This window comes from Pongo abelii, chromosome 18 (genome assembly GCF_028885655.2).
Source record: "Pongo abelii isolate AG06213 chromosome 18, NHGRI_mPonAbe1-v2.0_pri, whole genome shotgun sequence".
NCBI lineage: Eukaryota > Metazoa > Chordata > Mammalia > Primates > Hominidae > Pongo > Pongo abelii.
This window is the reverse complement of record NC_072003.2, coordinates 12,261,750-12,521,950: the sequence shown is the minus strand read 5'-3', so window position 1 is coordinate 12,521,950 and position 260,201 is coordinate 12,261,750. Positions and strand designations below refer to the sequence as shown.

The window sequence follows — 260,201 nt, the reverse complement described above, 5'->3', positions numbered from 1 at the left end:
GCTTGTGTTCCCCATTTACGGAGGAGGAAATGAAACACGGTGAGGCGAGGAAGCAGACACAGACAGAGCCCTTTGGAGCCCTGGGCCCCTCACTCAGCTTTTAAATTGTGTGATTTGGAGGAAGAAGAAAATCAAGTACCTTATGCAACTCTGTGTCCCAAGTTTTCATCCCTAAAATGACCCCACAGGATGGTTTCAGGATATTCTTCTGCGCCTGAGGGATGAGGCTCAGGGGACTCTGGGGGATGAGGCCGGTGCTGTTTGGGGTGCAGGGGTGAGCCCCTGAATCAGCATCCATCCACTGCTTCCTGTGACCAAGCTCCTTGCCCAGGGAACTCCTGGGCTGGCAGGAGGTGACCGGGTGCCCTGTGTCTCCTCTCCCCATTTTCCCAGTCCTGTTGACTTTTCCTCCAGACCCCAGCTGTCCCATCCAAGTCCTTCTTTCTGTCTAGACAGAGGTGGCCCTGGCTGTGCCTCTCCTTTGGAACCCATGGCCCGAGGGGCATGCTTGGCAGTGGTATGGAGTTGACAGACCTGCTTTCTATTCCTTTTTTTTTTTTTTTTTTTGAGATGAGTCTTGCTGTGTTGCCCAGGCTGGAATGCAGCAGTGATCTCGGCTCACTGCAACCTATGCCTTCCGGGCTCAAGCAATCTTCTTGCCTCAGCCTGAGTAGCTGGGACTACAGGCACCTGCCACCACGCCCAGCTAATTATTGTATTTTTAGTAGAGATGGGGGTTTCACCATGTTGGCCAGGCTGGTCTCAAACTCCTGACCTCAGGAGATCTCCCTGCCTTGGCCTCCCAAATTGTTGGGATTGTAGGCATGAGCCACTGAGCTCAGCCCTGTTTTCCATTTCTGAATCACATCTGCAAGTCTGTGTCAGCTTAGCTGGGAGGCATGGGCACAAAGTCGGCCCTGGTGGGGAAACCCAACCCTGAGAACGAATCAGGGCTGTCCAAGTGTGAGGCAAGTGACATGTCCAGGCAGTCATGAAATTCCAACCTCACTTCCTCTTTTTTTTTTTTTTTTTTTTTTTTTTAGAGACAGGATCTCACTCTATTGCCCAGGCTAGAGCACAGCAGCACAGCCTCGGCTCACTGCAGCCTCGAACTCCTGGGCTCATGGGATCACCTGCCTCTGCCTCCTGAGTAGCTGGGACTACAGGTGTATACACCACCACACCCAGCTAATATTTTAGCTTTTGTAGAGACAGGGTCTCATTATGTTGCCCAGACTGGTCTCAAACTCCTGGGCTCAAGCGATCCTTCCACCTCAGCCTCCCGAAGTACCAGGATTACAGGCATGAGCCACCATGCTCGGCTCAACCCCACTTTCTTATGATCATGGTAGGTCACCCAAGCCTTCAATGGCTCCCCGGGGCCAGTCACACTGAATCCCAGGTCTGCCCTTGCTCATTGCTGCTGCCTTGATCTTTCTGGCCTCCAGGACTGTCTGCTGGGACTATTGCAGTAGTCTTTTGCCTGGTCTCCTACTCTCCCAATCTTGCCCCATCTGGTCTAGCTTTTCCTCCTAGCAGCAGACTGAGCTTTCTGGAACCCAAATCTGACCACGTCCCACCCCCACTTAGAGCATGTCACTGGGTCCCACTGCCTGCAGGCTGGCATCCAAGCTTGCTCTCGCCCTGGCATTCAGGATCAGCTGCCTTGGATCTGCCCCCTGCCAACAGCTCCCCATCAAACCCCACACCCTGACCCAGATGAGCCATCATCCCCAACACTCCCTGTCATGCCCCTGAAGCCTGACCTTGACCCTGGTCAGCTGTTTCCCACACCCCGAATGCACTTGCTGTCCTTCCCCATCAACACCGGCTCCTCCTTCAAGGTTGGTTCCGGTGGTTGTCCCCAAGAGGGGCCTCCAGGATTCTTAGTGACAAGCGACAGAATCCAAATGTGGCTCACTCAAGCAGAAGACAAGGTATTAAACAGATATCGGGGTATGCAAAACTCCCAGGAAGGCAGGAGGATCCCATGGAAAAGGGGAGGCAAGATGTCACCCCCATTGCTACCTCAGAGCCAGCCTGGTGAAGTCCTCCTTCTTCACAGCTGCCAGGAACTCCATGTGGCCCAGGCTCCCTCCAGAAAGAGTCCTGGACAGGACAAGCCTCCAATTCAAACTCCAGAGCAGGTGCCTCTGATGGGCAGAGTCCAGTCACATGCCATGCCCTAGCTGCAAGGGAGGCAGGGAAAGTGAGTGTAGACTATTTGGGCTCCTCCCATGGAAGGTGGGCTCTGCTTGCTCATTGTCCTATGTGGGAGGAGTTTCCTAACTGTGGGGTGGGAGTTCAGAGAGTTGAGGCTCATAGATTAAGGCTCTGTGCCTCCCCAAACCTCAGCATTCCCTATCTCAAGAGAGGCATAGTCGAATATCTGGTCACTCAGTCCTTGACACAGCCCTCTGCTGCACCCTAAGTCCACAGGTTCAACTTCCTGTGTGTGTCTTGCACCCACTGGCATTTCCACATCTCTGCCTCCTTCTCTGTGCAAGCTTCCCTGATGAGTCTTCTGTGCAGTGGAGGAGACAGGCACTAAAATGATAAGGACAGCCCAGTGTGATACATGCTGTGATGGGGACATGCAGGGAGCCTAGAGGAGGCACCTGGTCCAGCTGGGGGCATCTGGGAAGGCTTCCTGGAGGTGGCACTGCTGAGTGCTGGAGAAAAAATAGGAGTTATAGAAATAAAGGTGTTAGGCCATGTGCAGTGGCTCACACCTGTAATACTAGCAGTCTGGGAGGCCAAGGCGGGCGGATCACGAGGTCAGGAGTTCAAGACCAACCTGGCCAACATGGCGAGACCCCATCTCTACTAAAAATACAAAAATCAGCTGGGCGTGGTGTACATGCCTGTAATCCCAGCTACTCGGGAGGCTGAGGCACAAGAATTGCTTGAACCTGGGAGGCAGAGGCTGCAGTGAACCGAGATCGTGCCACTGCACTCCAGCCTGGGTGACAGAGTGAGACTCAGTCTCAGGAAAAAAAAAAAAAGAGAGAGAAAGAAAGGTGTTTGAGACATCATCCCAGGCTGAGGCAACAGCTTTGCAAAGCCACAGAGGTGCAAGGGGGAATTCCAAGGAGTTCTGGCATCACCAGGGGTAGCGTGTGAGGCAGAGTTGTCAAGATGAGACCACTCAAGGTAGAAGCTACCCAATCACTGCTGGCTTATGGGGCCTGGCTTTTGAGTGAGGGCTGGGTGCCAGGGCAGGGGAGTGGCATGGACAGATGTGAGCTGAGAATGACCCCTCGGAGAGCCTGACCTGGGGACCAGCCAGGGGTGTGGCAGGACCGTGGGGACCAGGAGAGGGACTCGACTCGGAAGGCTCAGCTAGCTTCTGGTGGCAAGCAGAAGTTTGCCACTGCTGTGGGGCATGTCTGGGCGAGGCAGAGAGACGTGGGCAAGTCCCTGGCCCAGTCTGGTGTCCTCAGTTTCCTTACGTGTTAATAGAAGGGTGTAGTGATCTCCAGGCCAGGGGCTGAGAGCCAGTGAGGCCACCCACTTCCTGCTCCTGTCCGCCCCACTCCCACGATGTACCAGGAGCTGGGGATGCAGTGACAAGAAGTGGAAGCCACAGCCCAGCTCTCATGGGCAGCGGCTCCAGGAGTGGACATGCAGTGATGACCTAGGTCTGGGCTGAAGAGGCTTTTCCCAGCAGTGTGTGGCCCAGCACGCAGGAGATCTGCACCAGGAAAGGGATCTTAGCCGTTGACAACTGCCCTCCCATGGCAGCCCCACTGGGGCCAGGTTTCTTGGGACAATCGATGCCATCATTCCGGGAAGCCTACCCCAGGAGAGGCCCTGATTTCCCCCCATTTGCATAGCCACAGTAACAGGAAACAGGACTCACATTGCCTCATCAGCGCGGGCTGGGCCAGGCCAGGCCAGCTCAGGGCTCAGCTTGGATGTCCCAGCCTGGGCTGCCTCCCGGACAGCTGGCAGAAGCTCCATCTGGGCACTCCATCCGGTGGTGGCCACACAGGTGGCCCGGGAGCTCCAAGGCTGTCCCCAGGCCCACCTGGATGTCCGACATGAAGGCTCCAAGCAGCTCAGCTGCATCCCCTGGAGAGGAAGGGGGGCTGTCAACAGTGACAGCTGGGTGCTCTATTGGGGTCAAAGTGTGCCGAGTTACTGCCAAGCTATCCTGGTTCCCAGAAGTGATGTGTAGAACTTCCTGCTGCAAGGAGTGTGCCTATCTGCTACCTGGCCCCCCTCCATCCTCTCCCAGTTTCCCCCAGCTCCCTTCCAGAAAGCCAGGCTTTAAGCAGGAAGAGTGTTTCTCAGATGCTGTTCACTGGGTGCTGGGTGTGACCCAAGGCTCCACGCGCTGAGCTGGGTCCAGAAACCAGGAGTTTGGGGTGCAGAGAAGGCGCAAGACTGGGTTTAGCCTCATCAGAGCCAGATGCCCCTGGAGACCTGGACCTCCTGGGCCTCAGTCCTCCCACATCTGCCATGAGGATACTTGTGACTACCTCTCAGTGTTGACAGGAGGCACTAAAAGGGAAGGCGTTGTAGCAGTACTGGTGACTGCGATCCTAGCGCTCACGTCTGCCTTAGTCCCAGTGCTCCAGCCGCGCTGGGGCAGCTATTGAAAGAGAAACCAGATTTTAACATTATATGAAGAGACAACGTGGTGGAAGGTTAGCCCTGTCCAAGATACCCTGTGGACACAGCCTGACCTGGGTTCGGATATTGACTGTGCCACTTGCTGGCTGTATGATCCAGGATGAGCTCCTCAGCTTCCCTGAAGCTCAGTTTCTGCATCTGTAGAATGGGAATGAATAGCGATGCCCATCCCTTAGGGCTATGGTGAGGAGTCGATGAGACACACATAAAAGGGAAGGTGTGGATGAGGGGGCCATAAGCCCACTGAGAGGATGTAAAGCTCAACCCTATAGCAGCTCCTGTGGCAGAGGCTGGGGTTATGGAAATGAGCCCCCGTGGCTGTGTTAAATAAACCCCCAGAGAAGTCAGAGGCAGTGAGGAGGCAGGAAGCACTCAGTCCTAGACTAGGGATCCAGAGAAGGACAAAGAAAGGCAAATGCCTGGCCAGGGACATCTGAGGAGGCTTCCTGGAGGAGGGGATGTCTGAGCTAGTGTCAAGGATGGACAGGTTTGGCCACGAACGTGAAAGTCACATCCCAGGAGAGCAGCCAGCTGGGGCAAAGGCAGGGTTACCAATGTTTCTCTGCAGGCGTGGGAAGGACAAGCCACGTGCTTGAGTGATCACCCACTGCCTCCCCCACAGACCCCTGACTCCACCTCTCAGAGCCCTGAGCCTCCAGTCATGGGCACAGCCATTCTCTCTCTCACTCCAGGTCTTCAGACCCCTAGCAATGGGGATGCCCCCTTTCCTGGCATCACAGGCAAAGCAGGACAGTGGTGGCACATACCTGGTGGTATGGACCCTGTCCTTCTCCATGGGCCCCTGCTCTTCCTCCTCAGCATCATGGTTGCCAGCGCTGTAATTTGTAACTGTTTTCTGGTCATTTTTCTATGCAAATAATTTTTGAATGCACAAAATGGGGTTATGGTTTCCAAACTCTGACAACTTGCTTTTTCCTCTAAGGATACACATGCCATGAGCATTTTCCCAGGGAAGCAATACTCCAAATCACCATTTATTTAATTTATTTTATTTTGAGATGGAGTCTCATTCTGTCACCGAGGCTGGAGTGCGGTGGTTGCTCACTGCAACCTCTGCCTCCTGGGTTCAAACGATCCTCCTGCCTCAGCCTCCTCAGTAGCTGGGATTACAGGCATGTGCCACCAAGCCTGTTTTTTTTTTTTTTTTTTTTTTTTTTTTTTTTTTTTGAGATGGGGTCTTGCTCTGTCGCCCAGGCTGGAGTGCAGTGGTGTGATCTCAGCTCGCTGCAAGCTCCGCCTCCCAAGTTCACCCCATACTCCTGCCTCAGCCTCCCCAGTAGCTGGGACCACAGGCGCCTGCCACCACGCCTGGCTAATTTTTTGTATTTTTAATAGAGATGGGGTTTCCCCGTGTTAGCCAGGATGGTCTTGATCTCCTGACCTTGTGGTCCGCCCGCCTCAGCCTCCCAAAGTTCTGGAATTACAGGCGTGAGCCACTGCGCCCGGCCTACGCCCGGCTAATTTTTGTGTGTTTAGCAGAGACAGAGTTTCACCATGTTGGCCATGCTGGTCTTGAACTCCTGACCTCAGATGATCTGCCCGCCTTAGCCTCCCAAAGTGCTGGGATTACAGGTGTGAGCCACCACGCCTGGCCTCCAAATCACCATTTTAATGGCTGGGGGCGGGTGGTGGGGTGGGACGCCCCATGGCATAGATGGACTGCCATGAATTTAACCAAGTCTGTAATCTCAGCAAACATTTCTTCAGGAGGGTAAGATGTGCACAGCCAAGAGTACAAGGGTCCAGAGTCCTTTGGTTTTGTTTCTGACTCCACTTTTTTGTGTTTAAAGAGATGGGGTCTCACTATGTTGCCCAGGCTGACCTCACACTCCTGGGCTCAACTGATCCTCCTGCCTTGGCCTCTGGAGTAGGTGACTCTACTTCTTAGAGCTGTGTGACTCTGGACAAGTTACTCAACCTCTCTGTTTTTTCTTGGTTTCCTGAAAGATGAGAAACAGAGGAGCCCCTGCAGATGCCTAGTCATGAGACTCCCTTGAGATCTTGTGTGTGTGGTGCTTAATTAAGCGCAGCGCCCTGGAGACAGACAGGAGGTGCCACGTGGATGTGGTAAGGGGTATTGTTGCTGTTTGTTGTTGCTGTTTGGGCCAGGTGTTGATTTTACAGTCTGGAGAGTGAAGGGCTCATGCCAAGTGGCATGAATGTTCAGAGTGACCATGAGGGCTCAGTGAGACCTTGGTGCCTCTTCCCCTCCCTGCCCCCTTCCACGGAAAGCATCTGAGTCCCTTGCAGGGGGTAGGTCTCCAAATTCCCAGAACCATATGGGGCTGGTTGGCCTCACAGGCCAATTACACCAGTGTCCCAGGAGTCTAGAAAGACATTCTAGAAAGACACTCTCTGGGGAGAAAACCATACTGAAGTCTGCCCAAAATGCCACCATCACCCACCCCCTTCCTCTGGGTTCAGCACTGCCCTGTCCCTGGGTTCCCCTTTCCATGTTAAATTAATGCCCCAGAGAGAGGCTCTGCAGACGGCCCCAGTGACGGCCACCACTGGAGAGAGAGACTCCCTGGATGGATGGACAGATGGAGGCAGCCCCAACTCCCCCACTCCCACGGGGCCCCAGCCAGAAAGCAAGAAAGCCCCTACCCAGCCTCCAACTGCTCAAAATCCCCAGCACCAAATTCCCCCAGCCTGGGGATCGCCAGGAGGGAGCCCTGAGTCCCCAGGGTTGGCCCCACCTCCCTTCCCCCAGGGGGCAGGTGCAGCCTGGCTCTGCTCTAGTGTCCCCTGGGCACTTCTGTTCCCAGACCAGGAGCCTCCCTCGGCCCCAAGCCTGGGCACCCCAAGGCTCTCCCAGGCTTGGGTGGCAGCATCCCTGGCTCTCCTTTCCAGGCTGCTCAGCCTCTCTGAGCCGTGATTTTTTGCAAAATAGGAATAATGGGACTATTAGATCGAATGACACATGAGATTGCCATTTTTGTGGGTCAAGATCAGACAGGCAATCAGCAATTTCCTATGGTTTCAGCAGACGGCTGCCTTCCGTAGGGAGCTGAGGACTAAATGAAGAAACAAATGAGCAGCCCTGGGCATGGAATTTGGCCCAACAGACTTTTCATTGTCATTCCTATTACTTATTGTGGTGGATGGGGCTACCCTTCTCCCACTTCAAGGATCACCAAGCCCTGCCACTCGGACAAGGCTCCCTCTGAGGCCAGAAAGGGGCCGGGGGCCCTTCCCGAGTCCTGCCCACAGCCCCTGACTCGCCAGGCTGGACACTCCTTGCTGAGACTTTTAACTGTCATTTCCCCTGAAAAGCCCTTAATCACCCTCTGCCTGGCCAGGGGGAGGAACTGGGAGCTGCAGGAGCTGCAGGCTGGCCTGCAGGAAGATGACTCAGGGGAATCCTTCGAGCCTCTTGGCACGATGTGGGGCAGTGATTAAGGGGGGCGTCACAGGTGTGCGCCATGTGTCCGTCACCTGACCGCTGAACTTTTTCTGAGCTGGAGCTGCTGGAAGCTGACTCAGGGGGTGGGCGTCTCCTGCCCTCCTTCCCCTCCCCAGGGCCAGGTTCCCTCTCTGTGGTGCTGGGAGGCAGGCCCTGAGCATTTCATTCATTGATTCATTTCTCTCATTTGTCCATTCATTGTCATCAGATCGATCAGTGGCTCACTTGTGTGACTCATCTGTGGGTCCGGCCCTTCATTCATTAGTAATAAACTCCATGACCATTAGCCCAGCCTGTCCTCTGAGCCAGCTGCCTTGTCAAGTGCGTTTTCTCATTCAGTCCTCTCAGTGCCCAGGAGGAAGAGCTATTATTACCCCCATTACATGGAGAGGAAAACTGAGGCACGGGAAAACTCAGTAACGCCCTGTGGAATCCGGATTCAAATCCAGACCTGCTGCTGTCTCTAGAAAAAAAAGTCACCATCCCCCAACGCTGTGCCTCCCCTTCTGTGTTCCTGTAGCCACGTGGCCAGGTAAAAGTTACCCAGGCCAGCCTCACCGCACCAGAGCAGGGACCTCAGCTCACCACCTGGGTCCAGCACAGGCTTCCTCCCCTTGACCCTGGGAGAGTTGAGTGTCTCTTTAGGCTACGTATGAGCCCCCAAACCTGAGTTCCATCCCCTATGGAAAGCCAAGCCTTCCCCTGCAGATCTCTAATTTCCAAGGACTTACATCCTCACAGCCTCTCCAGCCCCAGTCGCCCAAATGCGCGGAACTGAGCCGGTTTTCCTATAGTCCCACCTCTGCACATGGGCTCCCTCTGTTCTTCAATCCCGTGGATCCCAGCAGAAATGTCAGCTCTTCCATGTATCCCTCAAAACAAAACTCATGCTCCCAAGAGGCATTTGTGAGAAGTGGTGGTGACTGAGGATTTGGGGGTGTAAACGGGGAGGGGGTTTTGCAGCCACAGAGCTGCGATTTCATATTGACATCAGATCTATAAGCCACTCCAGCACAGACCACCCAGATGGACCTGCTGTGCCTGACGCTTTGTCTGTGGATTCTCCCGTGTGGTGGATTTTTCTGGTGGTTTCTAAGCTTTATTGTCAGCTCATCTTCAGCGGGGAGATTTGCTGTGTGTGCCTGTGCACGTTCAGGCTCCCACACCCCTCAAGACGAGACGTTTCCCAAAAGGGATGCGTTGAGTTTGAGTAATACTCCAGGGATTTCACCAGCTGGGGACCTGCATTCACACTGAATTCCCAGCATGAGATTCTAGCAACCCAGAGTAGAATCAACCCAGACCTCAGTCTCCCCTGCCCTGCCCCACCCCCACACTCCCAGGCTTAGTCTTTCAATTTCTTAGACTTCCCGCTATCCAGTCTCGGGCTGTTCCTAGGCTGGGCACAGGGTGATGTACCCTCCCATGGGATGGGGGAAGCCCTTCAGGGTCCTGCCTTCATACTGGGGTTTCTGTTCCTGCTCCCACAAAAGTCATAACCAGGGACCAAGTCCAATCTGAGTCCCTTTCCCCTTCCCCACCCCACCCTTCCACCTTGAGTTCCATTTTTATTATTGACCCCTAAATTTGCTTTTCTTTGAGCTTTTTATTTTTTACTTTTTTTATTTATGAGACAGAGTCTCTCTCTGTCACCCAGGCTGGAGTGCAGTGGCGTGATCTCGGCTCACTGCAATCTCCGCCTCCTAGGCTCAAGGAATTCTTGTACTTCAGCCTCTCGAGTAGCTGGGATTACAGATGCGCACCACTGTGCCTGGCTAATTTTTTGTATTTTTAGTAGAGATGGGGTTTTGCCATGTTGGCCAGGCTGGTTTTGAACTCCTGACCTCAAGTGACTCACCTGCCTCAGCCTCCCAAAGTGCCGGGATTACAGGTGTGAGCCACTGTGCCTGGCCTCTTTTGAGCTTTTTAAAAACATTTGTGGCCGGGAGTGGTGGCTCACACCTGTAATCCCAGCACTTTGGGAGGCCAAGGCAGGTGGATCATGAGGTCAGGAGTTCAAGACCAGCCTGGCCAAGATGGTGAAACCCTGTCTCTATTAAAAATACAGAAATTTGCTGGGTGTGGTGGCACGCACCTGTAATCCCAGCTACTCGGGAGACTCAGGCAGAGAATTGCTTAAACCCGGGACACGGAGGTTGTGGTGAGCCAAGATTGGCAACAAAGTGAGACTCCATCTCAAAAAAAAAAAAATTAATTAATTAATTAATAAATAAAATAAATAAATAAATTGCAATTATTTATTTAATTTTTAGAGACAGGGTCTTGCTCTGTTGTCCAGGCTGGAGCACAGTGGCACAATGACAGCTCACTGCAGCCTCCACCTCCTGGGCTCAAGTGATCCTTCTGCTTCAGCCTCCTGAGTAGCTGGGACCACAGGTGCGTGCCACCATGCCTGGCTAATTTTTTTGTTTTTTTGGATAGCGATGGGGTCTCGTTATGTTGCCCAGGCTCTTCTTAAACTCCTGGAATTGAGCCATCCTCCCAACTTGGTCTCCCAAAGTGCTGGGATTACAGGCATGAGGCACCAGACCCAGTGGGGGCTTATCAATAGATATTTTAAAATCAGTTTCATTGATCCTGTATTAACTAGCTCCCTGGAAACCTCACCAGGGCTTCCCACTGCTCTCAGGATCAAAACCTGGCTCCTTGGAGGCCTAGAGGCCCCACAAATCTCTTCATCATTTAATTTGCTTAATGCCAGGAAGGAAGTATTACTGTGTCCGAGGTGTGGATGAGGAAACTGAGGCATGGAGAAAGTGGTGATATCGAGGAGGGGCAGAGGAGCCCTGTCTGATGCAGGGTGGCGCGGGGGGAAAGGACACCTCAGAATCCAGGCCTCCTGCTCAGTCCATCCCCCTGGGTGCCAGTCCCCAAGCTGTCTGCTGTAGCCGAGGGGGTTGGGCCACACAGGAGCCACTGCCTGAGTCTGCCTAACCACTCCCTCCCTTCCCCAGAAGCAGACACGTGGTGAGACACACCTGGTCACTGGCACCTGTGACTGGCAAGTCAACACTGGGTGTGGCCCTTCCTTCTAGGAATAAGCTCCCTAGAGGTTTCCTTCACAGAAGTGGGCAGGGTCCTGCTCGTCACAGTCTGTCCCCCAGCCAGACAAAGGTCTCCAGGCCTGGCCTCAGCGCTCCCTAAGCCCACAGGGGACCCTGTCGTGGAGCTCCTCTGTATGCCCAGGCTGTGCAGGCATCCACGTTTTGGCAGTGAGGATGCAGGGTCAGCGATTGAGAGCCTGAGCTCTGAGGTCAGGGGGACTGAGTCCTAAGCATCTCTGGGATCTCGGGCAGTTTGCTTTCTCTCTCTGGCCCTTGGTTTCACCATCTGTACAATTGAGCCAATTGATAGCACCCACTTCATGGGGCACAGTGGGAGAGACAGAAACTGTAGGAAAAGCACTTGGTCCCTCTCCTCTCCTTTTTCCCCTCCCCTTCCCTCCCCTCCCCTCCCCTTTCCTTTTTCCTTCCCTCCCTCCTTCGTTCCTTCCCTTTCTTCCCTCCCTTCCCTCCCTTCCCTCCCTTCCCTTCCTCCCTTCCTCCCTTCCTTCCTTCCTTCCTTTCTTCTTTCCTTCCTTCCTTCTTTCCATTTTTTAAAAAAGACAGGGGCTTGCTCTGTTGCCCAGGCTGGAGTGTAGCAGTGCGATCACAGCTCACTGCAGCCTCTAACTCCTGGGCTTAAGCAATCCTCCCACCTCAGCCTGCTCAGTAGCTGAGAATACAGGCACACGCCACCCTGCCTGGCGAGTTTTGGTACTTTTTGTGGAGATGGGGGTTTTACCCAGGCTGGTCTCAAACTTCTGGGCTCAAGCGATCTGCCTGCCTTGGCGTATTTTTATGCTAACCTGCCTGGGTCTTGGGTTCTTTGTGAAGTGGGGGAACAACAGAGCCTGCTCCTAGGGTCGGAGGGCAGAAGGAGCTGATGGGTGGGAAATGCATGGAGCAGGGCCCACTGGTGTGGGACTGTGCAGGGCAGCTTCATTGTTTCTCTTCTCTCCCGACGCCCATTCCTGCTGATGGCCGGGACCCTGCTCTTGTCACTTAAAGGTCTCTTATGCTTTCACATAGTCTCTTTCTGGGTTCACTCTTTCGATTCGGGACTCCTGTTTTTGTTTTCTTCCCACCCCATCCCTTTCCCTAGGGGTGGCGTCCTAATGGGAGAGGGGTCTTCTGAGCCTCTGGTTGGCTCTGGGGCTGTGCCTGGCCTTGGGTGTCCTGGAGTGGAATCTGTCTGGCTGTGGCTGGTCCCACTGTGGCATTCATTCTGGGCAGCATGGTTCTCGGGATTGGGGCCTTCTGGAGTGTGGGAGACATTGCTAGATCCCCCAAGGTGTTCAGTTCTCTCCTCCTGGGCGTGTACCCCCTTGCAGGTCAGTGGGATCCTGGGCCTTGCTTTGCGGAGTGAAATGTGAGCAGAAGCAACCTGTGTCTTCCTGGGCTGTCATTTCAGAGCTGGTGGCTCCCTCCTCCAGGCTCCTTCCCCTTTGGGAAGCCCTGAAGCCTCATGTTGAGGGGGCAGCATTGTAAGAGCGTGAGGCCTCCATCAGCCTGGGAACCTGAGTGACTATAATGGGCTCGGTCCCTGCCACCCCATGCGGGACACGTGGTGGGCCCAGAACCATACCCCGGCTGTGCTGAGCCACTGTGAGTTGAGGCTTGACACTGCAGCACAACCTAGGCCGCCCTAACCAAGACACATAGACACCCAGGCCTCTCGCTGGTTCTGGGATTCCCAGGACCTGGATGCAGGGGGACTTCCGGCCTTTTCTACATGCCTCTCACAGGCCGTGGGTACTGGGTGGGCACAGTCTCAGGCCCACTCTCAGCCTGTGTGTTCACGGGTCGCCCCCAGTCCCACCAAGAAGCAGCTCACAGGCTCCTCTGATTTCCACTGCATCTGCCCACTCCCATCCTCTGTGGGCTTTCACAGCCCACACACCCAGGGTCCAGCCAGGGCTGCTGTCTTCCTTTCTTCACCTCCCCAGAACGGGAACTTCCCACACTCCCTACCTGGTATTAAAATGATCTTTGGCCAAGCGTGGTGGCTAACGCCTGTAATACCAGTAATTTGGGAGGCTGAGAGGGGTGGATCACCCGTGGTCAGGAGTTCGAGACCAGCCTGGCCAACATGGCGAAACCCCGTCTCTACTAAAAATACAAAAATTAGCAGGGTGTGGTGGCGGGCACTGTAGTCCTAGCTACTCGAGAGGCTAAGGTAGGAGAATCTCTTGAACCCAGGAGGCGGAGGCTGTAGTGAGCAAAGATTGTGCCACTGCACTCCAGCCTGGGTGGCAGACAGAGACTCCATCTCAAAAAAAAAAAAGAAAAAAAAAAAATCTGCAAGTCTCATCTCCTCTCTGGACTCAATGCGCCTCCAGGATTGTCCCACTTACCAGCTGTGTGACCTTGGGCAAGTTAACAAACCTCTCTGTGCCTCATTGTCTTCATCTGGAAAGACATAACATTGTTGGGAGAATTGAATATATTAATACACATAAGGCACTTAGTAAAGCAATGCCTTTTACTTGTATTGCTTATCTACTGCCACATAACAAATTACCACCAAAATTTAACAGCTTAAAATAATAAACATTCATGATTTTGCACTGTTTCTGAGGGTCAGAAGTCAGGGAGTGGTTTCTCCAGCCAGTTCTGGCTCAGCCTCTCCCATGAGGCTGCAGTTAGGATATGGGCAGCGGCTGCATCATCTGAAGGTTTGGCTGGGGCTGGAGGCTCTGCTTCTGAGATGGCTCACTCACCTGGCTGCTTGCTGGAGGCCTCAGCTCCTTGTCACATGGGTCTTCCCACAGGGCTGTTTGAGTGTCCTCATGACATGACAGCTGACTTCCCCCAGGGAAAGTGACCTGAGAGAGAGCAAAGAGGAGGCTGCAATGCCTTTTATATCCTAATCTTGGGTGTTACACATCATTGTTTCCACATCTATTCATTAGAATTGGGTGCAGTCTACACATAGAGGAAGGAAAGTTAAGCTCTATCTTTTGAAGGCAGGGGTGTCAAACAACTTGCGGACATATTTTAAAACCACTAAGTTGTCCAGGTGTGGTGGCTCATGCCTATAGGCCCAGCACTTTGGGAGATGGAGGTGGGAGGATTGCTTGAACTCAGGAGTTTGAGACCAGCCTGAGCAACATAGCCAGACCTCTTCTCTACTTAAAATACAAAATATTAGCCAGGTGTGGTGGTGCATGCCTGTAGTCCTAGCTACCTGGGAGGCTAAGGTGGGAGGATCACTTGAGCCCAGGAGCTCAAGGCTGCAGAGAGCCATGATCATGCCCCAGCACTCCAGTCTGGGCAACAGAGTGGTATCCTGTCTCAAAATAAAAATAAAAATAAAAATAAAAATAAAACCACCAAGCTGCTGAATCCACATGGGTTGTTGTTATTACTGCTAATCCTCTTGCTCCTTCCAAGGGGCTTGAGCACAGTAAGTACATAACGAATGCTTATTGAAAGTATGAATGGGCTGGGCATGGTGGCTCACGCCTGTAATCCGAACACTTTGGGAGGCTGAGGCGAGTGGATCACTTGAGGTCAGGAGTTTGAGATCAGCCTGGGAAACATGGTGAAACCCTATCTCTACTAAAAAATACAGAAATTAGCCGGGCATGGTGGTGCACACTTGTAATCCCAGCTATTCAGGAGAATAGCCCCTGCCCATATCCTAACTGCAGCCTCATGGGAGAGGCTGAGCCAGAACTGGCTGGAGAAACCACTCCCTGACTTCTGAGGCAGGAGAATCACTTAAACTCGGGAGGTGGAGGCTACAGTGAGCTGAGATCATGCCACTGCACTCCAGCTTGGGCAACAGAGCGAAACTCTGTCTGGGGGATAAAAAAAAAAAGGAAAGAATAAAAAGACAAAGAAAGTATGATTGCATGAATGGATGTGCGAGTGCAAAACATGAGCTAGAAGAGGGAGGAGAGGAGGCAGAAGGGAGGAAATGGTGTGAGGGTGAGGAGGGGCCGTGGGTTGTGCCTTCTGTGTTTGAGGCTTCAGGTCCTCTCCCTCCCTTGGCCTGGGGTCTGCCTAACCATCACCCTATCCCAGCCTGACCCCCAGGCTCCCGACCCTCTGAACCTCTGCCCTCCACCTGCCCCCTTGAGCTTGCTTTGGCACAAGACAGCCCCTGTTCTTGCTGTGGCTTCTGTGCCTCATAGTTCTAACATGGCTGCCCCAGCCCTATACATCACCTCCTTAGGAGAATAGATCCTGAGGGGGGAAATATCTTTCTCTTCCAGGATCTTTACTTTGTCAGGGAGGAAAATCTTTTCAGGAAGCTCTCCCCTCTCCATCCAAAATTCCCCTACTCCTTATATCTCACTGGGTAAAAGAAGGTCACATGCTCACCCCCTGGACTAATCACTGGAAGGAAAAGAGGATGGTGATGATTTCTCCCTTGGTGCTGGGCTCAGTGCCTGGTGTATAGAATGGGGCTCTGTGGGCAGAGACATGCATGTGGCTGCTGGGCAGGCACTGAGGGTGACTGCCCCCAAAAACCATGAGCAAAGGGCTACATGGGGCAGAGCTGATGGGCTCCCAACAACCCACAGAAGCCTGGACCTGCTTCCCCAGGGAGCTGAGGCTTGAGCAGGGCTTTGAAGGATGCATGAGTTCACCAGGCCCAAGAAATCGCCTGCAAAGGCTCTGAAACACAAAATAGCAAATGTCAAGGTAACGAAGAGCCTCTCAGAGGCTAAGATAGTTGAAAAGTAAACCAACAGTCCAACGATTAGACTGCCAGGCTAAGGGGCTCAGGTCTAACTTGTAGGCCATCCTTCTTCTAATTCAAGTCTTTAAAGTACCACTTCTGTGGTTTAACCATGGCTGAGCACCATTATTTAACTATTTAAAACCCAACACTTTTAAAAGGTAATTTCAACTTAAAAGTACATCCCACAACACTCTACAAGCAGAACACCAGCCCAGCTTGCCATAAATAGCAGGTAACTAAATAGATGCAATGAAAATAAAACAAGGCCAGTGCAGTGACTCACACCTATAATCCCAGCACTTTGGGAGGCCAAGGTAGGAGGATTGCTTGAGGCCAGGAGTTTGAGACCTGCCTGGGCAACATGGTGAGACCCTGTATGTACAAAAAAAATACAAAAGTTAGCCAGATGTGATGGTGTGCACCTCCCAGCTACTTGGGAGGCTGAGGTGGGAGAATCCCTTGAGCCTGGGAGGCAGCGGTTACAGTGAGCTTAGATTGCACCACTGTACTCCAGCCTTGGTGACAGAGTGAGATCCCATCTCCAAAAAGAAGAGGAAGAAGAAGGAAGAAGGAAGGAGGAGGAGGAGAAGAGGGGGAAGAGGAGGAGGAGGAGGAAGAAGAAAAAGAAGAAGAAGAAGGAGAAGGAGAAGGAGAAGGAGAAGGAGAAGAAGAACAAGAACAAGAAGAAGAAGAAGAGGAAGAGGAAGAGGAAGAGGAAGAAGAAGAAGAAAAAGAAGAGGAAGAGGAGGAGGAGGAGGAGGAAGAGGGAGGCAAAGAAGGAGAAGATGAGGAGGAGGAAGAGGTGGAGGATGAGGAAGAGGAAAAGATGATCATGATGATAATGACTGATGATGAAGATGATGAAAAGAAAGAAGAAGAGGAAGAGGATGAAGAGGAAGGGGAAGAGAGGAAGAGGAGAAAGAAGAAAAGTTATGATGCAGATGGGCCAGGCACCATGGCTCACACCTGTAATCCCAGCACTTTGAGAGACTGAGGCAGGTGGATCACCTCAGGTCAAGAGTTCAAGACCAGCCTGGCCAACATGATGAACCCCTATCTCTACTAAAAATACAAAAAACTAGCCAGTAGTGGTAGTACTTGCCTGTAATCCCAGCTACTCAGGAGGCTGAGGCAGGAGAATCACGTGAACCTGGGAGGCAGAGGTTGCAGTGAGCTGAAATCATGCCACTACACTCCAGCCTAGTTGACAGAGCCAGACTCCATCTAAAAAAAAAAAAAAGATGATGAAGATGATGCCAGGGAAGACAAAATGATGATGGTGATTTATGTTTGTGGAATAACAAAGGGTAGGCTTGGCTTTCAGAAAGCGTTTCTCACAATCACCTTCTCACAGCTGAAAAGCACAAGAGGAGGCTCTGTGAGTAGCCACTGAGCCTGGAGAGTCCTAGGTGGGTGGCTGGACCCTGCAATGGGGCTGCTTATGGGGCTGCCTGTCCAGAGACTGCGGCTCCCTACAGGCAGTGGTAGCTTCTGCAGCCCCCTGCCCAGCCTGGGACGATCCTGCCCAGAGGCTCATGGGACTGGAAGGCACCTCCCAGTAGCCACTCCCTGAAGCCAGAGACAAGGGCAACTGGTTTATTTACCAATCTTGTGGCACATCAAGGAGAAAAGGTCACTGTATGAGTGCCTGCTGGGGGCCAGCCACTCACAACCCCTCTTGGTGAACCTACACAGTAGGTGCTCAGTCAACATTTTTGTTTGTTTGTTTGTTTTTTGTTTTTTTAGACAAAGTGCCACTCTATCACCCAAGCTGGAGTGCAGCGACATGATCTCAGCTCCCTGCAACCTCCATTTCCTGCGTTCAGGCGATTCTCATGCCTCAGCCACCTGAGTAGCTGGGACTACAGATGCATGCCACCACACCCAGCTATTTTTTGTATTTTTAGTAGAGATGGGGTTTTGCCATGTTGGTCAGGCTGGTCTCAAACTCCTGGGCTCAAGTGATTCTCCCACCTCAGCCTCCCAAAAGTGCTGGGATTACAGGTGTGAGCCACCGTGCCCAGCTAAGTTTTGCTGGATAAATGTTCAAGTCCTGGGAGAAGCCAAGCCTTCCCTCTCCACCTGCTGAAGCCTCCTGGGGAGGGGCCCGAGGATGGGGCTTTCTAGTTCTCACCTCTTGTGACAGATGCCATCAAAGCCCAGGCAGATGGTGTGCTACGCCAATGGATTTTGGCAGCAGTTACCCTGAAAGGGCTGTTCCTGCTCAGGCAGATTGGCAGGAAAAGCCCCAAGTTAATAAGGTGTGGGAGATAAGCGGGTTCGAGAGAAGCCACTGATATTGGGCGGGCTCCAGGCTGTTCCTGCAAATCTGCAGGGCAACCCAAGGTGGGGGTGGGGTGGGGCAGGTGCCCTGCTGTGGCACCTGGAGCTGGCACAAGGCCTGCTCTGGCCCTGGTCACGGTGTGGGGTGGTGGCTCCTTCTGTCTTTGGCTGCCTGTCTCTGCTCTCTGAGAGGCAAAGGATGCCAGGCCCAGGGCACTGGACCAGGCTCGTGGACTCCTGCTCGAGGCACTGCCAACTTCAGATTTTAGGCCCAAGTCCCAGGGGGGACTTCGCTTCTGAGCCAGGTGGCCCTGGTTCAAGGGTTCACCATCTGTGAAATGGGGATAATAATAGCACCAGCATGGCAAAGTTACTGGGAGGATGAACTAAGATTAGGCATAGAAGCTGCTTAGCTAAGCCTGGCCTGGAGGAAGTGCCCATTAAGTGGGAGTTTTTGTTGCTATTTTAGCTGCAGCAACACTGCCTCATAGCTGTGTGACCCAGGATCAGTCACTCAGCCTCCCTGGACTGGGTCTCAGTTGCTGTTCTGTAAAGGAACATGATATTACTAGAAGGCTTCCCAGCATCTACAAGAGACTCAAAATATGCAGGCTGATTGAGGCTGGGAAGCTGGTGGGGGCCTCACCTGGGTCAGAGGAGACTCCAGCCTTGGAACATCAGACCTCCAGCTGGGATGGACTAGGGACAAGTGGAGGGAGGGGGGCCACTGGCCATGGGAATGTCGAGGATCAAGAGGGGAAATCTGAGGAGGCTTCTCGGAGGAGGTGAACTCTGAGCTGGGCTGTAAATCGGGAAAGATTTAAAATGTACAACATTTGGTGGTGGGGAGGCTGTGGTGAGATGGGCACTTGTGTACATCACTGGTGAGAGTGTCAGTGGTCCAATATTTTTGGAAAGCAATCTGGCAATTTGTAGCCAGAGTCTTAAGATGGTTTACCTTTCTATGATCTGGTAATTCCCATGCTCAGGACCTCTTCTAGGGAGGTAATATAAAATGTGGATAGACCAAGAGGGTGCATAGCTAGCCACAGGGATACATTCCCTGCAGCAGAACTTGTTACACACTTTAGAAATGGAGTTTCCACGGCCAGGCTCAGTGGCTCGCACCTGTAATCTCAGCACTTTGGGAGGCTGAGGTGGGCAAATTGCTTGAGCCCAGGAGTTTGAGACGAGTCAGGGCAACATGGGGAAACACCATCTCTACTAAAAATACAAAAATTAGCCGGGCATATTGGTGCACACCTGTAATCCCAGCTACTCGGGACACTGATGCAGGAGAATTGCTTGAACCCGGGAGGCAGAGGTTGCAGTGAGCTGAGATGGCACCACTGCACTCCTGCCTAGGCAACAGCATGAGACTCCATCTCAAAAAAAAAAAAAAAAAAAAAAAAAGGAGTTTCCAGGATCATGAAGAAATGATGAAGCATATCATGTCGTGTTGGGTCAAAAGCATGACATTAAATGACACACGCTGTGTTATTTCAATTCTAAAATGCATAGAAAAAAGACCAGAAAGAAATCTGCCAGGGTATCCACAAGAGTTGTCCTTTAGTGGTGAGATTATGGGAAATAGTTTTTCTAGACTTTGCCAAATTGCCAGGAGAGCTGTGCAGTCCTTTTGGCAACCAGTGGCAGCAACACAGCAAAACAGAAAAATGAAACCCGGCAAAGGAAGAGGTGATGGCAGCTCAGGTAGTCACCGGGCACACGGATAGTTCGTTTGGACACTTGTTGAGCCGCCGGCCTGGCCAGAGACCAAGAGCTGTCCTTTACCCGTCCTCTCCCTTGTGGCCAGTCCAACCAAACCTGTCAATTTTACCTGCTGAACATGTTGCAGGTCACCCACTTCAGCTGTGACCCGTCCCCACTGCCATGGGCTCCTCTTGATCACTCCTCACCTGCAGCTCCAGCCATCTTCTTGCCAGCCACATCCAGCCATGCAGTTTCTTTGCCTAAAACACTTCAGTGTGTGCCATCGCCATTGGTCCCTCGGCCAAGCTCTCCAGTGCAGCTTTGAAGGCCTCTGGGGGCTGCCCAGGCAGGCCCTCTGGGTATGGCACCGTCACGCTGTGTTCCTGCCTTTCTAGCTGGCTTCTTTACCATCTTCCATCTACGCCACGCCCAGCCTGGCCCAGGAGCTAGTGCTGCGGAGTGGAGCCAAAGAACAAACATGGGGATTGAATGAACAAGCGGAGTGGTTCCTACCATCCACTGGGGCGTGCAAATGGGGAGAGGGAACCCAGGGAACGACCCATTTTCCAGATGAGGAAATGGAGGCCTAAGAAGTTAGTCTCTGTGCCCTGTGTGCAGATGCCACAGCTGGGAAGTCATGGTCTGCCTGTCTGTTGTTAGATCCTGTCCTTTGTGAGGGCAATGGCTGTGTTCAGGTCACATCTGTGTCCCCAGGTTGCAGCCCAAGCAGGCACACGGGTGGAGGTGGAATGAGAGAGTGAGGAGGCCCTGGGTCTCGGCCCAAAGGGCAGCAACTTGAATATTTTTAGCTGCCTTCTTGGGGAGGGGACATGCGGGTAGCAGTGGGGAGTGCTCAGGAGGGTGGCCTCAGTTTACCCAGAGTGGCTGGGCTAATCAAATATTGAGCTCCCTGCACCTGACCCAGGGGTTGGGAAGGGCTATTGGAGGTGAAGGGGTCAGGGTAAGGAGAAAATACTGTACCAGCCACCGATCACCAGTCTGCCCCCAGGCCCAGGTGTTGGGGGAGCTAACAGAATGGGGAGCCCACACATGCCTAAAGACTGGTCAGTACTTCTATCCAGGTGGACAAGGGCCCAAGATCCTCACATGTGATTTTTAAAGAGAAGCCAGGAATCCAGGGGGATTTGTACCAGATCCTCGACGTTTAAAATCTTGGCTCAATGTTTCTTTTAAAAGCCTTTGATGTCCAAACAGAACACACAGGGCGGCTGCACTGGGCCCAGGGGCTGCCCATTTGTAACCTCTGGTTTGTGGGGTGTTGCTACGGTGTTTGGGGTCTGGTAGCGCCTCCCTGCATCCACTCCAGGTCCCCAGGCCCCCACCAGCCTTCCAGCCCATGTGCTGTCCGATTTTCTGTCCAAATGAGGAGCTCACTCAGGAGCCGTCTCAGCCACAGGCGAGGTAGCTGGGAGGAAGCAGGACCTTCATGGCATGGGACAGTCCTCAGCCAACAGGGCATGAGAGCTGGGGGATAAATGCCTGACCTCCTGCCCCTCCCAGGACCAGTCCCAAGACTCATCTATGCAGCTCTGCAGGGCGGCTCCAGAGAGGCTGAGTATCAAGTGCCCCCAGCAGTGTCTGGCGGTGACCAGGCCAGCTGTGCCCTGTCTACTGGCCTCCTGCCCTTCTCTCCCAGCTCCCACTCCAGCTTCCTGGGGCCACTACCCAAATAAACCAGCTGCACTGTGTCCTCCTTTCAGGCCTCTGCTGTCAGGGGTTCCCCAAACGAAAGCCATGAGATTTTGCTCATGGTAAAGAAAGAAAAATCCTTTGAGGTGTGACAAACGCCAGGAAAGAAATGGGTGGCAGCTGCTGATGGAGGAAAGCAGGGGTCTGATGTCAGAATAGTCCCTGGAAGTAACACTGATTCTGTGGACAGAGGATGGGTGCAGGTGCAGGGGTGGGGGAGGGGGCTGGAGGGAGGAAAGGCAGGTGCCAAGGTCCTGGGAGGGGAATAAGTTGAGGGGTCTTCCAGGATAGGGCAGAGGGCTCCTGTGCTGCAAGTGGTGGGGTGTGGCCAGGGTGGGCTGCAGAGGTGGGCTGGGCTGGCTTATTTTGTGTGCTGTATCAGTCAGGATTCTTCGGAGAAACAGAACCAACAGGAGATACAGATAGGTAGATAGGTAGGTAGGTATATAGATTTATAGGCTGGGCACTGTGGTTCATGCCTCTAATCCCAGCACTTTGGGAGCCTGAGGCAGGATGATCACTTGAGGCCAGGAGTTCAAGATCAGCCTGGGCAACATAGTGAGACAAAAAATAAAAATAAAAAAAAAAAATACCCGGTGTGCTGGTGCATGCCTGTAGTCCCAGCTGCTCGGGAGGCTGAGGGGGTAGGATCGCTTGAGCCTGGGAGTTTGAAGCTGCAGTGAGCTTTGATGGCAACACTGCACTCCAGCCTGGGTGACAGAGTGAGACCCTGTTTCTAAAATAAAATGAAATTAAAAATGAGATTTACAGATGCCCCTCGATTTACAATGAGACTACATCCCAATAAACCCATCCTAAGCTGAAAACAACTTTAGTACCTCGATAAACCTGTCACAAGGTTGAAAAATCATCAGTTGAACCCTTATAAGTTGGGGGCCATCTGTATTATGGGAATTGGCTCATGCAATTCTGGAGGCCAAGGGGTCCTAGAATCTGCTGTCTGCAAGCTGGGAGGCCCAGGAAAGCCAGTGGTGTCGTTCTAGTCCAAGCTGGAAGGCCTGAGAGCCAGGGCCTCTGATGTCCAAGGGCAGGCGAAGATGGACATCCGGGATCAAGCAGAAAGCAAATTTGAACTTTTTCCTCCTTGTTTTATTTGGGCCCTCAATGGATCGAATGGTGGCCGCCCACAGTGGTGAGGGCGATCTTCACTCAGTCTACTCGTTCAGATGCTACTCTCTCCCCCAGCCCCCCCTTTTTTTTTGAGATAGGGTCTCACTCTGTCACCCAGGCTGGAGTGCAGTGGCCAATCTCGGCTCACTGCAGACCTCCGCCTCCTGGGTTCAAGCGATTCTCGTGCCTCAGCCTCCTGGGTGGCTGGGACTACAGGTGCCCACCACCACACCCAGCTAATTTTTGTATTTTCGGTAGAGACAGGGTTTCACCGTGTTGGTCAGGTTGGTCTCGAACTCCCGACCTCAAGTGATCCACCCACCTCAGCCTCCCAAAGTGTTGGGATTACCAGCGTGAGCCACCGCGCCCGGCCTCAAATTCTACTCTCTTGCAGAAACACCCTCCCAGTCACACTTGGAAATCATGTCACGCCCGCTATCTGGGCACCCCTTAGCCCAGTCAGGCCGACACACAAACTGAATCATCACAGCTGCCCCTGAGGATCAGCTGGGGACCTTAAAAAATTCCAGGGCTCAGCTGTACCCCCCAGGTGCTGGCTTTGTACCTGAGGGGGTACATGTACCTGAGGGGGCCTGGGCCTGGGCTGAAGCCTGTTTTTCTGGCTGGGCCGTTGGTGAGACCCCCTGGCTGAAATTGCATGCGCCAGGCTGGGTACTGGTGCTTGATTTACCTGCCCCCACTTCATCCACACAAGCAAGGACCCTGCCAGAAAGGTTTCCATTTTACAGGTGAGGAAATTGAGCCTCATGTGGTTTCACCATGTACTCAAGGCCACAGGGATGGGGAGCGTTGGTGCAGGGACTTGAACCTCGTCAGCAACTCCAAAGCCTGCACTGCCGCCTACTCCACCCTGCTTGAGGTCTCGCTGGTCACTGAGATACCAGCAGCAGCTCGGTCTCAGCTCAGATACCTGTGGAGGGTTGGGGGACACAGAATTTCTGATGGTGGCAGAGGAAAGCCCTCAAACACTCCTACCTTTGGCAACCTGGCCTGGGCAAATTCTCCTGAAGATCTTTGGCTGGCCCTGGTAAGGCCTGGAAGACACCAGAGTGAGCACACATAGGGACAGGCTGAAAGTTAGGACCATGGGCATGGAGAACTGAATGGAATTCAGGCTTTAAGAATCTGGAACTGTATCCAAGAATGACTCCATCCATCCATCCATCCATCCATCCATCCATCCATCCATCCATCCATCCATCCAACATACATGCACAGAGAGCCCATGGGCCAGAGCCTGCACCCAGCTCCCAGAGAACAGGTGAAAATAAAACACAGTCGTTGCCTGTGGGTGAGTCTATTGGAGAGGGGGAACTGCAATAAGAATTGCAAGGCTGGGCGCTGTGACTCACGCCTCTCGTCTTAGTGCTTTGGGAGGCTGAGGCAGGAGGATTGCTTGAGCCTAGGAGTTTGAGATCAGCCTGCGCAAGTGAGACCTTGTCTCTATGAAAAAATTAATAAATTAACCGGGAGTGGCGGCATGTGCCTGTGGTCCCAGCTCTCTGGGAGGCTGAGGAAGGAGGATCGTCTGAGTCCAGGAGGTTGAGGCTGCAGTAAACTATGATCGCCCCACTGCTCTCCAGCCTTGGTGACAGAGCTTGATCCTGTCTCCAAAAGAAAAAAAAAAATATTCCACAGTTTACAACACACTGTGATGTGTGTGTGTCATAGTGGCATCTCTGATCTGGGATGACATTTAAGGGTACAAGGACTCAGACTTAAATACCTTAGTCCCAGAGTGAGCTGGTTCTTTTCTTCTGTCAGCATTTTTTTTTTTTTTTTTTTTTTTTTTGAGACAGGGTCTCACTCTGTTGCCCAGGCTGGTGTGCAATGGTGCGATCTCAGCTCACTGCAACCTCCACCTCCTGGGTTCAAGCGATTTTCCTGTTTCAGCCTCCTGAGTAGCTGGGACCACAGGCCTGGTTAATTTTTGTATTTTTAGTAGAGATGGGGTTTCACCGTGTTGGCCAGGCTGGTGTCGAACTCCTGACCTCAAGTGATCTGCCCACTTTAGCCTCCCAAAGTGCTGGGGTTATAGGCATGAGCCACCACGCCCGGCCTTTTAGCTCTTCTGATCCCATCACTGAGAAATCTTGGTTAGGCACCAATAGGCCTCCCCTATTAACGGCGCAGGCAAGGCTGGGCCCAGAGCCTGTGGCAGGCGCTAGGACCTGGCTAAAAATTTAATGATATGGATTTGCTTGTGCTGCATTTGTTTTTATATCTTTAATTTCTGGCAAGGGTAATGGGTTGAATGGTGAGCCCTTCTAAAAAGGTGTCCATGTCCTGAACCCAGTCCCTGTGAATGTGACGTTATTTGGAAATAGGGTTTTTGCAGAGGAAATGAAGGATCTTGAGTTAAGACCACCGTTGATCAGGGCGGGCCCTAAATCCAATGACTGCTGTCAAGAGAAAGGAGAGCGGGATTTGACACAGACACGGGGAAGGTGCTGTGGGGAGAGGCAGGGACTGGAGTGATTCACTCATGGGGTGAGGATCGCCAAGTGCCGGAGCCACCGGAGCTGGGAGAGAGGCAGGAGGCAGCTTCTCCCTCTAAGCCTCCAGGAGGAGCAGCCCTGCTGGCAGCTTGATTTTAGACTGCGGCCTGCAGAACTGTGGGAGAGTAAATATCTATTGTTTTAAGCTGCCCTGTTTGTGATCATTTGTCATGGCGGCCCTAGGAAATGAATGCTGCAGTGGTGCTGGTTTTTTGTTTCCAGTGAAAAGTCTCCTCTTAAAAAAATTGAATTTAAAGGGCAAACCAAGAGTCAAGGAAGCAAGGCCAGGTGTGGTGGCACTTGCCTGTAGGCCCAGCTACTCAGGAGACTGAGTTGGGAGGATTGCTTGAGTCTGGGAGATCTAGGCTGCAGTGAGCTGGGACCACACCAGGGCACTCCGGCCTGAGCAACGTAGCAAGACCCCATCTAAAAAAAAAAAAAAAAAAAAGGGCAAGGAAGCGACAGTGGAGGTGACAGGCAGGCTGCAGGCCTGTGTTCACAGGGCACATGCTGCCCTCTGGGAGGAAGTCAGACTGAGCCGGGCAGTGTCAGGACTGCAGGGACCGGGTAGAGCAGGCTAGGCCCCAGGGCAGGCGCACGGCCTGGGAACCCAGGTGGCTGGTCTCTAAGTGGGGTGGGTAGACCCAGGGCTGGAGCAGGGCCAGCAGCCCTGGGGCCTGTGGAGGGTAGGGAAGCTTCACACTGCCCATTGGGCAGCCTTAAGTGAATCCCCAGGAAGCCCCTTCACCCCATGGGTGATTCAGAACCAACTTTCCTTTGGAGAACAGCTCTTTAGACGTTAAGGGTTTTTTCCCAATGCCATGAAGTGCCACAGAGCAGCAGGACGTGGGGGAAGGGGGTTTCCAGCAGCTGGCTGGCCGGCAATCGGTCTTCCCCTAGAGGTCACCCGCAGGCAGGACACTACTACCTGCCCTTGCTGGCCCCGCCCTCCAGCTAGAGTCAGGACGCTCTGGGCCTGCTGGGCATATCCACTGGACCCTGCGAGGCTTCGCTTCATGGCTACCGAGTGGAACCCTCCCGAGGCCCTGGGGAAAACACTGACAGCAGCCAGTCTACACAGGTCACTTCCAACCGCAGAGCAGGGGATATACAGACATGCTCTGGGGGCACCAGAGACGTGGCCCCAGCCTCTCAACCAGCCCCAGGCGACCCCTGGGTTTGAACCTGGGCTGGGAATGCAAGGAGGGAGGAGCTGTCACCCAGCGGGTCTCAGATATGTAAATGACCACCAGGCCTGAGACCCGGGTGAGGCGGGCGCATGGGAGGGCAGCTCTGCCCTGGGCAGTGGCTTCCTCCTTCTGTTGGCATAACCCCAACCCTTGGCATGTGGTGGGGGAAGGGGGTTCCTCGTTCATTCTTTCTCGACTCAACTTGGTTTTCCTCTGAAGACCCGGAAGTTCCCTGCTGTTTCTGGGTAGGGTTTAAGCTGGATGGTGAGATTTTGAGAACCTGTGATCCCGTTTCCAGGGATTTCAGGGTTTCACGCTGGTGGACGTTGGTGTTTCCGAGTCACGTCCACCCCCGCGCTTCACCTCTGTCCTCGGTGGGGAGCCTTCCTGCTTCGCTCGACCCAGCCCGGCAACAATGAGGCTGCTCGCTACGCTTGTCCTGCGAGGTAGGGCTTGGCTGTCCCACTCCACAGATGCAGAGCCTGAGGCTTGGATGGGCAGCCACCTGCCCAACAGGGAAAAGATGCAGAATGTGGATCACGCTCCCTGTACCCGGCAGGGGTTGGGCGGGGACCCTTCCTAATGCTGCCAACTGCCCCTTAGCAGTTATTCCCGGGTTGTATGAGCCCCGACAACCTCTTAGGAACCTGGGGATGGGAAGGAACCTGGCGTGGCGAGGAGGGAGAGGGAGGGCCTCCAGCCACCACACCCCTGCCAAGCAGCCACGCCGGGATGAGGGGTCATTGGCTGGGAACCTTCCCTTGTGCCAGGCCACGGCCTCCTGCCACAGCCCCCAGGAGCAGCACGCTACATTCTTGGTAACTTTTTTCTCTTTTATTGCCAAGTTTAAATTTACAAGGAAGTTCCAGTTTTCATTTCCACCCTCGTGTTCAGTACCCACGAAGCATGAGTCACGCTGGCGAAAGCAGGTACTTCCCTAGAGCGGTCCCAAGGCTCAGAGGCATCGAGGTTTTCTAACCCTCGGTTCTCACTGGGACAAAAATTATTTACATATTTTTAGCTCAAGGAAACATAAGGAACTCATACAGTGTATGCCCAATGTCAAGATGACTACATTAAATGCTTCAGATTTATTTATTGCATCTAGACAAGAAGATCAAAATCAGTTCACCCCACGCCTTTTTTAAAAACGGTGCATCTCAGAGACCTTGGAGGAAACTAGCGCATGTCTGGCAGGGCTGCGCTTGTTCACCTGCCCCTTAGGTTGCTTGTGAACGCAAGCGTCTGGGTTGTGGGAGGCTGCCAAGGCTCCAGGAGAGGGACTGGGCTGGGACGGCGGCAGACGAGGGGCTGCTCACGGAGGCCCCTCCTCCCAATCCCACGCGATGGTGAAGGCTGGCCCTTCCTGCCTGGGGGAGCGCCTCAGCTGGCCCCATCTGACCTGCTGGGACAGGTACCTCGCACGTCCAGAAAGGGACGAGCACACCTCCACAACAACATTCAAAGCCAAGCTTTGGGAGTTCCTGCGGCCAGCCCTGCTCCCTGACTTGGCAAACCCAGCCGGAGGTGCACAGGGGAAGGGTGGACCAGGGCCTGGGCCATAACTCTAAATGCTCTCTGCAGGGACTCGGGGGGCGGGCCGGATGGGTCTGTGGGGGCTGACCTCACACCTCTGAGGCTATGACCTGAGTGTCAGAAGCCACAGCCCCCACTGTGGGCCTTCCCATACTCCTGGCTCTTCCTCTGGATGCCAGGGACCCAGCGTGTCCCGTCTGGACTGGCCTGTCTGGGAGCACCCCAGCTATGAGGTTTGCGGGAAGCTCCTGAAGACATAGCTCTGTCCACTGCCGCTGAGACCTGGGTGAGGTGGGGTCCTTTGAAGCCAAAATGGCTGGTGGCCTCCAATGGGCTCCCAGACCTCCTTACATACGCAAAGCTTCTGGGAGCCCCGGTTATAGGAAATCCTCACCCCACACACCTGGAGGTGTCCCCCAGAGGCAAGTCGCCAGCCCCAGCTGAAAGAGGCCCCTGAGAGTGACCCTGCAAGCCCGCATGGGGACTGCCCTTTTCCTGGCTAGGATGCAGGGTAGACGCTCTGCCCTGAGCAGTGTCTTTTATCCTCCGCTGGTCCTCCCGGACACCTTTTATCCTCCGCTGGTCCTCCTGGGCACCTTTTATCCTCCGCTGGTCCTCCCGGGCATGCTGTCCAGCCCTGACCAAGACCTCTCTCCTTCAGTGCTCAGTGGTTACAAGGCCAGCTGGAGCCCAGAGACTTCTGACAGCAGGCTGGTGGCCCACCCATGTGGCATGGAGTGAGCTGCAGGCTGTTCCTCCTGGTCACGCCCTGGGGCGGGCAGACACTTGCCTTCTCTAGTTTCTGCTGCCCCACAGACAGAGTCATTTCAAAACCAGAAGTGCATGTCTCAGGGGCTAGCCAGCTCCAGCTAGGGCCAGCTTGATCCTCTCCACCCCTCTTGCTCTTAAAAAATTAAGCAACACACAGGCTGCCTGCTGGGTGTGGCGTGTCCCGTCTCCTGATGCTGTGGTCCTCCCCATGATGGTCTTCCCCCCGCCCTACCCTGCCTTCCTTCTCTTCCAGGGATTCTGCAGATGGCCATGGTGGTCGCGGTTTGTCCTTCCTTGGGGTTTCTGCCCTTGTGGCCCCCTTTCTGAGCTGTGCCTTTTCTCTATTGAAGCAAAGGTCCTTGTACCTGCAGCCATGAAGGCTGGGTGGCACAGCTACCCAGAGGGCTTCTGATGACCCATGAAGGCTGGGTGGGCACAGCTACCCGGAGGGCTTCTGAGGACTGAGGCCTGTCCCCATGGGCGCCACTCCCTCTCCTTGGCAGGACTGTGTTTCCTTCATGAGGTTGAAAACTGCCCTCGGCAGGCCTTGTCGGGACAGCTGGCTTGGCCGAGGAGACAGAGACTATGTTCTTCTAAAATGCAGGTGGCAAAAGATCTCAGCGTGGCTCCCGAGACTACCCTATGGCCAGGCTCCAGCGGATACCTAACGCCCCTGGTGGGCACATCTGCTGGCAGGTCTGGAGGAAAGTTGTGGAAGGTCTCACCAGTGACCAGAGAGGTCAGGGGCCGCTGGCCCTGGTGGACTTGGGGAGGGTGGATCACGGCCTGGGCTGTGAGTGCTGTGTCCAGCTCCCGAGCTGGCTGAGTAGAAAGGAACATCTTGGGGGCTGTGTCTGATGCATCTGGGTCCTTGCTTGTACACACCCAGCCCGAATGGGGAAGGGAACCATGGGGTTTCCATTTTCAGACCAGCAGCAGTAGCAGAGAGGGAGAGTGACAGACTCAGAGCTCTGGGGACACCATGCCCTTGCAGCTGGAGGGGAACTGGCTCTGGGCCATCTCTCGGCACATGTGGGCACACACAGTCGAGTGGCAGGTGACGCTGAGGGTGTCTTCCTTTGAATTCCATCATGGCCACGGGGTCGGGAGTCTTCACGGTCCCAAGTGGTTCCTTCTTAGAGATGGTAACACTGAAGATGGTGCTGGAAGCTGTCTCTGTTTGGTTTTGGTGAAGAGAAATGAGGAAGCGTCCTGAGTGGGGAGCTGGCTACATTCTTCCTTTTCCTGGAGAAATCTTTCCATGATGGGAGGCCTCTTGGCTGCTATGGCAGAAAACCATTCAGCCCTCTCAGCTCTGTGTGTACCTGAGAATACATGTATCTCCCTTGTTTTTGTTTAAAAAATAATCTAAACTTTCCAGGAAGGTACTTCATTATTCCACAGGCTTGCAGAGTTACTGAGTAACAAAGAATCACTGAAATAAATGGAGAAAGCCACGCTAAGAACTCTAAAACAAAACATCAGGAAAGGTCCAGTGAAAACGATAATGAAATCTTAACTGTATTATTACACTTTTCACATGACATCAAACCTTAGTGTTGATGTTTTTGGACTTTTTTTAAATAGAAGTTTTAAAAATAAACGTTCACCTGCTGCCAAAAGCGGAAATAAATATCCAAAGGAGATGTTTATCTAAGTCTGCTTTTCTACAAATTTCTACGTACAGTGACCTGGTCCAATTCTTCTGCGCACACTGGGGCTGGTGACAGAGGAGCCATATGACAGAGGAAGAAAGAGGTGCCGGTGGGTCCTGCCACCCGGGGCTCAGAGACACGGAGCCCAGGCAGCTCCCTGAGTGGCCGGTGCAGTCATCTGCATTTGCCGTGGTGTCTCCGCTGGTCCCAGCCTGCACGTGAAGAGATGCAAAGTGAAAAAGGAATTCAAGGACAACATGGGGCTTCTTCCCATTCAAGGGAGCGCAGGGATAGGTGGTTGAGATGGCTGCTGGGGGCCGCAGAGAATGGTGGGTGCTCCCAGTGTGTCTTGCCAGTCAGCGGCACTGGGGTCCCTACCAGCGGGGCCACACATACAAAGGGAGGCCCCGGCACTGACTCAGTCCTCGGCAGTGCCCGCAGGCTCAGCACATGCAGCCTCTTCGCCCACGGGCTCTGTGCAGGCGGCAGCCGGCATGGACAGCGGGGGCATGCCGGTGAGGCTGCGGAGGCTGTGGGGGTCAACTGGGGGGACAAGGGTCAGCGACTCGACGCTCAGCGTGTCAGCCGTGTCCTCGCAGAGCAGGGAAATGGTAGGCTGCTGGGCAGGGACGAGGCTGGGGGACAGGCTGGCTGTCTCCACGGCTGTGCTCCTGGCCACGTTCTTGCTGGGCTTGGAGTCTGCTTCTGTTTCGTTGATGATTACCAACTGGTCAGGAAGGTGAGGCTTAGGCAGTTCTGGAGTCACGGGGGCATCTGAATTGGGGGAGAAAAAACAGAAACACACTGAGCCCTTGAGACACCACGTCCCACTGCGCCCTCTGCTCCCATCCTGAACCGCGGCCCTGGTGAGCTAGGTGGGAGGTGGCTGGCTGGCGTGAGGGCTCAGCGTGGCTCCACTCACTCCTTTTGGGGACACAGAACCTGCAAAATCCAGTCTGACCTAGGCCTGGGGAAAATGCAGCAGGGCCTAGGGTTACCCTGACTTGTGATATGACGGGAAAATTCAGGGCCTGTGCAAAATCAGCATGTGGGTTATGAAAGCACAGTTCCTGGGTGCAGAGACCCGCCTGACAGGCTTTATGTGTGGGCAAATCTCAGACCTGCCTGATGATAAATACTTGTTTAGGAAGTAAATGGGCTTGGGTGTGCTCGTAATATCAGGCCATTTCCAGAGTATACATTTGATGACATTTACCCAAGAGGGAACCCACTGCAATATTAAAAAAAAAAAAAAAGGAAATTCTGTAGAACTTTTCAGCTTGCAAAACCAAAACAAAACCTTGGCCTGTCTCCTCCTCCTCCTCCTCAAAGTGCTGAGCTAGCACCCACCAAGGGGCTGCTGTGGTTACTCAGGCCATTACTGTCCCGAGCTTCCCGGCAGGGGCCACTGAGAAACCACACCAGGATGAAGGCAGGTGAGGGTCCAATCAACACAGTTATTCTTGGAGCAGCAATTTCTTTCCTGGGTGCTTTTTTGTTTTTTGTTTGTTTGTTTTTTTTGGCGGAGTCTCACTCTGTTGCCCAGGCTGGAGTGCAGTGGCATGATCTTGGCTCACTGCAACTTCCACCTCCCGGGGTCAAGTGATTCTCGTGCCTCAGCCTCCCGAGTAGCTGGGATTACAGGCATCTGCCACCACATCCGGCTAATTTTTGTATTTTTGTAGAGATGAGGTTTCACCATGTTGGCCAGGCTGGTTTCAAACTCCTGACCTCAAGTGATCCGCCCACCTTGGCCTCCCAAAGTGCTGGGATTACAGGCATGAGCCACCGTGCCTGGCCCTTTTCAAAATCCTACAGACACATGCTGGCCCATCTGCCTTCCAATGATGAGTCTGCCTGAACAGAAACACCAGATGCAGCTAGAATTCATCGTGGAAAACATCTTCCGGCACTTCAGATGCCGGGTGTTTAAAAACGTTGAGAAGAAGACAGTGGGCATCCTGCTTGGAGGCAAATTCTCATTTGCACAGAGCTGGGGGTCCCCAAGCCATGGCGGGAGGTGCCGACGATGCCATATCGAGCTAAGAATCTGACAGCATCCTGGGGCCCGAAGCATGGTAGATTTTTTTTTTGTTCAACGTGATTCCAGTTTAGTTTTTTATTTTCTAAGTCAGGCCAAAATAAAACAGAACAGCGAACGCAACATAAAGCAAAATAATGGAAAAACAAAGAATGAAATAAAAGCAGGCAGCATACAGAAAGGGAAGAGGGAGAGGAAGAAAGCTCCCATCACGGAGCGAAAGCACGAGAGACAGACTGCATTTCAAAGCACACACCAGCATTTCTCCCCACAAGACTCTGGGCAAGATGAATTCTAAAAGGACACAATTCATTTCATTTCTTTTGTTTTTTTGAGACAGGGTCTCACTCTGTCACCCAGGCTGGAGTGCAGTGGCATGATCATAGCTCACTGCAGCCTCAACCTTCTGGACTCAAGTGATCCTCCTGCCTCGGCCTCCTGAGTAGCTGGGACTACAGGCCTGTGTCACCACACCTGGCTAATTTTTAAAATTTTTTGTAGAGACGGGGTCTCCTTACGTTGCCCAGGCTGGTCTGGAACTCCTGGGCTCAAGCAATCCTTCTGCTTTGGCTTCTTAAAGTGCTGGGATGTGCACAGGTGTGAGCCACTGTGCCCAGCCCAATTAATTTCTTCCTAAAGCCTTTTTTAAAAGAGAGAGAGAGAGAGATCTAGAGGAAACCATTGCATGAGGCTTTGGTCCTCGCTCTGGGAGGGTGGCAATGGGCATCGGTGAACACTAGTGGAAAAAGTGATTTGAGGTGTGATCTGAGCCCAGAAATGCTGAGTAAACGCTACATGCGAATTCTGGTTTCTTTGAATTTCAACTAATTTGCTCCATCCAGTTAGGATGGCTTGCGGTGCTGGGCTGGTTTCAGCTCAGGCATGTGCCCTGACCTAGCACCATCTGCCTGCTGTTCCTCAGAACTTGTGATACCCTGAGCAGTGCTCACCTGCTCTGGTGGCCTCTGCCCTTGCTTCAAATGGGCATGAGCAGATCTGTGACAAACTCACACACATGTGGATCCACACATAAATTTTGCTGCTGAGGAGGCAGTTTAGAAATGACTAATTCCCCAAATGGCACTGTCCTACCACCTGGAGACAAAGTAGCCAAGCGTTCCCTTCATGTTTTCTTAAAATTTCTATGTAAGTGTTTTCTCTCTTTGCTCAAGTCTGCATTTGCATGCAGATATTCAAAAAAGCTGGCCGACTTTGTTCCCTGCTCCTTAATGGGGTGTTTGGTTATGAGAATAATCAGGGATGTGGAAACCTTGTAGGCAAATATATCAAAAAGAGCAAACCAACTAACAAACAATAGCATGTGCACAGAACTGATTTCTTCTTCAGGAAAAGGACCAACAATTTTTATTAAAAGGGTTGGTTTCCCCCCTAAAAGTAGCCTCTTTTTAAATAGGGAAAAAATAACCTTCTTACCCATCACCTACGACATGGCCTTGTTGTTGTTGTTTAAGAACTGCTTCCTGAACTTGGTCTACAAGTGTATCCAACCAAGGCAGGTGAAAAAGAACTCTGCCAGGTTTTCACTGGGGGGAAAATTACCCAGTGAGGACACTTTTTTCTAGTCAAGTGCTGAGCTGCAAAAGTTACTGGTGAAGCCTTGGCTTCATGCCTGCTGGTGTTTTTGAACTCTAGGGCCACAAGTTGAGGCCAGGCCCAGGAAATGAGGGATTTGGAGAAAAGTCTGACTTCCTGGCCACAGGCTGGCGAGACAGAGCAGGGGGGGTAATGGGACATTCAGGAAGGCCAGATTTCCATAAGCAGTGGACAGACCTCCCGTGGCTGTGGCCAGTGAGGACTCCAAGGCAGCAGGTCCCCCACGTGCCTGGCCAGCACCTCAGAAACTGATCTGCAGGCCTACGGTGAGGCCTTAACACATCCTTGTCAAGCAAATGGTGACTTCCAGCAAAAACTTGGATTTGCTGTGCTGGGCTGGGAAAAGGTGGGGCTGAGTGTTGTGAGGAAGAAAAGGATGGTACCTGTAGAGCAAGTGGAGGGGCAAAGCTCAGAGAAAATACGATTTCAACACAAAAGAAGGCAAAGGCTCCCAGCAGACAAGCGCAACGGCCAACGGAGAAAAGCGCATCAGAAACCAGAGAAGAAGCGTCATAGGGGAGGCAGCAGGGATGGCCCCGACAGCGAGCCAGGCTGCTGGGTGGTGGCCCATGGACCAGCCTCACCGCTGTGTGGGTGCCACTCAGAAAGGGAGATGGTGGGGCCACATACATCCATGTGTCTATGAGGGAAATGGCTCTTGGCCTCAGGTCAAAATGGGACTGAATTTGCCACTTATCTTAGAGCAAGACCAGGGGAAGAAAGGAAAAAAGAAACGAGGAGACTTCTTGGTTGCTTTCTACAAATTCTCACTTTGCCAGCCAACTGCCGCCCAACCCCCATGGCCTAAACTGGGGGGACCCCTGGGGGACTTGGTGGGAGCATCTGCTTCTGGCCCGGGCCGAGCCTGACACTGGTGCGCACATCACAGAGAAGGACAGCGTTTCCAGGCTGTACAGGTCTGGCTCAGAAGGACTGTCGCGAAGGTCAAGGGCCGGGGATCTGGTCTTCACATGAGGTGAGGCCAGAAAGGGAGCAGGGAGATCCAGCTTTGGGGGAAAATGGGGAAGTGCCGCCTTGGCAAATGGCTCTGTGCTCAGGCCCAGCTTGGCCCACCTTGCCAGCGCGGACCCTGCCGACTGTGGAAATGCAGCGTGGCGAGTGGACGTCGCGGCCCGAGCGGCTCACAGGGGAGACCTGCCTGAATTGACTGTGCGTGAGGTGCCGTGGCAGCTGCCGTTCGGAGCACTAAACCCAGTGGCCGCCATGACTGTCGGCCTCCGACAGGCTGAACACTCGCCGGCGTCCTTTCCTGCCACTCCTGACTAGAGGGAAAACACAGCGACAGATCATAGAAAGCCTTTAACAATGGGACGGCAGAGGCGACATGGAGGGGACACAGAGCAGCAGTGGACGCTGAGCACTGACGAGGGGCGAGGGTCGTGGGGCAGTGCCCAGCATGGGCTTGTGGCCACCGGTGCATGGGGCGCTCGCCCCCCATGCAGAGAAGGACCCCCCATGCAACCCCCAGGATGAGGCAGGGTCAGGATCGCTCAGAACCAAATTGTTCACTCGTGCAACTTAATCGGGTTAAGGGCAGAGAAGGTGGGGTCCTGTTGGAAAGGAAAGATGGGTTCATCTGCAACATCTGGTCTCGGTCGGAAGCCTCAGGGGATGGAAGAACAGAATCATCTGTCAGTTTCAGACGTGGCCCAGGAGTTAGGACACGAAAACCCGGCATCCTCAGGACAGTGTGAGGAGGGCAGGGTGTGTGGCTGGAGGACTGGCGTCAAACCAGCTAAGTGAATCAAGCAGATTTCTGACCCCAAGTGAGGAGGTTCTTGCTGTCACACACTGACGCCAACAGCACAGCTCCAAGTCCTGAGAAAGCTCAGATGCTCGAGGCGCTCCATGAGCCTCTCCACGAACCTCTCCCTCACCCACCTATCTGAGCAGCGACTTGGTGACCTGTGCCTTTGAAAATCAAGACTGAACCACAGCAGGAGAGCTGAGACCAGGTGCCAGGTGGCCGAGTGGGGCTTCTAATTGGCTGAAATAAAAACGTCGGGAGCATCCCACTGTGAAGGGAGAAACCACACTCTCGGAGATGAAGGCGGGTGAGCACACAGCTTGAATGTGACGCCATAGAGCACTACAATGTGAAGGTCCTTAGATGCCATTGGACTATACACTGAAAAATGGCGAAAATGGTAAAGTTTATGTTACCTGTATGTTACAATAAAAAAGGATGATGCCACAGAGAAAATTGAGAAAAGGGAACATATCTTACTTGGGGTTTCTGTCCTTAAAACTCCAGTGGGACAGTGGTGACCGAGTTGAGTGGCATGTGGGTGGGTTTCAGGCCATCTGACTCTCAGTTGGCCCAAATGGGAGGTGTGGTGGGGTGAAGGGGGCTCTCTTGGACAGAGGCACAGGGGTGGGTCCGGATGGGAGGGAAGCCGGTGAAGCTCCCTGCACTGGGCCGTCAACAGCAGCCAGACCTGTCTTTCTTTCTATAAAACCTCAGGGGACAATCGAGGTGGCCACGACTTATAACCCAATGTGGTTTTGTTTGTTTGTTTGTTTTGAGACAGAGTCTCGCTCTGTTGCCCAGGCTGGAGTGCAGTGGCATGATCTCGGCTCACTGAAACCTCTGCCTCTGGGGTTCAAGCAATTCTTCTGCCTCAGCCTCCCGAGTAGCTGGGATTACAGACGCCTACCACCACGCCTGGCTAATTTTTGTATTTTTAGTAGAGATGGGGGTTCACCATGTTGGCCAGGCTGGTCTCGAACTCCTGACCTCACATGATCCACCCGCCTTGGCCTCCCAGAATGCTGGAAATACAGGCATGAGCCACCGCACTCGGCCCTTTTTGTTTTTTAAAAATGAATGTTTAATTACACCTACTATGTGCTCCTCCAAATTAAAAATAAATAAGCAGGCTGACATTCACGCTGTTGTCATTTTTGAACAAACAAACAGTTTTCTGTCTTCCCCAAGGTAGTTCACTTGGAATGTGTGTGAACTCCAACTAATCTGGAGCTCAGAGGTGTGAGTGGGCTGTTTAAGGAACTCACTGTAGGTTAGAGTTCTTATCTGAGGAGATGGTTTTCCTATCGGCATCTCACCCAGAGAGTGTGAGTGTGTGTATGTGACTGTGTGCATGTATGTGTGAGTGTGTGTATGTGCATGTGTGTGTGACCATGTACATACATTTGTATGTGTGTGACTGTGTGTGTGCATGTATGTGAATGTGGCTGTGTATTTATGTGAGTGTGACTGTGTAAGTCCATTTGTATATGTGTGACTGTGTGAGCATGTGCAGTGGCATGTGTGACTGTGTGCATGTATGTGTGTGTGATAGTGTGACTATGCATACACATTTGTAAGTGTGAGTGTGTATATGCCCTGGTATGTGTGTGATTGTGTATGTGTGGGAGTGTGACTATGCGTGCACATTTGTATGTGTGAGAGTGTATGTGTACTGGTGTGTGTGTGTGTGTGTGTGACTATGTGTGCACATTTGTATGTGTGTGTATGTGCCCGGGCATGTCTGTTACTGTGTATGTGTGGGAGTGTGACTATGCATGCACATTTGTATGTGTGGCTGTATGAACATGCGCAATGGCATGTGTGACTGTGTGTGTGCAGAAGTGTCACTGTGTGGGTGCACAGTGGTATTCCAGAAGATATTTCTAATGTTTTCCTGTGGCCCCACATGTGGTTCTAAAATTGGGACTTTTTTCACTTTCCCGCTGTATATTCTTTGCAAGTTCAGCTTCTCAAAACCATAAAATGTTTAAGGGGAAAAAATGCTGATTCCAACTGTGCAATTTTCTCACTAGGGGCTGGCTGAGGCCTGCCAGGCTAGCTCTGCTGGATGTGTGGGCAACAAGATGCCTGGCTCCTGGACACTTCGTGGGGAGGGTGTCGGGCTCTCCCCACAGAGCACCGGAGGATCTCACCGCACTTCTCAAAAGGACCGGCCATTAAAGTGTCCTGGGGCACAGTTGCTCGGGTCATCAGGGAGTTCAGTGTTGACTCTCCCTTTGGTCTGGGGCCAGCACTGAAAGAGCCCCTCTGGGGCACCCATAGCTCTGCCTCTGGCGTGCGAAGGGGGCTCAGAGGCAGGTGCTGCACACGGAGGGAGCCTCCGGGTGACCAGGGAGCCAGTGACCACTCGGGGCTGTCCCCTTCCCCCTTCCGGCTGAGAGGCCCTCGCCTGTACTGTGTCTGAAGCTACCGCTGGGCTATATGCCATGGCCCTGATGGGCATGGAGAATGTTCCTCAAAAGTGTCCTCCCCCAGCCCACGGCCCGTCTGCATTTGGGAAGACAGAATGTACAGGCAGACCCCAGGGAGGTGGGCAAAAGGAATCCACTGGTCTCTAGAAGACGTGGTTTCGGACCCTCGTGGACTCATGTGAGACCCAAAGGCCACCTTCCTCACGGACCAGGGCCTCGCCAACCCCTCGTCCCCCGGCTGTCATCTCCAGCGACGCCACCTCTGGGAGCCTCCCGCGCTGTTCTGCGTGGGCTGTCAGTACCTGCTGCACCTTTCCTTTGTCACAGTTTGTAACTGCACATGCGTCTGGGTGGCCACCTGATAGGCCTCAGCCACCCCGCCTACCTGCAAGATCATGCTTTTTGCCACATTGTATCCCGAATGCTGTGCACAGTAGGGACTTATCCTAATCCTGCCTGCTTAGAAAACAATAATTCAGTTAGACAGGAAGTGGGGTGCCCAAACCCAGGGAAGATAAGACGCAGGGAGATGAGCCACTAAGAGGATGGAAGGCCACGTGCGGGCCGGGTGGGTGGAGAGATCTCTTGGATCAGGTCTCAAGTCCACAAAACCAAGAGGACAGCCTGAGCCTAAATCCTGGGAGCCAGGCTGAGGTCCCCACGGGAAGGTAAGAACATGTTTGGGATAAATGTGGGGCATTTTCACACCCAGGCAGGAAATCTAAGGTCCCCTGAGCTGGACACAGGGTGGAGGCGGAAAACCCAATTGAGCATCAGCTGGTTTCACTGCCTCATGTGGGATGAACCCACGTGGGCTCCCTGGGGTCCACTTTGCTGCTGATTTTAGGAAAGCACCAGGCCTTCCTCCCACAGGGGTTCACACCACCCAGCCTTCTGCTGGCTGGGGTTGCACATGTTAGCAGGCCTTCACGAGTGGGGCCGTGACTTTTCACTTGGGCCCTAGAGCAGCCATGCACGTTGGAAGGAGAAACATACTTCACGGGCAGCCTCCAACCAGGATCCAGATCGGGGCCCGGGTCTCTGCGACACCCTAGAGGTGCCTGAGACAGTCTTGGAAACCACATTGGATATTCTGCTGGCATGGGCTTTAGGGCTGCCAAGGCTAGGCTTCAGATCCTGGCTCCTCTGCTGGCTAGCTGCATCCTCTGGGCCAAGCTGCACAGCCTTTCTGGGCCCCTGTGTTTTCTACTGTACAGTGTGAGGCGGAGTGTGGCAGGATTCAACAAGGGGACATCTGTGAAGTGCCTATAAGCATGGTGTCTGGCACAGGTGGGCTCTATTTCAGGAGGAGTGTCTACTGGGACGCCACACAGCAGGTGCACACTGAGAAGGCCCTGCCGCGGCTACAGCAGGAGCCTACGCTGATTGGTGGGTGCCTGGGCCACACCAACTGTCAAAACAGCATGAAGGTCACTCCCAGCTTTTAACAACATCCTTGAACAATTCAAGTGTTCAAAACCGTGGGCCAGAGCTATGGAAAACTGGGCCTGTCTCATCACTTGGGGGATGGCATATCTTGTGTACTTTCCCAGCCAAACACCTGGCCATGCAAAGTGTGCTTTCAGTGGCAAAGGAGGGCCAGGCGTGATGGCTCATGCCTGTAATGCCAGCACTTTGGGAGGCTAAGGTGGGTGGATCACTTGAGGTCAGTAGTTCAAGACCAGCCTGGCCAACACGGTGAGACCCCATCTCTACTAAAAATACAAAAGTTAGTTGGGCATGGTGGTGCGCACCTGTAATACCAGCTACTCAGGAGGCTGAGGTGAGAGAACTGCTTGAATCTGGGAGGTGGAGGTTGCAGTGAGCCGAGATTGCGACACTGCACTTCAGCCTGGGCAACTGAGCAACACTCTGTCTCAAAAAAACAAAACAAAACAAAAAACAAATCAACGGCAAAGAAGCCACTGGGGTTTGCTAGTTCTGACTTCAGAGGGTCTGGCAGCCACTCTCTACAAGGGGGAGCTTCCCGGACTCTGGGAGGCTCCATAATCACAGAGACGGGATCGACTCTGACTTAGCACTGTGCCCTCAAAAACTACTTTGAGGACAAGCTGCCCCTTGTAGGGGGCTGCAGCTGTCTTCTGCTGTCCAGGCTGAAGGCAGTGGGCGGTTAGGATGAATGAGCTTGGAGGAGAGGCCCTGGCCCACCCCACTGCCTGGCTGGCCCTCCAAGTATATCATCTCTGGTGGATCAGGGCCAGGTCCCTGGTGGGTGGAAAGTTGGGTGAGCGAGCCGTGCAGGGTGACCCTCCCTCATCAGAAGCCTGAATGCTGGGCCGCACTCTGAGCCAATGTCAAATCAAGCAACTGGCAGAAGGGCTCCTATCCCAACAAAGCTGTCTCCCTTCTCCTGTCCTTGGCTTTCTCGAGACTCTGTGGCTTGGTGGAACAGCAGGCAGATGTTGGAGCCATCTGGTTAGGCCCATCCCTATAAGGAACATGGGAAGCCCATATGCTTTGTTCTGGGTGGACTGGGAGGGAGATTGCAGGCTGGCCTGGAAGTCTGGCTTCAAGACAGGGAGGAGCTTGTGGGCTCTGATGAGCTCTCCTGCCAGGGATCAATAGCTGCATCCTGAGGCATCTGTAAGAGTAAAGCCCAGGCTGCCCACCGGGCACGGCCCTTCATCAGGTGAGCTGTCTCAGTGTCTGCAGAGCCAGACAGGCAGGCTGGGCCTCAGGCTTTTACTGTCATGCTGCATAAAGAATGGGGACCTACACACTTGTCTCCGCAGGCCTGCTGGGGACGCACCAAAGGGGAGCAGACACCTCGGAGGTCCTGACTCTCACTTATCGACTGGAACTGCCTGGCCACCTGACAGCCAAGTTAATAGCCACTGGATTTCTGAGATGAGAAGACATTACGCTGGTACCATGCAGGGGATGGTGGGGGTAGGGACAGAGGGGCTGAGGGAGGCCAAGAAAAATGAAACTAGCACACACTGCAGACACCAGGCCCTGGGAAAATGCAGAGTTGAAGCCTCAGGGGTCACATTCAGGTGGGCATCCATATACAGAAGCCCATTTTTGGTCATTTTTGATACTGTGGGTCTTTGCTGGTTTTAACTTTCGACAAAGAAGTATATGGCTGTTTGTTCACTTAGCTGTTGGCTGTACGTCCTTAAAAATGACAGAAAGGTGACCGCAGCTACAAGGGCAAGGAAGCTTTCATCCCCAGTGCAATGGTAAATATGTGCGTTAGGGTGCCCACGCAGACACAGAAGTGTGCACACACAGGCAGGAGGTGGACACGAACACAGGCACATGAACACACAACCCCGCATGCCCACCCCTGAGCAAGCATGAAACGGGATCAAGAGGGCTACTGAGGGTGCATCTTAGTTTCTGAAAGAAGCTCTGCTGGAGTTTCCCAGCTACAAGCCTGGCAACAGGGGTGGCATCTGCTTGGATGTGCAGCCAACCTTAAATTGGGCTCAGAAATAGCTCCGAAGGGGTGGTCATGTCCTGGAGCAGGTGCTGAGTGGAAGAGGATCTCTCAGTGAGGTGGCTGTGGGGTGACCTTCCTGCCTGTGACTCGTGAAGTCAATAGGAAATGGAGGTAACATTGTGTGTGGATGGGAGAGACACAGGTGGGTTGGGGTGCTCTGAGCCACAGGCATGAACTGAAAATGCAAAAGCTGGAGGTGCCCGAGAGAGAGGTGTAGGTGCCCAGGGAGATCTTGGCTCCTGGTGCTGAGAGGATGATGACCAAGGGCCCTCAACCTCCCTGGCTCTGCAGTGGCCCGTGTCCTCTTGCCATGATCCATCAATCCAGAACTTAATGAGCTGGGCCAGGTGCCCCTGAAATATGACGAGTGAGGGCTCTGGAGGGGAACTTGCAGGAACAGTGAAGGATACTGAGGATCCCCAGTCAGAGGTGCAGGCAGTTAGCGTGACCCCCTAGACTCTATGGCGGGAGGATGCTGCTGGGGCACAGAACATGCTGCTGGCTCAAGGCCATGGACGCTCATCCCTGCTCCCCTGGCTACAATATGGGGCCATGTTGTTCCAGATGCCTGGTGTCTGTACTCTCCCACATCTCACACAGTGAATAGCTCACGGCAGCCGAGAACGAGGAGCCGGGGCATGTCCCATTCCAGGCTGACTCCAGGGGCTCCCATTCACTCCCGGGTTCCCTCTGTGCCATGTCTGAAGTGGAGTAAGTTGAAGGATGGCAAGATACGACTTCATCACATCCTACCAAAGAGTGGCAAAGTGCGTGCCTACTCGAACAACTGGACCGCACCACATTTAAGGACAAAACTGGTATGTTACAGAAGAAAAAAAAAAAAATTAGCAGGAACACGATTCTTTTCCCAGACTGCAAACAATCCCCTCGGGAGACCCCTCCTTGTGACACCCAACACTGTGGAGGTGATGATGGGGTGGGTTTAGGTGCAGCCCGCCTGCTGCCCATCAGCTCTGCAGTCAGTGACGGCTTCAGTGGGGACCGGCCTGAAAAAGGAGCAATTCTTCCCCATCTGGGAGCTGACCCAGCCTGGGAGGGAACATCAAGTTAGAGGAATCTCTAGAGGCTTCATGTGCAGATCACCTGAGTGGCAGCATCCTTCAAGTGCTGTGACAAGGAGGACCTGGAGGTCAGGGGTTTTGGTAATGGCAAGGGATCGCGGGGTTCTCCAAATGTCCCCATATCACTGAGTCACGTGGCCAATACCTGCTGGACTCTGGGCTGTGGAGGGGGTGGAGGACGAGCTGGCGCCTCCTGAGTTGCAGTGGCTGGTGCTCCCGCTGCCGCTGGGGCTCCCGCTGGCGGAGGGTGGCGACTGTGAGGACAGGGACGGGGAGCTGTGCTGGTTTATGCACTGGGCCACGGCGAAGCCTGCAAGACAAAGTACCAGGTGACCAAGTGGAAGCAAAGAGCAGGCCTGGGGGTCTCAACGTCACGGTTCCGCTGAACAACCCAACCTCAGTTCCTTGAAAGTCCTGCTCTGTTCCCTGGAACAGGCTGACCTCACTGGTCGTGGCCCTGACCCAGCCACATTTTGAAGCTATTTCAAGGAAAAGGTTTATTACAGGTTTATTTCGAGGAACAGAGTACAACCAGCCACAGAGCTGAGTGTGGGGCCATGAGTCGTAAATCCGAGTGCTTGATACTGGCTCAGCAGCGTGCCAGCTGTGCCCTTGAAGAGGGACATGCAGCCTCATGGCAAGTTCACCCAGGGATGCTAGATGCCCTCATGGTAGAGTCTCAGGCCTCTGCTGATGGTGCCCAAGGAAGGGCACCGGACCCATGTTCTGAAGTCATACCCGGGGGACCCACACTCTGAAGTCACACCCGGGCAGGAGGACAGTGCCCTGGACGCTCCTTCCAGAGAATTTGCTCTGCCCTTGAGGTTCTAGGGAAGTCAGGTTCAGGAACAACGAAAGCCCTGGCAAAGAGCTAGTGATGATGGTCTCAAATGGCCCTCAGCATCTCCGGGACCTGGAGGTGGAGTCTGCCCGCACGTTTCTGCGGTAAACTGACCCAGCGGGGATGAATGAGCCCCTCATCTTGGAGACACTCAGACCTGGGTGCACCCCTGTTTCCCGCACAGAAGCACCAGACACATGAACAGCTATCGTGTTTCTCTTGAGTCTTTCCCAGCCACAACCTGGAGTATCACTACGTACTCCCACTGTTGTGGGAATAAAATGAAAGAACTATTATCACACCCCAGCACAGGGTGTGACGCATGGTGAGAGCTCAGTATACATGTTTGTTCTTTATGTTTTTTTGCGATAGGGTTTCACTCTGTTGCCCAGCCTGGAGTGCAGCGGTGTGATCTCAGCTCACTGCAGCCTTGAGCTCCCAGGCTCAAGTAATCTTCCCGCCTCAGCCTCCTGAGCAGCTGGGACTACAGGGATGTGCCACCATGCCCAACTAATTTTTTTTTTTTTTTTTTGTAGAGATGGGGGTCCCACTATATTGCCCAGGCTGGTCTTGAACTCCTGGACTCAAGTGATCCTCCAGCTTCAGCCTCCCAAAGTTCTGGGATTACAGGTGTGAGTCACCACACCTGGCCGATACATGTTCTTTACAATAAATCAAAGCCCCTTTTATCCAGCCCAGGAGCTCCTCTTCTGCTGGACATGTGCTTTTCTGCAGGCCACGACTTCAGCCCCTAGAAGCCAAGCAGGACCCATGGTGACGGTGCTTCGTAGCACAGAAGCAGCCCCAAATTGCGGTGGAGATATGGGGGGGCAACTCCTCCTTCCAGCTGAGAGAGGGGATCTCAACCCTCCTGGTCATTCCCCCAAGCCTTGCCACTCCTCAACCGAATGCATTCACCACAGCCAGCCCCGGGCCCCATTCATGCCACCCGCCCTGCCTGAACCTCACACGGTCCAGCTCTCTGCTGACGCTACTTCCAGAAGGCCCTCCAGGCCCTGACCTCACCTTTCTTGAAACTCAGGAAGGCTGCAGGGTATTAGCAGGGGTTAGCATCCTGCAACCTGCTGCCTGATTGGTAAGTAAAGTTTTACTGGAACAAGCCACGGTCCTTTGTTTACAGAGACTATGGCTGCTTTCTTGATCAGCGGCAGAGTTGAGCAGTTGCCATAGCGAGCACATGGCCTGCAAAGCCTAAAAGGCTTTTTTGGCAGGTTACCTGGCTCTAGACAGAAGCAGTGTGCCTATCTGGTGCAGGGGATGACACCCAGGTTATGGCACCAGGGAAGCCTGGGATTTAACCCTCCTCTGCTCACTTCCCAGCTGAGGGACCTTGGGCAAGTCCCTGACGTCCCTCAGCCTCCTTCCTTTCACCTACAGATGGGACCTGCGGTTCAACTTAGGGCTTAGCAGGACTCTTCTCCTGGCCATCTAGGAGGGGCTATTTCCACTCAAGTTCATGTGAAGCTGTTTTCGTCTAAAGGTCAGCTCCTTAAAAGGCAGGGGCCCTATTTATACCCCCAGTTAGGTTTTGGGGGTGACGTAACAAGCGCTGACTATAATGGCAAGTGCATGGGGCCCGGTGGGAGCAGGGTGAGTCTCCGAGTGAGGCAGTCATCCTGAGCACCAGCTCCTCTTGCGTGGAGGGTACTTCCTGCCCGCACCTACCGCAGAGGTCTGCTTGCGGAGAGAAAGGCAGGATGAATGTAGCTGGAGTTCTCAGGAAGAGGCACAATATGATATATTGTGTGTGTGTGTGTGTGTGTCGGGGGCCTGCTCAGATGAACTACGGCAAACATCCGGCAAATCCAAACACTGGGCAGGAAGATTCCTTGGGGACACTCAGCCGCAGCCTCATGGAACCAGTTTTATAGCTGCTCACTTCTTAATCACTTAGAGCGGTAAACCCTCCAGTTTACAAGCTGTTTACTTGCCTCGAAAATGAATTACCCCTTAACAAATCAAAACGTCAAGATGGCTTTTCCCGAGCTGCCTATTTATCAGCGCCATGAACAGAGGGCCAGCCAGTATAGTAACAGAGTTGGGATTACACCTTGTATGCTCCTGATAATGACCCCGGCTGGAATGGATCAACGACACGGCCGTTGCCAAGGTGGTCACAGGCCCATTTGAAGAAGACACGTCTTTTCTCTTGCCCTCTTTAAAGCCATGGTTTATTACAGCATCATACACCTGGTTTATTATCAAAAGACATCTGCAGTGGGACATGTAGGGTAGCAGATGAGAAGCTGGCACCGCAGTCAGGATGCTTAAATTCTTTTATTTTGGGAATGGGTTGGGATCAAGTCATAGATTGGCAGTAAAATCTGCATGCACTGAGTTAAACAAACAAACAAATCACCAACTACCGATCCCACCCATTTGCAGGGTCTAGCTGAGCAGAGGTTACTGAACACATCTCTCCCTCACCCGCTGCTACTAAAAATCCCACTTCCCTCCTTTCCACTCTCTCTCCCTTTGCCAGTGGCACTGAGACCAGAAAGCCACAGTGAGTTTTGTCTTTTTTTTTCCTTTATTTTGCTGGATGGCCAAGGCCCCCCACCTGCAATTTCAAGGGGTTTTTCCCCAAATCAAAGTGGCAACACATCAGAGAATCAGGAGGGCGCCGGGAAGAATTCAGGATGAACGTCCATGGCCAGAGCGCCCTGTCCTCTGGTTCCTGCTTCATCCCAGCCAGGCAGTCCTTGATGAACTAGCTTTGGCGGAGGTGCCGGAGGCTTTTGGTGTATGAATCAAACACACATGGGCTGCGAAGTACGTGCAAACACACAGACAAGCCAGAGATCGTGCGACAGGGGTGCAGGCAAACAGGCCTCCCTGAGATCCTCTCCAGTGATAACAGTCTTGGCTTTCCCTGGGTATGCTTCAAGGACAGCCTACAAAATGTGTAACAGAGGCTGCGTGGACCTTCACACCATCTGACCAACTCCACACCTGCAGCATCCTATGCTGCAGACGACACTGTGGCTGGATCCACATACCGAACTACAAGGATATTCAGCATATTGGTGTGTAGAACAAAGAACAGAAGATAGTTGATATGTCCAAGAACTGGGGAAAGGCTAAGTGAATTCTAATCCCTCTAGATGATGAAATTCCCTGCTGCCAACCAAGACGCTGGTAAGAGAAGATTAAGTGTCGGGGGAAATGCTCAAGATGGAGTCAACGAAAAAAGGTTAGAAAAAGCATGTCCCATATGTTTCCGCTCTTGTAAAAAGTTCATGCTCTCTTTCCCCCTTGTCCAGAGCAGAGAAAGCAGACTGGAGTATGGAAGCTGACGCAGTGAGAGAAGCAGGTAGTTGTATTGCAGTGAGTTTTGTTATTTTTTGTGCTTGTCTGAATTTTCCAAGACTCTTATTGTAAACCTTATTTTAAACCAAAAAGAGAAAAAAAAGGGAGGATGATGGAGGGAACACAAGCTGCCTGGGAACTGGATAGACTCAAGCTCCTGATCCTAACATCCTCCTGAGATCTGTTCTGCCCTCTGAAGCTCTCTCCCCCGGACTCAGCAAGAGCAGGGCCAGGCAGGCCACTCCAACAGTGGGGAGACCTATGCCCACGGTGAGACACATCCCCCACTTCCCAGGAGCCCCCAGTTTCATGGTGGGGGGCGCAGCCCAGAGTTTTCCTGTTGCCCTCTGGCCGTGTTCTTCTGCCAGTTATTTCGGGAAGATGAACTAATGAATAATGCTCTGGCATTTGTGAAGCACAAAAATACCACAAAAAGGTCAGTCTTCTATTTTTAGGCCCACTGATACAAGGAAAGCTGGGCTTGGAGTCAGAACCCCAGGTTTGAGTCCAAGCTCTGCCCAAACTGACTTCGAGACCTTGGACACGCCTCCCTCCTCCTCGTCTACGGGTCTTTAAGCTTTCCCCACCAATAATCACTTTATTATGTGATTCAAGATTCAGAGCCGGCCAGCAGCGGCCCAGGGGCTTGCACACGAGTTTCACTTTGCTTATTTACGTTATATGTGTGTTTGTTGGAGGTACCACAATGGACACGTCGGGAGCTTTTACGCACAGACCTGGATTTCTGGTTTCTTAAAAAATGAAAAGATCTGGCTTTATGGGGCCCCATTCCTGCAGGACAGCAACGGGAGAGAGATGAGCAGAGCTGGGTCCCTGCTCTTGCAACTTGCCTGGCCGTGTGGGCATTTTAGTTGATAATCTTTGCTCTTTATGCCTAGATTGTTGGTCAAATCCATAGGACTCAGGGAAGTTGGAACCCCCAGAGACCTTTTGAGTCAAGGCCCTCCTACAACTCCAGAATCACTGGGTGTGTGTAGGGGGAGTGGGGATGTGGAAATATGGCGATCTGCCTCTAGCAGCCTAGGTCGGTCCTCAGACCTCCTACCAAGAACCCCTTGCTCTCAACCTTTGCTAGGCTGTTCCCTCAGTCTGGAGTTCTCTTTTGCTTCTTTTCTGTCTTTACAAACCGCTGCCCCATTCTTCATGGCTTACACAGCTCAGCATTAGTCTGGGAGGAGTCTTTGCATAAGGTGGGGTTAACTATTCTCTCCCCTGTGCTTCTGCAGCAGCTCTGTCCAGCCTTGGGGCCTTGATGGCTGTGTAGGAGTCGGCCTACCTAAGTAGGGCATAAGAAATTTGACTGCAAAGATGTTTAGGTATTTAGTGTAATGATTATCATTACATTAACAGCTAGCACCCAGAATCCTCTAGGTTAAGAGGGTTTTGTTCACTTTATTGGGAAGGCTTAAAACAAAAAAGCAAAAGGAAGAGGGTTTTGGACGGTGTTCTTGATATTGTTAGCTGTCTCTCAGTAACAATTCTCCCTTTCGGTTGCAGGTACAGAACCCAGAAGCTAGTCGTGGCCAAGTGACTAAGTTGTGACCAGTGAGATAGAAATGAATGTGGCATGTGGGATTTCCTGGAAAGCTCTTTAAAAGGAAAGGGGGTATATCCTCCTCCATGCTGCTTCCTGGAAAATGGATGCGATGGCTGGAACTCCAGCAGCTGCCCTGAGCTATGAGGATGAATCACACATTAGGGACAGCAGAGCACTGAAAAGGAAGGAGCTTGGGTCCCTGACGTCTTTGTGTATCTCTTGACTACAAGGCTTCTTTTACCCGAGAGGGAAATTAACTTCCCCTTTGAGTTTATCTTTACTATGTAGTTGAACTTAATCTTAACTGATACAGTTAGGGAAAAAACTTTGTTAATGCAGGGATGTGAGTTAAGTCCCCTAGGGACAAGGGACGGGCTGGCTCCCAGGGTTTCTGGTGCAGAGAAAGCTGCCCTGTACCTGCTGGGTGGAATCTAGGTGTGGTGGGCTGAAGGGAAAGAGGGAAAGGGGCAAGTGAGGTGGGGAGGTGACCCGCCACCTAGGGTTTACGAAACACTTGGTCAACTCTTTCCCATGTGGTGCAAGTGGACTTTTTGGGTGGAAACCAGAGATGGGACTGAGTTTTTGTCTGGGTTCATACATGGTCACAGAGATTACACACAATGGTTAAGACCCAGAAAGAGCGAGGCCCGAGAGAGACTAAAGGGTGGGAAGGGCTTGGATGTGTGTAGGCACAAAAACTAGTGGGCTTGCACCAAAGGTTTTCTGAATCTCCAAAGGAGCAGGGAGGCCCCCCGACCTCTGTGGCCTGCCTGGAGTTGGTGCCACTTCACACATGGTAATTACTCTGAGGATACTGGCCATGTGACTAAAGTGCAACTATTTCAGGCTTAAAAAAAAAAATCCACCCTTGGAAGATGTGAAAACTACCTGAGCTTCTAGGGGATTCCACAGGGACCTTTTAGGGAGCTGAAAGGGAAGGAACCCAGTTGGCTTTGAATTCAATTTGGGGATTCTCCACTCTACTCAAAAGCACTAACCTTGCCCTGCAGCCTCATCCCCTACAGATGCGCTTACATACTACCTGTTTCCAGGAAGGGTTTGAGATGGCTTATGTTATATTTTAAAACCCAAGCCTAAATGCCATTGATACTAAATACTGAAAGCTACTAAAACAAAAAGTAAATAAGAGCCCGACAATAAAAGGTGAAAAGTTATAGCAGAAAGACTTCAAGCTACGGGAAGCTAATGTCACCATTTAACTCTGAGCTTCCTAGGAGCTAAGACCACAGGGAAAAAAACAGGCGACCTACACGACACACCAATTCACCCACAAGGTTTCTGTCCCATGAAACCCTCCTGGGGCATGTCTTTGAAAGCAGCTTCATGGGAGATACAGCTGCCTGACTGCAGATGGAACCTCATTCCTCAAAGATAATGCCCTATGACAGCCCTTTTCAAACATTTTTTCTAAATAGTGAAACTCCAATTTATACATGAGATGAAAATGGAACTGCTTAGGCTGGCATGGTGCCTTACCAAGGAGGGCCTTCCCCTCCCCTTTCTAGACGCTTCTGTGGATCCTACTTTTGAAAATCATAGACAGGGCAAGGCTGGCCAGCCGGATAATGTAATGAGGAGGGGCTGGAGGTAAAACACTGGTGGTCCTCTCTATCTGTCATCTGTTTCCCTTTATTTAAGAGACACATGCACACTGAGAAACCATTCTCTTCTATTAAAACAACAGTGCAGGCATGCTAATACATGCAGTCCATGGGACATTCAGCTTTTGTGCCAGGGAGATGGCAGGGCCTGGTAGAGACTGGGGCAAACCAGAAAGCACAGATTCCAGCTTCTTCTAACTGCTGCTGCATGACAACATCGGCCTCAGTATGGCCATAGTCTCCAGTTCTTCAAGAGAAGCTGGATATCTGGATTTTGACATAACACCTCCTGATTTTGAAAATGTTGACAGCTTCATTCATACTCCTTTTGAAAATTAAGAAGTGGGTAACCCCAAGCCAGCCAAGCCAGGCCATCTATCTTGTGAGCTGTTTGTATGCAACCAGAGGGGTATCCAGCCTCTGTTTTTTGTTTTTTTTTTTTTTTTTTCCCTGAGCTGGAGTCTTGCTCTTTCACCCAGGCTAGAGTGCAGTGGCACGATCTTGGCTCCCTGTAACCTCCGCCTCCCCAGGTTCAAGCGATTCTGCTGCCTCAGTCTCCCGAGTAGCTGGGACTACAGGCATGCACCACCATGCCCAGCTAATTTTTGTATTTTTAGTAGAGACGGGTCACCATGTTGGCCAGGCTGGCCTTGAACTCCTGACCTCAAGTGATCCTCTTCCCTCGGCCTCCCAAAGTCCTGGGATTACAGGCGTGAGCCACTGCTCCCGGTCTCCAGCCTCTGTTTTTAATCCCAGGGTGTCTGTCATACCTTGGGGCCTCCTTGACCAAACTCTGGAGATGGGGGGCTTTTGAGTCTGAGGTATGAGACTAAGACATTTAAGTCTCAGTTAGAGGTGTGTCAAAGAAGTCCAGTTTTCAATAGATCTCTTGTAGGAAAAAGCTCTAAGATTTGGACAGGAGAGCTGCCTGCCCTAAGAAAAACCTACACTTATTTATGGTTGTTGCAGATTGCAAAGCATAATATAAAACCCGCTGAGGGCTGATTCAGGAGAAGCAACCCGTGCATTTTCCACAGTCTCTGCTGTGAATGAGGACCATGAGGCGTGGGTGCCCTGAGCTTGCCTTTCATTAGTAAGTTCATTCCGAGGCTGCAGCTCAGGTTTCTGACGATGCAGTGTTCATATTTTCTCACCACCCATCACGATGCTGGGAAACAGTAAAAAAAATCAATCGGCCCTGTGACCTCGCACACAAACTGAAGACAGCAAGTGTGCATGGCCTTATTTCTCCCCTCGCCGGCTCCTTCCTTGGATCTGCCCTTTCACCTCCCAGTGCAGCCTGCCAGGTCCCTGGGGTGAGAGATGGGGGGCTGGGAGGTGACTAAGTCTGGGACTTCAGCTGCTGGTGGCTCTGGACAGACTGCGGCTTACTAGAAAGATCTGCAGGTGACATAGAACCTTCTTGTTCGTGCTTCTGACTCAAGAAGTGGCTCTGGATCCTACACCCTGGCAAGATGACAGCAACGCCCGAGGGCAGGCGGGGGCTACGAGCTACTCAGTGGGGGGCTACCCTAGGAAAGCCACCTTAGGAAGACAGGGCACAGGGCCCAAACTACCCACGGCTGCTCAAAGAGCATGGGTTGGGGGCTGAGGAAGGAGGGTTCAGATTCAAGTCTAGCAACAGCGCACCCACATGGGCCAGGTGAGGCCTGGGTCCTTGCCCGGGACTCCTCTTAGGAATCTACACAAAAACAAAAGAGAAACAAAAGCATCCACTGACATGTGGGCAGGGTTCAGATGGCAGTGACTCCAGGGGCCTGCAGGAGCCTTGGGGGCCCCCAGAAGTTCCCTCCCTCACTGCTAGGACCCTGAAGTTTGGGAAAGCTTCGGGTGTGTGCACAGAGACCCCCTTTTCAGTATCCCTTTAATAAGTCTCAGATGATTTACTGTTTCAGTGCACAAAACTCTGTGCTTTCGGGGCAATGAAGGACCTGCCCCCAAATGGTGATATCTGGTTTTCTTCCCGTGCACTGGTGCTGAAGAAGCCACTTCCAGTCCAGCCCAGGGTGCAGGTCTACACGTCAGGCACCTGGGGAAGGGATGTTCCTATGGCCTCTCTGGGCCAAGCCTGAGCCGCCACAATGGGCGACCCCCACATCACTGATCACTGACAAGGCTGCACCTCACAACGCTTAAAGACTTTTTATTTCTGGTTGCTTTTCAAGGGATAACATGTCCAACATACAAAAATAGCTGGGAACTTGCAGAACCTTTTAGCCTACAGCTCTTTATCCATGGATAAATCCTCTCAGATTTTAAACACTATCCTTGAAAACCTGCAGAAAAGAAAAAATGGTCTTTCAGTATCTTGCTTTCTCTCTGTCATTTCTGTCTTAATTGTGCCCTTAGAAATGTTTTTGCTGTCGGGTGAAGGTCTGCCTGTGAGGGCTGCCACCCATGGGAAGTGCCAAGTCTAATGCCCCTTTTGCTACTGGCAGGGGGTGGGGGGGGGCCCGCATTTGGGCTCTGTGAATGTGAGGAATGCGTGCATCTTACATGAGCACCTATCCAGGCCACAGAGGGTCGGCTGGCACATGGGGGACACAGGTGGACCAGATCTTGGAATCTCTCGCAGTGGTGCAACCTTGCTTTGGATTTCTAGAACTGGAGGTCGCCAGGGCTGGGCTTGATTCCCAAGGACCCAGTCCCTGCCTTGCCCAGCCCCTGCCCTCTTCCACTGGTATTACCGTCTGTAAATTAGCAAGCAAAGAGCTCCACAACAGTCTGTCAGCCAAGGCACTAGCAAGCTTGGGAGCGGCCATCTGGGCTGCCTCTCTACTGAGGCAGTCAGCAGGGCTGAAACGGCAGCAGGAGGAAGGCGGGTTAGACAGCACCCAGGAGACTCCCAGGCACAGGCGCTCACTGACCCCAGCTGGAGCAGAATCAGGAACGCACCAGGAGCAGGGTGGGTCATTATGGCCCTGCTTGCAAAGGATGGCCTCCCAAGGTTCTGGCTGGCCAAGGAGTGCCAGATTAGTTTTGTTTTTTTTTTTTTGAGATAGAGTCTCACTCTGTCGCCCAGGCTGGAGTGCAGTGGCACAATCCCGGCTCAGAGCAACCTCTGCCTCCCACATTCAAGTGATTCTCCTGCCTCAGCCTCCCAAGTAGCTGGGACTGCAGGTGTGCACCACCATGCTTGACTAATTTTTTTTGTTTTTGTATTTTCAGTAGAGATGGGTTTCATCATGTTGGCCAGGCTGGTCTCGAACTCCTGACCTCAGGTGATCCACCCGCCTTGGCCTCCCAAAGTGCTGAGATTACAGGCATGAGCCACCGTGCCCGGCCAGGAGCGCCAGATTCTTCCCCAGCAAGTCTCTTATCCCATCAGCCCCGTTTTGACCTTTTTGGCCAGAAGCAGGGAGGCTGTGCAGTGTGTATCCTGACACGTTTGGCCTGCTCCGGGTGTTCTAGGAGGCGGCACTGTACGAAGGGTCCAGGGAATTAGTCTTGATTCTTTGCAAAAGGCATGTGCAGTTGACACATACTTAGTATGCGCCCAAGGCAGACAGCAGCATGCCTGTGGACCCATTCCATTTGCTTGTGTTCGCCAGGACTCCAATTTTGCAGGGTGGGGTGGTTAACTTCTGCAGCTGGGCCACCTCACCAACGTCTCTCCTACCATGTGTTTTAACAGATTGGGGCTAGGCCAGACCGACGGCTGACGACGTTCTATGACACATCATCCACAACAAGAACTGAAGATACTATCTGGAACTATGTGAGTCAGATAGAATCAGGGAGTATGTGCGGAGCCACAGAAAGGCTGTGATGGATATCAGCACAGAACAAGCTTCAAAAACCCACAGCTGAGGTTGTTAAGGGGACAGGGCTCTGTCGACGTCTGCCCTGGCAGACCTGTGGGACATGGCTAACCAGACGGCTGGACATGAGCCTTCTGCTATCTGCAGGGGAGAAACCTTAAGAGCAGCTCTTTGGCTTTAGGCCTGTCACTTTTACTCTGGCTACAGGATACAGTGGTGAGGAGAGTACCGCAGCTCTGGGCATGTGACAGCAGGGGACCTGTTTACCCCATGAGCCTGTGTCCTCTAAAGCACTGTTGTCACTCTAAAGCAGAGTGACACCACCACACCTTACAGGGTTCGTGAGGATGAAAGCATTAATGCAATCAAAATGTTCAGGTAGCACTTGCTGTTTTGATTCCTCGGCTGCAATTTATGGTGCCTGGAACTTGGGCCCAATGAGGCAATAAACGGGATTTTCTTCTCTTTTTTTGGAGACAGGGTCTCACTCTGTCACCAAGCCTGGAGTGCAGTGGCATGATCCCAGCTCACTGCAGCCTCTTGACCTCGCCAGGCTCAGGTGATCCTCCCACCTCAGCCTCCCGCGTAGCTGGGACTACAGGTGCACACCACCACGCCTGGCTAATTTTTCTATTATTTGTAGAGGTGGGTTTTATTTATTTATTTATTTTTTTGAGATGGAGTCCTGCTCTGTTGCCCAGACTGGAGTGCAATGGCACGATCTCAGCTCACTACAACCTCCGACTCCCAGGTTCAAGTGATTCTCTTACCTCAGCCTCCCAAGTAGCTGGGATTATAGGCAACCGCCACCACACCTGGCTCATTTTTTTGTATTTTTAGTAGAAACGGGGTTTCACCATGTTGGCCAGGCTGGTCTCGAACTCCCGACCTCAGGTGATCCGCCCACCTCGGCCTCCCAAAGTGCTGGGATTACAGATGTGAGCCCCCACGCCTGTCCTGGGATTTTCATTTTCCTAAATGTCTTTAGACAAACGGGTATGTAGTAAAAGAAATGGCCCAGCTCTTTGGAGAAAAGAACGTGACACAAAACAAAAGTCTTCCTCACATTAGCTGTTATGACTGAAGGTTTTAGGAGTTAATAAAGTGAGACACGAGAGAGCCTTTCTAAAGGAACTTTAAATATCTAGGTTTAAGGGATTTATATGAAAATCGTTTATGAGAAAAATAAAGTTATTTTCATCTAGATTCTTAAAAATCTCATGTTACATTGCATTCAAGACACATGACTATTCTATTTGCATTTCTTTGATAGAGAGTTGAATGGATGAGCTTGAACCATATGCAACTGCCAATATTCAACTAACTTGACCTACAGAAACAGCCATTTCATATGGTTCAATCTACTCTAAGTTCATCCCTCTTAAAGATCCCTACCAGAATAACTCATGGAGGATGGGGATGGAGGGAACCAGAATAACTCATGGAGGATGGGGATGGAACAGCCAGCAGTGTATTCAAACAAATCAATGGCTTTCCCCAATTCTCCATTTCTCTTTGCCCTGTCTGCGCATGTGTGTGCAGTAGTGTGCGTGTCTACACACCAGTGTGTGTTCCTCTCTCCAGCTACATTCATCCTTTCATTTCCAAAATCGGTAGCTTCAACAAAATGCTTAGAAATAAGGTTGGCACTTATGGGGAGGTGTGTGTCTTCTTGACAGAAAACCCACAAAAAGGGGACTTATTAGGAACTGGAAGGGCTTCTCAAATGGGCTAGGTTGCTCTCTTTTCCCTTTGTTCCTCCTTACAAATGCTAAGCTAATGTGTCCAACATTAAAAATCACCCTGGCTATTCTGCATTTGTAGTTTTGACTTATTTTTTTAGTATTATTAATATTTCATCATAAAAGTATTGATTTCCTTTAACTAAGAGACTTTAAAGTTTACTGCATTCTTAAGCATGAGTTTATTACGTCTTGGGGCCAGATGTTTTTCCCTCCCCCAGAAGGAATGCTTTTCCTTCTCTATAATGTGTGTCAAGAAGAAAAGAGGAATTGATTCACAGAATTCTGCATTACAGGCAACTTTTAAGGAACGTATCTAGTATGTATACTCAGAGCGACGTTTCTTAAACACAACTGTATGTTTCATTGTTTAGCCTTTTTAATCTGTTAGAGGTAAGAACCAAAGCACAACATTTACGTTAAAATATGAGACAGTTTCAAAGAAGCAAATCTGGGAAAATTAAGACAACTCTGGACATGACCCTAAAGCTGTCAACTCCTCACAAGTGCTCCAGGGGTCATAAAAACCTTAGTTTCTATGTTGTCATCCTCTTCCTTCAAGAAAGGCAACAGAAAACGAGAAGGAGTCCTGCTGGTGCGGAGACTACCTAGAAAAGGCACCATTTCCCTTTCTACGTAAATCGCTGGTGTCAGATGCCAATTGCAGAGTTGGGGAAGGAAGGCTCCGTTTCACAGAACCCATCCAGGAAGCAGGCGGAGGGCAGTAACTGGCAAACAAACACGGCGCTCTGAAATGTTTAAATATTGAACATCCTTTCTCCTTCCTCTACATTTATTATTAACTTGGACCCACATCACTATGTGCATTGACTTCATTTCTTCCCAAGAATCCAAGACACAATGGACAATGCTCAGAGGCTGCGGGGTGGGGGTGGAGTGGAGATTTGGGTTTCTTTCTTCATACTTTCCGGTCAGCCCCACGGTTTTAGAGCCATGAATTCCTGGAAGCGTCTCAGCCTTTCAATGACCCCTGGCGCCCGAATGCAGATGATTAGTGCCCCAAATATTGACAGACTAGACTTTCTTCCCCTTTCACACAGGGGAGCAGTGTCAGAGGGAGGCTGGAGGAAAGATGCCGTCGCCACCTGACCGGTGAGATTGTGGGATCGTCATTAGGACAGGTGCTCTATTGTTTGGGACCACAGTGGTGCCCTTAGCTTTGACCAGGTAGAAACAATGCTCAGGATGCTGTGTGAATGCCACAGGGGACCTAGTTAAAACCAAACAAAACAACCCTATCCACAGACACCAGTAACTGATGTCTTTTGCTCAGCTTCTAGACAACAGAGGGGGTTGGCACTGGCCCTGCTCTGACAGGTGCAACCCACCAGACGTCAGCGTCCTGGACCAGCAGCTGAGCAAACACACAGCTTGGGTCCCCCGTCATTCCTCATGAAGATGAACATTTGGGATCAGAAATAGAAACCCCAAATCTCTCCAGAAAACAAGGCAGCACCTTTTCTTGGGAACAGATAAGGGTAGCAGGGTGGACCATCTGTCAGACCCATGCAGACACCAGCCACCCTCCTGCAGAGGGAAGATCTTGTGGGTGTGCTAGCAGGATGAGCTGGTTATGAGCATTCGTTTTTCCTGGGCTTTTAGTTGTTCAAGTGAAATTGTCCCAAATGACCGGCCTAAGGCTTCCACTTTCTTTTAAAAGACAGCACTACATTTGAGATCGATGTTTTCCCCTGAAATGCAAGCTAAATTTATCCTTCCGCGCATCCTGCTCTCTGGTCTCTGTGCTAAGCTGGCCCTTGCTGTGCTGAGTTAGGCGTCTGCTGTTCAATGCTGGTTCCTAGCCGGCAGTACGCAAGCACCTAGTTCTATCCTTTTGCTCATCACACACACAAAACCCCCTGGTTGTCTGAGAGATTCCTTTGCTGCCTCATTCTCTGTAGTTCCGTTAATTAAGCTCTCACTTCCCGGGTTCCTCACCCGTCTCCAGCTCTCAGAACTATCCTAAAAAGCTATCAAAAGTTGGCTCCATTTGAACAGCTCCAGAGAGCCCCTTCCCCAGCCAGCCCCCGCCCCCCGAAAGTGGCTGAGTACTCATTATTCGATTGCCTTTTGCAATAGTGAGCTGGTGCAGGGTGCCATGAGCTTAACGGACTGAACTAAATCAGAGAACTCGCTACTCTCTCCTGGGCTCGCTTGGCAAGCTGCCCTGTGAGTGAAATTACACTGATTGATTTAATGCCTGAGGCCCAGAGGGCCCAGTATTTCTGAAATCTCTATTCATCTATACAGATGCAAGAGTACATGCCCTAAACAGACATTTTGAGCTATGGTTTCTACTTTGCTATTAACCCGTAGACTCTCTCTCTTTTTGGCAGGAGTGAGAAATAAAAGAGTGACTTGATAGAAAGAACACCTGTGCACATGCTGGCAGAGGCGCACACGTATGTGCAGAGGACCTCAGCCTGGAGCACTGGGCAGGAGTCATCTGAGAGCCCAGGTGAATGAAGACAAGGGCCCAGGTGTGGCCAGGTGGGCATCCCCCTACTCTGCTTTCTGGAAGGCAACTTGGCAAGGTGCCACCTAGCGCCTGACAAATGGACAGCCCCCTTGACTCTAAGGAATGGTTTCTGGAGGAATAAGTGGAAATGTAGACCAAGATTTCTGAAAAAGGATGTTTGTCATAGGGTGATTCATAAGGTAGTAGAAACAACGTAAGTGGCCAGTATAAGTGGATTAAGTAAAATCTGGCAAATTCAGACTGTTTTGGGTTTCACTGTGTCCCCTTCAAATTCTTAGGTTGAAGTCCTAACCTCTAGTACCTCAGACTCAGAATGTGACCTGGTTTGGAAATGGGGTCGTTTTACAGATGCAATTAGTTAAGATGAGGTCATTAGGTTTGGTCCTAATCCAATATGACTGTGTCTCCTAAAAAATGAAAATTTGGACGCAGATTTTCACACGGGTAGAACATCATGTGAAGATGAAGGCAAGACTGGGGTGATATTTCTATGAGCCAAAAAGTAGCAAACATTGCCAGCAAAACACCAGAAGCCAAGGAGGGAGGCCTGGAGCAGAGTCCTCCTCACACCCCTCAGAGGAAACCAGCCCTGCCAATACCTTGATTTTGCACTTCTACCCTCCAGACCTGTGAGACGATCAATTTCTGCTGTTTATGCCACCCAGTTTGTGGGACTTTGTTATGGCCACCTCAGGAAACTAACACTCAGACAATGGACTATTATGCAGTCATCAAGAATGAAGTTTAGAAGAGGCATTTTACAGTACAGGGAAGTGCTTCTGACATGATGGCAATGTTGTGAAAACAAAACCTTGTGACTCAGCAGTTCTGCTTCTTGTACTGCACATGCACACAGAGAGAGGTGTGCCCAAGGATGCCCACTACGACGCTGCCTGGGATAGAAAAGACTAGGATGACTGAATCACTCAGCCAAAGAAACGCAAGTAGCCAAGCTTTGGAATACTACGCAGCCATGAAAAGGAATGTGTGAAATCTGTAAGTGCTAACACAGATTCCTGATTTACAGTAGTGTCTGAAAAGAGCAAGGTGCAGCAGGGTATACAGAATTATGATTTTATTTAAGGGAAGCCCAAACCTTAACACAATTACAGATCCATACATAACTCCTTATCCTAAACCTCTGTGGCCAGATATGTCTTGGAATTTAGAATCTTTAGGAGGTAAAAGGCCATGTAGGGCACACATAGGTATTATGTTACACTGTCAGCTGGGTCGTGAGCAGCTAAAACCAAACCCTGAATTTTTGCAGAAATGAAAACATAAACTCACAATTACTGGCATCAATGACTCTAATAAACCCGCCCATAAATACCTGAAGGCAGGTTTTGGTTTTGCCATCATACGAGTTAGGAAAAATATTTTGATTTTCAGAGCTGTTTGGGTTTCAGAATTGCAGAGAAGGGGTTGTGGCTCTGTTCTGTTCATCAGCTCTGGGCACATGTATGAAATGCAACTGCACAGAGAAGGGTCTGGAAAAATAAAAATAAGGCAAATGATGACTGAGGGATGTCTGAGGAAGGGTGGTAACTGATGGGGTGTTAAGTCGCACCTGCAATGTTGCAATTTTTTTTTTTTTTTTTTCAAGACATAATCTCACTTTGTCGCCCAGGCTGGAGTGAACTGGTGCGATCTTGGCTCACTGCAACTTCTGCCTCCCAGGTTCAAGCCGTTCTCATGTCTCAGCCTCCCAAGTAGCTGGGATTACCGGTGGGCACCATCACACCCAGCTATTTATTTTTAGTGGAGATGGGGTTTTGCCATGTTGCTCAGGCTGGTCTTGAACTCTTGAGCTCAGGCAATCTACCTGCCTCAGCATCCCAAAGTGTGAGATTACAGGCGTGAGCCACTGTGCCCAGCCTGATTTTTTCAAAAATCAACAATTAACTCATGTATTTTTTTTTTAAATGAGAGAAAGGGACAAAACAGGGAAGATAGAAGTGGAAAGTAAACAGAAACATTAACAATGCTTTCTTCTGGGTTGATAGGATTGTGATTTCTTCTTCCTGTAGCTTCTCAGTTTTCATTTATAATATTCTACGTTCATGTATTAATGCACAAAAATTAACACAACGGGTCTGCAGTAATAGCAAAACAGCTGACTGGTTCCATACATTCCTGTTATCAGCTCATCCCCAGGGCCTCAGTGACCCCGTGGGGTCAAGTCCCGCTGCCTGCCTGACTCACCACCACTGGTGACTTGTGCTCCGATGGCCCCACACCTCCCTGGCTTTGAAGCCCGGCCCCTCCCCGGCCTCGCTTACATACTGGCCACTTTGATTCACCATCTCTCTTTCTCCCTGTCCTTTATTTTTCTGCCCTCTTTGGCCTTTGATTGCTTTTTGGGAGTTTATCATATTGAACTTTTATCCCTTTCCAGGAAACTCTATTATTTTTTTCTTCCCTTTCACAATTAATAAATAATCATGAGAGCGCTTCTATGGATAGAAGTACATCCTGCCTCCTACACACAACTGCTGGAGCGTCTCTTTTGTGGCTCTTCTGGGCCTGAGCTGAGGGCACATCACCTGTTACAGGAGGGAGAGCATTCTGGTGCATCGCTGTGCTCGGAGAAAGGGTGCCAGCCATTGGCTCATTATTTGAGCTGCTCCTGGTCCTACAAGATGGCTGTGCTTTCCTGGCCATACAGGGGATGGAGCACTGGCCTGGGAGTCTAAAGGCTGGGGTATGGACAGGGAAACGGACGCGCATAATATAAGCTAAGAGGGTGGGCTTTGGGGGCAGACAGACATGGGTTCAAGCCACAGCCCTGATGCTGACTGGCTGTGTAATGGAAATTGTAGCCTTGAGCCTCCATTTCCCTGGCATAATATGGGGGAAATAATCCCTATGTCATACATCATTGTGAGGATTAAGTGAGAAGAGTACACACGACCTTGCTTGGCACAGTGTCTGATATGCAGTAATTGCTCAATAAACAGTACCTGTATTGTCAAGTTCTAGTGCCTCCAGACCTCCTCCACCAGGAGGAGGAGGTTTCTACCATACAAAAAGGCCACAACTAGCCCTAATTACGTCCAAGACATAACGTGTGGCATTTGGGATGACATTTTTAAAAGTCATTGGCATGAGTTGGACGTAGTTGCTGGCATACCATCTAGCAGCACCAGGAAATAAGTTCCGGAGCAACAAGCAGGTACTGGTCACCTGTTTTTCATCTCAAATCCACAACACGAACTACTCACCGCACTTCTAATGTTCACAGCAGTGATTCTAATACTTTCTTTCTTTCCCAGAAATCATGAATCTGAGGTCAGACCACAATCAACAGAGATTTCTGGAAAGGTATGAAATGCAAACTTATCTCATAATTTACAGGAAAGAAAAGGGAACAGGAGGCTATTTTACCAGTAAGAACAGAGTTTTTTTCTCAAAGTCAGAAAGAAATGGAAAAAAGGCACGTTTTAGGGAAGAGAAAGGGTGCCAGGTGAGTCTGGATTGCATCAAGGTTTCCAAATTATTCCAGAATGTGTTGCAGGTTCCAATTTCTTTTTTTACATTTGGACTGCTTTAAGGAAAATGTTACATAAATTGAACTATTTTATGATCAAAATGGGACACAAGTGAGATAATCTGGTCTTTACGTGCTGTCAGATGACAGCTTTGTGGCAGTCTGACAAGTTGAGAGCTGTATTTTTTAATACAACAGTTTCACTGAGATAGAATTCACATACTGTACAATGAATCCATTTAAAGTGCACAATTCATGGACTTTGGGTGGATTCACAGAGTTGTGCAACAACCTCCACAATCAATTTAGAACATTTTCATCCCCTACCTAAGAAGTTCTGAGTAGAGCTTGTAGCAGGGGATTACAAATACTTTACTCCTAACCCTGCTCTGTAGAACAACCTGGAACCTCGGCTTCAGAGAACCTTGCCCTCCAGGTTCTGTCGGCCATTCTCTTGCACGTGGTTCAAAACGTTTCATCTTCAAATCAGGCCCAAGTCCAAGAACTTTCCCTTTCCAAAGAATTCATCACAGGAAAATATCCCAGGTCAAATTCCTCCTTTTGTGCTAATGATGCGAGTAGTCAGGGCCACTGCAGGGCATGCTGGGCTGAATATCTACCTGGGATACAGCACTGGGGTCTCACCTCCCCTTATCTGCCCAGGGCGGAAATTGATGACAAAGGGGAATTCTGTGCCTAGCCAAACTGTTGACAGGTGTCACACGGGCAGCAACATATTCATTCCTTGGGGATTGGGCAGCCTGTGGGCTGAGACATCAATGCTCTCCTGTCTACGGCAACCCCTGTCTGGGACACAAGATTCTCAGCGCTCTTCCTCTCCCTCCTCCTCCCAGGTCAACATCCTTTCCTCAGAGAAGCCTTCCCAGACACTGGTCCGGGTCAGATCCCCTTACTGGACATTAACTCAGCATCTGCCAGTTCCCTGAGGGCACCAAACACGGTGGGAAGTTCTGGACTATCTAAGGTGTCCACAGTGCCCATGAGCTCCAAAGGGGCTGATCTGTTTTGTTTGACTGACCTCTGAGTCCCCAGTGAACAATGTTTAGCACACAGAAGGGGGGATTAAAGATCTGTTGGCTCCACCATCCATCCATCCCTCTCTCCCTCCCTCCCTCTCATCCATCTGTCCATCCACCCATCCATTCCTGTACATCTATCCATCTATCCACCCAGCAGCCACCTACCCATTTACCCATCTGCCAATCCATCTATCTATCCAGGCTTCTATCTATCCCTCTACACCAATCAATCTGCCTACCCATCCATCCCTCTCTACCCATCCATCAATCCCTCTGCATCCATCCATCCCCTCTCTCTCCCTCTACATCCATCCTTCTATAACCATCCATCCTTCTACATCCATCCCTCCCTCCCTCCCTCTACATCCGTTCATCCATCTATCCCCCTTTACCCATTTATCCCTCCTCTATATTCATCTATTTATTCATTCATCCCTCTATATCCAAATATCCATCCATCTATCCATTTATCCAGTACTTACCAAGCACTACCTATATGTCTAGTATAGCCCAGGACTTGGAAATTCAGCCGTAAACAAAACACACTGCCTGTTTTCCTGGAGCTTACAGTTTGATAATGGGATGGGACACGGCAGGGCCAGTCAAGGAATAGAAAATGTCAGGAGAGGCTGAGTGCTCTGAAGGAATGAGCAGGGCAGAGACCCCTGGAGTGCTGGGAGTGGGGACAGGGTTGCCATTACATAGGATATCTGGGAAGACCTTCTGAGATGGTGAGGTCTGAAGAATGATCTGAAGGAAGCAAGGACACAGCCACATAGGTACCCAGGGTGACTTCTCCAAACAGAGGCCACCCAGGTCAGGGCCCCCCAAATAGGAGCATACCTAGCAAGGTCAAGTCTGAGGAGAGGTCCCTTAAGTTGTCTTGGAGTGGGCCAAGGGGACCATGGCGGGGGTGAGGTTAGTGTCAGGAAGTGCAGAGGGCCCAAACTGTGTAAAACCTGGGGCTACTGTAAGGACTTTGGCTTTCATCTGAGTGATGGGAGCCAGTGAAGAATCTAAGTAAAGGAGACACTTGACCCGACTCACACCCTGAAAGGATCCTTGGTGCTAAGAATAGACCATAGAGGGCAAGGAGAGAAACAGTGGGGCTGACTTTAAAGCCACTGGCCCAGGCTTGGCCAAGGTCAGGAGTCAGCAAACAATGCCCTGCAGGCCAAATCCAACCACCTGCTGTTCTGCCAGCGAAGACTGATGGGGGCACAGCCCCACCCACTCGGTGACGTATCCTCTACGGCTGCTTTGGCTGCAATGGGAGAGGCTTGTTGCGACAGAGACCATATGGCCCTAAAAGCCTGACTCTCTGCTGCTTAAAGAAGTTACCCAGCCCTCTGCCCAGGAGACAGGTGTGGTGGTGAGAGGTCCTTGTCATGACTGCATCTCCCAGGTAGAGCTGACAGGCTTGGGGAGGGACTGGATGCAGGAGTGGGAGAGGCCGCGGATGACACTGGCTTTGGTCCTGGACTAATGGGTGGATTTGGGCTCCGGCTGTGTGACTCAAGGAAGTATTGTTGGCTGCCTCTTCTTTCCAGCTAAGTGTGGGTCATCATGCCCCACGCGTAGCCCGCCCTAAGGCCGGCCCCGTCAGTGACTGTTTTCCCACTCCAAGGGCTGTGTGTGGTCAGAGTAGAGTGGGACCTTCGCCCTCTGCTTGAAGCCCATCAGCTCTTCCCTGGGCCCTCCGACCAAGTCCAGGACAGGTAATCGGGAGCAGGGGCCATTCCCACGTGGCTTTATCTCCTGCTGACCCCCATCCTCAGGCTGCCTGCAGGACCCATGTGCACATGGTGGTTTTCACAGCCGGCTCATTCCCCTGCCGGGATGCACCACGTGAAACCTTTAAGACCTCCTTCCAGAGCTTTCCCTGCTCTAGGTCTGGTACAAAGGTGAGTTAGCCCCAGGACACCATGAACTCCATGAGGGCAGGGCCATCCAGAACCCATTTCCCAGTTCTTAGCACAGCCGTCCCCCAAGTGGATTTGCAGAAGGCATGACAAGCTTTGTGGAATTGGCCTCTCCTGAAACTGGGCTCAGCACACGAAACATCCCACTCCTATATCCAGAATCCCTCCTTCCCCAAGCACGCTAGAGCCACTGCTCCTACAGAAGAGAATGTCACCAATGGCCCTCTCTTCACTCTGACTTAACTGGGTTAGGCCTGGACGTTGGGCTTTTCTAAAAGCTTTCAAGGTGATTTTAAAAATGCACAGCTGGGGCCGAGGACCACAGGGCTGGGCTGGCTCAGGCCTGGGCCTCAAGCTGGGGAAGATCCTACAGGCGTGAGGACTCCGTACTTCCAAAAGAACCACGCCTCTGGGCACCTGGGCACTGTTAGGGCAGCCTGTAGGTCCCTTTCAGCTAAGGGGAGGGTGGCTTTTCTTTGCCGCTGTGGGGTTCCAGTTGAGTGGCTTCCTGATCACCTAGTTGGCTGTCCCACAGAAGTTGTGGAGGTACAGGACGGAGAATGAACACGGCTGTCTGCTTGGAGGAGCAAGGAGCTGACCCGAGGACTACGCTGAGCTGAGCAGGCTTCGTCACCCCTGGCAACAGGAGACTGAGGCCACTGTCCAGCTGCGGGCTGCAGGGACGCCCCAGGAGGATGGATGCTCACTCAGCTCCTTGCTCTCCTGGGATAGCATGATTTGCTCATTTGGGTGCAGTTCCCTACCAAGTTTCAGAGATGTATTCACTCTAAGGTGGATGAGGTAGCTTGAGAGATGACCAGCCTAGTAGTTTTCTGAGAAAGTCCCGAGCGACAGGGCTAGGAGGCACTCTCAAGGTGAGGTTCTGGGTTTGCAGATTTCAGGTCAATGACTTAGAATTATCCTCCAATGGGCTTGATAGTTACGGGGTTCTGATCCTTCTGGCAGGCCTCTGAGCCTTATCAGTAACAACACAGGACAGGGAATAAGAATAAAAAATGAGAACACAGAGCAGGAGGCCAGGGTCAGGCCAAGCCAGGATAGGACACTGGCTTTGTTGTGCACTAGCTGTGCAACTCCAGGTAAGTTATTTAACCACCCTGAGCCTCAGAAAACCTCAACTGCAAAATGAACATATGCCTACCTTTCCCCAGGGAGGTTCTGACGATGAGTTAATGAATGAATGGAAGATGCCTTTAACAGCTTCAAGTGCAGAAGGTGTCACGTCTATGGGGACCCAGGGGAGCCTACCCTGCCCTCACCCTGGGCGCCCCCGCACATGCTGTTCCCTATCCCGTCTGCTCTGAGGAACACTCGCACGATCTGCTGGACGGCAGACGCAGCTGACAGCAGTAGCTTCACTTAAGCCCTTTGTTTTCGGTTAAATGAAGGTTGCCAGGTAGAGGTTGCTAAGGGGAGGGTGCTAAGGGAAACTGCTATATAAGTGGCATGCTTTTTACAAGCAGCTGTGGTTTTCCCGTCCAGCCTGCTGCCACTGGACTGACCCTGTACATTAAGTCCTTGATGAACCCTATGTCCCATTTGCTGGCACCAGGTCTCTTCTTCAGCCTCTGGAAGCTGGTGCCATCCCTACTGAGGTCAATCGAGGACTGGCATGATATCTGCCCACTCATCTGCTCAAAGACGTCTTCCCCATCCCCACTAGACCAGCCAGGCTCTGTATTATACATGCATTAGTCATGGGTGTGATTACTTGAATGCTGTCTGTCACTCTCACAAGACTGCAAGCTCACCAGGTCACCAACCCCAAGCACAGGGCGTGGCACACAGTAGGTGCTCAATAAATGTTTACTGGGTAGGCCGGGCACAGTGGGTCATGCCTGTAATCCCTGCACTTTGGGAGGCCAAAGCCGGGTGGATCACCTGAAGTCAGAAGTTCGAGACCAGCCTGGCCAACATGGTGAAACCCCATTTCTACTAAAAATACAAAAATTAGCTGGGCGTGGTGGCAGGCGCCTGTAATCTCAGCTACTCGGAAGGCTGAGGCAGGAGAATCACTTGAACCAGGGGGGCGGAGGTTGCAGTGAGCTGAGATTGTGCCACTGCACTCCAGCCTGGGTGACAGAGCGAGACTCTGTCTCCAAAAAAAAAAAAGTTTATTGGAAAAAGGAATGAATAAAAAGACAAGCCACTGCTTTCCTCAGAAGCCTACCTCTGTAGATCCACGAAGACAATAAGCTAAAAAAGTCCCAAACTCACATCACTGAAGGGCTTAACTACACTCTTGACCAGACCCAGAACCTTCCAGAAAGATTCTAAATTTGCTCCTGACCAGCACACCTTAAATCTCCACTGCAGAGGCTCCTGTGCCTGGGCTGCACCAGTGTGTACCACTGCAGGTCAGTGCCTTATTATGATTTTTAAAAGAGTTCTAGCTGAGAGCCAGCCAGGGCTGTGAAAAGCAGGAGAAAAAGCTGTTGACACATCACAACTATCGGGCAAATGCCACTTGGCTCATGAAGCCTAGACAGCTGCTTAGTGCCACGGGCCAAGCACAGGCATCTCCAGGCCTGCTTGATCACAGCGCTCTGACAGGCGTACCCAGGAGCCACGCATGTGAGGATGCAAGTATGATCACAGTGCCCCCAGCTTCCAACCACAGCTCCCCCAGGGCAAGGCCAAGAATTTTGTCAGGTTCCTGGGCCCTGAGGAGGATCCCTGGACACTGGACTGAGCAGACTGTGGGGGTCCGATGGCCTAGCAGTGGGTTTCAGCAACACCACCTACCACTGAGTGACTTCGGGCAAGTTACCTCACCTCTCTGGGCCTCAGCCTCCTCCCCCGGTAAGTAGGGAGAGTAACCACACCTTCCTCCCTGCTTGCTGTGAACCTGGGCTGTGGAGATACTTAGCCCAGTGCTGGCAGCTCGATGAGTCTCACAGAATGCTCTGTCAAATGTCCCCAGTGCCGGAGTCATTTAAACCTTTCAACCTCAGGACAGTGTGGGGACCAAGTGCAAAGCACACTACTGCTTCCTGTTGTGTGACCTGCGCTGGTCAGCTCACCTCTCAAGCCTCTCCCACCTCACTATGCTCTGAGGTTACTGAGATCACAAATGGGAAATGCTTTGCCTATCCCAAGCTGCTACACGATGTGCAGAGGCAGCTCCGTTCTCAGGAGCAGATCTGTCATAACCAGGCACCCTGTCCCCACCCCCATCACTGACCATGCTAGCCAAGGGCACCTCCCACATCCCATACCGTCCCTCACCCAGCTGCCCTGGTTTCTGGTGGGACCCCAGTGGCCCCGCACTGCTGTCTCCAATCCACTTCCCACCCGGTACGTGCAAGGAGCTTGGACAGACATGAGTCAGGTCCAGCCACTTCCTTGCTTCAGGGCCCTGAGGCCACCCAGAGCATGCATAATGAAACTCACATCTCTCCTTGCACCCCTCCAGATTCCCCACGGTCCCCAACAACCCAGTGCCCCCCCACACCCCGTGTTCTGGCTGCATGAACCCTGTGGGTGACTTGCCCTGTTGATGCCCCCACCACTTCAGTTATCCCCCTGGCCCCACGGTCATCCTTTTCCATGTCTGCCTCCCGTGAGTGAGCTGTCCTCTGCACGGGGGCCTAGGACGGGTGCAGGAGGCACTTGGTGTGCACTGGCTGGAAGAAGGAACCATGCCAGAGATGGTGCCCTCCATGGTGGCTCTAACAGGGCAGGTGCTCCGAAGTCCACCTGCCTGGTGCTGTCCATATGGCTGGCAGAGCCCAAAAGCACTAGCTAGAATACTTGGGAGGACCCTACGGAAAGGCCTGGAGGAGCCAGGCCAACTGCCCTGCAAGTGACTCCAGCCAGGGCCGTGAAGCTGGGAGTGCTGGCCTGCCACCCCTGCGCTTGCGACCTTGGGCAGGCAGCTCTATCCCTCTGAGCCCTGGCTCCCTCCTCAACAGCAGTGGCCATTATGACACTACGATAATGTGAAGCACTCACATGTAAAATGCTGGCGGAGCTAAGCTCCTGCTGTGTGAGGCAGGTCCTATCATCAGCCCCATTTGAAAGAAGGGGACACAGAGGCTCAGGAGCTTCACAGAACTTCCTGACGTCACAGAGTTGTCTAGGGGTAGGTGTGGATTTGAACCTGGGGGGTCTGGCTCCTGGTTGTGTGGCCCTAGCCTCTTGATTGCAATGGCTTTCTCGGCAGGGCTGTGGCACAGTTTAAACAACACAATGGCTTACACCTGGGCACAGCAGGTGCTCTGATGATGGTGGCTTTCAAGCTGCTCAAGTCCGGCAGCTTGAGCAAGCCTTTCAGGTGCCTCGAGTTGGGTCAGCACAAAGGGCCACTCTGTGGGACACGGTGGGGACAGGAGGACAGGCCAGATTCTGCATTTGTTCTTTGCTGGATGTGGAGAGAGGGCAGGATGGGAAAGCCGTGGCCTCCACCAGGCCGAGCACTGCTTCCAGATGCTAGACCACTGTGCTGAGCCCGTGGACATTTCCCTTGGGCTTCATGCTGGAAATCTGGCCAAAAAAAGAACGTTTTTCTCCCCAAATGCCCAAGACTTTGTAAATGTCAACTATTTCAGAGCATTTTCCGGGTTACTGAGTGGTGGTGGGGGTTTTTGAGGAAGGCTCATTTCATCCACACTGACTCTTCCTGCCACCCGGCCATCCCTGAGGTTCAACAGGATATCCGTGAGCCAGGAGGCTGGAGTGTGCCTGGAACCCAGCACTGGAGACCCAGCTGTGGGCCGGTGAGGTCATCGCCCTCAGAAAGCCACAACAAAGGGGCACATAGGTTACCCCAGAAGCTCTGCAGAGCCTTCAAATCGACTTAGCAGGAAAAGAAAGAACAAAGGACAAGAGGTAACTTTTGTTCTCAGGAAGCCGGTAGAAGAGGTAGAAGCAGCAGGCACCCTCTCCAGGGATGAACTTTGAGACTCTGGGCAGAGGACCTTGCTTTCTGACTCTTGCTTGCCCCAGCTATAAAAGTAGGACTAATAACTTTATACAATATTTACATACTTATCTCCTTATTTTGTGTAAAGCACCTAGCCCAGTGCCTAGCACATAGCTGGCATTCGATAAACAGGATTTTTATCCTGGGGCCTTAAATAAGTCTGTAAGGCTAGAAGTAGACCACATATGCCATAAGCCTGAATTTTACCAGCTAGCAAACATTTTCAGAGGAGTCACTGCACGTCACAGTCCAAACTTTGTAGTTCATACAGTTGAAGCATCTGCTCCCCAAATCACGCTGTGAATTTCTCACCCTCAACATGGAAAATGAGGAGGCGACTTTCGAGGACTGAGCTCACAGCAGGGAGTGACGGAGACAGTAAAACAATCCAGCAGCCAGGCTGATGGGTTTTGGAATGTGTTTTTGTGATTACTCTGAGGCTTCAGGAAGCAGGCTGTTTAAGTGTGAAGAGATGTTGCAAAACAGCCATTCCCATCACACTGGGATAATATTGACTTTTGGCCCTTTAGGAATTTGAGATGTTAAAAAAATAATACTGTGTGTGTTTTTGGAGAGAAGCACATTTATACTAAATGCCATGGCTGGACGGCTGCAAATAAAGAAAACTGTATTTTAGTCATGGGATTCTGGTTATAGAGAGAAAAGAAGTGTAGAAAGCTGTAACCTCAGCAGAGGTGCCAGGAGGTGGGAACCGAACTCACTGGTGTCTCCATCATGCCAAGCTTGGAGGTTCTGTCTGAGATGACAAGCCAAGCTATGAGTGGGCCAGCCCCTGGAGACCCCCACCAGTTCCGGGGGACCTTGCCAGTCACCACAACTCCTGAAGGCCTCCTGGACAGAACAAGACCCACAAGTCACAAGGACTGTTGGGTCAGAAGTTGGGATCATCGAGATGCCCTCCCTAGCTAAAATGCACAGAGAACATTCAGGGAGGGAAACCAAGGCTTCTTAAGATTTTGCCTTAAGCTAGCTCTGTGGCTTCCCACTCCCTCAGTCAAATTGGTCACCAAATCCTGTTAGTTTCCCAGCCTAGCTATTTCTGTTTTCACTTCATGGTTATTTACCCTGAGGAAACCCTTGCGCAAGGGCACTTGGAGATGCCTATTATTTGTTAAAGGACGAAAAACTGGCTACCGTCTAAACATCCATCAGTAGGGGACTGGCTCAATGAATAGTGGTTTGACCAGATGATCGCAGCAGTCAAAATCGAATGAGGGTGCGCCTGCGAACTAAAATGAAAAACACTCCAGGATATGCTGTTGAGTGAAAACAGTGGTCATTTAGGTTTTTTGAAAAAAGCAATATAATCCTATAGTACAAGTACAGTGGCAAATGGCCAGAAAAGTCCCAATGCACCCCAGCCTGTGGGACTTTTCTCATCCGCCCATGGGCATCACCTGACGCACAGCTGTGAGCGTGCAGTGAAGGGGCCAGAGGGTGTCTTGTGGCCCTCCCACTCCACCCTTCTCCTCTGCCCTTCCCAACTCCAGTCAATTAAAACCCAAGTCCATTTTGCCGCCCATGTCCCCTGATCTGTCTTAGAACCTTCAATGGCTTCCTGCTGCTTCTAGGATAAAATTCGAACCATGTGGCAAGCTCACAAAGCACTTTGCCATCGGGCCCTGCTGAGCTTCCCAGCTCTCTGTTCATCCCTACCCTGCAGCCACACCTTTGCATGTGCCCTGCCAGAAGCATCACAGAGCCTCACTAGCCGGCAAGACTTGCTCACAGTCCCTCCTCCTGATCCCAGGCTTCTCTGTAAGCCCTGTGCAGTGTTTATTTGATTCATCAAGGGCCTTAGTAAACGCTTGCTCAGCCAACCTTCCTTTTCCTGACCCTCGTCAACATGTTTGTCATGTCACTTCCTTGGAATTGTAAAAGTTCCTTTAAAAAATGCCAATTCTTCCCCTACCCCAATTCTTCTCCACCAGGCAGTCCTGTCTCCTGGCCCCCAGGAGCTGCCGTGCTTTGAAGAGGCCCATCAGGGGCATGAAGGAAAGGGCCACGTGGAAAATCGAATGGCTTCTGCCTGTCTCTGAGGCACCATTATTGCTGCATCTCTGTCTTTTGATTCAGTTGGTTTTTCCCATTCTTAGTGGGTCCTCACGAACTAACTCTCCTTCCCACCAACTGTGCACTCGGCAATACTGCTTATTTGCATTTCCCTTTTTTTTGAGAGGGAGTCTCGCTCTGTTACCCAGGCTGGAGTGCAGTGGTGCGATCTTGGCTCACTGCAACCTCCGCCTTCCAGGTTCAAGCAATTCTCCCGCCTCAGCCTCCTGAGTAGCTGGGACTAGAGGCACACACCATCACGCCCAGCTACTTTTTGTATTTTTAGTAGAGATGGGATTTCACCATGTTGGCATTTCACTTTTTTTTTTTTTTTTAGATGGCATCTCGCTCTGTCACCCAGGCTAGTCTCGAACTCCTGACCTCAGGTGATCCACTCGTCTCGGCCTCCCAAAGTGCTGGGATTAAAGGTGTGAGCCACCACACCCAGCTGGCATTTCATTTTCTTGGATCCCAAAGACACTCTAATTCTTGGGAAGTGGGAAAGTGGTTCCCAAACCTTGTTCCAGGGGTTATCTTTGAGCTAGTCAGAGAAATTTTAAGGCAAAAATCAAATCAAGGTGGACTTTTATCAACTTACATACAGAATTTAGGGCTAGGAATTTTTCGTTTCTCGGTTTTCTGCCATAAAGGGGCCTTCACACCTTGGCATCTGCTATCACTTGTCTGTTAATGAGAACTTGCGGTTGATAAAACAAATGATTCAGAAGCAAAAAATAAATACCAACAGAAAAGGCTTAGGATGTTTCCTTGGGTGATTTTATGGACTTTTCCTTTAGATACAGACTTGAGACACAGATGCAAGTCATGCTCTCTGATGACTTCTGTGCTCTTGGTTCATACGATGGAGTAGAATACAGCAAGAGTATGTTGGGTTCCCAAAGCACACCTGATTTCCAGGTATTCTGCTTCTGAATACACTTCAGAACGGAGGGCATGGCAGTTCATGGAGTGGAAAGCAGGGAGCCCTGGCTGGCCACTTGTGAGCTGGGTGACACTGGGTCCTGAGGAATTACACTAGCTTCCCAGAGCTGTTGTGAGACTCCATGGGGACTGCCTGGCTCAGGTGGGTGCAGTGCCAATGATGGCAGTCAGCACCCCAGGGGACAGGATGTGTGCCGGGCTGGAGGCCCAATTTGTGCTCTTCTCCAGCCCTGGCTCAGCCTCTGAGAGCTGTGGGGCCTCAGGCAGATTACAGGGCCTCTTCTGCGTGAGGAGGAAAATTCTGCCTGCTCTATTACACCCCGGTGTTTTATCAACACGCAGGGAAAGTCTTTGTGAAAGAGCAACTCTGTGCCACTGCAGCATGTCTTTGTTATTGACAGCAGAAGGGCTACCGTATTCGTAATTTTGTTCATGCTAACTGATTAATCTGTAGAAAAGGAACCTATTTTCTGGGGTCCCAAGGCTCAGCCCTTAACTAACTAACTAACAACAACAACAACAACATGGCAAGAGCAGCTAACTTTTGCTGCATGTTTTGTATGTGTTAGGCATCGTTCTAGGCACTCAGGTGAATGAACTCATTTTATGTCACAAGAGCCTAATGAGGGGACACTTTTATCCCATTTTTTGTTTTTTGGTTGTGGTACACATAACAAAATCTACCATCTGAGCCATTAGTAAGAGTACAGTTCAGTTGTTAAGTCCACTCACATTGTTGAGCATCACGCCTGTTTCTTATATGAATAAACTGAGATCCAACAAGGTGAGCTAACTGGGTCAAGGCCACCTAACAAGTTTCCCGTGAAGGTGGAAGGCTGGGACTTGGGCCCACACTCTTTGGCTTGTGCTGGGTGCCTTCATTCTGCTGCTTCTCACCTGGGCAAATACTCTACTGCTGGGAAAAGAAACCCCACTGTGAATGAACGGAAAAACAATGAAAAAAAGGATGCTGGAATTGATCATGGACACCCTGGGGTGGGAAGATTTGGTAAGTTCGATCTTTTCTTGGTGTTTTCCAGTCTTTTCTGACTGTTATGCACTAAATGTGCTTGACTAGGAGGCTGGAGGATGAGGCTGGAGAGCTCTATCCTATGTGTGGGGCCAGGCCCGTGCTGGTGAGCACACAGGGTGTGCGGCCAAGCCACCTGCTCTGCCACTGACACTGGCCTGTGCTGTGCTGCTGGCAAGGCTGCCCTGCTGTGGGTCCACCCGAGCCTACAGAACATTCTAAGGCGTAGCCCAGGTCAAATGGCAGATTGCATATGGGGTTTGTTCTTTCCCCCCATCTACTGCACGGGCTTCTCTATTAGCAACCAGGGAGTATTCCCTGCCATCTGACACACTCTTATGACCAGAAGGCTCCTGGGCATACAGATGCTTTGGCAGTCCGAGCTAGGTAATGACCCCGAAGAGTGAAGCAACACTCAGTTCTTTGGAACTCTCTTCTTCCCCTCCCTCCACCTCCCAGAAAAGCGTCTGGGCAAGATGGCTGGCCCTGCCTACTGTGTCCATATTTAGCAAGAGAGGGCTCCCTATGGCAAGTGCTACTGTGTCTATTGGGAAAGTGTCTTTGGGGGGCATGTTGTGAGTGGGGAAACCTTGCAGGCCCGGATCCGAGAACTTGGTTCCTTCTCTGGCTGTGTGAGCCCAGCTCCAGATTCCCGAAGGCTCTCGCTCTCCACAGCTGCTCTGGAGCCCTGAAAAGAGGCTTGGCAAACAGGCAACCCCTTGGACTCAGCTCAGGGCTGATTTTTGAGTAGGATCTGTTCCCCACACCCCTGCTCCACCACTTGAAGGCTGATCTCTTAGAGGCAATTACCAGAAAGCTTTGAAAGGGGCTCAAATCCTGCTGCTTTTGTTCAGGCAGGATTTTGAAGTCATCTTTCTGCTTTTTGTTCATGCACACCAGGGACAAACCTGTGCAGGAACAAGCCCTGCACTGCTAGCCTGGTTTGGAAGTGGTGGTCTCAGGACAGAGCATCTTTCTGCATTGCTGCTTTGCAGGTTTGTCCTTGAGACACTGGAAGTGGGTCTTGGGGCACGAGGATGTGGGCGTATGCCAGGGTGGATGACGGAAGAGGAGAGTAGGGAACATTCTGTCTAGACCAGGGGCATCCCTTGAGGACCCTCTCTAAGGACGGCCTATCCTACAGATCTCTGATATTCTGAGACAGGCGGAGCTGCCATGTGAAGTAGCTCAGTCATTGCAGGTTGAGCAATCCAAATTTGAAAATCCAAAATCCAAAACTTTTTGAGTGTCGACATGACACTCAAAAGAAATGCCCATCGGAGCATTTCAGATTTCAGATTTTTAGATTAGTGAAGCTAAACCAGTAAGTATAATGCCAATATTCCAAAATCCCCCCAAATCCAAAATTCAAAACACTCATGGTTCCAAGCATCTTGGATAAGGAATATTCAACTTGCACCAATGCCAGCCTTGAAGCAAATGGGATTTAGAGGCAGGAAGGGGAGGTACAGATCTCAGCATATCTCATGTGAGCTCTGCAGTCTTGCTTTGAGCCTCAGTTTCCTATCCGTGAGGCAGAGCAAGTGATACCAGCTTCCAGGGTGGTCGGGAGGATAGAATTCACGCATATAAGGTGCCCGACATGGTTAATTCTTCCAAATTATAGCTCACACTTCCAGAAATAGATGCAAATTTTTCTGTCTAAAATATGCTTAGAGTTGGAGCCGACAACGTAGTTTCGTCTGGTACCAGTGAGGCCTTAGGTGGCTGCTGTTAGCCCCTTATTTCAAAAAAAAAAAAAAAAAAAATCAGAAAAGGGGAATTTACATTAGCTATGAATTAAAAGTTGGTTCACCATGCTGGTGGGACTCAGGGTCTGACACTGGAGGAAGGGTATCTGGTGTGACCTTGGGTAGGCCACTTTCTGACCTGCAGAAAGGGAAAATGGTAACATCTTCCTTCTGAGGGCTGTTGGGAAGCTCGAATAAGAATAACGCATAAAGTGCTTAGCAGCCCAATAAATTTTGCTTTAAAAAAGTTCTCAGGGTAGGAATCAAGTTTCCATAGCTCACGGACCCGCCTCACTAACCTGCTGGCCCAAGTCTCTAAGCAGTGAGCTGAAGGCTGGGAAAGGGTTAAGACCGGGCTGGAGAAGCTGGAGGAAGCCCCAGGTCCTTCTTCCTGTGTGACTCCAGAAAGGGTATTTTTTGCCTTCGGGAGCTGCAAGGAGAGAACTGGCTCCAGCTTTATAATCAGAAACAAGAAAAATAAGAGGACTAAAAAATTAGTTCCTGGAAAATGCCACCATGAGATGACATTAGCACCTAGGACGTTATCCTCAGGGGAGGTCTGAACTGATGTCTATGAATGAAACATCGATTTTCTTTTTGCCTTTTTGGATGGTGGTCGGAGGCTTTGCGGTCAGCTCAGTTGGCTCGTAGCGCACTGTCATCTCTGCATTCTTCCTAAGTTACTCAGCTGCCAAGGGCTGCCTCTGGAACGGGCTAGGCTTTTCCACGGAACTATTAAGTGCTCTGAGTCACGTGACCAACCCTGCCGGTTTAGGCGCTTTTGATAGATAAAGATAATACCGGTGAAAAGCAAGGCATGGCCCAGATACTCAGGAGAGTTAAGTGTTTTTTTTTTGTTTTTGTTTTTTTTGAGACAGAGTCTCACTCTGTCACCCAGGCTAGAGTGCAATGGCAAGATCTCAGCTCACTGCAACCTCCACCTCCCGGGTTCAAGTGATTCTCCTGCCTCAGCCTCCCGAGTAGCTGGGACTACAGGTGCCCGCCACCACACTGGGCTAATTTTTGTACTTTTAGTAGGGATGAGGTTTCGCCATGTTGGCCAGGCTAGTCTCGAACTCCTGACCTCAGGTGATACAGGGGAGTTAAATATCTACCACAAGACAGCTGGAGCCCCAAACCCAGTAGGAAGCTGGGACAGGAAGTGAATAAAGTCCAGCTTAGCCCTTAAGGGATGAAGTCCAACTTGCCAGCTCACACCCAAACCACCACCAACTGGCACCGGGTACCAGACCTGAGTAAGACAGAAATGCCCTGGCCTTAGGGGTTTATAGTCTGTTGGGAAAACAAGACTGAACAATTCCTCCAGCCCCATCCTCTGTCCCCCAGCCTCCCATCCACCAATCCATCCATCCGCCCACACATCGGCATTCACTGAGCAACTACTTCATAGGCATCAATCAGCACTGTCAAGGACAAGACAAACGAGGTCCCCCACAACCCTGCACCCACCCCCTGGCCAAGTGCCTTCCATTCTAGTGCAGGATAGTGTCAGAGAACAAGGAATACAAGAGGCAATTTCAGCTAAAGCTAAGGACTATGAAGACCATGGGAAAACAGTCTGGTAATTCCTCAGAAAGTTAGATTGTCACATGACCTACTTTCTACTCCTAGGTATATACCGGAAATAACTGAAAACAAAACAGGCGTTCAAACAAAAGCTTGTGCACGGATGTTCACAGCAGCCCATTCACAATAGCCAAAAGGCAGACACAGCCCAAATGCGCATTGATGGATGAAGGTGGAAGCAAAACAACGTCTGTCCATATAATGCGTATTATTCAGCTAAAAGAAGGATACGTGCACCTTGAAAACATGACGCAAACTGAAAGAAGCCAGGCATGAAAGGCCATGGATTGTATGATTGATATGAAATACTAGGTATTCTAGTATCTAGTATTGATATGAAAGACTAGGTAAATCTATAGAGACAGAAAGCAGATTAGTGGATGCCAGCGGCTGGAGAGAGGAGGGGGATGAGGGATGACTACTTAATGGCTATGGGGTTTTCTTTTGAGGGGATGGAAATGTTTTGGAACTAGAGGAGGGGATGACGGCACAATATTGTGAAGGTACTAAATGCCACTGAATTGTTCACTTTCAAGTGGTTAGTTTTATGTTGTGTTAAATTTCACCTCAATTAAAAACAAGCTGCCGTGCAGAGAACTAGGGTGACCTGGGCACTCAGGGAAGGTCCCTTTTTGAGGTATTGGAGCAGAGCCCTGAGTGCTGAGAAGGAACCAGCCATGCAGAGGGCTCCAGGCGGAGGGAAGCGCGAAAACAGAGGCCCTGAAATGGGACGCACTTGGCCCCGGTGAGACACAGCCAGCCAGCCAGTGCGGCTGAAGGGCTGGATTGTGTCAATTGCAGAGAGCCGAGGGGAGAGGGCTGGGAGCTGATCCCAGAAGAGGGCAGGGGCCAGACTTCATGGGACCATGGGGCCACAGAGAGGGGCTGGTGACAGGAGGGGCTGGGGGGTTTTAAGGAGAGAGCAGCGGAAGAGGCAGAGAAGTCCCTGTCCCGGAGTGAACAGGCTGGTGGGGAACGGCAGATGGTAAACCAGGTGGGAACAGGTCACTTTTTTGTCATGTCACTAAGCCCTCATCTGCAAGGGCCAGGAGATGTCAACCTGCCTGGCTGCTCCTCTGAGCTGTGTGTTCTGCCAGCCCTTCCCACACCCGCCAACCCACCAGGGTAACACCTGTAAGCAGCTCCGGTCCCCTGCGGCCTCCTGAAGCAGCCTCTGGGCCGGTAGGAGCCCAGAGTGAGGAGCAAGGCTGTTCTGGGAGGCCGTAGCCCCTGATGACACCCCTGGGTCATTTCTGGGGAACAGCTTCTGCTCTGGGGTCTGCTGGTCCACTTGGAGTTTATGGAAAGGGTGGCCTTGCAGGCAAGTTTTGGACACCCTGCCCATCATGACAGATGCTATCTCTAGAAGCAGCTGTTGCTATGGGCCAGGTCCATGAGGCACTAACCACAGCAACATGGCACCTCAAAGCCACAGAGAGCTCAGGCTAGAGTCTAGGCCTGGCCATGCCTGCCCACCCCCACATACTGGCCACCACCGACCCCCCTCCTTGGCCAGGTGCATGCACAATCCCTCATGAAGCTGAACATTCTGTGAGGGTGAGAGCCATCAACATAAAACCAGCCAATAAATAGAACTTGGAATTTTTTTTTTCTAAGCCAAATGGAAGAAGAAAAATACACCAAAGTGGCTAGTCACCTATTAGCCCTGATTTATACACTACTTTAATATCTCCTCCAAGAAAATGAAAGGCATATTTTCATCAAATATAATCGTTTATAGCTTCTAAAGGGGAGACAAACTGCTCTATGACAATTACCTGGGCCCGCAGATAAAATCGGAAGATGTGTCCTAATAAAACACCCTCGTCTGGCAGCCACCCCGAGGCATGCAGCCAGAGTTGTTTTCTTCCTTGTGAATCATTATCCAGGCAGAAGCAAGGACTCCATGCGCTCTGCGGCTTATGGGGAGGGGCACCATTGCAGAGGGTGAGAAGTGGTCACGCCCCAGCGCCCACGGGCCCTTGATGGCAGTGGTGAGATGTCATAGTATCAGAGGCCAACCCGGGCCAGGTTTCTGATGACCGAATCTCCCTCCACTGCCCAGCTCCCCCTCTGTCACTACTCTGTGGCTTCTGTAAAACTCTGAGTAGGACGAGGGTGGTGAAATTCAGTTGAAATTTAGCAACCAACCTAAATCTGTCACCTGGGTACATGGTCCTTAGACACACATCTTGCTCTCTTGGTGACAGAAATTTAGCTGAGGGATGCTGCTTAAGGTCTTCTGGGTTCTTAGTTCCTTTGTGTTCCCTTGTCAAAGTGCCATGGACTAAACCACCAAGTATCTAGGGCCCCAGAGGGACTTTCCTCGTCTTCCCGTGTTCAAAGAAGGAAGAAGGCCTTTGATGGGCTCTGTTCCAAGGCTGAACAGATAACAAATGCAGGCTCATTCTTCACTCAACAATACTGAGTACGGGCACAGAGCTAGGCGCTGAGATACAGGGTGAACAGCACAAAGGTTCCCACGCAGGCAACCCTCTCTGCAGGGGAGAAAGACTATGACCAGGCACACAAAGGCATCAGCCAGGTAAGGAACCTCAGTTCTGTGGATAAACAGAACCAGGCCAGGCTGGGCGCGGTGGCTCACGCCTGTAATCCCAGCACTTTGGGAGGCTGAGGTGGGCGGATCACAAGGTCAGGAGATCAAGACCATCCTGGCTAACACAGTGAAACCCCGTCTCTACTAAAAATACAAAAAATTAGCTGGGCGTGGTGGTGGGCGCCTGTAGTCCCAGCTACTCGGGAGGCTGAGGCAGGAGGATGGCGTGAACCCGGGAGGCGGAGCATGCAGTGAGCCAAGACTGTGCCACTGCACTCCAGCCAGGGCGACAGAGCGAGACTCCATCTCAAAAAAAAAAAAAAAAAAAAGGAACCAGGCCAATGCAGTGGAGGGAGGGGGCAACCCTAGCCAGGAGCTGATCTGAAAAGGCCTCTGAAGAGGCGGCACACAGACTAAGCTTGAGCCGTTAGCGGGAGGCAGCTACACCAACATCTGGGGACAGACATCCAGTGCAAGGCCCTGAGGCAGGGAAGGCCGCAGTGATTCACAGGAGTGGGTCTCAAAGTGTGGTCTGGAAATCCTTGCTTTCATAAAAATAGTAAGACATTTTTCTTTTATGTTCGTTCTCCCAGGGGTGTACTGAGGACTTTTCCAGAGGCCACAGCATGCATGCTACCACAACAGACAGAAAACAGAAGCAAAGAGGAGAATCCAGATGTCTTCGATTAAGCCAGGCATTAACGAGACTTGCAGAAATGTGCACAATGAATTTTTTTTGTATGTTTTGGAAAACAGAGTTATTGTTCATAGAAAACTATGTTAGTTATGAATATATGCAGTGGGTTTATTCAATAAGTATATATTAAAAGCATTTCTTAGTTTTAATTTCTAATGTCATAAATATCTATAAATATAATCTATCTAAATGAAAGCTCTTTAAGTTCTGTAATACTTTTGAAGCGCATAAACAAACACGTGGGTGCTGAGGCTAAAACTCTGAGAAATGCTGGCTTAGAGAAGCAGCAGGGGCTGGCAAGGCTGGGGTTGGGGCTAGAGTGAGCTTGGGGTTGGGGGAACTTCATCTGAGAGGCCAGTTGGGGCCGGATCTCACAGCCACCACCCAAGATCAGAAGGAGAGATGTGGATTTTGTTCTAAGTGCAACAGGAAACTTCCAAAAAGCTGGAGGCAGGGGTATGACGTCATCTGATTTAAGTACTAGAAGGATCCCACTGGCTGAATGGAATCTGGGGATCCTGAGAAGCCTTCTGTTGCAATCTTGGGAGATCTGGGAGAGGAGATCTCGGATCTCAGTATTTTCTGGGGGCCAAGCAGGCTGGTGGGTGTGGGAGCAGGGTGAAAGTTTTAAGAATGATTCCAAAGTGCTGAATGGCTGCTGCTGTGGGGGAGCCTGACTACTGAGATGGGGGTGGGAGCAGCCTATGCTCCCACCATGCCAAGGCTCTTCAGGACACAGCTCTGGGGCCAAGCCAAGGCGGGAGGGCAGCGAGGCCTCCGTCTTTGCGGGGCTGCTGCGATAAATAAGAATGTCTCCATCTCACTCCTCACAGCTGAGTGGCACTTCCAGGGGCAGTCAGGGGAGACACAGCCAAGGGGTGGATGCTGCCTTCAGCAGCCACCTCTGACTTGCTGTTGTCCCAGTTGGCACAGCCTCACGCTTGCTGGCCCTGGGACCAGCAACAGGATATGGGGCATCCCAGCTGTGCCAACCACCCTGCCAGGCAGGCCCAGGTTCTGGAGCCGGGCCACACTCCTAGCATTTGATGTTCTCACCCACCGCTGGAAGGCCAGGCCGGGTAGAAGAGGTAAGCAATAAGCCATCCTAAAGCATTCTGCAAACAGAGAAATGATCATGTAGATGCTGAAGAATGGGCCGCTTGGCTCTATTTATTTACTTACATTCTACCTTGTTCCAAAAGGGATCGGAGCAGAAATAAGGCCTGGGCTTTTCTCCTTAACCAGTAAGTTCTGAAAGTGAAAGACGCCTCAATGACCCTAAAGAAGACATTTCTTCCCAGGTCAATTTGTACTTAGTTAACTTAGACTCAGTCACACTTTATATTTACTTAGCAATCACGGCTACAGAACACGAAGTAACCTGCAGAATTTTTTAAGCAAAGAATCCTCCAGACCCTGAAACAGGCAGAATCATCTCACATTTCGTCACTGAAAACAGGTGGTGCCACAATCAGTCTCTCAGCCTAAGATTACTTTTTTCTTTTCTTTTTGAGACAGGGTCTCACTGTTGCCCAGGCTGGAGTGCAATGGTACAATCATAGCTCACTGCAGCGTCAACCTCCTGGGCTCAAGTGACCCTCCCACCTCAGCCTCCTGAGTGTAGCTGAGACCACAGGTGCACACCACCATGCCCGGCTAATTTTTTATTTATACTAGAGACAATGTCTCACTGTGTTGCCCAAGCTGGTCTCGAACTCCTGGGCTCAAGCAATCCGCCTGTCTTAGCCTCCCAAAGTGATAGGATTACTGGCATGAGCTGCCATGCCCAGCCCTAAGACTGGTTTTAAGAGAGAAACCAATCACAAGCTGTGGGTGGCAGAGTGAATTGGTGTACTGTTTTTCTAGAGTTCACATTGGGACTACATATATCAAGATTAAAAACCTTCCCCTTTGGCAAATTCACTGCTAGGAATTTATCACACAGACATGCGAGATTTGCACAATTACACGAAGACACCCTAAGGATGCTCACTGTGACACTGTAAGAGCAAAACACTGGAAATGACCCAAATACGAAACAGCAAAAAAGATTTTTTTGCCCATCCATATGACAAAATACCATATAACAGTTAAGGAGAATTAGGTTGATTTATACGTGTTAATGTGTGACACTTTCTATTAAGGAAGAAGCAGCAAGGTACGGCATCAGACATACGGTATACCCCATGTGTAAAAAACAAACAGACGCATGACATACAAAGAAATATTTCTGGAAAGCCAGGCAAGAAACTATTAACAATAGTTACTTCTGAAGCAAAGTAGACTTATTTTTCATTTGATCATCTCCTGTCTGGATTTTAAAAAATCATATGCCTACAGTATATACATATAAATAATGAATTCATCAAATCAAACAATGAAACTAAAATAAATCACGTGGGGGAACCAGGACTCGGGTTTTGAGCAGGTTCATATGGCTGCGTTTTGTTCTTAAATCAATAACTGCTTTTGAAAACATTTCACTACACTTGCAACTTAAGTTTGAAGCCCTATGTGGGGAGGGGTTAAGTTGTGAGAGAGAGCTTGGCCAGCGCTCTAAACTTTCGCAATCAAAAGAAAGGCTCTCTTTCGAGGGATAGGGGTGCATACGGATTTACTTAAAGCAGACATGTCAGAACAGGAAGGGGAGAACTCGGTCTTCTGGAGAAGTGGTCCTTTCCACTCTGACAAATCAACAATGAACTTTCCATTCAAGTTTCTGTTTTGGGAGGAGCGGAGGAGGAGGGTTAGAGATGAGCTGTGGCAAAAGTGGGAGGAGACGCCCTCATATGGAAGGAGTGGACAGCTGACCTGTGGGCAGCATGGCCTTCTTCTGAAGTCTCACTTCTTCAGGGGGTTGTAACCAGAACCAAACACACTCTCTCTTTCTAGTCATCTTACATGGAGAAGGAAATTACTCTCCCACAACTTCATCACTAATCATTTAAATGTTTCCAAGAAATTTCCAAGAAAATTCTTAGTCAATTCTGGGAAGTTCTTCCACATACCCAACAAATCTCTGGAAAACCAAACCAAACACTAAAGGGAAAGCCAAAATTTATTTTGGGGGCTGTGTTTAATCTTGCGCTGCACTTTGATAAATTCTAAGAAGCTGGTGCTGCCAGCCGACAGGGCTTCTGAGAGAGGAAAGGCAGCTCACACAGGCTCCACAGAGAGAAAGACCTTGAACGCCCACCATGATGAACGAGCTGTAGCGCAGGACGGGGGGCTGGCTCACCTGGCACCTTGTCCACTGATGCAAACACGGAGCGCTGCACTGTGGGGTCACTGCTGCCCCGGCGCCCCTGGTCGTAGAAGCGGAAAGGCAGGTGCTGAGTGGAGGTGGAGGAGCCGAGTCCAAACCCCAGGACTTCAGTGGTGGGCTGGATTGGGAGGTCCAGGAGGGCTACGGTCAAACAATAGCATGGTTCACTCTGAGCATGTGGGATAGAGGGGGGTGGTGAGAATTTGGGGGGGGGGGACATTGTAGTGGCTGTGGCCCTGCCAGGCGCATCACTTGGTAGACGCCAAGTGGGCGGCAGGCAGCCTTGAGCTGGAGAGACCAGTGGAACATCAAAGATCCCACTGAGGCTCAAGGCACAAGCGGATGCCAAGTGAGGGCTTCGGGCCAAGGTTGAGACCAAGGAGAAAGGGGTTTGAGCCCGGGCTCCTCGAGTGGAATGGATGCTGCGTCAATTTCCACTTTGGATTCTCAGCTTCCACATGTAAAGGACCCTGACAAAGGCTGTTTCAGACACCAAGCGACTGGGGCCGAGTCTGCCCAGAGAGTTCACACATATATGTGTGTATGCATATCTGCACATGTGGAGGAGCATGTGAAAATATGTATGTGCATGTACATGTGTAACTATGAGTGGGTGTTTATCTGTCTCAGCCACTATCCTCCCTTCCATAAATAGATCTCCCAATATATCCATTTGGAGGGGCTTTTTAAAATCAATTTAAGAAATACCCAAGGCGTTAGTTCTAACAGCCACTTTACAGCATAATTCTCAATTTTCAAATGAAGTATTTGGCCTTCATGCCAGCTGTGAGAAATTGCTTTACATGAAGAAAAAAAAACCTCTCTGAAAATGAATCTTAAAAGAAAGGGCTGAATGATTTAAGTCACTTTGCACATTACAAAATGCTTCAGTAATGATTCTGTAGGCCAAGTTTCAGCTAAGTGAGAAATGAGACGGGGACGACAACGTGGGACGCGGGCCTGTGCAAATCAGCACAGTAAATCATCGCATCGGTAACGCCCAGAAACTGGCCCTCTGAGGGTTTACTTTGAGACAGGGTCTCACTCTGTCTCCTAAGATGGAGTGCAGTGGTGCAGTCATGGCTCACTGTAACCTCCACCTCCCAGGCTCAAGTGATCCTCCTGCTTCAGCCTCCTGAATAGCTGGGACTACAGGCATATGCCACCATGCCTGGCTCATTTTTCTATTTTTTTTGTAGAGACAGGGTCTTGCCATGTTTCCCAGGCTGGTCTCGAATTCCTGGGCGCAAGTGAGTCACCCGCCTTGGCCTCCCAAAGTGCTGAGATTAAAGACATGAACCACCGTGCCTGGTCAAGGGCTTATTTTAAAGTTATACCTTGAGAAAGCACCCCCACATCCCCAGGTAGGCTTAAAATCCTCTCAGCAGCCACCAGGATGACCACTGGTGCCTGAACTGAATGGCACTGGATTATCTTGAGAAAGACTGTTTGTAATTTTAGGTGGTGACAGCATGCCTTCCCCCCACGCCCAGGAGAAGGCCTTGCCTTCCTGCCCAATGAACGCATCTCCCTCATTTCTGTGACTTTCCTTCTAAGAAATCTTGGCCTTCCTAACACTGGGCAGTGTTGGGCTTTCTCAGAAATTCACCGCAATCCCTGTGAAATGTAAAATGACTTCCTTCCAAGGGTTCCAGCCTTTCACCAAGCAGGGCTGCCTCTTATAAGAACTGGGAAGGGGAAGGAGGAAGGCGTAAGTTTAGAGTAGGAAGTTCTGCCTGTGGGTTCTGCCTGTGTGACTTTGGGCAAGTCCCTGAGCCTCAGTTTCCTACTCTGTAAAATGGGCAGAGCAGGCCCTACGGAACTCCAGAGTTGTTTTAAGGATCGGAGGTGGTAGAGTAATATCAAAGCACTTTGTTAACATATGCTTGAGAATTTCAGTGTGAAGGGCTGACAAGAGTGGTCCCACACTGACGTCTACTTATTGCTGGCCTCCTGCCTGCTAGGGAGGGCTCCTCTTCTCTTCCATGCAGCCCTAGAAACTGACCAGAAACCAAATACCCAGGAAATGGGACTTCTTCGTATTTGTATAAAACAATTCCTGAATCATAGGTGTCTTCTTCTATGCTATGCGGGTTCTCAAGGTCAGTGTGAGAACTATAAACAGCCCTGCCCCACCAAGTGCTCAGAGGATGCCCTGCCAGGGTCCGGCCACTCACCAGCTATTCTCTGCATCTTCATGCGCCTTGCCTGGATGCGGCCTTTGGCCAGGCGCTGCTTGGCGATGATACAGCGGATGTGGTCTGAGAAGATGAAGGTGGCCTGGAGGATGGGGAAGGGCTTGGAATGGGGGCTGGACGCAGGCTTGTGGATGGTGATGTTCAGGGCACGGCTGTCGTCCTCCACGCCAGTCACCTGCATGTCCTGCACAGTGAGAAGTAAAGGAAAAGGCATTCGTTGGGTTTGGGAGGAGGGTCGCTAGGAGCTGTGGCATCATGAGGCATCTAGAAAGAGGTCTCCAAAATCAACTGCTTTTGATCTAAGACTGACAGCCTCCCAAGTCCAACAGAGTCATGGACGGGCACAAGGCAGACCAGGCAAAGTGGGAGAAGACAGTGTGGGAGGAGGCACAGAGTACCCCAAAGGAGCGGATGCCGGTGGTGGTGGCTGGTGCCTGTTTTCCATGAGGACTTGGGTCAGCTCATGAATAACAGCATACCCCCACAAGCCTCTTCAAGGGGCCACAGGTAACACGACAGGCAAACTCTTACTTCTGAGAAGCCGGGGATAATGAACCAAAATTACTATTACCATCTGGCATGATCTTAGATATAGTCGCTCATCTACTCATCAATTTCTTCCTTACTTCTTCTAAGAAGGGGACATCATTGGCAACCATTTGTATGTCTTTGAGAAACTTCTGGTCCCCAAAGGGAAAAGCTAATCCTGAGAAAGGGACAGGGGCTGGGCACGGTGGCTCACGCCTATAATTCCAGCACTTTGGGAGGCCGAGGTGGATGGATCACGAGGTGAGGAGTTCGAGCCCAGCCTGGCCAAGAGGGTGAAACCCAGTCTGTACTAAAAACACAAAAATTAGCCAAGCATGGTGGCGTGCGCTTGTAGTTCCAGCTACTCAAGAGGCTAAGGCAGGAGAATCGCTTGAACCCGGGAGGCAGAGGTTGCAGTGAGCCGAAATCTAACCAGTGCACTCCAGCCTGGGCAACAGAGTGAGACTCTGTCTCAAAAAAAAAAAAAAAAAAAAAAAAAGAAAGGGATAGGGAAGGTCATTGAGCAGATATTTGAAGGAAGCTGTGTTTCAAAGGTGGAGAAGAAATGAACATGTAGCAAAATATAATAAAGACAAACCAGTCTAAAACCTCAGAACGGACTCTGCATAGAGAATCTGCCCCCATGAAGGTTTGAGGTGATCTGATATAAAAGCCTGAGAGGGGATGAACACAAAAGTCAGAAATGTTAAAGGAGGTGGGAACAACGTTGGAAAAGGCTCACAGAGGAAGACGGTTGCGGTTCTCAGGCATTACATTTGGCACGGGCTCTTTGGAGATAACACCCCCATCAAAACGCGGCAGTAAGATCAGATGAGGTATTCCGCATTTAAAGCAGGGAGTGTGGTATAGTAAAGACCTGACAAATAGCACCCATTGGAAGACGGCCAAAAAAAAAAAGGTTTATGTGGCTTTCATTGTCTGATAGAAGACACATATTAATTCTTCAGGGGAGGAAAACACTTGCCTGACACTAAATTCTAAAGGAAATTAATAATAAGCCTAGATAAAGCCTAGATAGATAAGCATAAGTCACTTAATGGACAATGTCTTACATGGAGTGTTTTTTTAAATGAAAGATTCTTCTATAGTTGTTTCTCACATCACACTTTGTAAAAGACACTTTTACATTAGAAAGATCCTGAAGAAGAGGAGGTTGGGGAAGAGGCTGTAACAGCAGCTTCAAGTATGTGGGTGGTTCTCGCAGAGAGCAGGACACAGACAGCAGGTCAGGCTGTGGCGAGGCAGAGGTGGGGCGGCCTGAGCAAGGCAATTCCAGAAACCAGGGCTGGCTGGCAAAGAAATGGACTGCCTTGAAGTAGGGCAAAGCTCAGGCCTGAAGTGTCGGCTGGACATCCAGGGACAAGGGGTATGGCAGAGGGGCGAGCTGGGAGGCTGCTTTCAACCCTTCTGATTCTTTGCTTTATTCACTCAAAGAGCTGCTACTAGTCACCTATCACGTCGACAAACTTTTTTTTTTTTTTTTTTTTTGAGACAGGGTCTCACTCTGCCACCCAGGCTGGAGTGCAGTGGCACGATCTGAGCTCACTGCAACCTCTGCCTCCTGGGTTCAAGCGATTCTCGTGTCTCAGCCTCCTGGGTAGCTGGGATTACAGGCGCCTGCCACCATGCCCAGCCAATTTTTGTATTTTTAGTAGAGACGGGGTTTCACCATGTTGGCCAGGCTGGTCTCGAACTCCTGACCTCAAGTGATCCACCTGACTTGGCCCCCCAAAGTGCTGGGATTACAGACATGAGCCACCACGTCTGGCCCACGTTGGCAAACATTAAAAACAAAAAAGAAACAAAAAATCCCCAAAACCCAAGCCCCAGCTTGGTACTTGGCAAGTTAGAGCCTAGCTCTGCTGGAGTGACGTTCAGCGGAAGGGAATTCTCAAAAATGCCAGTGGCAACAATCATTTTAGAGTGGTATTTGGCAGTGTCGACTAACACTTAAAATTAGTACATCCCAGCTTCTTGGTATCTGCCTAGGGAAACCTTGCCCAAGTGCATAAAGAAGTAAGAGTGATTCCGTTCATGGCAGCACCATCTGGAAAGTCAGAAAACTGGAAATAGCCGACAGGGCACGGGTTAAATACGCCTTGCTATAGTCACACAGCAGTGAAAAAGAATACCAGGAGGTCTGCGTGTACTAACGTGGCTGGCTTTCCATGACATACTATTGATATTGAATGAAAAAAGCAAAGTTTAGAACATATTCAATGTGATATCATAAAAAACACGCACACACACTCTCAAGTATATGTATATAATTTTTAAAAATAGTACATGTAGTTACATTTATATATGCATTTGGCAGAAAAACAGATCTGGAAAGGTCACAATGATAATGAAGATTATCTCTTGTGGAGGGGAGGTGTAAGAATTGCGGGTTTTGGTCAAAGAGGACTTTGCTCTTAACTGTGCATTTATGTGATATTTTAGCTTTTTTCGGGGTGACAATTTGTTCACATATACCTTGTATAATATCATTAGAAATTAATGATAAAGATGATAATTGTGTGTGGGGTGTGTGTGTGTTTGTAGCCAACTGAAAAGAGATTCCAGAGCTCCTGGCCATCTTACCTGCAATAGGCCTGCAAACTTGACCACTCCCCAGCCAAGCCTGGACACATCAGGCTCCACCAAACTCATCTGGTAAATATCCACAGCCAGGAATCGCTGGACCATGCCGCCATCCTTGGTGATCACTGTACATGCAATCAAGTCGCTGTTATCTGGGAGGAGGAAGGTGAGAAGAGAATGAGGCACAGTCTGGCTGCCCAGGGTGATGGAGACACCAAAGCTGACTCTCATTCTACCAGGAGCAGAGCACAGTGGTTAGAGTCCAGGCCTAGTGTCACACAGACCCAGGTCTGAGTCCCTTCTCTGACAGTTATGCCGGGAAAGTTTCTTTGCCTCTCTGGACCTCAGATCTCTCATCTGGATAATAAAGATAATGCCCACTCCCTCAAACTGCTACTAGTCAGGACTGATATAAAGCACATAAAGTACATAAAGCATCTGGCCAATGTTTACTGCATGTTAGGTGCTCAAACCGTAGCTTAAAAACAACCAGCATGGCTGGGTGCCGTGGCTCACGCCTGCAATCCCAGCACTTTGGCAGGCCGAGACAGGTGAATCACCTGAGGTAAGGAGTTAGAGATCAGACTGGCCAACATGGTGAAATCCCGTTCTCTACTAAAACCACAAAAGATTAGCTGGGTGTGGTGGTGGGCATCTGTAATCCCAGCTACTTGGGAGGCTGAGGCAGGAGAAATGCTTGAACCTGGGAGGTGGAGGTTGCAGTGAGCCAAGATCGCACCTCTGCACTCCAGCCTGGGCAATAAGAGCAAAAACTCTGTCTCAAACAAAACAAAACAAAACAAAACAAAACAACAACAAAACAATCAGCAATCCAAGAAAGAAACTGAAGATGACACAAACAAATGGAGAAACATCCAACGCTCATGGATCACAAGAAATGGTATCATTAAAGTGACCATGCTACCCAAGGTGATCTACACATTCAATGCAATTCCTATCAAAATACCAACATCATTTTTCACAGTATTAGAAAAAAAAATCCTAAAATTCATATGGCACCAAAAAAGAGCCCAAATAGCCAAAGCAAACCTGAGCAAAAAGAGCAAAGCTAGGCCAGGTGTTGGTGGCTCACACCTGTAATTCCAGCACTTTGGGAGTCCGAGGAGGGAGGATCGCTTGAGCTCAGCAGTTAGAGACTAGCCTGCGCAACATGGCAAAACCCCATCTCTACAATAAATGCAAAAAATTAGTTGAGTGTGGTGGCCCACACCTGTAGTCTCAGCCACTCAGGAGGCTCAGGTGGGAGGATGGCTTGAGCCCAGGGGGGTTCAAGGCTGCAATGAGCCATGATCATGCCACTGCACTCCAGCCTGGGTGACAGAGACCTGGTCTCAAAACAAACAAAAAAAGAGCAAAGCTGGAAGCATCACACTACCTGACTTCAAATTACAAGGCTGTAATAACCAACACAGCATGGTACTGGCATAAAAATAGACATATAGGCTGGGTGCTGTGGCTCATGCCTGTAATTCCAGCACTCTGGGATGCCGAGATGGGCAGATCACTTGACGTCAGGACTTACAAGGCCAACTTGGCCAATGTGGTGAAACATTGTCTCTACCAAAAAATAAAAAAAATTAGCTGAGCGTGGTGGTGTGTGCCTGTAGTCCCAGCTACTTGGGAGGCTGAGGTGGAGAACTGCTTGAACCTGAGAGGCGAAGTTGCAGTGAGCCAAAACCGCACCACAGCACTTCAGCCTGGGTGACAGAATGAGACCCTGTCTCAAAAAATAACAAAAAGAAAAACACACGGACCAACAGAACAGAATAGAGAGCCCAGAAATAAAGCCACATATTTACAGTCAAGTGATCTTCAACAAAACTGATAAGAACATATACTGGGGAAAGAACACCATCTTCAATAAATGGTGCTGGGAAAATGGGATAGTCATATGCAGAAGAATGAAACTGGACCCCTCTTTCTCACTGTATACAAAAACCAACTCAAGATGGACTAAGGACTTAAATGTAAGACCTAGAACTATAAAAATCCTAGAAGAAAATCTGGGGAAAACTCTCTGGACATTGGTCTGTGCAAAGAATGTATAACTAAGACCTCAAAAGCACAGGCAACAAAGCCAAAAATAGACAAATGGAACTTACTTAAACCAAGAACCTCAGTAACATTTCAGTGCTTCTTTAAAGACTAATGGCAGTTTACAGTTGTGATGGTTAAACTGAGTTCACCTAATTAAGTAAAGACAGTAAAGCAAGAGTCCCCTGAGCCATGACAGAATCACCAAGCCCTCAACTCAAGGTATGACAATTTAAATTCAAGCCCTGCACTAGACGTTGTATGTGGATGGGCATTGGATGTGTACGGCACTTGGCCCTTCAGAACCAGTTTCCCCATTTGTAAAATGAGAATTACGTCCCTTATCTTGAATTGTTTGGTGTGTTAAAGAGAAAAGGCGGGAAAAGCATGGGGTCTTGTGCATGGGAGTCCTCTGCATATGCTAGGTTCCTTCTCTTACTTGAAAGTTGTCCCCAGCTGGGTGCAGTGGCTTGTGCCTGTAATCCCAACAGTTTGGGACGCCGAGGTGGGAGGATTGCTTGAGCCCAGGAGTTCAAGACCAGCCTGGGCAACATAGTGAGACCCTGTCTCTACAAAAAGCAGAAAAAAAACTAGCCTCCCAGCTACTTAGGAGGCTGATGCGGGAGGATTGCTTGAGCTCAGGAGGTAGAGGCTGCAGTGAGCCATCAGTGTACCACTGCACTGTAGCCTAGGTGACAAAAGCGATACCCTCTCTAAAAAAAAAAAAAAAGAAAAGAAAAAGAAAGTTATCCCCAAATTCAGTGTCTAATTGAATGCCTACCCTTGACTTGGAAATCACCAGAGTAACATATGACCATTAGATCTACGGTCTACTGGTGTACGCAATCCTCTGCCACTTATGTTTTAAACGAGAGAGCTCAGTCCGGAAACAACCTAAATGTCCCCATACAGGAGAACTATTTGAGTACAATTTTTTCCCACCAGATGCAAAATTATATACCCATTTAAAAATTGTTTAACCAAACTGTGGACAGTGGTTACCCATGAGGAGCGAAGTGAGAATTTGGGGTAGGAGTGTGTGAGTGTGGGAGAAGTATTAAGGAGAGAACTTTCATTTTTACTCTATGTCCCACTCTACTGTTTAAAATTATTTTAAAATGAGAAAAGCATTCAAGACATACTTTTGAAACACATATAATAAGCCCAAGTTAAAAATCATGTTTTACAAATAATTGAAATGACTGTGGAAAACATTATAATTTTAAATGAAAGAGGATAAAAATGTTATTACCATGAGTTTGATATGTTTAAAAAAAAGTATCACTACAAAGAAATACTAGTACAGAGAAAATGTGCCAAAATATTAACAGAAGTCTCTGATTAGAAGAGGGTAGGTGAGATGTTTTGTTGTTTCTTCACAGTTTTATTAAAGTATAATTTACATACCATAAACTTCACCTATTTTAAGTATACAGTTTACCTATTTTGAGTATACGGTTTGAGTTTTAGTAATTTTTTTCTTTTTTTGAGCATAGTACCCAACAGTTTTTCAACCCTTGTCACCCCCCTGCCTTTGGCAGTACACAGTGTCTATCACTGCCATCTTTATGTCCATGAGTATCCAATGTTTAGCTCCCACTTATAAGTGAGAACATATGGTATTTGGTTTTCTCTTCCCACATTAATTCGCTTTGGCTGCCAGCTGCATCCATGTTGCTTCAAAGGACATGAGTTTGTTCTTTTTTATGGCTGTGTAGTATTCCATAGTGTATATGTACTACATTTTCTTCATTCAGTCCACCATTAATGGGCACCTGCGTTGACTCCATGAGTTTGCTATTTTGGATAGTGCTGAGTTTTAGTACATTTACAGCTATGTATTACTACATCCCAGTTGTGGAATACTTCCATCACCCCAATAGGTTCTGTTGGGAGCACTTTAACCAGATATGTGGCTCAACTTTACTGGGGGAGGAGAAGGGTGACATGGGTGTTATCAATTTTGGCCAAAACACACGATAACAAACTTGGGCTTATGCATTCTCCAAGGATTTCCCCCCTCTCCTTTTCCAGTTTTCATCCTGATCTAAAAGCCTAGGTAAATTTCTCTTTCCTTTCTCGGGTAACCCCCAGCAACATACCCCTCGGTTCAATCCTCCGACAGTGTAACCTGTCTGAGATTCTGGTTTTGTGTGGATGTCACCCAGTTGGTCCTCTCGGTCTTTACAGGCCTCGTGTTTCCCTCTATTCTCTCTAGCACATGACCCCCGAAGTCAGCCAGGTACCCCCACAGCAAATCCCAGCACCAGATAGGCTTTATTGAATTTGTACCTTTTTTTTTTTCTTTTCTTTTTTTTTTTAGACAGTCTTGCTCTGTTGCACAGGCTGGAGTACAGTGGCACGATCTCAGCTCAATGCAACCTCTGCCTCCACGTTCAAGTGATTCTCCTGCCTCAGCCTCCCTAACAGCTAGGATTACAGGCACCCACCACCACGCCTGGCTATTTTTTTTTTTATTTTTAGTAGAGACAGGGTTTCACCATGTTGGCCAGGCTGGTCTCGAACTCCTAGCCTCAAGTGATCCGCCTGCCTTGACCTCCCAAAGTGCTGGGATTACAGGCATGAGCTACCACATCTGGCCCAGTTGTACTTTCTTATTATCTACAGAAAGAATCTTCTTTCCTTTCCCAACAGTCCAGCAGGGTATTTGAAAATATTTTTTTAAAAATATATTTTAGGGCTGGGCACAGTGGCTCATGCCTGTAATCTCAGCACTGTGGGAGGCCGAGGTGGGAGGATTGCTTGAGCCCAAGAGTTCATCCTGGGCAACATAGTGAGACCCTGTCTTTAAAAAAAATTAAAACATGTATGTTTTAATATATTATGAAATGTATTATATTAACATAAAATGTACAACAGTATGTATATCTTATGATGAATTTTTAGTTCCATACTGGATGATTCTCTAGATGACTAGTCTTCTACATTATTAAAAAAGGAAGTCATCATATTCATTCTTATAAACATTTTCTTTGTGGTAGGTAGGGTTTGTTTTCTTTACTCAATACTTAAAACAGGCCGGGTGTGGTGGCTCATGCCTATAATCCCAGCACTTTTGAAGACTGAGATGGGTGGATCACTTGAGCCCAGGAGTTCCACACTGGCCTGTGCAACATGGCAAAACCTCACCTCTACTAAAAGTAGAAAAATCAACTGGCTGTAGTGGCATGTGCCTGTAGTCCCAGCTACTCAGGAGGCTGAGGCAGGAGGATCACTTGAGCCCAGGGAGGTTGAGGCTATAGAGAGCCGTGATCACACCACTGCACTCCGGTCTGGGTGACAGAGTGATGAGCCCTGTCTCAAAACAAACAAACAAAACTTAAAGCATTTTCTGAAGGGGAATCTTTTAAAAAATACTCTTTAAAAATGGAACAAAAACAATAAACATGTTCTTTCCTTTCTTTCTCTTTCTGTCCTCCTTCCCCCTCCTCTCCTTTCCCTTTCCTCACTCTACACGGGACAACTTGACTACCTTCTGTTTTCACATTCACAAAAGAAGTTCATCTGAGAGTTTGATATGGGAAAACGGACACAGTCGTATGTGTCACTGTCAATGGGGTTTGTCCCAGGCAGTGTGACTCCCTCATAGAGCCTGGCTGCCTGAGGGGCTTCAGCGGAAGAAAGACCTGCCATCTCCACCACAAAGAACAAAAAAGGAAGGATAAAACCCCAGAACGGAACAGCTTTCAGAAATGTAATTGAGACATCAAAGCCCTGTGAGAACACAGTGAGAGATTTCATAAGAAAACTAAAATGCGGCCACACCAGTGAGACAGGAAGGATCCCAGGGAGGGAGCTCTCACTTTTCAGAGGCTGTGGGGCAGTTAAGGAGAAATGAAGCAGCTTCTACAGATTACAAGCAAATGCCATCCGCAAGGGAGACCAAGGAATTGCGGGTTTTCGGTGACTCCTTTGTGGGCCCCTCCGGTAGCATTTTAGGGAACTCCTGTACCCTGCCCTAGTCCTCGGCTGCTCCACACCCTGGCTGTGGAGCCCTAGGGGACACAGGCTAGTCACCTTGGGACTCCCATGGGGTCTTGGGTCGAGGAGACATCCAGGAGAGAATTGCTGAATGGAATCGAACTCGGCCCACCCTCTAAAGCCTCTGCCTGCAGGCTTCATGTGTACGTTTGGGAGCCAGCAGGAGTATGCTGAATGCTAAGGTACCATGGGAAGGACTTGGTGGCAGACGGCTCTGTTGTGGTATGTGGCAGCCTCCCTGCCTGACACTCAGGAGTGGCCACGGCAAGGAGAGGCCAGTGCATGTGATAGGTGACATGAGGCTGCCTGGTCATCCATCCACCATCCCCAGATCTCACTGCCCATCGAATCTCCAATTCTACAGGGGTGGGGCTTAGGATTCTATTAAGAAAATTATCAGAAGACAATGATCAGATCAATTATCCATGTGATTTAAGAGGCCAAAGATACAGTAGTAAACGTGAAAGATTTGCATAGGCCATTCACAGATGAGGGGAAGGGAGCAGCCAGGAATGGGGATTGCCAACACACACACACACACACACACACACATGCGCGCACACACACACACGGCCATCCTTGTGGGAAATCAGGAAACAAATCAAAATACCATCTTCTGCCCATAGGACTGGCAAGAATAAACATGTCTGATAACATCAGGTGTAATGAGGATGCAGAGAAACTGGCATTTCTCAAAAGCTGCTAGTGGGAGAATAAATTAGCATAGCTGTTTTGAAGGACAAATTAGCATTATTTATTAAAACCGAAAGTTTCACATTCTATGACCTAACAATTGGTATGTTCCCAAGAAAAACACTCACACGCGTGGGCTAAGAGACTGTGAAGAGTCAATTTTCCAGCAAGAAGGGAAAGCCTAACTAAAATGTGTTTATTCCTTCTGTGTAACACCAAGGAGCAATGACATGGAATGAATTCGCCCTCCAGAGAGTTCAAGAGAGCCAAGTCTCAAGAACATACTGATGAGTAGAAAAAGAAGCTCCAAGGTGATTTCAGTTTTTTTCTTTGTTTTTTTTTCTTTGAGACAGGGTCTCACTCTGTCACCCAGGCTGGAGTACAGGGGAGCGATCATGGCTTACTGCAGCCTCGGCCTCCCAGGCTCGAGTGATCCTCTCACCTCAGGCTCCCAAGTTACTGGGACTAAAGGCACGCACCATCCATGCCCAGCTAATTTTTTCTTTTTTGTAGAGATGGGGTTGTGCCATGTTGCCCAGGCTGGTCTTGAACTCCTGGCTCAAGGGATCCTCCCATCTCAGCCTCCCAAAGTTCTAGAATTACAGGCTGATTTTAGTTTTTACACACTGCTCTGATTTTCTAAAGGGAAAATAGGTATGTTATTTGCACACTTAAAATTGAATAAAGAAATAAGTGAGTCTCTTTCCACAGCTTTACACAAAGGGACTCAGGTCTTTATGAGGCCCAGCCAGGGTTGGGGAGCAGCACTAGGCCAAGCTGCTGGCCAGCCGGGCTCTGCCTGATCATGCAGATGATAGACAATCACTGAGAACCAGGTGACGGCGCGAAGCCAAGAGCTCTCTGCCAGCACCCTTGGGACATAGCTGTGGATGTTTCCAAGTGTGAGTTCTTCTCACAGTCAGACCTGTGAGTTCAAGAGCTCTGGTGTCCAGCTCAGCTCACATGTGCAGGTGCACAGTCTGGTGCCTACTGGGGCCAGGCTCTGTACTAGGCACTAAGTACCTATACTGAGAATGAGGCTTGGCCCCCACCAAGAAGAGTTCAGGGCCCAGGTGGAAGGCTAAGGACCATGAAAGGCTGTGCAAACCAAGCCTCCATTCTGGGGAGGAACCAGGCCCCACAGGCAAAAGGTAGGATGGCAGATGTCTCCATCTTCCCCAGGACCTTGAAGGTATGGCATGCCTCCTAGCGGAAACTTGTTCCAAGGAAAGGTGACATAGCCTTCCTACTCCCAGGCACTACCTTTTATTTTTCTTTGGGGAGGGGAGAAAATTTGCTGCATGTCGTATGTATGTATGTATGTATGTATGTATGTATGTATGTATTGACTGAGATAGGTCTGTCGCCCAGGCGGACTGCAATGGTGCAATCATAGCTTACTGCAGCCTCAAACTCCTGTGCCCAAGCGATCCTCCTGCCTCAGCCTTCTAAGTAGCTAGGACTACAGGTGTGCCATCATGCCTGGGTAATCTTTTTTTTTTTTTTGTAGAGATAGGATCTTGCTATGTTGTCCAGCCTGGTCTCAAACTCCTGGTATCAAGTGGTCCTCCTGCCTTGGCCTCCCAAAGTGCTGGGATTATAGGTGTGAGCCACCACACCTGACCCATTCTATTTTATTTGAAAATATTAAACTTATCAACCACTTTCACTAGATAACACATTCCTAGGTTCCCATTTTAAAAGGTATAAAAGCTTTTTTACGGTGGATAATAAGTGTCTCCTGTCCCCCTCTGCAGAGGCAACCACTGCACGGGCTCTTGTTGCCTGGCCACTGTGCATTTTCAAGCACTCAGGGGGCTATGTTCTCCTCTCCATTTCCTTTCTTAAATGGTGGCATGCCACCCACACTGCCTACATTGTGCTTTTGACACTTCCTGATGGCACATCGGCACTGAGACACTCCTTGTGATTTTTCATAGCTGCATTCTCTCCCACGGTAAGGGGAACTCTACACCATTTAACAGTTCTCCAACTGGCAGACATTCATAGTGTTTAGAAGCTTTTGCTACAACATTCAAAGGAACATTCTTATTCATACGCGCATGCGAGAGTAAATTTATAGCAGCAAAGGAGAGCTTATGCTTAATTTTTCTAAAACATTTGTATTCTATTAAAATAAATTTCAGAAGGAAACTTCATATCATTACCATGAATGGAAAAACAGAATTACTTACAATCATTAAGGTAAACATGAAAACTGACAAGAGAAGAAAAGACCATTTATTAAATTACAGCCTAATGCCTGCTCTTTTGATAAAAAGAGGAAATCTGAGTTACAGAGGTTCTAAGACAAACTAGTCTGAATCTGAGACCTTCTCCTTGGTGTAACAGCACAGACTAGAGGGGCACTGAAATGGATTTTCTTACGGACTATACTTTCCAGAGATGGCCACAGCAATATTTCTTACCTACATGTTCTTCTTACAGTGTGACTTTGACTCTCCTCCCATCAAGTGGTGGGGTCTACCCTTCTCCTTGAACCTGAGTGGGCCTCAGTGATTGTCTAGACCAAAAGAGTACCAATGGAAGTGATGCTTTGTGATTTCTGAGGCAAGGTCATAAAAATGCTCTTGGAACCTATCCACCACATTGTGAGGAAGCCCAAGTAGCCATGGAGACACCCACAGAGAGAAACCAAGGTCCAGGCCCACAGCCAGCTCCCAGTCCATACACTCCAGCTGATGCCATGTGGAGCAGAGTTATTCCCATTGATCCCTGGGCAAATTATACATTTGCTAGCAAAATGAATTCCCATAGTTGTTTTAAGCCATGAAGTTAATTTAAGTGGGTGGTTACTCAGCAATAGATAATTGTGATGGTAATTTAATTTAGTGCTACATCCAGGCACATCTAAAATTCTAAAATTCTTTCAGTACCACCAGGAAGCTACATGCTGCATCTCAGAAGACTGGCCTAGAGAAACAACTCAAGATTGGCTGTTTTGGGGACCTTGGAAGATCCTGCAAGTATTTATTAGAATGAAGGGAAACTAGTACAACCATTTCCCAACACAACTTTAAGATGCTGGGAAGGAAGAGGAGAAAAGGAAAAAGCATGAAAGAAAAAGCATGCTGTTACCACGAAGAGCAGTATCATGGCAAATTGGGCTTTAGCGCTGTGGAGACTGGGTTTAAAGCCTAGCTCTGCCAGTTATTAAACTGTGTGACCCTGGGCAGATCACCTCCCTTTTCTGAGTCTCAGGTTTCTGCCTTATAAGAAGAACACTTAACCACCTGCAGGACTGTCCAGGGTATCTGGGAGGGGCATGGGGCTGTGCCCAGCATGCATCACAGATGCAAGCTATGGTGGTCATTGTCAGAAGTGGTCGTAGTGTTCTCCCACCACAAGTCAAATTGCTCGGAAGTGCCATGACATTTCTGGAGCCATGACTCTCTCGTTGGAACCCTTCTGCCTAAGATAGTCATGTTTTCTGAATGCAAACTCTTGACTAAATTAGTCTCTTCAGAGGGAGAAAATGAATCATGGTTTTCGATTGTTTTTCAGCATTCCTGTAAGGTCATGGAATATGCAAGATACACAGGCCCCCAGGCTCTGCAGTGAGGCCTCCCCTGACCCCTCATCCCTGGCTGCTCCCCTAGTCCCTCTCTACATTTCCCCAATCCCCAGCCCCACCCTAGTGCCTGTCATTCTTGATCGTGTTGAAGCATCCCTGTCCAGACTGTAAGTTCCCAAAACAATGGGTCCTGACCGGTATCACTAGCTGCTGTACCCGCTGGAGGGGGTCTGGGCAATGGATGGTGCTGAAGAAGTATTTGTGGATGGGATGGAAGGAAGCTATTGTCTTTTGGTGCTCCCATTTGGAGGCCAGGGACTTCTCAATCAACTGTTCTTTTAGCTCTTGAGCTGAAGCCTTCCCCCACAGCCCCCTCTGACAGACTGTAGCTCATTACTGAGCGATAAATGGGGCTGACTGACTTTTGCTGTATTTAAATAATCCCTTCACAATAAAATATGGATGCCAATCCATAATTTAATTCTTGGCATTGGTGGCTCCAACTGCATTTAGAATGGAAGTCTTTTTCCTTACAGGGGGATCTCCAGGCCAGCAGAATTCCAAGGCTTTGAAAGCCAATAGCCTGTTTTAGGCCACAGCTGGAGTTTAAATTAGCAATTCAGTAAACATTAGCAAATCTTTCAAGCACGTGCGGTTAATCAGACGTCAGGAGGGGCTGAGGAACAGGGAACACTGATCCCCTGAGGGAAAGGCAGGCTCACCCTGGCATTCCAAGAGCAGAGTCCACAGCTGATGGGAGACCTGGAGGGCCCGCGGCTGCACCTGTGAGGGAGGGGCTGTGGTCTTGGCCCCTCCATACACCCATTCAGCCTGACTTGTTTCTATGCCAGAGTCTGCGCTGGTACCAGGGATTGGGAGGGGGAACTGCAGTGGCCTGTGGGTGGTGCAGGGAGGGCAAAAAACACTGAGCATTGCTGGCTTTCACCGGAGTTGGGGATGCAGCACCATTCCAGGCTTTGGTTCTCTAAAGCCATTTACTGAAAGATTATCAGGGCTGAGTAAGGTGGCTCATACCTGTAATCCCATTACTTTGGGAGGCCAAGGCGGGAGGATTACTTGAGCCCAGGAGCTCAAGACCAGACTGGGCAACATAGCAAGACCCCTTCTTTACAAATAATAAAAAAATTAGCTGGGTGTGGTGGCGCACACCTGTGGTCCCAGGCTGAGGTGGGAAGATCGCTTGAGCCTGGGAGTTCCAGGTTGCACTGGGTCATTATCGCACCACTGCACCACTGCCTGGGTGACAGAGTGAGACTTCATCTTAAAAAAAAAAAAAAAAAAAAAAAAAGTCAGCGCTGTTTTGAATCAATGCCCCTGCTCCGTTTTTTTTTTTTTTTTTTTTTTGAGACAGTCTCACTCTGTCGCCCAGTCTGGAGTGCAGTGGCGTGATCTCAGCTCACTGCAAGCTCCGCCTCCCGGGTTCATGCCATTCTCCTGCCTCAGCCTCCCGAGTAGCTGGGACTACAGGCGCCCGCCACCACGCCTGGCTAATTTTTTTGTATTTTTAGTAGAGATGGGGTTTCACCATGTTAGCCAGGATAGTCTCGATCTCCCGACCTCTTGATCCACCTGTCTCGGCCTCCCAAAGTGCTGGGATTACAGATGTGAGCCACTGCGCCCGGCCTGCTCCCAGTAGTTTTATCAATGACAACGGCTGCTGGCACCAAGACCAACCTGTATAAAGTGCTTTTATATGCCAAGCCCCAAGTTTCCACTTGACATGGTCCCAGATCCTATGAGGTGGACACAAACTGCGGCAGGCCAAGTGACTTCCCCAATGACACAAACTGATGAGTGACATTTGTGGCTGAGGGATGCAGCCAGATGGCCATGTGAACTTCACACCCTCCTGAACAAGCTGATCAAAACCTGGCATTCTAGTCCCCCGGGTGAGGCCAGAGAGAAGATCACTCATCTGCCTCACAGCCTGGTGCCCCCTCCACCTGGGCTAGCTGCTGAGGGTGGGAGATGCTGGCTGGTTCTGGCAAGGGGACAGTCAAATGATGTGAGCTCTCAACAGACAAGCCCTGAGGGTTTAACTCCCTGGTGGCCAAGGACCTGAAGCCACCTCCATGCTCCTGGACTGCCTTGGCAAGGTCCCCCTTTCACAGGGCACTTGGTGGCCCCTTCGAGCAGCAGACCTAGTTCCTTCTTTGGCTTAGGAAATGCTGTCTCTCTTCCACCCTTGAGAGTTTCTCTTCCTGGCATGCAGTGGAGACTGAAGTGGGTGTCTGCCCCTTGGGCTCTTTTCAGATGCTAGAATCCATCAGTTAGCAAGACGGGTCAGCAGCCTGCCCTCATGGTGCTTCAGATCAGCAGAAGGATGGCTGCCCTTCCAAGCTGCTGGACACTTGGGGCATCAGCCTCTGTGGGATGGAGATGGTTCTTTGTGGCACAGAATTACATTGGTGACTTGAGGGAAAATCAGCCTCGCATGCCTCCCTGATGACAGAATGCAGCTGCAGGAGGGGCCTTGGCCACCACAACTGCACCGCTGGGGAGTACCTGGTGAGTCACGGCTCACTGCAGGGTGGAGGGGAGAGGAAGCCTAAGTGGTCCGAGGGGTCAATCAACAGCCCAGGAGGACAGTGCAATGCATCTCTCCCAGGTCACCACCCTGTCAGAATCCACTGAAAACTGAAAACAGCAGCCATTCTGGGGCATAAACAAATCACGTTTCCTTGGGAGCTAACTTGAGTGCTTTGAAAAGGAAGCCAGTGCTGATTCCAGCAGAGCTGGAGTGACAAGGAACTGGGCCTGGTAAATTCTACAGATCACCTGAAGGAGGCAGAACAGCGTGGTAGGACACCTGGACCTTCCTGAGCCTCGACTAACTCCAGTGGGGGACTTCATAATCCACGACACTTTCAAGACGAAAGAAGGGCTGAGACTGTTCCCACCGAGGGTGTGAACTAGCACACTCAGTTAGGTTGGCTGCTTCTCTTGACAGTCAAATCAGTCCTTTGAAGAAAATTAAGTAACCATTTCTCCATCAACCCAGCAACAGCTTATGGGTTATTTGCTGCAAGTAGCAATCAATTACTTTTTTCTTCTTTGTGGCTCCCTAAAGCATTCCTTCCCAGCATGAAAAGGGGGCAGTTGTGAAGTGTGATATTTCCTAGATGGAGAGTGGGTCTTGGCACCTTTCTACTGCCAGGCCTATGAGCCGCACCCTCTAACATGAAGAGGAAAAAAAAATGTACTGGTGGCGTTTCTGGGATTTGTAAAGGAAACCAGCAATGAGGTATGTAGATAATGGGGTATTTGTTGAAATTCAGTTACCCGGGGAAACTGGGACCTACTGCTTGGTTTTAAGGTTTGAGCTGTGATCACTGGGCCTCCCGCTACAGGTGCCACACTGATGTCCTGGCCTCGGCCGCCTCTCCACACCCCTCTGCCCACACCACCAAGAGTAACCAGCAGAGCACTGTTAAGAAAACTCTTGTGTTCTCCTAACACATTCCAGCTCCACTTCCCCACCCAGAAGCACCGGTCTCAATGCAGGGGAAGCTGTGCAGGGGAATAGTCCCAAGCCAGGCCTGGGGCCAAGTGCCTGGAGTTGAGCGGTAACTCTGCCACCTTCCAGCTGTGGTGACCCTGGCCATGTGACTTTGCTTCAGTTGTCTCATCTACAGGCAGGGGGTAATAAAATAATTTTATAGCTCTACTTCATGATATGCAAGCCGGAGTATTTGGGGAGAAGGGTACTGAGGTCTGCAATTTACTTTGAAATAAATTTTTAAAAAGATTCACTTCCTTACCTATAAGGAAAAATATCTTAAAAAACAAAAAAAAAAGAAGCCAGGTGTGGTGGCGTGCAACTATAGTCCCACAACTCAGGAGGCTGAGGCAGGAGGATTGCTTGAGGCCAGGAGTTTGAGGCTACAGCACCAAGACTAAGCCTGTAAACTCCAGCTTGGTTAACACAGCCAGAGCTATTCTAGCCTGGGAAACATAGCAATACCCCATCTTTAAAAAAAAAAAAAAAAAAAAAAAAAAAAAAAAAAAAAAAAAGATTGGGCTGGGTGTGGTGGCTCACACCTGTAATCCTAGCTGCTTGGGAGGCCGAAGTGGGAAGATCACTTGGGCCCAGGAGTTCGAGGCTGCAGTGAGCTATGATCAAAACACTGCACTCCAGCCTGGGTGACAGAGACCCTAACTCTCCCCCACAAAAAAGTTTGGTGGAAAAAGTAGATATGTGATAAGACAAGTAGACAAGTATGAGGGTGTTCACTATACAATTCTTTCAACTTGGTTGTATGCTTGAAAGGTTTCAAAATAAAATTTTTGGGGGGAAAATGGACTTCCTAGGGTTGTTGTGAAGTTCAGGCAAATTACAACAGGTTTGACACAAGGTGACTGGTCAGTATGCAGAATCTGCACTCAAATTATTAGTTTTCTGGCCTCCTTTACATCACTTTTGTGTGATGACTACAGGATCCTATCATTGTGAAAATCCATTTCGTTCCCAAGTTGAATAGCAAGGATTTGAATGGAAAAAGTTTGGATGGAGCCCTCTGTAGGACTCTTTCTAGAATCTCTTAACTCTGCAGAATCTTCATGTCTCCCAGTGTACTCAAGGCCACTGAGGACACTGTATCAATGCTCACTTTACAGATAGAGGTGGATAAATCTGTCACTGGCTCACTCAGCAACTATCTGAGCAGTGACTGTGTGAAGGGTTGGCTGTCTTTGTGACTGGTACACGGCCCAGGAGCAATAACTAACTGAAAGTGCCATTTTCAGGCAGGGAGCTGAAGGCTTGGGGAGGCTGGGTGCCTCAACCTCAGGTACTCACAGGCTGGGGGAAGTGCTAGCTTTGGGCTCAGCTCTGTCTGCTTCCAAAGGTGGGGTTTTCCACAGCTACTTCCTTTCTCTCAGTGTGAAAGGCACATGCCATGTCTAGTAAAATGAGGTGACTGGTTTTCACAAAGCGGCCAAGAAAACCGATTGTGTGTCTTCATCTTTCCCCCGTGTCAAATTTTAAGACTCTTCTTGGGAGAATGGAGGACGAGAATTTTACCCTCCTTGTTCCCATGTGTCCAGAACATGTATGGGGGCAGCCTCTCTGACTGCTGAAGTCTACTTAAGGATGAGCAACTTGCAAAAGCTTCACTCCTTGTTCCCCTTCTTCAATATGTGCAGTTCACAGCTTGACGACTTGGTGAAAACATAATTACCAGAAACCGAGTCCAAGGGAGCAGCAGTTCCAAGTACAGTCTGGCACATCCCCTTATCAAGTGACACCCAGCTGCCAGAGACACGATCTCATCTTATAATGCATTGGTGACCACACTTATCTCTGCTCTCGGAATGCCACATTTGCATAGTACATTGCATAATTTCCTCTCTGAAAATGGCCCTGTTTAGCATGAGTAAATAAAGTTACCTAACTGTGAGGCAGCTGAATGGAATACTTGAGATTTCCAAGAAAATATCTGAATACTTTTAAGCTCATTATGCAGCCAGATAAAGTCACAGGGAATCTAGGTTCACGCAGCTCCTCTTCCCTGCTGTTCAGCAGCCCGGCAGCCCAGGAACAAGGGTATCCTGGTCTTCGGAAGCCCTCTGTGATGGCTCTGCTCTGGACCTTCCACAGGATGTGGTCAGGGTCTCTCTACTCCCTTCGTGCCTGGGGCTACTGTGTGTCGGGTCCTGGGCTACAGGGATGAAGAAGGCAGATGCATCCTTACACTGGGTGACCCTTCAGAGGCTGTTTCCTTATCTGAAAAATGAGGACACCCCTACTTTGTAGGAATGCTGTTGGGAACAAATAAGCTGGGGTGCAGAGAGGGCTTGTGATTTTTCTCCACCTTTGTGGCGTAGACCCACCTCTCCTTCCTCCCTCTGGAGAGAAGTTCTTGAAGATGGGGCTACATCTTCTCTTTCCCTTGGATTTCCTCTGTAAGGCACCTCATCAGAAAAGTACACAAGGGTATTCCAGAGAGCAGATCTTGGCCCAGGGTATTCTCCTTCCTTAGGGGGTGAGGTCCCAAGGCAGAGAACATAGTCTAGAAAGTATGTTAAAACCTCTAGGATATGCTGGGTGTGGTGGCACACACCTGTAATCCCATCTCTTTGGGAGGCTGAGGTAGGAGGATTGCTTGAGCTCAGAGTTTGAAAACAGCCTGGGCAATATAGTGAGACCCCATCTCTATGACTTCTAGGGAGATATTTTTATTAAAAAATAAAAATTAGCCTGGCATGGTGGCACATGGCTGTAGTCCCAGGTACTTGGAAGGCTGAGGCAGGAGGACTGCTTGAGCCCAGGAGGCAGAGGTTGCAGTAACCTGAGATTGCACCACTGTACTCCAGCCTGGGTGACAGAGTGAGACCTTGTCTCAAAAAAACCCCCCCAAAACAAAACTCACCTCTGGGATCTATATTACTAACACTGCTAGAGAAGGCATCTGTGGGTGCCACACACACATCTGTGGGGGATCCTGGTACCCACAGATGCTGGCCAGACCTCAAGGAGCTCTTCTGGTCAAATGGATCTGAGCCTGGCATTCAAGGCTCTTCTAAGCAAGGAGGCATTCTCTCCTGCTAACATCCAACCCAGATTCTCTTCTGACACAGGCCAGTTGTGGGGAAGAAAAGGCTTCATAGATGGAACCGGTACACCCATTCATCACTGCTTCAGACTTTTCATTCAAACATTTCTGGGGGTGCTGGACTCTGCTTGGCAAAGAGGACCACAGAGATGGGTAAGACTTGTCCCTCAGGGGTTCCTGTCTAGCATGGGAGCCCAAAGAAGTGACAATTACATGCCATGTGACAAGAGCCACAGCAGGGGAAGACCAGGAGGATGTAGACTGCTGGAAGAGAGGCCATGACACAGCCCAAGGGTCAGAGAAGGCTTCTTGCAGGAGGTGATTTATTTTTATTTTTTTGAGACGGAGTCTCGTTGTGTTGCCCAGGCTGGAGTGCAATGGCGCGATCTTGGCTTATTGCAACCTCCACCTCCCAGATTCAAGTGATTCCCCTGTCTCAGCCTCCTGAGTAGCTGGGACAACAGGCATGCGCCATCATGCCTGGCTAATTTTTGTATTTTCAGTAGACACAGGGTTTCACCATGTTGGCCAGGCTGGTCTCAAACCCCTGATCTCAGGTGATCCGCCCACCTCAGCCTCCCAAAGTGCTGGGATTACAGGCATGAGCCCTGTGCCCAGTCAGGAGGTAATGTTTTAAGTTGAATCTTGAAAGAAGCCCAGCAATGGGCCAAGCAGAGGTGGAGAGCAGCGCCACTGGGCCTCTCTGGGGGGACTGCCGGCTCCTCCCCAGCATATTCCTGGATCTGACCTTTGTGGGCCCAGCACTAGCCTCCCATTTTCCACCAAACCTCTGGGGTTTGAGGCTCTTCACCTCATTTCCGCCAGAAGGTCTGGGGAGCATTCACTTGCCCATCTCTCAGGCCCTCCCTCTGTGTCTGTCCCTGAGTTTCAGCCTCCAGGGACAGTTCAGCCTTGTGGTGAAGGCACAGTGAGGACCAGGCCGCCTGCTGCTTTAGACTGAGCTCTGCCCCTTACCAGTGTGGGACCTCGGCTTGTTGCCGTCTCCCCTCTGGCCCTCAGGTACCTCATCAGCAAATAGAGGTGATATTAACAATACTGTCCCTATAGTGTTACTATGAAAACTCAATGATGTTTGTAAGGTGCTAGGATAGTGCCTGGCACTTAGGAGTAATAGCAGCTCTCTGAGTTCCACCCAGCAAGAACCAGCAGGGTTAGGTGGGGAGAACACTGAGCTGAGGTGGAGAAGGGGCCTGGGTCTGATGCCCAGTGGGGCCACTTACTAGGCTGTGGGCCTCAGTCAGGGCAACTGACCTTTCCAGGTGGACCTCAGCTTCCTTGTCACTCAAATGAAGTGGCTGGGACTAAACCACATGCCTCTTTTCTGATGGGAAAGAATGTCTAAATTTCATACCAGGGGACACATTTATAGCCGTTTGGCAGAAATTAGTTCACAGAGTGAATGCTTACCGGCATAGCAGTCTGATTTTTAATTAGCTTGTGGGAATTCAATATACTTCAAACATTAACAGTAAAATATAGGAGACCTCTGGTGGAGACAAGCTGTACCTTTGGACTTAAACAAAAGCTGTATACCTCACAAACCAAATTCCCTGCTTTACGTTTTTAATCTTTTGTGTTCAAACGGATTACCAATAAACTTTTGGCAGCAGAGCAACATTCTCAAAGCATGTGATTTAAGTGAAACACAATCTTATCAGCACAACTGTGTGTAATACAATACCACACCCCCAATCAGATGGCCTTATTTAAACTATGTTTCAGCCATGGTAAAAATGGAGAATCTCAACTATTTTTCCCTCTGAGTTTTTAATTCTTTTAAAAATGAATGAGGCGCAGTGGCTCACACCTATAATCCCAACACTTTGGGAGGCCGAGGTAGACAGATTGCTCAAGCCCAAGAGTTTGAGACCAGCCTGGGCAACATGGCAAGACCGTGTCCCTACAAAAAAAAAAAAAAAAAAAATGCAAAAATTATCTGGATGTGGTGGTGTGCACCTGTGGTCCCAGCTACTTGGGAGGCTGAGGTGGGAGGATCACTTGAGCCCAGGGAGGTCAAAGCTACAGTGACCATAATTGCATCACTGCACTCCAACCTGGGGAACAGAAGGATACCGTTTCAAAAAAAAAAAAAGAAAGAAAAGAAAAAAATGAACTTGTACATGAACTACTTATGAAATTCATGAAGGGCAAATTAAAAAAGGGAGCTCCATTCATTCAAGAAACTTTTATGGAGTACCTTCTAGAACATTAGTTCTATGAGGGCAAGGATTTTTGTCATTTTTGTTCGCTGCTCATGGCCAGGCACACGGGATGTGCTCACTAGACGTCTGTGGAGAGGAGGGATGCCTACCTTGGACATCCAAGGTGTTGGAAAGACAAGATAAAAGGCTCAGTCCCTGCTCTGCAGGACCTCACGGCCCAGTAGGGAGAAAACAGAATGAACAAGACACGCAGAGTGTGACACACAGAGTGCGACAGTCAAGGACGTGCAGGGAAGGGGCATGTACCATGGGCCAGAGGCAGGAGGGAACATGGTGAGTTTGGGAAACTCCTGTCCTTTGTTGGGGCTGGGATATGAGGAAGAGGGCAGTGAGGACTGTTGGGGGTGAGGCTGCGGAGGGTGGGGACCCATCAGCAAGGATGGCTTATTAAAGCCACACCTAGGACTATAAATAGTTGCCCAGGAACTGGGGACACTAGGAAGATCACTGCGAGAACTAAAGGTTTTTGCCTATGATTATTCAGTGAAATGTAACTCAGGCCCTTAATTGGAAGTTTATAATTAAGACCTGGACTGGAACTTAAAATATAACACGAAGAAAGAGTTTACTAAGCATATTAAAAAAAATAACATGACATTTGTTCCTTTGTTTATTAATTCATCAAACACTTACTGTGTATCTACTATGGGCCAAGCACAGTACCAGGTACTAGGGCTGCAGGGGTGAAAATGAAGGTCTGGCCCTCGTGCAGCCACAGTCTGAACAGACAGACCATAAAGCAGTAACTGAAAGAAATCTACGAGTATAAACTGTGCCAGCACAACGGGAAGGTATATTCAACCTGTTACAGACTTTGTTTAAAAGTTCATCTGCAAACCCTGCAAATAAACTCTTTAAAAGTTCCAGCCATTTGCAAACATATACCCATGCTAATTTCAGATACTAACAGTTACAGTGTAATATTTAATAAGCATCTGACACTGAGCTAAGCACTCAAAACCACCCAGCCCAGGCAGTGCCATTATCTGCACATTACACATGAGAAAGCTGAGACCCTGAGAGGGTCAGTAACTGACTTGAGGTTGTGCTGCTAACGTTATCTTCCGGGAGGTCAATTCCCCGGACCCCAAGCAGGAAATGCCCAAGTGAGTCAGGTCCAAGCCCCTCTATGTGCTTGAAACCAAACCCCGATCTTGTAAAAAGATTCTCTGGGCCACATTAAGTTAGTGAAATCTGGACCAGAAGGGTAAACCACATTTGGCTGCCTGTGCTAAGAAAGAGATCAGCAGCTTTCAGAGCAGGAGCAGGGGTGACTTCACTTTGGCCGGGCCGTGTGCGTATCACCGCCTTCAGCTGCGCTTGCTAATTTCTTGGCACAGGAAATCCACCAGCAGGCGGAGAAAGGGAAAGGTGAAAGAGAGACAGGAGATTTTGGCAGGACCGTAGGAGGGCATGATAGGTGGTGAGAAAGCCCAGGCTCCAAGTTGCTGAGTCCCCCGCAGTCTTACCTCCCTGTTAAGGTATGACTGGCTCTGAAACTCCTGCACCTTCTTGAGCTTGATGCACAGAGGCAAGTTCAGAGCTAGGAAGCCATGGATTGAATTTTTTTAGGCAAAAGGTAAGAAAATAGTCAGGTTGTCCAATAGTAAATAAGTGTGTCATAGGCAGAGCCACCGTGGTCAGACACTTGGCAGGGGTGTAGAGCCTGTGTACCCAGTCAGCCGTGCCTCCAAACCCCAGGTGCAACTCTGGCTAGATAGGTAAGAATCACAATCCCCACTGTCTCTGCTTCCTGCCACATGCTCGACACTTAAACACAGCGCAGGCTCTGGGCCTCTACTTTCCCATCTGTAAACAGGGGTGAAAATAGCACGTGGGTCCCAGGCAGGGATGAATGAAAGCAGAGAGCAAGTGCCCAGTCCACACCTCTGTTACTGTTACCATTCTCACTTTGCCCCATCCTCGCACCTGGGTGAGGAGGTAGCCACACAAATCTGGGCTTTCAGTCACAGACAAGGACGCCTGGGCCCCAGCAGGGTTGACAGCATGCAGCCACACACTACAAAGTGACGGAGCTGGGATCCTGAAAGACTCCAAACCCATGCCTTTCTTGTTTCCTGATTTTACCCAACCTGCTAGACAGCGCTGCTGCCCAAAAGGACTTTCTGCATTGATGGAAATGTCCTACGACCATGCTGTCTAGTACAGAGCCACCACACATGTGGCTATTTGCATTTCAATTAAAATTAAATACAATTAAACATCCTTTTTCCGTTGTCTTGCTATCCACGACTGAGCACTTGAAATGTGGTTTGACAGTGGAATAGAAACGTTTATTTAACCTTAATTTTCATTAATGTAGATTTAGACAGCCACAAGTGGCTACTGTGTTGGACAGCGAAGGGTTAGAGGGAAGAAAACGAGACCCTGCCCACTGTGTGGGACCGTGGGAAACAGCTCTGCTCCACGTCTGCCGATGAGCCGTGCATGAGAATGACCTGTCCCGGCAAACCCGGGTGGCATGAAGCAGCCTGGCCCAGGGCCTTGGAGCTCCCTGACCTGGAAGGAATGGGGCGCTCTGGCCACATGTACTCTTGGCTCTTGGCTCACTCAGCCTGGGGGTTATAACTCCCATCCCTCACCTTCGCCGCCACGCTCTCTGCAGAGCACACAGAAAGCCCGTTCCCACACAGCTCTCTCTCCGTGTCACAGAGCGAGTAGGTATGATCAATGGGCATGGGGTGCCACAGGTCTCACTGCTGGAAGGGATTCCTCATGGGTCACCTGCCTTCCTCCACCCTGGCCTCTGAGGATGTGCAGGGTCTGACTTGCGCACTGCCTGGGCATCTCTCTGTCCTGGCCCCCACATAGGACTGGGCCCAGTGGAGGGACGGGAAAGGCTCTTGAACAAAGGAGTTGAAAAGTTACTCCCACACAAAGCACTTGGGCGAGAATGTGCAGGCAACTAAAAAGGCTGAAGCTCACACACAGCGTCTTGGGAGAGATCCAGGGTTCCTCGAAGGGAGGCCCATTGGCAGCCTGGGGCACCTGGTACTGGGACAAAGTGCAGATTTCAGGACTCTAGCCCCACCAGGCTGGTTCTCAGGGTGCAAGGCCCTGGAGGGTCTATGGACAAGTGGTTTGGAGACTTGTTAGATCCCAAATACCATTATGGATGGCCACACTAAGGCCCTCACGCTCAGCTCTTAGGAAGCCACAGCTGGGACCCCACGTCTCCTTACTGAGGAGGCTGACAGTTCTTCAAGGTGGAGGGGACTCAGCAGCAACACTAAACAGGCTGAGATGCAAATACCTGGTAGCAGTTTAGAAGAAAAGGCTACCTGCCACTTGGTCCCCTGTCCCTTTCTGCATCCTCGGCGTGCACAGGCATGCATTCTCAGTACACAGGCTCACATGGCCATTCCTCGGAGATGGGGCTGAGCAGGATCTGACTTCTGTGTCTCCATCTTCTGGCTTTTCTGTTGAGGAGTGGGCACTGAGAACTCATTGTTTGCCACCATGCTAGTGCGTGCTGCAGAGGCCTCGGTTAATCCTTAGAGAGGTGGCTCCCAAACTCTACTGCATGTAGGATCACCCGGGATCACTGAAAACAGATGCTGGCTCCTGCCCCCAGGTAGTCTGATTTAATTGGTGTGGGGTGTGACCTGGGCACTGGGAGCCTTAAAGCTCTCCAAGTGATTCTACCACACAGCCAAGTCTACATACCACTTGGCCTTCTGGCATCATTTGTGGGAGGCAGACCTCCCTACACCCGTCCCCCATGGGCCAGGTGAGGAGACAAACCTGCCCAAGGTCAGGTGGAGTCTGATCATAGGTTTGTGCTCCTGCTATTATAATGCAAGGAACTCACAGCCCATGGATAATTGAAAAACAAAGCAAAGCACAAAATGCTTTTCCTTATCTCACTCTGAGACACTGGGGCAAGATGTTTCAGGCCATTCATAAAACAGATGTAAACCAATGGGGCCAAAAAGCTGCTGGATTTTTCACACGCAGGGAAAGCTCACTGAAAAAAACACCAGTAAATACGGAGGCTGTAATGCAACCCCAGGACTGATGGATTGCTCATAACATCCCCGGGAGTTAATGAGAACAGCCCTGAACTCAGTTCTGTGTCAGTGCTCTTTGCCATTAATGATTCAGGTAAAGAAGGAAGTAAAATAATAGGGCAGGGAAGGAAATTAATTGAACTAAGCCTTTTAAAAATATTTCTGATGCATCAAATTCTAATGAAAGATTAACACACACACAATGGAAATATTAAAAGGCACTTACAGAGGCCCCCAAAACACAGAGAAACAAACCTGCCAAGGGCAAGGGAGCTGATTAAATCTTTCAGATAAGAAAATTGGTAAGGGATGTGAGGCATTTACTCACAGTTGTGAATTTTCATCAGGAAAACAGCCCCTGGTTACTCACCCAGCTGCTCACACTGGGACAGCCTTCCTGGAGGGCAACTTAGCAATTGGCAAAGTCTTTCAGCTGGGCATGTCCTTTAACCTGTTCTAGAATTTCAGGTTATGGCCGTTCTCATGGTTGGGTGTAGAGATTCAGCTACAGGGAAGTTCAAACTCGGGGTGGGGAGGACTTAAAAAGGGAAAAATTCACAGATACAGGGAAACTAAATCTTGGTAGGCCCTCATGGTGGCACGTTATACAGTCAGTTTTTAAAAAATGCTGTTAAAATGATGGTTCCTAAACTTTAGTCATTTCCTGACCATCCTAAGGATTTTTTCCTAGTTGTACCACCTGTACCATTTATGCGATGTTTTCTTTGGATTATGTCCCTCCCTCTGTATTGAAATTTATAAGGAAAATTTCATTTACATCAACGCAAAATCAGCATCATCTTTCATAGAAGACATAATTACCTACATGGACAAAATATTCCTACATTTGCCAACCAAAAATTGCCTCAGGCACCACCTCTAGAAAAGTCTTGATAGACACACAGCTTGGTGATGCAAGGACAAGGCACCCCCCCAAGGCCTGGAGTGAAAAATGAAGGTCATCGAACAGCGTGCACAGGGTGACCTGATTTTTGTAAAATGAATGCATGTGGTTATCTTTGGGGTATGGTATGGTTACAAGTGTTTTTTAAATGCTTGTTTCTCTTTTCTTAATTTTCTACAGTGAATAGATAATACTTTTGTAATCAGAAAATAAATTTAGAAAACTTTCAATGGTCTGTATTCCTCCCGTGGGTCTCTGTGTGCTTCTTGGGACACAGGTCTGGAAGAAAACATACCCACTGTGACTGTGGTTATCCAGGGAAGTGGGATGAGCGGGGTGGAAATTACTTACTTTTTATTTTATTTTACTTTTTGAGACAGGGTCTCACTCTGTCACCCAGGCTGGAGTGCAGTGATGCCATCACAGCTCACTATAGGCTTGACTTCCTGGACTCAAATGATCCTCCCACTTCAGCCTCCTGAGCAGCTGGGACTATAGATGAACACCACAACACCCAGCTACATAAATTTTTTTTTTTTTTTTTTTTTAGAGATGGGGTCTTGCTATATTGCCCAGTCTGGTCTCCAACTCCTGGGCTCAAGTGATCCCCCACAACCCTCGCCTCAGCCTCCCAAAGTAACCAAGATTACAGGCGTGAGCCATGGTATCTGGCCTTAGTTTTGTTTTCTTACAAGGACAAGGTATTTGCATAGTATTTGTGTAATTAAAAGGTAATGGCTGGGTGTGATGGTGTGCACCTGCAGTCCTAGCTACTTGGGAGGCTGAAGTGGGAAGACAGCTTGAACCCAGGAGTTTGAGTCCATTAACTTCCAAAGTGAAGGTCTCATTTGGTGCCAATTTTATGCTACAGCTATGCTTCTAGCTCCTTTTTTTTTCTTTTTGAGACAGAGTTTCGCTATGTCACCCAGGGTGGAGTGCAGTGGTACGATCTCAGCTCATAACAACCTCTGCCTCCTGGGTTCAAGTGATTCTCTTGCCTCAGGCTCCCAAGTAGCTGGGATTACAGGCACCTGCCACCATGCCCAGCTAATTTTTGTATTTTTAGTAGAGATGGGGTTTTATCATGTTGGCCAGGCTGGTCTCGGACTCCTGATCTCAGGTGATCTGCCTGCCTCGGCCTCCCAAAGTGCTGGGATTATAGGCGTGAGCCATCGTGCCCGGCTATAGCTCCTGTCTTACTCAACTGTCCAGAGCACTGTGGCAAACCTCAGCTATGCTGACTGCCTGGACTCTGTTCCTGGAGTGGTCATTCCCAACATACAGACCAGAGCTGGCCCATGGACAGAATGTCAGGACTGATCAAGGTGAAAATGGGGAGGTGGGGGGAGCCCTGCACCCAGAGTCAGATGTGCCAGGCTGCTATGAGGGCCTTTCCAGCCGTCACCCCTGCACAGGCTTTTTTCTTGTTCATCTTCTCTCTCCTTTCTTTCTTCTCTCTGGTTCTTGCTCTAAAGCACAACCTAGAAAAGGCAGGCTTTCCACGTTCCATAACATTACCGCCCACTTTTTCCTGCTATTTACATCAAAGATCCCAAGCTCACACATTTGAAACAGAATGTCATTTAAAAGACTACCCACTTAAAAAAAAAAAGAAAAAAAAAAGATTAGCAACTGTTCAAATAAGAAACAAGTCATGGAAAATGTGACTTTCATTCTAGTTCTGCTTGATCACACCTGCTAAGAAGAAAGTAGAAACTTCAAACGCATCTCGGGTACTGAGGGAGCCCAGAGCTGCAAAAGGTTAAGTGCTTTATCGGGGATCATCCAGTAGTAGGAAACTTTTTCCATTATGTGCTTAAAGGCCCATGGCCCCTTTAAATAGCCCCCTACTACTTCATGATAACTATAACTTGATTCATTCTATAGGCTTTATTGATTTAAATGTGATTCATGTAAAATTCATGGCAACCATGCAAACCTAATTTTTCACATTTGAGCTACATTAGAAACTACATGGCAGAGGCAGGAGGGAAATGAGAGAAGGCATATTTGGGCAGTGGGGCCAAGGCAGGCATGCAGGGCCCCACAGGAAAAAAGGGAGAGATTTTTCTAAAGAACTCAGATGCCAAAAGAGACATACAAGGTCAGTTCTTAAGAAGGGAGCTTGCCTGATGTGGCCTGGAAAAAGTTGTAGGGGGGAGGTGGTGCCTGTAAATGCTTCAAACTTCAGAGGCAAGGCGTTCTGTGGCTCTCAGCTGCCCCACCTCTGAGCAGCTGGAGCCAAGAGGGCCCGTTAAGCCACAAGAGCACTTCTGCCTCCTCCCACAAACCTCGCATCTGTAGATGAAGCCGGCTCTGGCCTCCAGAAGGTTTACTGCAATCACACCTTAGGGCTGGAAACTTATCAGGCTTGGCCTGCCCAGGACAGGCACAGAGCTTCTGGGTCAAGCCTCTGGAACCCCTGACTCATGTTACCCTTCAGTTTCCCCTTTGAGCCCCTGGAGCCTTCATCTTTGGTCACCTGAAGGTGACACAGCAAGGTGGTTCATTAGGACCTTGCTAATGGGAAGGGGCCCTGAACAACTGGGAAGTACCCTGGAGGAAAGGTTGAGACCAGGGCATCATTTAGAGGAATGGGGTCAGTCCTGCTTCCTAATGCCACAGTTACAAAAGAAGGCAGAAATTAACCACCATGGCTTCTACAAGCGCGTGATAGGACCTGCCTGTCGTCCAAAGGCCCTTGTCACCCCTCCACCCCAACAGGCTAGGAAGCCTGCCCCATCCCTGAACACACTGTGGCTTGGGTCACTGTCCTGTCACTTGGGGTGAATGAGAGACATGTTCCACCAGCTGCCGCCTCCAGTCTTGCTACCTCATCCCTGCTAACTGTGCCATGGAAGTGGGCTTCCTGGAGCTGCTCCCAGCCCACTTTCCTGTCCTTCAGCAGGGCCCCTTCTCTGCACTGCCACACCCTCATATCGTGGCTCGCCTTCTACCTCCTCTTGCTCAGTCTTGTACAGGCCCTGCCCTCTTCCACCTGTGCTGTGCCCAGGGTGCATCTGCCCACCCTTGGTGCCTGGCTGATATTTACTTCTTCAAAAATACGCCCACTTTGCTTTAAGACAGATTCATTTGGTGGCTCCTCAGTGCCACGCAGTATAGATATGAACAGAAAGGTGACCAGTCACTGCCCACCTTCCAACCCTTGAGTCTGAGCAGAATCACTGAAGTGTCCAGCAGGGCATGCTCCTGGCGTGTACACTGGAAGCCTGTTTGTTCCTTTGCCTGAGTGCCACAGGAAGTGTCAGCCAGGGTTTAGGAGGCCTTGAAGCACTTTTTGAGTCCTAGACTCATACTCACTGGGATGAATATGGCCGTGGTAACCGCACTGGCTCAGGAAAAGTGGCTTTGTTCTCCAAATGTCCCAACTCCAGGGCCCAGGCTCACTGTGAGGGATGGCAGGGATGGGCCACTCCAGTGAAGCCGAGTGCCTTTCTCTCTCTCGCTCTGCTGTGCTGAGCAGGTCTAGTTGAACTCATAAGAGATGAGGGTGAGCCCCGAAAGCACCATGAGAAGGGGGTACAAAGGCTGTAGGAGCCAGCAGGGAAGTGGAGGTGGTGGTGGGTACAGGAGGGGGAGACCCCTGAGATGGGTCTGGACAGATAGCCCAGGTAAGGACGCTCCTGACCTCAACTCCTCCCTGCTCCACGGGGGCCTCGACACTGGGGTAGGGGGAGTTTCCTGCCTCCTGGCCTGTCTCCCACTAGACTGGGGACAGTCGTGATGATGAGGATAATGACAGTCAGCATGCATTGAGGATTCTATTATGGATCAAACGCTTGTTAGTATATTTAATTGTCACGACCACCCTGTTTTATAGAACAGGAAACTGAGGCCCACAGAGTTTCAGAAGCTCGGCCAAAGTCATACAGCTCATAGACAACAGACCCAGTCCTCAAACCCTGATAGATTCTGACTCCAGAGCACCTACTCTCACCATTGTGCCATGACCAAAAGGAAGGAAGGAACGAAAAGTTTTTGGGACAAGAACTGAAATCAGTTATGTTCAAATCTGTATTTGCAAAAACGTTCAAGGAAATGCTGGAAATGCCTGCAAGCCAGGGATTGGTTTAAGCATGGGCTTTTTTGTGTGTGTCTTTGTTTTTGTTTTTGAGACACAGCCAGGCTGGAGTGCAATGGTATGATCTTGGCTCACTGGAACCTCCTGGGAGGCTGTGATCCTCCCACCTCAGCCTCCCAAGTAGTCCCGAGTAGCTGGGACTACAGGCTCCCACCACCACACCTGGCATGTTTTTTTTGTGTGTGTGTGTTTGTTTTTGTTTGTTTGTTTTTTGAGACAGGTCTTACTCTATCGCCCAGACTGGAGTGCAGTGGCATGATCTTGGCTCACTTCAGTCTTGACCTGATGGGCTCAAGCGATCCTCCCACCTCAGCTTCCCAAGTAGCTTGTACTACAGGTGTATACCACCACACTTGGCTAGTTTTTCATTTTTGTAGAGATGGGGTTTTGCCATGTTGCCCAGGCTGGTCTCGAACTCCTGACCTCAAGTGATCTGTCCACCTGCCTCCCAAAGTGCTGGATAAATTACAGGCGTGAGCCACTGTGCTTGGCCTAAGTGTGTTTTTAAGGAGCTTGTTTTCTGTCGATAATGGAGGGCTCCTGCACATTGAGTCCAAGCAGACCCTACAGTGAGAGGGCAGCCGACGGGGAAGCCTTCTGAGGAAGCAAACCCGTGGCAGTCCCAGGGTGTCAGAACACCCCTGCTGAGTACCTGTTACTTAAGCATAACTTTCCTGCAAAGAAAAGTGGGGTAACTTACCAGGGGGAGCTCAGGCATCAAGTTCAGCTACTTGTGGGTTACCAGAAAGCCTAGCAGATCATCTGCAGCCTGAGTCATGGAACTTGAGCTTACACCTATCAGAGGCCTGCTGTGTTTCAGGCATCCTGCTCAAAGCTTTCCTGACAATTTTCCTCATTTTTCAGATGAAGGAAACCTGAGGCTCAGGTTAAGCCATGTGCTGAAGTCACCTGGTTGGCAAGCAGCAGAGGTAGCTTGAATGCTGGCGGTCAGCCTCTGGGGAGGACCCATTTACCCGCTAACTCTACCCATCTCCGAGCCAGCGCCCTTTCCTGTGCAGTGCCAGCCCCTCAGGACAGCCCTGCAGAGGTGGGGGAGGCCTGAGACTCAGTAGGTGCACAAGGCTGTCAGGGCACACAGCCCCACCCGCCCTAAGAGGTGAATCACAGCCTTCAGAGCATGCTCTTGCCTCTACCTGCTGCCTTTCAGGCGCCACTGGGGCCAGACCTGGGGGCACCCACCACAAAGTAAGGCTTCTTCATCAAGTGGCCGATACTGAATAGGCCTGTGAGCTTTTAGTGAAAGCCACACACAACTTCCCTTTTACCCTTTGAAATAAGTGATATCATTTTCAACACCAGCTATCCATCTCCTGTGTCTTTTAATAGAAGCAGCTCATGGTGTGAGTTGGGGTAGATATAAACACAGGAGGGAAAACTGCTTACCTCACGTCTTTACTGAGAAAGGAGATTAGGTGCTTTAAAGGCAAAATCCTGGCTAGGCTTGGTGGCTCATGCCTGTAATCCCAACATCTTGGGAGGCCAAGGTGGGCGGGGTGCTTGAGCCCAGAAGTTTAAGACTAGCCTGGGCAACATAGTGAGACCTCATCTCAAAAAATTAAAATAGGCTGGGCGCAGTGGCTCATGCCTGTAATCCCAGCACTTTGGGAGGCTGAGGTGGGTGGATTACTTGAGGTCAGGAGTTCAAGACGAGCCTGGCCAACAAGGCGAGAAACCCTATCTCTACTAAAAATACCAAAAATAAAATAAAATAAAATAAAAATTAGCTAGGTATGGTAGCGCATGCCTGTAATCCCAGCTACTTGGGAGGCTGAGGCAGGAGAATCACTTGAACCAGGGAGGGAGAGGTTGCAGCGAGCCAAGATCACACCACTGCACTCCAGCCTGAACAACAGAGCGAGACTCCCTCTCAAAAACTAACTAACTAAAATAAAATAGAAACAAAAATCCAGAGAGCCTCCTAAAACACTGGACTGTAGATTCTCTGGACCTCCAGGCAGGATGTTAGGTAAGCGGGGAGTTGCGGAGAAATGTAATAGGAAAGTGGTCCACTGTGAAGGCTTCACACAGAGGCTCCCAGGCAATGCTGCAGATAGCCATCAACATCACTCCGCTGCCTGAGGACATCTGGTATGGAAGAACTCCAGCTGGGTTGTCCCTGGTCCCTTTCCTGACAATGGCCCCTAAGAATCATTCCATGAATCCACAAACACAGGAAAGTAACAGCCCATTCTTAAGCTCTTCTTCAACCCAAGAATTTCAAAGTGAAATTCTGACCACACTTGAGGTCCAGAGTTCGAGACCAGACTGGGCAACATAGCGAGTCTCTGTTTCTATTTTTTAAAAAAGTGAATGTCTGACAGCTCACTCCCATGACTGACGCAGCCTGGTCATATGACGCAGGTCCCCCTTCTGCGGTTCTTCCAGAGAACCAGAAAGCAGGGGACGCATGATTCTATGCAATGGAGTGTTTGGTGGAGAACTAAATAAGCAAGCATATTTCTGGGACTATTTTAAAATAAACAATGACCAAGCAGAGTTAGGAATGTCTAAACAGATATTCTGAGTCTAAAGGACGGTGGAGGTTTGAGAGAACACAGCTGTGTGGCCTCCAAACACACATGAAGAAGGCAGGAATTCCAACCGCTGGAAGCATTTTCTGGCACCTCTTTGATGAGCAGAGACAGGGATGGAAAAAACGGAGCAGAGCACAGGGTTGATTGGTTTGGACCGGTGCCTGGCGGTGGCTGGGTGGGCCAGCCCATGCTGCAAGTCATGCCTAGCATCCCTCAGTAGGCTGCCCTGTCATTCTTACCGATGCCATTTCCTGAGTCGGGCCCTTCCCTGGCCACCTGGGATATATGGAAGGAGGAATTCCCATAGCCACTTCTGACCAGGCGACCAGGTGGACATGCTCAGCAGATGGGTAAGCTTCTGCTCGTCATGCTGCCACAGATGACAAAGACCAAGAGGGGCCAGTGTGGGACAGAGGGGAGGAACAGGCATTTCCCTGTGCTGTTGGCAGGAGGTTTGATGGGCAGCTTCTTTTATGGAGGGCAATTTGAGCAATTTCACAGCTAGGACTCCCTCCTGCCAAAGTGCTGTGTTTGTGAACTGAGTTGCTAAAAGGCTGACCCTCAGGGTTCTGTGACATGGACAATTGGACACAGCCAATGCATATCAACAAGGGTGATGCACAAGGGATGGTCCCTCGGGTGCTTCCATTTAATGCAATGATGGCAGATAAGCCCACCCCCATACCCTGATGCCCTGACACAGGAAAACCCCATTTTAAAGTGCCAAAACCAAGTGCAGAACAAGATGTCCACGGTCCCATTCATGTAAAAACTACTGCTACTGTCATTCATTTAGTAAAAATTTAGTGGGTGCCTACTAAGTGCCAGGCCTGTGGCTGGGCTGGAGTGACCGTAGTGAACAAGACAGCCCGAGGCTATCCACCCAGAGGAATACGTATGTGTGCAGGTGCGAAGAGCTTGGTCCAGAAGGACACCCTCCCCCTCCCCTCAACGGAGGCTGGGAGTTCCTGCTGGAGAGGCAGTTGGCCTAGGGGGAAGGGGGGTACTGTGGGTGGCTGGGGAAATGGCAGGGCACTTTCACTTTTTACTCTACACACTGCATTGTTTGAGCCTTTTACAATGTGAATATGTTTCTGTATTACTTGGTAGCCTAACAAGTATGCCTTTAAACAACAAAAGGAAAACCTGAAATTACTAACTCAAAGGCAGGACCCCCACCTGACTCAGCACAGGATGGCGCCCACTCAATGGGTAAGTGATGGGTACAGATGGCAATAAGTAAGCCAATTTTCCAGCCAATGCTAAGGTTTTGATCTGGCAAACTTCTGGGTCCTGTGAAAAGAGCAGGGGTGCCAAGCACTGCCTCTAGCTGCACATCACAGCCCTCTCTGGAGAAGCTCTCCGCCCATGGCTGGGGGCCTGGTGCACTTCCCGCCCGAGGCTGTGCACCAGAGGGCACAAATCCCACTCCCTGAGAGCACCAAGCTTCCCACCCAGGGGTCACCATGGGCCTTCCTTGGTGGCCCTCTTTGGGTGTGAGAAATACACCAAGGTCTTTCTGGGCCCATCCCCATCGAGGCTCTTACCCACACCCAGCTGAAGATGGTACACGGATAATGGCCTGGAAGCATCAGCCATAGCACCTGAAGCAGAAACATTTCAGATACCCTGGCGGATGGCAGACTGCCTCCCACCTGGCAGGGATGAGCTGGTTCTGTGGAGTCCTAGCTGTGGATGCTTGGGCTGGTCATGTGACCTCTCGGAGCCTCTGGTCTCAAAAGCATGAAACAAAGTTGTTACCTGCTGCAGAAGTGCAGGAGGATTCTGGAGGATTTCTTTCATCTGATTCAGCAAGGGCCCAGTCAAGCACCTGGCACAGGGCAAGGCCACATGTGTGATCCGCCATGAGGGACTGGGGCTGTCAGCGCAGAGGCCCCTTTCGAGACAGAGAGCCCCCAGCTGACAGAAAGCTTTAACACGGTGTTCTGTATGGAAACAGGATCTGAAGGTAGCAAGAGCTCTAAAACTCTCAGGCTGCAGAGGCTTCAAAGGCTCTCAGACTTGTCCCAAGAGCTCCCAGGTGGAGGAGCCCAGGGCGGCTGCACAGCGGGGGAGCTCTGACCAGCTTCTTGGACACTTCCTGCCCCAAACTGGCTAGGCCTCCCCTCTCAGCCACCTTGTGTGGAAGCAGCACAATGACCTGGCCAGCGACCTGGGCAAGTCCCCTCCTCCTCTCTGGGCCTCGGTGTACCCACGTAAAAGGTGACCGATGAGCTTGGGAACAGATGCAGAATCTGTCCAGCACAGCTGCAGCCATTCCTGGTGATTGTGAGAAATAATTCATATCTGATTCTCTGCCCTCCTGGAAGAAGTGCTGGTGAGGCAGGTATAGAACTTCCTTGCCTGGGGCCAAAAAGAACCTGGGGTTGAATCCTACTTTTACTTGAATACTACTTTTACTCAAACACAGGGCTTAACCCAGCCTTCTAAACCAATGGTCTGCCAAGCAAAATCTGTCCACATTTAATATCTATAGGTAGCATAAAAAGACAAGTAGTAGTTTAGGTTCATTCCACAAATTTAAAATTACAATACCGAATATTAAATGTGGTTTGTTAACTGCCTCACTCTCCCTGTGCTGTATGACGAAAAGTCCAGCCTAACACCTGGGGAGGCAGGGCTTCCTCCTGGACGTGAGAGTGGGCCTGGCTCTTGGGACCGGTCCAGGTGAGGCTCTGTGGGCAGGCAGGGGTCTCAGGGGAGCCTTAACAAGTCCACCTTGCGTGCAGACTATGGGGAGCAGCAGGTGGGGGATGGGGGTGGGGACAGAGACCTAAGATGGTTTTAGATGGCACCTATGTGAATGGTTTCTAATTTTATCTCATCCTCTATTTAGCTTCAGATGTTGTGAGAAAATACATATTTACTTTATGGATCTCCTGATTTCATGGGTTTAGGTTTGGACTAGCTTAACTTACTTCATCTTGCCCTGACAGGGATAAATTGTGAGTAGATTCAAAGAAAATTACTAAGTAAGTGATCACAAGGTTGGTTCTCTGAAACGGCAAACATCTCAGGTGGTGCTGGAGGGCCTCCCCCTGGGGATTCCTGGTGCCCAGACACAGAACTGCCTCTGTCGAGCTGAGGTGACATGAACTGAATTGAAGGAGATGGGATAGCACTAACTTAAAAGATGACACCAGGCTCTGGAAAGGCAGGAACTGGGCATAAATGTCTCGGCTCTCAATCACCTGAGGTCAAGAGTTTGAGATCAGCCTGGACAACATGGTGAAACACCATCTCTACTAAAAATATAAAAATTAGCCAGGTGTGGTGGCAGGCGCCTGTAATCCCAGCTACTTGGGAGGCTGAGGCAGGAGAATCGCTTAAACCCGGGAGGCGGAGGTTGCAGTGTGCCGAGACAGTGCCACTGCACTCCAGCCTGGGCAACAAGAGCGAAACTCCGTCTCAAAACAAACAAACAAACAAACAAAAGAACGTCTTGGCTCTCACCATCCCCATCTGAATTCCACTTTGGCTGTCCTTAACAGGAAATTATCTACCAGTGAGGTACTATCTGAAGCCTTACCATATGGCAAAGCAGTGTTAAAACAACATGGATCGCATCACTGAATCCTCATAATAATCCCACAGTAAGGGGGAAATAGTTCCTAGCCCCATTTTTCAGATGAGGTGGAGGAATTTGTCCAGGTCACAGAGGTAGCGAGTGGGGATCTTGAGCCAGGTGGGGTGGCCTCAGGCCTGTGCTCCTCCCCACCAGCCCCATGGCCTCCACTGTCAGCCCAGGGCATGAGCCCAGGGCCCTCCTTGAGCCTCATCCTTGGTCCAGTGCTTGTGTGCACACCCCAGAAGCCAAGGAAGCCAAAGTTCCCTGGAAAGAATCATCAAAACAAGCCTAACTACCACAACAAAGGCAATAACAGTAACAATGCACTTTCAACAAACAGTGGCTCTGTGCTCCACACACTTCATCCTCACCGCCTCCCTGTGAAGCGGCTATTACTTAGGATTCTCCCTACTTCCCAGAGGACTAGCCAAAGACCCGAGAGGCCTTCAAGTCACTTCCCACAGGTACTGATATGGTTTGGATGTTTGTCCCCGCCCAATCTCAGGTTGAAATGGGATTCCCAGCCAGGCACAGTGGCTCACGCCTGTAATCCCAGCTCTCTGGAAGGCTGAGGTGGGAGGGTCACTTAAGCCCAGGGGTTTGACTAGCCTGGGCAACAAGGTGAAACCCTTTCTCTACAAAAAATACAAAAATGAGCTGGGTGTGGTGGCGCACACCTGTGGTCCCAGCTACTCACATACAACACTTGGGACCAGAGTCCCACACAGTGGGATGAAGCCACTCAGATCCAGACAGGAGGCTGTTCTTGGCTCTGGAGACCCAAGGCTACCACAGGACAATAACAACTGCCAAGCATTTATAACACATGGCACTGTCTTCAGCCATTTCAAATGCATTTTCTCACCAAACCCTCCTATGTTATGTTGTTGGGCCTTATCATCTCCATTTTACAGCTGAAGAAACAGACACTCAGAAAGATGAAGAGGACAGCCAAGGCCTCACGTGCGTGACAAAGCTGGGTCCTGGCCGAGTCTGCCTGCTTGCCAGCGTGCTGCCCCAGCACCTCCACGGGCACTCAACCTGAAGCAAGCGTGCTTTCTCCTTCACTAACCCATCCTGCCATCTGTTTCTTGTAAGCCACAGATGTGCCCTCTGACCATCCAATTAAGGCCTGTGGAGTGAAAATGGGCCTGTCACATTCTTCTCTGACAGCCAGGCTGAAAGCCCCCTTCCCGTGATCCTCCTGGAACCCAGGGCGGGGGCTTCGTGGCCTCATCTGTAAATGAGTCCAGTGCTTGGTGCTGGCCGAGAAGGGTGGCACAGAGGTGCCTTTCAACCCTTCAGACAACGACAGGCTCCTGGGGAAGAGGGGCTTCTGGTGCTGGCTCCCTTCCCCCAGGCCTGACAAAGACTCCGACTCTCTCTCTGCAAAAGGGCTGCTGATTTATATCCAGGGCCAAGGAGAGGCCTCCCCAAACTCAGCGCCCTCATGGGCCATGAGTTATTCCAGCCTGCTTGCAGCCATCTGGCCATGGGCCCTTTCTGCCTTCAGAATTGATGGCACCATATTAATTTTCCTCGAGGTAAATCACCACCCAGCCCCGGCTGCCTCTTTCTTCACAGTGTCTTCGAGAGGCGCTGAACAAGGGCAGGCTTTTCAGGGGAATGGAAGGGGCACCAGGTGGAACGTGAATGATTTACTAGATATTCTGACATATCGATTGACCTTTCCAGTTTAAAACTGCCTCCCTCCATGGTGGAGATGACTCATATAGCTAGTGAGTTCAGAAGACTAATGCTGGGCCTGTGAATTAAGTCTTGATCTTATTCCAACTTCTCTGTGGAGAAAGAGACCCATGCAAAGTGTGTCAGATGTCTGTCAGACCAGGAGGTTTACAGGCTTCCTCTAGGACCCTGGAGTCATGGTCTATTTTTGGAAAACAAGGCCAATGTCCTCATTTATGGGCTCCGACCCTAACCCACTCGCATTTCCATTCATTCATATCTGGCCCGTCTTCACTGAGTACCTATTACGCTGTGGGCCCTGGGATCCAACTTTGAACAAGAGTTGGGGTTTCTGTCCCCAAGCAGCTTGGTACCCACATGAACCAAAGAACCACACAAAAATAGAAAATCACACACAGTGGGAAATGCCATGAACAGAGAGAGATCTGGCAGTCAGGGAAGATTTTGCTGGGAAGTGAGCTGTCTGCAGAGTTGAAGGTGTCAGGGAGTTGGCCAAACACAGGGGACCATGGTGGCAGGAATAAGCATTCCAAGCAGAGGGATGCACCTGTATGAAGGCCCAGAGCTGAAGGGGACACACTCAGCAGGCAGGGGACTAAAAGGGGTGGTATGGGTACATCCCAGAGCCAGGCCGCGGGGCTGGAGAGAGGGCTCAGCGTGGTCCTGCTGGGGCCCATAGGGCTTGGGCTTGGACTCTGCTGGTGGAGAGAAAACCAGCAATGAGGGCTGGCACAGAGGCTGGGCTGTGTTCCCCCAGGTCCCCAACCTCCCGGACAAGGTGAAAAGCTGGTTTCCATTCCGGGTAGAACACACACAGGCAAGGGGAGACCACAGCCATCCCCTTGAGCCCTGGAAGACAGACTCTCCATGTCAGGTCCCCCTGGGCCAGCCTCCCTGCCTTCCAGCAGACAGGGGAGCGCCACAGGCAGCAGGAGGCTGGAAGTGGAGGGTTTGCCCCAGTTCAGGAGAGGACTGGGGCTTAGGGCCAGGGCCACCTGTTTATTCTGGGCTCCTTTAGCCCAAATCAGTTTTGGAGGAAACTGGCAGATATCATTACATGGGCTGAGGAAGGAAAGAAAAATGGTTGGGTGATGCTAGGATGGAGTGAGAGGAGGTGAGGCTTAGGAGGACACCGAGGGCTCTGGAGCTGAGTGGCCCTGGGGTCAGGTGCTACCTGGGCCCCTCCCACATGGGGCCTCGACACATAAATCCTCAGTGCCTGGCACATGATGAGCTGCCTTGGCCAGGCACAGTGGCTCCCTCCTGTAATCCTAGCACTTTGGGAGTCCAGGTGGAAGGACTGCTTGAGCCCAGGAGTTTAAGACTAGCCTGGGCAAAATGGCAAAATACTGTCTCTACAAAAAATCAAAAAAATTATCCAGGCGTGGTGGTGTCCACCTATAGGCCCAGCTACTTAGGAAGCTGAGGTGGGAGGATTGCTTGAGCCCAGGAGTTTGATGCTGTAGTGAGCCATGTTTGTGCCACTGCACTCCAGCCTGGGCAACAGAGCAAGACCCTGTCTCAAACAACAACAACAACAACAATAAAAAAACAAACAACAACAACAAAACAAACAAAACCTCAATCCCCCTACATGGTGAGCTGCTGATGAGGGGCAGCTCTTATTAAGCAAACCTCCTTGGCTGGCTGTGGGTCTGCAGGACTTCTCAGAGCCTTTGTCTGGGCTCTCCAGGGGTCAGTGTTGTTGCAGGGGCTGGGGCTGAGGGTAAACCACAGATCTATGGGAGGAAGAGCTGCAACCTTAAACTTAGATGGGGAGCTCCCACTCTCCCTAACTGGGTGGAGAAGCTGTTCATGCACAGCTGGGCTCCCACAATCTCCAGTGCTGAATATAACCCCACGCCCACACACAACTAAACAAAACTAGGGTACAGATTTGCCAAATACGGAAGTTTTAAAATTTTATATTCAGGGCAGGCAGGACTTCTACCTCAAGCCAGCTGTGAGTCTTAGGCCTTAAAGGAAGAAAGCATTCCTTTCCTTCCAGAAGAGAGAGGTGGAGGAGAGGGAGCACCAGCTTAGCTTGATCCCCAAGGCTGAGCTGGCCCAGGAGGCAGCAGGGCCTCCGTAAACGGCTGCTGAACGAATGCACAGCCGCTCCGGCTGCCTTTACACACCACCCGTTCCCAATTCACCAGTAAACCCACTGGGATATAAGCCTCATCAAGTCTTACTTGTAGCCCCAAGTTTTAACCCAAAAGAGTTCCTGTCTTCGGTGTCACCCAACATCAAGAGTTGGGGTGGGCTGGCTCCTGTTTTCAAGAGAAACACTTTCCTCACAGCAGGAAGAGAATTGAAAGACCGGACCCTGGGTCTTCTGGCAAGGAACAGCCTCAATGGGGAAGTGGCAGCCACCTGGGAGCCCTAGGGCTCTGGCCCTGCAGTGGTGAGGAACTGTCCTCGAGCAGATCTGCACTTCTACAGAGCACGCCGTTGCGATTTCCCACATGTACAGGTGTACATACACATATGCACACACTCACGTGTGCACACAGTTTCTAAGGTTATTTTGGGTTTGTTTTTTAACAAGAGCCATCAAAATCAAGGGAGACATGCGCGAACCTTCACAGAACTTCAATTCTCAGACATATACTTGAGGCCTGAATCAGAAAGTTTTCCCATCACAGTCGACAATATATATATATATATATTTTTAGACGGATTCTCACTCTGTCGCCCAGGCTGGAGTGCAGTAGTGCCATCTCGGCTCACTGCAACCTCTGCCTCCCAAGCTCAAGCGATCCTCCCACCTCAACCTCCCAAGTAGCTGGGACTACAGGTGCATGCCACCACACCTGGCTACTTTTGTTCTCATTTATTGAAAAAACAAAAAGGCACATTTATTTCATTTCATTTAAAAACCAACCACTTTAGTCAAGAACTAGCGTTCTGCAGCGGACCATTTAATGACTGGAACTCTCTAATCCTTTCCTGGAGAAAGGCCTCTTTCAAAAGCCAACTTGGGCTTTTGGTTAAAATTCTTCCTGGCTCAAATTGGCTGGAGAGAACCCCCATGCTCTCCTGGCTTGGAACTGCTGTCCTGTAAGAAATGATAGGGCCCTACGGCTTGAGGAATCCAGGGAGTGGGTACCTTGTGACTAGGTGGGGAGGGGAGTGGAGGGGTCAGATGGCCATAGAGGAGGATGTTTGAGCCTTTTAGGGCAAAAAGGAAAGGAGAGCTTGGGGAGACGCGAGCCAGGGCTACCTGGAGGAGCCCTACCTGGAGGCACCACAGCAGCAAGGACATGGGTGGATGGAGAAGACGGGCAAGAAGGGCAGGATGTGGCTGGGTGCCCAGGACAGAGAAGGCCACCTGGGAACATCAGCGGGCTCAGACCAGGGGCATCCTAGAGATGGGAGTAGAGTGGAGAGGGGGCTGAGGGAAGGATTTTAACTTGTACTACCAAAGTGGGGCTCTTTTGTCCAGACAAAAGGACAAAAGATTGCTGTTTCTGAGACCCAGGGGCCCACTGGGCATGCCTCCACCCTGCACTGGGGCTGCAAGGTCAGAGGGATCTGCCAAGGACAGGGCAGGAGCCCTGGCCATACAACTGAAGAGCCTTTGAGGGGTAGCTGTCCCCTGCCTGTTCACCTGCTTAGTTCTCTAGGCTTCCTCAATTGCAGCGTGTCCCACAGAGCCTCTGCCTACCCTTCCAGCCCCATCTGCTGCCAGTTTCTGCATCCCACCTGGGGTGGCTGTAATAGTCCCCAAAGATGCCCATGCCCTAATCCCTGGAACCTGCGAACATGCTACCTTACAAAAGGGATTTCACGGGTGTGACTGAATCAAAGAGCCTGAGCTGGGGGAGCTTATCTTGGATTACCTGGACAGGCCCAATCTAATCAGAAGGCGTTCTAAAAGTGAAAGAGTGAGGCAGATGAGGAGGTGAGAGTGATGAAGTGCGAGAAGGACTCATCCTGCCACTGCTGGCTTTGAGGATGGAGGGAGGGGCCATAAGCCAAAGCACAGGCAACCTTTAGAATCCAGAAAAGGCAAGAAAACAGATTCTCCCCAGAGCTTTCAGGAAGGACCAACACCTAGACTTTAGCCCAGTGAGACCCGTGGCAGACTTCTGACCTCCAGAGCTGTAAGAGAATAACTGGGTGTTGTAGAAATGTGTAGCAGCAGCCATAGGGAATGAATGGACCGCCCAATGTTCCAGACACAGGCTACTGACCTGGTAGCCAAACATACCTGTGTGTCTTCACTGCAGATGCCCCCTCTGCCTGGAAGGCCCCTCCCCAGGTTGTCTGCTGCTGCACACTGGCTCAGAACAACCCTTGACTCAAAGGCTCGGAAGCCCAGAAGCAATTCTTGTCCCTGTTTACCACCCACCCCCAGCAAGGGCCCAACTACTCTGTATTCTTCTTCTTGATCCTGCAGTTTCCAGCAGAGCACCTGCACCCACCTGCTGAAGTGCATCACTGCGCTAGATGCCTGAAGGGAGGAGGGCTCTGTCTTGTCCTTGTGTTTCTGATGGCTAGCACAATGCTTGCCACTCAGCAAATGATGGATGGACGCGCACGGGAGTGGGTGAGGAAACACTCGGAGTCCCTGCCTACAGTCAAGTGTGCAATCTGCAGTCTGGATCTTGCGTTTCTGGTGGGAAATAGATGGGATCTATTATGGTTACTGTGCTATGACAGGAACAGGATGCCATGATAGGAAGGGAAGCCGTTGAGGCCAGGGGCCCTGGGAGACCTCAGGAAGTGGCAAGAGGGGCTGCATCAATCTAATCTGGAACCTTCTGCTAGACACTGCTTGGGACTCACATTTCCCAGAGTCTGCCAGCATGGCTCATGAGACTGGAGGCAGTAAAGGGAAGGCAGCCCAGCAGGGAACAGTGAAAGCTGTAGATGTTCATCAGTTTTGCTGCTCTGGAGAATGCAAACCATAGCTGGGAGAGAGTTGAGTTTTTGAGAAACCAGTTAAAGGCTAAAGGTTAACCGGAGTCATTTAAATGACATGCATATTTCCTGGCTTTGCACAGCTCTGGAAAACCCCAACTGCATTTAGAAAAATGCAAAGTGTATTATAAAATTCAAAGGCCAGGGTATAGGTAGTAAAAAGAAAAAAAGATAACTGCAAAAAGATAATGTGGATGCGCCAAGTTGAAAAACCAGGAAGTTGCATGTGGCTTTTCTACATGAGAATTTGGCAGGAAAAGGAAAGAAAGGCTATCTCACCTTGAACCTTGTATAAAAAATGGTGGCATCCCAGTCAGTCCAAAGGCTGCAGGGAAGATGGGATGAGAACTTTTAGCTCTTAATTATTAGCAAATGACTAAAAAGTTGTGAGGACTGGGGGAGGCCAGCTCAGCCCCATCAACTTCTGAGCCTCCATGGTCTGGCTGTCTGACTCTGGCCTGGACAGTCTCTGCTCCTAAGGCATTTTTATGACTGCCTGAAACAAAACAGGCCATTTCCAAGACTGGCACTGGTTCAGGACAACCACGAGAGATAGGGATGGCTGGAGTTTCAGTGCTGCAGGAAGTTGCAAGTTCTGCAAGGGAATCTCCTGCCTAGCCCATGCAAGTGATTATACACAAAGCCAAGCACAGAATGGGTTCAGCTACCTTCTGAACACACATGTAGCTGTGTGTGGGGCTGCAGGGCTGCAGGGCTGGGGACCGTCCAGGAGGCCCAACCTATTACGCAGGCCCTTCCTCTCAAGACAGGTGCCCAAGGCTCGAGAGAGCAAGTGATTTGTCTTCAAATCAGGTAGAGGCACACTGTATGCAAGGTTAACTTCCATAAACTCAATTACACGCATTCAGGCAAGCGGAGAGGAGAGGGAGAGAAGCGTAAACAACTTAAATACCACAGGCCTCTCTGGCTGCCAGACCCATGATGCAACCTTAGGGGCAGATGGGAATCTGCCTCCCTCACGGGCTTGGCTCTTCCTGCCTATCACTTGAGCGCCCCTCAAAGTGCCCAGCATGATTCTCCCTGGTAAAGAAACCAGGAATTCATCTGACGTGGCCAACCTCTTCCTCTAAAACCTGCTGAACGACAGGGTCTACTGCAGCCCTGCAGTTCAGACTGGCTGTGCCGGACCCACTCCTCATTAAGAAATGTCATTGTCCCATGAGGGATCTGTGAGGGTGACTGGGACGGCAGGTGGTTTCCACCTAAGAAACTGACTTTGGAACTTAGAGAGGTGTGACTGCTGTACCATGCCACCAAAGCCAGCCTTCCTGATGGCATCTGGCTGATTAGCAGGTGCGCAAGGAGAGTTCCTAGAGGGAACCAAAATTCATGGAAAGCAGCAAAGCAGACATTGAGTGCTGAGTTCCAGAACATTCCTCACTCTGTCTAACCCCATGGTTCTCAACACTGGCTATGCAATGGAATCCTTTAGGGAGCATTTGAAAATACAGATGCCAGGGCCCCACCCCGGAGCCAGTGACTCAGAACCTTCTGGAGTGGGGTCTGGGTACAGATTGTTTTCAAAGTCCTGCCGGGCCAGAAACCACAGGCCTTCGCACCACCCACCCTCATGCTTGGCTACAGCCCTGTCCTGGCCTGGCCTAGGAGCAAATCAGATGCCCCTAGAGCGGTTCCCCTGTGGCAAACACATTTTCACATCTATTTTCAGGCAGGTCAAAGTAAAAATGAAAATTTATGCTTCTACATGTCCCAAGCTCAGTATTCTGTACATTTCTCTTCACACACACACACACACACAGGTATTTTTTTTTTTGTAGAGATGGAGTTTCACCATGTTGGCCAGGCTAGTCTTAACTCGTAGCCTCAAGTGATCCGCCTGCCTCGGCCTCCCAAAGTGCTGGGATTACCAGCGTGAGCCACCGCGCCTAGCCATAGTCTGTACATTTCTTAAAAGTTTAGAAGTTATGAACAACATTTGACACTCATTTGAAAAATCTGTCCAGGCCGCCTGCAGCACCACGCATTGTGCTGGTCACCAGCAATACAGAGACCCTCACACCCTCCACCAGAGTTCTTAAGTCTTAAATCAGGATTTTGCGCTTTTTGTTTCTGACAGGGTCTCACGTTGTCCCCTAGGCTGAAGTGCAGTGGCTCGATCATAGCTCACTACAGCCTCAATCTCCCCAGGTTTCAAGTGATCCTCCCGCCTCAACCTCCCAAGTAGCTGAAACTACAGGCACATGCCACTATGCCTGACTAATGTTTTTTCTTTTCTTTTTTTTGAGATGGAGTCTCACTCTGTCACCCAGGCTGGAGTGCAGTGGCACAATCTTGGCTCACTGCAACCTCCACCTCCCTGGTTCAAGCAATTCCCCTGCCTCAGTCTCCTGAGTAACTGGGATTACGGGCGCATACCACCACATCCAGCTAATTTTTTTGTATTTTTAGTAGAGAAAGGGTTTCACCACGTTGGTCAGATTGGTCTCCAACTCCTGATCTCAGGCAATCTGCTCGCCTCAGCCTCCCAAAGTGCTGGGATTACAGGAATGAGCCACCACGCCCGACCTTTTCATTTTTAGTAGAGAAAACATCTCTCCATGTTGCCTCGGCTGGTCTTGAACTCCTAGGCTCAAGTGATCCTCCCGCCTCGGCCTCCCAAAGTCCTGGGATTACAGGCCTGAGCCACCGTGCCGGCCCTGCTCTTTGTTTTTAAATAAAGAGATTCTAATGATCAGTCCTTGTGATTTCAGGTGCTTCCTAAGCCTCAACTTTAATGGGTATTTAGGATTCAAGGTGACAACACTTTTCAGCATTTCTGCCTAATCTGAAAAGAACCCATCTCCCTCCTACAAGAGGGTAGGAGGAAGTGCTGCTCCATTCTTCCTGATTCCTGTTCTCCCCAGCAGGCCGTGGGGTGGGCTGGAGAGTGTGGATTGGCTGAGGGCAGGGTGGACCCAGTCAGTGGCTGGGCCAGACTCTGGGGCAATTGGCAGGCCAGCTTCCTGGGCTGGGAGAGGTGATATATAGGGGAGATGGCCTTCTCCTGACTTACACCTTCCTTAAAGGTCGTGCTGTCTGTCACTGGTTCAGAGATTTGTTTTGGGTGTTCTGTGGTTGATCAGATATCAGAGCCAGAAGGCAACCCTCCCCTCCTGAGGCCTGAGCAGTCACCGGATCCTGTGTCAAATCTGGTGGCTGGGTTCACTGGGGAAGGTGGGCGTGTGATGCAGGGGAACCCAGCAGCTTCAGGGTGAGGAGCTGTGTGTAGGTGGAGCCCCAGACAGCTCACAGAGTGGGCTGGAGCGAGGGATGTCTTGAAACTCAACGTTAATCCTCAACCCCACTCCCCCCACGAATTCCTGTTTTCTGTGGCGGCTCTTACTGCCCTCCCCTCCCCGTCAGCCAGATGTTGTCAAGGAGGCTGGCTTTGGCAGCCCTGTGGGGCAGAGTGGGGGTTTTGGGGCACCCTGAAGCCGGTGGCCCAAGGTGGAAATCTCTCGAGCTCCGTATGACTGGGCTAACACAGTGAGGAGCAGATGGGGGGCACACATGGTACAGTGAGCTGACGCCACAATGGGAAGCCAGGACCACTGAAGGGTCTGACGTCTATTTAAAAGGATTCTACTGGCTGTTGCTGTGGAAAGGGCAGAGGAGGAAGCTGACCCCCTAGTCCCAGTTTCTAGAGTCCCCACCAGCTGCAGGGGGAGCTAAAGGCAGTGAGACGGAGCTGGGTTCTCTATCTATGTGATGCTTAAGCTGGCAGGATTTGCTAAGAGCTTGATCACAGGGATGAGAAGAAACAAGGATATTCCAAGGTTTGGCTGAATAACTAGAGTGATCATTTCTTGACAGAGGAGTAGTGGGGTTTGGATGAGAAACCCAAAAACCAGCTTCTTTGCCAGGGCTCGTCAACTGGGCTCTATCAAGACGCCAGGCACCGTGCTAAACGCTGATAGGCAGCGTCTCATCCTCCTGACATCTCATCCTCCAAAGCACCTCATCCTCCCCTTGGTCAAAAAACATGCCAAGGCCAGGCGCAGGGGCTCACACCTGTAATCCCAGCACTTTGGGAGGCTGAGGCAAGAGGACCGCTTGAGCCCAGGAGTTTGAGACCAGGCAGGGCAACACAACAAGACTCCATCTCTATAAAACATTTAAAAATTAGCTGGACATGGTAGCACATGCCTGTGGTCCCAGCTACTCTAGAGGCTAAGGTGGGAGGAGCCCTTGAGCCCCGGGCTTCAAGGTTGCAGAGAGCTATGATTATGCCACGCACTCCAGCCAAAGCAACAGAGTGACACCATGTCTCAAAACACACACACACACGCACACACACACACACGCATCCAAGGTCACAGTGCTGGGCCGGGACTCAACTGCCAGCAGGACCCCTGCTCCTCCCTGGAAGCCCTCTGGTGCAGCTGCACCCAAAAGCTGTCCACATCCCAAGGGATGATGTGCCTCGGAAGTTACTGCTTTTTGAGCAAATCTAAGCCACTAAGTCCCTTCCTATGTGAGAAATCAAAACCATGGTCCCATTTCCAAATGTGTGGGAAGGATTGGTATTCTGAAAAAGTATTTCAATTGTAGAGTGCCTTCAGCAGAAACAATATAGATATTTTTTCTTGAGATAGGGTCTTGCTCGATTGCCCAGGCTGGAGTGCAGTGGTGCACTCACTGCTAATTTTTAAAAAAATTTTTGTAGAGACAGGGTCTCACTATGCTGCCCAGGCTGGTCTCCAACTCCTGGGCTTAAGCAATCCTCCCACCTCAGCCTCCCAAAGTGCTGGGATTATAGGCATGAGCCACTGTGCCTGGCTTAAAAACAGTGATTTTAATAGGCAAAAAAAGCTCAAACAGTCTCTACTACTCAAATGCCTCATTTCTCTAATGCATAGAATTGAATCTAGAAATCCTGCTTTGTAGAGGAAAAAAGAATAATTTGTGTGTGTGTGTTTTTCAGAAGAACTGTCCTACAGCCACTTCGATACATCACCAACAAAAGAGGGCACAGTCATTAGGTGACCTTGTGATCTCAGCAGAACATGTCTCTCTAATGTGGCTCAATTATGATTTTAAGTTTATAAAACAGGGAAAGATTACAGGAATATACATTAAACCACATCAATGAATGCTACTGAGAAAAAAAAATAGGTCCAGCAGACAGGTACCAATCAAATAATCAATACACAGGAAACAGCTACATCACCCTCTCCTTTAAAAGAACCAAATAATGCTGCAATTGGATTTACTTAAAAATTTTCCACTTGAACAAAACTGACAGCTCTATTATAATCACATTTCCAGTCAGTTTATAAGATACAAATTTCATTTCTCCATATTTCTACTTCATTTCTGAAAAGTGGCCAGCAACATTATTCATCAAGTACACAGGGAAGAAGTTTAATTCACAGAGGGGAAACATTGTGAATTCCATGTTTTCCGTTTCCTTAGAGAATTGATGGTTTAACTGAAACTTGATTTTTTTCCCAATCTGTCAAGTTCAGGGTGCCTGTCTCAAAGTGGGGTAAGGAAAAAGAAAAAGAAAAAGAAAAAAGAAAAAGAAAGAAAAGAAAAGAGGAAGCATTTTAGCCCTTAGAGAGGTTAAATAATTTGGGGTAGCTCAACCGTTGAAATCAAAACAATCTACATTTTTAGAAAATGCCAAGATGGGTTTAAGATACTTGGTATATTTCATTAGAGGGGGAAAAAAGTCTGCAGTGGGAACCTGACTATTCAAATGTATGGTAATGATGAACAAACATCATTTTTCTAACTCACAATCCAACTGCCTGAAATTACTCAAGATGAGATTTGGAAATGCTACTTCTATGTTAATGAAAGTCCTTCAGTGTTTATGAATAATTACAGTGACTGCGAAAGCTTTAATCAGTTCAATCCAAGAAGCCTTCAGTGTCTACTACGTGCCAGGCCCTACGGATATACAAAGCGGTAAGTGCACGTCTGAAATGTGCACAAGGCACGTGAAGCAGGAGGAAGGAGGCTGGGAGGGCCATCCAGGCAGGGGCGACAAGGGCAGGCAGGCTGTGTCTAGGAGCCTGTGAGCAGCCTGGGCACCGCACGGGCAGATGCAGCAAGACATATGGCAGAAGAGGAGTGTCGTGGGTAGCTTGGGCCGCTGCACTGCGGGGATCTGAGAGTTTACAAGCAGGGACATGATGGCGGGTTAGGCACCTTTTACACACTGGGCATCAGGGTGGATGAAGCAGTGTGGGGCAAGGCCATGGGCTGGGATAGAATGGGGGAGATACTGGGCAGGGGAGAGGTGTGGAGAGGCCAGACCAGGGATGGGGCAGAGCTGTGGAGTCCAGCGAGCTGATGATCCCCCGATCATGAGGGTGGAGGAGGGTCAGGAGTGATTCCAAGTCAGCAGGGCGGGTGATGAGCAGCTGCTCCATTAAATGTCTACCTGTGGAGCGACCCCATGAGGACTGAGGACTGCGCTTCCTTTAAAGACAAAACACGGGGCCCCAGGGGTGGGGGCAGAGAACAGGCCAAAGTGCCACAAAACCATACTCGCCTTGCAATCCAACTCTTTGAATGCCATGTACATACTTGCCTCTCGGGTTTCATGTTAACATTAGTTCACTTCAGAGTCAGCACTAAGCAAACCACTTCTCCGGGGCCCCATGCCTGGATGCTTGAACTAAATTGCCCCCAAGGAGCCATCTCGGTCTGATTCAAGTCCCCACCCCATCCTGTGGTTTCAGCTCTTCAATCAGACGGCACCCACTTTCCTGAAAGTCATCTTTCCAAGAACCTTATCATCTAGTTAACAAGCCTGTGTCACCTCCTCTGCTTTTCAATGTGTCCCCTGGACAGAAGCAGTCACGAGGCTGTGCTTTGTTAGGATTCCTACAAAGAACCCTCCAAAGAGAACAGACATATTTCAGTGCCCAATATGCAGTCAAGAGGAAGAATTGTAATGACTGTTTCTATTACAAACACCTGTGTACACTTAGTGTGATGCTGAGTATTTCTGATGGACTTTTCTCTTTTAATCTACAGAACAGTCCTGAGGTAGGCACTATTAGACCCACTTTACAGATGAGGAAGAAAGGCTCAGAGAGGTTAACTAATTTGTCCAAGGTCATACAGCAGGAATTAAAACCCAGGCTTTTCTAAGTCTGGGGCTCCAGTTCCTAAACATTATACTCCCCATCTATTAAATGTTGGATTTTCAAGGACTGGATTATCTCTCTCTCTCTTGTCCCTTCCTTTTTATTTTGAAGATTTTCAAACTCTCATAAAAGTTTAAAGAATAGAATAGGCCAGCTGTGGCAGCTCACACCTGTAATCCCAGCACATTGGGAAGCCGAGGTAGGAGGATCACGTGAGGCCAGGAGTTGGAGACTAGCCTGGGCAACATAGCGAGACTCCATCTCCACAAAAAATAAAAAAATAGGCAGGCATGGTGGCACATGCCTGTAGTCCCAGATACTACAGGCTGAGGTGGGAGGATCGCTTGAGGCCAGGAGTTCGAGGCTGCAGTGAGCCAAGACTGTGCCACTGCACTCTAGCCTAGGGGACAGAACGAGATCCTATCTCAAAAAGAAACAACAGTGTAACAGACAAACATCTACCCTTCACCTTGATTCGTCACTTGTTGACAGTGGGCTGCATTTGTCTGCTCTCTCATTATACCCGCACACACACACAGTTTTATCTTCTGAATCAGTCCAACATTATAGGCATCAGACACTTTACCCCTACACACTTCAGCCCATACTTCCTAAGAACAAGAACATACTCCCACAGAACCACAATGGCATTATCACACTCAAGAAATGTAATATTAGCCAGGCCAGGGGTTCTGCCTGTAGTCCCAGCTACTCAGGAGGCTGAAGTAGGATTGCTTGAGCCCAGGAGTTCAAGACCAGCCTGGTAAACACAGTGAAATCTCATCTTAAAAAAAAAAAAAAAAAATCAGCCAGGTGTGGTGGTGCACATCTGTAGTCCCAGCTACTCAAGAGGCTAAGGTGGGATGATCACTTGAGCCCAGGAGTTTCAGGTTGCAATACTGCACTCCAGCCTGGGTAACAGAGCAAGATCCCGTCTCTTAAAAAAAAAAAAAAAAAAAAAAAAGAAATGTAATATTGACCTCCATTACATTACTCAATCACAATCCATATGCAAATGTCTTCAGTTTGCAGAAAAATGTCCTTTAAGGCTACTTTTCCCCCTCAATCCAAGATCAATCCAGGCTGACAACTGTCATGTCACTTTGTTTCAATTATCTAGAAACAGTACCCCTTTACCTTCCTCCCCCTCTTTTTTGGTCTTCCACAACATTTACATTCTTGAAAAACTCAGGTCGGCTGTCTTCTAGAATGTTCCGCATTCTGGATTTGTTTTTCATTGTCTTTCTCATTTATGCCACTCATTTTCAGTAGGATGAGAGGCACATGACAATGCCTGGGCCATCAGCAAAATAAGCCAACACAGAGAATTTTCCAGAACTGACAGACAGGACCACAAAACTAGTACTGGTTTTACAAGAGAAAGAAATCAATGAGCTCACATTTTCACAAACTGACAGTCAAACCGCATACTTGCTTGGGGAGCTTCATAATACTTTTGCTGGAAACGAATCTCCAGGCAATCCGATGAAAACAGCCAGGGACTTCCACTCTGCCTAAAAGCTCTTGTCTGCAAAGAAGCTGAGGCGAAGCATGCAGAATGCTAGGAAGTTGGATCCTGCATAATCTTTATGATATTCACATTCATCCGCAAATGAAGAATAAACAAACAGGGCGATGTGGTCAGGATTTCAAACATGGAACAAGAATTTGGGGTATGGTTTTTGTGTGTGATTTTTCATGGGCCTCGTGGTGCCCTCCAGTGTACTTGTTCTAGGGAACAAGTGGTTTGCAGGCTGGGGTTGGTAAGAAGGCACAGTCAGAGCAAAGACTCTGAGGTAGGTACCTGCCAGGTGTGTTTGAAGAAGAGCAAGGAAGCAGAGACAGGGAGGTGGTGTCAGATGATAAGCCTCAGGGTAAAGGTCTCTGTTTTTTATTCAGATTAGGATGGGAGCCCACTTTGAACAAATGAAGAACATGATCTAGCTTCTAGTTTAAAAGGAAGACCGTTCATGCTGCTCAGAATAAACTCTAGGGGACAAAGCAGAAGCAAGTGACTGGGCAAGAGACTATTGCAATAATTCAGGTAAAAGATAATGGCTCAGGCTGGTCTTGAACTCCTGAGCTCAAGTGATCTTCCCACTTCAGCCTCCCAAAGTGCTGAGATTACAGGTGTGAGTCACCACATCCAGCCCTAGAACAATTTCAAAGGTAAGGCTAGTGAGCCTCACAAGCATGAAGACTCTGGGGAAGATTACAAAGATGATTACTCCAATGATGCCAGCGGTTGCAAAATCAAATGTCAACAAGATCCAGGCGGCAGCACACGGGTGAGCACAGGCCCTGTCTACAGGCCCCTGCACCCTGGCCTCCATCCCAAAGAAGCAGCTGGGGCTGGGGAGGCACTCGGTTTGCAAATGGTGGCAATCAATTCCATTAAAAGGAATAATACAAAGTCCTTCTCTGTTAGAGAGAGGTATTTCTAGATGTAATAACACGATGTCTTGATGTCTTCCATTTGCTTTAATACACTGTATGGGTGGGTGGTGTAATTTAAATAGACAGATTGGAAGGGCAGATAAAATAAAACTTAGCTAAATGGTAAAAACTGTTGAAGCTGAGGGCTGGGTATATGGAGATTCATGATGCTATTTTCTCTAGAAATCGACTGTTTTTTCTAGTTCCTCCCCTCTTCCCTTCCCTCCCTTCCCCTTTCTTCCTCCAATCCCTACTTCCCTTCAACTTCCTTCCACTTTCCTCCCTCCCTTCCTCTCTCTCTTCCTTCCCACCCCAGCCCCCCATCACTCCAGCAGATGTGGCACACGTGGCTGCCAGTTCCTGACCTCTGCCCTCTGCCACTCTCCTCTCTAGTGAAAAACAAAACAGGCTTCACTTTAAGCATGACCAGTTTGCCTCTTTCCTGAGTGGTGACCACATCTTTGATGCTCCCCAGGAGAAGCCACCTTTTATGCTGGAGCTCGGCTGTCACACCCAGCCGAGAGACCTGCTGCTGGTCAGCAAGCACTTGGGGTGGCTTCTGGGGAATATCCTTTACGCTGTTGTTTCTTACTGAAGTGTGACAAGGGCAGTGAATACACTTTATGCCACCTCCTTCCTGCTGTGTGGCGATAGCACTCCTTTAAGCCTACCAGACCACATCGAGTCAGGTAAATGATGAGCAGTCCCTAACATATCTCCCCAAGTCAGCTTTCTCAATTTCATCAGGGAGACAAAAACATGCCCAGCTTCCAGTCATGCAGCAAGCAAGAATGGCTTCACCTGTCCTTCACCTGTATTTTGTATACAGAAGGCATTTGGTCAGATTGCACAGTAGGGTGATTTTCCCCTGCAATGGAAGGTGAGGAGAAACTCCAGCATTTACAATCCCTCCCTCAAAAAAAAAAAAAAAAAAAAAAAAGGAACGAAAAGAAAAAAAACAAATAAACCAACAACACAGGCATATCTTATCCTAGTACCACGTGCTTCCATAATCCCTAGTATTTTCTGAATGTCGCCGTCCTTAGCAAAAGACATAATTTGCAATCAGGCTGGGCAAAGACAAACAGCCATTACTTTCTTAATGGCCAACTACCCAAAAAGGCTCAGTTAAGTGATCTCAACTAGCAATCTCATCAATTGAAATTGATAAGTGAAAAACTTTTAACCTTTATTCCAGCAGGCCATTCCTAGGAGGAGGAGGGAAGGAATGTGAACTCCCAGCATAAAATTTAATTCCATTTCACGGATGCAAACATTCTTGCTGCCCTGATGAACTGCCCTCCCCCACTGCCCTCCCCTACCCCCCCCAAAGCAAGCTCTTTCTCTCCTTGAATCAAATCAGAGAAAGACTGGTTTATGATTCTTTGCAGCCAACTTGATCAATTTAAGCCCTTAGAGAAATTCCTGTGGCCATTTCTCAAGGGCAAAAGGGCCAAAGGAGTTGGGCAGCAGGCAGAGAGGTGTCACAGCTGCTTTATTCTTCCAAGAAAGGGAAAGATAAAACATAAACGAGGCCAGAAAAAGAAACTAGACAACCAGGTAACACACAATACTCATTCACTGAGAACCCGTACATGTCACGCGGCATGCTATGCTCTTCACACGCATGACCTCCTGTAATACTGACTACAGTTTGCTGAGTACAGTTACACAGTAGGCACTATGCTTGGTCACGTGATATTTCATATTCTATTTCATTCAATCCTGAAAACAACTCTGTACTTTAAGAAAGACCATCTCGTTTTACAGGAGAGGAAACGGAGGCTGTGGGGGTCTAGTCATTTGTTCAAGGGAATACAAAGCAGGGTCTAGATCACAACTCTATAGTTGTGTCAAAACTCATTGAATTATACACTAACGCTTGAGGAATTTTTTTGTATGTAAATTATATCTTAATAAAGCTGATTTAAAACAGCAACAACAGTGCTACAGAGAGTGGCCCTGTGCTGTTTCTGCCCACCCAGCCACCATCCCTTCTTTGGTGGTTTTCCTTTGAGAGCCGCCTCTTCCCTCTCTCAGGTGATGGGGGTTCAAAAGGAACTGGCCCTCCCTCCCAGCTCCAGGGCTGGGCATGCGACCCCAGCTTAGACAATCAGTGAGTCACATTCCTCTGACCACTGGCTGGTTCAGGGATGGTCACGTGGCCCAAGCTAGGCCAATAACACCTCTACCCCAGACTTTAGAGAATTAAAGGGAAAGAGAAGCTTCTCTTTCCATCAGGGCTGTGCAGCTGGCTCAACAAATCTTGGGGCTGCTGAAGGCCATCTTGCCACTACCTGATGAGATCCCTCCTGAGGATGAACAGAGGAAAGCAGAGTTGAGAGATGGAGGAGGGCAGCTTCCTGATGACACTGTCTGAGCACCCGGATCCAGCCATGCCTGAAGGTAGCTTACTCCTGGACTTCCCAGTGACATCAGCCAATTTCCCTTTCTTTTCCTTAAGCTGGCCTAAGTTGGGTTTTCTGTCTCTTATAACCAAAGACTCCTAATATACCACAATGCCGTTAAGAAACAGAAAACCATGCTGCTCATTAGTGTGCCTGTGCCCTGTAGCAAATGGAGGGAAGAGAAAGCTATACAAATACGAGAGGGGTTTCAGGAACATAGTCAGGCTTTATGCCCATCGTCTCCTTTAAAGCTGAGCCTCATGCTGCAGATGAGAACAATGAGGCACTACACAGCGGAACAAGTAGCTCAAGGTTACGGACTGAGCACATGGTTCTCCAGCCTCCAAAGCCTTCATCCTTACCTAAACACTGGTGATTTGCTTTTTACAAGTTTCTTTAGCAGCAGAACCCTTTTATCATTGGAATCATATAGAAAATGCTTAATATATAAAACCAACCAAACTGATGCCACTATGTTTATAGGGAGGACAGGAACCCTGGAGTTTGTTCACCCTTGCTTGAGCCCCCAGTTGCTCTGCAGAGACTTTTTAGAGAACCAGCTGGTTGTGAAAGCAGAACCCTCAAACTGATCTCAGAGAACCCGGGGGCCTTGTCTTCAAAACCTGCATGGGACATGCACACCGCTGGCTCAAGGTCACAGCTCAACGATAGTACAAAATGTAGGTTGCACACTGACCCTCCCAGTGGCGTGTGAATCAGCAGAGTGGTGTCCCATGTCCCATGTCCCCCAGCCCGCTGCTGTGACTCAGAGCAGCCAACTCACTCAGATCCAGGACATCATCGGTCTTGATCAGGTCCTCCTCCCGAGTCAGCGGCAACTGTGTCTCAGGCTCCCCTCGCAATTGCAGTGATAGGGAACGCAGCATGAAGAATACCCGAATGGCCTGGACCAACAGTTCAGAGAGCAGAGAAGAGTGAGATTGCAGAGTCATTTCAGTGAGATGCCCCACATCAAGAAATGACACAATGACTCTCTATTAAAAAAGAAAGAAACGCAATAAAGCCCACGTCTTCGGGTGTTGTGATTCTGGTACGTGCTTTTATAACAAGACAGAAAAAAAAAATCAAAGGGGGAGGAGCCTGTTTTCAGTTAGCCACAGGTTCAGGTTTGGGTTACTTTACCTGAACTGAGCACCTGCCATCTGCCAGGACCTTGTCCCCAAGTATCAGGTCACCTTCATAATATCCCTGCCCAGCAGTCAGCCCCATTTCACTGACCAGGCAGCTGAGACCTAAGAAGGTGAAGTGACCTGCCCAGGCCATGCTTCTAGCAAGGGTCTGTCCCAACCAAACCAGCATGGGCTCTGGAAAACCCAATTACTCCAAAAGCGTTTCAAGGTACTACCTACTGAATACAGGGGTGGGGCAGACAGAAGAGGGTGAAATGAAATGCCTGTGGGCTGCAGGGCCTGAGACCTGAGGAAAATCCTACTCCTGGGTGAGTCTCTTCAACTCCCGGTCCCTTGGTCTTACGACAGGGGGTGTGCTGCTGACGGGGCAGAGACCTCGCACCTGGCAGGTGGGCAGTGACCTTGATTTCCTGAATGCCCCGCAGGCTTTCCCAGCCAGCAGACCAGGGGCAGAGGCGGATCCACCAGCAGCGGGATTCCTGGCCCATAGAAGTGGTGTCTGGTCAGAATAGCGTGGCCACCAGGTACTTTCAGAGAGCAGAAACAAAGCAGAGTCCCAGCAGCTGGAGGAGTGTGTGCAGAAAGTAGCCTCCAGTCCCAGGACAGGCTTGCCCACCAACCAGAGCCAGGAAGCAGAGGGGCAGTCCATAGAAAAGGCCACCTGCAGGCCTCTCTCCCTGAGGCACAGCTGCTGGGCCTGACTGAGGGTGCAGTGCCCGATGGGGACAGCTCCAGAGTCAGACACATGAGGTCTACATCGGATTCCCAGCTCCACTAGGCTGGGCAAGTCCTCTGACTTCTGTGAGCTTCCTTCCCTCATCTGTAAAATGGCCATGATAGCTCGCATGCCTGCTAGGAGGTTCTGAGATAACGCAGGAGGGAAAGCAGCCAGCACAGTGGGGTGGGGGGGACAAATCACTGTCACCACTAGGGAGCTGCAAAGGCGAATCCCAGTGCGCCTTTGGGTCTTCTTGTTTATGGCTCTGAAGGCTGCAGTCTGGACCTAGGTGAGGGGAGGTGCCCTCTATACAGCAGTGTGCCTCCCAAAACTAGAAAGGGGCCAAATTACTGTTTGCAAAGAGGTGCACTCACACTGCCTCCTCACACCCCAGGCAATGAGGAGCTGGTCAGCCTGCTTACACCCAGTGTTGCCTTGCGCCCTAACCAGTGGGAGACCTTGGAGCAATTTCCTAATGTTGGAACTGGAAGAGCAGTCCTATCTCCTGGCCCTATGCTAAGGTAGTGCAGTCCTCTGTAAACTATAAAGCACTGGAGAAAGATCAGCTCTTATGTTACAATGATGATGATGGTGGTGGTAGCATTCGTATCTGATTGTCAACAGTTTTTAAAAGTACAGTCTTCATAAAGACATCTGTAACAATCAGAAGAAAAAGAAGTGTAGTTCCATTAAAAATTCAAAACAACTTCTATTTATTTTACTTCTGTTTTACAGGTGCTTACCTATGGGGTGGCAGGAACTGTGGGCACCTTATTGTAACCTGAAGATTTTATGGACGAAGAAACAGAGCTGAGAGGGGCAGAGTTATTTCCGCTCACACGTCTGCTAAGTGGCTGAGCTGGTTGTGAACTCAGGAACGTATGACACGTGTGTCACTTAACCAAGTGCACCAGGAAACTTAAACATCCATGGCAGCTCAAGTACAGAAAGCCCAAGATGTGGGTGGTCACTTGAAATGTTTGGCCGCTTGAGCTCTCAAATAAGGAGTCATGACCACGAGGATGAGGAAGAAAGGAAAATGCCCATCAACCAGGTCCAAGTCAAGGAGACGCTCATTTCTGTGCCCAAACGCCCGTTCCTCTCGGGGTTCTGAAGGCAAATAGCTCATGCAGGACCAGAGCAGGTGGATGAGAAAATAGAAACGTGTGGCTTTCTGCAGCCCACCACTCTGAAAAACTATAACCTTCCAATAAATACTTTAAAAGTTCAGAATTTGGCTCCCAATATAGGCCAATATCTGCTTTTGCCTTGCAAACAACACATGGATAATAACAATCATCATCATAAATATAAAACAGAATATAAAACACATACAGTCGGCTCTCTGTATCCATGGGTTCCATATCTGTGGATTCAACCAACTGTAGATCAAAAATATTAAAAAAAAAAAAAAAAGGGTTGCATCTGTACTCAACTTGTACAGACTTTTTTCCTCATTATTCCCTAATCAATACAGTATAACAAACTATTTACACAGCATTACATTGTACTCGGTATTATAAGTAATCTAGAGACGATTTAAAGTCTACAGGAGGATGTGCATAGGTTATATGCAAACACTATGCCGTTTATATAAGGGACTCGAGCATCTGTGGATTTTGGTATCCTTGGGGGAGTCCTAAAACCAATTCCCCATGGATACCGAGGGATGACTGTACAATAAAATCCCTCAATGTTTTTCCTGGTTCCTGTCCCAACTGCTAAGAGAAGGAAGGACACATGAGAAGCCATGCCCATGAATGTGAGGAGGGCTGATTCCCACAGAGCAGGAAGCTCCACTCGAGGCAAAACCTGGGCTCCCATGGGGGTAGGGGGGTTATAAGGGCCAGGTAGGCACATTGGGCAGCCCCACAACTCTGTAAATTCACAAAAGAAATCTAAAATATGAGCATAAGAGCCATAAAATTCACCCCCACCACACCCAGAACAATAACCACTCTCTGATTCCCCATGGCCTGCTGGGTACTATGCCAGCTGTACGGTGTTGTCTCATTTAAGCTTTTAATGACCCTGCATGGTTCCTATTTTACAGATGGGGAAACCAAAGCCGAGCAATGACAGGCAGCCTGCCCAAGGTCACTCAGTGAATAACTAGATTCCAAGCTCTGTGTTCTTCCAACCACACTCCTTGACCTCCAAAAGATTTAAGGCTTGGGACCCAGGGTTTTATTGAGTGCTTTTCTTTGCTAAATAAAGATGCAAATTTAAAAGTATTATTAAAAAGGAAAAATAAATTATTATTCTTTCAGATTCTTCCATAGAATATCAGGAAGGACTGACCCAGGAAGAACAAGGTTAGATTTTGAAAAGGATGACAGCTGACCAAGCTCAAATATAAAGAGATTTCTCCAGTTTCTTTGCTTCAATGAGTCTGGAAGCAAACTCTGGCAAACTCAATGTCACCGGGGAATCAGTCCAATGAGCAGGGGAAGGTGGGTGGCTCTGTAGTCAGACACACTGGGGCTTGGTAATCACATGAAGTGCCCAAGCCCAGGCTTGTGCTCTGGAAATGGGGCACCCACCATGCAGGTACAACGGGATGCACCGGTGATGTGCTGAGCCTAGGAGCTGGCCTGGAACAAAGGCTTGGTTTTCACCCTCCTGCTTCCTTGCTGCATGTGCAAGCTGCCTAGTTTAGGCGGCAGTCGCTCAGGTTAGAAGCCCACTGAGGCCATGTAGCTGTGAAAGTCAGTCATTCTTAAAAGAGTGCCGAAGCAGTTTAATGTGGGCACAACCCATCGGGAAAGCAATTTGGCAATATGCAGAGAGTCATGAAAAAAACACATTCATACCCTTTGAACCAGAAATTCCGCTTCTGGGAACTTATCCTAAAGAAATAATTCAAAAGAAAGAAAAACACTGTATTCGTGAAGCTGCTCATTATAGTTTAGTTGAAAATAATGTAATACTGGGAGCAACCAAAATGTCTACTTGCAAGAAAATGCCAGATAAACCTTTATGAGGCCACAAGAAATCAGACTTATTTAAACTATGACAACATGAAAAACTTCTTGTGCTACGACGAAAAGAAAGAAAAAGAAGGGATGAAAGCAAGACCATGGTACACTCTTTTTACAGACAAAGATAGGAGGAGCACAAAAGATGTCTAAGTACTGTTTGTTTAGGGTGATGAAATCATGGGAAATTCTTTCCCCTTTACTTTTGAAATTGTATGAGATGTTATTGTATTTTCTTTAATGTATAATACACATCAAAAAAATAAAGCAAAATATTCTATTTCCTCAAGGCCAATAGTGATAAACACAAAAACTGCTTGTGGTTTTACAAAGGAACAGGGAAACAATGTGGGGACAAATAAAACCTTGTGCAAATATGGGTGTTTCATAACCGCTTCCAAGATGACTATATACAGATGGCTAGTGGCTTAAACTTGGATTTTGATACTCACCAAAAAATCCTATTCCTAACTCTTTCTTCTCTGGCATTAAGCTTCGGTAGATTTAGATCATGAAAGACCCTATTTCTTTCCCACCTTACATACTAGACTGCTCCATTTCTGTTCAGACAATGGTTCCTGAGCACTTACTGTCTGCCAGGCCCTGGGCTTGTCACTTCACAGCCACGCTCGTCTACTCTGGGCAACAGCTGAGAGGCAAGACCCACGAGGGACCTGAGGTTCCGGGAGGGTGAGTGGCTCGCTCAAGGTCATGCAGCTGGAGTTGGGATGTGACCCGCGGTTGGTCTGACTGACACCACTGTTTTCCTTCTTCACCGCTTCTCTCAGGTCCCCCTACATGTGGGGTGGGTCCAGCCTAAGCCCAAAGTTCTGCTCCAATGTTCTCACTGGACCCCAACAGCTCCAGTGACCTTCATTCCAACATGAATTTTCCTTCTCAGCTGGCATGGCTCAGTGCCCCCCTTGCTGTTTTGGTCTTATTTTATATTATTTGCTCACCGTTCTAGTCTTGCATCTTACTCAAAGCCTGACACCTAGAATATGTTCAACAACTACGTTGAAAGAAAGAATAAGTGATGTGGTTTTTAAAATGCAAGAGGGGGCTGGGCATGGTGGCTCATGCCTGTAATCCCAGCAATAGGGGAGGCTGAGGCAGGTGGATCACCTGAGTTCAGGAGTTTGCGAGCAGCCTAGCCAACAGATTGGGGAAACCCAGTCTCTACTAAAAATACAAAAAAAATTAAAAAATCAGCTGGGCGTGGTGACTCATGCTACTCTAGAGGCTGAGGCAGGAGAATCACTTGAACCTAGGAGGAGCAGGTTGCAGTGAGCCGAGATCATGCCACTGCACCCCAGCATGGGTGACAGACTGAGACTCGTCTCAAAAAAAAAAAAAGCAAGAGGGAAAACGGCGTTATCGTGAGATGCCTCCCCACTGCCTGCAAAGCGCTGCCACCATCCTCTCCTGTAGCTGCGCCCCTGCCCCTCCCTCCCTTACTATGCTCCTTGAACATGCCACACTTGGTGGCATCTCAGGGACCGGACGTGTGCTGTTCCCTGTTTGGAAAGTGCCTCCTTTATCACTTTAACCTTCCTGGCTCCTCCTCGTGCTCCAGGTTTCAGCTCAGATGTCACCTCTGCAGAGCAGCTCTTCCGATCACTCTATCTGCAGGAGGACTGCTCCTCAGCCCCCGGCTACGGCATGCTATTTCTTTCCTCCAGAGCTCTGACTGTGGGTTGATACCAAACTTGCTATTCTCTTACTTGTTAATAAACTTTACCTCTCTAGGTAAAAAGAGTGGTCCAGAAGGCAGGGACGTGTGCTCGCTCATTTCTTCACCCCCAAGGCTAACACAGTATTTGGCACATAGCAAGAATCTAGCAGCTCTTTGATGAATCTATGAATATTTAGGAATGATTTGCCAGGAAGAATTGTTTGAACCTCTTTGACAAGTCCTTAAGGAAAATAAAGGATGGAGTTTCTAAAAAGGATCAGCCTCCTTTAAAAAGTCTACTTGGTAGGGGGGGGGAAAAAAAAAAGAAAAGAAAGAAAACCTTTGAATCCAAAGGGGTAGCTTGGAATGTTCTTTGGATACAAGCAAAAAACTTGTAACGAACCACATAAGCCCTCAATTGCTTGCTAAACCATGTAACTTCCGTTAGCTCAAATTCAAAGCACATTGGTGTGTTCTGATTTCTGAAGTGGGCTTGAGGAGCTAAGCTTCTGGGTGATTCCAGATGGCTCCCTTGCAACAGGAACCGTAGTGAGATGAGTGGCCAAAGCTACCCTTCAGAAAGAAATTCTTAAAGTCACAAAGGAAGCTTTTCTAAAGTGGATGCCTTGGCTTTGAGGTAGCCTGGCCTCTTTTATATCATTCTGCTACCCAGGGACCCTGGGAGGACTTGAGAGTTGCTTTTGGAAATTGTCAGACAGGCAAAGAGACTCTAGGGAAGCTGAGATATTCTTTATCTGTGCTTCAGCCAGCCACTGGGCTGTGCATCCTATCCAGGACAAGGGAGGTGGGCAGCACAGCCCTGGGAACCTGCAACTATGTGACATGTGAGGGGCAAAAAGACTATCACCAAGACCTGCCATTGGCTTGCTGCTGAGTCCTCACAATAACTCTGGAAAGGCAGGCACATTTTACTTGACAGATGAAGAGACAGTAGCTCAGAGTAGACAAGAAGCAACCTCCCTTCCGCCACATGCCTGACACACTCGCCCCTGCATTTCTCCCATCTCTCGCTTGTGGATCAGGACCATCTGTCCCAGCCCAGCAGGGCATGAGGTCATGAAACAGTGTGAAGAGGTGACAGCCAAGGTTCCCAAGGGGCTCCAAGGCATGATCTGGCTCCTGCCAGCACCCCCAGCCTCATCACATCCCACTGTGGGCTCCAGCAGCAATCACCGCCATGTTGGTGCCAGAATGTGCCACCTGTCTCGGGGCCTGTGCCTCCCTATCTGACATCTGTCCCACTTCCTGCTCCAGGTGGGATTAGTGACCTGATCTAATGCTGCTTGAATAACGGCCTGAGCCACATGGCCTGCCACTGTCTCTTCCCACTTTGACCTCTAGGCTCTGATTTCTTCAGCACTGGGGCTGTGTTTTTGATGTCCCAGTGTCCCGAGCAGAGCCAGCAGATCTGAAGAAGGCAGTGTGGGAAGCAGTGGGTCAGAATGCCTAAGAGTCTAGGTTCTGGGGCCACATTGCCTGGGCTGACTGGTGGCTCAGCTACTCACTAGCTGGGTGACCTTGAGCAAATCACTGGACCTCTCCATCCATCAATTTCTTCCTCTGTGGACAGGGCATGGTGGTTCACATCTGTAATCCCAGCACTTTGAGAGGCCGAGGTAGGCGGATCGCTTGAGTCCAGGAGTTCAAGACCAGCCTGGGCAACATGGCAAAACCCCATCTCTATAAAAAATACAAAAATTAGCCGAGTGTGGTGGGCACACACACCTGTAATCCCAGCTACCCAGGAGGCTGAGGTGGGAGGATCACTTGACCCCAGGGGGGCAGAGTGCGTTGCAGTGAGCCAAGATGGCACCACTGCACTCCAACCTGGGTGACAGAGCAGGACGCTGTCTCGAAAAAAAAAAAAAAAATTCTTCCTCTGTCAAATGGGGATAATAATAGCACCAATCTCCTAGGATGGTTATAGAATTTAACGAGGAAATCCACATAAAGAACCGATTTGAGTTGATCTACTTCATAACAGAGGCTATGTGTTCATAGAAGTGGTAAGAACAACTCTGATGAACTGTGAACCAAAAGGTAGAGTGTGGGCTGGGTGTGGTGGTACACGTCTGTAATTTCAGCACTTTGGGAGGCCAAGGCAGGAGGATGGCTTGAGGCCAGGAGTTCAAGACTAACTTGGGTAACTTAGCAAGACTTCATCTCTATAAAACATTTAAAAATTAGCTAGGTGTGGTGGCTTGTGCCTGTAGTTCCAGCTACCGACGCCGAGGTGGGAGGATGGCTGGAGCCCGGGAGTTTGAGGCTCCAGTGAGCTATGATCACACCACTGCACTCCAGGGTGGATCACAGCTCACTGCAGCCTCCAAAAACAAAAACAAAAACAAAAAAACACAACAACAACAACAACAAAAAGGCAAAGTGGAATCCAGAGCAGCAGTACTCAGCGTTCAGTACTCTGGACCTTCTGGCTCAGGGGCGTGGGGGGATCTCTCAGGTGGGGCCTTCTTGGCACAGGATGCTGTAGCCCTGGCTGGGGGTGAGCACGTCAGCATCATGAAGCAACACATACACATCTGTCAGAACTAGTCCTCCAGTGAAAGCTGATGCCAGGATGTCCAGTGCAAACACTGCCACCCACAAACAGAATCGTGTGCCTGGCTGGGAGGATGTGGAAGGAAGGCGTCAGTGGTCCGGACAGGGTGGGTCCTGCGGTGAGGCTTGTGGGTTTGGTCAGACAGTTGGAAATGTGGATTGAATCAAGACACATGGGTCCCACTTCCTCTGCACCCCCAGGCCTCCGAGGTAGAACCACCAGCTGCAGGGAGGAAGGTTCAGACTCCTCGTGTCTGAGGTGCAAATGACAGGTCATTCCTGTTTTGCAAAATCCAAAAGTGAAACACCTCTGTCACACACGAATTAACTCAGATGATACAGGCTGACAGGGGGAGCTGTGTGCAATGAATTCCTCTAAACTATCCACAAATACTCATGTCTCCAGGGAATGATATTCTAGGAAAAGGTGATGGTGCTTTCTAAGAAAGAAACTCTGATCTTACCCGGGAGATAAAATACCATGAACACCCCTGCGGACGCTGCTTCCTAGAGTGCCTGCTTCGGAAAAAAAGGGTTGATAACGGAAGCACACACTGCAGCTGGTTCTGAGAACTAATCTTTTCACACATTATCTCTCCTGCAGGCTGGTGAGATTCACGTTTAATCTGACTGTGTCCCAAGTCAAATTTGACTGTGTCCCAAGATCAGGTAGATGCCTTAACATTGCACTATCTCTGGGGGTCCTGAGACCGCTGGGCTACAACCTCACCTGCACTGGGTGTACCGTGCTCACCCCCCACAGTTCACAGAAACCTGGCCCCACTGCCTTCCACTGAGCTCAGGGCTTGAGTCTGTCTGTACTGGTGAAGGCTACCTCTCTGCAGCCAACATTGGGTGCCAGATTCAACGGAATGCCAAACCCCACTTTCCAAAGGGCAACACGCCTTGGAAAGTCATGCCTGGGGGCAAGTGGGTACTCTCTATCCACTGTCTAAGCTGTGTTGAGGGCAGGCTCTTGACTTTGACAAAGCAGCCCTTTCCTCCCTGGTCTGGGAGTGGTTCTGGAGAACAGTGGCCCAGGAGATGACAGGTCCTGCGCTCACTCACCCGCCGGGTCTTCTCTACATCGCCACATGGCAGCCGCTTCACGAAGTCAATGCCCGTCAGTGGTGTGCCTGTTGGGGGCAGCAGGATGGAGGCGTCCATCATGAGATATTCCACGTTCATAGGCTTCATCTAGAAGAGACATTACAGGAAACCTCAAAGCAGGTCCCTTACTTGGAAGGAGGAAGGGGCCGTGGGAGGTTACACAGGCCCCTCGCCTTCACCCGTATTTAGTAAATGTAAATGAGTGATCTAAACCCTGGATTTAGATTGAACTAAAGCATGGAGGCAGCCAGATAAGGGAGCAATATGCCTTTTGGTTTTCTAAATTGCAGATTTTTCCTTTTATTGAAGCAGCAGCTCAGACTCTTGAGAAATTGCATCCTTGCTGTGAAAAGCTTGCTCCTCTTCGCATTCCCTCTCCACCTCAGCAGGGACAGGGATTCTCAGTAAGAGGCCAGGTATGCTTTATCCCTGTGGGTGCAAGCCCGTCTGCCACCTGCTTCCTCCTCTCTGTCCTTCCAGTGATGATAACAGCTGTGGTGATGGCAGCTTCTGTTTAACGAGAGCTGATTCCGCCGCAGGCTGTGACCTAAGGGCTTTTGAGGAGCTGCTTCCCACTTTGCTGATGAGGGAACACAGTCTCAGAGAAGCAGAAAAATGGATCCAAGGTCACTCAGCTGGTGGGTGGCAGAGCCGAGACATGAGCCCAGGCCTGTCTTGCTCCAGGGCCTCTGGGATTCCCACCCTAGGACCAATGTTTCCCCTTCCTTCCTTGTCCCCTTCATATCTTACCTGAGATAATATAACACAATTATTTTTGGAGCATCTACTAAGTGCCAGGCACATGCTGGGATCACCTCCTGCTGGACGGCAGGTGCTGGTGGGCCCATCATGAAAGGGACACTGAGCTCAGAGGAGGAAAGGCGCATGCCCACGGCCACTGGGCCAGAGCTGACTGCCTCTTTCCACACCACCTCTGCGAAGCCTTCTTTGATGACTAAGACATAGGGTGACATCCCCTCCCTGCCACCTCTCCCAGATCTCTGCTGCATCAGTAGTAATCAATGCACACGTGCTGGTGAACACTAACACTTCATTTCCCTGGCTTCACAGAGGAAGGGTAAGCTTTCTGCAGAATTCATTTTACTCTTTCAAACATCACAAGCTTTCCTTGTGTCTTCTCTTTTCAGAAAGTGGGCTTCAAACATACCACTTTCCCCCTCCTGCTAGGTAAAGCTGACTACATAGGGCAGGGATGTAGGCAGGGCCCAGCGGCCCAGACACTTGGTGCTATGGTTTGAACGTGTCCCCCAAAGTTCATGTGTAGGAAATTTAATCCCCAGTGTGACAGTGCTGAGAGGTAGGGCCTAACAAGACGGGATTAGGTCTCACGAATGGAGTAATGTTGTTATCGTAGGTGTGGCTCAATAATAGTGAGAGTGAGTTTGTTATAAGAGTGAGTTCTGTTCCCTCTTGCTCTGTCTTGCCCCTCTGCATTCCACCATCGGATGACGTGGCAAGAAGGCCGTCGCCAAATGCTGGCACCTGATATTGGACTTCCCAGCCTCCAGAACTGTAAGAAATTTCTTTTCTTTATAAATTAAGTCTGTGGTATTCTGTTATAGCTGCAGAAAACATACTGAGACACCCGGTGAACAGGCCAGGGGGCCAAGGAGCCACTTGGTGCATGCTGCTTGTGTTTTTCTTTTGGACACTTTAAGTACTTTCCTCCAGGAGCCTGAGGTCCCTCCCTCCAAATCCTCTATCCCAGCAGGGGTGGCAGCTCCTGCCTCACTCATTCACTTGCAGCTCCCTTCCCCTCTACTCCTGCTGCCCCCTACAACCTTCCCAATGAACCCCTCAAGCCTGCTGGGAGCAGAGCTAGGCCATCACCTCACTGAACCTTTTGCATTAAACCAGAGGCAATAAGGGAAATGAAGGAAAGGTCACAAGTCATGGTCTGACTTTGGTACAGCAGCTGGCCTTGGAGGGCCTGTCCCCACCCCCTTCCACTCCGAAGCTGCATTCCTGAAGGCTGAGGACTGATTTTCAGATACAGAGCAAGGGCGTGGCACCTTTGTATTTCTCTGGAATGCCAGGCATTGTATAGGACACACAATACATGCTTGATTAAAACAAACAAACAAACAAATAAAACCCGGGAAGCTCCCCGTGGTGGGAGGGGGAGGAAGTATTTGTTGTGTATGGACCCATGAGGCCTCTTATTGGCTATTTCATATACAGCCTGGGCGGCTCTGAGGTAGGGATCCCCCACCTTATGGATTTTTAAAAAAAAAATTGCCAGGCACGGTGGCTCACGCCTGTAATCCCAGCACTTTCGGAGGCTGAGGCAGGCGGATCACGAGGTCAGGGGTTTGAGACCAGCCTGGCCAACATGGTGAAACCCCGTCTCTACTAAAAATACAAAAAATAGCTGGGTGTAGTAGTGGGCACCTGTAATCCCAGCTACTCGGGAGGCTGAGGCAGGAGAATTGCTTGAACCCAGGAGGCAGAGGTTGCAGTGAGCCGAGAACGCACTACTGCACTCCAGCCTGGGTGACAGAGAAAAACTCTGTCTCCAAAAAAAAAAAGAAAAAAATCAAGGCTCAGAATTTCAGCAATGCACTCAAGGTTGCATTGTCAAAAGCAGACACTGAGCAGGGGTTTAAGAGCCCAAGCTTTCCCACATGGTCAAATGCCATAGGAGCCTGACATTTCCAAACAGGAAACCAAACTGTAGGGAATGACATTGCAGGAGGATATCTCAGGGCTAAGAGAAAATGGCAAATGACAACTGAATCCCTTCCACCCTAATGAATGGTCTGAAGGGTGGAAGACTGAGCTTCTCTCGAAGGGGCTGGAGGAATGATGAGGGGCTGTGGATGCGCAGCCCATGGAGGCCTGGCACAGGGTGCTGCTGGGGTGTTTCTGGAGATGACTTATGCCAATTTACACCTTTCCCCTGAAAAGCCTCCACGGCAGCCTCAAACATGCAGTGACAAAGGACGTGGTGAGGGCCCGGCTGTCCAGATTCCTAGGGAATGGGCTGCGAAGCCAAGGAGCCAATTAGTGCATGCTGCCTTTTTCTTTTTGACACTTAAAACACTTCGGTTTATTATAAACTTCCCAAATCACACATGCTTTGGTGCGTAATATCCACAAGAAGGATCATTTATCACATACTTATGGAGTACCTAGCGAAGGGCAGGTGCTGGGATAACAGAGACAAACGTGCAAAGCAGAGAAAGCTGGGATCTTCTGAACCCATGGCTTCCCGCGATTCTGCCTGCGGGAGGAGGAAGGAAGCCCATGTGCTGACACTGCAGACTGGAGGGAGAGCTGCATGCTGAAACATTCCAGTGGAGCAGCAAACAGGGAGGCAGGGACATAATACACGGAGAAGCATGGAGGATGGGGGGCTGGGCTGTCCTCCTCTAGAAGCCTGGCTCTGCCACTCACCGGCCGGGCAGACTTGGGTACATCACTAGACTCTGACTCAGTTTCCTCATTGGCAAGTGATATGGTTTGGCTCTGTGTCCCCACCCAAATCGCACCTTGAATGGTGAGACACATGAGAATCCCCACGTGTCAAGGGCGGAACCATGTGGCGGTAACTGAATCATGGGGGCAGTTTCCCTTATACTGTTCTCATGATTGTGAGTGAGTTCTCATGAGATCCGATGGTTTTCTAAGGGTCTGGCATTTTTTCTCCTTGCACTAATTCTCTCTCCTGTCACCCTGTGAAGAGGTGCCTTCCACCATGATCATAAGTTTCCTGAGGCCTCCCCAGCAATGTGGAACTGTGAGTCAATTAAACCTCTTTTCTTTATAAATTACCCAGTCTTGGGTATTTCTGCATAGCAGTAAGAGAACAGACTAATTCAGCAAGAAAGGGACAATGGCAGTAGCTATTACCGTTGGTTGGTGTGAGGATGAAGAGATATAATCTGTACAGCATGCTATATACATCCAGCACAGAGTAAGTCCTCAATAAAATGATACTGCCCCCCAAATTACTATTCATAGCAGAGAATCGTCCTGATTCATCAGACACCTCCCATCTTAGAGGGAGTGAATATAATCTGAAATTTTAACAGTGGTGGGGATCACAAGACACCATTCTAAATCTGCTTCCCCATCAATCTCTGCTATTTGGTCACAAAGCCCTAAGTCAAAAAACTCCCTCTGGGATGGGCAGGGTGAGCTTGGCAGGGACAGAGGCACACGCCAGCCCAAGTGTGTCCCAGCCCCTCACTTACTGTCATGCTCCTGTACTCATCTTCAAACATGTCCAAAAAAATGTCTTCTCCCTAAAAAGAAAGGAAGGGAGGGAAGAGGAGATTATTCATATTTTTTTCCATAAACAACAGAGTATTATAAACTCTAGTTTGTGGCTTTAGAGGCCATCTGTTTCTCATTAGTGAGTTCTCGTAAATCACCAGGAAGTAAAATGCATATGTGAACACAAACACACACGCTCAAATGACATACCAAATATCAAATTGCACTATTCAAAATGTTCTCCTTCCTTTTTAAGTATATGGAGTTAGAATTCTTCTGTCAAAGCAGTTAATTAAAAAAAAAATACTACTATGTAGGATTAAAATATAGTAAAGGCTAATATTTCAAGTGTTTAACATCATCTATTTTGTCGAGAATGGCTGGAGAAATGGACAATCCTGTTTAAGTTACCATATTAAAGATACGAGGCTCCACACCTCTGGAAGGAAGAGTATAATTAAATAAGTTTAACATTACAATTACATGGCTTGTTTCATTTGTTTTTGAGGAGTGCTTTTGGGGTTATGTTGTTCCTCAGGGTCATGACTGCCTGGGAGGGCCCCTTCAGAACAGCATGGTGGGCATAATCTTGGCTCTGATACACATAACCAAATCCAGCTTTACACCTCTCGCCTCCTTGTTCCACTGCAAGAATGGCATGTCTGTCTAGGGTATTGTGAAGACGAAATGAGTTAATGCACATGAAATGCGAGGAGGCACAGAACCTGTCACTCAGTCGGGGTTGGGTCAGTGTGAGTACTCACTGTCATATAATCTCTACTGGACAATGACCCTTAGAACTGCTGCATCTCTCTCACAAGTTCTGAATGAGACACACACACACACACACACACACACGACAATGACTCTTAGAACTGCTGCATCTCTCTCACAAGTTCTGAATGAGACACACACACACACACACACACACACACGACAATGACCCTTAGAACTGCTGCATCTCTCACAAGTTCTGAATGAGACACACACACACACACACACACACCCACCCCCACACTTGGGGTGGGAAAGGGAATAGATCCTTTTTAGGTTTTTTCAGTTGTCAGAACTACAACTAAATTTGAATATTCTTGTGTGACATAACTACCACCACCGGGAAAGACAATTCCTGAAAACACTAAAAGATGCTGAGAAATTATACTTACGGTATAATAAATGTTATGGGATAAAAGAAAGAAAAATCTGGGTTGGAAGAAGGGATCCAGAATTTAAATAAAGCTCTCCTTTTGTGAATAATAAAGAATAACCCTCTGAGAAAATGCCTACCTGTATGTCTTTTTGTTTTTGCAATCCAAAAGCTTTCTAGGGGACATAAACTTAGGGCAGTTATACTGGAAAGAGGTTCAAAGATGACTAATGCAACCCTGAGGTTTCTGCTTTCTTGTGGGCTTTGCTAGTGGGGGTGCATCCTCACTTGGAGGCCAAGTGTGGTTTGGGATGTTCTAAGGGGAAAGTGGGATTTCCTCCTCAGTGTGTAGGGGCCCACGACGGTGCCACCCTTGTCTGGGTATGTCCACTACTGCAGCTGGATGGGATCATCTGAGCCTGGCAAGGTCGATCTCCAAATCATATAACCTCATTTTATCTCAACAAACACTGACAATAATGCAGTCGCTTAAAACTATTCCTGCAAAGAAACAGCAGCTTAAAGAGGGCTCGAATAATGAAAGTACAGGGGACAACAAGGAAATGGCAGTGTTGCCACCTTCCCCCTGTAGGAGGATCTTCATCAGCCACGTTAAGAGGGGAAACCATCACTCGCAGGATCTGCAGAGACCTGATCCGGATGCCAGCAAACTAGAAAATGACTATTTGACCTATGGATTAATCCATCATGGCTGATGAGTGATGAGCCTTCCCTGAAAGACACAAGAGGCTGGCAAGGCCTGAGTGTTTCTGCTCCCCACCACTCCCCACCATTCAAATTCATATGTTGAAATCCTAATTCCCAAGGTGATGGGATTAGTAGGTAGGGCCTTTGGGAGGTAATGACGTCATCCAGTAAGATGGTGCCATCTATGAGAAAGTGAGCCTTCACCAGATATCAAATCTGCCTTGATCTTAGACTTCCCAGCCTCCAAAGCTGACAGAAGTAAATTTTTATCTTTTCTTTTCTTTTTTTTTTTTTTTGAGATGGAGTCTTGCCTGTCACCCAGGCTGGAGTGCAGTGGCGCGATCTCAGCTCACTGCAAGCTCCGCCTCCCCAGTTCATGCCATCCTCCCACCTCAGCCTCCCAAGGAGCTGGGACTATAGGCACCCGCCACCATGCCAGGCTAATTTTTTCTGTATTTTTTTAGTAGAGACAGGGTTTCACCATGTTAGCCAGAATGGTCTCGATCTCCTGACCTTGTGATCCGCCTGCCGCGGCCTCCCAAAGTGCTGGAATTGATTACAGGCATGAGCCACCATGTCCGGCCCAGAAGTAAATTTCTATTGTTTATAAGCTATCCAGTTTATGGTGTTTTGTTTTAGCTTCCCAAATGGACTAAAACATATGCCTTAAAAGCTAAAACAAGACCATGGCAATTAGATTTTTTTTTTTTTTTTTTTGAGATGGAGTTTTCGCTCTTGTTGCCTAGGATGGAGGGCAATGGCGCTATCTTGGCTCACCGCAATCTCCGCCTCCTGGGTTCAAGTGATTCTCCTGCCTCAGCCTCCCGAGTAGCTGCGATTACAGGCATGCGCCACCACGCCTAATTTTGTATTTTTAGTAGAGACGGGGTTTCTCCATGTTGGCCAGGCTGCTCTTAAACTCCCGACCTCAGGTGATCCACCCACCTCGGCCTCCCAAAGTGCTGGGATTACAGGCATGAGCCACCACGCCTGGCCACAATTAGATATTTATAAAACCATCTGGAACCTGAAGACAAAGCTCTGCAAATTTTTCAGATACTGAAAGTCATGGTGGCACTTTACAAACTCTCAATAAACGTAATAAAGGTTTAGAAGCCTGTATAAGGTTTCTTAGCACATACGAATATAAATAATATACATGTATATGGTTCATAAATTCATATGTAATTCATAAGTAATTTTATATGTGTAAGCATATATAACTTATGAACATAAGTGCATCATATATAATTTACTTATATGTGTTTATACGTACGTAGTTCATAATTTACATATAATTATTCCCAAATAACCAAATCCATGTATTACTGAGAAACAAATTATCATATACTGGGGCTGAGTCCTCAAAAATTTTACTGATAAGACAGCATGGACAGAAAAGTTTAGATATTGCTGCTCTAGAGACTATAAATTGAGCATTTTTATTCAGTAATTATAGGCATAAAAAATAACTGAAGACATATAACGTTTATCTGCATAGAACCAGACACCACACTCCTGCTTCTACAAGACACACCATGCTGCTGTCCATCTGTGCTCTGCCAATTACCTTATAAAAATGTCGTACAAGGTGAACACTTTCTTCTCTCGCACCCTGTTAAAAGAGAAGGAAGGTGTGAAGGAGGCGGATCTCATATAGGTGAGCAAGTCGAGCAAACTACAAATTCTAAAACATGAGTGTGTATAAAACAGATCTGGACTAATATCCTTGAAGTATAAAATGGTTTTTTTTTTTTTTTTCCCCTTTTGTTGAGATGGAGTCTTGTTCTGTCTCCCAGGCTGGAGTGCATGGAGTGCAGTGGTGTGATCTTGGCTCAGTGCAACCTCCGCCTCCCAGGTTCAAGTGATTCTCCTGTCTCAACCTCCCAAGTAGCTGGTATTACAGGCACCCATCACCATGCCTGGCTAATTTTTGTATTGTTAGTAGAGATGGGGTTTCACCATGTTGGCCAGGCTGGTCTCAAACTCCTGACCTCAAGTGATCTGCCCGCCTTGGCCTCCCAAAGTGCTGGGATTACAGACATGAGCCACTGTGCCTGGCCTATAAAATAGTTCTTAATGAGAGAGAGAGGAAAAGAGACAGAGCTCAAAATGAAAATGGGGAAAGGATAGGTAATTAGATTGTAATGGCATGAGAAGCTAATATACAGTTAATTGGGGGAAAATGGGTTATAAAATATGGCCATCATGACTCCTTTTTTATTTTACTTTTCCAAGACAGTCTCAATCTGTGGCCCAGGCTGGAGTGCGGTGGTACAATCATAGCTCACCGCAGTCTCAAACTCCTGGGTTCAAGCAATCTTCCAGCTTCAGCCTTCTGAGTAGCTGGGGTTACAGGCATGTCCTGGCTAATTTTTTTTGTTTTTTTAGAGATAGGGTCTCACTATGTTGTCCAGACTACTCTCAAATTCTTGGCCTCAAGTGATCCTTTCACCTCAGCTTCCCAAAATGTTGAGAGATAGGGTCTCACTATGTTGTCCAGACTACTCTCAAATTCTTGGCCTCAAGTGATCCTCTCACCTCAGCTTCCCAAAATGTTGGAATTACACGCATGAGCCACTGCACTTGGCCCAACTACATTTGTATAAGACAAAAAATTTATTTATAAGTGTGTCTGTATATATATATATATATACACAAACATATATACATACTTATAAATGAATTTTCATTTACATATGTAAATAGATGTTTCATTTACATATGTAAATAGATGTTTCATTTACATATATTCACGTGTACATATTTACACATTACATATGTAAATATATGTAGTGTATAATATTTACATATTGTATATGTAAATATACTTTATGTATATAATTATTTGCTTATATAATACTTAAATATATTATTTACATATATAATATGTGTGTGTGTATGCATAGACACAGCCAAAACGTCAACTATAGTTGTTACTTTTACCTTTGTACTTACTAAATTTTCTGAAATAAACAGAAAATAAGAGGTACCATAAAAGCCACTGAAAATTTAATGTATATTTTAAGCACAAAAACCATAATCAATGTGTGTATGTGTGTTAATGTGTTTGTATGTGCAAAAAAACTTTTGTAATACCAAAGAAAAAATTCAGAAATCCTGAGGACAAATACAGAACCAAATAATTGCAACAGAAACTACTAAAACTCAATTAAGTGGACTCTTCAGCGAGTCTCAGCCGAAAGGAAGTCCCTGCTGAATAAGTAGGTTGGAGTGGGGTCTCAAGAGAGCAGCCCCTGCTGCTTCTAGCTGGTGACCGATGACACCACGGGCCAGGGCTCCTATCTGGATGCCAGCAGCTTCCCTCCTGTCCTCCTGTCCCTCTCCCTTGGCCCACAGGAAGGAGGAGGGGAGAGGGCGTTACCTCCAGGCAGGCCAGGTGCACGTCCTTCATGATGCAGCCAGCACTCGTCAGGACTTGCTGCTTCAGAAGCAGGCAGCTCAGCTCCAGCGTCGCCAGCCGGATCCTCCCATCTGCAGAGCACACCAGGGTAAGCCTTGCACGCCCAGGGTGGGGCGCCCTTAAACCCAAGACTCCTGCCTATCCACGTTGAGGTTAGCAGGTCAGATGACAGACCAACTGCTCATGGCTCCCAACATCCAGTGGGGACACAGAGGGAACCCCCCATGCCCAAACCATTCCCCATCAGTTAGAATTCAATGTTCTCCATCAAAACTACCTATACCAAATACTTCCCTCAAGTCCCTTTACTGACAGGGTGCAGGAAAAAGAGGGTGACTAAACACTGTTGAGGCCTGGAAAGTGGCCCTGCACCCCCACTTCCTTTAGAGAGCCGCCAGTCCCACTCTGGGTCATGTGATTTGGGTGGAGCTGGTCCTCCTTCCCCCTTCTAGGGTTGGGCACATCACCTGGCCAATTGGGGTGCTCCATATTCCGTTGGTCCCAGTGACTAGGTAAGAACCAGGCAAGGGAGCCAGTCAGAGCCAGTACGGCTCAACCTCACAATTTGCTGGAACTGCTGGGTTAAGAGAAATTCTCCTTGTGCTGGGCTGAGCAGAGGACCGTGGTGACGCCCTGAGGGGCACAAGCATTATAATCTACACCGGCCACCTCTTCACCCTTGCCAGCATTTTTAATCTTTGTAAAGTATTCTGCAAATATCACTTCGAGATCTCTCTTCCAACTAGACTGTTCAAATCTAAGTGTCTCCCGTAGAGTAAGTCTAGAGTCTCAGTGGAGAAGGGGCTAGCTGGAGGGGCTGGCATTTGTCTCGTCAACCCAGAAGATGGCAGAGGCCAAAGGTAGAAAAATACTGTTTAAGCCCCTGGATCCAGCTTTGCCTGAAGCCAGGCCTCAGCAGACTTTATAAGCTAACACAGCTTTGTCTGTTTGTATTGTTTAAGCCAGAGTGAGTCGGGTTTCTGTCAAGAGCAAGAGAGCTCCAACACAGCTTACTTACTATGCTATTACTTACTTACTACTGTGAGCCAGGCACAGTGCCGAGCACTTTATATAGCTCCTGAAAGAATCTCTATGAAAACCTATTGCAATGAGTGCTCGAAAGATTGAGGCTTAGAAAAGTGAAGTGACTTGTCCAAAGTCTCATAGCTGGGTAATGGTAGACTGCAGGTGCTCAGAATGCCAAAACCCGCATCTGGCATCTCTCCGAAAAGCATCTGTAACTGACTCAAGGACAACTGCTCTTATGCAAACTCCTCTGTGGGTCTTTCAAGTTTATTTCTGGTGAAAGGTCCCACTGTGGAGAGGAGGAGGTCTTCAGGCTATGCCTCTAAGGCCTTAGAAACATCAGAGACCACGATAGGTCATTGGGAAAAAACTAAAGGCAGATATACCCCTCTGCCCACCTCCCTGCCTGTCCCTTTGTTAATGCCTTGTAAGTCAGGTGAAAATAGGTGAGAAAAGGGGCTCTGCCTAAAAAATGAAAAAGCAGGCTGGGCGCGGTGGCTCACGCTTGTAATCCCAGCACTTTGGGAGGCCGAGGTGGGTGGATCATGAGGTCAGGAGTTCGAGACCAGTCTGGCCAACATAGTGAAATCCTGTCTCAACTAAAAACATAAAAAATTAGCTGGGTGCGGTAACGTGCACCTGTAATCCCAGCTACTCAGGAGGCTGAGGCAGAAGAATCGCGTGAACCTGGGACGCAGAGGTTGCGGTGAGCAGAGATCACTCCATTATACTCCAGCCCAGGTGACAGTGCGAGACTCCGTCTCAAAAAAAAAAAAAAAAGAAAAGAAAAGAAAAAGCGCTATCACAAAAAACAGGTCTTCCCAAACATAATACAAGCCCCAGGGATGACCAAGGACTGGGTGGTCTCGGCTCCATCGGCTCTCCTGGCCCCACCCCACTTAGCCCCAGCACTAGCGTAACCTCTCTTCAGCTGCCTCGTCCAAGTGACTTTTTCTTCAAGTGCATTCTCACTCCTGTTTCCATACCTACCCACAACTGTTGCTGGTAACAAAACTCTGTCTCCTACGTCTACTGGCCCTTTAAACCTTCGAACGTTCTCCCCTTGCTCCACTCTCAGCTTAGTTCTTTCTCATAATATCACCCTGGACCACCCAGAGATAGGGAGGTGGGGGCGACAAACATTGACAATCTCAGCAAAAGAAGGGCGGGGTGTGGAAGGAGAAGAAAGATGGTTACCAAGTGGCAGGGGGTGGGATGGCAAAAGGAGACCCAGAGCTAAAGACACAGTCCCAGCAGGCAGGAGGGCTGGCCCAGGATGCAGGGGTTGAGAGGCAGACGGAGAGGCTGGGATGGGCCCAGATTCTCAGAAGGCTCAGGCCTAGCACCCAGGGCTCAGGCTCCCAGTGGGGTCTGCTCCCTACAACTGCGTGGCCCTGTGGACAGACAACACCCCAAGTGGGCACCTGGCTGGGCAGCGTTGTTCATGATCCTGATGAGTCTTTCAGCCAGTGGGTGGTTGTAGGTGGTCTTCTCGGCCGCATTTGGCACAGGGAGCTGGATTCGCTCTAATTTTTCAGGATCCATGCCTGGAACAGAGGAGAAGGATGTAAGTGGAGGCCTCCTGACTACCCGACCTCCTCATACTGAAAGGTCCTGTAGAGTGGGGTTTCCTCAACTTCAGCCACATATGTTCCCTCTTGGTGATTTCTTTTCCTTTTTCTTTTTTTTAGTTTTTAGTAGAGACAGGGTTTTGTCATGTTTCCCAGGCTGGACTTGAACTCCTGGGCTTCCCCAAGTGCTGGGCCTCCCAAATTGCTGGGATTACCATTGTGAGCCACTGCGCCTGTCCCCTCTTGGCAACTGCTATCATGACTGGTTGCTGTTGGTGCCATAACTTATCGCAGAGCTCTCCATAAACTGAACTTACATAAATGTATTAAAACATACATTTTCTATTTCTTATAAATAGGAAATCAGGATTGATGCAATAATTGCCAGTAATAATTTTTAAAAATCAAAAAATGTTTTTACATTCTAGCCAATGACTTTTGACTGCCTACTCATGGTGGCCCAAGGCCTGATCTTTGTTAAAAAGGGAGGTTGGCAGGTACTTAATAGTGTTGGAGAGAAGCTAGCCCCAAATGGTGACATTCTCCCAGACATAGGGAAGGGAGCAGAAAAAGGGGACACCATCCCATAGCACAATTCACTGCCACTGTGTGCCAGGTCTGAGGGCCACCTGAGGCCACTCCCATATTATACACCTTCTATGCTTGGGGAAACCCAGGTCTAGAGAAAGACAGACTAGACACGAAGGAAATACAGTCATCCCCAACAATAGTGCCCTCAAGCTTTTAACGACAAACTCAAAAGCTGGGCCCCACCCTCAACACATGTAGGAGGAATCAAATTCTGAGCCAGGTGAGGCAGAGGCCACCCCTGCCCCTGAGGGTGACATTTGCAGAAAGACACTAAACTAAGACTTTCTTACAGAAAGGTGCACATATTAGGATGGCACAAAAGTAATTGCAGTTTTTGCCATTAAAAGCAATTGGAAAACCGCAATTACTTTTGTGCCAACCTAATAAAATGACACCAATACAGCAGAGATCTATCATTAAGAGGCAAGGGAATCATTTTTCCTCCAGTGAAAATTCAACAATTCTTCCTGCCAAAACTAACAGCATTTGAAAGATAAAAGATGAGATGGGGGTGGGGAAGGTAAGTGGGAAAGGAAAGAAGGAACAGGCAAGTGTGTGACTTTGAGCCCTGTTGTCATTTCTCCTAAAGCAGCACACAGGACCTGCAGTGACAGAAGACCTGTTAGGGCTACTAGAACAGTCCCTGCCTGGAGTAAGAGGTCTTCAAACCCCTTATCTGCTCATCTGACGTGGCTCTTGAAAAATACGCTTACAGAAACAAATATTTTGCTTGATCCAAGCTTGGAGAACTGAATGGATTATTTGTGCTTGGAAAACGTCTTTTCCTGTTACTCTACAAAAGGGGGAAAGGTGGCACTTCTCGGAACTCTTGAAATACGGTCCCTTGAGTACCAGATGACGCTTCATTTAGAACCTTGACAAAATAGTGGAAGATAGCACTGAACAGCTGATTGTCTGGATTCTAAGTAACTCCTGCACATGCACATTGATGTAATAAGCCATAACAATATATCTTGCTTTTCTGAATTCCTTCCAGCTCCCAGAAAGAGGCTAAGTCATACCAAGGAGATGACCTGGGTGAGGGATGGCCTAAAGGCTTGAGTAGGGTAGTAGTCTCTCTCATGCCCCAAAACGCCCCACAATTGTGGGTTTCCTCAAAAAATTTGATTGCAGTGAAAATTTAATTTGTGGCTTCTGTATCCCATGTTAATGCTAAATGTGTAACTCTGAAGGATTCTGGCTTATTGAATGGCAAGAAGAATGTCAATTGAATCTTTTTGGCATTTGTTTTTTCCAGAGATGTTAACACTGTCCTAACATCTCTCTACTCGTTAATTTCTGGCCCTTTGAGAACTGCCAGTCAGTGGTTCTGGGGTTGGGGGTGGGGAATAAAAGCTCCTCTGCGTCCCAGGTGCATTGCCCAACTTTATAACCCACCAGCAATCACTCCACTTTAGAGAGGACAGCAGAAAGGGCCTGGCTGCTCGCTCCTTCTAGAATGGGGCAGTGGCCACAGAACCACGGAAAGAGGCAAACTAGGACCAGGCCTTGAATTTCCACAGAGAGGTCCATTTTGTTTCTTTCCTATCATTGCCCCTCCATCTCCTTAGAATTTGTGGACAATGAGGAAATCTGGGGCAAGCTCTTTTCTTGCCAGGAAGAAAAGCGTCCCAAGATGATTTCGACTTTTCTCAACTCTCCATGACGGGAAGGTCCCAGAGGATAGAAACACTTCTCTCTGTACCAGATTCCAAGTCCAGCCCTTTCCTTTCGTGAGCAAGTTAAGGCCCAGAGTTGTTATGTTGTTTCCCCAAGGTCACAGAGCAAGTTAGAGACACAGCTCAAACCACCTTCAGATGATCCCGAAGGTGGGTCGGGTCCAGATGGGAAAGGGTGGCAGCACCCACACAGCCAGTCCACCAGGAGCACGCAGGGGGCCCGTCCTCTCGGGCTGACAACAGCCACCCCTCTGTGTCTCTGGGCTCACCCTCTCCTAGGGGGCAGCTGGGTACAGCAGGAATGAGAAGCCTAGCGGTGGGGTGCAGGAGGAACTTTGTTTTGATACTTTACCTCTTTGAACCTCAGTTTCCTCACCTGTGAAGTGGCAATAATTATGGTAACTACCCGCCCCACGACTGCTGTCAGGATCGAAAGAGAAAAAGCACTGTCACAGGCCAACAACTTTATCTCTCATTATTATGCACAAATGGGAATTTTTAGTTTGAGCACTGCTTAATGCATGGATGAGAATTTTTAGTTTGAGCATGACTTGATGTGTTTCCTTACCATTCGTGTTATAAAAGGAAAGTTAGGCTGGGCACGGTGGCTCACCTTTTTAATCCCAGCACTTTGGGAGGCCGAGGTGGGCAGATCACCTGAGGTCAGGAGTTTGAGATCAGCCTGGCCAACGTGGTGAAACCCCGTCTCTACTAACAATACAAAAATTAGCTGGGTGTGGTGGCACATGCCTGTAGTATCAGCTACTCGAGAGGCTCAGAAACGAGAATTGCTTGAACCCAGGAGGCGGAGGTTGCAGTGGGCTGAGACTGCACCACTGCAGTCCAGCCTGGGTGACAGAGCGAGACTCTTGTCTCAAAAAAAAAAAAAAAAAAAAAAAAAAAGGAAAATTAGAACAAAACAACAAAAGGATAAAACCTAACAAGAGCTAAATCAAGCTACAGACAGCCCAAAAGAGGCATGCTGAGCTGCTGGGGGCCCCTCTCAGGGGGCGAGCTGCTCAGGTTGGATCCTAAAGGATGAATAGGAGTTTGCCTTGAACTGGACAGGGAGGGCCAGGACTTGCCAAACCAAGGTGGGACTGCAGGGAGTGGAGCAGAGCCACGGAGGTCTGTGGGGGAGAGCCGGGGAGGGGGTGATGAGGTGGAGGATGGGGGAAGGGACAGGCAAGGCTTCGTGCCAGGATCCTGGAGGGTGATGCAGTGGAGGGGCCCAGGAGAGGCAGCTAGCGGGCCGTGACATGATCTGGTTGTGTCCTGGCTGACTAGGGTGGTTCCATTCCCCTGGCTGCTCCAAGTGGTCTCCATGCTTCCGGCCCTTTCCCCCAAACTGACCTGCTACTGCCATGCAGTCCATGTGAGGTAGATTTTACCACCAGCCCTGGGAGGCAGAGAGCAGAGGTGATTCCACACAGCACATGGCAACACTATATAACAGAAACCCCTCTGAACATCTCCCTTCTTTCCCCAAAGCTCCTTCTGGGCCAAGGGCCCCATTCTCTCTCCCCGCTCTTTTTCCCACCATGGCCTTTAAAATGCTCTCTGTGACTCCGAACTATCAAGTGTTTTCAAGGAGGCCTTATCATTTACCAAAATAGTCAAAACAAACAAACAACAACAAAATCACCAGTCTCTCTGGGGAAGGACAGAGTGTCTTTGGAAGGAAGGAGGAGAGGATTCTGCTAAGATGACAAGATTGCCTTCCCATGGTAAGCCCTGAAGAAATGGTGACCATCAGCCAGGCATATGATGTGGAATGCTTCATTTCATCCTCATGACATTCCATGAAGTGGCTAATATTATTTCCATTTTATCGATGAGGAAGCTGAGGCTCAAAAAAGACATGAACCTTGCCTGAGGTCATGTGGAGAGTGGAAAGCCCAGGCCTGAATGCAGCCATGTGGCTCTTATCTCCCTCCTGTCTGCCGTGTCCCATGATCCCTGCTGGTTCATGCTCTTTCCCTCCACCTTCCCAAGCTATGTATGTCATGTGATCTAGCGGTGTTCTTGGCACATACACAACAGTCCATACATTTTTGCTGAATTAATTTTTTAAAAAGTTAAGTAGTTTTGATCAAATTTCGGGCAGAAGATTAGACAAATCTCAAAATGAAGGGGAAACATACATAAAATAGAAGCCACCATATGACAGCTGTGCAGAAAAGCCCAACCATCACCCACACACAAAACATGCTAGACAGAAATACGACACTGTCAGCAGTTGGTTATCTTAAGGTGGTACAATCAAAGGCAAGTGAAAAAGCAACTTATTCTCATTTTTGTTTTCTATAACAATCAATGCATGACCATCACTGTACTTAGGATGGCATTTAATTTGTGGCGAACATTAGATTTAGGTTTAAGCCTCCTGCCTGAAACAACCTGGTGGCTGATGGTTCTGAGTGACTAAGGTCAATGCCACCGTGTAACAGGGGCGTGCATGTGAAAGGTAAGATGGCTCCTGTGTGCAAGGACACACACACAAACACACACACACACTCACACACAGACACTCATACACACACACATGCATACCCCATGGGTTTTGGTCACAGAAAGGCAGGTTTTGCTGCAAACCCAATAGCTTCTTTGCCAGTCATTTCCCTCTGACAGAAATAAACACTGTGGATAATATATTATCCTATTTGCTTCAACTCGTAAGTGCCTTGTGACAGACAAGTTCCAAAGAAACCCTGCTGCACTTCACGGGAGCACTAGCTCATTCTGGCTTCCAGCAGACCACATGTTCCCCGCTCCACCCACAGCCCTGCCTTAGGGGTCAGAGACTGAGCTGCCCACCGAGTCAGAACGGGTGTCCCCTGTCCACAGGGGTGGAGGGCGGAGCTCTCAACTAACTCATTCAAAGAATCCAAAACAGAAGGGAAGGGTATGGCCCCACAGTGTCAGTAACTCTTACTAAGCTTCCTTCTCAGTTCTGATATCTGGATTCTTCACCCTTAGTAGTAGCCCCCATTCAGGGTAAAGATGGAAAAGACCCAGACCAAAGATGCATAAGAATAATTAGACAGATCTGGATAAAGAGACCATGAGAACAGCAGGTAAACAAGGTTCAAACTTTTCAAAAACGTCTTTTGACCACACAAGGTCTCCTTGGCTGCAGTCACACAAGTATTACCAGCTTTGGAAGACTATAGACCAAAGATTTCGAAAGCTAACCAGATGTTGGGCCGATTTCCAATGTACTTCCAATTCTGGTTATGTGTCAGCCAAGATCCAAACTGACGTTGTGCAAGTTCTCTGCATGGCAAAAGCTTCCCTTTAGCCTATTACCTTTCAACCTTTTCCATATCTCTCATCCATGTTCCATTAACTTCTCAGCAAAACAAAACACAAAACACAAAGAGCCCAAGACTCCTTCTTCCTGGGTAAACAATGACAAATGGAGTGGCAGGAGTAGAAGGCTGGTCACTGAACTGGGGAACCTTCAAGATACAAAAGCTGTAAAACTCACCCCCATCCCTCCACCTCTGGCCCAGGACTCAGCAGACTTGATAGAAGAGCGAAGGCTGCATTTTCTATTACAGAAACAAACCAGAATTCATTATGTGGCCCAACTGAATCACAACAAGTGCCTGCCGCCAACCGGTCAACCCTTTCCACTGTGGGATATTCATTTCGGTGCAGCATCTAATCTATTATGATTTACTGGAAGGCCTGAGATCACATTTGGTTTTTATTAACGTGGCTTTTATGTTAAAATTGTCTATGAGGAAAAAATCTATGAGAAAGAGACCAGGTCACTTGGGGGCCTGATTTTGGGGGGTAAGGATCTGGAAAAGTGAGGCTGAAGGTCAAGTGCAGCCTGACCAGCTGCTGCGTAACCAAAAACCAATCACTCAACCAACCTCCACCAGCAAAGCCCCACCAAATGCAGACTCTGTGCTCAGAGGCCAGGACTGAGCATAAACCAGGTGGCAGCTCCCCCACCAGGCAGCTTCCCCAGGCACCTGGACCTCGGGGCACCGGACTTGAACTTTTCAGTTTCTTCTCCAAACCTACTCCAAGGCCCATGCTCGTTAGTTCTGGAAATGGCACTGCTGTTTGTCACACAAGGAAAGGAGTCAGGAACCTGAGCCTTACCCAGGCTCCTCCCTTCATGCCCCCTCCTTTCAAATCAATCAGAACCCCTCGCCCCTAGCCTAGTAACTCTCCTTGTCTCCTCATCCTAGTAAATGTACCCCCACCATTGCTCAAGCCAAATCGCAGGGGTCATCTGACTCGTCCCTTTCACTCGACCCCTACATCCAATCCATCAGCACGTCCTGGCTCTAGCGCTGAAATAATCACAAGTCCTTCCAGTTTCCTCCACTCCCCAGCCAGCAGCCTAATCCAATCCACATTATCTCGCCTGGACGACTGCAACAGCTTCTTAGCAAGTCTCTCGGTGTTCCCTCCTGCAACTCATCCCCACCCCCAGTCATCTACTTTCCATCTGGTAGCCAACGTTTCTTTTAAAAACTTCCATCTGACCACATCACCGTCCTACTTAAAAATTCTGTAGGGGTTTCCCACTGCACTTGGAAAAAAAATGGCAATTCCTTTTCAGGGCCTTCAAGGCCTTTTATGACCTGGCCCCTGCCTGCCTGGCCAGCCTCACCTTGGCCCACTTTCTGCTCCTACCCACCCCGGGGCCTCTGTACATGCTGCTCCCTTCGCCTGGAGCACTCTTGCCCCAGGTCTTTGCAGAGCTGGCTCCTTTTCACTCTCTGGGCTGTGGCTCTGCTGGTCCTTCCTCAGAGGAGCCCTCCCCGACCACCCTGACTAGCACCTAGTAACCCCTGCAGCACAACCACTGGGGCTTCCTCATCACTCCACCCTGTTCATTTCCTTCTACCATTTGTCACAGTCACAATTAGTCTTCTTGTTCCCTTCAGTGAGACTCATCTGGGCTTGTTTGAGTGCCTATGACAGGGCCTTGCCCTAGCAAGTGCTCAGCAAGTATCTGCTGAATGATAAGAAAGCCTCTCGGTTTCACCTCTCATCCCTCCCACCCGCTGGCTGAATTACTGCAAACCCGTTCTGAGAGGTGCAGAGTGGGTCAGCTCACTAACTGACCAACTGCCCCCCAGCAGCCCCACACGGCTCACAGGAACACAGTTCAGTTGCTGCCTGTGCCACCCCCTGCAGACTGGCTCCAGATGCCTGCCTCTCGGGACACCCTGCTGCCTTGGACATGCTGCCGCTCACCCTGGGGAACGGGCAGTGATCCGACGGATATGCCACAGGCTCTCATCCCCCTTCTTCCTCTGCCCTCTACCATAGCTCGGGTGTCCTCAGGAAACGGGTCCTCACTCCTGCGGGCAGAGTCCACGTTCACCACCAGGCAAGTGACCCTCTCTTGTGCTGGCTGACAGCCTCCTCGTAGGACTTTTCTGCCCAAGAATGACTGATGCTTTCTTGGGCAAGGGCCTGGGTTGGTCTGCCTGGAGTTTGTAGTCCCCATGTTGAGCACACTGCCTGGCACACAGCCGGTGCTCCACATGCATTTGCTGAATAACTAATTACATGAGGAAATTCATCAGAAACTGCAAGGCTATTCCTCCTGATCACTTAAGCCTCCAAGAGGCCTCTCCTGATTGCTCAGGCAGATGTAGTACCCTGTACCCTCAGCCTGCCCCACCACATTACCTACTTTTATTTTCACTGTGGCACTTCTCGCTACATGGGATTATTTTACTTGGTTACTAGTTTACTGTCTGTCTCCTCTAAGAGAATCCAGATTCCATGAAAGCATTTGTTTGGTTCACCAATGCATCCCCAATACTGACTGATCCCAGTGCCTGGCATCTAACAGGGGCTTACAAAATATTTGTTGGAAGAATGAATGAATCAATACATGAATAGCATTAGCAGAAAATGGAAGAAGGAATTCAATTTCCTTGAGTATACAGTTCTACTCTTCCAAGAAGAAATTCCCAAGAAAAAGAGGTAGGATGCGGGAACACAGGTGAGTGGTCTCTCCAGCACATAAGGTGGATGAAGGTGCACAGCAGCACATCTGGTAAGCCATGGCGTCTCTGCTCCCCGTAAAGGTCAGGGCTGCAGGGAGGAAGCCCATGGAGAACGCCAGTCACCCAGAAGATGAGGAGCTTGCCCACTGTCCCATGGAGCCTGGCATCTAAACCACACAGACAGCACCTTCTTTGCTGAAGCCCTGAGCTACAGGCTGCCAGGAAGAGATGGCTTTGGGGACGTGCCACATAGCTGAGCAGCAACCAATCAGCAAACTCTGGCTGAGCACTGACTGAGTGCCAGGCGGTAGGCTGGGTACTGCAGGGAGCACATGGTTTCTGCCTTCCAAGGCCTAGCAGTCCAGAATGGGAGAGAAAAAATACAGAGAAAAGGAGGCATTAAAAAGTGCTGCAGGAACTTCATGGAGATTAAAAAACATCTGGTCTTCCCAAGATGTTGTTATGAAAATGAAAAGACATGCCACAGACTTGGGGGAAATCATGGCTAAATGCCTCTGATAAAGGACTTGCATTCAAAATACATAAAGAACTCTCGAGGCTGAGGCGGGTGTATCACTTGAGGTCAGGAGTTCGAGACCAGTCTGGCCAACATGGCGAAAGCCCATCTCTACTAAAAATACAAAAATCAGCCGGGCGTGGTGGTGCACACCTGTAGTCCCAGCTACTCAGGAGGCTGAGGCAGGAGAATTGCTTGAACCTGGGAGGCGAAGGCTGTAGTGAGGCAAGATTGCACCATTGCATTCTGGCCTGGGCAACAGAGTGAGACTCCGTCTTAAAAGAAACAAAACAAAAAAACCCAAAAGTCTCGAAACACAACAATTTTTTTACTCAACTCAATTTAAAAAATGGGCTAAGGATTCGAAAAGACTCTTCACTAATGAAGACATGTATGGCAAAAGAAACACATGAAAAGACGTTCAATGTCATTAGGGAAAGGCAATTTAAGATCATAAGATACCACTGCAAACCTATTAGAATGGTGAAAACTAAAAAGGTGACCACACCAAATGTTGGAAAGGAAGTAAAGGAACTAGAACTCTTGTACACTGGTGATGGGATTAAAATTATACACGCATCTTGGAAAACAGTTTGGCAGTATCTTAAAATAAAAGCAAACATACACATATCTCCCATAATTATATGGGAACTATGATTCAGCCATTCCATTCCTAGGTATTTATCCAAGAGAAAAGAATGTATATGCTCATACAACTCTCTGTATGGGCATACATTGTATGGGGCCACACAAATGCTCACAGCAGCTTTGTTTGTAATAGTCCAAAACTGGAAACAACCCAAATTTCCATTAACAGATGAATGAATAAACTGTGGTATGTTCATACAACGGAATGTTACTCAGCAAGAAGAAATGAACTACAGATACACATAACATCGTGATGGATCTCAAAATAATTATGTGGATTGAAAGAAGCCACATGAAGAGGAGTACATGTTGCATGACTCTGTTTATACAAAATTTTAGAAAGTGCAAACTAATCTAGAATGACAGGAAGCAGATTGGTGTTACGTGGGGAGAGGGGTGTGGGAAGCAAGGGAGGGGCATGAGGAAATGTTTGGGATGCTGGATTATACACCGTCTTGATCATGGTGATGATTTCATGGGTATTCACATATGTCAAAACATCAAATTGTGCACCTTAAATATGTGCAGTTTATTGTTTATCAATTAGACTTCAATCAAACTTTTTCTTTAAAGGTGCTATGCTTCTGGCCAAGATGGACTGAATTTATCCTTCTAATTCAGGCAACTTAGAAAGCAAGACAATATATACAAAACAATGGTTATCAGACTCTGGATGAACAGGCAGCATACGAGAGAGATCCCTGAGAGAGAGAAGCACAAAGGTGGTAGCCCAGTGATTGCTCCAGCTTGCTATCCAGTGAGAGTATTCAGGCCTCAGCACAGGGACACAAAACCCAAAGACTGTGGTTCTCTCAGAGAAGGCAGAGTCTGGAGTTCAGGGAGATCAAGGGGTTAAAATTCATGGACAAGAGAAATGAAGAGAGAGCTGCAAAGAGAGAGCTCAGACATGTGCAGAGGGTTCCATTAGAACCTTGCTGTGCTCTGGTCTGTGTATGCACATGAAGAAAGGGAAAGACCTGCCAGAATGAAGCCTGTGGAGCAATTTCTGGAGCTCATACACGGCTGGCCAGTGTGGAGAGACCACCTCACCATGGGACACAGTAGAGTCTCAGAAGGGTAATGTCTCAGTAGTAGGGCGAAGTTAGTCCTAAACTAAAGGCTGTCTGGACCAGCTCTCACAGAGCTTAAAAGCAAGCCTCAAAAAAGGATCAAACCAACTCCAATTAACTGAACCATCAGCCCAAAAATATTTACAGGAAGAATCCAGCATCCAACTGTGTAAAAACCACAGTAACTGTCAACCAATCAAAAATGACCAGACATGCAAAAAATGGGGGAAGGAATCCAAAAGCAGGAGAAAAATCAATAAGAGAAACACAGCTAGAAATTATACACCTGACAAAACACAAGAAATCAAAAGGGAAATTGTATAAAATTTTAAGCTGAATGAACTTCATATGTTAAAATTTACTGGATGCAGGTAAAGCAGTGCTTACAGGAAAATTTATAGCATTAAAGTCATAGAGAAGAAAGGTTTAAAAATCAACAACTGGAAAGGGAATAGCCTGAGGGATATTTTTCTGATAATGAAACTGTACTATCTCCTGATTATGTGGTGTTCACACCTATTCATACATGTCCCAAAATTCACAGAATACAAAAATGAGTTAATTTTATGGTGTGTTAGTTTAAAAAAATAAGCTGATTTGCTTGAAAAATTAATGATCAAAGCTTCCTACAATGATTAAAATCAATAATTAAAGCTTCTTTTTTTTTTCCACAGCAGAGACAAGTGAACATCTATTTTTATGCCTTTCTTCCTATGTGTATTTCAAGTCTTTTTCAAAACAAGGCCCCAGGACTCTCCAGATTCAATTATGTCCTTGGGCTTCGTCGACTGCTGCAGGAGTCTTAGCGAGCCTTGTACAAATGCTAGAGTGACTCATTTATCAACATTAAACCCTAGGATAGATGCAACAGAGCAGGACTCCTTCCTCCATGGAATGTGCCGATTTCAGACGACGCAGCACCCAATGTAGAAAACGCTGGAATTTTTCCTTGGAACTAGACTGTAATGAGAGATGCTTGACATGAACATAAGCTACTGTCTTTTCTTTTCTTTTTTTTTGAGACGGAGTTTCGCTTGTTGCCCAGGCTGGAGTGCAATGGCGTGATCTCAGCTCACTGCAACTTCTGCCTCCCAGGTTTGAGCGATTCTCCTGCTTCAGCCTCCTGAGTAGCTGGGATTACAGCACGTGCCACCATGCCTGACTAATTTTTGTAATTTTAGTAGAGACGGCATTTCTCCATGTTGGTCAGGCTGGTCTCGAACTCCCAACCTCAGGTGATCGCCCACCTCAGCCTCCCAAAGTGTTGGGGTGTTGGGATTACGGGCGTGAACCACCACGCCCGGCCAGCTACTGTCTTTTCTTTGACCCTTCCTTTCCGGTTTTTGAAGATAGAGCAGGAAATAATCTTCTCTGAAGATACTTGATAAAAATTCCGAAAACAACAAAACACATGCTTCTACTTCATTGATAAAAAATTTACCGTAGTTTGGCACCTGGGTCTAGTTCAGCTGGCGGATCAGCTGATTGATGCGTGCACCCCGATAGCCAGGTGTGCCCATCTCCTTGAGGAAGCCCACTCTATTTGTGGTAGCATGATGGGCCACTGAGAGGTGGAAAGGGCGCAAGAACCATGAGATCTCCTGGAAATGCTTCCCTGGGAAGGCAATTTCATGAATGAGGTCTTCGAAGCAAATGATGCCAAACTTCCCCAGGTGCTCCTCAATCACTGTGTTGTCTGTCAGAGGGATGGTCTTATTCTTGACCTTGGCTTGTCCACGTTTCAAAATGAGTTCTCGGACAGACTTCAGGTTTGGAAATCCCCCGGTCACATAAGGTTCCACTATACGCAGCATTTTTAGATTCTGGGGGGTGACTTTTACAAAGACACCACTAAAAATTTTCTTTAGGCGAAGTCTTGCAATGGTTCTCTGCACCAGTAAACTCACGCCATCAATCCTTTCGATGCGTACAACAAAGGCCAAGGAATGTTTATCTGGCAATTCCAAGGCATGAGGTTTCACTTCTAGTCGTCTGAGATGCACCTTGTCACGTTTCTGCCGCCAGGAATCATGTAGGAATGATTCCAGTTGCTTAAACCTGAGCCCTTTTCCTTTCTTCTGCTCCTTCTTTGCCAAAAGTTCCTGCTTTACCTGGGTGGCTTTGAGGGCTTGATAAGCCTTCCTCTTTTTCAGGAGATTTTCTGGAACCAAAGGGATTTTTCTTTGCTCTTGCTCCGCCATCTTTCCAGTGGTGCACTACTGATCATGTGCAACCCCACCACATGGGGAAGACACCACAAGCTCTGTTTACTTGACCATAGAGACGTCTGTTCTAGCTCACGCTGGAGGACCCAGTCAGCGTTCACTTAGCTGCAGTGAGCCGTTGAGGTCCTGCTAACCCTGATTCCTGCCAAAAGTTGCACTGCTTCCAGGGTTTTTAGAGCCTGTGTCATTTTTAAAACCCAGCCCTTTTCTTGTAAGTTACAGTTTCATCACAAGCAGCTTGGCTGTGGACAATAAAGTGCTTCCCACAGTACCTAAACCTTCTTTATAAGAAGTTATAAAACAAAAAGTAAATTAAATTGGAAGCAGCAGAAGGTAAAAAAAAAACCAAACAAACATAAGAACAGAAATCAATAAAATCAAAAACAGCAGAACAACAGAGGGTAGCAATAAAATTAATAATCCTCTAGCCAAAATGATTAGGGAAAAAAATGAACACCTAGATTATTAATACCATGAATCAGAGAGGGACCATCACTACAGATCCTACAGATATTAAAAAGATAATAAAGGAATATCATAAAGTTTATACCAATAAATTTGACAGTTCAGATGAAATGACAAATTCCTTGAAAGACACAGGTTACCAAAGCTCACTCAAGAAGAAATACATAACCTTAAAAAGCCCTACACCTACTGAAGAAATTGAGTGGTTAAAAACCTTCCATCAAAGACAACTCCATATTCAGATGGCTTCACTGGTTTAAGGAACATTTAAAGAAGAAATAATACTACAAAAATTCCTCCAGAAAATCAAGGAGGAGAGAATATTTCTCAATTCATTCTATAAGGTGAGCATAACCCTGATAGCAAAACCAGACAAGAGAATTACAAGAAGACTACAGACCAGTATCAGTCATGAACATAGATGCAAAAATCCTTAATATCTATGATTTGCTATGATTTGCTCACACATTGATAAAAAAGAATGGCAGTTCTCTATGGATGTGAACTCATGTGCTGAAATATGATGATATGAGCAGAGCAAGGTAGAAAGCACAATATGGGTATCTCCATTTACAGCTAAGTGGGCAGTCATACAAATAAAACCATATATACTCCTACTTGGGTTTGTTTGGCTATCTTTAAAAAGACACAAGAGAAACCAGTAGCAGAAACTGCCTTTGAAGAGGAGAGCTGGGGTCAAAGGTGGGAGATTTTTTTTCACTATATACTCTTCTGCCACCAATCAACTTATTTATCATGATTAATGATTTAAGAACACATAAACTTAGTTATATCATTCATGTTCTAATGCCTCTAGCCATAGGCTATCTTAGTTAAACCCAACTCTATCTACTCCCCAATAAGCTTATAAAAAACCTACTAAAACATCACTTGATTTTTTTACTATGCCAAGCCTAGCTCTTGGCAGGGGTTAGAAGGAATATTCCTGAATTCTTCTTTGAAGAGATTCTGATGTGGAGGTTTCAGAACATGCCGATGTCAAGCCAGGTGAGGCAAACAACAGTAACTATTCCCAGGGGTCGGCAGCAAGGCGGTGAATGAATGAATCCTGACAAAACCTGTCGACCCCATGGGAGTTTGATCCTGGCCAAGCAGCCTTAATAGGGGAAGCCAGAGAACCACACCTTTCTTCAGAAAGGAAACCTACGCTTCCACAAAGTCCACCCAGGGTCTATTTCAGCTCTGAACCCAGAATAAGAACCCCAAGTGTTATAAATAGCAAAACCAAGATTACAATTTGACTGATTTCAGTTCTGATGTTAGGAAAGAGGTCGGATGCTAAGTCAGTTGTAAATCAAGAGGTCAAAAGAAAACCACAGGGTGAATATAGTCATCCTGGGTTAGGCAGTCAAGCCACCTTCCTCCATATTGCCTGAATAACCAATTCCTGTGGCTTCAGTTGGTAGAAAAGCACCTGAGAAATTCTAACGAAGCTAAAGAGGAGCGGGAGTCAAAACCAAAAAGGACCACCAAAACCAGAAAGGAAATTCTGTACAGAGAGCACCTTTCTTTGTCCTCCATGCAGCAGACGGGAAGGATGCTATGCGTCTGCAGGGCCCAGCGAGGAAGTCAGGCAAGGCAAGGGTGCTTACCTTTATTATGAGACATGGCATAGAGGAGGCAGAGCACGAACAGGGCATGGTAATCATCATCTGGGCTGTCCAGCGCATGGTACACCATATCCAGGAAGGGTCTGGAAAAGAGGAGGGGCATCTATGAGCCTCATGGTGCACATGGGTGAACACCTCCCCTCTCTAACCTGCACATGGGGTGCTAGCTGCGTTTGACACAGCTCTTTAGGCCACAACTCTGTGCCTGGTCCAGCACCACGCACTGAGGACACAGACAAATGAGAGACAGGCTCTGCCTGGGAAAGGTGCTATCCAGAGGGGAACCTGACCAAGGAACAGACTGCTTGCTTAGTCACACAACAATCATTCACCAGGTATTCCAGACACAGGGAATCAATTATACAAACTCCCCACACCAAAGCTCCCGTGTCAGCTGGTAGAGACAGAACAAATAGACATCAACGCAAAGTGATGTGTGTCACAAGCCAATGAAGAAAACGGGACAGTGTGATGTCACACAAGGCACAAACAACAATCCAAACAAGTTCAAGAACATGAGCCCTAGTGCCAGACTGGCCGGGTTCAAATTCTAATTCTGCCTCTTCTTAGCTTTTTATTCAGCAAACCCTTGGGCAAGTCACATAAAACCTCTCTATTTCCCCATCTGTATGGGGTGGAGTCCAACCTTGCAGGATTATTGTGAGGATTCAAGTGCAATGAAGACTGAAAAGCATTTAGCACAGGGCCAGGCACTGTGGACGGTGCCAATGCATGGGAGCTGCTATTTGATTTCTATTTTTAATATATCAAGGGCACTACTTCATGATTTCACTTTGGCAGGGTCCTGACCCAGCAATTTCTCAGGCCGACTTTCTCTGACTGCGAAGAATCGATAGTGAGGTCTCTCACCTCTGATGCTTTGTGGGTGAGATCTGTAGAGAGGCTGCAAATATCGGAAACGGCACATCCCAAATGCTGCCTTTCCAGGTGAAGGGCCTCACAGAAAAATACTCTTCAACACCGGGAGAATAGAATATGCACAGGTCTGGCCCACAGGCCAGAGGCTCTGATCCACAGACTGTCTGTGGCTGCCCCCTCTGAATGCCAGGCTGAGGTCAAGAGAAAAGAGCACCTTCATGAGTGACCAAGGGCACATTTAATTTCTGGAAGGACACCCAAGCTCCAATGAACATTGGATGCCTATGGGGAGTGAAAGGTGACTGTGGAGAAACAGGGAGTGTTCACTATATAACCTTTGACACAGTTTTGAATTTTTGACTCTATACATGTATCTCTAACACAAAATATTTCATTGAAAAATGCAAAAAAAAAAGTAGGAAAAATGTACTTGTCATAACATTTCAAACACACACATGACACACAAAAACTAAAAAAAAAAAAAAGAAAATCTTAAAGGGGACATTTATGTTCCATCCCCATTTCTCCACAGCCCCAGATAGGGCACCACCTTTCAGATGTGTTAACAGTTTTGCCATGTGTAGATTTGGGTTTTGAAAGCCTCCAGCAATAACACTTTCAAACTTAGGAGTAGGATAACATTTTCTTGTAAATCAGCTGCTTGAAATTTGGATTATATTTTCATTTGGGAATAATATGAATAACCAAATGCCAATAGCTGGGTGGGTACCATCTTTTATGAGATGAAGTATCATAAAACCATTAAGCGTTTTGTTTACACAGGGTAGAATAAGGTGAAAAGTTTGCTTGGGAGTTGATATTAGATGGAAAAAAAGGAGGAATACAAAATTATAGACACAATACGGTCCAAGCTTCTGGGAGAAGGGAGGGTGAAATTCCCAGAAAGTTCACATTGGAAAAAAAAAAAAACTGGTAAAAAATAACCAGAATGGTAGTCCCACTGACTTTGAATGCTAGCAATGAAGACTTTTTTCCCCCTCTTTACGCTTTTCAAGATTTTGCATACTTTCATAATTTTAAACTTTTTTTTTAAGAAAAGAAACAATGTTTTGAAAGCTTTAAGTTTCTTAGGCCTATATATATATATATATATATATATATATATATATATATATATATATATTTTTTTTTTTTTGAGATGGAATCTCGCTCTGTTGCCCAGGCTGGAGTGCAGTGGCGTGATCTTGGCTCACTGCAAGCTCCGCCTCCTGGGTTCATGCCATTCTCCTGCCTCAGCCTCCTGAGTAGCTGGAACCACAGGCACCCGCCACCACGCCCAGCTAATTTTTTGTATTTTTAGTAGAGATGGGGTTTCACTGTGTTAGCCAGGATGGTCTTGATCTCCTGACCTCGTGATCTGCCCACCTTGGCCTCCCAAAGTGCTGGGATTACAGGCGTGAGCCACTGCGCCCTGCCCCAGTGCAGATAGAGCCCATAATATATGGGGAATATAAAAACAGTCTGTTTTTTACCATGCTGCTTCTTGGGGCAAGTGGACCAATGACAAAATCCAATTCACAGCCTAGAGAACAAACGGCCACCTTCCCTCCCACTCCCTGCCTCCCCACCTCCCTGCCAGGAAGTGGGGGCACAGAGGGCACTGGCAGTTTCTTACAAACTGCAACTTGATACCCTAACAAAGGAGAAAGCCGCTCTCCACCTGGGTCAGTCTCTATCCCGGCATTCAGTCTCAGAGTCTAGCAGAGATCTGGCCCAGAGGTTCCCAGGCCTGCATGCGGCCTAACTCAAGGCAAGTGAATCAGCTTCCATTAGAAGCCATGTGCTTCAAGATGCCCAAAGTTAAGAAACAATCTCAATCAACTCTAAGAAAACCCTTCTCTTCATCAAAATTCAGAAAAAAAGAAGTCATCAACCCCAATATTCAAACATAACATTTGGGTCTGTTTTTTTAACCCTTTTTTTGGTGATGGGAGGAATACATGGGTGTTTTTCTTCCATTAGCTAAGCTACAGTATTACCATACTATGAAAAGTATGTTCTCTGTTTCCATTTATCAAATCCTAAGGAACTGAACACATCATGACAGTATTCACCTAAAAGCAGCAGCTGATATTCTTTGAGAGAGAGTCTCATTCTGTTGCCCAGGCTGGAGTGCAGTGGTGCAATCATAGTGCATTGCAGCCTTGACATCTCTGGCTTAAGCAATCTCCCATCTCAGCCTCTCAAGTAGCCGGGACTACAGGCACCTGCCACCACGCCCGACTAATTTTTTAATTTTTTTGTAAAGATGGGGTCTCACTATGTGACTAGGCCAGTCACAAACTCCTGGGTTCAAGTGATCCTCCCGCTGTGGCCTCCCAAAGTGCTGGGATTTCAGGTGTGAACAACCATGCCTGGCCTGATCGTCTATTAAGCAGATACCTCTTCCTTTGTTTAAGCACCACCCCACTACTGGTTATTTGGGGCTCTTCTAATTATTTATAGTCTAAAGAATGTTGTGCCAAGCTTGTCCCCAACCTTCTGTGTTTAGAATTACTTCCTTATTTTTCAGAGCTTTGGGAGTTACATTTTTTGCTGTGAAGCAAAATCTAAAAGGTCTTTGTACTCCATTGTTTTTTTATTTAGCAAAAACTAAAAATGGCTCCCTTGCACATCTGATAAAAATTAATCCCATCTGTGAAGTCATTGAAACATTTGCCAAGCAAAGAGACAAATAAGATGTGGAGGAAAAAAATTAGTGGAATTCACATCTTCACTTGAAGTTGGATTACTAAAGAGGATGGGGGGCCGTGTGTATTTCCACCACCCCTCCCTAGGGGCTGAGGAAGTGAATGCCTCGCAGGCTGACAGAGAAATCCTGGTGTGGTGCATTTATGAACAGGAAGGTAGTGCTAATCAGGAGGCTGTTGAAGGGGTCTGTGCAGTGGGACTGCGAGACAAGGAAATAACTCTGAAATGAGGAAGCCCAGCTACCAGCTCCCAGCATACGCTGAGAGTAGCCTTCCCTCCAATCCCATCGTGGAGGGGCTGGTGCTATGGCAAGGTTCCAGGAAATGTGGGGTCACCCAGGCTTAAGAAGATGTAGCTACAGATGGCCATTGATGAAATGAACAATCAGGCCAAAAGTCAAAGGTGGATGGCAGCCCCAACTCATGCGGCCGAGTCAAGAGGGCAGGCCCTATAGATGCGGTATGTGTACGTGTGTGCGGGGCAGGGAATGAACCAGGCAGGGAGATCCAAGCCCAGCTACTGAGGGGATCCTTCCTCGGAGCAGCAGAGCATTTCTAGGAGCAGCCAGTGTGAAGCAACCCATATCCTTTAGACAGAGCCAAGCTCCAAAGTGCCAGGAGTGGGGCAGGGAGAGTTGCGCTATCCTGGCGAATCTCTTTGCAAGGGAGTGAGCATTACAGTGCTGAGTGATGGCTCTGCCTCCATGCCTCCGGGTGGCCAGAGCTGGAGAAGCAGGGAAAGAAAGGGAGGCAGCATGGTCGGGCTGAGGGACAGAAGAGGCTCTGGCCCTAGGGCTCAACCTCCCCACTGAGCCCTCTCCTCCTCCCTGAGAGAGCATTCAGCATCGGCCTCTCGGGCAGCTACCTGCTCCACTGCGCGCTCTCGGAGCAGGTGGCGGCGGCGCTCTTCTCCTCGTCCGTGGTGTTCTGCTCCTGCACAGAGGTGCTGGCGGCCAGCTCTGAGAGCTTGCTACGCTCCATGATCACCATCTCGATCTCTGGAAGCCAAAATGGAGACTGGGATGAGTCCAGACAGCTTTTCAGCCCTAGATTTATACACATGCTCATGTTGGAGAATAAATATGCATAAATGACTCCAAACACATCAAGCACATGTCCGACAGCAGTGACCTGAACACCAGCGACACACTGGGGTGGAAATAAGACCGAGGCCAGAGCCTCTCTTTCCATTCATCACGGCAACACCAAGAAACGTGTTCCTGTCTTTGACAACAAAACACAAATTGCAATTATTTATTCTATTTCAAGAGTTTAAAATGGTCTTTACTTTATTGATACCACATTTCCTTCCCAAAGGATTTGAGGCAGCTGAGAAGATATGATACGTGGTTGATAAACATAATCAACCTCACTGACAATATTCTAAAGCTCCTTACATTTTTTTTTTTTTTTTTTTTTGAGACGGAGTCTTGCTCTTGTCACCCAGGCTGGAGGGCAGTGGCGTGATCTCAGCTCACTGCTACCTCCGCCTCCAGGGTTCAAGTGATTCTCCTGTCTCAGCCTCCTGAGTAGCTAGGATTACAGGTGCCCGACACCACACCCAGCTAATTTTTGTATTTTTAGTAGATACAGGGTTTCGCCACGTTGGCCAGGCTGCTCTCGAACTCCTGACCTCAGGTGATCCGCCCACCTCGGCCTCGCAAAGTGTTGGGATTACAGGCGTCAGCCACTGTGCCTGGCCTAAAGCTGCTTACATTTTTAATAGAAAGCTCTGATGTGACTGAAGCCTTTTGTTTTCCTCTTCTACATACAACTTCCGGAAGGCAGAGAGAGATTAGGAACCTCATTTTTTCTCCCCATTAAACAAGGGTAACCTGTAGCAATCAACTTAAGCATGGTGTGCATTTTTATTTTTCAGAAAAAGTTATGAACCACCAAAGAAAACATCTTGAATTAAAGATGGATGAGGGTTGGGCTTTATGGTGTCCCCATCAGCGTTCTTGGCTGTGTGGGCGTGGACTTTCAAACAGTCAGCCCTCGGAACTCAGAGTTCACATCTTTTTCCCCACCTTTGGGAGACATACAGGGGGTTAAAAGAGATGACAAAATGTGAACCTGCACTTCTGTTTCCAGAGGGATGTGAACACATACCTTGGGCTCAGACACAGCCTCTGCCATGCTCTCCCTCCCCCCTGGGTCATGCAGGGACCTCTGCCACCTCTTCTGCCACCCTAGTGTATTCTCCACACAAACCCAAGCGATTTTAATGAAATTAGCTCATGTCACTCCTCTGTTCAAAACTCCCAGTGCCTACCCATCACTCTCAAGATGAAATCCAAACACACGGCCTGGCCCCGGTCCACCTCTGACCTTACCTCCCGGCCATCCCTGCCTGGCTGGCTCACGCTGCTCCAGCTGTGCTGGGCTTCTCACTATCTCTTGAACGTCCCAAGCTTGTCTCTATTTTTTTTTTTTTTTTTTTCTGGGATGGAGTCTTGCTCTGTCACCCAGGCTGGAGTGCAGTAGCATGATCTCGGCTCACTGCAAGCTCCGCCTCCCGGGTTCACGCTGCCATTCTCCTGCCTCAACCTCCTGAGTAGCTGGGACTACAGGCGCCCACCACTACACCCAGCTAATCTTTTGTATTTTTATTACAGACAGAGTTTCACCGTGTTAGCCAGGATGGTCTCCATCTCCTGACCTCAGGATCCACCCGTCTCGGCCTCCCAAAGTGCTGGGATTACAGGCGTGAGCTACCGCGCCTGGCCCAAGCTTGTTTCTATCCAAGGATCTTTACACAGTAATTTCCTCTGCCTGGAAGGCTCTCACACCAGGTCTCTCCCAGCCAGGTGTGACCGGGATGCATCATTCAAGGCTCAGCTCACATGTTGCCTCCATGGAGACATCTTCCTGGATGCCCTCTTTACCTGTTTTGTTTTTGTTTTTGTTTTTTGAGACAGGGTCTTGCTCTGTCACCCAGGCTAGAGTGCAGTGGTGTGATCATGGCTCACTGTAGCCTTGACCACCTGGGCTCCCGAGTAGCTAGGAACATAGGTACATGCCACCACACCCAGCTAATTTTTTAATTTTTGTAGAGATGGGGTCTCACTGTGTTGCCCAGGCTGGTCTCAAACTTCTGAGCTCAAATGATCCTCTCACCTTGGCCTCCCAAAGTGCTGGGATTATAGGCGTGAGCCACTGCACCGGCCTTCACCTGCCTTTTTTTTTTTTATACCTCTTTAAAAATTATTATTAACTAAACTAAACTCTACACTTTTGGCAGATTTCATTAGTTTTTCTCAATGTCTTTTTTCTGTTCCAGGATCCCTTTTACATTGAGTCCTCATTCTTAGGTTCCTCTGGATGTGACGTTTCTCAGACTGTCCTTGCTTGTGATGACCTGGACATTTTGAGGAGTACTAGTCAGGCATTCTCGAGAGTCCATCAATCTGGGTTTGTCCAATGTCTTTCTGCTATTTAGACTGGGGTTACAGGTTTTGAGGAGGAGGACCCCAGAGGGGAAATCCCCTTCTCATCACATCCTATCAGGGCACATACTATCAATATGACATAACTGTTGATGTTAATCTCCAATACTTGGCCAAGCTAACGTTCATCAGCTTTCGCCACTGTGAAGTCACTTTTCCTCCTCCTTCCATACCATACTCTGTGGAAGAAAGTCAGTAAACACAGGCCACACTTAGAGAATGGGGTATTAGGTTCTGAAACCTCTTTGCATATCTCCATAAATTATTCGGCATTCTTCTGTAGAGGAGATTTGTCCTTCCTCCCCCTTATCTTGATTTTACTTAATAATAATAGCATTTATTGCAACTTGGCTCTTACATTCTCTATTGTTTTGCTTCTTTACTGTCTGCCTTCCTCCACTAGAACAGGGGTTTTGTAGCTGTCTTATGTGTCTTGTTCTCCACTGTCTAATCCAGTGTCTGGCACAGAGTAGGCACACAGTAAGTATCTCTTGAAGTGATAAATGAATGACTGCTCTAGCCCAACACGAGATGTTTTGGCAGCAGGTCCGGGTGGCAATGATTCATGGTGGCTGCGATCTGAGGCGGGGTGGGCCAATCCCCGACAAAGTCTGTGATCAACGTGGGCACAAAGTGTTCTCGTGGGGAGATATCTCATGCCCCATGATATATCTCCCCAGACTGTTAGGCATGACTGTACCTGCAGGCACCCCTTGGCATGGAGGAGCACCCCCTCCCCCATATTCACATGGGCCCTGGCCCTATGTGAGCCACTCCCACCATCCTCCTTCCCACCCATCTGATCTGAAGTCAGATGCCAAAGATCAGAGTCTCCCACAGGGTGGGTCCCATCACACAGGTGGCGGCCAACAGTGCTTTCTAAGTGGTGTGTGGACAAATGCTTTGTTTGCATAGTTTTGTACTTATTTCATTGTGCATAGGAAGAAAATTCTAGCTGCACAGAAAGCCTCCTGTGGATATTAGTGCTTAGAATAAGGCTAAATTTTGGGAAAAAACCAAGTGAATCAATTCAAAGAAAGCTATCCAGTAAACAGCAGAGCAAACAGTACACAGATATGGCCAAGAGCTGGAATGTGGGCTGGGTGTGGAGGCTTATGCCTGTAATCCTAGCATTTTGGGAGGCCGAGGCAGGAGGATCCCTTGAGGTCAGGAGTTCAAGATCAGCCTGGCCAACATGGTGAAACCTATCACAAAAATTAGCCGGGTGTGGTGGCGGGCACCTGTAATCCCAACTACTCGGGAGGCTGAGGCATGAGAATCGCTTGAACCCAGGAGGTGGGGGTTGCAGTGAGCCAAGATTGGGCCACTGCTCTCCAGCCTGGGTGACAGAGTGAGACTCTGTTTCAAAAAAAAAAAAAAAAGAAAAGAAAAAGTAAAAAAAAGAGCTCGAATGTGGTGCAGACTGCTGTCTGGGAAACATTACCCTTTCCTTTCTCCCATATTCACCTCCACCAGCCTCCTTCAGACACCTAGTGCCTTTCAACTACCCTGGTCATCTCCAAAGTGGGTATGGACCTCAGTGGGCATGCAAGATGATTCCCTAGGCAGGTCTTTCAATGCTTCTCATCTTTTAAAATCTATTTTGTTTTATACTGTCCATAATACTAGCACGATCATATGATATATAATTTATAATAAATTTTTACACATATTTGGGAGATGTATGCTTAAATGTCATATGTATATGTTTGCTTGTGTTTACTAACAAGGCTTGCCATCAGACATCTGAAGACTCCCAAGCAAGCCTGTGAGGCCAGCCTCCTCCTCGTCTCCCAGCCTCTGGCCTCTGTCCTGTGAGGCAGAGGACGTGGCATAGGCCCACCTCCCCTACAGCTGCAAGTTCTCCTTCCCCAGGCTCAGCTCTGCCCTGCTTGGTTGACACAGTGGGAACTCAGCTCCAAGTACTTCCTAAGGTTACAGGGCCAAGCCCCAGTGCCCTGGCCTGGAGGCCAAGCTTTGTGACGTAGTTGTCCCCTTTCTGGCTTAATCTCGTTGGACACCAGAAGAATTCCAGAGCAGAGAAGAGGGTGAAGACAATTCAGCACCAGGCTCATCCGACTTTTTTTTTTTAAGCAGCTGAATACTAATTTGAAGGACAATTTTCCAGGGCATCCCACCAGAGTCAGCAGATGAGCGCAGAGCTGCTCCAGGAAAGGGTGGAGGGCATCAAATGCCTCTGACTGCTGTGGGCTCCCTCGTGTACTCCACAGAGGCCCCTTTCTGGAATTCTATGCCTTCACACAAAAGTGCTTGAAAACCACCAGCTGGTCCAACCCTGGATATTGAATATGAGTGCACAGAAACCCAGAAGTGCAATGACTCTTAACACAACTGGAAATGCAGCAGCAAAGCCAGGACCGCTCCCCCTTCCTCAGCCCCAACCCCCATGTCACATCTTGGCGCAGAACCAGGCCCACATGCGCCTCTCCACACAAAATGGGATTTCCAAACCCTGGCTGTGACACCTGTGCCCGCTGCTGCACCTCACAGTCCTCATCCAGCTAGCACAGCTGTAGAGTGAGTGGCTCTCCTTAATTTTCTAGATGAATGCAGATCAGATCTTCAAATGTCAAGGAAAGGTTTCTTGCTCTTCTTTTTGATAGTTTTATCCAAACAACCCTTATAGATACTGAAACAACCCTTATAGGTCTGCCAATTCCCTGAAGCTCTATGCAAAGTGCTACGTGGGCATGGGACCAGTTGGTAGCAGGTTTCTGGGGGAAAGGGCTCCCCAGATTCTCACTGCTCTAAAGTGAGTACCATCTTTAGAAGAGGATATCAAAGAGGACTTGACCTCTCCTGATGATCAGGGTCACAGGGAACCCCCTCATAGTGCTACACCTGAAGTTGGCATGGTTTTGTGCCACTCCGGGCCCCAACTCCAGTTGTCCCTGCTGTCACTGGCCAGCCTCCCTCCCAAGGTGCAGGCGCCACACTGCTGCCACCAAGGAAAGCAGCTCAGTAGGCTATGTGGATACAGAGTTCCACCTATGGTCCCCAAGGCTGGGACTGAGGCACTGAGGCTGGATTCCCAGGGTACTCTGACTGAACCTCAGTTATGATACTATTTGGAGTTTGAAGGGACTGAAGCAATAGTTTAGCCCATTTTGCTCAAACTTCAGTTATTTGTTTGCTTTTATGATTTCTGTCATGTCTCTGTGTTACCTGTACTTTCATTTTATTTGAACTATTACTTTTTTTTTTCACTTAAATACAGCTTAAAAGGAAAGTTTAAATCACCATTATACTCTACAACCTAGCAGCCCACTTGTAGGTATTTCTCCGCAAGACACACTTCTGGAAGTATGAAAATGCACACGCACAAGGATATTTACCGTAGTATTATTTGCAATTACAAAATACTGGAAACTACCTAAATGCCCAGGCATAACAGACCGATGGAATCAACTATGGTACATACACACAGCGAAGCTGTGAAAAGGAATGAAGAAGATCTGAGAACTGATACGGAGTAATTTCCGGAGATGTTGCTAACTGGAAGGAACACATATGCTACCCTGTATGTAAGAAAGGAAAAGAAGAAAACATACACAAATCTGCTTATTTTTATAGAAAGAAACACAGGAAGGAGACTTCAGTACACAATCAAGTTGGTTATCTATAAGAGATGGCAGGAATGAAATAAAAGGATGTGGAAGGGAGGAAGGATACTTCAGTTTGCTAATATTCCATGCATTTTTAAAATGAAATTTAAATCAATGAGAATGAGAAGGAAGAAGCCTAAACTGGAAATTTTAAAAAAGAATCCAAATTTCTTATTCTTCTTATTTTTTTTGAGACAGAGTCTCACTCTGTTGCCCAGGCTGGAGTGCAGTGGTATGATCTCAGCTCACTACAACTTCTGCCTCCCAAGTTCAAGCAATTCTCCTGCCTCAGCCTCCCAAGTAGCTAGGATTACAGGTGTGTGCCACCATGCCTGGCTCATTTTTGTATTTTTATTTATTTATTTATTTATTTATTTTTGAGACAGAGTCTCACTCCATCGCCTAGGCTGGAGTGCAGTGGCGTGATCCTGGCTCACTGCAACCTCTGCCTCCCGATCTAACGGGGTTCTCCAGCCTCAGCCTCCCAAATAGCTGGGACTACAGGTACGCATCACCATGCCTGGCTAATTTTTTTGTATTTTTAGTAGAGACAGGGCTCCACCATGTTGGTCAGGCTGGTCTTGAACTCCTGACCTCAAATGATCTGCCTGCCTTGGCCTCCCAAAGTGCTGGGATTACAGGTGTGAGCCAGCACACCTGGCCTCATTTTTGTATTTTTAGCACAGATGGGGTTTTACCATGTTGGCCAGGCTGGTCTCAAACTCTTGACTTCAAATGATCCGCCCACCTCAGCCTCCCAAAGTGGTGGGATTACAGGTGTGAGCCACCATGCCTGGCCTGAATCCAAATTTATTTTAAACGAATACCAAATCCACTCTGAATGGGGAAAGGAAGGATGCTCAGACTAATCCAAGTAGCTTATAAACACAATACAGCAGATCTTTGAATAACATCATTTCATTCAACATTGTTGCATTATAACATGGATGAGGATAAAAAGAAAAAAACTGATTCCCAGTCCCGGCCACTGTCTATGTGGAGTCTGCATGTTCTCGCCATGTCTGCATGGGTTTTTGCCATGTATTCTGGTTTCCTCCCTCATCCCAGAGATGTACATGTTAGGTTCCCTGGCATGTCTATACAGGCGCAGTCTGAGTGAGTGTGGGCGCATGTGAGTTTGCCCTGTGACACGATGGTGCCCTGTCCAGAGCTGGCTCCCATCTGGCGTCCTGAGGTACCCAGGCTCCGGTCATACAAGATCCTAAACTGGAAATATGCGAGTTGGAAAATAAATGAATACAAATGATTGTCAAATAACAATTCATAAAGTAGACAATAATGCAAATGCATGACAATAAATGATGTGGTATGAAAGCATTCAGCAAGCCTACCAGATTTGTGATTGTTTTTGAACCTCGTGCAGGCAGGAGATGCTCCTTATGATTTTTCACTTTGCAAACATTTATTCCTTGATTTAACCCACCACCACCATGACTGCTGTTCATTCATTAATTCACCAAAAATTGGGTAAGTAATTATCTTACGTGTTTTCATAAATCTTTTTTTTTTTTTGAGACGGAGCCTCACTCTGTTGCCCAGGCTGGACTGCAGTGGCGTGATCTCGGCTCACCACAAGCTCTGCCTCCCGGGTTCACGCCATTCTCCTGCCTCAGCCTCCCGAGTAGCTGGGACTACAGGCACGTGCCATTCCGCCTGGCTAATTTTTTGTAGTTTTAGTAGAGACAGGGTTTCACCATATTAGCCAGGATCGTCTCGATCTCCTGACCTCATGATCCGCCCACCTTGGCCTCCCAAAGCGCTGGGATTACAGGCGTAAGCCACCACGCCTGGCCCATAAATCTTTCTTAAGTGTATGTACAGCTCACATTTATTTCAATGTTTAATGCTACGAGAGTTTTGGGCCTTTACTTAGAAGTTAGATATGTTTTCGTGACCAGAAGTATGCCACATGAACTTAACTCCTGTTGATATCAACTCACCTATGGTAAAATTGGTTTCTTTATACATCATTTCCCTTAAGGTCACAGTTTCTAAGAACCTATCCATGATGTTAAGTGAGGACTTAGTGTGCTCAGCTATATATCCTCTATTTGGGGATAAGTAAAGTATTGGGGTAGGCATGGGGGAGGGAAAATTGCAAAAACATCCTGAACTGCTTTTTAAGCAATAAACAACTCTAAGTGAAGCAATTCTGAAGCTTTTAGATGCATTATAGGATTGGGCAAATCAGTGAGTAGATGTTGTTAAGAGTCAGGGCTCTCAGTGTACAAGAAGAAACATGCAAATCTAAGATGGGAGAGGACAAGAAAAGAAACCCTGTAAATTCACTGGAATTGGAGGTACTGGTATGAACATATGATTTCTAAAATACGTGTGTGTACGCATGTTTATATGTATGTATATGGAGGCACGTATAAATGTACACTTTGTATATGTACATACATAGATTTCCTAGCTTTGTCCGCTGAAAGGGCCAAACTGCAAAGATACCTCAGTAGCGATGAGAACATCCAGTGCCCAAATCGTGGCCTCTAATACCCCTGCCCATGGACAGGAGCCAGAGAAATGGTTAATTCCAGGGACAGGCAGAGGAGGTACTAGATGAACACAGAACACCATGTTATGCCAGAAAATGTAAGGGACTGCTCAAAAAATCACCTGGCAAGCACATGACAGCCAGCTTGAAAGGGTTCCTGCAGGCCAACTCTGGGACAATTTAAGCACCAAAATAATTAAATACAGTAATGCACTATAAACCATTAGAAAACTGGAATCCATGAGTCCACCCCAATAAGAGATAAATAAATAAATGAGAAGAAGGGAAAGGTCTTGCTTACAACAGAATGCCAAGGGCTGACTTTTAAACACAGAGAGAATGCTGAGGGTGGAAAATCATCTTTTCTGCCCATCATGGTAGTGACTGAACCAGGCAAGAATCATCAACAAATGCCAAATCTAAGGGGGAATTTTAACAAGGGGCTGAATATCTGTAGGATCCAAAGTGTCTCCCTGTGGACTGCTCATTAGTTGGGAAGAAAAGGAAGGTCATTACACAATACAGAAACTGGGCAACACCTTAGTCATGTGACCAAAATGAACATCACCCAAGAGGGACAGAAGGACATCATGTGCCTCCAGATGTGACACCCTGAGAAGTGCATGACATCACCCATGCTGTGTTCCAGCCAAGAATGCATAACCTCAGTCTAATCACAAGGACACATCACACAAAGAAAAAATGAAGGACGTTTTATTAGAACAAAAAAAGGAGGAGGTTCTGTATTCCTCAAAAAGAAGTCAATGTTGCAAAAGAGAAAGAGACGGTGGAAATGTTCCAGAGTAAAGGAGGCTGGAGGCGTGACAATGGAAGGCACCACCCACCTCTGGATTGGACCTTGCACTGGAGGAGAGAATATGCTAGAAAGACATTATTAGGCCAATACAACAGGAACACAGCAGGAGAACACTATGAATTTGAGAGCTGTGCTGTGCTCATGAATGAGAACACCTTAATCTTAGCAAATGCTCATGAAGCTTCAGGAGGAAAGGGGCACGATGAATGTGTGTGGGGTGTGTGGGGCGGGTGTGCAGACAGAAAATACAATAGGAAAGCAAATGGTATGAAATGTTACAGGGGGAAACTGGATAAAGGGTAAACAGGTGTTCTTTATACAATTTTTGGTTTTGCAACTTTTGTAAATTTGAAATTATTTTCAAATAAAAAGTTTGGGAAAATTACCATGAGCATAAAACCAGTATAAATAGAAAGCAACTATAAAAATATACATGACGAATAAACAAAAAGGTGCTAGGGCCTGTTGTGTGCATTGAGAAAGGGAGATGAAAGAATACCTCATTCATAAACATAAATGAGGTATTCAAGTACTAAATACCTGTCACAGCAAATATGCAGGCTCCCCCCACCCACCCTATCCCCTGCCCTGGAGATAATCATTTAGAATTAGAGCTCTTGCACCATCTTCTTTTTTTTAAGAAAAAAGGTCTCACTCTGTCACCCCGGCTGGAGTGTGTGGCACGATCACAGTTCACTGTAGCCTCAACCTCCCAGGCTCAAGGGATCCTTCCACCTTAGCCTCCAGAGTAGCTGGGACTACAGGCATGCACCACTGTGACTGGCTAGTTTTTTATTTTTTGTACAGACAGGGGTCTCCCTATGTTGCCTGGCTGGTCTTGAACTTCTGGACTCAGGTGATCCTCTTGTGTTGGCCTCCCGAAGTGCTGGGATTACAGGTGTGAGCCACTGCGCCTGGCCACCATATTCTTTAAGGCTCTCCCTGTACCATCTAAAACCATCTCTATATTCTGCAGTGGGAGAAATACTTATGTACCCTCAACTCTGCATGTTAAGGCAGGGGAAACTGAAGTACCAAGGCATTAGGCGATGGGTCTCTGCCCCAGGCCGCTGTGGGCTCCCTTCTTTGCACTGCCCCCTTGAGTTGTGGAAATGAGTGCCTGCACAGTATCAGTTCCCATGCCAGGCACCAAGGCCCGTCATCTCCAACACTCCAGCGCCTTGCCTTGTAGGTGGTACAGCCCCATCACACAACTGAAGTTTCCAGCCTCTGGGAGATGAGTAATGTGATTACCATCTCACAGCTCATGAGGCTGCAAAGCTGGGAGCAGGAACTCAAATCTCCAACTCATTTTGCTTTGGCCAGTACCACCCAGACCCTCTGCAGCCTCTATCAATTCTAAAAAAGCCTCAAAGGCAGGAATGGATTTGTATACCCATGTTTATAGCGGCATTATTCCCAATAGCCAAAAGTGGAAGCAATCCAAGTGTCCATCAACAGAGGAGTGGATAAAGAAATGTAGTTCAGCCATATAATGGAATTATTATTCAGCCTAAAAAAAAGAAAGAGAAGGAAATCCCAGCACATGCTACAACATGAATGAACCTTGAAGACTTTATGCTAAGTGATGCAAGCCAGGAACAAAAGACAATACTGTATCATTCCATTTGAATAAACGACCTAGAGCAGTCAAACCCATAAAGACAGAACATCAAAGGGTGGGGTGGGGAGTTATTCAATGGGCACAGTTTTGGTTTTACAAGATGAAAAATGAAAAGAGTTCTGGAGACAGATGGTGGTGATGGTTATACAACATGAATGTACTTTTTTTTTTTTTTTTGAGACAGAGTCTCCCTGTGCCGCCCAGGCTGGAGTGCAGTGGCACGATCTCGGATCACTGCGAGCTCCGCCTCCCGGGTTCACGCCATTCTCCTGCCTCAGCCTCCTGAGTAGCCGGGACTACAGGCGCCCGCCACCACGCCTGGCTAATTTTTTTTTTTTTTTTTTTTTTTAGTAGAGACGGGGTTTCACCGTGTTGGCCAGGATGGTCTCGATCTCCTGACCTTGTGATCCGCCCACCTCGGCCTCCCAAAGTGCTGGGATTATAGGCATGAACCACCGCACCCGGCTGAATGTACTTAACACTACTGAAATGTGCACTTAGAAATGATTCAGATGGTAAATTTTATGTTATACGTATTTTACCATAAGTTTGAAAAAAAGAAAAAAAAAAAAAACGGAGCAGGAAAGGCCACATCTTTCCACTTGTTGTCCAAGTAGTGCCTGTGTGGGGAGGCACTGGTGTGGGCCAGGAGAGTCCTGAGGGCCCTCAGCACCCAAGGACGTCCACTTCTGCCTCTCCAAATGACAGCTCTGGCCAGATCCTTGAGCTTCCCTGATACTCTGACACACTCATTTTTCAAATTACAGCAATAATTTAACAACTCGCCCGGGGTGATGCCCATTCGAATCTGATTAATATTTGGTAAATGAAGTGCTTTTCAGGGAAATGGCAGGCATGGCCTCCCAATAGTCTTTGACTTCACAAATTCAAGGATTTTCTCAATTGCCCTCTGTGTTCCATATTCCAGCGATCACAGCAAGGACAGACTGAAAAAAGAGGGCAAGAGGGGAATAAGAAGACCTTCAAAGGAAGGCTAAGGGGAAAGATGCCTGGCTGGTTACCTAGGATATAAGGTACAGCCTGCATGTAATTGGCTGGCTTTTTAGCAGAATTTCAAGAAGCAAACAGCCCCTGACAATGACGGAGAGTGTGTGCGCTAAGTGCTCTAAGTACTGGGGGCAGCCCTTCCTTTGTTTATTATCTTCTACTGCCCAGCAGGAGATTGAGTTGAGAACAGTTTTCGGGAAGTTGCTCTTCAGAGGCTTTGTCCTAATTCACCTCTAATCCTCCTCCTTATCCCAGTTAAGCCCATCTGAAAAGCTGATAGCCCCACAACATCTCTCTACTGCAGCGCATGGGCCTGCTGATCCTTCTTCTCCCTCTCTTCCCACCATTACACACACACACACACACACAAACACACTCTCACACACATACTGACCTGCACACTCACTAGGCCCACTTACTAGCTGTAGAAATTAACAGAGAAACAGGTCCCACAGAAACGTGTTTGGTGCCCAAGCAGAGGTCATGCAACCACACTCAAATTGCTGTTCGAGCGCCTCACTCTGCCCTCCACCTTGGCCAGGATTCGTAGAAAGCTCCTGTGTCACATGCTGAACGCTACAGTGTTGGTGTTCTCATTTATAACAATCTGAGGCCCAGGCATTAGGAAGTCCCCTCTATAGGTGGAGAAGTGCAGAGAGGGCAATTACTTGCCCAGAGCCACACAGCTGTTCAGGGGCAGAGCTGGGATTCAGATCTCAACTCTCCGATAGTCAGTCCCTGGCTTGCCCCAACCAACACACTGCCAGGCCTGGGGCTGGCTCTAATTTTGAAAGAGGAGCTGGAAATGAGGCCAGGTTTCATCTCATTTCAGTAGAGACTTCCAAAAGAAAAAGAAAAAGGCAAAGATGGGTCTCTAAACTCCCAGGTACCCTCTCAAACGCAGCTAACCTGGCAGGTTCAAAGGCCTATCCTCTTTACTCCATGCCCCTGCTGGAATTTCAACAAATGAGTAAGCTTTGAAGGTCAGGCTAGGCAATTACTTTTTCCATAGGCAAAAAACAGTAGTCTAGCCCTATTTTTAGATAAGGAGTTTGAAGGATTCAGTCCCTCGGATATGCTTATTAAGTTACTGCTCTAAGTAAATTCCAAAACAGATAACTGTCCTTTCAGACTCAAGGGCAAGCTAAAAAAAAAAGCACGTACCCTAGGAAGTCTGCCTTCCTGGGCAGAGTGAATGCTTCTTTGCCTACAGGGACGATGACATCCTTCTTCTTTTAGTATTTAATTTCTGCAAATTTAGGGGCCCTGTGATTTCTTGGTTGCAGAATGAGACACCCATTACTTCGGACCTGAGGCAGAGCACATTCCTCTGTAGACTTCAGAAGGGAGTGGATGGGTCAGGGGTGCATATTCATTTCACACAACTTCCTTGTCTGAGCTTAAATCTGGAGGAGGTGTGAATTCTGGGTGCTGCATTTATAAAAAATAACAACAACAACAAAAAAACACACACTAATGCCATATCCAAATCGGGTCATGGCAAAACTGTGCCTTGTGACCACACACCTTTTTTACTCCTGTATTTTCCCCCTGTCTTTTAAAGTCAAAATTTCACTACTAAAATGGGATTGGCAGGGTACGCAGAGGCAGAGTGTCGGCAGCTCTTTCCTTAAGAGTCACCATGTCCATCTGTCGACAAGTCCATGGATCTAGGGACAATGAAAGGAGCTTCTAGAGAAGAAATAATGTGGAAGAGAAAACAGCCACATGTCTATCTCAAAATAGGATGGCAGAAGATGGCCTTGAGAGAGAAGGGGAGTACCCAGAAATACAGTGTGACTTTCTAGGGGGGAAATCTGCTATTTCTGCTGGCCCAGCATCCATGCCCCTTGCTTCTGATAAATGCATCTCATTTTTTACTGAGGGAGCCACTGTAGCGTAGATTTGTCATGCGGGCCTCGCCAATCGGTCCAGAATATCTGTGGGGGTGGGGGGTGGACCCAAGCCAGGCCCACAGTACCCACAAGCATTGGCCCCAGGACTTCAGTGGCAGCCACTGGGAAGGAGAAGCCCCCTCTCCACTTGCTGGCCAAGCTGGCAGGATGTGAGCGCACCTGGGCCCAGTCCTGTCCAAGCTTCCCAGGAACATGAACAATAAGCACCCTCTTTGCTTAAGCCAGTCTGAGTTGGATTTCTAAATCTTGCAATCACAAGTATCAACATATCTCCACTTAAAAAAAAAAGAGTCATCATGTGAATTATGTTTCCTATATTCAGAAATTTCCAGACAGGGACAATGAGGTCCAGAGCTTCAAGAGGCCATCGAAGACACACAATAAACCTAGATACTGAGACATGACGGCGAGTCAGATCTCGCATCTTCTAGGCACCGCCCAGCATCTACACTGCTCTCTGGTAGGCAATGTGAATGACGAAATGTGCCTGACACCCTTCCGACTCACAGGAATTAACAGCTGTGCAGTTTCATCCAAACACACATACAGTCTAAGGAGAGAACACCCACCAACTGCACCTTCACATTTACAAATAATCAAGAGAGCAAATATATAATTCAGAAAGCTCCAGAATACAAGTGCTGTTGCCCGGCAGGACCGGTCTATGAAAGTTGTATTTATTTATGGTGAGCTGACTGACAAAATGACAGATCCATCATATTTTGAAATGACTAATGTGCTCAAGAAATTAGGAGGGCACCAAAATTGCACAGGCGGTCACTGACAGCCACGTGTGACTGAGCCCTGAAGCACCAACTGTTCAAGCAAAACCTCTGGGGAGATTCCTGGGTCCTGTGTGGCACGATCTGGCTGAGTAACCCCCTTGAAAACAGGCTTTTGGAGGTGGCAGAAATTCGTTCCCTTGTACCCTGCCCAGGGCAGCCAGGCACAGCTTCCAGGAGCCCCTACTCTAATTCAAGCAGTTCAAGCTGAAACAGCAGCCTGCAGAACTGGCCTGAAGCCCCTGTGTGCCAGGACTGGGCTGGCTGGCTGACTAATTTGATCGTGATTTTGGGGCTAAGCCTGTCTGATCCACACCACTGTTAGTCACAGCTGAGGCCTGGTTAGAGAGCATCCTTAAAAGGACTGGAACGAAAGAGGTAGCATCTTTCCAAAACAAAATCGATGAGAACACAATGCACAAAATGAGGTGAAGATGTCCATTTCTCCCCCAGTATGGCAACAGAACAACTAAACCTAGGGATTAGGCAGACATTTTTCTTCTGCATTAACAACAAAATAAGCAGAATGACCCCAATAAGCAAATTAGCATGGCTTACCTTGTGTTTGGCCCTCCCCTCCCCACCACAGTGATATTTATTGGCAAAGGCTTCCCAGGCCAAAAATGAATTCCTAAACCAAAATGCCTACTGCACACTTTAAACAGAAATAAGAGGAGGCTGGAGATCTCAACCTTAAAAAGAGGTCTGGGTGGCACCAGAGAGACATTTTGGTGACACTTGTTGAAATGTGATCATGGTATTCACTGACAACTGCCAAGAAAGTCATGATAGAGCAAGCAAGGTGGTGGCGGGGGCGTTCTTTGGCTGCAGAATCTCAGGCAACTCCCAAAAGCAAATGAGCTCCCAGTCACTGAACGAGTGGCTCTGTGTTACAGCTTCAGATGCCCTGGACTGGGAAGCTCACGCAGTCCTTGCTGATAGGGCTGTGGAGAGCTGGCTTCAGAGCAGCCACTGTGAGCCCAAGGCCCAGGAGGAGGGCTCACAGGAAGTGTTCCCCACACCCACAGAGACTGCAGCCAGACTGCTGAGGAGATGCCAAGTTCATTCCAGAAGGCCTGGCCAGATCTTCCTGAGAAGAGCCCCAGTTCCACTTCTACCAAGTATCAGGCTCCCCATCACTTCCCACTGCCCCCAGCCCCAGTACCCAGGACCACGGGCAGAGACCCCAGCTGTGTGGCTATGAGCCTGGCCCATGACGCAAGCAACAGGGCAGTTCCATTCTGCTTAATCCAAGAGTAAATGATCTCCAATTCAAGAAGGTTTTAGCATCTCAACGAGAGGGAGGTGAAAAATCGACCAGAATTCCCAACAAGGGCAAAAGGAGGAATGAATGATTTTGCTTACAGAGCACATACGTACTACACATGAGTGCACCTCATTCTAAACAGACAGGACTTAAAAAACCTTAATGTAAGAATTGAGGGAGTTATATCTGATTTTTCAGTATTTTAAAAATACTAAATACTTTTTTTTTTTTTTTTGTAGAGACAGGGTCTCGTCGTGTTGGCGAGGCTGGTCTCAAGCTCCTGGGCTCAAGCGATCCTCCCACCTTGGCCTCCCAAAGTGCTGGGATGAAGGTGTGAGCCACTGCACTCGGCCTACAAGCATATCATTTCATTAAATCCTCTTTCTTCCCACAGTGCACAGGACGCAAATCATAACCCCAGGTTATTGGGAATAATTATATCAGTAATAAGGAAAAAGATAATAATAATTCCATGCTGCTCCTACTGTCATAATAATGACGAACACTTCTGCAGCATCGAACCCTTTGCAGCATTTAGAATGGGCCAGGCACTGTTTGGAGCACATTGCACATATTCACTCATTTAATTCTTGTATCAACACTATAGAGCAGGTACTATTTGTTACCCTCCTTTAATAGGTGAGGAAACCTGGCCCCAGGTCACCCATCCCATGAGGGTGGGACTTGTCCTGAACCTGCATATGACATACACCTACAGCAGCCTCCGAGTGGCAGGGCTGTATAGAATGAGGTATGCCAGTGTGAGGAAGGAACCGAATCACTGGCTGGACACTGTGGGGAGCAGAAGTCGGGATGGAGAGGGCACAGGTGGCAGCCTCACTGGCGGGCTGGCTGGCGGCGCAGGCGCAGGGTGGCGTTCACGGGGACACTCACCTTCACTCTCCCCACTCGTCTTGATGCCTTTTGAACCACCCTCTGTACCTTTAGCCTTCTCGGCGTCTTCTTGGGCATCCTCGGTGGGCCCTTTCTCCTCATCTTCTTCTTCCCCAACGTTTTTGTAGTTGGGTCTCTTTTGCACCCGCCTCTTGCCCTTGTGCTTGTTCATCTCAAGGGACCGCTCGAGTGTCTCGGTGGGTTTAATGAAGCACCGAATGCTGGGCTTGGCCTAGGAAAGTCCAACGAAGGCAACAGGTGAAATTGAACACTGGAATGCTGCTGGATGCTATCAAGTTGCCCAAAAGTTTCTGTCCTTAGAAACTCATCTCCAAAAGAAACCATTATATCATAAGATAGCTGCACTTGCATGCTTACTGCGGGGCTATTCACAATAGCAAAGACATGGAATCAGCCTAAGTGTCCACCAACAGAGGACTAGATAAAGAAAATGACGTGTATACACACGATGGCATAGTATTCAGCCCTAAAAAAGAAGGAAATCATGTCTTTTGCAGCAACATGGGGACGATTATCTTAAGTGAAATAACTCAGACACTTACTGCATATTCTCATAAGCAGGAGCTAAATAACACGTGCACATGGCAGCAGAGTGTGGGATGATGGACAATGAGACTGGGAGGGGTGGTGGAGTTGGAGGGGGTGGATGATGGGAGGGTGTTTGGTGGGTCCAGTGCGCATTACTCCAGTGATGGATGCAATGAAGGTCCTGACTTCACCACAATGCAATACATCAATGTGGCAACACTGCCCTTTTACCCCATGAATACAGACAATAAAAACATATTTTAATAAAGAGAAATTAATCTCCAAAACAAATGCCACCTCCAGATTTATTATTATGCCCATTATTAACATCATCATTAAACAATCAAAACAACAGTGCCAGCTACCATTTACTGTCTACTGCCCTAAGTCAGAAATGGTGCACTTTACCAGCAGCAGCTCTATACTCCCCAAATATTAGCTGTTTGTGTAAGGAAAACTTCTGATGAACACTTCTGTGGTACTTTCTTATGTGTCAGATGCTGTTCTCAGGCTCTGACTATATGATCTCACTTGAACTTTACAGCAACTCCATGAGATATTACTGTGTCATCCTCATTTTACAGGTGAAGAAATTGAAGCACAGAGACAGAAAAAGATCTGCCCGAGGTCACACAGCCAGGATGTGGCAGAGCCGGGATTCAAAACCACGTACCAGCCACACAAGCTGTGTCTTAGCTACAGCCCACTGATATTATTATTAATTTTAACCCAAATAAGTTCATTTTAAACAAAACTATCACTACAGGCAATGGAACACTAGTGTGCCTTGCTATTATATTAAAGATAAATAACCAGAAAGAAAAAGCCAGGTGTAGTGGGTGTTGTCAAATCCTGGCTCTCATTAGAAAGGGAGCCTAGTATCAGCAATAAGTCAAAGATCAGCTCGCCCCAAAGGACGAAGTTCTTCCTTTAAAAAGTCAGAGATGGCCGGGTGTGGTGGCTCACCTCTCTAATCCCAGCACTTTGCGGGGCTGAGGTGGGAGGGATTGCTTGAGGCTGGGAGGTCAAGGCTTCAGTGAGCGAGATCGTGCCGCTACACTACAGCCTGGGCAACAGAATGAGGCCAGTGTCAACCGTGGCTCATGCTTCATATTGGTATATCTCAGTCTTTATAACAACCATAGTATATAGGAATTATCAGTCCCATTTTTATCGTTGAGAAAATAGAGGAGCAGAAAGGTTAAATAACTTGCCCAATGTCACAAAGCTGCTGAGCTGGAGTCAGAATTTGAATTGGGGCTTATTGGGGCTTGCCAATTCCAAAGCTCACACTCTTCCTAAAAGAGCAGTGTTTCACCAGGAGCTAAAACTTAATTCTACATTTAATGCTCTTTAAAGAGGAAGGCCAGGCACATGGCTCACACCTGTAATCCCAGCAATTTGGGAGACCAAGCTGGGAGGATCACTTGAGCCAAGGATTTCAAGACCAGCCTGGGCAACATGGCAAAACCCCATCTCTACAAAAAATAGAAAAATTAGCTGGGCATGGTGGCATGCCCATGTAGTCCCAGCTACTCGAGAGGCTGAGGTAGGAGGATCGCTCGAGCCCAGGAGGCAGAGGTTGCAGTGAGCCAACATGGCGCCACTGCACTCTAGCCCGGGCGACAGAGTGAGATCTTGTCTCAAAAAAGAAAAGAAAAAAAAAAAAAGAGTATAGACATGCAAACAGAAAGGCGCAAAAGACAGAAGAAAATTGATTTGTTTAGGGCAGGATTTTGAAGTGTTTTTCTCTTACCAGAGTCTGAATAATGTTCAGACATCATTTTGTCATTTAAAAAAAGTTTTAAAATAAACTTTTCCATTATCTTGTTATAGATTATCCATCTGAATTTACCCCAAACGACCACCAAATTATATGCTGGGGGACACCGTACCTTGCCAATAAAAGGAAATGTGCTCAAGGAACACAGATTAATTTCAATAACGCTCAAAACAAAACCTAATTGAAAGGTGAATTAGCATCCAAATACAAACATTAATTTTTATTTGCCCACTGTGCATTATTCAACCACAAAAAAATGACATATAAATTGCTGCATGATTCTACTGTCCAGGAAACGCAGATAGCGTATTACAGACGCCAATAACCGAGGGCCCCCAGATGGGAGCGTTCTGAGAATGCACTGCTAGACAGACAGCATCCATCAGAGCCCACTTAGGATGCTGGGTGATCGAATGCAGCCTAGTCGCCCTCTCATCTTCTCCTGAAGCATCCAAACCCAGGAAGTTAGCTTCCTCCCATCACTGCCAATTCCTAGTGAATTTCAGAACCGGCCACACAGCAATCAAAGCTTTCAGAAACAGAAAATAGAGACCAAGCGCAGAGCAAAACGTCCCCTAGTTTGAAATTAAGAGCAGAAATTCACACAGAGACAGAGACAGAAACCCTCCCTAAGCTCTGTGTGGACTCAGATGTACAGAACAAACTGACAGAACTGACGAAGTGAAATAAAGTGCTCAGCGCCTGGGGCTGGCCAAAGTGGTCTGAACCCCAACCCAGCTGGCCCGTCCTAGGCCTCAGGTTCCTGTTCTAAAACATGGAGAGTAATTCTGGCCCCCTAGAACCAAAGGAACCCATGGATATAAAGTTCATTCAGAGGCCGGGCATGGTGGCTCACGCCTGTAATCCCAGCACTTTGGGAGGCCCAGGCAGATGGATCACCTGAGGTCAGGAATTCAAGACCAGCCTGGCCAATATAGAGAAACCCCGTTTCTACTAAAAATACAAAAAATTAGCCAGGTGTGGTGGTGGGCGCTTGTGATCCCAGCTACTTGGGAGGCTGAGGCAAGAGAATCGATTGAACCTGGGAGGCGGAGGTTGAAGTAAACCAAGATCAAAACACTGCACTCCAGCCTGGGCGCAACAAAGTGAGACTCCGTCTCAAAATAAATAAATAAGTAATAAAGTTCCTTCAGAGAGTGCCGAAACAGCAGACATCCAACACAAAACATTATCTTCTTTTCCTGCCTACATCTAAAAAAAGAAAAAAAAATCAGCTGCAAGAATGAATTTTAAAACTTTCCAAAGGGATCTGCTTTTCTCAGTGATCAGGTGTCTGGTGTGGGAGGGCACGCTTACTGGGGAAATTTCAAACCTTTATAACACGACCTTCCAGTAAACAACTGGAAATAACCTAAATGTCCATCGATAGGGGAGTTGTTAGGTAATTATAATCTGTTTGTCCAAAGGGTGGGAATCTAAGAAGACTGGGGCCTTTTTATTCCTAGATAAACTTATGCAGACTCAGCACCAGGATGAAAAAGTAGGAACGGAGTACACAGGAGGGTCCCTTTCAGGTAAAGCTTTTCAAAGGCTATACATGATGGTATAAACACGACTTTTCCTGGAAAGATGCCTAAGAATGTATTGGCATCTTGGGGGAATAAAAAAAAAGCAGTGGCACTGTGTACACACCCACACAAGCACACTTTTTAAATTTTATACCTTTTGGTTTGAGATTTCTAATCATGAACATATATTAACTTTATTTTAAACATTCAGCTGGGTGTGGAGCTCATGTCTATAATCCCAGCACTTTGGGAGGCTGAGATGGGAGGATTGCTTGAGCCCAGTAGTTCAAGACCAGCTGGGGCTACACAGTGAGACCCTGTCTCTAAACATATAAATATATATAACACAAATTCAGCAGGGGTCATTTGGACATTGGGACTAAGGACTATTTTTGCTCCCTTTGATTCCATATTTTAAAAACCTGTTTTTTGTTGGTTTTTTTCTGAAAGCTAATACCAAAACATCACAGCATGCAGAGGCTGGTAGAATTTGGCTTGGAAATGTGGGCAGAGATTTGTGACCATTTCTGTTGCTCCTGTCACCCTCCTTCTGGCTGCCAGCCTCCAAGGATGCTCCAGTCTGAAGACCCTAGGAGAAGGGCCCCTGTCCCTCCTCTCGCCACTGTGCTCTCATCTCTACCCCACGGTGCCTGGATCAGAGCAGGGGTGGACAGGCTACTGCTGAGTGAGCTCATGGCTGTAGGAATGAACGTTTGTACCAGGCTGTACCCAAAGGGCAAGACAGAATGATGAAAAAAGGAGAAGAAGGAGAAGGGCGGGAAAGAAGGGGAAAAAAGCCAAACATTCTCAGGAGCTAAACGTAGCACAATGAAAGAGCAAGCTCACCTAAACTAACCAGAAGTGGAAAAGCCCACTTCAGAGTAAGAAATCACAAGGCGTTTGGGTTGATTTTCTCATAAAGAAAGTACACAACACATGCCCCAGGGAAAAGTATTCTGCAAAGAAGGTCTACGTGTCTCAAATGCCCCAGGTTTAGGTTTCACCACGTGCTCATCTTCCAGGTGCCTGAGGCTGGGCTGCAGGAGGAGCATGAAGGGAAGGATCCTCTTTGCTGACTGCAGTGAAACACAACGGAGCCCCGAGCTCTGCAGCTGAATATTTGGGCTGGCTTCTGGGGTCAGGGCCAGTTGACAGTCAGCAATGACATTTTAGAGATGCCCCGGGGCCTAACTACTCCCTAAACATCTGCACCTGCCTGCTGGTTAATGATGTCTTCCATCAGCCTTGAATCCCTTCACCTGAGGCTTTGGTCCTCGCTTTTTCAAAAGTCAAATACTTTGGGAAAGGTGAATCCCCAGGGGTCAGTCTTTCAGGGAATGGAGGAATCTGCGTGCAGAAACTCTGCAAAGGGCAGCAACGGGATGGGAGGGAGGATGGAAACAACCAAAGACTGGGTGCCTGAGTGAAGGAGAGGAGACGCATGGCTGAGAAGACAGATGTCAAACAGAACATGTTCCACCAGGTGTGGGTACAGCAGCTTACAAAGATCTGGACACAGGTTGCACATGAAAAAGCAAGTTGCAATCAATCAATTAATGATTCAGTTTATGGTTAAAATAAAACCAAAACTATAGGGCTGAAACATATGTGTATATCGTGTATTCCTGGGTTGATACTTACATGAAAATACACAGAGAAAGGTCTGGAAGGATATACAAACTGAGAACAGTGGTTCCCTCTGAGGAAGATACTGAGGTTGGAGGAACTTACACTTTCTGCTCTACCTGCTTCTACATCATTCAGTTGTTTTATTACCAGCACTATTTAAATATTACCAGCACTAGAAAATTTTATTACCAGCACAAGAAAATATTACCAGCACTATTTAAATGTAAAGAACATCTTTACAAAATGCATTAATGCCACTGAACTGAACACTTAAGAATAGTTAAGAGAGCGAATTTTATGTTTATTTTATCACAATTAAAAAAACTTTGAAAAGGCAAGTTTAGAAGTTAGGATGGTGATTCTCTTGGGTGGGGTGGAGGTATGGGTTACAAACTGAGGAGGGGCTTTATGGGAATACCAGAAATGTTTTCCATCTTGACTCGAATTATACATGAATATAATCATGTGTACAGAATCATCAAGCAGTACATCTAAGATTACTAAACTTTTATGTACTTTATTGTATTTATGTGATTCCTCAATTTAAAAAGTTTCCCAGGCTGGGCGCAGTGGCTCATGCCTGTAATCCCAAGATTTGGGGAGGCTAAGGCAGGAGGATCACTTGAGCCCAGAAGTTCAAGATGAGCCCAGGAAGCGTGGTGAGAACTTGTCTCTACAAAAAATACAAAATTTAGCTGGGTATGGTGGTGCATGCCTGTAGACCCAGCTACGTGGGAGGCTGAGGCAGGAAGATCACTTGAGCCCAGGAGGTTGAGGCTGCAGTGAGCTGTGGTTGTGCCACTGCACTCCAGCCTGGGTGACACAGCAAGACCCTGTCTCAAAAGCAAACAAACAAAAAACACCAAAAAGTTTACCAAGAGGATTTTCAATGAAGTCGGATTGCTGTAATGCTCTAAATACAAGGTAGGACAAAGTGAACAGGCAGGAGAGCTGGATTCATCGACCACTGATGAAACGAGGGGGACTCAGGTAAGAGCAGGAAGCCACAGTCTACCCCTCTTAGAGCCCACAGTCCACCCCAGACAGGTGAATCCTGGTGAGTCCTGCATTTATTGCCACATGGCCTGTGCAGACGCTGGAAGAGAAGAGGTTCACACAAGAGTGATGGGGCCGCAGAGGAAGGGAGGGAAAATGCGCCAGGGCTGGGAGGCATAGGGGGAGCTTAGGAGGGCTTGATAGAGGAGGAAATGACTGATACAAGTCTTGGATGTCAACAAGACTTCCGCAGCATGCTCAGGAAGGAGAGAATAGTAGGAAAGCCAGCTCAGAGCCCAGCAGGAGCCAGCTTGCTAGGTGTGCCCAGAAGCCACTCACCTTTTATTTCTGCTAAGGCCTAGGTCACCTGGGGCTGGTGCTTGGTGACAGTGGTGGTACCCTTGGACCCAAGGTGCTTGGCCAGCTCCCCAGGTAGGGGCAGATGCACAGCCGCTGGACTTTGCAGGAAGTCAGGGCAGTGGTCCCAGGCCAGCCAGTAGCCTCTCAGTCAGGCGCTAGCCTGTGCTGCTCACAAAGGGGTTCTTCACGCCCACAGCCTCAGAAGAGACATCAGATGCCTTGACTCAATGCCCTATAGATGCAACATGTTGAGTGGGTTTCTCATCTATTCTCACTGAATAGATATTCAGTGGTGCAGCAGGGAGGGGAGAAAGCAGTGGTTGGCGAGTGACCAGGAAAGGGGATGTAAGGGCACCAGGCAGCCTGCCCAGGGAAGAATCTTGGTTGAACACGAAGGAAAGAAAGAGAGACTGGTGGCCAGAGGCATCAAGTAAGGGAAGGAGAGATTCCAGGGCCTAGGATTCTGTCTGAATCTATCAAAGCTGTTGTGATAATCAAGCTAAGAAGACCCTTCCAGGCTCTCCGAGGCCGAGCCTACTCACCCTCTGAGGATGCTTCCTCAAACAGCTCTGCTAAGCGATTTGAGAAGTAGGAGAAAGGTTTTCCCCTTAAGAAAGGAGGCAGGCCATGTTGACTAACAAAAAACATGCCCAGGCAGACCTGGCCCCAAGTCTGAGACCCACTTGCTACTAGCCAAGCGACCCTGACCACAGGAGCCTCAGTTCCTCATCTGTAAAACACAGACAAGAGTAGCTCCATATCACACGCCGCCATGGGGTAGTGTGGGATCCAACAGGCAAAACGCCTGGCGCAAGGGGGCACCAGAGAAATTTTCATTGCCCTTTAACCCCCTGGCAAATAGATCACGAGGATGGAAGAGAGGGCAGGAGAGGGGCTTTTAAGGAACAGTCAAGTTCTGTGCTTTAAACTTGACTTCCAAGCTCCTAGCAACTTACTGCTCGCTGGCCTTCTGGTTTGTTAGTGGGCTAGACTCAGCCTCCCCAACATGCTCCTGGGCCCCTGGCTAACCTTCCCCATCTCTGGCCTCAGGGGCCAGTACTGGCAAGGTACAGAGCAAGGTACAAAGCCAGGGTGGGATTCAGAGGCCCAGGGTCCCATCCACCATGGTTTGAGTCCTGGCTCCACTGCTTCCTACCTTCTCCTCTACAGGTCTCAGTTGCCACAGCCATCAATGGGCATCATATTAGCATCTCCCCAACAGTGCTGCTGAGAGGTGCCAAGAGATGGCACACTCTTGTTACTCTTTCCAGGTAATAACAGCCATCCTGAATACTCAGTGAACACTTAAAATGTGCCCAGCATGGCTCTGAACACTTTATATACATTGTCTTGGTTTATCCTACAAATAACCAAATGGGGCAAGGAACTACACAGGTGAGGACCTTGCCCAAGGTCACCCACTAGTGAGAGGCAGAGGCAGGATTTGAACCCAGGAAGAATCTAGCTCCAGTGCCCAGGTGCATAACCTTCCTGCCACATGGCTCAAACACCATTCCCTTCCATATGCATTTGCTGCACCTCCCAACGCTGGGCCAGCCTCCAGGGAGCACTGATGTAAAGACTAGGCCATGCCGATGTCACACTAATCAGAGAAACAGTAGCTCTTTGCAACAAAAATGCGGTGACAGTTTATACATCACTCAACAGGTGGCCCTCTGGCCTGACAATTATATGGTTGTCTATAATGTGACTCTTTTCACTATTTTTTTTTGAGACAGGGTCTTACTTTGTCACCCAGGCTGGAGTGCAGTGGTGCGATCTGAGCTCACTGCAACCTCCGTCTCCCAGGTTCAAGCGATTCTCCAGCCTCAGCCTCCCACGTAGCTGGGACCATAGACACACACATCTTTTCACATTTTTATCCGACATACACAGAGACAAAAAGTCAAACGAGGTCACACCCACTGTAACCAACAGCACTGTAGCACATGGCTTGGCCATTGGCTGAAAAAGGAAGCCGGGTGATGAGTGCAGCAGACTGAACCTGTTCTCATCCAGAAAGAGGTGATTGGCAAGCAAGCACCAGATGGGTGATGTACCCCAGGGTGATGTATAGACATATGCCTTACTCGCCAATCCAGGAGCCGCGTGGAGCTGTGGAACCAAAGCCCAAACACGCATGAAGAATGCACAGCTGCAACATCAGTGAGGTGACTTGATGGCACTGCCGAAATGTAAAGGAGAAAATGAACGCTATGGAGTGGGGAACATGCAAAGGCAGCAGGCTGCTTCCATTAACAAGGAGAACATGGCATTCTTCTCCACGAATTACCAGTTATCAAGGGTGTTGCAGCTGCAGAGGCATAAAGCAAGGAAATGTCCATCTCTCAGGAATTGGAACAGACTCACAGCACTCACAGGCCTCTTGCAGCCGCGTGCTCAGCACTTGACGCTGAGATGAGGAGCAGGCAACGTCAAGACGGTGCTGCAATTTCTTCTTGGAAAGTGACCTCTGGCGTGTCACTAAGTCTGTAGAGGGCCAGCCTCCTCCCCCTTGCCTTCCCCATCCCAGGTCATCTTCTCTGTCCCTCTCAATGCCAAGCAGCATGTCTGGCACTGTCTCTGGCATTCAATCAAGAGGGAATGCTTGTGGGATGAATTAATTGCAAGATCCTCACGAGCATTGAACAGGCCTCTTCAATCACACAAAATGAGGCATCTCACACCCTTACCAAAACAATGACAAACCAAGCACTTATTTGGTATTTCTTTGGAAAGAGTATTTTACTATATTTTGAAAAAGATAAACTGTGAAACATTGGTTATTCTGTTACTCAAAACAGCCCAAAATGCTACACTGCCCTGACATCTCATGCCAAACTGGAAAACATAATTGCAAGTGGTGATAAAAAGACATGGAAAAGAAACAGTGTGAGATTTGGGGCTAGTCACCTGCAATCCCAAAGGAACAATCACTAAACCTCTGGGAACCTTTGCTTCCTCATGGGGAGCATGGGACAATAACACCACCTCGCTCTCTTTCATTATGAGCGTGAAATGAGATGTTCAATGAGACAAACAAGTAAGCTTGCCTTCTTTTCTTTCTTTTTTAGAAAGAGTCTCACTCTGTTGCCCAGACTGGAGTGCAGCAGTGCGATCATGGCTCACTGCAACCTCCACCTCCCAGGCTCAAGAGATTGTCCCACCTCAGCCTCCTGAGTAGCTGGGACTACAGGTACGCATCACCACACCTGGTTAATTTTTGTATTTTTTGAAGAGACAGGGTCTTACCATGTTGTTTAGGCTAGCCTCAAGTGATCTGCCCACACTGGCCTCCCAAAGTGCTGGGATTACAGGCATGAACCACCAAGCCCCGCCAGGTTCATCTTCTATAAAACGAAAACCGTCCCTCTCTTCCACCAACCCAGGAAATTTCTTGAATACTGGCCTCTCTCCTGATCCCATATACACCCAACTCCTTTCCACAGAGGTCTCTGACTCACCGTTTTTCATGTTTTGGCCATGCCCCCCGACCCCACCCCTCAACTCTCAGCAGGCCTAGCTCCCTGACCTCAGTTCTAAATATTAGGCTCCCTCCTTAGGGGGGCTTCCCTCATCACACCTCCCAAAGTTGCTTCTATTTCCTTCCCATATCCAAATCTTAAATTTGTGAGGATGAGCTGGCTTACTGTCTATCCCCCACAAATAGATCATCAGGGAAGGGACAGACGTCTTGTTCATTCACAGCACCTGCCTGCAACTTGTAGGGGCTCAACAATTACTCGCGGCAGAGAGTGCACAAGGGTAAGTATGGCAGCCAGCCTCTGCCTCACAGATGGAGCACATTCTGCTCATGTCAGAAAATGACCCACCCAGAACTCAAGTGTCACCCAGCACAATATTATTTGAGTCAATAAAGCCATTTAATGTTATCTTTTTATTTTTTAATGGATGCATTATCATTGTACATGGTTATGGGGTACAATTTGATGTTTTAATATATGTGTACCTCATGTAATGATCACATCAGGGTACTTAGTATATCCATCACCTCATTTATCATTTCTTTGCAGTGAGAACATTCAAAAACCTCTCTTCTAGCATGATCTCACTCACTTGTGGAATCTAAACAAAGTTGATCTCACAGAAGTAGAGAGGAGAACAGTGGTTACAGGAGACTGGGCAGGGAGGGGATGCAGGGATGCGGATGGGGAAGATGGGAAGAGGTTGGTCAACAGGTACAAAGTTCCAATTAGACAGGAGGAGTGAGATCTGGTGTTCTATTGCACAGAAGGGTGACTGTGGTTAACAGTAAGGTATTGTATTTTTTCTTCTCTTTGCCCATGAGACTAACAAATTTGTCCCCGTGCATATCTGGAGGCTACCAGGAAGCTGTACTGAGGCCAGGTTATAAGCAACGCAGCAAGTGGTCAGCAGGCAATCAATTTCAGGCCAGCCAGGATCTGCTACTTAACTGGCCTCAGAACTCTAGGGAAACTCCCACTCATTAATCACCTCCAGGGATGAGAGCTGCACTGCCCTCAGGCATGAAACGAATGACTCACACCACCACCCCACTGTTGTGAACTCTGCTGGAATGCCCAGAAAGGGCAGGGGTCTCTGAGGAGTGAGGAAAATGCCCCCTTCTTGCTCACGTGCAGCCCCCAGGCTCCCATCAGGCAAAGCATCACGCAGCAAAACCAGTTTCAAGGACTCTGACACTGCCCAAGACTGGATGTCCACCGCTCATTAGAGATATGTGTTTGATTCCCGTACTGAGACTTGTCACATCAAGACAATCAACGTTGACTGCAGGAACCATGCTAAACATGGGGACACAAAGACAAAGAGGTTCCAGTCTCCTTCCACAGCAACTCCTGAGTCCTCCAATGGCACACAGGTGCCAATGTGCCTCGGACACTTGTTCTCTCCAACATCATCTCCTACTTCCCATCCCCTTGCCACATTGCCCTTTGCTGTTCCTCCAACACACTAGGCACCATCCCACCGCAGGGCCTTTGCACTGGCTGTTCTTTGTTTTTTTTTTTTTTTTGAGACGGAGTCTTGTTCTGTCGCCCAGGCTGGAGTGCAGTGGCACGATCTCCACTCACTGCAAGCTCCGCCTCCCAGGTTCACGATGTTCTTTATGACCAAAATGCTCTTCCTCCAGATACCAACATGACTCACTCTCTTGCTTCCTTTGAGTCTGTGCTTCCACCTCACCTTCCCAACAAGGCCAACCCCAGCCACCTTACTGAGAACCGTAACACTCCAGCCTCCGAGCACTGCCCATGTCCATCCTCTGCTTCACTACTGTTTTCCCAGGGCTTCTCACATCTAACGTGCCCTGATGTTACTATTTGCTTTATTGTTCCTCTGTCTCTCTGCATGACACCCAAGTTCCTGGAGGTCAAGGTTTTTGTTTTGTTCACTGGGTATATATCTCCAGGGCCTAGAACAGTGCCTGGCACACGGCAGATACCCAATAATTATCTGCTGAATATCTGAATAAATAATACTGACCTGGCTTCAGGTAACTCAAAATCAGGTTAAAAATCACAAATATCCAAAGAGGCTAGCCCACTCATGAAAACTAACAATGCCACAGGGGGCAGAGGCCAGAAGTGGCGCATACCTCATTTGTCTGTCTTCACCCTCAATTTTCTGATTTTAATTGAAACCCAGAAGAAGTCACCAATGGCCCGATACAACCAGAAAAGGTCCCCATTCTACATGGAGCTGCCTCCAGCCTTGTGGCTGCCCCAAGCCCATTCTGTGTCACACTGCAGGACAGATATCGAAAAGCCAGCTAGGGTCTGAGTCACGAGGCTTCTTCCCCATCTGCCTCCTGCTCCCATCCCTGCCCACTGCGCCCACTCCATTGTTACTAGTTGGCTTCTCCAGGATGTAGCAATGAAGGCACTTGCCCCTTCTCTGGCTAGCTGGCCCAAGGCCAAAACCCCGGGCCTTTGGTCACAGTAGCCTGCGGCCCTGGCTAAAGGCTGCTCCCTTCTCAAGTACTAAGGGACATTGAGACCCTCCTCAGTCGTCCAGCCCACCTTCTGCCCCAGGAAACAGGGAGAGGCAACTGTTTCTCAGACAACGATACGCTCCTTAGTACTGGACCCCATGTTGCACTCTGGATTTTGATTATATCAAATCCTCTTAAGCACAGACCAGAGCTGCCACATTTAATAGTTCGGTGGGCAAGAATGGCACCTCAGAGCTGTAACTGCAGTGAGGGATTAGGGGATAGATCTCAATGGCAAAGCCAAAAGGGAGAATACACACCAAGTTCTAATTCCCTTGTGGGAATGTTTGCGATGGGTCAATTAAGGCCCTTAATTTATAGAAGTCTATCTTTACCCTTTGATATTCACAATCAACCTTCTCCCAGAAGCCTATTAGCATTTTCAGGAAGAAGAATGTGTGCGCCTTGGAACCAGCACTGATTAGCTGGGGGATCATGAGTACAGTCAGGGTCACTAAAAGACTCAGGAACTCTAATCCTGGCCGGAAGAGGTGCTATCCTGACTGATGCATTCAGCACATGGGCGACTCGGCTGACATCGGATACAAGTTTGAGTTGTAAAGAAAGCCCTGCAGCAGCGACCAGGGGAGCTAAGTCAATGATTAATGCTCTGAATCTGCAAACACACAACCCAGAGAAGCAAGGCTGCTACTTTCCTAGCCACTGGCTCCACACACCATATCCTGGTGGAGTATCCGGCTGGGCAGAGAGTCCTGCTACTAGAAGTGACAGGTGTCCAGAGAATCATCTGGAAACCATCCTAACTGCTAAACTGGTATCTACAGACAGACTGTCAATGTCCTTATGTGGAGATAAGCAAACCTATTCTGCCCCAGAATCCTCAGACCCTGACTTCACAACCTGCCAACCATATGAACCCACATTAGCAGTTAAATATTTATACTTTCCAGCTGGGTGTGATGGCTCATGCCTGTAATCCCAGCACTTTGCGAGGCCAAGGTGGGTGAATTGCTTGAGCCCAGGAGTTCAAGACCAGCTTGGGTAACATGGCGAAACCCCATCTTCACAAAAAAAAAAAAAAAAAAAAAAAGCAAAAGTTATCAAGGCACAGTGGCATGTGCCTGTAGTCCCAGCTACTCAGGAGGCTGAGGTGGGAGGATCATTTGACCTGGGGGTGCTGAGGCTGCAGTGAGCTGGGATCACACCACTGCTCTACAGACTGGGCAACAAAGGGAGATCCTGTCTCAAAAAAAAAAAAAAAAAAACAACGACAACAGTATTTGCACTTTCCAGAAATTAAATCCGGGTCTGGCTGAATGGAGAGCACAGTATACACACAGAGGGCTTCACCTACCATCACTCAATGGCAATGGCTAACACTGGTGTTGCTTCACCATCACTGTTATTACTAACACTTTTCCCTCTGTGCCTTGGTGTCTGCTCAAAAGCCACCTCCCTGAAGGGCACATGGTGTCTGTTTCCACATTCGTCAGTCCAGAGACAGCTCGTAAGCCCAGGGAAGGAGGTCCCAGGTAGGAGGTGGAAGGTCACTGCGCAGCCTTAGGAACTAAGGTCATTATAATGATAACATCTAATATTTATGCACTTGCTGTGTACATAAAAAGGCTTTGGAGTAAGCACTTTACATGGCACTTAATTCTCATCATAAACCCATGTTTGCTATTCTCACTGGAGAGGTAAGAAACTGAGGCCCGGGAACACCTAGTAAAATCAGGGACCAGGATTTGAGGAGCCCAGGGAAACTGGTTACAGCACCCACTCCACGAAGCTGCCTCTGGAGGTGGAACACAGAACAGCACCAAAAGCAGCCGACTGCAAACCCAGCCACTGAGGCAAAGAGAAGGCGGCATTCAAGGGGCAGGCTAGGAAGTGACTTCTGCTCTGAGAGTCATTACAAGAATGTCACGAGAGCCCTTGTGACTCTGCTACCACTTAACCCACTGAGTCATTCATTCCTGCACTGAACACCTCCTGGGCATCTCTGGCAAGCCCCATGATGGCACAGGTGGCACAGGCATCTCCGAGACATGGTCCCTGTCCTCATGGGAGGAGGGAAGCCCAGGGAGGGCAGGGGTCAGGTCATTCCAGTGCACCACCACATCCCTCATCTCTCAGCACAAGTACACAACAGATGGCTGCTGAAGGAATGGATGAATAGATGAATAAATGAATGAATGCAAAAATGAAGGAAACCATTCCACAGAAACCCAAGAGGAAAAAAAAGTCCTTTAAAAAAAGTACCTACGAGTAATGATGCATATCCCAAATTCTAATCTATATGTTCATTCTGCAAAAACAACGAGATGTTAGCAGTTTCAGAATTAGTGTTGTCCTACTCGATTTCCCCACACAAGAAACACTATCTGCTCTGCATTCGAATTATAGCAAGAATTAGTCCTTAGCAGGAACCATATGATTTTAATGCACAGATGAATTTCAATTAGACATCCATCTAACCATGCTGATGTGTTTTCCATTTAACCCTAAATTACAGTCCTTTCAAATAACTGTGATCTCCCCTCTGCGTCTCTCTCTTCAATTTTGGTTTGGTTTTGTGAAAGGTCTGCTGGTAAAAATGAGGCAATACCAGTAACTTATCTACAAATTACGGGAAGGAGAAAGTAGGTTAAAAAAGACCAAGAAACTTAAAACAAGTATGATCAAACCACATCCGAGTTGGGCAGGAAACAATAGGAGTCTGTTCTCGCTCATAGGGAAGGAAGGTAAATCGTACCAGGACTATTATCAAACAAGTCACAGAAGGAATTCAGTCTGTGCTCTTCCCAAACCTGAATGATAGTCATCAGATTACAACCAACTTCAACTTCACACTGAGAGAAAGGTAGTAACTGGAAGCAGAAAGCCGACACATGTGGGCTGGCAATTCTCTCCACACTACAGAGTCTCATTTTCAGTTCAGGTGTCCACCACAACTGGCTTACATCCCAAAGGCAGTTTGTGTGTCTCTCACAAGGGAGGTGAGACCTTCATCCTAAGAAGACGCCATATCAGGAGAGAGGACAGATCTCCTAAACACTTCCCCTGACTAAATGGTTCAACTACGGCCAGTGTCCTAAACTGAGAGGTTGCCAGTAACCTGCAATTTGCTTTTGCTCAAACATAAATCCTATGTATCACTGTCAATATCCTGCTTGTGAGGTTGTACTAGAGTTTTGCAAGATGTTACCACTGGGGGAAACTGAGGAAGATCTCTCTGTATTATTTGTTACAACTACATGCAAATCTATAATTATCTCAGTAAAAAATTTCAATTAAGAAAAAAACTGCATAAAAGCCGGGTGCAGTGGCTCACACCTGTAATCCCAGAACACTGGGAGACTAAGACGGGCAGATCACTTGAGGCCAGAAGTTCAAGACCAGCCTGGCCAACATGGTAAAATCCCATCTCTACTAAAAATACAAACAAAATTAGCTGGGTGTTGTGGTGCATGCCTGTAGTCCCAGCTACTCGGGAGGCTGAGGCACGAGAATCACTTGAACCCTGGACACAGAGGTTGCAGTGAGCCGAGATCATGCCACTGTACTCCAGCCTGGGTGACAGAGCCAGACTCTGTCAAAAACAAAACAAAACAAAACAAAACACACCAAAAAAAATCAAAAAAACTAAAACTGCATAATGATGGATAAATGGATAAAGAAAGAAAAAGAAAATGTGGTATATTTCTTGGTGTACACACACACACACACTCAGCCTTAAAGAAATAAATTCTGATACATGCGACAGCATGGATGAATCTTGAGGACATTACGTTAAGTGAAATGAGCCAGTGACAAAGACAAATCCTGCACGATTCTACTTATATGAGGTATCTAAAATTGTCAAACTAATGCAGAGAGGAGAATGGTGATTGCTGGGGCTGGGGAGATGGAGAGTTGTTGTCCAATGGGTATGAAGTATCAGTCATGCAGGTGACTCTACAGAGCAATGGATAGCACATTGTACTTCTGAAGTTTCAGTATGCAAGATAAATGAGATCTAGAAATCTGCTGAACGATGCAGTGCCTACACTCAACAATAATGTTAACTATACAAATAAAAATGTGTTAAAAGGGTAGATCTCATGTTGTGTTCTTATCACAATTCTAAAAATGCTGCAGGCCGGCTCATGCCTGTAATCTCAGCACTTTGGGAGGCCGAGGAGGGCGGATCACGAGGTCAGGAGATTGAGACCATCCTGGCTAACACAGTGAAACCCTGTCTCTACTAAAAACACAAAAAATTAGCCGGGTGTGGGGGCAGGCGCCTGTAGTCCCAGCTACTTGGGAGGCTGAGGCAGGAGAACGGTGTGAACCCGGGAGACAGAGCTTGCAGTGAGCTGAGATCATGCCGCTGTACTCCAGCCTGGGCAACAGAGCGAGACTCAGTCTCAAAAAAAAAAAAAAAAAAAAAAAAAAAAAAAAAAAAAAAAAAAAATGCTGCAGGCCAGGTGCAGTGTCTCACACTTGTAATCCCAGCACTTTGGGAGGCCAAGGCAGGCAGATCACTTGAGCTCAGGAGTTCAAGAGCAGCCCGGCCAACATGGTGAAACCCCATCTCTACTAAAAATACAAAAACTAGCTGGGCGTGGTGGCACATGCCTGTAATCCCAGCTACTTGGGAGGCTGATGCTTGAACCCGGAGGCAGAGGCTGCAGTGAGCCAAGATCATGCCACTGCACTCCAGCCTGGGCAACAGAGACTCCGTCTCAAAATAAATAAATAAATAAATAAATATAAATAAATAAACAATGCTGCAAACCCCAGAGCCCAGCAATCTCTGGTTTCATCTCTTAGAATGACAAGTCTAGCTTCAGCACTGCAGAGGGTATCTTACAGTAAGACAATCTGAGATGAAGCCACAGCAGCTGTCTTCCGGCCTGGAAATCATGCAACCAAAAAAAAAAAAAAAAAAAAGTCCCGAGGGACCCAGTACATCTCCAGTTGCTATTAACATATTAACATCAATGTAGTCCCAGTTAGCAGTGGGCAGGTTTCACGGTAAACACACCTCATCTGATGGGGGCAGGCTCTGCGAAGCTTCCTGTAGAAACGTGCATTGACGGGGACCAGATCTTCTGACTGTTGGAGAAGATTCCAAAAATCTGGACTTTTCTTCCTAAATTTTAATGTCGGCAATTCAGAAAATTTTCTTTTAAACACTGCACAGACCAAACCAAATGAGTCTGGTGGCCAGTTTGCAACCCAGCAGGCACTTGATGGGCACTTTATATATACCTTTTTTTTTTTTTTGAGATGGAGTCTTGCTCTGTCACCCAGGCTGGAGTGCGGTGGCGCAATCTTGGCTCACTGCAAGCTCCGCCTCCTGGGTTCACGCCATTCTCCTGCCTCAGCCTCCTGAGTAGCTGGGACCACAGGCACCTGCCACCATGCCTGGCCAATTTTTTTGTATTTTTAGTAGAGACGGGGTTTCACCGTGTTAGCCAGGATGGTCTCGATCTCCTGACCTCATGATCCGCCCGTCTAGGCCTCCCAAAGTGCTGGGATTACAGGGGTGAGCCACCGTGCCCAGTGGGCACTTTATATTTTGCCCCCATCTCCATCAGCTCTCTAGAGCAGGGCTTGCGCTGCCTGTTTTCTAAACGGAGTAAAACAACCTGCCCGAAGACCAGGTGGCTGGCGGGGCACTCGGCACCTCTAGCTGAAGGCCCTGCTGGTTCTGCTAACTCAGCCTTCCGTGACTTACATTCATTTAGCAAACGCTAGTTTAAAAAAGTTGCAGAGAAATATCTAGGGCCCCATAAACTCTGAGTCAGCTGTACATTTGCCAGACCGTGTGTTGTCATGAGATGGACCACTAGGAAAATCTTTAACACATCACCCCTGTCACCTCTAGGCCAAATCCTCTCACCAAACACTTCTTCCCTTTAGAGCACTTATAAGAGTTAAGACAGTGAGTTATTTGCATATCTGATCCATGTCCACCTCTCTACTGTACTGTAAAGCTCGAATATGGCACAGACTATTTATGACATTGTGTATCCCCAGAACTAGCCTGATACTTGGCCCAAAGAAAGAGCTTCATCAACACTGCTGAATGAATCAAGAAAGGGATAGGCCAGACAGGGGCCATGAAAAGGCCCCATTCAACTCAGCTGAACTAATGCCACCACCACTAACAAGGACAGAGTTTCTGGGAAGCTTTTCAGAGGCGCTAATGCTCCCCTGAATAACAAAATGACCTGGCCAGACCATCATACACCAAAACCAGCGGGAGGGCAGGGGCCTCTTGTAATTGTACTCCATGCAGTGGTGGCCTTTCATCCACAGGGTCACATTCCACCCATTCATGTAGGTGGGGCAGCAAATCTACTACCCCAGGGCGAGCTGGCCCTTTTACCAGCCTGGCCACTGCCTGAGCACCTGGCTGCAGAGAGGAAACCTTTATGAAACAGGCCTTGTATAAAACGCACTATGCTCATCTCACTTACCCACTCTAAGCTCCTTATGGCAGGGATCTCACCTGTCACTAAATCAGCTGCAGCCTGGCCTCCGCCTAAGTGAGATGGGCATTTGTGCAGCCCAGACTGCAGCTGATTCAGTGACAGGTGAGATCCCTGCCATAAGGAGCTTAGAGAGGGTAAGACCTTTGAAAAGGGGGAACCAGGTGTATCAGGAACCAGACTGTAGGTACAGTAAAGGCACAGGTTCAAAGGCACAAATGTTGGACATGCTGGGGGAAAAGCAAGTCAGATCAGGATTAAGGCAGCTGGAGCTCAGGACATGTGAGCAGGATCTGAGGGATGACAGCAGAGATATACAGAGGACAAGATGGGAAAGCTTCAAGAGAAGTCACAACACTGGCCGTCAGGTGTTTTCCCTCAGCAGTGTACCAAATGGAACTCCAAGGCTCCTTCCTGCAGACCACAAACATGCTACTTAGTCCAAAGCTTGATGATCATTTAAAACTAGAGATTACACATAACAATGTGGATTTCCTGCTTCTCTAGAAACATGAAAAAACCTAGTAATCCTACATCCATATTCCTGCAGAACAGCAGCAGCCTGGGGTGGAACAGGAGCTGCTCGCCAAGGTGGCATACACTCTCCAATTTGCCACACCCCTCGCCACTCTCTACTGCCCTCACCTGGGGCCTGAGTCATTCATGGATGTTCATCGCCCAACTTCTGTAGACATTGGTTCCTCTGATAAGGCATTTTCTCACTGTGTCCCGATAACAGTGTCTCACAGATATGCAACCTAAGGCCCGGAGTGGTACAATTCCATGTTTAAGAACACACAATCAATCAAATCCAGGTGGTACCTGATCCCAGCTTCTCTTGGGTATGCAATCAAGACTCTGATTAGGTTCACTGAATCCCAGACCAGCTTATGCACCATCACTGCTATATACTCAGAATGTTAGTTTCTGATTTTAGAGAAACACACAGATTAGCAAAATGAGCAATGGTTTCCTATTAAGATCAAACAGTCCCAAAGCTAATGACTTACAGAACTTCTCTGAACATCCTGTTCAGTCTTAGCGTACATCTCAGACAGATCACCATTCAGAATGACTTCAGCTAACGAGTTCACCAGCGGTGCATGATGTATAATTAAGAAGACCTGGCGGAAAAAAAAGAAATGGGATTTGCATGAAAGTGTGCGGTATTTTCAACCTCTTGCTTCCTGGATCAGAAGCGACCAGGCTGGGCTACCTAAGTCCTGTATTAAGCAGCAATTCCTACGATGCAAAATTCAAAGAATGAGCCATAGGAAGCAGGACTCGGTTCCACTCTTGTAAGGTCAGTCTCTCCTTCAGACTGTTGCCTATTTGGCTGGCTGCTCTTCCTCGGAAGGAAGTGCATTAATGTGAGACTGTCCCTCATGGCTGGGTGAAGCCAAATCCGGCTGAAGTGGAGCAATGCGGGAAAGAACAGCCAAACCAGCACACTCCTTCCTTTCCACGGGCATTTTAGTGTCAAATTTGATTATGAGAAGACTAGAAGGTACTGTCCCAATACTTTAGTGATACAAGAAGAAGGGGCCGGAGAGTTTTGTTCCCATCAAGGACTTGGCAGAGGGTTGGCTACACAGAGATTCCATCACGGGAAGGAGCTCTGACCCTGTGGTGGGTTTTAGCACACGGGGATTCCACAGCATCATCAGTAGGTATGTGAACTACGGGGCTGAAAATCACACGAGACAGGCAAACCCAGCTGGGCCAGGATGCAAAATCAGAGAGCTGGCTCTGGGCTAAGCTGGCCCTGCTCCCACACCTGTTGCCCAATGTTCAGAGGACCAGCTTTAAGAATCAGGGTATTCAAAACTGTCTTGCAAAGCTGGCCTAGACACGCCTGCTATTTTGTTTTAAAATGTAAAGGCAAGAGGGTATAGCACAGGGTGTGGCTTATCTACCATTTGCATATAAAAGCGTGTGCATGTTTGTATTTGCTTATTTACATATGCATAGGCCAGGGTTTCTCAATCTTGGCACTACTGACACTTTGGGCTGTAACTGAGTATTGAGGGAGGCTGTCCCAGACACTGCAGGCTGGTTAGCAGCATCCCTGACCTCCACCCACTAGATGTCAGTAGCACCCCAGCCTCAGTCATGACAACTGAATGCATCTCCCCAGACATTGCCAGGTATCCCCTGAGGGGCAAAATCGCCCCTAGTTGAGAACCCCTGACAGATGTCTCTGTTAGGACATATGAGAACCCTGTAACCCTAATTGTCTCTGGGGATAGAAGTCATGAGCCCGAACAAAACTAGAATAGAAACCCGGTTTTTACCTGTTTGAACTTTTTAACTTTAAAAAACGTTGTCTAAAAAAAATTATTTTTTAAAAAGTGAAGGCAAAAATCAACACAGGCTGCCTCTGGGGAGTGCGGTTGGGTGCCCAGGGTATAGAACGAGAGACTTTTCACATGCCATGTTTTGTACTGTTTGAACAAGGGGAATATATTATTCCAACAAATATATAGAATTCAAATTAGATAAAAGGTACACGCAGAATGGCCATGTGGCACCTCCCTATAGAAGACTGCATCTTTTAAAAAAATACTGGGAACCTTTTCTATCACAGAGACCACATAGTATGATTCAATGAGTTAACCCATGTCCAAGGCTTGGCAGGCCCTTAAATGTCAGCAATGATGACTTTTCTCACCTCCCTTACGGCCGAATTACTGCCACACATCACTCTACCAACAATACAAAACACCACTGTGGTCAATCATTCTCAAATATCTATTACGTACCTTGTATGAACGCGGCCTTAACTGATCATTTATTCCTTCTTTTCAGTCCACAAGCATTCAGTGAGCACCTACAAAGGCCCCCCTGAACAAAGCAACCAATTCCTACCTGTGGACACACACAGTGCTCATTTTCCTGGCTCTGAACCCGAAAAAGACGGAGGGTGAGTAACTGTAGGGTACCTGGAAGCACGTGCAGGCCAGACTCAAAAAGCTGGGCCCAGCTGCCCACACCACACTCTGTTAGCAGTTTGGTTTTAGGAGGACAGCATCACCTGTCACATCAAATTAACGTCATCCATGAAAATTTTCATGGTTTTCTAGCTATGCTTGTAAAATAATTTGCAAGTATGCAATGATTTTATATTGAGGTAGGGGCTTTCAGGACACAGGATTTATACCTGACTTTAGGTTTTTCACACTTTTAGGTCACATTTTCATTAAGCTAAATAAAAATGCATGGGGAAACAGGGCTTTAGGTTGTTTATCTTTAAAAGGGATCTATTACTCAAGTTTGAGGAACAACGAATTACAAGCTATGTTTTCTGTGAGATACTGAAACAAGTAATTGGGTGCATGGGCTACTGGTCCTTTACTAAGCAAACCGGCGAGGGAGGAGTCTCAGAGAAAAGGCCTAACTCTCTCCACTGACGTTCCCGCTGTGGGCGGTTGGCGGCCATGCTCTCTGGAAGAGACCCTGCCTGGGCAATGCTCCAACAGCTGAAGGGTCCTGAGGATGCTTTCCATATGATTCCTGGGGCTGAGAACTGGCTTGCTTGGGTCCTGTTGGACTCCCAGAATCCCAAGCAGGAGATGCCGGCAGACTTGGAAAGAGGCAGCAGAAAAAAGCTGCCAGGAGAGGCTGGGGTTTGTGCTCAGCGCTGTCGTACAGAGCGGCATTCAGACAGAGTTGGCCCTGTGCAGAGCTCTGAGCAAACAGAGCCCCAGAATAGGACTCTGGGCTGTGAGTGATGGTCAGGACATGTCCGGATTGGCCTACCTGCCGGGGAAGAGGTGGCCTCTGAACCTCTCCTCTTGGGCCAAAAAGACAAAGCCCCGCCCCAAATTCAAAACAGCTGGGGATCAAGTTAGAAGGACAGTTCCTCATCAAAGCAAATAAATACCTGTGCCATTGAAAAAGCGGAAACAGAGTTCTGGGTAAATGCTGGACTACTTAATAGTCTAATCAGATGCCCTGAGAGTCTGGACTGCTTGTAATAAAAATATTTTTAAAGTTATGTAACTGGGTCGCCATGGAGTTTTTCCCTTCTTGTAAATATTACATAATTACACGAAGGAAACACACTTGTTTAAGGAGAGGAGGGAGACAAATTGGCTCAAGACACAAATCTGAGAGCTAAGGTTGCTACAAGATCCCTTCCACAAGGTAATCTGGAAACTAGAACTGCGATAAAGCCCTTTAACAATAGACTCATTTCAGGAAGTTTGTTACACCCAGGTTGCTACGTGTATACACGCTGTGGGTTCTGCAGTGTGGGGCTTCATTCAAAGCTGCAGGAGGAAAAGCGCTGCAGCCCACATTTCCAGGGCATTTCAAGCACTCCTCAGTTGTTTTGGAAGCCTCAGTCTTTATGGTAAAAATCAACTACACAAGTTAGGTTTGGTTTATTTTTCATTTCTCTTTGGATTTCCACCTCCTACCATGAAAAAGATACACACTACCTCTATTTAGTACCTGGAAAACAGCCCCCTTTTTTTTTTTGCTGTTATTTTACTTCAGCATGGGGGACACAGAGAAGATGGGGTGATAAGGCCTGCGAATTTTCTTCAAGGCAGTGGCACGCCAAGGGACCCCAAATGTAGTGGGGACATTGGTGAACGATCAAGCATACCTGTGACAGAAGATAAAGAGACACCGGCAGGCTAATTTTCGGCCGTTCTCCTCCCTAGTGGGGGGTGGCAGGAGAGAGAGAGAGATCAGGTCACACAAGTGAGCAGCACAAAATACACAAAGCCAAAAGCCTTCTGTGTGAACAAAGGCGTCCTTTCCCACTGACTTCCTCCACGGCCCTAGGGCTGTCCTTTCCTGGTGCTACTCAAAAGTCCACTCCGCAAAATCCCACTCAATACTGTTTGCAAGGCCACTATTTTTCCATCTGAGAAACTTTTCACCATTACTCACGGATGAGAGGCTGACCCACGAGAACTTGCTCCTTAAGTTACCAAGCACGTTCATTTGCACCAGCTGGGGCACTGGACGCCCCGGCAGGAGAGGCCTCCAGGAGGCCCGTTCTTGGGAAGTTATTTTCAAAGCATGGGGGAGGAGGTTTAGGGCACTCTGGCCTTGGAAAAGCCCCTCGTTTATACTGAATTTCAAGATGCTCCATTTCACACCCACCCTGTTAGAGAAGAATCGTTAGGCCCTCATTTTGCAGCCGAAGAAATGGGCTCAGGTTCACTGCTTTAGGTCACAGAATTAGGAAAGGGAAGAGGCAGAATTGGAATCCAGGTCTGAACACTCCAATTCTCATACTTTGTCTCTGCCTCCCAGAGCTGCCTCTGGTAAAGCTAAGGAGCTTATTCACTTTTATAGTCTTCTCACACACACACTCTGTCTCTGTCTCGCTCAGGAAATAAGAGGAAAGGAAAGGAAAACCAGCGTGCTTTGAAAGGAATCTCCCTTGGGCTCAAAGCCTCAGTCCCGGCCGGGTGCCGTGGCTCATGCCTGTAATCCCAGCACTCTGGGAGGCCGAGGCAGGCGTATCACCTGAGATCAGGAGTTTGAGACCAGACTGGCCAACATGGTGAAACCCCGTTTCTACTAAAAATACATTTTCTTTTATTTACTCATCTGTAGTGAGAATCCTCAAAACTCCATCCCCTTGGGGCACCTCTGCATGGTGACCAGCTGGCTCTGTCCTGCCTCCTGCCGAGGCCCCTTTACCTCCAGAGGAACTGCACAGAGGCCTCCCCTCCAGAAGCAGCATTCCTCAAGGGCGGGCCCTGAGAACCAGCAGCACAGAATCAGAATCACCTGAGGGACAGGTGAGACATGCAGATTCCTGGTCCTACCCCGGAGCAACAGAACCAGAATCCCTGAGACTGCGAGAGCAACTGAGGCCCTGAATGTTACCCGCAGTCATCCCCACAGGCCTCTGGGGCCTGCTAACAGTGGACAGTAACCACCCTGGGACCATTCCCTGAGTGTGCTCCATTCCTTCCCTCCATGCTGCGCAAGTTCTGTCGCTGTCTGCATCTTCTCCAAATCAGTGGGTTCTGGCAACTACCAGAAAAAGTTACCGGGGAGGAGAACACTTCAGTGAAGGATGCACAGAAACCAAAACCCTACATTTGTAGATGTTTCCTGTTTCCTCCTGATGTCAGTAATCTTTTCTCATTCACTTTTATGGTCTTCTCACACACACACTCTATCTCTGTCACAGGAAATAAGAGGAAAGGAAAGGAAAGCCAGCGTGCTTTGAAAGGAATCTCCCTTGGGCTCAAAACCTCAGTTCTGGCTGTAATCCCAGCACTTTGGAAGGCCTAGGCAGGTGTATCACCTGAGGTCAGGAGTTTGAGACCAGCCTGACCAACATGGTGAAATGCCGTCTCTTCCAAAAAGTACTAAAATTAGTCAGGCATGGTGGTATGCACCTGTAATCCCAGCTACTCAGGAGGCGGAGGCAGGAGAATTACTTGAATTCAGGAGGCGGAGGTTGCAGTGAGCCAAGATCGCACCACTGCACTCCAGCCTGGGTAAAAGAGCAAAACTCTGTCTTTAAAAAAAACAAAAAACAAAAAAACCCCTCAGTCCTGATTTGCAATGCTCAGCTCCATTCCAGGGGACTGGGGACTATTCTTCCCCACTTGTGATGGCCTTCAGCCAGCGGGAGCCATGGGGCTGGACCCACCTTGTCCTGGTTCTCCAATGAGTACACGTAGAGGGGCAGGAAGAGCCTGTTGAGCAGGTGGTCCGTGAGCACATCGTTGAGGAACTCACAGTTGATGATCAGGATGTCATTGAGATAGTGCAGGTGGTCTAGGTGCTCTGCCACCAGATCACTCAGTTTCCCCCGATTCCGGTGCCTGCCAGGAGAAATGACCACCTCAGCCTGGAGGCCAACACTAGGAGCCTTTGAGCCTAACATCAATGGCCTGAGACTTAAGTCACTGGGGGTTCATCCATATATTTGAGTTAGTCTCAACAGACAATTATCCTGGCCCCTACCGGGGAGATACACAAGGGAAAATGGGCAGGTTTACTGCAATCAATTTCAGGGGACTGCTGGGTTCTCCCAGAATGAAATAAATGAAGCAAAATGCTGCTAAACTCTTCCAGCAAGCCACTGCATAAGTACAGCTACTAGCCACTGTGGCAAGATCCCCTGGCTCCCCAGATAAGCAGCACTAATGGAGCAATAAATCCACTGTAATTAAAATGCTCCAGAGGAGTTCTAAAGAGAAAAGCAGGCCTCCACAGCCGTGGCCACCCCAGTGGCCCTGACGACAGGCAGACATAGAGCAAAGACACGACACACCTCCCCCAGGCCCCTGCCCTGGAGGTCTCCGTCTCCCTGCAGTTAGTGACAGCATGCTAGGGGTGGGGGGCCAGGGGGTAATGTCTCTTGGGTGGTGTCAGTCTCACACTCCAGAAACAGCTGGTGGGGATGCTTTCACCACCCCCAAAGCAGTATGCAGCAAATGCTAGCTAGGCATTTTGTTTGTTTTGTTATTATTACCCAACTGATAGATGATCATTTTTGACAACAGCAAATTAAAATATAAAAGCAAATAGAATTCAAAGTCTCAAATCCACCACTAACAGATATCCACTATTAACATTTTGGGACTTATAACCCTAATGTCTTTTTTCTACGTTTTTACCTCTCCTAGTAGTAGTCACATCTAAAATACAGATTCTATCCGTCTAACTGTATATACATTTCTATCCATCTAACTGTATATACTTGAAAAAAAAAGGTAAAAACAAGATCAATTCTGCTTCTTTTACATAATTCTGGATAATTATTCCTTTTATTTATGTATTATTATTTTTTGAGACAGAGTCTTGTTTTGTCACCTAGGCTGGAGTGCTGTGGCATGAGCACAGCTCATTACAGCCTCAACCTCCCAGGTTCAAGGGATCCTCCCACCTCAGCCTCCAAAGTATCTCAGATTACAGGCACCTGCCACCATGCCCAACTATTTTTTAAAATTTTTTGTAGAGGGTGGAGGGGTCTTACCATGTTGCCCACGCTGGTCTCAAACTCCTGGACTCAAGTGATCCTTCTGCCTCGGCCTCCCAAAGTGGTAGGATTACAGGCATGAGCCACTATGCCCAGCCAATTATTTCTTATACTTCAACAAGATATTTTAGCTGGGTGCAGTGGCTCACGTCTGTAATCCCAGCACTTTGGGAGGCCAAGGCAGGCAGATTGCTTTAGGTCAGGAGTTCGAGACCAGCCTGGCCAACATGGTGAAACCCGTCTCTACTAAAAATATTAAAAAAAAAAAAAAAAAAAAATTAGCCAGGTGTGGTGGCATGCACCTGCAGTCCCAGCTATTCAGGGGGCTGAGGCATAAGAATCACTTGAATCTTGGAGGTGGGTTGCAGTGAGCCAAGATTGCACTACTGCACTCCAGTCTGGGCAACAGAGCAAGACTCCATGTCAAAAAAGAAAAGAAAAAAGATATTTGGTAAATATTTATAGCAAATACATGTTGTAAAGCCTAATAGTATAATGAATGTCTATGAACCCACCGTGCGCCTGAGACCTAGAACATATGCACAATGTTTTGCACTTTTCTCCCACTTAATAAGATACTTTGGAACATTTTCTCTAATGGTATATTTAAAGTGCCTCACTTTTTAATACTTTGGTTTAAAAAATATCAAAGTAATATATGCAGCTAGGTTTAAAACTCAAATAGCATTGATAAGCTGATAATGAAAAAGAGCAGCTCCTGGCCCAGGCTCGCCTCCTCCACTATTTTTTGTTTTCTTTGAGACAGTGTCTTGCTCTGTCACCCAGGCTGGAGCGCAGTGGTGCGATCTCAGCTCACTGCAACCTCCACCTCCTGGGTTCAAGCAATTCTCTTGCCTTGGCCTCCCTAGTAGCTGGGATTACAGGGGTGCACTACCATGTCTGGCTAATTTTTGTATTTTTAGTAGAGATGGGGCCAGGCTGGTCTTCAACTCCTGGCCTCAAGTGATCTGCCCACCTCAGCCTCCGAAAGTGCTGGGATTACAGGTGTGAGCCACCACACCCAGCCCTCCTCTACTTCTCACTGTCCAGAGGCAGTTACTTGTTTCTGCAGACAGTTCCTCCCATATTTCTAGAAAATCTGCATGGACTTCTATTTTGCAGTTGAGCCATTTTAGGTATTATCTATCGACCTCCTGTTATGACAGAACTCTTTCATTCTCTCTGCCCCTTCCCCACAAGTAGTTATCAGTAATTGGGGTTGATGTCATAACATTCGCTGTGGAGCCAAGTAGAGGACTATGATTTCATTTCCTTGCTTGTATAACTTTGTTCTTTCTACAGTTAAGTGTCTCATTATGTCTCGCATTCGTGACTGTTTAAATATAGAAGGCTTCTAGCTTTCCCAATTGCTCCGTTGGGCCTGCCCTGGTCCGTTTAACATCCTGACCCCATCTAGGTGCACCTCTCGCTAGTCCTGGGCAAAGCTGTCACCCTGGAGCAGTGGTTCTCAAGTGAGGGTGATTTTGCCTTAAAGGGGACATTTGGCAATGTCTGGGGACATTTTTGGTTGGTATGACTGGGGAGGGGTGCTACTGGCATCTAGCAGGTAGAGAGGCTGGTGATGTTACTAAAAATCCTACAACGCACAGGACAGCCCCCCCAACAATGGTACCCAGTTCAAGAGGTCAATAGAGCCAAGGGAAAGAAATCCTGCTCTGGAACTTCTAATCATCCCTCTGAGGACAAAAGCACCATCCTAATCTCTTTTTTAAAAGAGATTTATTGAAGTATAATTCACATACCATAACATTCAATTATTTAAAGTACACAGTGTAATGGTTTTTGGTAGAGTCACAGAGTTGCCTGACCATGATCACAGTCAATTTTAGAACATTGTTATCCCCCCTGCAAAAAAAAGCCCCTTATGGCCAGGTACAGTAGCTCACGCCTGTAATCCTAGCACTTCTGGGAGGCCCAGGTGGGCGGATCATGAGGTCAGGAGTTCAAGACTAGCCTAGCCAACATGGTGAAACCCTGTCTCTACTAAAAATACAAAAATTAGCCAGGCTTGGTGGTGAATGCCTGTAATCCCAGCTACTCCAGAGGCTGAGGCAGAAGAATCACTTGAATCCAGGAGGCGGAGGTGCAGTGAGCCAAGATTGCACCACTGCACTCCAGCCTGGGTGACACAGCAAGACCCTGTCTCAAAAAAAAAAAAAAAGCAAAAAAAAAAAAAAGCAAGCAGCCCCTTACTTGGCCGGACGTGTGGCTCATACCTGTAATCCTAGCACTTTGGGAGGCCAAGACAGGAGGATTGCTTGAGCCCCGGAATGCAAGATCGGCCTGGGCAACATGGCGAAACCCCATCTTTACTAAAAATCAAAAAAATTAGCTGGGCATGGTGGCATAGGCCTGGTGGTCTTAGCTACCTGGGAGGCTGAGGCGAGAGGAATGCTTAAACCTAGGAGGTCGAGGCTGCAGTGAGCCATGATCACCCCACTGCTCTCCAGCCTGGGTGACAGAGCAATACTCTGTCTCAAAAAAGAAAAAAAAGCCCTATACTCATTAGCAGTTGCTTCCTACGTCCCCACACAACATCCTAGCCCTAGGAAACCACCAATCTACTTTCTGCCCCTATAGATTCACCTATTCTGGACATTTCACAAGGCATAATGCTTTTGAGGTTCATCTACGCCACACCAAGTGTCAGCGCTTCATTCCTTTTTATCGCCAAACACTATTCCATCATACAGACAGACTACATTTTGTTAATACATTCATCAGCTGACAGAGCCCCTTGACCTTCTCACCAGCTGCCTAGCAGCCCCATCTATGGCTGTACTGAATTGATTTACCCCCGCTGCTCTGGGATGCGTCTGAGTTGTTTCCAGCATTTCATTATTACAAATAGGTGAGCAGGACCTTTTAGAGTACGGAAGTCCATGCTCTGCCTACACAGAGGTAGGGAAGTGCTGTTCTTGAGTTTATTTTTCCTTGATGAAAACAGAATTCTCCCGTAACCACCCTGTCTATCTACTGAGTGGCCCTGGGGGTGTCACTTACTCCTCATCAGTCTGCACGCAGTCATCAAGTTCGATCACATGGCTCCCGATGAACCAGACCAAATTGGAGAAGTAAGGAACAGCAGTTTTATCTCGGATGTAGTGCAGCATGGCCTGGTTATCCACTGAGAAAATTCACAGAAGAAAAAAAAAGTCAAGCTACCAAAAATAACTTGGGGAAGATTAAAAAAAAAACAAAAACAAAGCAAAACCCAAAAACCACAATGAAAAAGCCCTCTGCTATAATCTGAAATTGTCTGTCTTTCCTGGAAATACTTAAAAATGCTTATCTTATTCATAAAACTATAGTCATCAAGGCAGTTCTTATGATATTTTATATTTAAAAATAAATTAGTTGGGCTAAACATTAATGGTGCATGGGAGAGCCAGTTATCAGTAGCAGACTGAGCTAGACTACACTGAGAATTACACCATTCTCAAGCAAGGTATTTACATATAAGGGTAGATTAAGAAAGCAGAAAACCAGAGGTTAATAACTTACATGACACTGGAATAAGGAACACAGGAATCGTCATTGAAGGAAAAGCAAAAAACAGACAACAGTTAACAGGGTTAGGACCTGGGAAGGTAAGAGAGCTGCTCAGAGGGAGAGAGACTAGGGCGGGAGGCATCTGCACAGAGAGAGAAAGTTAGAAGGAGACAGGAGAAAACAGAGCAGGAGGCAGCAGAACCAACTGTGGCTTGGACCAGGGTCACAATCTTAGAAGCCTGCCAGGTTGGCTAGTTGCCAGAGGTCCACCGTGTGACCTGGGAGCATGGGCCTTGACCCCAAAGGGGCAGCTGCTTCTGTGCCAGCTGACACCCCCCCAACTGCAGGACTGTGGGCCTCGACTAGCCAAATCTACATCTTCAAGGTGCAAATCCAGATTATAATGGAAGATCTCCCAATTTTTAAATACTGGCAACTACATATTTTTTTAAAAACTAAGCCAATTAAAACATGTCTGATGGCTGGATATGGCCCACAGGTCCTCAGTTTGCGACCCCTGGGTGGGTCCAGTTGGGCTCTTAGAAAGGTTCTTAAATTTAATGTAAGCCCAGTGCTAGGCTGGAGTGAGTCCCTGAGAAGCCCCCACCCTCACTAGGGAGTAATAACATTTTGGCTCATGAAAGTCAAAGCCCTTTCATCCCTGAGAAAATAGTCCCATCTCCACTGTGGTGACTCCGGGGAAAATAACCCAGGCATTAGGCGGAGAACTTCCAAGCATCGCCTTGGAAGGGCAATTCCAGTTCAGGAAACTTGTGGCCAGGCAGCCTTTGTGTCAGTGCAGCGGAGAGTGGGGGAATGGCTTTTTCCCTGGGGCAATGTTTTGGGCATTAAGAACATCTTGAGGGAAAGGAGGAATTGTTAGTGCTGGGCTTTGCAGCTTGTTGGGAATACAACATTGCCCCCTGCTGTTCACAATGTGACATGTTTTTATATATTACTTAAAAGTCAAATTATCCCTTAGCTGTATTAAAGTATATTTCACAAGCCAAGACACAAAAATTTAAATGACACATTAAAAAGACAACTTTGTTTTCTCAAATTCTAAAACATAGCCACTCTGAATCCCACACGTGCCTGAGGGACATCATACTTCTATGTAGCAGCATGAGCAAGACTTCGACACGCCTGGAGAAGGCAAGGATTTCCATGAGCGACCAGCTAAATGCTAGGGGATTCCAAGTTTTTCATGAGAGAAGCTGCCACGGCTCATCATCAGTGCGCTCCCTCGTGACAATCGGAGAACCGTACGCACACACACGGGAGTGAGCACTTGCTGCCAAGTCAGAAATCAGCCGAGACACAAGCCCATGAGGACACTTACCTTTATAGACATTCAAAGTTATGGTTCTTACAGCAATTCTAACCATGCTTTCAGGGTGGTTGAAAAACTTGATGGCTTCTGTGTACAGGGCAAAGTCATTGGTGTGCTAAAACAAAAGAAATAACGAAAACAAATTACAAGCCCATAAGCCAGGCCTGGCCCCACCCCAACTCTCTGAATTCCATCAGAGACTTCAGAAAAAGACAAAAAGAAAAAAAAAAAAAAGTTGCCAATGTGAACCGTAAGTCAGTGGTTCATTCCCCATGGGGAGTGTAGAAAGGGACAGCAAGGCAAAGCCACAGAAGAGACAGAAGAGTCCAAGCCCGTGTGGTGTGCACACCCATAGTACCAGCTACTTGGGAGGCTGAGGTGGGAGGTTGGCTTGAGCCCAGGAGTTGGAGGCTGCAGTGAGATGTGATCGTGCCACTGCACGCCAGGCTGGGCAACAGAGCAAGACCCTGTCTCAAAAAAAGAAAAAAGAAAAAAGAGCAGTAGTAGTGGTAATAGTAGTAATCACTGATTGATTGGCTGGGAGTGGTGGCTCATGCCCAGAATCCCAGCACTTTGGGAGGCCAACAAGGGAGGATCGCTTGAGGTCAGGAGTTTTGAGACCAGCCTGGGCAATGTGACAAGACCTCATCTCTACTTTAAAAATTATAATTAAAAAAAAAATGAGTCCAGATAATGTCAGACCTGGGTTCATGGCCCATTCTTCCACTTCTCACCTGTGTAATGCAGTTTCCTAAACCCCTGAACCCCTGTTTCTACATCTACAACATCTACTTTATGGTTCCCAGATTAAATGACAGCATTGCTGGTCTTGCGCTTATCCCAGCACCTGACACCTAAGAAGTACTCAGTGGGATGCAGGGAAACATGAGGGGAAGCCTGGGGGAACCTTCTGAGAAAGTTTTCTTTGGAAGTTAAAAAGGGACACAAGAAGGGAAGTGATCTCATCGGGCATTTTGGCAGTGACAGCCACCCTGTGACCATGAGGGGTTGACCCTGAGGATGGATGCCAACTGTAGAGTCAGCAGAGCAGCAAGATGAGAAAGCCTGGGTCCTCGCTGATACGGTTGAACCACAGGATGAACCAGTCCCAGCATGGCCAGTGCCTGGGCCTTTTGGTATGGGTGATACATTGACCCTATTGTTCAAACCCCTTTTAGGTGTGAGGACAGGAGCAATTTATTTATTTAAGTTGTTTATTTTAATAATTCTCCCAAAGAATGTCAGGGACATTATCTTATCAACAATAGCAACGTCTATGATTTTAGGGAGCTACGTACATACTAGGCACTTTGAAGACATCATCTCATTTAATTCAACCCCTAATAACCCTACAAGATGTATATTCTTATTCCCATTTCTCAGATGAGGAAACTGAGGTTCAGAAAGGGACTGGGACTTCCTTAAGGTGACACAGCAGGGAAGTGACAAAACCAGCCCTGACTGGAGTTCCTGTTTTTCCCACAGGGCAACACTTCCCCAAGACACCATCTGGACATGTCTCCTCTCTACCAAGTATAAAGCTATCAGAACAAACTGAATTTTACATTAACAATGGAAAGTCTGGCCAGGTGCCATGGCTCACGCCTGTAATCCTAACACTTTGGGAGGCCAAGGTAGGAGGATCGCTTGTGCCCCGGAAGTTCAAGACCAACCTGGGAAACATAGTAAGACCCTGTCTCTACAAAGAATTACATTTTTTTAAATAGAAAGGTAACTTATTTAATTAAAAAAAATTTTTATGCATGCCAAAGTCAAAAGTGTTGCCGTGAAAATCATAACAAGCATATAAGAGCTTTGTAAAGAGACACAAGACCATCCAGATATAAGGCGCCGCCATAAAAAAAAAAAAAAAAAAGCCACTTGTGGCTTTACACCCACAGATGCCCCTCTGACAATTACTTACCTCATTATAAAAGAAATGGACAGTGTGGTTGTTGAGTTTTAACGAAAGTGTTTTCAGGAACGATATATAATAGGCCATAATCTCCTCATCAGAAAAGTCAAATTTATGAACGATGATAGAATTTACATAGTTATTTGAGAGCAAATAATCTAGAGGGAGAAAAAAACAAAACAAGTTAACTCATGCTGGAGGAAAGATAAGCCAGGTAACAAGCAGATGACCACGTTAATGTACTTGAATCAGGTAAGCCTCTGGGTTGCTGGGATTAAACACACTAACTGGGAAGAGCTTAACTTTTAACCAGTAAAGAGATCATCTTTGACGCACAGTCACCAGGAAGTTCAAAGGCATCACCAGAGAACAGCCCTTCCCCCGCCCCCACACCAAATAGAAAAAAGATACTCCAACATTTTCTTTTCATTGATGGCAAAGTTCAACAAAGAGCTGGGAGTAGGGGGAGATTAGCTGGTGTGTGGGCATTTTCACAAACCACCCACGGATGAGGGTAAAAAGCTGCCCCCTTCTGCCATCACAAATCACATCATCAACTCTGAAGGCCACAACAGGCCACACTAGGGTTTTTTTCCTCCTTATATAGCAACATGATTTCATAAAGGTCCCTTTCTGCTGAATCCCTACTACATGCCGGCCACTGGGCTGAGTGCTTTACATGACCATTAACCATCACATGATCCTGCTCATTCTTCCCATTTTGCAGATGAGCAAAAACGTCTCGGAGATGTTAACTTACCCGTGCACAGAGACAGTCACAAAGAAGGGATTCAAACTTAGGTCCGATGTCAGAGTTTGTCATGCATTATGGGGGCCCAACAACGAAAACTGGGTGATGAGCGCGCAAGGGCACTGGGGTCAAGTGCCCCAGGGAGCTGGGGAATGGGAAGAGCAACCCCATTCCCTAGCTCCCAGTGCCTGGCCCTGCAGAAATGCAAGCCAGTATGGCGAGGGCTTTCAACAGTGAAGAGAGGCAAAACCAGATTCCAACACTGCATCTCCTGATCCTGACATGTTTGCCACTGAAATAAACTAGCTTTTAAAGCTGTGCTGGCTGGCAAAAACATGTCTATCAGCCAGCTGCAGCCTATGGCCTGCAGCACGATATCTCAGTGTTGGGCCCTTGCCAGGCATATTTCCCTCTGTGTTCTTACCAGCCACCCTGCAAGGCAGGCACTGCTGTCCCATCGCCTGTCCTTTGGAATGTTGTGTGAGCGCTGCACCAGCTCACCTGCCCGGCCCCCAGGACGGCTAAAGGCAGAACACGATTGACACCTGCTGGGGGTATGGTTTGGAGCGTCGCTACTCAGAGTCTTGTCCTCAGATGGGCAGCACAGCAACCCTGGAGCTTGTCAGACCTGCAGGATCTTGGGCCCCGGCCCTGCGCCACGGAGTCAGAATCTCCAGGGGTGGGCTCAGCACTCTGCATGTGAGAAGTGCGCAGGGCTCCCCATGCGTGCTCGTGTTTGGGAAGCTCTGGGTTCAATAGTGGACTTGGACTGGCCTGCTTGTGTCCACATCTCGCCCCTGCCACTTCCTAGCTGTGCTGTGACCTTGGGCAGACTGCTGACCCTCCCCACGCCCCAGTTTCATGAAGCCAAAACTCCCTCATGAAGTTGTGGTAAGGGTTAATGGAGAAAATGCATAGGAAGCACTCAGGACAGTAGCAGTAGTCACTGATTCACTGGCTGTGTGAATGGACAGCATGGGCCGCAATGCAAGCACTCGATAATGTTAACTGCCATTCTTCTTCTTCTTATTACTATTATTTGGAGATTCAAAATCTCAGCTTTAGCCAGGTGTGATGGTGTGCACCTGTGGTCCCAGCTTGAGCCCAGGAGTTCAAGGCTGCAGTGAGCCATGATCGTATCACTGGAGACTAGCCTAGGCGACAGGGTGAGACCTGTCTCTAAAAACAAAACAAACAAAGAAAATCTCTACCATATTCCAGGACTGAAAACAGCTGCTCTTGGGTGAAGAGGAAATAAACCATTAAGTTATTTGGAGCCGTCGAGGTACCTAACTGAGGTCGATCAAAGTATTACTCAACAGTCTGTTGGGAATCATCAAAAACACCACAAAGAGGAATCTGGGAGCCAGGGATCGTGACGGAAGCCACAGTGTGGGCCTGTGGCATGGTCCTCCTTGGAAGTCAGTTCTCCAGGAAAGCCACTGCATTCAGAAAAGCCATTGGGCACTCTGAGTGGGCATGGCAGACAGGCTGTGTGGTCTGTAGTCTTAGAAGAGCGGTTTTCAAAATCTCCTGCTCATAACAACTACTGAGGCAGTGCTTGGGAATCCCTCCAAGCAAGGAGTCAATGGGTCTAAGGCAGAATCTTAGGAATCTTAATGTTTTTTAAGATGGGGTTATGTATATCACAAATCCTAAGTGGACAGCTTGACATATGTGGAAATATACATACACGTACGTGTATGATATGGTTTGGCTATGTCCCCAACTAAGTCGCATCTTGAATTGTAGTTCCCATAATCCCCACGTGTTGTGGGAGGGATCAGGTGGAGACAATTGAATCATGGGGGTGGTTTCCCCCATCCTGTTCTGGTGATAATGAGTTTTCATGAGATGTGATGGTTTTATAAGGGGCTTCCCCCTTTGCTGAGCACTCATTCTTCTCCTTGCTGCTGCCATGTGAAGAAGGATGTGTCTGCTTCCCCTTCTGCCATGATTGTAAGTTTCCTGAGGCCTCCCCAGCAGTGCTGAGTTGTAAGTCAATTAAACCTCTTTCCCTTATAAATTATCCAGCCTCAGGTATATCTATGTATAAAACACATACATACATAACCCTAAGTGCCCAGCATGATGAATTTTTACATATACACACAGTGTAAGCACCATATGACATTCCCAGCTCTCCAGAAGGCTTCCTCATGCCCCTGCCCAGTCAGTACCCGCTACCCCAATGCAACCCTTATTCTGCTTCTAGCACATTAGACTCATTTTGCCTGTCCATGAACCTCATCTAATGGAAGCAGACAGTACGCACACTTCCTATGTCTGGCCCCTTTCGCTTATTACCACATCTGAGGGCTTTCCAGGTTGCTGTGTATGCAATGGTAGTAGTTCATTCCTTTTTTCCTTTTCCTTTTTCTTTTCTTTTTTGCTATATAGTATTACATTCTCTGAATAGTCCACAGTTTATTTATCCACCTGGAGACTAACATGGGTATCGTGTCACCCAGGTGATTCTGATACCCAGAGCACTTCTTTTTCTTTCTGTGTCATTCTGGCTCTTGCTGGGGGAGAAGTAGGGAGGGGTAATGGGCTGGCAGGATAAGGAGCTGTTGGGGTGTCTTACTGAGCCCTGCTGTGACTGGTTAGTGGCTTCCAGACCACCAGCAGCACAGACACCATACTGGAAGCTTCAGATGTGCAACTGTGAGTCTCTCAGCTGTACCCTGGAGCTGGAAAAGTGACAGGCTCCCTCCACTCCCCAGCAGGGACTTTTCCAGGGCCTCCAAGAGATGACTCTGTGGGTGGTGGGGGGCCACCATAGGACAGTTGGAGGCACCTCTGTTATCAGGCTGGGATTTTTCCACTACCCCCTCACTATGTGGCTGACTTTCTGTGGTGTCCTTTTCTAATAAACCCGGGAGCCTGTACGTAATCTCAGTCTCTCGGGACTCTGTCACTTAGGTCACTAACCCCAACAGGCAACAGGTGCATTTGTGAAATGGCTGCTTGTAATAGTGAAAAGCTGGAAACCACCTAAATGCCCGTGGTCAGGTTAAATAGATTATAGCACAACAAGCTGCCACTCCTAAACCAAATCAGGCAGGGTTACAGAACGGGACAATAAGATCTAAGATACACTGGGAAGGTGGGAAAAAGAAAAGCAAACAGCAGAATGGCTGGTGCACAATGGATTGTTAGGGTTGAACTCTACAGAAAGTTGACTTTACATTTTTCTAACATTTGGCTTTCTGTTGTTTAACAATGAGGACATTTTTTCTTCTGTGATTAGAAAATTAAAATAAAAGCAAAGGTCGTCTATCTTCCTCACCCCTTACAAATCCAAGTTCTGTAAACGTGCAATGATTTCTACCCTTTTTGCTGGGCTTATAAAAGCACTGTGGTGAAGGGGCTATAAAGCCAGGGGCGTCTGCCTGGGTTTCCCACAGCAGGGCACTCTTTTTGGTGCCAGGACAAGAAAAGCCACGCATACTGCATGATCTCACTTACAGGGAGAATCTAAGACAGTCAAATTCATAGCAGCAGAGAGTCAAAGGGTGCTTACCAGGGACTGGGGAGGAGGGAAATGGGGAGACGCTGATCAAAGGGTACCATGCACGATGAGTAAGTTCTGGAGCTCTCATGTACAGCACAGTGACTACAGGTCATCCTACTGTGTTACAGACTTGAAATCTGCTAACAGATCTACTGCATATTTTCATCACACAATGTGCACACACAAACCTCCCCCCATACAAATGTGAGGTGATGGATATGTTAATTCACTTGATTGCCGTGATTATTTCACAATGTACACATTTTTTTGTGTATATGTATATATTGAATCAAGTTGTACACATTAAATATATACAATTTTTAAAAGCCATATAATTCAGAGAAACACTCTAAAAGCCGTAAGTTTTGATTGCCCCACCCCCATCTCAATCCAGTCACTCCATGCCTAGCTGGACTTTGAGAGGCTTCCCAGGGCAGGGACACTGAGGGTGATGTTGCCTTAAAGGATAAAATCGACACCATGGCCATGTCCCATCTGCCAGACCCTGTGCCTCGCTCTCAACACCTGCTCTCACGCTCACGCCCAGCCACTCTATGCCGTAGCCACTGTGCTCTCCTCTTGACAGATGCACCAACAGCAGCTCGGAGCCTTCACTGTCCAGGCACATGCAGGGAGCGAGTGTGGGGCAGAACTGGGCCTGGGACCTGGTTCAGTCTGAGTCGAGGGCCTGTGCCACTGAGCTGGATCTTCCCCTCAGAGCTTTCAGAAACCGCAGTCATTTCATATCCAGTGAAACAGGCGCTGGTAACAAGGGAAACCATTTAGGGAGACAGGAGTCGGCCCACATTTGTCAACTTGCGGTCACTGGGAAGCATAAGGCGTCTCTGAGGCAGCAGCACCACCTAGCGGCGGCTGCGAGAGCCATCACTCAGCAGCCCTTTCTCCTCTCCCTCTTGGCCAGAGGAATGCCACCATCTCTACCTCTTTCTGCCCACTGCAGACTTTTCTCAGACCTGTCCTGGGGACTTAGAGCCTGCCTCTGATATAGACATTTGGCCACTTGTCCCTCACTTCTGGTGGGCAGGGCCAGGGCTTGGTGAAGTCACCTTGGAATAACAAAGCTAACGGTCTAGCATGGAGGATTAGGAACCAAACCAGGGTTTCTCAGCCTCAGCACTGGGGACAATTTGGGCTGGGTAATTCCCTGTTGTGGGGAGCCTGTCCTTAGCAGCACCCCCACCCTCTACCCACTAGATGTCAGCAGCACCCCCAAGAATGTTTATAGATGATGGCAAATGTCCCCTCACTGAAGACCACTTAGCTAATCGTCTGGGATGAAACCCCTTCTCTATTCTGGCTTTGCTAGAGCTGGCGCCTGGGTGTTAAAATGAAAGCACTGACGACACCTGCCTCTCAGGGGTGGTTATTACGGATGACGAAACTGAGGCTTAGTGACGGCAGGTAAGAAGTTCGGAGTCACCCACTCACTAGCTGGGTGAAGGGACTGAAGCAGGAGGGTTGGTACCAATGCACACACCCTTGCCTGCCCTCTGGCCGAGGTCTTCCCTGTCTTACTTCTTCCAGTGCTTATTCCGTTGGCTGATGATTCAGCGACCCCAACTCTTTAACAGCAAGTCATAAAGAAGAAATGCAAACACCCCCAGCATCATCGGCAGAGGGGAACCCTCTCATAGTACCCACCACACAGAAACAAACACAGGGTTAGGGACTAAACTATGTCCCCCTCAGGTTCCTACATTGAAGCTCTAACCCGCATTGTGGCTGTATTTGAAGACAGGGCCTTTGGCGAGGTAATTAAGGTTAATGAGGTCATAAGGGTGGGGGCTCTCATCCAGTAGGACTGGCGTTCCCATAGAAGGAGGAAGAGACACCAGCTAGCACTCTCTCTATCTCTCTTCACTCACACACAGATGAAAGGCCATGCACAGCAAGAGGGTGGCCATCTGCAAGCCAGGAAGAGAGCCCTCACTAGAAACCAACCCTGATGGCAACCTGATCTTGAACATTTTTTTTTTGTTGGAGACAAGGTCTTGCTCTGTCACTCAGGCTGGAGTGCAGTGGCACAATCATGGCTCACTGCAACCTTGACTTCCTTGACTTAAGCAATCTTCCTGCCTCAGCCTCCTGAGTAGCTGGGACTACAGGTGCACACCACCACACCCAGCTAATTTTCATGGTTTTTTGTAGAGACGGGGTTTAACCTTGTTGTCCAGGCTGTTCTCAAACTCCTGAGCTCAAGTGATCTGCCCACCTTGGCCTCCTAAGGTGCTGCGGTTACAGGGATGAGATACCATGCCTGGCCAATCTTGGACTTCAACGCTCCAGAACAGTGAGAAAACAAATCTCTATTGTTTAACCCACTCAGTCTATGGTATTTTGTTAGGATAGCCTGAGCCGACTAACAGTAAGCACAGACACAGAAAACCATGCTAGACTTCATCCTGCTAGATGCACAGCAGTACAGAGGCAAATACTAAGGAATGTCCTTACAAAGTGAGGTCTCGTGACTGATATTCTCAAAGAGGATGTTCAAGGTCTGCAGCAGCTGAACGCACACATAACGGCCCGACTTTTGCCGCAAGATGTTCAAGAAGAAAACAAACATATTCTTCTCCAGGAAGAAGCTGGGGAGAGAATGGAAAAGCATCAATGGCTTGCTTCCACATGTGGAACAGAAATTATTATCTGGTTTCATTCACAACACAAGTATTAGATTCACCCGTCTCCCCCAAGGTATCTGCACAGGTCATGCTACCCATTGTCACCCGCCACAACTGGAATTCCCAGCAAAGGAATAAGATAATTCTGAGTATTAAATGAGTTTTAGACCTGGGCACAGTGGCTCATGCCTGCAATCCCAGTACTTTGGGAGGCTGAGGCAGGATGATCGCTTCAGGCCAGTTCAAGACCCAGCCTGGGCAAAATAACGAGACCCCTGCCTCTACAGAGAAGAAAAAAAAAATTAGGCGGTGGTGCATGCCTGAAGTGCCAGCTATTCAGGAGGCTAAGGTGGGAGGATCGCTTGAGCCCAGGAGTTCAAGGCTGCAGTGAGATATGATCAGGCCACTGCACTCCAGCCTGGCTGACAGAGCCAAAAAAAAAAAAAAAAAAGAAAGAAAGAAAAAAAAAATTTCCCAAAAAACTTTACCCCTATAGTTTTCTTCCCCTTAACTGCCAGTTTAATCATGAGAAAAGTGAGACAAACCCAGTTTGGGGGACATTCCACAGAAGACCTGGCCAGCATTTCTCAAAACTTTCAGGGTCGTAAAAACAACAGAAGACTAAAAAAGAGTCATGGAATAGAGGAGGCTGGGGAGATATGACAACCAAATGTACTGTGGTTCCCAAATTATCAAGTTCTAGGGGAAAATAACTAGAAAGAAATACACAGGTACTGATGTGGTGGAGAAACCCTACTAACCCATCCCTAGGTGTGTTTCTGCCTTTCTCCTTGTGGATAGGATACTTGTCTTTACACAGCCTAGCGGCACTGGCTTCTGCGGGTACACGTTGGCTCTTTCAGTCTTGAAAAGGAAACAGACCATCCAGTGCCTTTCTTTAAAGGAAGAGAATGACGTTTCTAGTTATGTGTTCTTGTACTCAAGCTAACACCAGATAATCTTGCATCTGGGACACTTGGAAGAAATGAGGTGTGCCTGCGGGCTGACTCAGTTGTGGGTGCCTCTCTGTCCTCGTCTGGCATCTCCACAGTGGTGAGGTCATGGGCTTGGAACTTACTCAGTGCTGCCTGATTCTGTCTGAATCCATGAATGGGTAAATGAAAAAATTTAAATGGCCTAAAAAAGACCCTTACAATCTTCTCCAACTCGGAGGCCCATCTGCCTGTAAATGCCATTCATGTTGACCTCCAGAGTATTTCTGTCATTTGGCCTATTTTTGTCTAACTTCAGTTCAAGTTGCATAAATCAGTGACTCCTAAGGGCCACCAGCAAACTCACTGCCGCACTGTGACCAACTTGGGAACTTGTTAAAATGCCTGTACCTAGATCTTGCCCCAGGGATTGACTCAGCAGGTCTAGCATAAAATCCATGAACCTAGATTTTTTAAAACTCCATAGGGGAGTGGGCAACTCGTTGGGAAAAAAGGGTGATTGTAGGACTGGAACATTTTACAGTACCAGGAAGTAAGAAGTGCTCAAAAAACAAAAGGAAGAGAGCATGTCAAGGGGACACGAGAACCAGCCTGAAAGAGCTCCTAATAGCCAAAGCTGAAACAACTTGAGCACTAACATAACAACATACTGAATTATAGCCCAAAGTATAAATAAACATCCACGAGTCCATATTAATATAAGCAAATGACTGCATAAATAAATGAGAGAGAAGAGATTAATCTTCCATGCAGAAGAATTTCAAATAATACATGTAGATACTGCCCCCTTCTAGAAGGTAGACCTTAACCCCCAGCCCCTCATCATGAAAAGGTGGAGTAGACTTGGTAACTCTCTTCTAAAGAACAGTGTGGGGAAAGGAGAAGAGAGTAGCTTTATAGTAGAGAAACCTGGCAGACAGCACCTTAACCAGGTGATAAAGGTAACATCTCCAGGATGTCATGTGGACATTGTGAATGCCTTGTGATGATGGCATGAGAGGGGCACTTTACTCTTATAGCTTTCTTCCCCTTAACTGCCAGTTTAATCATGAGAAAAACATGAGACAAACCCAGATTGGGGGACATTCCACAGGAGACCTGGCCAGCATTTCTCAAAACTTTCAGAGTGGCAAAAACAACGGAAGTCTAAAAAAGAGTCACAGATCAGAGGAGGCTGGGGAGATACGACAACCAAATGTACTGTGGGAACATGGATGGGATCCTAGGACAGAAAGGAGATATTAATGAAAAACTAGCAAAATCCAAATGGGGACTGAAGTTGACTCAATCATACTGTACCAATGTCAGTTTCTTAGTTTTGCCCAATGCACGCTAGTAATGTAAGACACTTACAATGGGAACATTCTATACTATCTTTGAAACTTTTTTATAAATCTAAAATTATTCCAAAATTTTAAAATGTAGTAAAAACAAAATTTTCTTAGGGACTTTGTTGGATAACTGTTTAACAATCATGGAGACCCTAAGAGCTCAGCAGCTTTTCTAAGATGACAGATGGACAGGGTGTCATCTTAGGACCTAGAATGACAGGTCCATTCTAAGCAGGGTGCAGTAGCTCATGCCTGTAATCCCAGCACGTTGGGAGGCTGAGGAGGAAGAATCATTTGAGCTCAGGAGTTTGAGACCAGCCCTGGCAACACAGCAAGACCCTGTCTCTAAAAAAAAAAATAAGTCCATTCTAGTCAAGGGGGACACAGTTTCTAATCTTTAACCCAAGGGCCTTTTTCATTTCCAAAAAGATATTTAAAAAAAAAAAAATTCCAGCTGGGCCCGGTGGCTCATGCCTGTAATCCCAGCACTTAGGGAGCCTGAGGTGGGTGGATCACCTGAGGTTAGGAGTTTGAGACCAGCCTGGCCAACATGGCGAAACACCGTCTCTATTAAAAATACAAAAATTAGCCCCGCGTGGTGGTGCGTGCCTGTAATCCCAACTACTCGAGAGGTTGAGGTAGGAGAATTGCTTGAACCTGGGAGGCAGAGGTTGCAGTGAGCTGGGATCGCGCCAATGCACTCCAGCCTGGATGACACAGCTAGACTCCATCTCACAAAACAAAACAAAACAAAATTCCCCATGGATCCTTAAAGGAAGCTAGGTCTGTATATAAACACAACTTCATTACTCACATGTTCTGCTTTGGAGATCATAGCCAGTGTTTACAGGTTTGCATTTTAAAGAGTTTGCATCTCCACAAGTAGCTTTATTGGATAACCTTACTGATGAAAATATAAATCTATCCTGAACCTATATTGAGGAACTTGCTCAGTGCTGCCTAATTCTGTCTGAATCCATGAAAGGGTAATATCCTTCTTGTTCGGATATCTAATAAGAAACCAGGTTAAAAATAGAACACCTCTACTTTTCAAAAATGAGTTTTAAAAGTGGCCTCAATATTTATAATACACACACACACACACACACACACCCGTGTCTGGTGGTTGTCATAACCCAGTCCCAAATCCTTCTGCACTAAGACATCAAGGCAGATCTGTAAGGGAGGTAGTTCACAGTTAACAGCCCTTGTTTTTTTTTTTTGAGACATGGTCTCACTCTGTCACCCAGGCTGGAGTGCAGTGGCAAGATCATGGCTCATTGCAGCCTGGACCTCCTGGGCTCAGACAATCCTTCCACCTCAACCTTCTGAGTAGCTGGGACCACAGGCACACACAACCATGTATGACTAATTTTTTAATTATACGTAGAGACAGGGTCTCTGTATGCTGCCCAGGCTGGTCTCAAACTCCTGGGCTCAAGCGATCCTCCTGCCTCAGCCTCCCAAAGCGCTGGGATTACAGGTGTGAGCCACCGCGCCTGGCGGCCCTTGCTTTTTAACTGTCCAGTGAGGCATGTCTGTCTTTATCATTTGCTATCATTGATTCCTGTACCAGGCACTAGACAAAGAGAACTTTTTCTCTCTCCTTTAAAGGTAAAGAAACTGAAGCTTAGGGAGCTGAAGAGCCTGGCTGAGGACTGCTCACCTAGGAAGTACGCGAGTCGGGGGAACCCCTCACAGATTCTGGGTGTGTGTCACTTTTCCGCCACTTACCAGCTATGTGACCTTGAGTAAAAAAGGGGACACCAACAGGGACTCTACCACGGGGTGGGTGGGAAACTTAGCTGGATTGTCTCATCAGGAGCTCAGCCCTGTGCCTGGTCATCAGTAAACATGGTAACTGGGAGCCCTCAGTGACTCTCCCAGGGCACAGGCCTTCTGTTCATGTCAAATCTAACCACCAGACATGTTCTCCTTCCTTTGGGAAAATAATCAGACACAACCTGGAGGAAAATTACCCATGACATTTTCAGGTTTTCTAGAGACACTCATTTCCATAACTTCCCCATTTTTGGCTTGCATTTCTATAGTGCTTCAAGGGCATTTTTTTTTTTTTTTTTTTAACAGCTAGACAGAGATAGATATCTAGGCAAGATCAAATTAGCGTCAAATCCTGACATCATCTGGAATGACTCATGGTATACATTTAGAAAAACATTCAAAGAAGAATAATAAAAAAACAGCAATCATTAGAAACCCTTACTCAAATACAGAGCTGTCATTTTGATCTCCCCAGATCAGGATCTCAGTGATGGAACGGATGGTCTCCACTAGCAGGTTCCGGTTCTGTTCTGTGACTGTGGTGTTTTTGGTCAGAACGTGGTACAGATACCTGAGAGAAATGAGAGAAAAGGAAATTAAAGGTTACCAACTGAAATGCAAGCCAAGTTCAATGACCATTAGCAATATTTTGGAGACAATACAGCAATGCTTTTTCAGGTTTGGGCAATGCAATTTCCCATTCAGATTAGATGTAACTCACAACCCAAGAAAAATAGCAGACAATGCTTTGAAGGGTTAAACCAAGGACACACCAACCCAGACTGAGACAAGAAAATTGTCAAACCCTTGAAGTCAACTACTCTTAAACTGCAGTGTGCAAGTGAATCACCCGGAGAACTGAATCAAGTGGGGGCTCCTGGAGCCCCCTCGGAGATTCAGATTCAGCAGGACTGAGAGAAGAGCAAGTAGCCCTCTGTTTCACATGCTCCCCGTGATGTTGATGCCTTCAGAGCAAGTGGGGACATACAGCTCAGGCTGGATGCCTAACACGGGAACTGCAGCCAGGCTAATGTTGAGGTTTAGAGAGATGGAGCCACAGCTTAGGAAGGCTGGGTCCCAGAGCAGTTGCTGGGACAAAAATCACATGCAATTCCCCTTGGAATGCTCACAATCCCTCTCAAGTGCAGTGAGCCCATCAGAACTTATGGCTCAAATGATCTGGGTGGTTTGCAGCCCAAGGGCAATGGTCTTATTTGCTGAGAAGACATTGTTAAATTCACTGAGTTAAATGGGCTGGCTGGGAGCGGTGGCTCATGCCTGTAATCCCAGTGCTTTGGGAGGCCAAGGCGGGTGGATCGCCTGAGGTCAGGAGCTCAAGACCAGCCTGGTCAACATGGCGAAACCCCGTCTCTACTAAAAATACAAAAATTAGCTGGGCGTGGTGGCAGAAGTCTGTAATCCCAGCTACTCCGGAAGCTGAGGCAGGGAGAATTGCTTGAACCTGGGAGGTGGAGGTTGCAGTGAGCTGAGATCGCACCATTGCACTCCAGCCTGAGTGACACAGCGAGACTCTAAATAAATAAATAAATAAATAAATAAATAAATAAGGGCTGGAGAGGCTCTGGTGCTGTACTTCATCTACCCAAACAGGCCTGAATGCCAGGTGCTGGAGCAGAGACAGGTAGACACCATCCAGTCCTCAAGGACTCTTTGCTGGTGGGGGAGACCAAAAGAATCACCAAGGCCAGTCCTGAGCAGTGCGGGGACCAGAAGCCTGGCTGGATGCCCTGGGAGTGCCACCGGGCACAGCTTTTAAGACGGTTTCTCCAGGGCCCAGAGCCCCAGGTAACTTCACCTGTCAAGGGAGCTCAGGCTTGAGAAGGAAAAGCAGACACTAAGAGGAAGTGACTCAGGAAAAGTGCCCTCCCCTCCTGATTTCTTTTATGGCCTACTTCAGTTTTCAGGGCTAGGGGTCTGGTGAGAGCAAGGAAGGAAAGGTCTAGACAGGATTGTCCCATCTATAATCTCTAAAAACGGGTAAGACATAAAGAGGAAGCAGCTTGAAGATGAAACAATAAAGAACAATCTGCTATTTAAAGCGGCTAGGGTTTATTTATGAATACTGTTACTGTTTGTTATGCCTTAAAGACCTAGTATAATCAAGCATTTAATTAATTTATTAGAAATTGCATGTAATTTTTAATATGCAGTAATTAGAAGAGCCCTCAAAAAACACAAATCCTCAACCATTTGTACCCAAATCTACCAATGAGGCTGCAGGAGGGGGCATGGGCCCAGTTTCCCTCTATAATTAGGTAACTCAAACAGCACTTGAACCACCCTGGGATGAATCATTGGAGGACCCACTGCCAAATCTACATCTTCATCTTGCCTCAAGTGCATCTTCCCCAAGAGTTTCAAACAGCAGAGTTTTCCAAATTGCAGTGCCCAGGCATCCTGCATCAGAATCACCTTTGTAAGTTGTCCCAGACCCACTGAATTGGACTTTTGGTGCAGGGCCCCAATCCCACTGAAGTTTGACAGTCACCGCACCACTCCAGCTGTGGCCATCATTGACACTCTCCACGCAGGCCCCCATGTGCCCGACACCCTGCCAGTGACAAGACATTGTTGGCAATGTGGGAGAAGGGCAGATTCTCCCTCCTCTCTTCTGTGTACATCTATTAGCATCACACATCATACTCCTGGTCAATGAGAGACGGTGGCTTAGGTGGGTGGGTCTGCTCTGAAGATCCCCAACAAGAGGAAATTTTAAATTCTTTAGGACCACATGACTTCAATTGATGGGGCTTTCTGCTTAGAATGCCCTTGCTGTCCTTTTCAACCAGCAAACTCTTACTTACATTTCAAAACCCAGCTCGGGCATCTCTTGGTAAAGCTTTCCCTATGCCCCCCTCCCAGGTGGATTTAATTGTTCCCTCCTCACTGGCACCTCTGTACCCACACATACTTGCTACCGCACAGCCCACCCTCATGTGCAAAGATCTGCCTCCCTTACGAGACCTGAGCTCCTCAAGGTCAGCACCATCACCTTATTGATCTTGGTGACCCCAATACACTCCAAATGTCTGACACACAGCAGGTGTTCAATAAATGCTGAATGGGGCAGGGGATGGTCTTTGTAAACATAACAGATCAAAGCATACATGACTGAACATAGCCAGGGATCCAAATGCCAGACATGGCAAGTGACAGCACAGAGCTCTGGTCAGGCTTTGGAGTCAGGCTTTGGAGTCCGGCAGACAGACTTGGGCTTGACCTTTGGCCCTGCCACCTCCTAACTGTGGCCTCGGACAAGGTGCTTCACCTCTCTGCAGCTCAGATTCTACACAGTGGTGGGAACAGTCAAGGCTTCCTCACTGGGTTGTTCCAGAGAGGCAACGTGACCATGCACAGAAAGAGCCAAGCACAGCGCCTGGCACAGAGCAAGGGCTCAACAGAAGCAGGCTTGGCTGCCATGGTGACTAGATTATGGTCATTGTGGTGGGGGCCGTTATTCACATTATTACTACGTTATCCAAGGAATATTCCAGGAAGGTAGAAAAGAGATCGGGCTAGATTCAAACAGGGAAAGAGGGCTTCAGGGGAGGAGTTGTGATGGGAAGGTTCAGCGAAACCAGAGCAGGAAGTAGAGAAAGTCTGGTATTTCCTGAGAGGCACTAGAGTATATGGTTAATTACAAACACTGGTATAATTAGAACATAGGGTTAATCAGAGACTCTGGAATGCCTGGGTCTGAGAACACCTCCATCACTTATTAGCTGGGTGATCCTGAGCAGGTTACTTTCCCTCTGTGCACCTCAGTTATCTCACGTGTAAAATGTAAACAGCAATGGTACCTGAATACTTTAGTATCTACCTATTTTGGGGGTGTTGAGAGATAACAGATAACTAACTCGGCAGTTATTATGTATGATACAAGTGCTAGCTATTGTTATTGTTGCCCTCATTAAATAATTTCTGGGGGAAAAAGTCCTAGTAACTACCAGAAGGCCCTTATAGACAGACAGGGCAGGGCGGTAAGTCCTGAAAAAAAAGATTCTAGGAGCCCCCATGTGCCTGGTTCTCTGCGAGGGCCTCATGTGACCTACAGACTCACAGTAAGCTGAAGATGTGCACACTGTTGCCACTGCACAGGACAAGACAGCAAGTGAGGTTTGGCAACGTTCAGTAGCTCGCCCTCAGACCTGTGGCCGGGAAGCAGGGTCTGAGAATTCCATTTGTTTCTTGGCCTCTCAGTACTTGGTGTTCTTTGCCCTGGTCGGTGGCGCCATCTGTTGGGTATGTAGTGATATTGCGCGGGGGCTTTCTTGCAGTAGCGAAGCTGGGTGCCTGTTCATATATGTTTATGGACTGTTTGAATATCTTCTCTTGTGAGGTGCCTGTGCAAGTCTTTTGCCCATTTTTTTTTTTTTTTTTGAGACGGAGTATTGCTCTGTCACCCAGGCTGGAGTGCAGTGGTGCAATCTCCACTCACTGCAAGCTCTGCCTCCTGGGTTCACGCCATTCCCCTGCCTCAGCCTTCCAAATAGCTGGGACTACAGGCGGCCGCCAGCACGCTCGGCTAATTGTTTTGTATTTTTAGTAGACACGGGGTTTCACCGTGTTAGCCGGGATGGTCTCGATCTCTTGACCTTGTGATCCACGTACCTCACCCTCCCGAAGTGTTGGGATTACAGGCGTGAGCCACCGCACCTAGCCTGCCCATTTTAAAAATTAGGCTGTGTGGCTTTTTCTTGCTTGTTTGGTAGAGTTCTTTATATCCTCTGACCACAAACACTTTACTGGAGATAAATATGGCAAATACTTTCTCTGATGGTGGCTTACCTTTTCGTTCCCTTTATACTGGGTCTTTAGATGAGTAGAGGTTCTTAATTTTAATGTAGTTCAATTTATTAATCTTTCCCTTGGACGGTGTTTCTTGTATCAAGCTTAAGAGGTTCTTACCTACCCCAAGGTTATAAGGAAATGCTTTTTACTTCTAACAAAGTTACTGTTTTACTCTTCACGTTTTGACTTTGAGTACATCTGGAACTGATTTCTGTGTATGATATGAGGTACTGGCCAAAATTAATTTTTTCTATATGGAAATCTACTTGACCCAGCACCATTTACAGAAAAAGCCCTCACTTCTCTACTGCACTCCAGCACCATCATTGTCATTAATCAGGTGACTACCCATGTGGGTCTCATTCTGGATACTCCAGTTTCATTGATCTATTTGTCTATCCTTGTATCAAGACCACACTGTCTGATTACTGCAGTTTTACAGTAAATCTTGCCATATGGTAATTAAGTCTTCCAACTTCTTTCCTTCTGTTTTTCAATATTGGCTATTCTTGGCCCTTTTAATTTCCACATACATTTAAAAATCACCTTCTTCATTTCCACAAAAATTCCTGCTAAAATTTCCTTAGATTTGCCCTACATCTATGGCTAAATTTGGAGAGAACTGACATATTTACAATAGTATAACATTCTGATATTTACAGCATTTGTTTCCACGCTCACTTGACAGGAGTCTTGCAGATTTATTGTTAGAGTTGCTCCTAGGTAGTCGATTTTTTTAATGCTATTGTAAATGATGTTGTTTGAAATATTCATTTTCTAAACATCTTTTGCTGGTATATAGAAATACCCAGTAGACTGCAAGCTCCAAAGCTCAATGGGGGTTACAACTTCACCTTGCTCATCTTTCTGTCCCACAATGCCCTAGCACACCGTTTTACACAATGTTTTAGGAAGAGATGCTCAATATACATTTGCTTGAATGTAATGGGGGGAAAGGCTGAACGGATTAAGATTTAATGTTTTAATGGTGTATTTAATTCCAGGGCTTTGGAAGATTAGGTAATTCAACCACCTCAGAGATATAAACATTTTAATAACTTTTTGTTGTTATTGTCGTCTTTTGAGATGGAGTCTTGCTCTGTCGTCAGGCTGGAGTGCAGTGGTGTGATCTCGGCTCACTGCAGCCTCCGCCTCTTAGGTTCAAGCGATTATCCTACCTCAGCTTCCCAGGTAGCTGAGTTTATAGGCGCAGGCCACCACGTCCAGCTAATTTTTGTACTTTTAGTAGAGATGGGGTTTAGCCACGTTGGCCAGGCTGGTCTTCAAGTGATCTGCCTGCCTCGGCTTCCCAAAGTGCTGGGATTACAGGCGTGAGCCAACTCACCCAGCCCATTTTAATAAAACCTTCTGATTATAAATGTAACATTCACTTTAGAGAAGTTGGAAACTTTGACAACAATGAAAGAGAAATGGCAACCGTGGTGCCTAGAGATGACTGCTGCTGGAGTTGCAATCTATTTCCTTGGGTCTTTTTCTTTGCTATGGATATTTACATAATTGAGGTCATGTTGCATTATCCATTTCAGTGCCAATCTTATTTCCCACCTCAGCTAAAACAAAAGCACTTTTTTTGGTTATTGACAACTGTTTGCAAATATCTGTAATGGCTACACAGTATGACATTGAAAGGACAAGCACAGTAGCAACTCTTTTGAAGGGCATTAAGACTCCTAATTATGTAAGTGATAACAATGTAGCTATGACCATCTTTGTATGCAAAGCTGTGTCTTTATCTCAGAAAAGATTCAAAGGACAGAATAATTACCTTGCCACTTAATGGCAGCAAATTAAAATGTTTCTCTTACAAAGATAACCACTGTTACAATGATAACGTTTTTTCTCAAACTATGTATCTACCTCAGTAAAACAGTTGAAGCTTCCTATTACTGCCAGTCTCTGTCTGAGTGCTTCGTTTAATCCCAGAAACAATCGACCCTTTGGGGATGATGCTCTGGGAGCTGAGGCACCTGCCCAGGGCCCTGGTGCAGCACAGGAGGTGCCTAGGTTAGAACCAGGCAGACTGAACTTCACACCCCGTGATTATAACCCTTCTAGGACTACAGAAATGCAAACAATGAAGTAAGCAACAATTTTATTGGCCAAGAATTTACATGAGGTTATGAATGCCTAACATACAAAAAATAAAATAAAATAAATTTAAAAAACCACCAAATAGATAAACCAAAAAGGCATGAAAAAACTATGAGATCTTATGGGAAGTCCTTATAAAGGGCTCTAACTCCCATTTGTCTGGAAAAGAGCCAGTATTCTCATATCCCCAACAGGAGCTATGCAGATGCAGTCTCAATATGCGAGCTTTGCCTGTTAGCTAACTCTCCAACGACAGATGAGCTTCATAGTTTGAAATGCCTGGAGAAGAGAAATGGCAGCCAACACACTCGAGGTGCATCACCAAGGATGATAGACGTAAACAAATCTCGCCTCAATAGCCTCTGCTTTCTCAAGAGTCACTAATTTCACAGGTTAAACCACTACAGTTAATAAAGCCCCATCTCCTTCAAAAATTAGCAATTCAGTCCATTTCAGAGACAGGAATACTAGGTCCAAGTTCATTTCAGTGACAGCATTTTCTGCACGTGCTATGCCTTGCACCATAATGTGCTTATTAGGATGCTCCTCTTTCAAGATTTTGAAATGTATATTTGCAAGCTGGGGCATGAGAAAGGATAAGCAGAATGATAGGGGGTCTGGGGTTTAGAAATTTACCCCCCAATGTCCACACAGCTCCAAATAACAATGTCTCAGGTGTGGTAGAGGGATGGGAGACACAGAGCCTGTGTCTGTCTGGCCTGTTCAGCACTCGGGCAGAGGCCCTGCAGACGTTCCCCAGTGTGTCCCACTCTGTGCCCTGAAAACCACCATCTGGTCAGTGTTCAGCCTTCCGGCCAGCAGGACGAGGAGAAGCTTCACGCAGGGTGGAATCGGGCTAGAGGATTAGAGAAGGTGTTCACAGGCTGTGCTTCCCCTGGTGAATCATCCCCCAAAGATGTCAAACAGGGCCGGCAAGTGAGGCTGGGCCGGGGATGTGTAGGGTATAGGCAGGGCTTTTAGCCCTAGAGAAAGTCATGGCTCTGGCACAGGTGCTGTGACTAAACTGGGGAGAACAAGCAGTTGTTGGGAAAAGACTGGCCTTTTCTGAAAACAGAGGTCTGCCTCTCGTTCATCCCGTGACAAATATTTGTTGATTGCTTACTATCTGCTACATCCTGTGCTGGCATCCCAGTACCCAGCTGAACAAGCCATACAGGCTTTCATGATGCTTATGTTCAAATTGGGAGAAAACAACAAAAAGATAAGTAACAAATGAAGACAATGTCTGATAGGCCAAAGGACAGGAACCCCAGCCAGCTTCCTGAGGGTCTAACTCAAGGCCGAGATGAAACTTTAAGAACGCAGAGGAGCTAACAGCCGACCCACTCTTTGGCGATAAGAAGTATATAATAATGTGTTAACTGTGTGGGATAGTGTGAACAGGCACAGGAGAAGTTAGAGAAGACAGCAAAACTCTTGTTGGCTGAAGTCACCAGGGCAATTTTTAGGGAAGAACTGGCATTTTCGGGATAGAGCTAGGGATTTGGATGGGCAGACAGAAAAGAGCAGGGGAGCTCAAGCGGGCAGGCGAGGTATGTGTGTGAGTGGACCACCAACAGGAGATACGCCTGGATGACAGCAGCTGCTACCATAACTCACCAGGGTACGGCAGCAGTGCCCCTGCTCCCGGCCCCACCAACACATGTGGAGGCCCACCTCCAGTCTGCCCCTCCTCCAATCCTTTCTGCCAGCTTCAGCCAGACCACAGCCTTTCTGTGGTTAAAAAACCTTCAGTGGCTCCCTACTGTTCTCACTCATAGTCTGAATTCCTTAAAGTAATTTACAGGGCCCCAGGGAACCTGGCCTCTGGAGACTCTCCCAAGCATGGCTCTGACCTTGGGTCCTCACTTCCTCTTCGCCCAATGAACACTCCCCTGCTGAACCACGTGAGTTCTGCCAAAGTGCACTGCTCCCCTTGCCCCACTAGGCTTTCTCAAATGCCTTTTCCCCTGCTTGAAACATCCTTCCTTCCACCTAACACCCCGCTGCCTGGTAACAACTACTCACCCCGTTTGTCTCCGTTTAAACAGCGTCTGCCTACCAAGGATGTTCCTAACTCCCTGTGCTCCCAAACTAGATGGTGGGAAGGCCCGGAAGAACTTAGATGTGACATAGTGGGAGCCTAAGACCCATAATGTGTGGCATGGTGAAGACGATATTTTAAGAAAATCAACATGGCAATATTGTACCCCAAGCTCTAACACTGTCAGTGCCACCTTAGCCAAAACTTGAAAGCACCAAGAGTAGGTGTGCGTCTGTCTACCTGCCATGGATCCATTCCCCGCCTTCTTTGGGCAATAACCCCTGATTCTCCCATGGGGAACCACCCTTTTCTCTCATTCTCTTCCACTAGCTTGAGTGGAGCTCATCCCACTCTTGCTCCAGGGGAGGGAATATGAGTGAGGAATGGCCAATCAGATCCCCCTATACCTTTGGCCAGAGTGACAGTTCAGGGGTGGCATGAAACCTTGTTGGTCCAGGGATACTCAATCCTGGACTTCTGCTGGCAATATTGAGAAAACAAGCTCTCTTTTTCCCCAGGAATGCTAAGCTGATATGATTTAAGCCTGCAGCCTGCCTGAAAATGACACCAACAGGAAAAAGGTAGAGCTGAAAGGCGGAAAAAGGCCGATTCCTGACGGCTCCAAACACCTGGATTCAGCCATGGTTTAGCGGGGACAGACCATTCAGTGAAAGGAGCTATTCAATCCATTTGAGGCTTAAGGCAATTCTAGCTGGGTTTCTGTCACCGGAACAAAAAATCTTGACCCCCACACAAAGTGGACCAGAATGAAGGCCACAATACAAAAACGACCAATTTCTACCAGCCGCAGACCTGCAGTCCCTGGTAAAGATGATGTTTCAGTAGCAATCAAATGATTCCATCACTCAGGCTTCCGCTTGGTGGTGGACATTTGTCAGTCAATGTCACAGATTGCCACTAATCTGGACAATAAACCACCCACAGTGTGTAGCAAATAACCTCTTGACTACTTCAATCTGCCTGAGCTAAATCACTAACTCAGTTCAGTAGACAGAGACCACAGGTATGAAGTTTTCTACCATTTAGCAAACGTAAAACCCTAACAGGAAAATTCCTTTCCAGTTTGCAAGCTGGGAGTGTTACAAAGAATAATGAAGCTAAAAACAGTTTCCAGCTCTCTGTGCTATCTTTTCAATCTTTCTGTAAATCTCAAACTGTTCTAAAAAAGTAAAGTCTAGGCTGGGTGCAGTGGCTCACACCTGTAATCCCAGCACTTTGGGAGGTGGAGGTGGGCAGATCACAAGGTCATGAGATCGAGACCATCCTGGCTAACACAGTGAAACCCTGTCTCTATTAAAAATACAAAAAATTAGCCGGGCGTGGTGGTGGGCGCCTGTAGTCCCAGCTACTCTGGAGGCTGAGGCAAGAGAATGGCGTGAACCCGGGAGGCGGAGCTTGCAGTGAGCCGAGATCGCGCCACTGCACTCCAGCCTGGGCAACAGAGCAAGACTCTATCTCAAAAAAAAAAAAAAAAAAAAAAAAAGAGGAGGGTTTCCAGATGCCTTGTGTACTTAAAAAATAATAATAATAAAGAAATAAATTCTTTTAACTATCTTAAACTTTCCCTCTCCACCCATTCTGCCCTAGGTCAAAAAAAGAGTGTATTAAGAACTGTCACTTGTCACTGGTAGGGTGACCAGTTTATACTAGTTTGTCCAGGACTTTCCCAGTTTTAGCACTGAAACTCCCATATCCCAGGAAACCCCTCAGCCCAGGCAAACCAGGACGGTTGGTCACCCGAAGTGTCAGATAAATCCCAAGCCCCTTCCTACTTCCAGCCTTGTTTCCACAGCTATCAGCCCCAACCTGTACATGCCACAAAGCCCCCAGGGTCCTGGTCACAGTGCTCCGCCTCCTGCCCCTGCTGTTCCCCCATGGTGGCTTCTGTTCGTTCTTGGAGAACCCGCACTGGTGTTGTCTCCTCCAGAAAGCTCCCAAGAAGGGTTCCCACAGAACCCTGGGTCCATGGCGATCTCAGCACTTGTCACACTGTACAGTCACTGGCTCTACAGCTGTCTCCCCCACCAGCCTGCAAACTCCCGCAGGGAATGAGCTGTTCTGTACCCAAGACCCAAGATGTTTACTAACAGAGCCAAATGCAGAGTGGCACAAGCCCCAGGGTGGGCACCAGCTGTTTACAGAACTCTTTTCCAAGTCACTGGGGGATCTTCTAACCCCCCCACCAATACACAAATCTCAGGTTCTTGCGGCTGTAATATGGATTAAGCTGATCTGCCCGACTCAGGGCAGGCAACTCGGATTTCCAAAGAAGCATCCGATAGACATGTGATCTAAACAATGAACCCAGGCAGTTCCCAGGATACTGCAAAGGAACCAGAGACCGTTCACCATTCCCTGCTGGCTGGCAAAGATGCCCCATTGGCGATGAGACTTAGCCAAGTCAAAGGTGTTCTCAAAAGACTTATCGGGAAGTTTTATTCAGAAAGACAGTATAATGAGCACAAGTTCGGGAGTCAAATCCTGCCTCTGGCACCCTTCAGCTGCTGACACCTTGGGGCAAGTCACTGAAGCCCCTTGAACCTTAGTTTCCACTTCCGTAAAATGGAAACAATAATGGTTCCTGTAACTCACAGACTTGTGAGGACTAAGGGAAATAACACACAGGAAGTCCTTAGCAAATACCTGGTACAGAATAACGCATTCGATAAATTAATAAATTAAGGTAATTTAAAAGGGCTAGAGTTAAGCAGAGTTAGGTGAGAGCCTGGAGGTACCTGGATGCCGGCAGGAGGCCCAACCTCCTCTGGATAACTCCCCTCCCCTCCTCAGCCACCTCCGCCCACTCGATAAATTCCTGAAATCCTTCAACCACTCCCTTTCCCGGCCAGCTGCCCTCCCATCTAAGATCCCTGCCTCCCTACCCACCCCAGACTTGTCCTGGGCCTCTTTCCTCCTCTTGTCTTCTCTCACCACCTCCTGCTCTAAAAGTGCCCCTCACCACATAGTGAACCCTCCTGCTCCCCACTCTTCAAGACTCACAAACGTTTACTAAATGCTTCTCCATGCTAGAAAGGTCACAGCTGAGAACTGCAGCCCTGCCACTACCCCTATCCCACTCCCGGGGACACATGAGAAGTCCCTATCTAATTCCCTCCCACCAAGCCTTTCCACGGCCCCGTCTCCCTTCCACTACTTCCCACCATATCCCTAACCCTATCCTCCTTCTTTCCCATTAGTAGTCTCAGGATCTCCTTCTGGAAACCTGCCTATTTCTTGACACTGAAGGTTTGTCTACTCCCCTCTTCAGCATCCCCGCCATTTCCCTCTCTAAAGCCTTTGCCTTCATACAGATCTCTATTTTTCATCATCCTCCACACCTGCCCCCAAATCCTGCGTCTTGACCTGCATGCTCTTCACCTCTCCCCAATTCAATCATTCATTTTTCCACTCTTTAAGTAAGCAGAGAGCAGTACTAGATGCTGGGAATACAACTGTGAACAAACCAAGCAGTCTGTGCCCTCGTGAAGTGCCAGTTTAACAGGAGACAGAAAATAAGTATAAATAAAAAATAAAGAATAATTGCAGAGAGTGGAGAAGCACTCAATGAAAGCAAGAGAAAGATGTGATGGATAGGAACTAGGATGGGGGGAGCACATTTAGGTAGGGTGGTCTGGGAAGGCCTCGCTGAGCTGATAATAAACACAGCTACCACTACTGGCCGCCTACTGTGTAACTACTGGGTCAGTCACCTTCCATTTCCATTACAATGTTCACGATCCCCATTTGCAAATGAGGATCTGGAGGCTCAGAGAGGTGAAGTAATTTGCCCAAGGTCACACAGCCAGTAAATGGTGGTGTCAGGATTTGAACGCAGGTGTGGCTGCAAAGCCAGCCTCTTAATTTCTGCACTCCTGGTCCCAAGACCCTATTTGCCACCTGTCCTCCCCCAGAGCTGTAGAGTCATTCTCTCCTCAGAGGTCTCTATTTTTCATCATCCTCCCCACTCGCCCCAAAATCCTGGGTCTCAGCGTGCATGCCCCCAGCTTAGACTCCCCTCGGAAAATAATCTGTTCTTTTATAATAATTAATGCCGTTTATTGAGCAATTGTACGTGTTCTGAGCTTAACATTCATTCTCTTATCCAACCAACCCTCAACACAATGGCAGGAAGCAGGTGCTGTCACTCTACTCTTTTTATAAGTGGGGAACCTGAGGCCTACATTCACACAGATAGATTCGGACCCAGATCTGCCCGACTCCAGGACCCAGGCCTTTGACCCCCTAGGCTGTTCAGTTTAAGAAGTACCCCGCCAGGAAACTTGGTGGACACCGTCAAGAACAAAGTCTGTGTCCATAAACTGAAATCGCATCCTCTCGCTTTACAGGTGGGGTTACGGAGACTCTTAGATATTAAGCGACTTGTCCAAGGTCACACAGCCAAGAGCGACGGGGTCAGGGTTCGAACCCAGGCGCCCTGACTCCCGAGCCCTCGCTCTTAACCACTACACGGGCTTCCCCGGGCGCCCTTTGCCGCCGCTCTCACGTTTCCTAGAGCCCCGACCCGGAGCTCGGCGCCCCCGTCCCCTTGTCCAGCCCCGCGGCCTCCCGCTACGCCCCCCACACTCACTTGAGGTGGTCCAAGGAGTGGATGTTGCGGGAAGACTTGCCATGGCCCCCGCCCACCCAGCTCCGCGAGCGGCCAAACATGTCGGCGGCCCCGACCCGTCTCTCGTCTCACGGTCTCATGCCCGACCAGCAGAGCGGCCCAGCGCCCACGGCGGTAGCACAAGCGGAGGATGCGGCGGCGGAGGTTGTGGAGGAACCGCCAGCCGCCTTCCTCCCCGGCCCACAGCCCAGCCCTGACATTCAGCCGGAACCGGCCGTTCGACCGCCGCGCTTTACGGCCGCCGCCGCATGGGGCGCTGGGAAATGCAGTTCTCCCGCGAGGCCTTCGGCGGCAGGACTCTGCGAACGGACTACAAGGCCCGGCATGCATCGCGCAAAAGCGGGCCTACGGCCATCCAGAAAAGGCGGGGCGAGAGGAGGAGCGACCGCAGAAGCGTCCGGGTGGGCGGGAGTTGGAAGCTTTGGGCGCAGTCCCCGGAGAGGGAATCGGCGAAGATGGGTCAAGGAAAGTCACCACTGTAGTAACAATTACTAGATTTATAATAAGAATAAGAATAGTATTGGATGGTGTATACTATGCAAAGCCACTGTCCTAAGGGCTTTACATATTAAGGTATTTAATTTTCACAACCATCCTATGAATTGGTTACTATTATCAAACCTATTTTATCATCACGGAAACGGAGTCACTGAGAGGTTGACTTACCCAAGATCATGCAGTTAATAAGTGGCAAAACCAGGGTTCATATCCACGCACGCACCCTTATTTTTCATTCGCTTTATAAACCAAAACGGCACTAAATAGATAACAACCTTATTTGTCCTGACAGCCTTTTTCTTTTTCCACTTCAATTAAGTGTGTGTCTGTGTCAGTGTGTGTGTGTGTGTGTGTGTGTGTGTTGGAAAAGCCCGGAAGCAACAATGCACCAAACTGAACATTTTGTACTTCCAGAGGAGTCCTCTGGTCTTCACCCAGAATCCATGCTATTTACCAAAGTATCACGTTAAAATGAAAAAGGAAACACCCAACTTTTTGCATGAGCCAGAATATACCTAACTTCTCCCCTGGATTAGAAGTGGTAAGTTCAGTGTGGGCAAGACTTCTGAAGTTTACCATCCATTCATTCATTCAGTCACTTCTATATATCAACCTTATTAAAGGTCCACTGTGTCCCATTAACTCTGCTCAAGAAAGAATTGGGCCAGAGGCCAATGTTCTCCCCAGTGCCTAGCACAAGGTTTGGCACATAGCAAGTGTTTAACAAATATTGGTAGAGTGCATGAATAAGTAAGGTTTGTCTCACCTTCAGCAGTTGGAGAAATGGATAAGAGTGGAGAGTTAATGGTTTGTCCTGTAATTCATATAGAGTGGGGCAAGACAAAG

General features: G+C 48.5%; 2 protein-coding genes and 2 long non-coding RNA genes across 20 annotated transcripts; 2 read left to right on the top strand and 2 right to left on the bottom strand.

Moving 5' to 3' along the window:
• Positions 1-27,185: 27,185 nt before the first annotated feature.
• On the bottom strand, positions 27,186-259,119 carry CLEC16A (C-type lectin domain containing 16A). Of its 17 annotated transcripts, XM_063717574.1 has the most exons (26): positions 258,819-259,107; positions 245,684-245,812; positions 241,006-241,139; positions 234,275-234,423; positions 232,360-232,465; positions 230,529-230,652; positions 226,170-226,344; positions 224,151-224,204; positions 220,549-220,662; positions 200,258-200,489; positions 183,222-183,354; positions 178,749-178,849; positions 163,804-163,926; positions 161,315-161,424; positions 159,500-159,544; positions 156,053-156,103; positions 151,794-151,922; positions 146,309-146,344; positions 142,411-142,531; positions 88,739-88,890; positions 85,586-85,790; positions 83,382-83,549; positions 42,880-43,044; positions 31,053-31,102; positions 30,359-30,540; positions 27,186-30,108 (listed from the first exon to the last, which is right to left on the bottom strand). In XM_063717574.1, the coding sequence occupies exons 1-26, from the start codon at positions 258,896-258,898 to the stop codon at positions 30,042-30,044; spliced, it is 3,135 nt and encodes a 1,044-aa protein (XP_063573644.1). In that variant the 5' UTR covers positions 258,899-259,107; the 3' UTR covers positions 27,186-30,041. The 17 variants fall into 17 exon arrangements, with proteins under 17 accessions (XP_063573644.1, XP_063573643.1, XP_054389449.1 ...); XM_063717573.1 differs by having other exon boundaries at positions 27,186-30,540; XM_054533480.1 differs by lacking the exons at positions 27,186-30,108; positions 30,359-30,540 and adding an exon at positions 35,143-35,266 and having other exon boundaries at positions 30,980-31,102.
• On the top strand, positions 58,823-63,172 carry LOC129050691 (uncharacterized). Its single transcript, XR_008514404.1, has 3 exons — positions 58,823-59,105; positions 61,385-61,433; positions 62,454-63,172. It is a non-coding gene; the product is annotated as an uncharacterized LOC129050691 (long non-coding RNA).
• On the top strand, positions 68,403-74,460 carry LOC134760421 (uncharacterized). The gene is made up of 2 exons (XR_010137818.1): positions 68,403-68,666; positions 71,917-74,460. It is a non-coding gene; the product is annotated as an uncharacterized LOC134760421 (long non-coding RNA).
• LOC129050690 (ribosomal protein uL30-like) lies at positions 175,076-177,176 on the bottom strand. The gene has a single exon (XM_063717577.1). The coding sequence runs from the start codon at positions 176,644-176,646 to the stop codon at positions 175,906-175,908; it is 741 nt and encodes a 246-aa protein (XP_063573647.1). The 5' UTR covers positions 176,647-177,176; the 3' UTR covers positions 175,076-175,905.
• Positions 259,120-260,201: the final 1,082 nt, after the last annotated feature.

What these genes read in the sequence shown, in the direction of transcription:
- LOC129050690 (XM_063717577.1), bottom strand. Translation starts at nt 176,646, where the DNA reads ATGGCGGAGCAAGAGCAAAGAAAAATCCCTTTGGTTCCAGAAAATCTC.
- CLEC16A (XM_054533474.2), bottom strand. Translation starts at nt 258,898, where the DNA reads ATGTTTGGCCGCTCGCGGAGCTGGGTGGGCGGGGGCCATGGCAAGTCT. An exon ending in AGGATGTTCAGAGAAGTTCT is followed by an intron (nt 200,490 to 220,548) that starts GTAAGTCATTAG and finishes GGACTTTCCTAG; the next exon opens with GCCAAGCCCAGCATTCGGTG. An exon ending in ATGAGTACAGGAGCATGACA is followed by an intron (nt 151,923 to 156,052) that starts GTAAGTGAGGGG and finishes TGTCTCTTCTAG; the next exon opens with ATGAAGCCTATGAACGTGGA.